The sequence below is a fragment of the Heptranchias perlo genome, chromosome 29 (assembly GCF_035084215.1).
Source record: "Heptranchias perlo isolate sHepPer1 chromosome 29, sHepPer1.hap1, whole genome shotgun sequence".
NCBI lineage: Eukaryota > Metazoa > Chordata > Chondrichthyes > Hexanchiformes > Hexanchidae > Heptranchias > Heptranchias perlo.
Genome location: NC_090353.1, coordinates 20,304,236 through 20,592,593, shown reverse-complemented (window position 1 = coordinate 20,592,593; position 288,358 = coordinate 20,304,236). Strand labels below are relative to the sequence as shown.

The 288,358-nt window shown below is 42.2% G+C and overlaps 2 protein-coding genes across 4 annotated transcripts; both read right to left on the bottom strand.

Annotated features, from left to right (window-relative positions):
- Positions 1–49,133: 49,133 nt before the first annotated feature.
- LOC137299481 (leucine-rich repeat and immunoglobulin-like domain-containing nogo receptor-interacting protein 2) lies at positions 49,134–177,793 on the bottom strand. 2 transcript variants are annotated; one of them, XM_067968251.1, is made up of 2 exons: positions 177,258–177,793; positions 49,134–53,601 (listed from the first exon to the last, which is right to left on the bottom strand). In XM_067968251.1, the coding sequence occupies exon 2, from the start codon at positions 53,587–53,589 to the stop codon at positions 51,745–51,747; it is 1,845 nt and encodes a 614-aa protein (XP_067824352.1). In that variant the 5' UTR covers positions 53,590–53,601; positions 177,258–177,793; the 3' UTR covers positions 49,134–51,744. The 2 variants fall into 2 exon arrangements, 1 of the variants encoding a protein (XP_067824352.1); XR_010957908.1 differs by lacking the exon at positions 49,134–53,601 and adding an exon at positions 153,032–153,167.
- Positions 177,794–246,077: 68,284 nt separating this feature from the next.
- org (oogenesis-related gene) lies at positions 246,078–268,276 on the bottom strand. 2 transcript variants are annotated; one of them, XM_067968700.1, is made up of 7 exons: positions 268,170–268,276; positions 268,006–268,086; positions 262,927–263,152; positions 260,288–260,433; positions 253,648–253,782; positions 252,326–252,380; positions 246,078–246,205 (listed from the first exon to the last, which is right to left on the bottom strand). In XM_067968700.1, exons 1-7 carry the CDS (start codon positions 268,221–268,223, stop codon positions 246,201–246,203), a joined length of 702 nt encoding a protein of 233 aa, XP_067824801.1. In that variant the 5' UTR covers positions 268,224–268,276; the 3' UTR covers positions 246,078–246,200. The 2 variants fall into 2 exon arrangements, with proteins under 2 accessions (XP_067824801.1, XP_067824802.1); XM_067968701.1 differs by lacking the exon at positions 252,326–252,380.
- Between the last annotated feature and the right edge of the window lie 20,082 nt (positions 268,277–288,358).

The following is a 288,358-nucleotide window of genomic DNA, read 5'->3' as shown; positions in this document are numbered from 1 at the left end:
GAAACCCAGGCTGAAATGCCAGGGAGTCTGGCTCTCTGGAGTATTATTATGATTATATGGTGTGATATTGTATAACTGAGAGCAGCACAAGTTGTGTTTTTAATGTTGGAGGTTTTCAAGTGGGACAAAATTGTGCATAAACCACATGTAGCTTCCCAAAAGAAAACCTTATTCATAAACATAATTAATACAACATGACTTATTTTCTAAATATGACTTTGGCACTAGTGGATGTGTAAAGAGTTTTACTGCAGTTTGATGTAAAGAGTCCTGTGGGTATTCCTGTTGCCATCAGTCTTTTTTTTAAAAAAAGGAGCCAGATATAACTTCAGTTATTAGTACTGCCACAAGAAGCAAAATCCTTTGGTTTTAACAGGCGTGCAGTTAACGTTCTACATGATATGCTGGAAGATGGACAAATCCTCTAAGGGTTGGCATTGAATGCCATGCAGATTGATTACAATTGAATGTATGGTAGATTTTTAGTCAGTTTGGTTGCTCTGGTCTGGTGAAATGCCTAATTTAACTAATTTGCTTCCATGTATTTAACCAAACATATAGATGTTTCCAAATATAAACAATGGATGTTGCAGCCATGGTGAACAGGAGAATACACCTCAGGTGATTTTCATATATAGCGCAGATCGGGCAGGGGGTGAGCGGGACTTCAGCACGAGACCGGATACACTTTTGTGGTCACGCCTCGTTATACTATGCAGTGCAAGCTGCCAGCACTAATTGCACTAATCCCTATAGCTCACCCATTGGGAGGGTGGGACTTCTTGTGGGGCTGCCACTATTTAAAGGCAGCCTGCACCTCTTAAAGGGGAAGTGGACTTTTTGTATGGTAGATAGTGCCATGGAGGTGCTCATGTAGCAGGTCAGCAGCAGAAAGGAGGTTCTCTTCTGTAGTGATGGGTACCAGGTACCCAGACAAATAGCTGAGCAGCAACAGAGAGATGGCGCAAGCATTGCTCCAAGGACCTGGCAGCAATGCAAGAAAAAATTTAATGACTGCACCAGACCTGCGAAGGCAAGACTCCCCTTCGCATCTCTCAAACTCTCTGTTCAATCCTGCACCATAATTCTTTAGCCACAGCACAATCAATCCTCCCCTGCTTCCAATGCCTCTCCTCAAAATTTGACACTTTAATGCACCTCCTTCTGCATGCACTTGCACACTTAGGACCTGCTACTGCTCTCACAACAACTTCTTTCTCTTCCCCACACCTGCTACTTCTTCCACTTAGAATGCTCACTGTTAAGTTTCTCAGACAGTGGATTCTTAGCTTGAGGAGTCCAATGGTCTGCTCGATGAGGGTGCTAGTTCAGGCATGGATCTGGTAGAGGACTCGTACAGCAGAGTTCTGAATTGGCTGAAATTTCTTAAGGGTGGAGGCGTGGAGTCCATTGGAAAAATTAATCCTCGGGATATTAAGGGCACAGATGAGAGTTTTGTATGAGATGATGTTGGGTTATAAGCAAGCAATGGTCCAATGATGCAAGAAGCCAGTTTTGGTAACTAACCACATGTAGAGTAAAAGGCTCAGCTTAGGGTCAGACAGAACACTGAGAATGTGCACTAATTGGACCCAGCCTGTGCAAACAGCCAGGTAGGTTAACGGATTCTGAGCCAGACAAACATAGATAATGACAAGAGTTGAACAGAATAGCTTCAGTATTGCCAAAGTTGAGCTGTAGGAAGTTACCACTCATCCAGGACTTGATTTCAGATAGGCAGTCAGATAGTAGAGTAATAGCACTACAATCAGTGGTGGTGACAGAGTGGTAAGCAAAACCAGGGCGATGCTCACCCGTGGCATGGGAACACCTACACCCACATTGAGGAATGCTGGACTCACTTAATTTTGTGAGGCAAGCCCCTCAACTTTATTTTTATATGCTTCCTGCGCAGAGGGTGGCTCAAGATGTGGGTAGGAGGGTTACTATGGATGTTGAGCTTTCATGGATTAACAGAAGGCAGTGAATTCAGTGGAAATGGGGCAGGTGAGTTCAGGTGCAGGTAAAGGTCGCTGGTGATGAGCTGGTCAGAGCAAAGGTAAAAAGGACTCAAAGTTAGAAATTATGGCCAGGAAGTCACCAGCGACTTGGGTGAAGGCTGTCAGGTGGTGACACCTTAAAGGAGAGATTGGGAGGGTTGTAAAAGTGAGGTTCAAAAATCAGGAAAAGATGAAAGTGGAATATGGGAACAGGACAAAATGGGACTTGGAAATGAGCCCCATACCACCTCCACAAAGATTCAGGCAGAAGATTTTGTGGAATGTGATGCCAGATGGGAGTGCCTTGTTGAGGCAGACATTATGACTGCTGATGAGCCAAATGTTGGTCATTCAGGATAAGGTCATGGATGTAAGCAGACATTTTACACGGCAATATAGAAAGCATGAGTCGCCGAGACTCATAATATGGTGGGAATTACTAGAAGGTCTGAGAAAGTTCACCGAGGAGATGGATGGAGACATGTGGAGTGGAGAGGATTGGGAAGGAGGTGGAAAAGTTGACTCATGTGGAGTGCAGTAGAAGGGTTTGGCTTCAGGAGAAGGGAGATAAGACACATCAGAGGTTGCTCGGGGACAACCAGCACAATAGGTCTGGCAGAGGATGTTTAGGCTGGAGCAAAGGAAATAATCATATCATTAATTGGTACAATTTTGTATTAGGATGTTGTCTTCTACATAGAATAAATGATTGCAACTTGGCCTGTGGTTTCTGAAGATCAATGGACAATATTTTCTTCAATAACCCATCCAACTTGGCCTGTTGTTGGCTTCAGCTTAGTCTGGCCTGATGTAGGCGTACATTTTAAGAATTTCACACTCTTGAGGATGGAATGTTTTTACTGCATATGGAGTATGGTGCCGTTATCTCAGAATTTATCTCAAAAATTTGTTTACTTGAAATTTTTCTTCAGAGAGCTCTGTGCCCAAGCAATATAAAACTTGTTCTTAAAACAGACGGTTCTGATAAAAAATCTAGTCACATCATCAAATAAATCATGATGTACTTTCTACATGCCAGAGCTCATTGCCATTAATAACAAGGGAAAACTCAACTTCATCTCAATTTTGAGAAAATTTAGAGCGGTTTTATGGTACAAGGTTATTATCCATACTACAGCAAAAATGTTAAACTAGATTTTTTACTATCTGAGTTAACACAGGCATGTCAAGATCCGGATACAAGTTTTTATTTTCCTGGTTTGTGTCCGAGTTATTTTTTTCCCCTATAAATTCAATTTCATACCCCTCGGTTGCTCCAAGATTGACGTATTAAGTTTCTTTCAAGGTGGGGCTTACTCAAAATCCACCTAAATTAAATATTGAATATATACAATCTTCCTATTGCCAATCTCTTTATGGGGCTGATAACAATTTTTGAAATGAGCTCATTGCAGCTCTCCTGATGCACTGTGCATAATGCACTGGGGGTACACAGGTGATCAAGAGGTGAGATATGGGGGTGCAACAGCTCTTATAGGGCTTCTGCTAGCCCTTAAAGCTATCCTGGGGGAGAAGTGCCTGGAGCAAGCCATAGCACTGGAACTGCTCTTTTCAATGAAGCTGCTTTGGAATTGTTGCTGTGGAAGGTCCTGAAAAAATAAAGGGTGGTCCTTTTTAGAGCAAGGGTCACCTTGCAGTCAAGAACAGGCCAGATGGATGTGGTAGAAAAAAAATCAATGCTTTCTCACTCATGTACTTAACTTGGGAGCAGGTAAGGAAAAAATTTGCTCGTCTCAGGAATGTTAACAAAGTAAATACTTAGGCTCCAATTAGAATAATGGGGATAATTTTCACCTTCATCACCTGGACGGAACAGATCGCTCACCCATTGTAGAACCCACCCAAATGAAATTAGTGGATGAAAATCAGTCTAGTTCTACAACGGATGGGTGATCCACTCCGCCAGATTATTGCCAGGCTGTGAATGTGAAAAGGACATCCATTATTTCCATTTTTGGGCACCGTGTTTTAGAAAGGGTGTCAAGGGCAAGGAGAGCATGCAGAAGAGATTTACTAAGATTCTACCAGGAATGGGGATCTTTTGTTATTAGGAGAGATCAGAGAAACTGGGGCTGCCTTCATTAGGCCAGAAAAGATTAAGAGGAGATCTGGTAGGGATGTTCAAAGTTATGAGGGGTATTGATATGGGAAATAGGAAAAAATTACTTCCACCGGTTGGTGAATCAGTAACTAGCAAGCATAAATTTAAGATCATCATCTAAAAGCATGGAGGGAGAGGTTAGTAGAATTCTTTTTATACAGATAGTTGTTAGGCAATGGAATGTCCTACCAGAAACAATGGTGGAAGCAGAAATCATCATAGCACTTTAAAAAGAAGTGGTTAAAGATCTGACCTAGAAAAATTTAAAATGATATGGAAAAAAGGAAAAGGAATGGGACTAAGTTGTTCGTTCTTTCGCCATCATTTGCATACTATTACATTATGCCTGCCCATAATAGGCGGACATATTATAAGTCTCCAGTCACTTTCAGCAGGAAATCTTGGAAGTGGCAGGGAGAGTACAGGGAGCTGCTCATGAAAAGTCCCATCCAAGTCCACCTGAGTTATAGTAGCCAGCGTAACATTCCCTTACTTCCCATGTGAGGTATGTTTGCCTGTCAGTGAAGCCTGCTGATGGATTATGGTATGCCTTTGTTTATGAACTGCAGTACTCAGTAAATGAACTGGGGGTGGATCTCTGGACAGCAGATGTGTGTAACGCTGCAATATCACTGAGTACTCCTCAGTATGAAATCATTGGCAGGGATTGTCCGGGGTCAGGAAACAATTGTGGGGATGTCCAGGGTGAAAGCCAGTCAAAGAGTAGCCCGAGATTGGGAGCCAGTAGTGGGAATGTCCAAGGTTATGAGTCAATTGAGCGATATCTAGGGTTTGGAGCCAATGTTGGGGACATCCAGGAGCCTGAGGAAGGGAAGTCTAAGGTCAGGAACCAGAGAAGAGAACATCCAAGGGCAGGACTCAATGGACTGAATATTTGGGGATTGGAGCCAATATTGGGGATGCCCAGTGTTGGGGGCCGGTGGTGAGGACATCTGGGGTCCATGGACGGAGCGCATTTCAATCAAACCCCGATTTCTCATCCAGCAGCATACCTGAGAGCTGATCTTGCTGACTTACTATGTACCTCATTTCATATATTTTAAAAATTTAATCACCTTTTAGTTTATTATAAACATAGCTGGGTGGCAGAGGAGGGATCTTTAAACAGGATGCATTGACTCTGTGCCTCATGTAATCACAGTGCTTCTAATCTACGCTCAGTGCATCTAATCTAGGCTGACACTCCAATACTGTGGGGACGTTGCATTGTCAGAGGTGTTGTCTTTTGGATAACATGATAAACCAAGTTGGCCTGTTCCAGTGCTGTTAAAGATCCCTTAACACTATTTGAAGAACGACAGAGAATTCTCCTGGTGTCCTGGCCAACATTTCTCCATCAAACAACACCACCCAAGATAAACTGACTGGTCATTCATCTAATTGCTGATCTTGTTGTGTGGCAAATGACTGCCAAGTTTCTCTATGTAGTCACTTGCATGTTTGTATTTTTTTGTTTCCCTCCTCACATTTGTCAATGAAATTTTATGCCAATTTCCAATTGTTTGGAGTTTATAAATACATACACATGACATACATAAAAATACATTTTACTATAGTTTCACATATTTCACCTTCATTAATTTTACCTGTCATTTCTTTTTTCCAAACCTCTAGTTATATAAAAACCTAATATACAACCTTATTCCAATTGCTTGCAGTCATTTTATTATAATACCATTTCTACAGTAATGTTTTCCACATAATCCTCCTCTCCTTATCAAACAACATATTCTCCAACTATCCACAACCAGTCCCATAGGAGATCTACCAGTATTCTATAAAATGTAGACCATATTTCACTCCTTATTCTTAAGTTGCTATTTTGAGCCCATAATGACCTGCCCAATTCCTCCCCTGTATTTAGAAAATATAAAACATGCATGAAGTTATGACTTGTTCACTAAATTTTCCAGTGATTCTATTCCCTAGACACATCAATGCACAAATAATGTGGATTTTTTTTTGCTCTAAGGAAAGCTAAGCAGTTGTTGTGCCAGTATCTACTTTCAGTGGTGCTTCTTTTACTTCTATTTTAAAAAAGAATCCTGCAAAGCTAAATTATGTTCTCTTATTTTTGTAATTATGGGGTCAATTTTGTGAGATGAAGCTCCCATTCTGGAGCTTCACTCAATTTAAGCACATAGCGAAGAATTGAACGAGGAGAATAAAGAGTGCTGTGAATTTTGCGTGCTGATCTCTGAGCCAGATTCTCTGGTCCATGCCAGGAGCCTCACCTTGCAAAATTTACCCCTATGTTCCAGTGGTATCTGCGGCAGTTATCTGGTTTACTGACTATCTGACAGAATATTCGTGGGGCAAAGCCTTTCATGAACAGTCACCTCATTGTACAGTATTAACAACCGTATCCTCCTGACTAATGTAAATCAACTTCACAGCTCAAGAAGGATTAAATTCAATTTGTATTGTACAGTGAAATAAGTAAATTATGGACACCTCACGGACTGGCATCAGGTGTCCTTTTTTTTGCAAGTGTCCTTATTTTCAAAATCGTCATTGCATGTACTGTAAAAAAACTTCCCAACAGTCTTGAAGAGCCAGCTGAGATTATGACCAGCACCAAATCAGCTGCAACAATGCTAAGAATTTAAGTTTGGAAGCAGATATAAGAACATAACTGATATGCTAAGTACAGTACCTGCACAGTGGTACCGGTTCCTAACGACACTCTCAGAAGACGGACAACTGCATCACGTGGGGTCAGGTGCGCGTGCATCTTCTGGGTCCGCGTAGGGTTGGGTGCGTGTGTATCTTTTAGCATACGTTGTCAACAAGGTTGCTTTTGGAAGCAGGGACAGCAGCTGCAGGGATGACTGAAACCCCGATACCGGCATGGACAAAAAGGAATCCAGTAACAATCCATCGGTCATCATTATCTCCAGACTCAGATACCAATAGGTACTTTGAACATTTTAAAGTCAGGCTGTGTCACGTGTATTAAGGTGTAAAAGGGCTTGGCGCATTGAAAGCTGGGTTTGTAGTTCATAATTTACAAGTATCTGTGGTTTCAGAGTGCCTCTTGTAGATTTTACAATGTAAGTTAATTGGGACTCTCAATAAATATCCGTTATTTTGCAGGTGTCCACTTTTTGGGAGTGTCCGTTTATACAGGTTTCATTGTACTTGTTTTCAATCTCATGTATAGGTAATTGCTGTTTTCATATGATCAAACTTGAGACTCGTGATTGTTCCTGATGCTACATCATTCATTAGAGAATGATTCCTCCCATTATGGCAGATAATGGGGGCTGCACTGCGCAACTGCCTGTTTACCAAGAATTCATTTTTAAAACATTTCCTTGAACACACAATGATCAATAACATGTTGCACAGGTGAGTAATATACATACATATATTTAAACATACCTGGGATTAATTGCAAGGAAGTAATTTAAACAAGGGTGGAGTGATTATGAAGTCGCAATCTTTTTCAGGGGTTCAGGTGGATTATGTGCAGAATAATGAAATAAGGGAATAATCTACCAAAGAGATTCAGATGACATCATGAATTGAATGTAGTGAAGTTTACATGGTTTATAATCATCTAAATGTGGTGACATGAGGAGGTATTATTTCCATGAGGGTTCCCAATCTCCCAGTGGAACTCCAGTGGAAATCCCACAGAAACAGCTTAAACTGCTGTTCGCACAATTTCTCCAAGGTTTCCACCAACCTTCCACCAAAGTTATGGCGGGAGATCAGGAGAACTCCTGTGGAAAGAGCTGGCGTATATTCATAACGTCTTTTTTTTCATATATGCACCTAAACACTGAAAATGCAAGACTTTGCTTCCATAGCAGTGTATCGCTTGATGAGAGCACAGATTGAACTGGGCACAGAAGGAAGCGTACCTTATTTGGGCATTCCTGATTTCTTGGACACTTAAATAAATGGCTGGAAAATTGGGAGAACTACTAATCAGGCGCCTTCCCTGGGTGCTACAATTTGACGTGGTGGAAAGGCTTGTGTGCTCCTACGACCCTTAGAGCTATGCTGCTGGGTGTAGAACTCCTGGTAGGATTACCCAAGCCAGACAGGTCAAAAGGTAGGAGCCAGTCTAAAGGCGGTGCACCGGTCCTCTTGGTAGGGGCACTGGTTTTCTTGGTAGGGGATTGTGAGTCAGTCTAATGATCTGTCCACCTGAAAATGCCTTTTGTTGCCTGAACAACCCAGATACAAGAAGAGTCTATTACAGACCGGCAAATATAAACATCAATTGTGGAGAACCACAATCTGGTGGTTGTAAGGCAAGATGATACTCCAATTGGAGTCAAATATCTTGCTCCAGACTGACAGCAGTGGAACAAATGGGTAGCATCATGTGCCACTAGGCACAGTAGGAAAAGAAAACTAATCAGGCACAATGGGCATGATTTTAGCCCAGAGCCAAGCCCACAAGCAGTGCTATAAAGGCACTTACCTGCAGTTTTGGGCCTTCTTGCCTCTTCTCACATGGCATGAAGTAGAAGGCACAGGAATCCCGGCCCCCAGGGGCTAAAATCAAAAAAGCTTTGAAAATGGTGGCCTACAGCCTCCTTAAAAGCTTTTAATGCCCGACTTGCCTCCTGAGATCGGGTTGGTTGACCGTCCCTCATCACGCCCCCGTGAAAACTGGAAATGGGAGGGTTGGAGGCGGGTTTTAGATTTTTGCAATTGTTACTGCCCCCTCCCACCCCCAACCCATGCGTTTTTCCAGGCTAAAATCATGTCCAATGACTCTGCGTTCAATTCTCCAATTTGTGCTCTCATCAAGTGAAAAGCTGTATGAGAACGGACTCTCACATTTTCAGGGCTATAAAGGAGTTTTGAGGGGTGATTTTATTTAGGGTTCGGTTCATTTTTTTCCCCAATACCTGTCACAGTTGATGCCAACAGACACCATTTGGTGTCACTGATGCAGTTGGTCTGATGCCCACACTGAAGGACAAGTGATGCTGGTGGCAAAGTATGTTGGTGGTTGAAGAAACTGCACCAAGAAGTGGTGGGATGTGAGTTTGTGCTCACACCCCCTCACATAGCAAGTCCTCAATCTCCACTGGGCTATCAGGGGGAGGGAGAGTCAAGTAGAAGATGGGCAAGTAAAATTGAAAGGTGAGGCACCACGGGTCACTCAGGATTGGCATTGCCAGAGGCCTGGCAGCAAGTTGCCCACCTTTCTTCTCAGTTAGGGAATGGTACTGGTTGTGTGCATGAACAAAAAAAACATTTTTAAAAGGCAAAAGAAAACTTAAAAGGGTTACTTATAAATAAATACTATTTGTAACATAAATGTAGCTAGTTCTTTAAGTAACTCTTTATTCAAAAATTAATTTTCCTATAAGTGATATTGGAGCTTGTTGCTGCTGGTGATTACGGCATTGATATTCTTTACAGAGAAATAGTGTGTACAACAACAACTTGCATTTATATAGTGCATTTAACGTAGCAAAGCATCCCGAGGCATTTCACAGGAGCGTTATTAGACAAAATTTGACACCGAGTCGCATAAGGAGATAATAGGACAGGTAAACTAAAAGCTTGTTCAAAGAGGTGGGTTTCAAGTCTTAAAAGAGGAGAGATAGAGAGGCAGAAAGGTTTAGGGATGGAATTCCAGATCTTAGGGCCTAGGCAGTTGAAGGCATGGCCACCAATGGTGGGGCGAAGGAAATCGGGGATGCACAAGAGGCTAGAATTGGAGGAATGCAAAGTTCTCGGAGGGTTGTAGGGCTGGACGAGGTTACAGAGATAGGGAGGGGCCATGGAGGAATTTGAACACAAGGATGAGAATTTTAAATTCGAGGTGCTGCTGGACCGGGAGCCAATGTAAGTCTGCAAGCACTAGGGTGATGGGTGAACAGGACTTGGTGCGAGTTAGGACACAGGTAACAAAGTTTTGGATCATCTGTAGTTTACGGAGGATGGAAGACTGACCAGGAGAGCATTGGAATAGTCGAGACTGGAGGTAACAAAAGCATGGACGAGGGCTTCAGCCGCAGATGGGCTGAGGCAGGGCGGAGACGGGAGATATTACAGAGGTGGAAGTAGGCGTTCTTGATGATGGAGAGGATATGGGCTCAGCTCAGGGTCAAATAGGATGCAGAGGTTGTGAACAGTCTAGTTCAGCCTCAGACAGTGGCCAGGAAGCAATCAGCTTCCCATTTGGGGCATTGATGTTGTTTGTAGGGTAGTTTGGGCTGCTTCCATAGTGATGTTTTCTTCCTTCTGGGCATTTTCCATATCAGAATTCCTCTAATTTACACATGCTTTCCAAACACAATGCAAGTGAATCTCACTTCACAATATTTTTGTTCTGATGATCTTTAATACATGTAGAAGTATTGTATTGCCAAGGTTCCTTTAATTCTGACACTTTGCACATGATCTAATAGCAACGCAATAATCTCTTCACAGATCTGTAGAGAGCAATCTAGTGATGCACTCCATGAGAAAACTTATAAATGTGACTGCATTTTCTCTCATCTCAGCTCATGTACTGCTGAAGAAGGGAATGCAGCTTATTATGTAGACGATGACCTTGTCGGGCAAGTCTTTGCTGATGTGCTTGGAGATGTTGAAATATTTTCCATAATCAAATACGTTCTCCATCAATGAAAGCTCCTGAAACATATCGCATATTATTCGACAAATCAAATTCAGCACTGATTTGCAGACCTTTACTACCTCATTGAGATGCAGCAGGGAGATCAACATTGAGATCAAGATTGAATAGATGTGCTCCCTAATTACATGGCTCAGTTGCATATTTGCTATTCTGATTAGTTTCCCAAGTACATGAAATGTCACAGCTCTCACTTTGTCATGTTAATTTTCATAGAGAGGACCAATTGCAAGTGTTACATTGATAAGAATAAAATTTGCATAATTCTCTTACAGCTGATCTAGGACCTTAGATATGATAGATACTGCAATGAAACTGTTGGGTTTGGACCTCTCGTCTATCACAGAAACCATTGCAGACAACAACTTAGTGGAGTGTCTATTTTGTGAGAAGCACCAATTGCAGCATTTCCCAAACCTTTTATAAACAGCCACTGAATAATACATTGATCAAGCATCAAAGCAAGCTTTCCATATGAATATCTGTGATTAACAACTCCGACACTACTGAATGTTTTCAAAGCTCGCCAAAGAAGACAGCTACAGTGATTCTAATTCTTGAGGATGTTAACAAGGACAGGAGTTGCTAAAACAATGCTAATGAGATATGGGACAGTACACATGGTCATTGTGCTTGCCACCCTTGTGGAGTTTCCTGAATTCTTGATCTCATCCCAAATTCCTTTTTCTTTTATGTTTGTATCATAACCTTTCCCCTGTGTCAGGACAGCTTGAAGTATGTCAGCTGAATATTCACAAGCATCAATGTTATTAGGTTTTTGAGGCTGGCTGAGGGTTTTCCAATCTTTTGGAATACTAAGGAAATCCTGAGAAACCGTGCACAGGAAGTTAAGCTGAACAACAGGGGGTATAGAATGTTTATCAGTGTTTCTGAGTCAGGTTAGCTATCATTTAATGAAGATCACAGATAACAGCTAAAGGCTGCTGAGTTGCTGAATTTGTTACATCTTTGTCAAGGCATTCTTTGTTGTCATCATACGGTAACTTTAAGTTATCCAGTAAGTATTTAATTGAGGTTGCGGCTAGTGTATTATCCTAGTAGCAATTTCCACATGTCACAAACGTACTTGTCAAATGGAACAGGGTATGTGAGAAAACAGGGCAAAACCACTAGCGCATTCTGTGAAGCATGAATGGAGATCGAATGTGTCACCTAGCACATGCCACTGAATAATTGACTCCAAATGATTGTACAGTACTTTAATTATTCCAGGGTCATCAACAAGGCTATCTCCACATTTTCTAATAAGGACTTCCATGATGATAGAAACCACATTGGAACTGTTGCATTGCTTGCCAATAAAGTCTTTAAAAATCATGAAGAGCAGAGTGTTCAACTGGTCATGAGCCATGCATTTTGACAGAACCTTGCCAATATCAGCGTACATTTGAAAGAGGGTTGTTTAAGCATTAAGACAATTTAACCCACCTTTGATGGCTTCCAGATGTTGCACAACTGTATCTTTATGATCCACAGGCAACCCTTCAAAGCGTAACTGGATATAAAGTAGTACGTACAAACTTCCAATGGCTATATCACTTACAACAAGTGATGGATCTGTGCAGCGAAACATCATGCATCCAATAATAGCCACCAAGTTATGGTATGGAACTTTATTGTTAATGGCAATTTTTTCCGGGTTAAACATCTGGAGCTACAAAGTAGTCTCCATTGCATTTTCTTGTCCACAGTCCATTGTGGATTGTATCAAATCTCTATGTTCTTAAATACAGACTGACGCCCACCAGATGACAAATCCAAAAGTAAGAATTGCTTCATAAGATCCTGCATGTTTATACTTTCATTGGCCTGCTGGTCTCCAGATGTGGACAACTGAAAACACTATTCAGGCACATTTTAATTAATTCACTGTTATCATTTAATAAAGGTTCCAGCTTCATGAGGGATGTACAGACATCCATGGTAAACTTTTGAACAGAAGGCCTCATCCTCTGTTGACTTAGTCTTGATGAGCTCCAGCAATTCAGACATTCTGGGGAATTTATAGGTGGATTGGTCTTCACTGGATTGAATGGTTCTGACTAACAGGATTATGATCTTTATCAAATTAACTTCATTGTCAAATGCTTAATGTCAACCTTCATTCAAAATTTTTTAATATTGAGATGGCTTGGCACATTGTGTAGAACGTCAGTCTCCATTCTGAGCAGAATGAGATCCTAAGGAGAATGTGACATGATGAAGGTAAAATTGGTCTTTGCCAGTAGCCTGATTCATAGTGAACGAGCAGCCCGTTTTACACCACATTCGATTTTCTTTTCCATTGACATAAAGACCAATTTGACCCCTGATACGTCCACAGTATAAAATGAGTGTGCTTACAATCTTTATTATTTCAATGTCTGCATTGTCCTTAATAATATGGAGAAATTTGCAATCTTCTTAAAAATATTTAACTTTGTAAGATCTTTCAGTTTAATCAGGTTGTATCCAAGTGGGATACTGCCCAATAACCAACGCCAGTAGTTACATTCTCTCCCTGTGTAGCTTAATTGTGTGGAACACTCTGTAGCATCTCCTGAAGATTTTTCTTTACCACTTTGCTTTGGGTCAGCTGTAGCACCATACCTAAACATTTATACAGAAAGTTTTTGTCTTGTACATAAAGGTGACAGGTATGCAATTGGTTGGTCATTTGTTTCACTAAGCTGAACAATTCACACCTCATCTTCAATTGCCTCCGGAGTTTTGAACAAATGCCGCAACAGATTATCTTCCCACTGGTTCAGGAGCGTAGATTTCTCTGAATTCTCCCACAGATAATCAACTAAAATTGGAGTTTATTTGCACTTTCACCGTGAATGCAGTAAGTCAGAGTAGAAGTACGTATGTCTTTTCTCTAATACAGAACAGTGTCAGCAGTGTGTGAGGTTTAGGAGGATTTGAATGCTCCTCATGATTAAGATAGTAGCCATGATGTGGAGATGCCGGTGATGGACTGGGGTGGACAAATGTAAGGAATCTTACAACACCAGGTTATAGTCCAACAGTTTTATTTGAAAATCACAAGCTTTCGGAGGCTTTCTCCTTCATCAGGTGACGAAGGAGAAAGCCTCCGAAAGCTTGTGATTTTCAAATAAAACTGTTGGACTATAACCTGGTGTTGTAAGATTCCTTACATGATTAAGAAGGTATTATGTCATTCCAGTTTTCCACTGTTTCGTTCCAAGGTACACTGAGGAATAACAGACTGGAGTTAATGTACCACATTGTCATCACAAGCTCTCGTAGGAATGGCCATTGTCAATGTCATGGTCATCATTTTCATCGATACTTCATAGTCTGCAAATCTTTGTCTATAACCACATCTGCAATTATGTTGCAAAGCTTCTCTGTGCTTTCTGTTTTTCTTATTCTTCTCGGTGGGTGGAGCTGACTGTTGAATAATAAATTCCAACACTTCCTTCCCTCGCTCCAGCTCTATGTAACTGTGACTGGCCATGGTATATATTACCTGAACGTATATTCTCTTCACATTGTGATTCTTAGCTAGAAGTTGTATTCAGAATCAGATACTTTTGACTTTCCATGCACGAATGGGCAGTATTGATAGGATGCTTCAGCATGGTCAGTGTTCCTAATCTAATTTGGTCATTGTTGATTGCCAGCTGCAGCAGTAGGAATTCTATCTGATTTGTAAAGGCTGGAATTAGAACTTCGACGCTGCAAAGGATTTCATTTTGAAGAGTCTCAGAAGCTTGGGGTTGGCCTATTACAATACAGATCTGATTATGTAAATTAATAAGCAGATTCTCCAGTTGCATCAGTAGTACTTCAATGTTCCTCTCCATTAGCACAGACCCCGAGTGACAGAACAATCACTGGAGGTTTTTGGTATATGGACTGAATTAACTTGGATAGCTCATTCCCTAGTTTGTCATAGGGTAGCAGGTCGGTTGTCTGGTCTATTGCTTCTAGTAGTGCTCATGTTAGGTTTTTTCATAGGCAGCCACGAATTGAAAAGTACATCATAAGAAGTAGAAAATTTATTGAAGAATAAATTCTTCTTCAGTGTAGGGTCTGGGGGCTCCTCTATGTCTGGTATAGGTATTCAAGAAAACCCAATGCAAAACAGAAAACCTACTTCATTTCTCATGTGTTCCACACAAAGCATAGAGATCATAGTTTGCAAGGCAGGCTTTAACAAACATACTATTCAATGCATGTTTTCTGTACACAGATTTTCCAGTATCAGTGCCACTTAGAATGAGATTGGATCCTTGGTTGGGACATTAAGAGCAACTCATTGAAAATGTCACTGGTAAACACATAACCCAGACTAACCAGGAGGTAACTTGAGATTCCCCGATGTTCAGCAGTTATACTCTTTGATTTGGTCATTTCCACTGAAGCCAAGAAGATAATTTTTTTTAACCGGTGGTCAACCTAATTGTTCAATGCTACCTGTAACCTTTCAATTTCATAGTCTTTACTGAAGTATAATGTTGTATCACTAGCAACTTCTTGTATTTGATAAGATAGCTGCAATAGGACATTAGTGCCATTTCCACATTGGTGCATTCCAGTTCTCGCAGAGACTCAGATGATTTCAATAAATTTGATAATATACGGTTTGACACTAGAAAAAAATTACCTTGAAAGCTATCAGATCATTGTGAGAACCCAACTCGTTCACTAATGTCCTTCAGAAAAGTAACTTACCACCCCTACCCGGTCTGGCCTACACGTGACTCTAGGCCCCACTCTGGTTGACTCTTAATGTCCTGTGAACTGGCCTAACAAGCCACGCAGTTGTAAAGCAATTACTGTTAAGAAGGCCCACCACCATCTTCTTAAGGCACGCAGAGAAAAGCAATAATTCCAACCTTGTCAATGCCACTCACATCCTGAGAACAAATAAAAAGACATTTTTTTCAGACAATGGCTCCGACTGATAAAAACGCCGTCTAGTACGACACAAAGCAGATCTTCACAATTATTGAAATAGTTTTGATACTGTTTCTGACCATGATTATCAGTCACTCTCAGTATTTTCCTCTCCTGTGAACAGAAGTTCACACAGGACAGAGTTGTCATCCTATGTAGACTTTGATCAAGTACAAATTTTAACTGCTGTATATCCAAGCAGCCTAGCAATTAACCTTGAAATTAAATCACGCCTGAATTCCTCTTTAAATGCAGGCGTGCTCTTCCCGACACCACATTCAAACTATGTGGGCCGCTGCAGGCCACCTCTCCCCCCTCCTCCCGATCGCTGCACACCACTATTCACCCTCCCCGTTCCTAGCCACCACTAACCACCCTCCCAGTCCCCTTTAAGGACTTACCTGGGGGCCACTGTTGGCATTGCAGCAACCCGATCTTCGAGTCCTCTTCTCTGGCAAGCTGCCTGGGGACACCTATGAGGTGTCCACAGCGCGCCAGTTCGATGATAGTTAGGCCCGAGGCCCAATATTAAGTGGGCCTTAGGCCTACCCATTCAGCCACAGGGATCAATCCCACTGCCCCTGTTTTTGGGCACGCTCAAATTTCTCGGTTGTTAACTAAATAGTAGAACTGTTTTGTAAGTTAATGGCAGGTAACACAAGTGCTACTTTGAGTGATTGTTTTGGGTTCGGACTTTAAATTTAAACACTATTTCCCCTTCAAGTGTTGTGCTAGACCTCCTGTGAACAAGGTATAATATCATGATCAAGGAGCCTTAGGTTGTACAGCTCAGAGCTATCACTTGCCCTATTGTGCAGTAACACTGCACACTGGAACTTAAGTGTTGTTCTCTCTACATCTCCTATCAATTCCAATAGTGGTATCACTTGCAGGACCCAATTACAGCACTGAATCATAAGGTTGTGGATTTAGACCCCATTACAAGATTAAGCACATAAATTAGATTGAGACGACAGTGCAGCACTGAAGGAGTGCTGTATTGTCAGAAGCCCTTTTTGAAATGTGATGCTAAACCAACAATCTTCTCTGGTGGATGTGAAAGAACCTATGGCACTATCTGAAGAGCATAGCATCTCCTGGTATCTTGGCCAACATTCTTCCCTCAACCAACATCACCAAAAGCAGATTAACTGGTCATTCATCTCATTGGTGTTTTGGTATACCAATAGTCTGCTGCTTGCTACATAACAATAGCCTCTACTCTTCAAAGTAATTCATTGTATGTGAAGCGCTTTGAGATTTTTCTGAGAGATGTAATGAAGTGCTACACAGATGCATGTCTTTCTTTCTTTAAAATAAATATAGTGTACAGAGTTAAGAAGTTGGGCAATATTGCACGGTATCATCATACATACAAACATAGCTCGATACTGTCTCATAAGGGATTGGCCTTTTTTGAAACTTTTCAGCAAAACTTTAATAAACTAGAAATGATCTATTGATAAAGGCATGAAATTAAAGGCTGGGCTTTTTGCTCCTACATTTGGCTGCCAGAGACCTTCCGCCCATTCATTTTAATAAGAAAAAAACTGCAGGCTGGAAAGCACAGAAGTAGAAAACCCAGCCATGGAGCGCTCACTGCTGCATGAAGTTCTCAGAACGTGGTGAGGTGAGTTTCCAATTTTTACTTCTTGCACAATATTTTGATAATGACCCTTTCTGCCGAGGAGATGCTCAACTGAGGTTCCAGGATTGTCTCAGAAATTCTGTCCGAACTGCAGAACCTTTGAATCATAGAAAGGTTACAACATAGAAGGAGGCTATTCAGCCCATCGAATCCATGCCGGCTCTATGCAAGAGCAATCCAGCTAGTCCCATTCCCCCGCCCTAGTATTGCTTTACCAGCCAGCTTTGATGAGATTACAGATCCTACACAATTGACATGGTAGTCATATGTTAAGTCAACAGGTGACCATGTCATCTCAAAAAAAATCATAAATAATGGGCTATGTTTTGGGAAGCCAGATTCATCCATCACTACAGCCATAAAGCTGCATATGTGTCCATGAAGCTTTGTATTGCTTTCCGGCCACAGTTACGACATTATTTCAACTATCAGTTGCTGGTTGCAGAATATATAAAATAGCATATCAAGCACAATGCCCCCAATGATCCCGGACCAAATAAAGCCTGTACTCTGATCAATAAGAGCCTGTCTATTCTCACAAATGGCAGTCAACCATTTTAGACTTAGGGAAGGCACAGACTCCATTTTGAAATGAGTTCCCCGGGCTTCTTACCGTATACATTTGCGACGAATAAGACAACGAATGGGAAATTCCTCGAAGCTGCTCCCACTCTGCGACGTAACTTCGCTGGAAGTCCAGCAGAAACTCTGAGCAGCTCCGAGGAAATTCCTGGACAAAATTTCTATTTTTGCTACAGAAACGTTCTATATTAATATCTCAAAAAAAGAAGAAAATGTTAAATTTCAGACCTTTTTAATTAATCTGCAACTTGAGTTATTTAAAGTCAGAAAATCCATCTACAATTTCATCCTTAAGGTTTTTTAAGTCATAATTTAATTCCATGTTCATTTAAAGTTTTCCTACCAAAAGCTCAAATCTTGATTTTCTCCAAAACTCGTAATAGATATTTCAAAGAGCTATAACTTCATGAAGAATCAGATCTGAGTGATCTAAAAAGAAACAGTATTTCAGTAATAAAGTTACTCAAATGACAGCTGTACAGAGGATGCTTTAAGTTTTGTCATATCACTAAACGAAGAAAATGTCACCACTGCCCAGAAGATTGTTTTCCTTCTGTAGATGTATGGTCGTGCCTGCAAAAATAGCTTCTAATAACCATACCATTATAAATTACTACTGAGTACAGGGTATCATGAATAAAGTAACCAACAGCAGCAAAATAGTTATGATCTATAATTATTTATGCTAATCAAATCTATTCATTAAGACAGGCCTTTGGAAATCATTTTGTGTTCCAAAATTACAGACCTTACATGTCATGCCACATTAAAAACAGTGAGATTTACAGAATTTAGTGTTTGAAAATCCATTGATTTTGGAGGCAGCGTTCAGGAAAAGACATACATGGAACTGTGCTGAATTATACCTTTTATTGTACACAATGGGGCCAATTTTCGGATGGCTGAGCGGGTGCATTGGGGGCTCCTAAAATGGCGGAATCCCAGAGTGGGTTCGGATGCTGCTTTAGATAGTTAGTTAGATACTTGAGGTACTTGACAGACCTCATTGAGTAGAGATTTTGGCAGCGGTGCAATTTTGAAGGATCCTCAGCATGTTTCCCGTGCTGTGGGAAACACTCCCTGTTGGAGCACATGTGTTTCAGCCAACAGCCAGTGGGAGATGCAAAGGTTTATTTGACAAGTGGGGGAAAACCTCATTTATTGCAGCAAGGCACTCTGTCACCTCAGACAAAGTTTTGGCTGCAAGACCTTTGTCTTTCCACTCAAAATGCTTAATTTATACCCTAAACTCTGCTGTGCAAAAACATTTACCTACTTTGCGGACCCCCTCAAACTCACACCATCAGGAAGGGGGGGGCGCCATAGCTAGATGTCCACTTCATCCGAGGGCAAGCAACATCACCAGCCTCACCAAGCACGCTGTCCACCTCCGCCACGTGGAGCTCCACAACACAGTGCTGCACCACAGGCACCAGCACTAAATAGTCGTGCAACTACACATTCACCCACTGTAGGGTGACCCAATGGATGGCATCAAGTGTGGGTGTTCACGGTTAACCTCATGAAAGGGACTTATTACACAAGCTAGTCAAGAATGGCCAAGACGTAGCAGTCGTGGTGACAATAATAATGTTTAATGTGCCATTAACAAAAATCAAATATAAATAAAAAAGCATGACAAACCATCAAACACTCTTGTGCATCCCCTTTGTGCTCACAAAACCTTCGCCTTACGTTTACCAGTACTTCTACGCGGTGATTCCCTTGTGGCTGCAGCACAGGTAGTGGCAGGTTGCTCTTGTTCATGCCCTGACTGATTAGATATTTTGGGCCTACACCCTCTGGGTTTCGGTGCCCGTGAGAGCCCCTCCAAAGACTGCTCCACCTGCACCTGTGCAGGGGCAGACTCAGCCACGTAGAGAGGAGGCAGCATTGCGAGTACTGGTTGAGAGGGGGGCAACGGGTGAGACGTGGGGACACTTTGAGTGGCGTCCCCACTTCCATGTCCCCTTTTGCCATCATCCCTCTCCTGGGCCACGCCCACATCACTTTTACCACCCTGCTGGACGACAGTTTAGAGGACATGTGTGAAGCCTTGTAAGGCCAGTGCCAGAGTATCTGCCTGCCTGTTTAAGGCGGCAGAAAGTTACTCACCCTGAGTCCGAAGGGCCGTTATCAGGCCCTCAATGGACTCATTGTTGAGCCGTGTTTGAAGCTCGATGGAGGCGAGCATCACAGACATTCCCGCACTTACCCGCGACACTATCTCAGAAATGCCCTCACTTCCCTGTGACAGTATCTCAGAGATTCCCTCCTGTAGCTGTGTCACCATTCCACTCATGCAGGAGTTGGACTCCTCCATCCACTGCGTGATTGTGGAGAGTGTGCGTGGCACTTGTTCCAGCACCACGCAAATGCGCTGCTGTCCCTCGATCATTCTCCTTTTCATGGATGGCCTCCAGGGTTCAGCATCTGTGTCCAGCTGAGCAGAGCCTGGATAAGATTGCTCCCACTGACGTTGACTCTCCACAACCGGGTTTCCCGTCGTCAACCTGCGCAGCGGGCGGTCTGCGCACCCGCATCACAGGCTGTTAGCTATTGTGCTTGTGATTCCGAGCTCCAGAACATTGATGAAGATATTAAACAAATGAGATCCCAAAATATACCCCTGTGGGACCCCACTGGTGACATTGTCCTAGGCTGAGGACAATCCCTGGACCACCATCCTCTGGTTTTAATGGTCATCCAATTTCGTATCCATCACAACATATTTCCACTGACTCCCACTTTCTTTATTTTCAGTACCAGCCTTCCCAGAGGAACTGTATCAAAGGCCTTACTGAAAACCAAGTGCACCACATCCACTGCCTTACCCCTATCAGGCTCCTTCGTCACAACCTCAAAGAAAACTAGTGTTAGATTGAAAACACTTCCACTTCATGAACCCACATTGGCTATCTTTTATGATTTTATTTCTATCCAGATGCTCCACATTCTTGACCCCGATATTTATGGGGAAGCAGAGAGGGAGCGGGGTGGTGGTGGGGGGGGAGGCAGTGGTTGTAGCAGCCGGGAAACCCCGAAATGCGGGAGGTGCTGTCGAATTTAACGGCAAGACCCCATTTAAAGGAGATTGCGGGCCGAGGGGGCGACTGTGGAGGGCCCACAAGCAGTGCTGGAAAGGCACTTACCCTGCTCGATCCGGCTGTTCTCACCTCCTTCCAGCTTCCGGGTTTCCCGAGCCCTGGGAAACCCAGCCCGCAGCCATTAAATTTAAAACTGTGGTAAAATTTGAGACACACAACCTCATTAAAATATTTAAATTACGGACTCGCCTCTGAAGAGCAGATTAGTCGCCCGCACCCCAATTTGCCTGTGTTAAAACTGGAAGAGGGTGCATTGGATGCGGGTTTCCGATTTTTGAAATTTTAACCCTTCCCCCCGCCATGGGGGGGGTTAAAACTCCCCTCTTATCTTTAATAAGGATATCCATAACTTTACCCACAATGGACGTCAAACTCACTGATCCAGTTTCCTGCGTCACTTTTGCTACCTTTTTAAAAAATAATAGTAACATCTGCCTTTCTCCAGTCTGTAGGCACCTCTTCAGTTTTAGAATGAAAAGCCGTGAGTTTCCAGCTCAAAAATGCGCTTTCAATTTAAACAAAATCCAACCTTATCTGAGCTTGAAACCAGCAAAGTTAAGTTTTATCTTAGTTAGATTTGCTTTCATCTCCTTATGTCTTTTAACTCACCTGGGCCATTGCTTGTATACACTAGGCGCCCTGGTCAGGAGGACAGGAATGGCCTAGTCTTTGGATATTTCCCTAGGCACTTCATTTTTTTTTGTTGCCCTCCGTTCCCCCCAAAGAAGATTGAGTGAAAATGTCAGTCAAAACTAGGATTTGAACTCCTGGCTAAGAATCCAACCTCTTGTAGCCACAGGCTGCCCTACATCTGCATTTACCTCTAATGAAGAACAGGCAAATATTTCACATAGTGGAGATTTTACAACAGAAGTTGTCACAAAGTGTAAATGTATTCCTTGGAAAAGATTATTTTAGTTATTCAAAGGTGGCTATACTTTTATAAAGATGAATGAAATGAAGACAATTGTTAGGGTTTGAGTTGATTCTGAAGATCTAGTAATGAAGACATATATGCAAAACTTTGCAGCAACATCAGGTGGACATGACAATTACTGCCTTTGGTTTTGCACAGCTCCTTGCCCTCACTGAATCTGGCTACAGAAGAGGCTAAACATTACATTATAAACATCAGTTACCTGAGATCACTGGAGGAGGAAGTCACACTTGTGTGACTGACATGGAGGAAATGGAAGAATTTCTTTGTGCTAATTATCCTGATAGGTCTCAAGTGGCAAGACTGGCACAGCGCTATACTATGGATGATCCTGTTGCCACACCAATTTTCCCAAACCAATTTGAGCAAATGTTAAAATGCTTCCACCTAGCAGATAGTTTGCAGGTGAAGCTAAGATAAGAACCAGAATACAGTCCTTAGAATGGATCCGAACTGACCATGACCACTGCTCCATGGGTTTTGATCGGTGTGCGTCCCTGATCAAAACCTGTCATTCGTTAAAGGGACAATGCCATGGAAGGCAATTGTCATACTAAATAAACAGCTCCAACAAACCAATACAGTTAAGCTTAGGATAGAAAAATTAACACTTTGTGACAGGCAACATGTTTGAATGGTAGATGCACACCAGTAAAACTTACAAAAGTTGGACAACACAGTGTAATGCAGGTCATTGTTCTTTCCATACTGGGAGACTACATCTAACAAAATGATATAGCCCATATAAGCCTAGAAATTAGTGTTAGCAATACAGTCAAGTTTTGAGTTTGTGTCTTGTTATACCCGTATAATGTTAGAATTTGTCTAATGTTATGCAAATTTACGGTCCCAATTAACAAAAGATTGAATAATGTTATACTATGATTCAACCAACAATTTACAACTTGCATAGTGGAGATTAAAAGAGACATGTCCTGGTCGTAAACCAAGGACCTTCCTCCTTACTCCAGGTGTCTTGTATCGGATGGATCAATAAATTAACACTCTGTACACTCGGTACCCAAATGTTACAATAAAATGTTACAATATCTAATTAACCAACAAGTCAGAACTTCACTGCATCATCAACTTTACCAAACATTAAAGCACTCCTCAAAGCAAGGCCCACAAACCCAACAAAAGTTGTCCTTTTTTTAAAAGTCAGTCTCCCTCTGCAGGTTCAGTGGATAAAAGGTTTACTGGGTAAAAACACCTCTCTCTCCCTCTCTCTCTGGCGGTGAAGGTAGTGAGAATTTTGAAGATGACGACATTGCTCGTGATCCTCCGGCTTCAGTGGCTTGTCTCAAGATGCTCTCTGACATTCAATATTCTATGCAATACTCATCTAGTAGCTTGTCTGACTCAAAAATGTTGGCTAGCCAGGCAAATTTTGAAGATAAAATGGTCCAAAATAGCTGATTTTGTTGTGAAATAACCCTTATTACAGAGAAATTAAAGTAAAATATTTGATTTTTTAATGTTATTTTCTTATTCTTGAAATTGTAAATGCCTTCAAAGCAGTCTAGAAGTGTTTATATGGAAAGTTCCCATTTTATATAGTATGTATAATGTTATAATTTTGTCCAGTCTGACAGTATAACATAGGCAGAAATAAAAAAAATTGAACGGACTACCATGTTAATAGGGTCAGAAAAGGGCGTCGGAATAAAAAACAGCCCCGAAACTTTTTATCAAAATAAAAGTCTTCTTGTCTTTAACATCAATCTATTACTCTAAGCTACAATTAGCACAACATTTGTACTTCAGACATGCAGCTTAAAGTATGACCTTTCCAAAAATATATAGGTGTGGGGTTCAGTTGCCGCTACAAGTGCCGATTTTATGAAATCATGTACTTGGCATGGTGCTCACCCACTCCAAGTGCAGATCAGAAAACTGCAAGCACACTCTCCATGATTTCCTGGTTAGCGCTCCAGGTGGCTGAAGCTTCCCGCCAGAAGTGTGGTTTCGTAAAACTGGCCTTCTGGTCTAATACAGTATGGATTAAACTTTAGGGTAGGAAAAACACTTTACAAAGCAACACAAGAAATGCTGCAAACCTGCTTACAGTCTCAGGGTTAAATATTGAATGTTCCTAGATGGATGGACCAATGATTATAACATTAATCACTTCAGCAGCAAGAAAGCAGGGAATTAAACATGAAATTAAGGCTGAGCAATCGGCCCTGAAATTTCACAGAGGTTCTACCAGTCTCCTACTGTAGCTTCGATGGGAGATTGGTGGAACCCCTCCCCTCCACAAGGAAATAAGGGAGATCTGATTATGTTTAGTCTCCACCGTTTCTCCCAGTTTCCGCTTTGTCTTGTAAGGGGTGGAACCAAGGTAAGTGATGGATAGGGGGCAACACCGAGGTGGAAGGGACTCTCTAACATACTACTAATACCCAGGGCTCAATTTTGAAATGGTGGCGGGTTGGCAGTGGTGGGGGGGGGTGAAGGTGCGCGTGGCAAACTGGCATAAACAAAAGTTACCGTTTCCGACGCGATCGCATGGTGATTGCTGATGATTAACGTGATCTCCGGGTTTCGCGCCCGGCAGCCAGCCTGATTGACAGGTGGCTGCCGTCAGGAGCTGCAATGCGAGGGGGGGGCAAAGCGAGACGTCATCCGGCGCTGGAATGGAAGATCGGGGAGGGGGGGGGAAGTGGAAGATCGGTGGGGGAGAGGGGAAGATCGGTGGGGGAGAGGGGAAGATCGGTGGGGGAGAGGGGAAGATCGGGGGGGTAGAGGGGAAGATCGGTGGGGGCAGAGGGGAAAGTTGGGCGGACATCGGGGGGGGGTGAAGAGGGGGTTATCGGGGGGATGAAGAAGGGGATATCGGAGAGGGAGACATTGGACATTGGAGTAGGGTGGAAAGGTAGGTTGATTTTGTGTTTTAACTTCCTTCAATGGTTTTTGATGTACTTTATTTAGTTTCTTTATCCCTGATTCGGCCCTTCATGCCTTGTTTCATGCCAGACGTGAATCAGAAGCAGTGGGCAAACCGCCCATGTAAATTAAAAATCATTATAACCAAGTAATCTGTCACAAGCAAATTGCCTTAAGTACCTCAATGAGGTATATTTGGCTCATTAACTGTCAGCCCGCCGGCTTTAATTGCCGGCGGGTCTTCCGTTTTCGGGACGGCGGCGCGCACACAGGTGCGTCCTTGGGAAACTCGGAAGTCGGCGGGTTCTGAACCCGAATGGGATTTCTGCGATTTCCGGAGCCTGCCCCCCGGCACCAACGCACCCGTAATTTCCCCGTAAAATTGAGCCCCCAGTATTTCAGTGGCGAGAGACATAAGGCATATCAGCCTCCAGAAGGACACATGTGGGGCCCACCAATGGGATCCAGGTATAGCCAGTCAGGTGAGCTGGGGAACCCCCCCCCCTCTCCCCACAAGGTGTTTTACATAAGTAACCCTCTTTAATAATGGGTATCATTAGTAGCTACAAAATTCATTAACTTGATCTGCTCTGCAACTTTTTCTGATGAATAAAAAAATACCATTCATAATGACTATATATGCATTAGCTGTTCTTTCCCTGTAATTATATCAGATTAAAATTACTTTTTGATTTTACTCAGTTGTTTGCAACAATAGTGAGGTCCAAAGCAACTTAATGTGATTTTCTCTCCTTTGTGCATATGTAATTTAGAGAGGTAACAACCTTGTAACTCACTTATACTGACAACATTCAGCACATTTTTAGACTATAACAAAAAATTGTATTTTTTATTGAATTTCAACTCACTGAAATTCAAGTACCCTTTTATTAGCAATGGAAGAGGAGTAATTAGACCACAATACAGATGATGCACGTCCTTAATCTCTATCCACAGCATGAGACCACAGCAGCATCATACAGTCTGCAAATCTATCTGCCACCAGTTCAGCTTATTTCACTTTTATTAAAAAAGGAAGAAAATATATTTTGAGTTCTCTGGTACTTGATTGTTTTCCCTGAAACTTTCAGTTTTGAGAGAAGGGCTTATAATCTGTAACCCCTAAATTCACTTTAAACAGCAGCTTTAGTTTTAAATTAAATAACAGTCAGATTGCTATATCATCTGGATACTGTATTAAAAAGCAGCAACATTTAATGTTGTTTAAAGGCATCTGAACAGCTTGACAGCTGTCCTTTTTGTAAAACTGACAAGATGTTTTCAGGACAAATTAAATCCAACAGTCTTTAATAATGGAATTTCCACCCCATATGCCTTTGATTCATCTTCTATGGTCCTTCTTCATGCCAGTAATGAAGATCATCAGGCCATTTCTCTGAATGGCAGCTTGTTCAACTGCTGCTTCCTGAACATCTGAAATGAGTTAAGTCCCCATGGGTCTTAACAAGAATGGTAAAACAAATAGGAAACTACTATACCATCTTCCTGTGACTCCGTTTACTTGACATTATATAAGTCAGTGGTCATGGAAATGTTTAACATTTTCTATTATAAATGACATTGAAATCAACAAATGCTTAAAAGACAGGTGTACAATAGTCCCTTGTGGCTTATGACAAGGCCTGTAGCAACAATTGGAGCAAATTAACCGCAGTATTTACGTTTTAAACCTATCATAAATAATTACACAATTGGTTTGATGCAGCAAAATTATAATACAGAAGTTCTCAATTATATTCAGACAAAATCTGCTTATCTCATTCATTAATCTTACCACAGTCTGGATGAGACTGGATCTCACTCTTGAATCGAAGTTTTCCCGTGTCTACCGCCTGATTTTACGGCACCATTGCTGAGTGGCAATAGTAAATCAGATGGAGATCTGTAACACCAGATTTTTACGAAGGCGTTTGCAAATGAGATGCTAATGACATGGTGACTTCCTACACCATTTCCCGTCATTTCCACCTCATTTGCATTAATTTATATTCACATTTGTTTTACACTGGTGTCCAGGGTTGCTAAGTGCGATGGGGCAGGTGGAAGAGAATTTAAAAGGCCCAGATTCAATGTTAACAGCTGCAGTTAAAAACTATTTCTCCGTCATTGTTTTGCTTTTTGCGAAGAACCACTTTGTTATCTGCCTTGTTGCATTTTCTGTGGAGCTCCTATTCCCCACCCCCTGTTCAAAACAGGGCACAATGGCTTTCCTAATAGAAGAAAAGTAGGAGCAATGGAGGAATGCCAAGCTGGCGAGGAGGCACCTGAGGCACAAAGCACCTATCCAATGGTAGCCCCACATCAGGGGTGCTTCTACCTACATTTGACTGAGGAGCAGCGCCTGACGATGCTTCACTTTCCAAATGAAACCCTCATGGAGTTATGTCACGTGTTAAAAGTGGATCTACAGTTCATCTCAACTACAGTCATTGCACTTTTTTATGCCATGGGGTCATTCCAGGCTACTACTGGGGACCTTGGTAAAATTGGCCAAACAGCTGCTCATGGGTGCATTAAGTAATTTACAAATACATTATTTGCTACAGCAAGCAATTTCATCTCCTTCATTCTGGACATTCAATGGTAGCATAACAAGGCACTGCAATTTTAGAGTGGCAAGATTCCTGAAGGTCCAAGGAGTCATACTCACTGCATCCATATGTGCTCCTTTGCTCAATTCCACTACCTACATCAACAGAAAAAAAATCCACTCTCTCAATGTGCAGCTCATTTCTCACCAGTAGAATAACATCATGAAAGTGAATGCTCACTTCGCTGGGAGTTGCACAATGCCTTTATTTTAAGGGAGCTCACCATGCCAGCACTCTTTGACCCAGCTATAGAAGTTCTTGGGTGAGAGATCAAGGTTCGTCTTTTGTACTCACATGCTGGGCTCCACCACCTTTGAGGATCTCAATCTTTCAAGCAGTAGCTTAGGGGGATCCACTGCCGAGAATTTAGCTAATGAGTTTGAGGTCACCATATGGGTGAAACACAGGGCAGAAGTGAGCTGGAGCAGGTGGAGATGTCACAGGGAGAGCAGAAAGCAGGAGGTCATCTCACATCCATCCAAAACTGATGAGGGCAGGGATCCATGATTTTTGGATGCTCTAAAACATCCAGGGACATCTGCAGTGCAGCCCCTCATGGCAGATGCCATAATGTCATTCTTTGCATCTCTCATGAAAGCTCAGACTTTGGCCATACAGGCCTTAGGAGGCAATATTACCCCCTCCTTGGCCGGTTTAGCTGATCAGATGAACCGTCATTGAAAAGGGCTTCAGCAATGGCATTGGTGCTTTGGGTTCTGCTCATCCACAGATCGGCAGGCATGAGGCCTGAATTAGCCTGATGAATGATGATGATCACTCTCCCAGTGGCAACAGATCCACACCATACTTCCAACCAGCCGCCTCTGATTTCTTCACATCTGCCAGAAGGTGAGCAAGACTAGGCTGTCCCTGCCGTTTTGGAAGTGCTGTAGCTGGCAGCAGGACCTTGTCCAGTCCATACTTGCAGAGATCAAGAACCACCTCAATTTCAGGAGGCTCTCACAGATACTCATCTGCCACCCAGCTACAGTTCCAACTACAGTTGTTGCACCAAAAAGAAGCACCAGATTAGGTACTGCAGCACAACCATGACAGCAAGCACTAGATTCAGACACACCTCATTTTAGGAAATAAATTATTTTGGCACTGCAGGTGCAACATGTGCAGGCAGTTTCATGAGTATGTGAAGAGGAGTGGGCTGCCTGGCAGATATGTAACATTGATCATTATGATTCATTCCAGAGCATGGGGGAAATACAGGGTCTTTCCTGATAGTTGTAACCTCTCAGTTCTGGTATCATCCTTGTAAATCTCTCAGGATGACAGTATTCCTGTCCTTCCCCTGCCACTCTGCCAGGGCTCTTGCTGTTACCTGTCAGCTAGCCAGCCCACTCCTTGTAGAGTATTGGAACGTAGGAAGATAGGAACAGGAGCAGGCCATTTAGCCCCTCGAGCCTGTTCCACCATTCAATGAGATCATGGTTGATCTGTGACCTAACTCCATTTACCCGCCTTAGCCCCATATCCCTTAATACCTTTGGTTAACTAAAATCTATCAATCTCAGATTTAAAATTAACAATTGAGCTAGCATCAACTGTCATTTGCAAAAGTGCGTTACAAACCTCGACCATTCTTCACGTGTAGAAGTGTTTCCTAACTTCACTTCTGAAAGTCCTAGCTCTAATTTTTAGGCTAATGTCCCCTAGTCCTAGTATTCAAGTGTAGATCTCCAAAAACAGGTACAAATGCATCAGCAGCCAGAAGCAATAATCCAGCAATTAACCTGTAACTCCTGCATGATCCCTTTAAATAGCGCTGGTGGAGGGTCCTCCATGCTGTGTAAGACCTGTTTAACCGTGCAAGGTTAAGACAGTGCATTGGCTGGAGCGTTGAGTTCAAAAGTCGCATCTGTCCCTTTAAATCTACCTTACACACTGATCTACCGCATATTCTCCCTATTTTACATGTTGCCGGTGTTCGTTATCTGCGCATGCGCAAACGCCTTTACCAAGATGGCGTTCAGTGCACGTCGTGCTAAAAGTGTGCGCGTGCATTCCGGATTCCATTTTGGGTCCTTAGGAGGCCGCGTAACACCTACAAAACAGCCACTATGCGGCCCAAATTATCGCCCTCTGACTGTTCTCTCACTGTCTGATTGTGCATTGCCAGTATCAATCTGTGAGATGAAGTCCCTGTCCACTAAGCTGTCAATCATAGAAGGCTCCAGCCATTCAAGACCCTCCCCTCTTCCCACCAGTTTCCAAAACCGCTGTTTATCAAAATTACTAAAATCAATATTGAATAGAGGCACTCTCTGATACTGTTCTAAGTTGCTTGTCATTGGATGTGGAGCTCGCCAACAAAAAATTGTTTTGTAAATGTATTTCTTTCTCTCAGTTGGAAAGTTGAAAATTCAGTTTTTCTGTTATGAGCCATTTTAGGGGCTTACGGGTTTTTAAAAAATATACAAAGACTGAGAAGGTGTGTGCATAATGAACCTTTGAGTATTTTATGAGGTAATTTTTGTTTAAGGAAAGTTAAGTTTATTAAAGATTGAATAAGCAATTTAGGGCAGGAAAATAAAGACAGAAACTGGGGAAAGCTCGGGGGAGGGGCGTGCCTAATGGCGCAAATAGGGCCATAGCTGGGCAGGAAGGAGTCTGGCACGCTGAAATGTGTGTTGGTGCCCGATGGTCCAAAAGATCTCAAGGTCAGTTGGGTCCCATTCCCCTGGGCCTCACTCCCCTACAAGGTGGCTAGACTATGGCCTCCAATACTGTCAGATCCTAGCAACCCCTCATACTGCCAGACTCTGGCGATCCCAATGCTCCCAAACCTCCCTCCCTGACCCCAGGATACCACAGTCCAGAACGTCCCCTCCCCCCATTCTCAGGTACCCCAGCCAGAGCTCATAAACCCCTCTCAGTGATCCCACAACTTGCTCCAGTTATCTCAGACCCTTCTCTGAAGTGCTTCTAGACGTCAGGAACTCTGTCCCACTGCACCCAGATCCTGAGACCCCTTCAAATCATTGCTAGACCCTGAGACCCCATCGCAATACTGCCAGAATTTGGGCCCCCTTCCAGATCCCAGAGCCATCCCATTGGTAATAAATCAGTGTCACTGGTGATACTATTTGGGCATAACAACCTTCTGGAGGTCCAAAAATGTTATTTTTAAACTTATTGTTCAACATGAAGATTCACTTTTTTATTGTGCTCCAAATTTTTCCGAACCCATTCCACCTACCTACTTATGTCCAGCTGGTGAATGATAAACATCTTGCATAGGGTGCATATTTGGTGTCCATAAACCTATGATTTTTGGTCATGCTTTTGTTTCATCGTTTAACATTGTAAGTTGCTATGTCAACATTTCGCATTCACTTTTGCTATCTCAACGATCACATTGCCCTTGCAGACTATGGCCACTAGATGGCTCTGAGGAACAAGTTTCTGAAGTCTCAACTGTCACCCTCTTCTATATTTAAAAAAAACTTATATTTGTCAACTGACCATGAGAAACTCCACAGGCAATTTACTCGTATCTACTACATTTACTAATTATTTATTACTGTTATTTTTACAGACTCGGCTACCATTATTTTAGAAACAATGAAAGAGTAACACCACACATGAAAATAACCCTTACATTCTTTGCCACACATTGCACTTTCCACACGCTAGGTTGTAACTATTAAAGATTTCAAAATATTCCAAATGTCTTTGCAATCTCTTCTAGGGTTTTTCCCTCACAAATTTCCCATAACATAAATTTACCCCGCAATTTGTTCCTTTAGCACTTTCTCCTGTTGTCTCTTTATTCGACAACTGCTACAAACTCACTTTAAAAAAACACATATAGCTGCTCCAAATGGCTTAGTGGATTAATGTACCATTTGGTGTGGTGCTGAGTCAGAGACCAGGAAGGATATAGGTATAATTTGTAAATTATGCTGAGGCCACCTGATCTCAGCCAGAGCATACAAACATACAAAATTGACGGGCAAGAAAAAACCAAATGGTCCATTAAGCCTGCCCCACACTCATGATGGTTGAGGCATCATGACTAAACACTCCCTCCCTCCCTGCAGCCATGTAATCTCATGGGAGAGGCAAAAAAAAACACTTGGAACAATACAATGCACTTCAGTGCCCAAGGTTCTTATTGCTGTTCAGTAACCCTTGCTGGAAAGTCTGTGTGGGGTGTTTGGGCTGATAACAGAGTGTCCTGAATGGTTGAATTGCCTGCCAACGCCACTCTCTGGGCTCACACATAAAGAATGGCCACTTAGACAGGGTAACTGATGGTTGTCTGTGTCTGTGGAACTGCAGCTCAGTGTATTCTGAAGAGGAGGGGAGAATAATGTCGAGAGTAGAACAGATCCAGAGCCTCATCGCTTAATATTAATTATTCCACACATTTCTGTCATGCAAAACTTCGAAAAAAAGGATTTTTATCCATCATTTTCTATCTGCAGACACAAAAAGATTGCACAGGTCCACATGTGAGAAATGTGTGATAATTTACTCAAGCTTGGAGCTGTTATGAATTCCAAGTTTTTTTGTAGTTTGAAGTAAATTCAATTCATCCGACACCAGCTTTACATATTATTAAGTACCAAATAAACCTCTAACAGTTATTTAATCATTCTTTAATTGCAGCTTTACTTATTAACCTAATTGAATGGTAAAGTCTTCAAAATAAACTACAACCTGATTTTTAAAGTGCAACCTTAGTAATCAAATGGAAGACAGTTTTCGTATGAAACAGTGGCAGATACAAGGCACAAATCAAAAAGGTGGCAAAAACCTGATCTTTGGTCCTTTTTCATACCTTTCTGGATCTTTGAGATATTCCCAGCAAGACTGTATAATTCCTGTTTAAAAACATCAAGAAGAGAAATTAGAGAATGACCGCTGTGTTCTCCCAACTTGCATTTCTCACAGACTGGTACTTCATCCAATATACAGTACTGTATCAAGTTGGACAGGGAATGTGACCAACACTTTGCGGCCCATTTTACTGATCTTTGCCCCCAGGGAATACCCACATGTTAAACTTTCATGCTGAGTTCTTCAAATACTTCACTGCCATCTCATATTGGGCCCTTGCTATACTGCAGCCAAAAACAAATAAATACTCAGAACATAGTTCAAGTCGATGATAAGTTTATTTTTTCTGTTTTTGTCTCACTATCGTGCTGTTCATGCTGAAAAACAGGGGAGGAGAAAATCGAAAATTGCCCCAAGGTATTAGCCTGTTAATTTCAACCAGAAGGGAGCTCAGAATAAAAGTGGTAATAAGCTTTCCGCTGCTATTCTTCCCAGTTGACTTCATTAGACAATTAGAATTCTTATCTAGAAAACAGCAAACCTCACAGGTCCTATAATTGTCTCGATTAAAGCCATAGAGCCTAGCACAGCATAGGCCCTATATCAATTAACATCAGTGAGAATAAACAAATGTGCCTGGAATTTCTGCAGGAATTCTCTGGTGGGAGATTGGCAGAACTCTTGGAAATATGGCATAAACAGTTAAAACCGGCCATCTCCACTCGCTGGGACTGTCTGGAGCTGGGGTTTGAACACTGCACTTTCTGACACAGGGACGTGTATGCTATCACTAAGCCAAAGAGTCTCTCCATCAGCTGAGTGAGAGGATGCAAACATTTTCCACCGTAAGATTTCGCTGGTGAGAGGAGCAGAATATGTGAAGTCAATTTTATTTTTCATGTTATTATCAGATGCACCAGTAGAAATAAATTCAAACAGTTCATCTCCCTTAAAACTGGAGCACGATTCTGAACTTGAACAGGGGACCTAGATTTAGTAGTGTGAAGGCCAGCAGCCAGCTCACAGATACCAGTCTCTCAGAATTCAACCTGAACAAGCGGTAGCATAAAAGCAGATTTGTGCTACGGATTTGCACCTACTGGCTGCTGGGGAGAAACTCTTCCAAGTGCAGTTTCTCATCCAGCAGAGGGCAGAGATTTTCATCTCACTGCTCTGGGCTGGATTCAAACTGGGTCTCAAGAAGTGAAAGTACATGATGTTAACTCATTGTAAGCTCTTGATAATTTAACTTCGGGGACAGATAACAGAAACCATCTCAACACTCTACACTTTGGTGTGTTATATTGTACAACTCACTCACCAATTTCTTCTCTGTCATGTGAATCACGGGTAACGCGACAGTATGCGCATTAATAGGCTGTTGGACTGATGCTGTTCTTTGATGTCTTGGCTTGGTGTTGTCAATCTTCTTTAACAATGTCCACTTGATCTCTTGCATCCAAAACAACTTGAATTTCCTTCTTGCCGGTTATTTTGATGCATCATCTTTTTACTTAACAATGAAAAAAAAATTAATTACCACAAATACCAGACACAACTTCAGTCCCACTCCCATCATACTTACTATCAATATTTGATGCATCCATGATATCATAAACCCAATGTAACATGCTATTAGGATGACATACTGTCACAGCAACATTAGCTTCGGAAAGGGAGATGGGTAAAGAAAGTAAAATTATATTCAGTTAATACAACTTTTAGAGCTCGAAGGTCTGATCTTCCACTCCCATTCCAACTAATGTTGGGTTGAATCTGAGGCAGATGCACTTGTGACTTCATCACTCAATTCACCCAGCCAGCTTCACCTATGGGAATATGTAATCATGTCTCCTTGTTTGAAGCCATAACCAACTCCTTATTTATATGATGCATAAGGCATAACAATGGAATTAAAAATCAGATTATCACATGTATGACATCACATGGGTAAACGACATCAGGAGTTAAGTTCTCTCCTGGTTGGCCTCCCATCTTGCACTCTCCATAAACTTGAGCTCATTCAAAACTCTGCTGCCCGTATCTTAACTCGCACCAAGTCCCGTTCATCCATCACCCCTGTGCTTGCTAACCTACATTGGTTCCCATTCTGGCATCACCTCGATTTTAAAATTCTCATCTTTGTTTTCAAATCCCTCCATGGCCTCACCCCTCCCTATCTTTGTAACTTCCACCAGCCCTACAACCCTCCGAGATCTCTGTGCTCCTCCAATTCTTACCTCTTGCGCATTCTCGATTTCAATCACTCCATCATTGGCGGTTGTGCCTTCAGCTCTGGAATTCCCTCCCTAAACCTCTCCTCCTCTCTACCCTCCTTTAAGACGCTCCTTAAAACCTACCTCTTTGACCAAGCTTTTCGTCACCTGTCCTAATATCTCCTTATGTGGCCCAGTGTCAAATTTTTGTTTGATAACACTCCTGTGAAGCACCTTGGGACGTTTTACTATGTTAAAGGCGCTATATCAATGCAAGTTGTTGTTGTTGTTGTTGTTAACTTCCCGCTGTATTTTCGGGCTGCTGCTCACTGCTGTAAGTGTTAAACCTGGCAAAGAACAGAGAGAATTCAGGTAGAAGCGACAACTGCTGCTTCAGACAGAAGTTGGAGTTCTCTGTCAGCTGCAAATTCGAGCTAGTCTTCAATATCGAACTGGTTTGCAGCCTTACTGCTTCCTCTAGCACTGCTCTCTGTTAATGTACTCCAGCCGTTGTCTGTCTGCCCTTAATTTCAAGTGGGTTAAAAGTAGCAGGAGTGTAGCAAATTCTGCCCAGTTTACAGAATGAGCAGCGTTGTTGACGTTTGTATTTAAGGGGTAACTCTCTGACTTGTTTCTTCCCTCCATGTGAGCGTATATCAGAAATGCTGTCATATACTGCCCACAATTTTCCAACCATTTAAAATAATTATCTGCCAAAACGACTGAGGAAACATCCAAAAGTATAGTTAGTCAGGTATTCACATATCTCAGTGGCCCTGACTATACTGAATGAATGTCTACATGGCAGCAATTCATTTCTACCTACAGGTCTGATAGTAACACTCAAGAAATAAAAATCTACATCACGTGGACATTTAATGATCAGTGGTTCTCTCTCCAGTTAAAGATGTCAGCCTTAGCTCAGTGGTAGAACTCTGGCCACCGAGTCAGAAGGTCATGGGGTCAAGCCCCACTCTTAAGACTTGAGCACAAAATCCAGGCCGACACTTCAGTGGAGTGCTGAGGGAGTACTGTACTGTCAGAGGTGCTGTCTTTTGGATGAGACGTTAAACCGAAGCCCCAAAGAGCAGGGGGGTTCTCCTGGTGTCCTGGCCAATATTTATCCCCCAACCAACACCAAAAAAACATATTAGCTGGTAATTTATCTCATTGCTGTTTGTGGGACCTTGCTGTGCTCAAAATGGCTGCCGTGTTTCCTAAATTACAACAGTGATTACACTTCAAAAGTACTTCAATGGCTGTAAAGCCTTTTGAGATGACCTGAGGATGTGAAAAGCACTGTATAAATGCAAGTCTTTTCCTGTTTAAACCATAGAGTGAAACATTTTGCAACCCTCTCAGTAAACCAATATTCTTTATAAATAATCATGAACTTTTAACAAAATAGGTTATCAGCTCTGATAGCAACTCACTCATACTGACACATCATACCAATCTTGTACTTACGTGAAAGATTACAAGTACATTTACTATGAGTGCAGGATAAAATAAATGACATGACATAGTGCAGGTTTCCTTTCCCCTACTGACAAGTTACACCCACTCCTATTACTTGGATTTATTGTTGTGTCTATGCCTACACATATGTGTAACAGAGGGGACAGAGTTGTTTCTCATTTCATGAAGTTATTACATTGAATTAGGAGTGGAAAAAGCCAGGCATGACCCTTGAGTGTTGATATAGTGCTTGGCCACTTGGAAGGACAAATAGTGGGAACAACCAGCACGCATAGAGATTACTGTAATAATTGGTGCATGGTTTAACGCCAAAGATCACAAGCTTTCTATGAAGTAAAATTAATATAATTTTTTAAACAAATAAATAGGTCTTCTACCATGCGGCTCCTCTGGGATTGTCATTTGCTCCTTGGCAATTTCCAATCCATGCATCAACAAAACACATGTGGGTAGTGGACTCCTCCACAGTAGCAGTCAGCAGCTGAAGGTTGCTCGACACTGTGCAATGACTGCAGCAATTTTTGAGGCTGATAGGAACCTTCCAAAAGCCATCTGAGGCCTGGATTAGTGTCCTCATCAGTTGAGGAGGGACCCAGGTTACTAGTTGTTCTGTGCATCACTCAGTGCCCTCCCCTCAACCTCACTCACTCTCTAAATCCCCCAGGGTTCTTGCTTTGACAATTTACTCCACTCCTGTCACTACGAATCTAAGACTTCAGGCAACCACTGGCTACCAACTTTGCTTCCAGGCCAATTGGCTTGGACTCCTGGCTGACAAATCTGTCACGGGGATATCTGCCCCAGTCCCCCATGCTTCTGAAATTTCTGCATGGGTTCTCCTGATCATCTGCCATATCTTCAGCAGAAACCCCGGAGAAACAACGTAAACCGGGGTTTTCAGCCATCTTCTGCCAGTTATGGCAGGAACCTCTGTAGAAATTCTAATCCGCTATCTCCAAACTTTTACACAATTACATAGGGGAAAACACAGATGCCATAAGAATCTTTTGGGTTACACTACTAGGATAACACAGGAAATGTTCTCCCCCAACTTTCTGAACTCTCCACTGGTTCAGGTCTCTGCTGCTCCACTGGACCACACAGCATTCACTTGCTGAAAGAACCCTGCTCTTGGTGAGGGGAGGAGGGTCACTTACTAGGAATAGTGTTAGGGTCAGCTTCGCCCAAGGTTCTGAGTTAAAATGGTGCAAAGCAATTAACACCAGTCAGATGTGGATTTTCTCATAACAACTGAACAAGGTTTATTTACAATAACCACACAAGTATTTCTCTTCACAACCTACGATCCAGGTGCATTAATTGCAGACTCACCACATGTTTGAGGGAATGGGAAATAATGACTTCTTCCAGCAGCACCAGTTCTCAGGGTGTCCAACTAATATTTCTGCCAGATTTTCCCACCTTAAAGCCCATGGCTGAGATCTTTAGACCCTTCTGCTCCACCCCTGCAAAAGGTCTCTCTAATTGCAGGAGAAGGATCATCAGGACATCCCTCCCCACTGCCAGTCTGAGCCAATGGAACAGTTCCATTGCTCTGCATCCTGCAGCTGATTAACCTGGATGCTAAGGTCCTCCTCCTTCCCTGAGAGGAGGGGGAGTAATTCCTCTTTGGTACATAATATGCTACATTGTTTCAAAGGAGAGAACACCCTGTTCAAGCCTGAATACCTCTGTACTGGAGGCTGACCTCCATTGCTTCTTGGTTTTCCTCTGCTACTGTATTAGCTGCACAGCTGAAGTCCACAGTCCTGTTGCCTCATGGACTGATCACTATCCATCGGGCTTCTACTTCCCTGCACTAGTTCCTAGTTAGTTTGCTGCTCTGGTGATCCCCCACCTACTCAATTTTCCTGGCTGTACCTCCTCAGCCCACTGGCTGTCTCCTGGGCTGTGTTTCGTTCTTCTGCTTGCTCCTTTATGGATGGTGGATTAGTTTGGGGTTACTATGGTCAGCTTGGGGTGCTGTAGTCAGTTTGTAGGTGCTAGTCCAGTTTGTGGTTACTAGATTATTTTTGAAGTGTCAGTTTGCAGCTGTTGGGTTATTTTGGGGGATGCTATGTAGCTTAAGGGGACTGTGGTCAGGTTGACCCAACACAGCAAGTTGTTAAAGTGCTCCAAACAGATAATGTACAACAGTTACCTCAAACTTGTGTCTCTCTCACTTTGGTGATCTTCCTCACTGCTGTTCATCCACTGGATCCATTTGCTGTTGACATGCTGGCCTTCCATGCTGCTGCCCGACTGCTCTCCCACTGTCCACTCCTCGCTGCTTTCTCACTGACAGCTCATGTTGTCCCGCTGCTCTCTCGCTTGCACTCCAGCTGGCCTCCCCTCAATGCTCCCCTGCTCCTCGCTGATGTCCCACTGGTTTCTCTCTGGCTGCTCCTTGCTGCACTCCACTGGCTGTTCCTCACTGTCTCACTGGCTGCTCCTCACTCATGTCCCATTTATGTCCTGCTGCTCACACTCTCCATGGATGATTGTGCGCTCCTCTCCCCTCACTGACGCCTGAAACAAAGCTGTTTCGAGTTATTATCTCAAATACCAGTTGCCTCTTCTTGATCCACTGATTATACCAGTTTGAATTCAGCAATCCTCGATGCTGGGGGTTGTTCTCTGTGCTGCTATTGGTGGTTTTCATCCCAACTTCCTCTTCCATATTTAATTTTCATTTTTACAGAACGGTTTTAATCCAGAGGATAACACGGCAGTGAACAACCCTCAAACTTCAAGAACTGCTAAATGCAATCAGGTAAGACCAGTGGAGTAAGAAGTGAGAGATGACTGGCATCTTGGAACAGGAGTGCAAATTTGCATTTTCAATTGGAAAATTAGTAACAAATGTGAATTTGTGACACCCCTGGTTGCCCTTGCAGAGACTGCACTCACAAAACAGAGTATTAGTGTGTCATACCACACGCTGGAACCCAAATTACAGCCCACCTACGTGGCGCTGCCAGTCATGTAAAGACCGGCCAGAATCTTTATGTCATGGGCTCACTCCATGTAATGTGTGTGGGTCTGAGAAGTGTTGGCTTTGTGCAGTGTACACAGCTTTTGGAAATGTTAGCATTATGTTGTGGTGTCTACGTATGCCTCTCAGCAGTGTAGTCAGTCATCCTGTGCACTGTGACCAGTGTGTGTTGTCAGTACCTCTCAGGACCATGGGCAGTGTGCATTGCCTGTAGTTCTACTGAGCTCTTAGCACCACCACCCATGTGCATTGTGAATAGCTCTATTTATATATTTATACAACATCAGTAATTCGCAGCACTATGGATACTAAGTTCTGCCTACAGTTCTCATGAGCTCTTACCACTATTTCAAATAGTTGTAGTTTCAAGCACTATTCCTATTGAATAGGGTCAAATTACAGCTTCCAGGTATCATGATGACTGTGCAATGCCATGTCAGTCCTCTGACCATTATGCGTTGTCAGTACCTCTCAGCATTGCAAACATACGTTGTCACTGAACACAGCAATAATTTCAGACCAATTCCCCTTACCTCTGTCTTTGCAGTATTGTTCTTTAATAGTAGAACATGTGTTCACAGTTTCCAACAAATTGGTTTTAATTCAATTTTGCCAGTAAGTGGGTTATGCTCCAAAATGTAGGCCATGTATTATACACTGTGACCGGTGGCCACTGCATGGTTCACCTTCTATATTTAATTTCTGTTTTTACAGATTTGTTTTATTTTACAATTCGGTTATTTAACAGTAACTTCCTCCACCACCACCCCCCACTCATCGCTTTTGTGATATTTCCTTTAGTAGAGGAACACTTGGGTTAGAGTTCAAGAAAATGTGCAGGTGATATTCTAAAATAGGAACAGCTTATTCAAGATAAGCATACAAATGATTGACAAGTATGAAGTAACTTGAAATTAGCCAAAATGAGGATAAAAGCATTTAATGAAGTATATTATGGGGGGGGGGGCGGACGTGCAAACATTATTTACCTGGACAGCAGCCGGCTTCTGTCTGTCCTGCTCCCTCATACTCGGGGTGCCGGCTGAAACACATTTGCTGCTCGCTGGGCTTTCAGTCACTTTCTCCATGTTTGCGAGTGGTTTCTTGAAGGTTTCCACGAAGCTGGGACTGACAGGGCCTCCAGGGGCTGGGCTCTGACTGGCGTCTGCCACCACTGCCATCGACATGGGCGGCAAAGCGTGACTGGTCCCGAGGCGACTTTATATTCCAGTATCTGATAAGAGCAAAGGGCCAACATCCACCCGCTATATCTCCTTCACCGTTCACCACATCACAAGGGATAAATCAGTGAAATATAATATACTCACAGCAAAAGGTAGTGCAAGAGAATTTGGAAAGGGGAAATACACTTAATGCAGGTGATAAAGTAAAAACAGACATTTGATTAATTTTAGATCAATATGGGCTCAATAATGCTTTCCAATGGCAAGCTCCTTTGTGGATAGAGAAAAAAGACTAAGCAAACACTTCTATCAGTGATTTTCATTTTAGGGACAACAAAATGCAACTAAAAGCCTGCTTTTATTTAGTGTGCAAGGTTCAGTTTCTCCCAAGATCTAATTTTTGTGCAATTCAATCTAAACTTGATGAGGAAAGATACCTAAAAGGCTTAGAAGCTGTTTGAAGGTAGGGACTGATTTGCATTTGCAATTCTCCAAAATCAAACTGAGATTCCACTAATTGTGTGCCAGCAGCAAACAAGCTCATCCTACTCACTGAGGTAAGGGTGAGTCATCAAGTGTTCTTTTATGTTCAAGTTTATTCAATAGTTCAGTACTGTACTGTGCTATTTATATTGCTTTCAGTCTTAAATAGTACGTCATGTTGGCCGAGAAAATAAAATCCTCTTATTCCATGCAAAATACTGTTTCTTACATTCCATGTAAGGCTTTTAGTGGGGTGAGTGAAGGAAAACGTCCAGGTGAGGTTGAAGACATAAAGGGCATGGTGCAGCCTCGTGGTAAGCATTCAAGGGTTTTAGCCTGGCATAACCAGGCCATGCGGCACAACAAGCCACAATCTGTGGCAAAAGGGTCGTTCCGTTACAAGGAAGGTTTGCTGATCAGACGGTGGAGTTCAAAGCAAAACCGGGATAAGGAACCAGAGACGTTCCAACAAAATAGTGGTACAGCAAGTATACCAAAAGCAGTTACTAAGCATAGCTGATGACATTTTGTTCACTGACAACAGGGGGTGAGCAATAATAAGGGAGGACTAATGCGACATTTCTATTGGCCAAATATTATTGAGGACGTAGCCTCCTGCTGTAAAATGGGTGAAGAGGTTGAAGTGTGCCAGAGAATGGTCGCAGTCCTTGTCCATAAAAGGGTTTAAAAGGGTGGAGGTAGATATTGTATGTGATATTTTATGAAGAGGAAATTGATATCAAGTTCATTGATAATCTTTTTTAAAAAATGGTTAAAGAATTGTGCTGACTTTATGCTTTCAGAATGATTTCCTAACACAAAACCTGGGATATCTTCCAACTTCTAAAACTGGAGTGTTACGTGAATAGCCTGGATGAAATATCATGTTTGACTCCAACTGACAACTGAACACATGGGGGCAGTGATGTCTGTCTAATGACACTCAGGCTTCCAGCAGCATCAATTTAGTGTTAAAGCTAAACGAATACCACTTCAATTTTCAGGCCGAGATCCAGTACGCTTTATCCCCGTTCAGTTTTCCACTGTCACCTCTGGTGGACGCCGGGAGTGCTTTCCCTGAGATGGGGCAGTAATGGTGTGGTGATGCCATGGGCTGAATTTTCCTCTGCTGTCCCACCCAAAATTGTCAAAACAGCAAAAGATTTCATGGCATGCACAATGCTGCTACAGCTTTCAACAACAGAAAGAAATATTTGCATTTATATAGCGCCTTTCATGATCTCAGGACGTCCCAAAGCTCTTTATAGCCAATGATGTACTTCTGAAGCATAGTCACTGTTGTAATGTAGGAAATGCGGTAGCTAATTTGTGCACAGCAAGGTCCCACAAACAGAAATGATGAGGTAATCTTTTTTTAAGTGATGTTAGTTGAGGGATAAATATTGGCCAGGACACCAGGGTTAACTCCCTTGCTCTTCTTCAAAATAGTGCCATGGGATTTACGTCCACCTGATAAGCCGAGACCCCGACTGCCCTAACATTTCATTCAAAAGGTGGCACCTCCGACAGTGCAGCACTGCCTCAGTACTACACTGGAGTATCAGTCTAGATTTTGTGCTCAAATCTCTGGAGTGGGACTTAAACCCACAATCTTCTGACTCAGAGGTGAGAGTGCTGAGCCAATCTATATCCCTGTTTTGCTTTTCTTTCCTCCTTTGGGTTTCTCTGAACTATACACCATTCCTAAGATGACCTTCTCCCAAACCCTCACCACAGTTATTTTGTACCATCCAGAAGTAAATGTGTAAAACTCAGCATAAATCAATTAATTTCCTCCTTACCTGTTATGAAGTGTCCAGCTGTCACTTTCACTGCTTCTCCCAAATGACTCATTCCAGATTAGCATCTACCTGCACAGAATTGTTAGTGAGAAAACACACACTACCACTCCTTGAAACTTCTTTTCAAATATTTAATATGTACGTCTCTATAATGTTAGCAAAACATAGAAATTATTCTTTAAAACCAATCTGTCAATGTTCCCAGCAAACTTACACGATTAACCCTATGAACACTAAAGGGGAAATTTAAACACCCTCCGCACTACAGAAACAGAGCAGGGTAGCAGAGTTAAAATGGAAGTGCTGAACTTACTGCTCCGTTCCCACTCTGCCGCCTTGTTTCCTGTGGCCTCTGAGGGGCCCACCTCAATCAGGCAGGAGCCTCATTAATTTATGCAAACCAGGGTCCTATGACAGACATAGAGCCTTGATGCAATTTTAACAGCCTAATGGATGGAGTGTAGCCCATGGACACTCTGCTCAGGAGAACTTGACATTTTAGCAGAACAGGCACAAAAAGGTAAGAGTTAAAATTATTTTTGTGGAGCCAGAAGGAGCAGGAGTGCTCTTCCAGGCTCCATCAAAATAATGTGGGCTGCCCTGGGCTATCCCCACTCAGTGGTTGTATCCGGAGCCATTCCGCTAACTTTATATGCTTTCTGATATTGATAGAATACAAAACAAATACAAAACAAAAGCTACAATAAGTTTGTACTCTCACATGCTGTTTTAAAATATCTAACATAGACTTTACCTGAATACAGATTATGAAATTTGTCCTCTATCTTTTCTTCAAGTAATTTTGAAAGACAACTGAACATTAACTGCTAGAAACTAAGGAAAAATATTCCATTAGTACACCGGAATGAATGGTTTTTCTGCATCCTGGGAAATTGGGTACATTGTGCAGTCTCAGTATGTGCAATCAGCACAGCCCAAACTTTTGAGAGGTTGAGGCCCTCAAGGAAAAGCTTTAATGGAGGCAATAAAAGAAAATGGATACATTGAATCATTATTGTGAAAAATTTAATTTTTTTGATTTTTTTTTTGTTTAAATCTTGTCTTGGAAATACAAATTTTAGTTGCTGAGGAAAAAATGTTGGTTGAAAATTTTTTAGAAAGCATTTGTGGGGAAAAGATAATAAAGGGACACCAAGTAGCCAGAGCTTGTAATTACAGTGACAGACAGAAACCCACTTACTATTTATTTATTTCTCAGGAACCCCTATGCACATTTAAGACACCAAACTGTAAAATATGAGCAGAAGAAACATACCAAAAAGGATCTAAAAGCTCCAAGTGCTGCAAGCAAGCAAAATGGCATCACCTTAAGTTCAAAGAAGCTAAAGGCAACAAGAGGCAATGAAAGAAAGGTAGCTGCGCCACCTACTGTTGGAGGACTGTCTTTAACTAGAGGAAAGGAGATATGACAGTGATATCCATTAATCAGACCTTATGGTCCATTAAATATCGTAGAAGAAAACTTTCTGACCCCAAAAATCAAAACAATCCTGCGCCAGTCCCCTTTAATCCAACCAGGCCATCAGGTCACAGGCTGGCTACTGGGCGATAAAGGCTATCCCCTTCACACTTGGCTCATGATTCCTGCCAGGAACCCGGGCACTGCTGCAGAGCTGGCCGACAATGACAGCCAGGCTGCCCCTAGAGCCCAGAGCCAAAACACCAGCAGTCTAAGCATCCAAGGCAGAGCAAGTTGGAGCTGGCCACCATGCTCTCAGCCACTGGCAGGCTGCCCATTGCACCTAGCACTTACTGGTGTATGCCCATCAGCATCCTTTAGTAGCCTGGACCCTTGAAGTCAGCATCTGAGTCCTCTGCAGCAGAGCCAATATGTGATCTCGCCCTCTGGCGAACTTGCACCTATGGAGTCCTATCCCCCTGCCCTAGCTCCTGCACCTTGTACCCAGTGATTCGCTATGTCAAGACACCTCCTCCAATTTACCCTCTAAAGTACGTGCGGTGCCAGTCTCTGAGCTGATGCTTGCTATGGTCAGATTGAGTAATGCTGCATCTTCAGGAAAACTGCCCTCCTCATCCTGAAGTGCCATAGGGGCCTCAACATTTGCAGCACCTGAAATGAAAGAGAGGGACAAGGGTTATCTTTTATTGTGAAGGGAGAGCAGAGAGAGGTGAGTGGCTGCTGAAAACAGCCGCAGTTTGCCATGCAGCGTGTAGGATGAGCTAGAAGTAAGAAGGGAAAAAGAGGATAAGGTGTGAAGAAACCCTGCGTCACATCTCCTCCAGCATTGCGACTTGCCATGGCCATGACTCACTCTTTGCCCATATTGCCCAGCACTCCTTCCTCCATTGGGGAAATGATGTGCAGGCGAGCTCGGCCTTCTCCGGCTTCCACCTCCTGCCTCAAGTTGTGCTAGACCTTCTCCTCCACAGTGCGTGAGTAGGAGGAGAAGGAAATGGAGTGAAGTCTGGTGCGGTGATTGTGGAGAGTGAAGAGAAGTGGGGAGGGAAGTCTTGTGAGTAGTCAGGCTGCAGGTGAGAGGAGAGAGTAATTGAGGTGAGAAGTAGAATTCTTACCTTGAAAACTCTGGTGAGGTCATTAAACTTCTTTCAGTATTGCGACCATGTCCTGCGAGGTAAACTCCTTGAATTGACCTCCTCACCGACCTCTTCCCACAGGCGACAAAAGTGTTGCCTCGAGGGCTTTCTGTCTCCTTGGGGGGAACAGGATCGCTCTCCTCCTGTCCACTACCTGGACCAGAGCCTCCAACGCTGCATCAGAGATCCTGGGTGGGTGCCCTCTCTGGAGCTCTTGCAACCATTCTGCACCTTTCTTGCTGTCTGCAGTCACAATGCACCTCCCCTTTAAGAGGAGCTTGCTGCCTTTAAGTGTCATCAGAGATGCCCGATTCCCTTCCCCTCCCCCCCAAAACAGGAGCGCAGCCAACAAGCAGCGCAGGTGGCGCTGGCTACATGCCTGACTCATGATAATTAGATGCGAGCACATATTACACGTGGTCCCTGGGTGCCCAGTTCTGGGCTTGATTGAATTTCTGGGCCAAAATGTGTTGTCAGCACCTCTCAGTACTTTTGTGCAAATGCACATTATCATGAAACATATCTAATAATTATTGGGCCAGATCACTGCTTCTTGCTGTCTTAAGGCTGGAATTGCAATTCCTCCTCCTGGAAGCTTGTGCTGAAGCAACACCACCACGAAACTCACTGGTTGACACCATCAAAATGCATGAAAGGCTCCCCTATTTTGCATGCCTAGGTTCAGAATAAGAGAGACCTACATTTCATTTTTTGCTGATTTATAATAATGCCACTGTTTTGTATCCAGGGCAAGTATTTCCACTAAATTTTGGAATCCATCTTGGAAAGGTGAAAGCTATAATGAGCTCTTTATTTTGTATCAAAGATATTGATGTCAGAATTATAAATTTCCATTATAAAAGGACAATATTTTATTAAGGGAGTCGGATATTTTTTGTAGACAGTAAGCCAATAGACCTGAAGAAATACATTTTGTAACATCATTAATCTTCTGTAAAGGTTAGAGGGCATTCCCATATCGCTGCAAGCAAACCAGAAATAAACAGATGAAAGTGCAGAACTTTGATGAATTCTGCAATAAAGCAAATAGATGTACATTCTGTGATAAATCAATAGCACTGCCAATGCAATCTGTAATAAAAGCAGGGAGTGCTTAAAACACACAGCAGATCAGTTCGCATCTGCGGAGAAAACTGACAAATTAATGTTCTGGGGGTAGATTCTGCTTTGGAAATGAAATGTAAGTGGCGTACTGGCATATTGATACAATCAGAAAAAGAGAATGGTGAAAAAACACATATATAAACAGGGAGAGGCATCCCGAGTGGAATGAAGTCAAGTAACACATTAAAGAAACAAAGGTCGAGAAATTTGTGCAGGCAGGTCAGCATGAATTTGGCACAGGGAGCGATTCCTGTGCTGGAATGGGTAGTCCCGAGGCCCTGCAATATTAGGCCTCTTTAATATCAGGCCAGCGAGATGCACATACCTGCTGGGCAACCTCAGGCAACTCACCGGTGAAGACTTCTGGAATTTCAAGGCAAGGTAGCGGCCCACAGGTAGATCCTAAAGTGTGGGGGCGGGTGGGGGTGCAATTGGAAGGATGGGGGGGGGGTGCAGAACGGGAGGGAAGTCAATCAGGAGAGGGGTCAATTGGGACATCTAGTTGATCGGACAGCCAGGACCGGGGGTGATCGGGATGGGGGTCAATCGGGTTGGGGGGTCGATCGGGATGGGGGTCGTTTGGGATATTGGGAGGGGGAATGAGGGGTGATCGGGACACCTAATTTCATCCCGTTGGTTTCACTGCCGTAACCTCTTCTCCCCCGGTGGCTGCCTCCATAAGCAAGCTGCCATGAGAGAAGGGTCACCTCAATCCCATGAACCTTTTGCAGCACAGGACCAGCCAATCACCTCTCATGATACTGGCTCTCAGGTTGTACCTAGGAGAAGCACTAGGATAGGTGAAAGGCATGTGTTGCCACCCGGGGAAGCACAGTGTTAGGAAAGAGTATCTTGGCTTGTGTTCACTTTGAACTTTATTGTAGCAAAATAGAATGGACATTGTGTTCTGTTCTTCATGAAGATTAGAGTCAAAGAGGAAAGGGTGTCCTTATTCGATGCTGACATTCAATCAGGTGATTATTATTGGTGTAGGAGTGAAGAGGTCTGATATGTTGTAACATTTTAGAATGGGCACTAGATTCGAGGATTTCTCCTTTATTTGAAGGGGGGGGAGAAAGAGTTAATGGAATATTGACTGTTAAACAGAAGAGAAGACTTTAGTGATCAGTTGTGCTGTGAAGCCCCTTATAGCAGCCATTGAAGAGTCCTGTGGGCGATAGTCATCCTGATGATCTCCTCCATGTACTTCAGCCTCCAAGTCATCCATTGACATGGTTTTCTTCCCTGACAAGGTCAGGGAGGGCTGAATTCCAAAGGATGAATGTATCTGAAAATTTCCAGCAAACATGGACATGCAGGATCCTTTGCACATTGTCATAAACAATCTGTACATTTGGGCAGTGGAAGCTTTTTCTGTTGAGGGTGTTGACTGTAAGAGCTTGTAACGCAACATGGGTGCCATCTATTGCGTCCTGGACCATGGGAAAGCCAGCAACCCTATGAAACTGAATGGTCCTAGCTCGCTGTGATGCCAAACTGAAAGAATTCTCCCAGCTCTCCTTAATATTGCGTCAGTCATCTTATGAATACATGCCGGTTCGGCATCCTGGCTGATATTCAGAGTTTCCTACAACTGCCTGAAATGACCTGGTGTCATAAAAGTTGAATGTAGTTGTCATCTTCATTGTCATAGATAGACCAATATGGGCAGATGACCATGTCTTCAGGTCCTCATGCAGTAACTGGCATAGTTCCCCTATTGCTTCTTTGGTGAAGTGTACTCTTTAACACACATCTCCTCATTAAGGTCTTCATAGGACATGTGTGGCCTGTATATTTTGGGGGAGGGTAAGATCTGGTGGGACATTCTCCTTGAGTGCTGCCTCACTTTCCTTTCCCCCATCCTCTCCAGCTCCACCACTTCCTCATAATGGCCTGCAAAGGTATTGCCATAGGGAATGCCATACCTGCTCCTGAAAAGCCTCGCTGTGGGTGGAAGGGGTCAAAATCTCCTGGTGTTCTCACATTCCTACAGGCTGTGTAAGCTGAATGCAAAAAAAAAGCTCCAAAATGTAGTTCCCAGCTGCAGTAATCGCTACTCAAACTTTCAGTAGCCTTCAGACCAATTTTCATAAATACTGCACACTGGATTATTAATTTTTCATCATTTACATCAGTTAACTGGCTTATTAGCTACTTGAGAAGTGGTAAAGAATTGTTATTGCAGGTGTGCCAGGATTGGTATTTTTTATTGTTTCCGGTACAAAAGTACATTACATGAAATCCTCTATTTAAAAGTTATGCAGACCTGCCATTTTGTTATTGGGTCATGCATAAACATACGACAATGACGGGCAGGAAAAGACCCATTGGTCCATCCAGTCTGTCCCACACAACTGCAATGCCTTGTGCATCCCAATATATACTCTCTCCATCCTGCCCGAAAGCCAAGTAATCCACTGGCAGAGGCGATAAAAGATAAAATCCAGGCCAATTAGGGAAAAAAAATCTGGAAAATTCCTCTCCAACCCCTTTAGGTGATTAAATCTAGTCCAGGAGATCTCTCTGACCCTGATTAATGTTATGCAGTACCTATCTTTTGTAAGAGGTGATATCCACCCCAGCCGGGAAGAGGTCTAGCTCTCGCTTGAAGGAATTCAGCGAATCAGCGTTCACTGCACGAGCCGGCAGCCTGTTCCACAGGTCCACTATTCTCTGGGGAAAGAACCACCTCCTAACATCTAACCTAGTTCAGGCCTTACATAACTTGAGATTGTGACCTCTAGTCCTCCCTAACTTTAGTTGAAACAAACTGTCTTCGCAAATACAATCTATTCCCTTCATCACCTTATATATCTCAATCAAATCACCCCTAAGTCTACGCTTCTCTAAAGTGTAGAGCCCCAGCTCTTTGAGCCTATCTTAGTAACTAAGATGCTTTAAACTGTGTATTAATCTTGTCACTCTCCTTTGCGATAAAAAGGGCTATTAACCCATATAGAGGAATACAGCACATGATGGAAACTCATGGTTTAGAAAAAAATAATCATGTTGTGTGACAAGTAGTTTATTTTTCAAAACAAATTGCTCTCCTGTTGCATTTTTTACACATATATATATATATATATATATACTTTGAACAAGTATTAAAATAAAACAAATTATTGCCATTAGTGGTGGAAGCACTGTCTGTGGTTGAGTAATGTTTGTTATGAGTGATGTCAAGGTCTCATTGCTACAACACTTGTTCATACTACAAACAATTGGCAGAGCCACATATATGTTGTATAAAACTGGTTAATTAGTTCTGGATATTTTTGTAATTCATTCGGTTGATATTCATATAGTGCACAACACCAGTGTGGAAAAATGCTTTAATGGATAGCAATTTAAATTTTTTTTCAGCGCTACCTGAAAGTTACTTTGAAACTAATATAACATTTTTAAAAATGTACTATTTCACATAGGTGCGAGCCCACTTTAACATTTCTGTATATTATCTCAATGGAAAAATATATTTACTCTTCTGTTTCCTCATTTTCAAATTTCATAGTTTCTTTTCGAACAAACAATCCAGACGTTGTTGAAGTAATCATCGGTTTAGTTGTTCCCTTCTTTTAATATTATGATAATTTATCTTAGTGATCATCAGGCTACTGTACACCGTGATAAATGGCTAGTTTGCAGATTTGATGAGGCATCATGTGTATTGTAGGTAGGTACATAAAATCCCATGTCTATTAGGATTTACACTTCCATAGACTCAGCTTCATCAAGACAGTGAGATTTTTTAAAAATGGGAATATGCTCTATCTTTGTATATTCCAAACATTAGTATTTGTCTTAAATGAATTAATATATTTTCTGTGTTTGAGTTATCTATTACTTCGTGGGGCAAAATATAACAGTGCCGTAAGACAAGGCTATTCAGCTTTGAATTTATTTGCTTATTAAAGCATAATGTCTATCATATTGTGAGTGTAAGTTGTTTATTATGAATATTATAAAAAGATGTAGATTGAAAGAAGTACACATAATTGCTTTAGTAATAGAGTTTTTTGATGAATTGGGAAATAGATTTTTTTTTAGCTTGAGTGAAATGATGAGGAAAACTACAGGAACATTGAGCAGGTCATTACTAATGACATAATATCTTTGCAAGGACATCCTTTACAAAACACAATAAAAACATTCAGCAAAACAAAATTACAACAATCTCCGCAGTAATCATTTTTTTTGTAAGCAAAAATGATTGTGATGTAGAAGAGAAAGTCCAAATAGCATGTTTTTCATATATATATAAAACAAAATGTTCATAAATCAGTTTCTTTTTTAAATTAAAATATAAAGCCTGCTTCAAAGAACTTGTGTAAAAGAAATAATGTACAGCCAACTCAGTTTCTGATAACAGGATAATAATACAATATGGACAAACCTAAGTAGTTGTCCACTTGATTGCCTAAGAAAGGAGCTGCAAATTCAGATGAAAATTTAAGCAGCATTTGATTATATACGACTGTATGTAAAGTGATTCATCAACTTAATCCATAGAAATTTCTGATTTATGTTTCCAAACAATGTTTCCAATATTAAAGAATGATTTAAATATTCAACTTCTCACAGAAAATAATTACAGATTTTCATAGTCATATATAACTGGTTGGTTGGGAGTGTCTAGAACAAAGGTCAAACACTTGCTTGACACAATTCCATTAGATTACTGTGTATTAGTAAGTTAAGCACTCAGCATCTTTGAATTTTAAAGACCAAGTTCGACCAACTGATGTTAGGGTCATAGGTAGATAAACCGGCAATAAATTGCTGGACATTTGTGTGCTAGGTGCTGGATATGTGTCATTAGGAAAAATTCTTCTAATTTATCACTGTCAATGGTGAAACAACTGAGTGTAATGTATAGAGAATGGATCGGGGCGAAATTAGACAATGCCTTGCCTGTACTTTGGGCCTGAAACAGGTCCACAACCTCTCAGTCTTTGTTGCCAATCGCACGCAACTGAAATGCATAGGAAGTGCGTTGGTTGCTATAATGGTTAGGGCTTGGTTGTTCTGGGTGCCTGCTGTAAATGGGCGTTAGGCCCTCCATTTGCATAGGTCTAATGCCCGTTTCAGGACCCTTTGCTAAATTGGGACGTGTCTGACGTAGCATGTGCTGTGTACGCTGCGGTCAGTTTTCTCGGGCCTTGATGCGGCCAAACCAGCGGTCAAAGGAGCCATTGGAGGCTGCTACCATAGAAGATAAGTTTTACTCACCTGAATGTGGAGCCAGGAGCAGCAGGAGTGATTTTGCATGGTCCTATTGCGCATCCGTTTCGGTGCAATGGTCCTTGCACGCCCGAGTTCGGGTACAAACCAAATTCTACCCCGATATGTCAAGTCAAGTAGGTAATAATGCATTGCGATGGGCCATACCAGTCAAAGGACTGAAAGACTGTTTACAGCATGCAACTCTTAACTCTTATCTGAGCCATCAGTGAAGACTCAATAATACAGATAATATTGATTATGCTTATTATTACAACATTATGAGCAGAAGTTTATATGATTTAAATGATCAATCAGTTTATTGACTATGAAAACTTGTAATCAATGAACCCTTGGTTAATATATAGGATCCATAACACTGAGTTTTTAAATTGTTCACTCAAATCATTTTCATGTTGAACTTCCTTGCACCTCCTTGTCCACCACTGACTGTTGGGCCATCAACCTTCCGAAATGAGTATTCAACTGAGAAATTGTTTTTGTGCTGCCCTTTTCCTCTGCTCCACACAAAAAGAAGCAGAAAACAGAACAGCACCACCCCTAGAAAGGTGATGCATCCCATTGCTGTGGATACCAGGATGGTTTTCAGGTCAAGTGTAAACTTCAGGAATACCTGAGTGTCGTTGAATGCAGTATCGTTGAACTCTGTTAGGTATGCAGTCCTGTTTGCATACAGGGCTCCATCTGAAGGGTATCCCTTTACGGTCAGCACTGCAAAAGAGGTGTCATTTCCTCCAGCGTTGCTAGCTATGCAAATGTGGGTGCCGCTGTCTTGGACTTGCACAAATCGGATCTCCAGAGTGCCTCCAGGCAGTATCGTTACTCTGCCGATACTTTTACTTGTAATCATCCTCCGTTGAGGAGAGACCCACATTATAACTGGAGCTGGCTCGCCATCAGCTCGGCAGGTAAAATAGACAGTCTGCCCTTCGCCAGCGGTTACATGTTGCGGTTTTCTGTCCCGTATTTTGGGCTTTTGGCATGTAAAGTAGTCATGGAGTGCAGAGTCTTCAAAGTCTTTTAACTCACTGCCCCGGATATCTGCTGGAGCAGCGCAAACTGGCTGGTTGTCATCAAAACTGAGTGTCTTTCTCTTCTGCAAAAGCCAAAGAAGGCGGCAATCACAGGAGAGAGGGTTATTATCCAAGCGCAGTACTGCCAAGTTGCTTACGGATTGTAAAGCATTTTCTTCCAACGTAACCAAGAAATTGTTGGAAATATTTAACACTTTTAGTTGCTTCAGTCCAAGAAAGGCATGAGGCTCTATCGTAGTGAGCATAGTACTAACCATGTACAACTGTTGAAGTCGGATTAAATCACGAAATGAGCCAGATTCAATGGTAGTTATAGGATTATAAGACAGATTCAGTAATTTGAGATACACCAAATTTCTGAAGGCTCCGAAAGGTACTGAAGAAAGGTTTGTACTAGTTATGGAAAGATATGTGAGGTTCAGACCGTACAGTGTTGTTGGAGTAATGGTCTCAAGAAGTGGCCAGTAATCAATCTCCAGTTCTTTCAAGTTATACAGTTTTCGAAAATTCTGTTCTTCCAGAAAACTGATACTAAGGTAACGCAGTCTAAGCGTGCTCAGATTTTGGAGATAGGAAAGTGATTCTGCAGAAATTGAGGTCAGGTTGCATTTCTCAATGGTAAGCTGTTCAAGGCCTAGTAACCCACTAAAGGCCCGCTGTGAGATATAAACAAGGTCATTGTCCCCAACTTCTAGATGTTTCAAATTCCTTAAGTCCTGAAACATATAGTCTAGTAGAATCACAATTTTGTTTTCACTAAGATCCAGACGTGTTAAGTTGGTAAGTCTTGTGAACACACCGGTGGGAATCAGTTTCAGCTGGTTGCTGCGCAGCTGCAAGGATCGCAAGTTGAACAAATTGTTAAAAGCTCCGGGTTCAACATTTGTGATTATATTTTCACTGAGATCAATTTCTTCCAAACTGGGAAATGTTGCTAAATCCCCAGAACTGATGCATCTCAGTCTATTTTTGCTCAGGTCAAGTATTTTTGTTTCTATGGGAATACCTTCTGGAATTGCAGTCAGACGTTTCCTGTGACAGACGACTGATTTAATTTGGGCAACACATTCACATCGAGGTGGGCAGCTGACTGTTGATCTTGTAATTAGAACCATCAGAGTCAGACCCAGAAACTGTTGCCAGCATGATGACATTGTGCAAAACATGATGTTACTGATACAGTCTATCATTCTCCCATGCACCTGCATTAGAAAACAAAAAGACATTAGAAAAATTCATGTTGGATCCTAAATTTACCTTGGTTATAATAGTTGAAGCTGTTAAAATTATTTTAACATTTACATTGAGTTACATCAAGTCTGCAGCACAGAAACAGGCCATTCGACCCAACTGGTCTATGCCGATGTTTATGCTCCTCACGAGCCTCCTCCCTCCCTACTTTATCTACCGTATCAGCATACCCTTCTATTCCTTTCTCCCTCATGTGTTTATATAACTTCCCCTTAAGTGTATCGATGCTATTTGCCTCAACTACTCCTTCTGGTAGTGCGTTCCACATTCTTACCACTCTTTGGGTAAAGAAGTTTCTCCTGAATTCCCAATTGGATTTATTAATAACTATCTTATATTGATGACCTCTAGTTTTAGATTCCCAAAGTGGAAACATTTTCTCCATGTCTACCCTATCAAACCCTTTCATTATCTTAAAGACCTCTATCAGGTCACCCCTCAGCCTTCCCTTTTCTAGAGAAAAAAGCCCCAGCCTGTTTAGCCTTTCCTGATAAGTATATCCTCTCAGTTCTGGTGTCATCCTTGTGAATCTTTTTTCCACCTTCTCCAATGCCTCTATATCCTTTTTATAATATGGAGACCAGAACTGTGCACAGTACTCCATTGTGTCGTAACTTCTCTATTTCAGTTATGTGTTTCTTTAAAATGGAAGTTTTATCATATATATATTTAATATATTATGGCTGGGATTATACTCCCTGTGGTAGGGCAGAACTTTGGCCCAGTTTCCAGGGGCGGGATTCCTCCGGTATGCCAGCCATTGCCCGGCTGTGAAATCCCAACAGTGCTACAGTGAGATGAGCACGACAGCACCACAAAAACGTGGCAGGGCAGTTAAAACAGCAGAAGAGCCCTGGAAAAGTGAAGATCGGCATCCTGGCAAGCTTAAGGTTCCACAAAAAAGTGGGGGCCAGAATGGAGGGAGAAAATCCCTGTGAGGTAGTTTTAAGCTGGAAGGTATATGCTTACCATTATACTTACCTTTCAGTCCTTCAAACACTAGGTGGCACTGCTGCTCCTGCAAGCTCCATTTTCCAGGTACATAAGAAATAGGAGCAGGAGTAGGCCAATCGGCCCCTCGAGCCTGCTCCGCCATTCAATAAGATCATGGCTGATCTGATCCTAACCTCAAATCTAAATTCATGTCCAATTTCCTGCCCGCTCCCCGTAACCCCTAATTCCCTTTACTTCTAGGAAACTGTCTATTTCTGTTTTAAATTTATTTAATGATGTAGCTTCCACAGCATCCTGGGGCAGCAAATTCCACAGACCTACCACCCTCTGAGTGAAGAAGTTTCTCCTCATCTCAGTTTTGAAAGAGCAGCCCCTTATTCTAAGATTATGCCCCCTAGTTCTAGTTTCACCCATCCTTGGGAACATCCTTACCGCATCCACCCGATCAAGCCCCTTCACAATCTTATATGTTTCAATAAGATCGCCTCTCATTCTTCTGAACTCCAATGAGTAGAGTCCCAATCTACTCAACCTCTCCTCATACATCGGCCCCCCTCATCCCCGGGATTAACCGAGTGAACCTTCTTTGTACTGCCTCGAGAGCAAGTGTGTCTTTTCTTAAGTATGGAGACCAAAACTGTATGCAGTATTCCAGGTGCGGTCTCACCAATACCTTATATAACTGCAGCAATACCTCCCTGTTTTTATATTCTATCCCCCTAGCAATAAAAGCCAACATTCCGTTGGCTTTCTTGATCACCTGCTGCACCTGCATACTAACTTTTTGATTTTCTTGCACTGGGACCCCCAGATCCCTTTGAACTGCAGTACTTTCCAGTTTCTCGCCATTAAGATAATAACTTGCTCTCTGATTTTTCCTGCCAAAGTGCATAACCTCACATTTTCCAATATTGTATTGCATCTGCCAAATCTCCGCCCACTCACCCAGCCTGTCTATATCCCCTTGTAGGTTTTTTATGTCCTTCTCACTCTCTACTTTCCCTCCCATCTTTGTATCATCTGCAAACTTTGATGTGTTACACTCGGTCTCCTCCTCCAAATCGTTAATATAGATTGTAAAGAGTTGGGGACCCAGCACCGACCCCTGCGGAACACCACTGGCTACTGGTTGCCAGTCCGAGAATGAACCATTTATTCCAACTCTCTGCTTCCTGTTAGATAACCAATCCTCCACCCATGCCAGAATATTACCCCCAATCCAGTGATTCTTTATCTTGAGCAATAATCTTTTATGTGGCACCTTGTCGAATGCCTTCTGGAAGTCTAAATACACTACGTCCACTGGTTCCCCTTTATCCACCCTGTACGTTATGTCCTCAAAGAACTCAAGCAAATTTGTCAGACATTACTTCCCCTTCGTAAAGCTATGCTGACTTTGTCCAATTAAATTATGCTTATCCAAATGTTCCGCTACTGTCTCCTTAATAATAGACTCCAAAATTTTACCCACCACAGATGTTAGGCTAACTGGTCTATAATTTCCAGCCTTCTGCTACTACCCTTTTTAAATAAGGGTGTTACATTAGCAGTTTTCCAATCTGCCGGGACCTTTGCCGAGTCCAGAGAATTTTGGAAAATTATTACCAAAGCATCCACAATCCCTACTGCCACTTCCCTCAAGACCCTAGGATGTAAGCCATCAGGTCCAGGGGATTTATCCGCCTTGAGTCCCATTAATTTACTGAGTACCAATTCCTTAGTGATTTTAATCGTATTAAGCTCCTCCCCCCCAGAGCCCCCTGTTTGTCCAGTGTTGGGATATTCTTAGTGTCCTCTACCGTAAAGACTGAAACAAAATATTTGTTCAGCATTTTTGCCATCTCCATGTTTCCCACCATTAATTTCCCGGTCTCATCCTCTAAGGGACCTACGTTTGCCTTAGCCACCATTTTTCTTTTTATATAACTATAGAAACTCTTGCTATCTGCTTTTATATTTTTTGCTAATTTATTTTCATAATCTATCTTCCCTTTCTTAATCAATCCTTTAGTTACTTTTTGCTGTCTTTTGAAGACTTCCCAATCTTCTATCCTCCCACTAAGTTTGGCTACCTTATATGTCCTTGTTTTTAGTCGGATACTATCCTTAATTTCTTTACTTAGCCACGGATGGCTGTCATTTCTTTTACACCTTTTTTTCCTCAGTGGAATATATATTTTTTGAAAGTTGTAAAATAACTCCTTAAATGAACACCTTTGCTCATGTACCGTCTTACCCTTTAATCTATTTTCCCAGTCCACTTTAATCAATTCCGCTCTCATACCATCATAGTCTCCTTTATTCAAGCTCAGTACGCTTGTTTGAGAACCTACCTTCTCACCCTCTAATAGGATATGGAATGTAACCATGTTATGGTCTGGTAACATGGTCTGGCACCAGCGGTGCTGGTAAGTTTTATTAATTTAATATTTATTTTTTCCCTTCCTGGGTCAGTGTTCCCTGTAGGTAATTACTTCTTTTAATTTTAATTTTATTTAACTTTAATTTGCTGTCACTGTCAGGTTAGTTTAATTTTAATTTTGTTTAAATTTATTGAAACTGATGCTACTGCCTTCATGAGCCGTGAACATCTTCGCTTCCCACCTGCAGAAACCTGTGGGTAGGCAGTAAAAATGCCCCGGTTTACTTTCCCGTCCTGTTCCTGTCTTTTCTGACTTTAACGAATGCATCCAGACATGCACCATGCCGGCAGGGTCCTAATTTACATATGCTAATCGGCGTCTGATAGCATCAATAAACCCTGACAGTGATTTTATCTTTGGCCAGAGCAGGGAAGCTCCCACCCTTTCCCCTCAGCTGAAGACCAGGGTGAAGAGGATCTAGAAGCTGAAAAGGCCCTCCAGATCAGTTTTTTGTTTAAACTTTCCTTTGTGAGGCCAAGAGGAGCAGGGGTAATTGAAAGTAGGACTAATAGGGTGGAGGTCAAGCATACAGTCAACAATGGATATATCTACACCAAATGCCCTTCAGGCTAATGAATTCTACTAAATCAATATTATGGCATTGAGGTTAGAATGGGCACTCCGCCAGTAAAAGTGAAAGTGTCCCATCATGATGAAAAATTGGGGTGTTTGTTACACACCAAATATGCATAATAGAATAGTGCAATAACAGCAACATATGTACTGTACTTTAAATACTATGGAAAATCTTCTCTGTACCCCTATGGCAAAATATATCCTCAGGGCATTGGTTTGAACTAAGAATAGCTCAGGGGACCATTTGCAGTGAGAATGGACATGTTACTGGATGTCAAAAAGTGGAATGGAGTTTGTAACCAGAAAAATAAAACAGCAGAAAACAGTGAAAAAATGTAAACGGTATTAAAAACTCTTCATCATCACAGAGACAGGTAAAGTCCTTTTAAAGTTGCTCCATTAAGGAGCTGTGGAGGAATTAAAGTTCCTTGGGGTCGATCTTGACTTTGTGCGATAGTGTAAAATGGGTGATAGTGAGTCGGGTGCCCGTTTAACATCTCTCCCGATTTTTATTTCCTTGACTTCTTTCAAAGACTTACATTTTGAATACTCTCTGTGGATATGCATGTGGGAGAAGCAGCCCACTGACTTATATTACTGGAAGATTTCCTTTGGTTTCTATGTGTTGGCGACACAAACACAGAGGTAAGAATTCCTATTTCTAGCAAAATTGTCAGAGCATTCTAAAAGAAACAGCAATTAGAGGAAATTTTTCCCCATTATACTTAAATCTGTGAAATATTGATGGGACCAATCTGTCTGTTACCACGGTAACCATTACTATATTGAATATCAGTGCAATGGTGAATGTTACCATACTTCAGCCATGCAACTGTAATATTGGTTTCTGTGACACTTCACTGCAGAAGGTTGTCACATGTTTCTTCTGTGACCACAGCAGTTCTATTAACCATTATCTGTGATGCAGGATATGTTTTTCAGAACTGTAAGGATTGTGCAGTATTGAACAATGCAGACTGGGAAAGTTCCAGGCATGACTCCTGGTCCAAGTTAGCCACCCTGAGCCAGGGCAGTACTTGGGGGCAAGAAACCCTATAATTGGTCTTTCTACCCTTGGATAGGAATGGGATAAAGTTGTCTAGTGGTTTTGCTTCTGATTGCTATCCCTGCTGGAAAGTGACAACAGGATTGGTCTGAGCAGTGATGCACCCCATGGTATTGAGAATATCTAACGAATGAGAATGTCTAAGTGGCAAAGAATGAGAATGTATAAGTGGCAAAGTAAAGAATGAGAATGTCTAAGTGGCAAAGTAGAAAAGTAGTAATAGTACAAGCAAGGGTTAATTAGAAGCTGCCTAGGTTAGAACAATGGGCCCCTTCAAGGCTAATAGTGAGATGAGTAACTCGTTAGATGTTGGGGTCTGCTTATGCTCATCATTGACATGTTGCCATTAGGGAGTAGGGAGTTTGGTGTAGGTGTCTCTGTGCAGCTGGGTGATCAATAGAAATAATGAGCTTAGTGAAGCCAGAGACCATTACAGGTTGGCTGATAAGGATGTGGGATGATTGGGGGAAAACATTCCAAGCTAGGAGATGAAGAGACATTCATCCATGTCTGTCACTGCGGCGTGATCAGCTAACTGTATTGTCCATGATTGGCCTGTAGTGAGGTAACCCCTCATGGCCAACCTATGCCAGGCTTATGATTGGTATTGACCCTCATGCTAACAATGTTCCAACCCCTATTGAATTGTATAAACGTGTGTATTTTCTGTATGTTCTTTGTCTTGTTCTGCCAGCATAGGTGGGACTCTATCGGGAGTCCAGATCAATGCTGCAGACCAAGTTCCAAGTTCGATTCTAATAAAGTTATTGTTGAACCGCAACGGTGTATTCGACTCAGAATTTGCTGAACCAGACTGAGGGGAAAGAATCGAGTTCATCAGTATTAGCTAGGGTTGTACATTTTGCATTGGTTGCAAGAATTGCATAGAATCCACAATGTTCTACAAAGTCAGGAGCATCCTGTGAAATTTGTCACAGTCTCTTAAAATGAGTGTAAAAAAATGATAAAATCCATTGTTGTATTTCCTGTCCCTTCAACTTCATAGACGATGCAAACTGAACTCTGTCTATGCTCAGATCTGAAGAATAGCCACTTAAAAGTCATCAGCAGACTTCTGTCAGCAATGAAGCTTTTGCCCAATGTAAGTCACTCAAGACAGACAGACAAGTTTGAAGATTGGAGGAAAAAAAGAGAACTATTACAATCATGGAATTATTGGCAGAGTTATGGTATACCCACACTGCAAGAGTAGATTGTGCCTGGTCTCTATCAAAGGACCAGCATTTTAAATGCCATATGTTTGCCATCAGGCTTGACTAAACAGTGCCTTTACAGGAAGCAAGTGCAGTACCTGGAAATAAAGATGCTGCTTTCTTAAAAATGTTCATGTCACAAGACTTGTCTATAAAGGTCAAAGAGTCATTTCTGGGTTGCTAAGCTCATTTGCTGAAATGTGTTCAATTTATATTAGAGTGGCTGGTGAAATCTACTGCTAAACCGATGGGACAAATCGAGCAGTATCACAAAATCACTAAATGCGATTACTGCGCGTGATGCTAGCAAACAAACTCATGAAATTTCTCTCTGCTATTTTAATGGAGGTATTATCCCATTTAAAATAACAAGTTAACCCTGTGTTTAAATAGTGGAAAGATCAGGTTAAGCATTTGTTTGTTCGTAATAATTTCCAGGTTTTTGTAACTCTATAGTCCATCAAGAGCAAATTCTAGGCACTTGAATTATCTATAAATGTTTCCTATATATTAACTCAATTTCATAATTATTTATTTTTCCACATATCTCAAAATCTTCACATACAGCTGAGTCTAAATAAAGTCATTCAGTGCCATAAGTGTTTGTTGTCATCTTCCATTCAGACATGACATATTTAGTTCAAGTTTATCAGGTATAAGCCAAGATCCAGGATACAAAGAAGTGTTGGTAGAAACTAATCGAGCAGATTTTGCTCTGCAGTTATGTCAGCTGCCTGACGTACCTGCAGAGAGTGGTGGAGGAAAATAAGGCGAGGAGCCATTCTCCCCACCACTCAACGGCATTTCTACGATTTCCCACCAGAAGTCGTGTCGGGAGATACAAATGACGGGAATATGTAATATGCACTTTGCAAATCCGAAAGTCATTTGAAAAAAAAAACAAAGGTAGGAAAGAGTTGATCACTTTGATTAATTTAAAATTCAGAACATTTTGCACATTATCGTAATTGGAGTAGGGCAGTAAATATTTTTAGTAATGCATTTAAAATATTTGTTCTCTCTCATCAAAAATAATGAGAGTTTTGCTGCCAATACATTTTTGTGCTGACTAGCCGTCATTCTCAGTGAAATATTGAAACCCCCTGTGAATTTCAATCACAAGAATCAAAATAAACCAAGCCCATTGACTCATTGTCAGAATCTGGTTTGATCAGTCTTTCCTATGTTGGCCCCTGCTACAACTTCAACAAAAATCCTGATGCCATTACTGTTTCCACCGGCACACTGTGGCAGCAGTATGTACTATCTAAAGGATGCACTGCAGCAACTCGCCAAGGCTTCTTCGGCAGCACCTCCCAAACCCGCGACCTTTACCACCTAGAAGGACAAGGGCAGCAGGTGCATGGGAACACCATCACTTCCAAGTTTCCCTCCAAGCCCCTCATCATTACTACTTGGACACATATCGCCGTTCCTTCATTGTCGCTGGGTCAAAATCCTGGAACTCCCTACCTAACAGCATTATAGGAGTATCTTCACCACATGGATTGCATTGGTTCAAGAACTTCTCGAGGGATCTAGGGATGGGCAATAAAGTGGCAGCCTTGCCAGGGACACCTACATCCCAAGAACTTTTAGGACTAACTACTTTTTCTTAACTATTCTTTTCCAGTTAGTTGCCATCAAATATGTGCTCATTGCTCTGTAGGACATAGGTTTTCAAACAGGAGATCTTAGGGGAAGAAAGGGGGGATTGCAAGGGGTCTATGAGGTCATCAGATTTCTTCTGGGGTCAGGCATACCACAGACTGTGTGCAAATTGTCTTCAAAATTTTGTATTCTATATTTTTTCTGTATTTGTTGACAGCAAGTTATTTCTGTTGCTAACATGTTCTAACTAAAAACAAAATTTGTAATTAAAACAGTTTTCTTTTGAATAGACATTTGGAAGTAAGAGTAGGAGGTCCCCAGGGTTGTACCAATATTCATAAGGGACCTCTCACTCAGAACATTTTGAAAACCACTGCTGAGAGCATTCAAAACCTTAATGGATGCTCTAGATCCTGACTCACTAGTTCCAGTCTTAGCATTGGAAATCTAGTGTTGCTTTACTGTTTCTTACAGACAAAATGGCAAAGATGTGATTTTTATTGTTCAAAGAAGTTAATGAACTGTTGAAGATAAGCTCAGTTCTGGCTTGGTGGGACAGAGCCGTACCTCTTCATGTTAGCAGAGTGTGCTATCCTGATTTTGTGAGCATCACTAATTCAAACATACTAAGGAGGTGTATAATTCAAATATACTAAGGAGGTATTATAGCCTTATTATAGCCTTAAATATACAAATAATAGAAACATTGTTGAGTTACTGGGGTCTCCACTTTTGAAAAATAGTTTGAACATGCCTATGAAATATATAAGTACGACTACTAAATTCATGTTCGTCAGCTCAGCAGCGATGATGGGGCTGAGAAGTATATGTGAGGCTTTGTAAAGCAATGATGGGCCACAATTTGCTGTGGTAGGGCATCTAACGGCATCTACTGTTCGTTAGACTTGCCCTTGCCCATTTAGCTTTTAAAATTTTTTCTCTGGTAAGTTGCTGGAAATGCGAGCTGATAACATTGCAGTGAGGGAAACAGGGCATCTGGGACTTGAGTGAACAGGGCAAGTAACTATCTCCTTAACTAATCAGATTGAAGGATTATGAAATTAACAGTGCAAGGACTGAGAAGGAAGTGTAAAGTAGAATGGGTGAATTCAATGTCAAATCAGGTATAGAAAGAGAAATAAAGAGAGGGAAAGAAAGACTGGATTAAGAGGGTCAGAAAAAAGAGAGAGAAAGGAAAAGTAAACAAAAAATTAAATTTAAAATTTTACATTTTTAAAATCTCCAACAACAATGAAAACCTGAAGGAATGAGACTCCACACTTGTAATAGTTAATTTTCAGAGCCAGAGAGGTTGACTGGCAGTAACTATCACTTATCACGTTGTTAAAAGGGTACTTGGACTGAAATGGACAAAACTGAACTTTATGTGACGAGTTTGATTCGTATCAACCGCGCAAATAACAGCAACTTCACACTGTTCAAAGTATTTCAATGGTGAGGCAGACAGCGAGATGCTGTTTTCGTGAAGCAACTCGGACAGCAACTTTTGGATATCTGCGTTTAACCGCTTAACATGTTTAACATCTGCCCCGCGCCTGAAGTTGTTGTAGCATTTGCGCATAAATTACGGCGAGTACTATTAGCCTCACTGTTATTTTGACTGCAAGTTATGGGCCAATGTGTTTTTTCCTCTCCCATTTGCAATCTGCTTGGAAAGAACTACAGTTGTGTCATGTCATCTCCATCATACCCTCCACTGGGCATGGTGCTAAAAGTGCTATTAATGCCACTTATTTGCCATCTTGCAGAAAAAGAAATGTCTCCTCAATAGAAAGTTGATTTAAAGTTTAACCTTTCCTTTCTGGTTTGGTGTCCGGTTGGAAGACTGTTATTTTTCCTGACTCCCAACCCACGTAGATTTTGGTTGACCATTACAGTTGAATGTTCTTTCCCTAAGGAATTTTGCAAGGCTGCGCAAATGATGAAGTGTGACAATTTACTCTGAACACTAAGCGGTCACAAGAAAAATGGATAATCTATTTTTAGTTCAACAGCTGTCAGCATGATGTAAATTCACTGCAGGGAGACACATGGGGAAACAAGAATTCAATTTTATTTTCTCTATCAGTATTAATTTTAAATTAAGTCAGCAGAACAGTGAGAAAATGTTATACTGTGGAATAAGCTGTATGCTGAGATCAATTGCTCTTCATAAAGCAAGAACTAAGAGATAATATATGTATGATGTTCTGAAATTCAATATGATAGCTGTGCCTAATCCTGAACCTATTTTATGAAATGAAAATGAAATAAGACTTACTGCTACAAAACGTTATCCTTTAACTCCTTCTGGACCCAAATCTATTTTTGTCAATAAAAGCAGCAGCTGGTACAAACCAATGGTTAGAAAAATTGTTTGAAAGAAAATAGCACATTAAACAAAATATAGCTCATACTCGCCCACTGGGAAATTAAGTTTCAAAATGCTTTTTATCCAAGTTTTTGGAATATTCATATTAATTGCACAATGATCCTGAGGGGCTGGGGTAACATATAACATGGTAAAGCATATTCCATTTTTCATATGGAATCTAAATATGCAATTCTATTGGAATTCTAAATGGAGGTTGCCATAATGATATTCTGCTTTATTCAATGTATACTATATTCTCAGGCTTGGATACAATTTCCTCAGGTATTGATTTATTATGAGTTGGGCACTTTCCAATTACATTTCCTAGTGTCCAGTGCAAAAGACTGTGCAAAGTAATCAGTGAGGTAATGTGCTAGGGTAAACTTACTGACTATAAAACAAGATATCTCATATCTCTGGATCTCTCTGACTGCTGGAAAAATAACACTTTGACAGACTGTATTTCTCAGGTTATGAATTATGAATTGAGTTTATTAAGAAATAAAATTAAACAGAAGCAGGAGCAAATACACCAGATGTTGCTAGCTTGTGAAACTTACAATTCCTATTCCAAAACAATGAAGACATTTCAAAGTCCCTGAACTTACCTGTGATAACACATAACATAGTCTTATATCACCATTCCTCCAATGTCGCTGGGTGAATATCCTCACCTCACACCATCACCACAAGGACTGCAGCAGTTCAAGGAAAAAGACCACCACCACCTTCTTAGGGTAACTAGGATGAGAAATAAATGCGGCCTTGCCAGCATTGCCCAATCCTGAGAACAAATTAAAAAGGACTAGCACCTGAAATGTGATGTTCAGATGTGAAATTTGGTATTCACAAAGTGTTCCTGATAGCTAAGTATAAATCCACTCTAGAGCCTATGTCATATCTGCTGTCTGCTTTGAAATCTGAACTAAGACAAAGGACTATCCAAAAGAAGTCTTCTACAATTAAATATACCTGTCGATTGCAAGCAGATTCCATAGCTCAGAGGCTATCTGACTGATCTTGCTTCCCTTGAGAGCAGATTTCAAAGGTCAGGATAGATGAAACCCATTTAATGTTCCAGTGATCCACATTAACAGTGCCAGGAAGTGCTAGAAGCAATGGGGATAATTTTAACTTATGGCGATAGTGTAAGGCGGGCGATATCGAATCTGCCATTGGTTATATGAGCTGTATAATGGGCGGCCGATCCAATATTGTCCATTTTACACTATTGCCAAAAGTTAAAATGACCCTCAATTAGTCTTTTCTCACATGCTGATTAATAATGCCATTACACATCTATTCCAGTTGCCTTACCCCATCTATATACATTTCCTTAATGTAACTGATGCCATCAGAGAAGAAAAGGAACTTGAAGACACCCTATTTACATAGCTATGAGTTACCGATCTGAATATTCCAATGGCCAGCCATGCTCAGTCAGAGCAGTAATCAAATTAATGATCTCAAACACTGCTGCTGTAAAGACATATTAAAAACAATGGGATAATGTTTACAATTTAGCACTTCCAGCTTTGAGCTTCATGCAATTGTACTATAGATCACAACTTCAAACATTAAGGTCACTGAGGCTGGTTTATGCACGATTTTCTATCATTATTTATCTCATCAAAAGTTCCACATAAAAATGAGGTATAAAACAACTCACAGCTGCCCAATAGCTGATTGAATGCATGGCGGGGGGGCGGGTGGGGGGGGAACCAGATTATGTGGTCATGTGTGTCATTGCTGTTTTTGGGATCTTGCTCTGCACAAATTGGCTGTCGTGTTTCATTACATTACAACAGTGACTGCACTTCAAACGTACTTTGTTGGCAGTAAAGCCCTTTGGGACATTGTGAGGTACTGAGAGGCGCTATATAAATGGAAGTCCTTTACCGATGAGGTATCAAAGCTGAGATCTTCCTTGTCTCTATGACTGAGCAGCACATGAGCTATTGGGCAGCTATTAAGTTGTTTTATACCTCATTTTTATGTGAAACTTTTGATACCATACCACACAAATGATTAAGCCACAATGTAGGAAGGCATGGACTAGCTGACAAGCTCCTCGTGTGGATTGAAAATTGGCTACACCAGAGAAAGCAAAGAGTGGTTGTGAATGGAACTGTGTTGACATGCAAGAGGTCAGCAGCTGGAGAATAGTGCTGGGACCATTGCTGCTTACAGTGTGTATAAATGATTTAGAAAGTCTAAATTTGCTAATGACAGCCAATTAGGGGACGAGCTTCAAACAAGAAGGAAAAGGGAAACCAAATATGAAGAGATCTGGTTGATGAATTGCAAATTGCATTTAATATGGACAAATGCAAAGTAATGGGACTAGGGAAAGGAAATAAACAGAGGGGATATAAACTAAAATGGCAGTAGTGATAGACACAGAACAGAAGTGGGGGGGAAGGAATTAGTGGATAGCTCATTGAAACCAGAGGCACAATGTGTGGCAGTACGAAGGAAAGTTAACCGGATCTTGGTATATATAGCCAGAGGGACAAACCACAAACTGCAGGAGGTGATAATGAGTCTACAAGGCATTTGTATGGCCACATTTGGAGTACTATGTACAATTCTGATTGCTGTACTACAACAAAGATATCCAAACATTGGAAGCATTATGGAAAAGGCCAACAAACTGATAACTAGCTTAAGGCATTTGGCTACTAGGAGAGGTTGAATAACCTGGGATTGCATACTCCGGAGAAGAAAAGGTTCAGCAAAATTATTCTTCAAATATTCAAGATCCTAATGGAACAGATAAACTAAACTCTGAGACCGCCACAAACTCTCGAGTCAGGGGGCATGAACTACAGTGTCATTTCTGATCTTGTACTTTCTTACATAAAGTCAACGGGGGTGAAATTCGGGCGATAATGCATCTGCCGCCCGTTATACGTCCCGTCTGATATTCAGTTCCATTGCCTTATACGACTGTCCAGGGCAGATAAACCTGCAGCAGATGCGATACCCCCTGTTTTGTATCCCATCCCAAGTTGTATTTAACTCCCATCATACAAAATTCATCACAGTGTTCCTTATAGGCTGGTTATACGACTCAGCTAAGTTCCTCATGGCCCCACAAAAGACGTTCATGCCGTTTTTCCAGGGTTTCCACGGTTCTTCCACCAAAGTTATGATGGACGAGCGGGAAGAATTCCATGGAAATTGACCCCCAGCATCACAAGGTTTCAACTTCACGTACTGCAGAAGATCTGAAGGGAAATTTAAAAAGTGCCCAGGAGGTTCATTTTAATCTTTTAAATGTTAGTAGAAAGCCAAAGAGAGTGTTGATTCTCTGCTAATATCGAAGTTCAACGAGTATTTGGATACTGATAAGCAGAACATGCATGTGTAGAGCTCCATTTTCCCTGGTTGGACAATGATGTAGAGCCAGCTGTGTAAGTCTGGTCTGCTAATTTTATAATATTCTCATTAGATACCAGTCTCAAACCAATACCTTTAGTAAAACAATGCTCTTAAACAGTTTACTGGAAAGATTTTATGAATTTAGGCACATCTTACTTTATTTCTGAAATGTCCATTGTTCACAAATCCTGAAATATATATGTTAATGGGGTTATTTTAGCACCTTGCAATTTAGCATCCTCATTCAAACTAATTTACCTTATTTTTATTGCACATCAAACTCTGTATTGAAGGTCCCCTAGTCTAAATGATCACTATATTTTCGTCCTAAGATAATACAGTGGGAACACAATCGATCCATAGGAACCAGCTTTATTAGCCCCTTGCATAGTCAATACAAATAGGATTTACTATAATTAAATTGCTCTTCCATTTCTAAGTAATCATCCTCTGTTAATAGGCTGTACCCAAGATTAGGATTTTGCTTATTGATTTTCCTCTGAATTTATTTTTGTGGACGGTGAGAGAAGTAGGTTATCACTTGTGTGGCTATCTAGTTAACACTATACATCCCAAACCTATATGAAATAGCGACAAAGAAGTTAGAGCAGAATAATAAAACCAATTATTATGTTGCTATTTAATTCCCTGTGGCATTGCTCATGAGAAAAATAAAAACAAAATTATTTTCTCTTCCTACTGATATTTTTGCTGCTCTCTGCTTTTCTGTTGGTTTTCCACTTTTCCTTCTGTCAAAGTTTCTGTATGGCTTTCACACACTTTTCTTATTGTGTTGTCCATTCCCTATTTGCTTCTGACTCTTTTCTTGCTCTGTGTCTACTATTACCATGCATCCTCTCTCTTCTGTCTGTTTCCCAGTCTCTCTGCATGACTCTCTCTCATGTTCCTTTTCTGATGTACTCAATTTCTAGCTCTTATTTTTATTAAGGTTCAGTGTACACAGCAAGATGGCAGGCAACATGCACCAGTTTGGAGGTCGGTACTGGGATCAGCCTGGGAAATCTTGTCCAGGAGCTGCTAGAACATGTGTGGGTGAGAAAGAAAGTGGAGGACTTGGCACTCAGGTACCACCACATTGGATGGTTTTCAAACATTGTAGTCCACCATAGTGTTTGTGACAACTTGTCTGTGCCAGAGGCCCTGAGGGTACCTGTGGTTTCTGCAATGGGCATTCAGACTGTCCTGAAGTGCCAGAGTGGAATTACTATTCTTTCCAGCTTTGGTAAGCTTGGAGATTGGGTAGAGAGAATCCTGAGACAGGGCTTCTCTCAAGGTAACCCTCAAGTCTGTTGAAAACACCAATCAGTGGCCATGGTGTAACAGGAACATGGATGGAATGTGCATAGATAATTGTGCAGTCTCAGGATGAAAATGCATCTGGACCCTCCAGCCTTCCCCCACATGCCTGCACAGCAAGCATATAGGCCAAGGCTGCCCACGCAGTTGCAGAATTGTTGCAGCCAGCAGCAAGAGCATCACACGACCCAGCAAAAAATAAAGTCAATGGAAGCAAAAATCGAGCAAGGTGTAAAACAGGCAGATAAATCAAATCATGTTATTATGAAATCTGTAATTTTTAATTTTAAAAAAAATGTTTAAATCCTTACTTTGGACATAGAAATTTCAGTTCAGAAAAAAAAGTGAATGAAAAAATATTCAGAAAGCATTTTAGTGATGAGGCAAAATCCAGAATAAAAATTAACTTAGGAATTTATAATAGAAGAAGTTTACACACAAGGTATGACAAAAACGTAACAACAGGAAGACAGGTTATGTACATAGTAGGTATGCACAGATTTACAATTTTTAGTTACAGATATATATTAGTTGATTTCTCATGGCATTGCATGATTTTCACTGCCTTCACCTTGCCTCAAAATGGGGATGGTAGACCTACCTCCCCATTAATAACAGCAATGTGGCTGGTTCCATTTTGAATGGGGCCTTCAGCAGGTGTCCAAAGTGCCTGCCTGTTTCAGGCAATAGGCCCCTTTTAATGGAGAAATTGGGGTCCTATGACATAATTGGGCCTGCCAAAGGTACATGCCGAATCCGAGGCCCACAAAAATAATCTAGGCCTCTGTCGTCCCTCGATTGCGACACCCCCTCCCCACCTCTCAACTTACCTTGATGGCAGCCGTCCTGGCCCAATCTTGAGGCCTATTTATGTGTCCCGTATCTTGCTTGCAAAAATTTAAATAAGGCTGGGGACTCAAAATTGCAGGGGCCTCGTCACGGCCAGAACGGGCGGCCAGCCAAGATTCAAAATCGGCCCCAGAGAGTGAAGAACAAGTGTACTCTTCAGGTGATGGGGGAGTGGGGGCAGAGTTAGAGACCAGGGAATAATTGGACCAGGGCACACAGACGGAATTCATTCATGGATTTTGTTGCATCTTCACTGGGGTGTAATTACAGTCTGACAAGTTTACATAGATAGTTTCTCTTATAAATGTGGACATAGGAATTTAAAATGGAAAATGTTGACAGGAATTGCTGCAAATGTAAGATTATATATTCTAAATTACATAAAATGGGTAGGTGGAGAAGCAATATTTACGTACAAAATGATTTGATTTGACTGGCTCCCTTTATGGTTGTTCACTGGTTAATTATTTTAGTCAATGGATGTATTTTAAGGAGACAGTAACTTTTTTTTTAAACAGATCATGGTTCTGAATGGTTGTTTTTTGGTGATTTGAGCTCATTAGCATAGACCCTGCCAGTGCCAACAAAGCCCCACACTGCTGGCAGAGTCTCACAAAATCAGCGCTTAAGGTTTCCTCTGCTAATATTACCAACAGTAATTTGTAGCCGTTAATATTTACAAGCAACAATAACTGAATGCATCGTCTGGTAAGGTGGCCATGGATTAAAAGAACAAGTTGTCAGTTTTCTTTAATCTGCCTGCAATGAGCCAATAATGATGCTATCTTTGCTCTAAACACTGGAATAGTAATGAAAAGAATAAAGATCCCTGAGGACTGTGTTAATTACTTTGAGCATAACTGAAATAAGCATAAGGTTTATCTGGATAGATCAAGTGTCACATTGATAATCTTGGATGGCTGCTTTTTTTTTTAAAAAGGCATGGTTTTATAAACTGACCTATGTTAACTTTGATGTGGAGATGCCGGTGACTTCGTTCAAGTGTTGCTTTGAGAAGGAATTTTCCTTGTTCTTTGAGCTACATATATATATATATATATATATATAAATAAATATAAACGTACAACTGTTGATATCTACACATGTCCTACAGTGATAATTTACACCAGTGAAAATTAAATATCAAGTATCCAGGGCAGTTTGGAGTTTCCAAGAAATAGAGGGCAAAACTGTCAACATTGGTGGGGGCATAAAATGGGCTGTATCGGATCAGCCGCCCATTATACACCTTGCTCAATTTTCCTTTTCATTGACTTACACAGAGACAATGGGCCATAATTTGCTGTAGCAGGGCATCTAATGGCGTTTGCCATTAGTTATACTTGCCCGTACCCATTTAGGTTTTAAAATTTTTTTGCATGGCAAGTTGCTGAAAGTGTGAGGTGATAACGTCACAGCGATGGAAACCGGGCATCTGGGACCTGAGCGAACAGGGCAAGCAACAGTGTATCTCCTTAACTAATCAGATTAGAGGATTGTGGAATTAACAACGCAAGGAGTGAGAAGGAAGTGTAAATTAGAGAGGGTGAATTAAATGTCAAATCAGGTACTGAAACAGAAATAAAGAGAGGAAAAGAAAGATTGGATTAAGAGAGAGAGAAAAATGAGACAGAAATGTTAAAAAAAATTAAAAATTTTACATTGTTAAAATCTTCAACAACAATTAAAACCTGAAGGAATGAGACTCCACACTTGTAATAGTTCATTTTCAGTGCCAGAGAGGTTGACTTGCAGTAATTAACATTTATCACATCGTTAAAAGGGCACTTAGACTGAAATGGACAAGACTTCACTTTCTGTGTCGAGTTTAGTTCATATCTACTGCACAAATATAGCAACTTCACACTGTTCAATGCATTTCAATGGTGAGACAGACAGCGAGATACCATTTTTGCGAAGCTAACAGCAGAGCAGTGCATCTTGGACAGCAACTTGTGGATCTCCGCATTTAACCACGCATCTGCCCTTCGCCTGAAGTTGCTGTAGCATTTGCGCATAAATAACGACAAGCGCCATTAGCATCACCATTATTTTGACAGTAAATTCTGGCCCCTGATGCAGAGAAAGAGACACTGATATCAGAGCTGAGAAAACATCACATACACACAACACATTTAAACATGCATCAACAGCACACATGTCACACAAAACACATGGACATTTATATGGAGGGCACAAAAATACAGAGAGATAATACACACAGAATAAAACAGGCACATAAATGATGCATACACAGGACTCAGTGAGCAATGCCACAGGAGATTATCAGTATACATATAAAATCCTTGAGTTAGTGACGTGCCAGTGTATTGAAATCAATAGGTAACGCTGTAAAAATAACTATAACCCCTGCTATTTTTAGTTCCTCGACAGTATTAGAAAACTTCCTGTTATTCCTGCTTGCTCTAGAAGTGGCATTGTAACCTCTCTCAACCTGTCAAAAAAACCAGCTAAAATTGGTAACATTTCTTCCAACTAACTGTGAGCAATGCAACAGGAGATTCACTGGTGTAAAATTAAAATTGACCTGCTTACAAATCACCGTAACTATAACTATTATATTCTAATATTTACCATTCCCTTTTTATGTCAGAACATCTTGCTTATGTATCATCATCTTCACACCACATACCACTCATTATGCACAAATAAAAGGAATCCCATCTTATGTTTCTATGCTCGTCTCATTATCACCTCCTTTTGCCTTGCACCATCATCACTTTTTGTCATTTAATCATGCCGTGCTGACCTCCCTATCTCAGACCTCTCCCTTTTGTTCTTTTCCTGGGCCCTCTTCCCTGGCTCGCTCAAAAGCTGTTCACCTCGAACATCTTTCAGTTCTGATGAAAGGTCAACGACCTGATCATTTTTAACTCTGTTTCTTTCTCCACAGATACGGCCTGACCTGCTGAGTGTTCCCAGCATTTTCTGTTTTTATTTCAGATTTCCAGCATCCACAGCATTTTGATTTTGTTTTAAAAGTAATCCTTATTGTTTCAGTTCTTCAGAATATGGTGTGATAAACTGGATAGCCCTGTGGTGGTGGAGGAGAGAACATTAGAACCTGGTCTTCAGTTGCTTCCAAACCTTTATTCAGAGAGCTCCATATTACCCACACCACACCCTGGATAAGCTCTCTTATATATGGATACAAGAGCCCCAATTGATACACACCATCTGAATACAATTAACACTAATTGATATAAATCACCTGGATACAATTAACATATAACAGTTTCAGCAACAGAAGAAGAAATCTATTTCAGTAAGAAAAGATAATACCAAGGATGGGAATCAAGCATTAATCCTAGGAGACAGCATAAGGCTATCATTAGCATTAAATTAACTTTGTGGCATAAGGCTCAGCTTAATGCCCAAAGTAGAGGAGCTCAAGTTCAGCTGTAAGTTTCAATGTTAAAGTTGTCTGATAGCTGAAGAATATGAGATAATTTTTTCCCATTTTGACTCAGTAAGTGGCCTAAATGTTGTCACAGGCTTACTATCAATATACCGATTCTGGCTGCCATGATAACAATGCGATGACTTTACAGCTTCAACATCTTCAGATGATCTTCATGTATTATCAATTATGAATTATCAGTCTCTTAAGGGGCTTATTAAAAGAAAAGGAGGGCATATTTAATGAAGAATGTAGGGATGGTAAGACAATGATTAAGGAATGCTGTAATCCAGTTATTTCAGGATTCCTAAAAGCTGGCAGCCTGGGCAAATATCATCAGGACCCTATTCTTTCAAACCTAAGGCTTGTGCTCACAATTAATTTTCAGCTCTGGTTATTTCCCATCTTTATCTCCTCTTCCAAAGATCCACCCGCTTAGAACACAGGAATTGCTAGACGAAAAAAGAACAAGGTCCATCTAGTTCGCCTTCTACCATCCTGTTAGTCGCATGATACCATAGTACAGACATGCAATTGGCAAAACAGGAGAGCAAACTGATTAAGCAAGTGTGGGTGATATTTTGTTATCTAAAGGTTTATTTTGTTTACCTTTCTTTGTGGTGACCTGTAACTGCTGACTAGCCTGTGCCCTTAGTACATGTCCTTGTCTCTGAGCTTAAACAGAAGCTTTGTATAATAAGTCGTGACGACATACATCTTTCAAGTATGAACATCAAATAACTATAGGTAGTGTGTTCTGTTGTGATAATGCCTGAAGTGAAAGCTTCAATCCGCATAAGCAAGGAAATTATTAATCATAAATACTCCAGTGTGCGGTTACTGGACTGAGCAATTATCCCCTTAATGAGAAAGTAATAAAGCATGTATTTTCTGAGGGATTTACAGATAATTAACTTTTGCCTATTCACTTGCTGGTACTTTCTAAATAATTTAATTTTACTATTACAAGCTAATGCAGGTCCAGCAGTTAATGCATGATCTGCCTATCTTTATAACAATATTGAAATAATGTGTAGGAATCCACAATATGTATGTTATTTAATTTAATTGATGTGGAGAATGAATTCTAATGAAATGAAGTCATTTTTGGATTAGTCTCCAATGGCAGGGCTTAAAAAGCCGACTTTTTTCTCCCCCAACCTCATGCTAGACGGGTGTAGCATGCCCCAAGTGCACTGCGCCTGTGATGGCCTCAGTCAGTATGATTTTGCTGTCCCAGGCCATTAGCATGGCCTGAACACAGTTTTGTCTCCTGGCAGGGCCCTGGCCCTGGGAACCAGAGATAAGCAGCCAGAAGGCCCTATGGCCTGAAGATCCAGCTGGGAGAAAGAAGGTAAGTAACTTAGCTGCTGTTTCTGTCCTCGGGCTCCTCAGAACCTCCAATCAGAGGAGGGTCCTGGTGCAAGACCCACCACCAGCTTTTCTGGGGCTGAGAATTCTCAAATCTGTGAAACTCACCACCTCCCACACTCTGTTCTTCTTCCCACAGCCTGTGTGCTTTAAAAACCCAACCATAGTATCATCTAAACACTAATTTCAACTTACCTCATCTTCTACTCCTGCACTATGGGCCTGGCCTTTTAGAAGGGTTTCACAATAAAGGAAAAATATACGTTAAGCTATATAGGCAGCAAACACCACATCCTGTTGGAATTCGGGGCAATTGGGTGCACTTCAGGTGCTAGGATAAAACAATTTAAGGGTTTGAATTTTTCAGTTCCTTATGTGCTTGGTGTTGTTCTCTTGTCAGTTTATATGTAGACTAACCCAAGATGGTTCTATCAACTTTTTTAAAAAAAAGAACTGTGACTCCACAAAAAAGGAGTTCAAACATTTAAATTGTAATAAAAGAGGAAAACAAATTAGAATACAAGTTGATACAATAATGTTATGGACCAATGCCCTGCTGAACCACTCCGGGTATCAGTCGAACAAGAATGCACATCTCTTGTATGTCTGTGCAATCAAGATGCCCTTCTTTGTTCACTCTAATCTCAGCCACCTTGCAGGTATGGAGAACAGCAGGTCACCACTTCCATGTCCGCAGTGTCCATGTCCATCTGCCGCATTAGTTATATGGCTTAACCCTGATATCCCACCTACAGCTCTAGGAGGGGGCTTCAAATCTTGACACGATAAGTGCATCAAAAGGCTCTGGCAACTTATTGAAAATGGAACCTTTTACAATTTGGACTTTTTCCCAACATATTTGCTCATATAAATGACTTGACAACAATTTTCATAATCCAACCAAGTCTGTTATAAACTGAAACCTGCATCTTTATTCTCTTCTTTTACTGGGTTAGCTAAGTTAAGGTTTACCAACTAATCCTGATCATAGCAAACTGTTTCCTGGAGAATATATGTGATGCCCGATTCATTTCCTATCAACTCAAATCTTAGCAGTTATGTCAGGATCATGCCCGACGTGGAATTCGATGTAAAATGGCTTGTAAGTGGGAGAGAAAAAGGGCAATTGCTTCACATGCCCCACCCCTCACATAAATGGGCCATGTCTGAGAGAGTTCCTGGGCTGCACTCAGGAATTGTGCCCATTCGGCCCTTAACAGAACTCTTGCCAGGTGAGAACTGGTGTGCTTCTGCTGAGGCTTTGAAAGTCTCAAGACCTTTAGTAGGCAAAGAATCCTGGTTCCTACTGGAGCTGAAGATTTTTTTTTAAATTCCACTGGCCTAGGAAGGGCCTTATGGGGACTCTGGTAGAGTTACTGTGGGCCACTATAAAGGCAGATTGGAGTGGGCACCTCTGAAACCATCACCCTTGCAGACACCAGCGGCTCACACTGGCCATGCAAATGATCCTGTCCCCGTAATTTGGGACAGGATCTATGTCATGACCATGGACAGACAGGGTTTACAAACTGTTGCACTGGCAGAAGCATGAGCCCTGGTCTTTCAGACCTTGTTGTTATACCATCAGTCTTAGCTTATGAATGCTTCAGATACAAAGTGGGAAAAATGAGCATTGTCCCACACTACTTTCATTTCCCCATGAATGTAAATTAAATAAACTGCCAATTCTGAGATGATTATGCAAAGTGAGAACTAGCTACTATAAAATTCAAAAAACGAGGAGAGGTTTATGAGTCTATGCAGCACTGCGTATATACCAGTTTGAAGCAACTGCCTCGAGGGTTTTGTTTTTTGGTACAATAACAAAAACCATTATATGAACTTTGATATCAGAATTTTAATAATTCAAAAAATATATTTTGTCTTTTTATTTCTATACAGCAAACGAATATGAACTGATGTATTATGCATCTTACTACAGAAAGAAATGAACTGCTTTCAGCAGTTGAACATTGATAATTATGCCTCAATTTCCCTGAATTGGTTTCCACACCTATGGCCATTTATACACTATAAAAGGTTCGATAGGCAATAAACAATTCTGCCTAAATAGTTAGCCCAAATAAATATATTACTAATACAACTATTACAAGAATTTTAATGAAATCATTTTAGTGATTTCATTCCTACTAACCCATAAGCACTGTAATGGCAGCCTTCAATACTAATAGGATTCAATTCCGGTTAAGAAGTGCCATTATGCTTGTTTAGTGTCAATGTCACAATGTAATTAATAATCATGCTATTACACAATACAATTCAACAATCTTTCAGGAAGCTCTCACGTTCTTAATATCCCTTTCTACAGATCTAATACAGTTTTCATGATTTACAATGATCAAATTAAGGAAAACTAGACAGTGCAATTATCTTGGATTCGATGAGTTAGAAGGTGTTGCTATATCATGACAATATGATATAACTATTCTATTGGTGTGAGAAATAATGGAGCAACTCCATTATAAAACAGATGATAAACTCCAAGATGGCCCTATCTTGGGATCCAATGCAAGACTAACATTTTTTGAAATTCTCTCTTTAGAACAAAACAAAAGCCACAAACATGGTTGTGTGTGACTCCTTAGTCTCAGGATGTCTAAGTACCTGTACAGTTCTTTAGGTCTTTGGGACCTTTTAGATTTGCAACTTTAACGACATTAAAATGATTGCATCAAATGCCATCTGCCAATAATAGTGTATACGAAGGAGAAGTTCTCCAACACCAACTTCACACAAATTGTTCCCACTATTTCAGATCCATCACATAGCTTGGACTCATATATTTTGGAAGTATAGCTGTTTACCTATAAATGTGGTTCAGTATTGAGAGGAATATTGAAAAGGCTTTTTGATCCTCAGGAAAAACTAATATGTCAGGGTATACTTGATGAAGGAGCATAACAAAAATGTCTAATTACAGGAATAAACATGTAACAAACCCAATTACAGTCAAATCTAGAATATTATGTATCTATACTGGTATATCAATATTCTTACTATACTAGGACCTCTCCACAATCAGCTGCATAATGTCAGTGTGAAATTCTGAATCTAATACTGTAGAATCTGAAACAGCTTCAACTGTGTTGTCTTCTCTGAGACAAAGACAACATGGTGGTCTAATTTTGTGATACTTTGGTGTAACACACCATCCCATAATCCCATGTCTGTCATGACCTGATGATTTGCATGAAGATAGCCATTTGTACCTTCCTACTAGCATGAGTACAATTCCTCAGATTAATAGGCAGTGCATTAATAGGTAACCCCGCATCGGGGGTAAGTCACCCGGCCGATTTTAACTGCCCACCCATCCAGTTTCTGCCGAACGGGTAGGATTTAAATTTCCCTTTCTAAGTCATATTACATCTGCCTTCTTTTAAAGCACAATACTTCAATAAATGCCATTGTTTATTATGATATGAAACCTTCATAGGGAGGATTTTGTGTGTGCGCTATTGAGAGCAAAATCAAAAATGAATTCTTTATAAACATTTTTACAATTTTGTTACAAATAGCCCACAGAGGAAATCTCCCCCTAAATATCTTTGGCTTCACCATTCACCCAAAACAATTGACACCTGGGAGGCATTATTAATGGGTCTCTGAAACGAGTGGTTTATATGGTTCTTGTACATGTTTAGTTTGGGGTGCTACTGCTCCTGGTGACTTTGGTCTTGGAACTTTGAAAGCAGTGTTAATCGCATGGCCTATCACGGTCCTGTGCAATGTGCTGTCTCAGATTATATTGATTGTATTGGTAGGCGATTATGTAGTACATCAGTGGCAGGCAGGTTGGAATTCAATCTTTGGTCCAGTGACAGTTACTCTGGAGATCCTGTTGTCTTGTTTCTGTAGTTTAGTAAACTAAGATGTGTGACTTGGTATTGATTTTGGTTTTCTGAAGAAGATTTTTGGAAGTTTTGACTGTCCATTCAGCTAACCCCTTAGATTAGGCCAAGTTCTGAACTGGTTTTATGTATGTAAAGCCTGTTTGCTGCCAAGCTTGCTTTATTGGTTGGAGATGCATTGGGAACCATGCTGATGTGACAGTCTCAGGAATTCTATGTCAGGCAAACATTGACTTGGTGTGAGTTATTACAGCATTCGTTTTGATGATGCTGAACAGAACCAACTCAAAATACCAGCATAAATAATCATCGACTAAGAGGTACTCCTTGTTGTTCAACACGAACGTCTTCTATGGCCTTATCAGCAGTTTGTTTGGTTGACATAGAGCTTTAAAAATAGAGCTGTTCCTGCATGGAATACTTTGCCACAGGGAATAGTTGAAGCAGAGACCATTTTAAATAAATGTCATTTTAATTTTATTATATTTTAATAAATTTTAAATAAAATCCTTTTAGAGGGTGACTGGTCTCAATAGGAACCTTCCTGGATTTCAATTGACCAAATCAGTTTAATTAGATAGCATCAATACAGACTTGTGTAAAGGATTTTAACTGTAATTTTATAAACTGAGTATAAAGGAGCCAGGAGGACTGTGCTGTGGGTCTGCTGCATGTCAAAAGAAAATAAAGCCTGGAAATGCGTTCAATCTGTTGGGCCTTGTGTAGCATAATGTATGATATGAACGGCCTTCTGCCTTATTTAAACCATATGTTTGTATGTGAATAAACAGCTGAGGTTCACATAGCTATGTCCTGAGATCCACTGAAACCTAAGAAAGTATTATCTATAAAATCAAAGATATTATGTAATCGTACCACTCCTGGTACATTTTCACAAATGAGTTAACATTCTGCCCACAAAGGGATAATCCACAGCATGCAGAGGAAAAGATGTTCCATGAATTGCACCAAAGTCTAGTGTGCAAAGGCACTAAAATTATTCACAAAGTTTATTGGTAACTTGTAGTAAAGAGTACTCAAATGACATTATAGCTTGTCAGATGTAGAAAGCCTTTTCCTTAGACTTATAAAAAGTGTCTTTCATTTTAAGTTATAGCACAGAATTCTCCTTAGTCTTTAAGTAACAACAACTCATATTCATATCGTGCTCCAACACAGAAAAATATAACAAGGCCTTTTACAGGAAAACAAACACAGGGGTAGAGTTTCCACTAGATTGCACTGGTTTTAACAGCTCAATTCACCTGAACCTGCACAAAAGATCGCAGTAAATCAAGCGTAAATTACGTCAAGCGTAAATCGAGTTTGCATGATCTTTAACGCTGGTTCAAAAATCATTGTGCCCGAAGCTGATCCCACCCACAAAACTGGCCACACCCCCAGATTGAAATAACGAGGGCGGCAAGTTTCCGCTGATTGTGCCATTTGCGACCGTTTGAGGAGGGTCTTCAAATTAAGCTCATTTTCTTAGACGCACAGGCATTAGTAGGCAAGTTTTACATGTTTTTACATACTAAAAAATATTTAATTTACTAGGAATCTGACTCGTGTACACTAATGAAACTAGTACATGGCTCAGTATAGTTTTGTAAGTCATTTTCAGTGATTTAAAATCAGGTTACACAGGTGGAGGACTGGACACTGAATAAAAATGGTTATTTTTTGTGATAAACCCACTTTCAGCTGTATTAATAAAACTGCACCAGGTTACCACTCTCAAATACATCAATGAATATTTTTTAATGTAAAGAAAAAAAATAAATGATTACATTCTATTACGCTGACCGATTGCGCTGGTTCATCGAAGATTTTACGTTTGTGATTATGCGTATGCATTTTAGCGGAAACTTGAACTGTAACCTAACCAGTGCAATTTCAAGCGCAATTTGCTCTCAATTTGCCGATTACGCCCAAAGCAGAAATTCTACCCCACTGTGTTTAAGCAAGAGGTAGGAGAGCTGACCAAAGGCGTTGTCAAATAGATAGGTTTCTAGGGAGGGAGTTCCAGAAAATCTGGCTTAGATGGTTGATAGCTCTGCCACTGGTGGCAGAGTGGAGGGAGAAGGTGATACACAAGAAGCTAGATTGGAGACTCACAGGGCTTGGGATGTTCCATAATGGAAGAGGTCACTGAAGTAGGGTAGCATCAGGCCATGGAGGATTTGTAGAATGAGGACTAGGGCCTTGAAATTGATGTATTGGTGTAGATCAGCAATGACTGTAAGAAGTAATGGCACTTAGTGTGGCACAGGGTGCGAGTGTCAGAATTTTGAACTGAACTGGAGGGTAGAGCTTGGGATGTTGTTGTGGAGGGTTTTTGAGAAATTGGTTCTGGAGGTGGCAAGAGCATGGATAATGGTTCCAGTGACAGCAAGAGTAAGGTTGGAGTAGAGGCAGACGATATTACAGAGGTCATTGGCCCGGAATGTCCTGGAACTTTTTGGTGTACCTACGGCATAAGAACGGAATTGCAGCAATTTTTGTGAGGAAATTCACGCGTAACTGATTTACACCGGTTTTACGTTTAAACATTGGTACACGCGAATTTCTTCGAGCATTTGCTCCGCTTCTAAGATATGTTTGCTGAAACCATCTGCGGCTCATTTACGTAGCTCCTCCCTTGTGCAAAAGACTAGCTCACACGAGTTTCTTGCATTTACGCCAGTATTGCGCTGGTGTAAATTTACGTCCCAAATTTTAGGCGCAATACAGCCCGAGGTCACCTGATATCAGCATAACTGAGATCTCGGGAGGTTGACCACAGTTTTCATCCTGATTTTTAAAAATTTTCTTTTACTATATTTAACCAGATTGTACTCACTCTCAGTGCACCTGAAAGTTTTCGGACCCCTGCCCCCACATATTCAGAAGGACTAAGCAGCTGGAATGGCCCTCCCAGTGGGGATACCCTGTTGTACATAATAATGGAAGACAAAGAGGTGCAGCAGAGGCAAGAGACCCTGAGAGTGAGGCGCCATGGCAGAGGACAGCAGCCCACTCACTGTTACCCTTGTTGGTGAGGCTGCATTTCTGCTTGTTTTATGCCAGTTTTTATGTTCCTCTGTAGTCAAAAGGGCTTTGCAGGAAATTAGGGCGTAATTTCCCATCAGCAAGTTTGCAGTAGAAACCAACGTAAATTTTGGTGTAATTTCTACATAAGTGCGTTCCAGGAAATTCAAGGGCATTGAAACATCTGAAAAACGTCACTTGTTGGTTGACTATCACCTGTACTCCTTGCATCTTAATAGATGTGTCCATAGATCTACAATTGCAATTCATGGCTTTAATCCCATTTACCTGCAGATGTTTGCCTGAGCTGTAACAGATGACAAATGACTTGAAGTGTACAAGTGATGTGCAGCATCACATTAATTTGGAATAAACACAGCTTTTCACGTTAATGCTGATTGCACCTTGGTTTGCAATCAGTCACACAGCCATATGAACAGACGAGGCCAGTCAGTGCATCAGATTGTTTCTCATACACCATAATCTGGTGACGTCACCGGGTGTTTGATCCGCAGGCTTGAATATTATAAAACTACATTGATTGGCAAGAATTAGTAGTTAATCGAAATCAAAATCTACGAGTTTCTATGCCAGCCTATTGCAAATCATCATGTGCAGATGAGATCTGTGGTGTTGGATCAAGGCAATTTAGATCCCATTAAATGAATTGATTTCTATTCCCCATATAAATGGGTTTTTTGACTGCTCCATTTGCTAGTTTTTTGAGTAATGTGTGCCATTACATTCTAAGCTTTTGGGCACCAAGGAAATTGAATGGAAAAACAGCAAGCTCTCTGATGATGTGCTGTCAGGATTTGATTAACAGGCATCATGATCGAGACAAATTACAACAACGAAACTGCCACCTGCAAGATGTTTGTATTTGCACCTGTCATATTCTTAAAGAAACTCTGCTCTGCCCGGCAGCATTACTGTTAACTTGGGAAATATTTCAGACACTAACCCTGGTTCCATATCATACTTTCGAAAACAAATATATTCTGCTTCTCTCCGGATAGAAGGCCGTCGCTAAAATAAAACGGCTACAGCCTCCTGTACAGTCAAATATTTTACACAAATTTAGAAGGCTGGCCACTGTAGAGGGTTTTACATATGATGAAAGGTTTTAATGTTCCAAAGGAACATATAAAAATATAACTACTATAAATGTGTAAATAAAGAGTACAACAATATAAAATACTATTGCATAAAATGTAGTTTACCATTTCATGGTTTATTTTAAATTTGAACAGTAATAAAGATTTCTGCCTGTGTGTAGATTTCTCTTTTTTTAGTTCAAGAGGTGTCTCTCAACACGAACACTGAGGCTAGTGTGGCAGATTAGTAATCTGTCGCCTTTATTGTCTGAGAACGTTATAATTTTTTTACTGTAAAAAGAACATACACTGAAGCCAAAATTCTGGGGGTGGGCAGGAAGGAGAGCACAGAGCCAGTGAGGTCAGAATTTGGGATGGATCGGCTGGGTTTCTGCCCCGTTTAAAGTGCGGTCGAGGAGGTGGGTGTGGATGAGTCTTCACTCACTCAAGGGTTGTGTCTGGAGGAGTTCATAGGCTACTCGGGAATTCCACTCTAGCTAGTTCTCTTGCCTCTCTAAAAATGGTAATTGGCTCCCTTAGGAACTTAAAAAAAAATTCACAGGTCTTCATCTTCAGCCTTCCCGAGCCTCTGGTCTGCCCTCGGAGTGACAAGCCACTGCTCTGATTTTTCAGAGTTCTGATTTGCCGCTATCAGAGCAGGCACCTCTAACGCACTTACGGACATGAGCCACCGGTCCCAAGCATTTAAATGACCTGTGATTTGGGCCTGGGGTCTGCGTCAGGATCCAAGGACAAACTGGAGTTCCGCTCCACTCCACTTCAGCTGGTGGAGCAGGACTGCTGGAATTTCAAACCCAGTGGTGTTTTCAACCATTGCGATGTGTTTACTACAGGCCAAACCTCCATTTAACCTGGGATTCAGCTAATTTCTGTGGAGACAGACTGCTTTCTATTCAGATATTAGCCAAGATAATTTTTCAGCAAACGGGAACAAGTCTCACAGTCCATCCAGGTGTTAAAAATATTTAAAACCGTCCACAGGAAGAGAAGCTAATCAATTTTGATTCTGCTGACACATCAGGGGTGCAATTCCAAAGCAGTAGGCCATCTTTCTGAATGTGTCATGATTTGGAATGTGATTGAATATAAAAGATGACTTTTGATGGCACAATAAAAGCACAAACTAAGCTCAGAAGAGACTCATGGATCTAACACGTCTGGGACCACCTGCTTCCCACTAACAAACTTGTGTCCCACAACAGACCGCAGGTTATCCATGTTGAGTTGGCACTCATAACTGGTATCCAAACAATGGGATACATTTTTTATATTCTAATACTGTGATATCACTGATTTTTTTTGCAATTGCTCTTGTATTCGCTGAGTCCTGGTGTATCTCCCTGTGCTTTCATCCCTGTTAACAAACTTAAACATCTGATGCTTGCTTTTATTCAAACAAAGACCTTCAACTGTGACATCATCCTAATTCCTCAGTTTCATTCCTTTGTGCCTCATTAGGCAAAACATTTTAATTTTGAATTTCATATTTTTTGAAACCATCCTTTAAAATCAGTGTGATAAGTAGAATATATGGTGGTGTAATATGATAAATAGTTGTGGTAGCACTGACAGATAATGGATTTAAACTCATATTTCATGCAATATCATTTTACTTGACCTAATCCTGTGATGTTATAAAGCATCATCTGTATATTTCTACTTTCAATTTAAAAATGAAGGCTCTGAATTTCTATCCTGAAATTGGTGTAAAAACACCCTACTCAGGGAAAGCGGGGTACAAATAGGCACATTATCCAGTCAGGCCTGGTCCCGACCTCTTTTACTGCCTGTCAAAATCGGTGTTGCATTTGGTGGGTGGCGGGTATATAATGACCCCAATGAAATGAGAGAAATGTGACATGTGACATAGCTTTTGCCATTTATGCCTATCTGTGCTGGGTACAAAAGACACCCGCTTGCCCTGACATCAGCACTGCTAAGGGCATTGGGGGCCATTTAACATTTTAAAGCTCAGTTTCCCTATTTGAAAATGGGTCACTTTTTTAAATCAATTAGGCTGCGGCTAGACTCCACAGCAAGTATCGACACCTCCCCCTCCCCCTCCCCCAGATGAGGCGGGTATCCCCAGTTGTGCTGCATATGGTGCGGATGTCTGTGCAAAATATGTAAATGCCCCTGACCATGGAAAGTGGGCTGGGATCAGGGTGCAAATAGCTGGCAGGCACCTGCTCTGCTGAGTATCTGGTGCCACTGTGGCAGAAAGAAAGTTCAAGGCAGAGACGTTTTTCACATTTACTGTACCTCCAAATGGACCTCAAGTTAACAGTAATTTTAATGTTATCAAAATGCTCATTATAATAGTAGTCATGCAGAAAATATAAAATGCCAAAGTAGGAGCAGTAATCTACAGTATATAAACTGCAGAATTTTGCTTAAAATTAGAATAAGGTGGTTTGCAATTAAATTGCATGTTGTACTTTTAGTCGTAATTTTTGTTAATGCTAGTCGATCTCCAAGGGGTTAGGGGGAATCAAATAAAGTCTGGTTAGAGGGAGGGGGGATAGTTGGGCTACAGTGCACAGAAATAATTCTGTACCCATTGCAAAGCCATGCATTCTGTTCTTATTTTTATATAATACTATTATTTATAGTTTAACAGCAAATCTTACAGCAAGTTGGTAAGCAGAACTGGTTGGAGCATAGGAATTTCGCTGTGGAGCTAGGAGATGCAAAACTAAGGTGCTAACAGTGTCACCATTGGCAGGAGACTGTAATTAGAGCATGATAAGTTTAGGTTTACATAGGCAGTTTCCATTATAAATGTGAACATAGGAATTAATAATGGGGGAAAAGTTGACACAAAAGTGTGACAGAAATATGACAACTTGAAGTAAGGTTTTGCACACAGGAACTGTGTGCAGGTGTAAGATTTTTTAATGTGATTTTGTTTTTTTATTGACCCTATTTATAATATTTCTTCATACTACAATCATGTTCTTTTATTAGACCAGCGATCACCTACATTACTGTTGGTTGTACTAAAGGTGATACTGGGTAGATTTTTTTCTTCTCAAAAATTCCCCCTTCCTCTCTAAATGCATTTTTCCAAGGGACAAGAGAAGGTTTATCTGCTCCATCTTAAGAACTGTTCCATTTGAAGAAAATGTAAGAAAAACTGTAAGATGCTTTCCCCATGACTGAAACGAGTAAATTAACTCTTTATGGAGTATTTCCAGATCTTGCATACACCTTTGTAGTCCTGTATGGTATACCTTTATTTTTGTAAATCATCTAAATGTAAACAAATTTGATCAGTCATTTTAGGCTGTACAGATTGAGTCTAGCATTTGATATTTCCTGCCTTCTGAATTGACAGGCACTGTATTGAGAATACTACCTGAATTCTAGTGTGCTGTGTTACCACTAAATAACATTGTTATTTCTGAGCTACCCATCTGTAGATGTACACTTGAGGAATAGCACAGCCTGCTCAAGGACAGTCTGGTACAACCATTGAAAACAAAACAGTGGCCTGAACCATGACATTCACCTCTTCTGCTGAAGGCAACGACTCATGTTAGATATGACACCAAAGGCAGTCAGAGCTATCAGATGCCTTGATTGAGTGAGTCTGCTTCTTTTGTGACTCTAGACAGCAAGTGATGACGGGCGATTTGTTTCTGGACAGCATCACAGCTCAGCCCCTTTCTTTTCTTGCCCAATATGCAACATTTTTTTCTTTCCTTCATTTAAGGGCAGTCAGCATTTTTTTTAGGAAGGGCAGATTATCTATAACCTGCTGCTGCTTTTCAAAGAAATTATTGCCATTGTGGACAAGGTAAATGAAATTGGCAGCACATCCTTCGATTTTCAAAATGCTTTTGTGAAGGTTCAACATTAACAATTAATGGCTATGATAAGAAGTCACTGATTAGGAGGTGATTAAGGACTGAGGCTGTCAGTATAATGGGGGGGGAGGGGGTGTTTTACCCTTGGTGGCAATATGCATAATTATTATTGCCCCTATTGATCTAACCTCAGTATGTCTTTGACATCTCCAAGAATCAAATCTTGGACTTAGCTTGAGTTTGATTAAATCCACATGCTCCTCCCTTATTATTTGGCCTATCTTCTAGATCACATATGAAATTATATACAAAAAAATATTTTTGATATTTGACATAATAATTGGCACAGCCTAAACAAAACTTTTTACGTCCAATAGTGTCCAACTTCTCTTTTCACCTATTTTTAGGATTCTTGTTTGAAACAAAAACTAATAGTACTCCAAATGGTTCCAAAAAAGGCCATGAAGTTTAGGTGCAATATATAAGAATGGCAGGGATGAAAAAAAAATAGTAAACGCTGCAGATTTGTATTAAAAACAGAACACAGCGGAAATACACAAGAGATTTATCAACTGAAAATAAAATGATAAGTTACAACTTTCATGAAAAATTGAAACTGACAGATCACTAAGCCCCTTTCTAGGACTTTAACAAAAGTGAGGTGAAACAGTCAGGTGTGCTAGCATCAATCACATAGGATCAGTTAATGGGTTTAGCAGCCCATGAACTGGTTTCTTTATAAAGCTGAAAAGAGATACAGACAGAATGGGGATGTTCGGCAAAGTGGTCAACCAATCTGTGTTTGGTTTCTCCCCTGTAGAGGAGGACCCATTGGAGAGGAGCAAATACAGCACATGTTGCCCTGGACAATGATGTGACAAGTGGCATTGGAACAGCTGCTATGGTTGCATGGAAAAGCGACTTGGGAAAGACAGCCAGAAGTGGGGCTGATGGAGGAGTGAATGAGGATATCCCAGAGAGAGAGATGCATGCGGTAGTTCATGATAGAGAGGATGGATTGCACAAAATGGCAAGAGCAGTGGTCAGAGGAATGTTGAACATTACGGAGATATGGTTGATTAAGCTGTTGTGAAAAAGGGAGGCTAAAAGCTCAGCTGTTTGTCAACAGAACAACAGTGACTGCACTTCAAAATGAATTCATTGAATGTGAAGCACTTTGGGACATCCTGAGGATGTGAAAGCCATTATATAAATGCAAGTTATTTCTTTCTTATTATGTATCATATCAGAGTTTCTTGATTCTCAACAGTGGGCAATTTTAACAGTGCTCTTGTTACCAGAAGCTAATAATGCATTTGAAAAAAACTTCTAAAATATTTACGTACCCTTAGTATTACCACAGAAAATCTCAAATAGTGTCACTGGTGACTAAGGTAACTTTGATGTATGACAGCATCCGCTTAGAAACAAATTAAAGCTACTTTGCATTTACAATGATCCGTAACCAATTGGCAAATAAATGCATGTAGGACAAAAGAACTAGTGACGACTTAATTTTCACCTAATAAATTATTCTGTAAGACTAGATTAGTGCTTTCACATTGTATGCAATGAATTGTTTGTACCAACAGATAATGAACAATATATAATTGTTCCAATAATGTTAGAACAAAGAATGTACTATTACTGGGGAAAACGGAATCAGCAATTCTTCTGTAAAATGTAGTATCCAACCATAATCCTTGATGCAGCTACAAAATTCTTTTTCAGATATGCGCTATAACTTGTCCTTTTCTCCCACCAATTTTATCTTGTTTTTCCCTTCCTCACTAGCACTGTCGCTCTTTTTGCAGAAGCTGGTAGTTGTATATCTACATTTCATTCCAGAGAGTTTTATAATATCCAGAGGGTTTAGTTGCTGGTGGCTTTTGCTGCTTGAATCAATTTAATGTGGGGAATTAAAAACATTTGGAAACGATGTAAAAGACTGCGTCATAGTTGAAAGATTATAAAGATGTCATAAACTTGAATGGTTTATGTAGTCATCAGAAAAAGGAAGATTATGTAATACACTTTCGGAATCTTTGATTTATTTTAATAACACAAATATTAGAGGGACTGGCATGGTGTGGTAAATTCAACCACCATCCTTTCTTATTTGGGGCCTGGTTTTTGAATCCACCCTGGACTAATGGGATGAAAAGATTCCTATCTCTTCCACTGCAAAAATGAAATCAATTTCGATGAATATTAACCCAATGCCTGCGGACCTGATTCCACTAAACAAACAAGCCACTTGGCATTACATTACAGCCTCACTCAGACTCCATAAGGTTGGTTGGTGAGGAAAAGGGAAATAGTACTCATATTCAGCAAAGAACACTCCTTTGATGTTGGGTTGAGGTATATTGATAGGGGAATGGTGCGAGAGGTTAAGTCTGCATCTAACCTAGGCTATAGCAAATCTGGAAGTGTTTGATTCTGGTACAATGTACAAAATGTGGAGATATGAGCATAAGTTCAGTGCTTCTGCATTTCCAGAGCTCAAAGGGAGAGCAGTCAAAGATAGGGCATCACACTGTGATGCTGATTCTCGGATCTGTCTCCCATAAAGTGCAGCTACTCGCTGGGAGTGCAGGATCACTGAATTTACAAAATAATAAATACGGTCTTTTGTTATGTTTCATTGAAGTTTGTAGCTCCACTGCTATTGCACTTTATGCAGTTAATCAATCAATATTTTGTCAGAGTGTTCCAAATGTAATCTAGATTAACACGAAGGTGTTTTAATTAGAAAATAAAACGTGCAAGTACTCTTCATTCCACTTTCCCAACCCACGGGGGGGATTCCCATCTCACTGCCAGCCTCGGCTCTAATGCTGTTGCTTTGCAGTAGAAGTGAACTCTGTGGCAATTTCTGACATGGGTAAAAAGGATCACAAGATGAAAATTCCCATGGCAATGCACAGCAGAAATTTTGCTCCCACAGTAAGGCAACAGTTTTACAGATGAACTGCAGACAATACTGGAAGTGAGAAGAACACCAGGGAGCAGAATCTCCCAGCATGAGCTCAATTTGCCACCTGAAAGGGCTAAAAAGTGCACATAGTTATATATATCTTCTCAAGGACAATTAGGGATGGGTAACAAATGCTGGCCTTGCCAGCGACGCCCACATCCCATGAATGAATAAAAAGAAATGCCTCGACCCATATCAGAGCACCTTCCAACCCCTTCCCCAGACTTAAACAAAATCACACTCCCCATCTCCCCCTTCCCAATCGTCCTCATGAATCATCTTTTACTGCCAGTCTCAGTGCAATGCCTACCTAATGCTATTGCTTCTCTCTGTGCTGTACTCTGGGTGGAAATTCCTAATCTAACATGTTCTTGGGAATATTGGCATTAAAAGTCAACCACATAGTGTGGGACTGAGGTCGTGTGTAGGCCAGACCAGGTAGGGGTGGTAGATTCCCTTCCCTGAAGGACATTAGTGAACCAGTTGGTTTTTACAACAATCTAGCAGCTTTCATGGTCATTTTCTGGTGCTAGCCCACAAATGACCAGATTTATTGAATTCAATTGTCACAACTTGCCATGGTAGGTTTTGAACTCACAACCTCTGGGTTTGTTAGTTCACTACCATAACCACTAGACTGATGCAGCACAGAGTCTTTTCCAAGAGAAATGCATCAGTGTTAAGTTGCAGCTGTAGCTGGGCTCCACATTGAGACAATCATCAAGGAGTTGAGTGGCCGTGATTTCCTGGCCAGATTCCTGACGTAGCAAATCAGCTACTGGATTATAAGATTTCCAATTTGACACCCTCAGGGATTAAAAGAATGTAGATTTGTTTTGAGTGCTTATTACATAAAAATCCTTATGGTTGTATTATGGCATGACATTTTAATATTTGCAACCAAAATACAACAACAGAGGGTGCTCTTCTGAAGTTGGAACCGAGGTACATAATTGGGATGGAGTAGGGAACGTTGTATTTGACCTGTGAGTCCTTGATTCCAACACTATTTCATGTCTGTGACATGTACTGTGTCCAAAGTAGAAACATGTTCAATGATAGTTATAATCTTATGTGGATAAAGATCAATGAAGTAAAAATCAAATTTCACTAGACTTCAGTTTCATACCACCTGACAGTAATGACCCTATTTGTATTAGTTTGTTGCTTGGAAAAGTTATTTATCTTGAAAGGATGATGAGTTGTTTTATTAGTTTTTCAACATGCTTCCTGAATTTTTCAATGTGATACCAGAAAGGGTTTACTGATTAACTGCCTGGGTGTGTAAGCTGGCAGACCAGCTTTTATGGAACCCGCCTGATTTTTGTGCCATTGCCACTCAACTCCTTGAATATCCCTAAGAAAATGTAGTGATCCCATGGGACTACAGTGCTCCCCGCACCAAAATCAGCCTGGATAGCTAAATCACCCTACAGTTTCAGTATTATAAAAGTTTTCTGCCATCAGATTTAGTAGGTTTGGTATACAATATCACTTAAACAATGAAAGATGCCCAACGTCCACTTGGGGAGAAAATCCGCCCCAATATCTCTTAGGATCATTTTGTCTTCTGCCATATTAGTCATGGCCTGGAGTTTCTGCATGATTTCCGCCCAGATATCAACTTAATATAGGCGGAATCAAATGAAATAGCACAAATAATCTTAGAATAAGGGGCTACTCTTTCAAAACTGAGATGAGGAGAAACTTCTTCACTCAGAGGGTAGTAGGTCTGTGGAATTTGCTGCCCCAGGAAGCTGTGGAAGCTACATCATTAAATAAATTTAAAACAGAAATCGACAGTTTCCTAGAAGTAAAGGGAATTAGGGGTTACGGGGAGCGGGCAGGAAATTGGACATGAATTCAGATTTGAGATTAGGATCAGATCAGCCATGATCTTATTGAATGGCGGAGCAGGCTTGAGGGGCCGATTGGCCTACTCCTGCTCCTATTTCTTATGTTCTTAAAAGATCGTGGAATTTGAAGTGTAACTGAATTGTGCCTATAACCACTTTAATACTGGGCTATCCACAGTCTTTTAAACTGGATCAAAAGTCTCTTCACCCAAAGCAGACCCCGCCCACAAAAACTGGCCACACCCCCAGGTCGGAATGGTGAGTTTCCTTTGACTGCGCTCGTTCGGGGGTGGGGATGGTTCATCACATTGCGCCCAGAATCTCGGGTGCATTGGGACCTGTGGTCACATGAATCCAGCGTTAATCACCTGACCAGCAGTCAACTGAAGCCAATTAAAAAGTAAGACCAAGAGCATTAAATCAGTCAATCGAGCTGTCCTGCTCTGCTGCAGATCAATTAGTTTAAAAAGTTGAAGAATGGCTCGTCTCCTGGCAATCCAACTCCTGTTTGTGATGCTGGAGGATGCCCTGTTCCAGTCAGGAATCAATTACGCTGCTTGATTCATGGGAGATTTTATGTTCGGGCTTATGCTAATGAGTTCACACAGAAACTTCAACGTAACTTCAGCAAAACAGGCGCAGAGTCCAGCACATTCTGGGCGCATTTTGCCAATAGCACCCCTAGTGGAAACTGCACACCTTACAATTCCCAGAATTTTTCAAAGGTGTCTGATGTTCTCTCAGACTGTAATTTTTACTGGTGAAAATGGTACCAGAACAACAGAAGGTAAATAAATGCCTTCTAAAATAAAGGTTCAATAATCTTATTATCTCCGTGTCACTGAACTATTTAGATGTTAGACAACCTACAAACCCAAAATATTACAAAACTGTTATGACTTGTTTTCTATCGATGGTACTGAACCATATTAATTCCACTGTTCTATTTTCAAGTATCTCTTATGCAGCCATTCCAATGTTAATATAAGGTACACTGTATTCTTGTGATGCTCATACAGATAGCAACAGGTAAAATCCCATGAAATAAAACAGGATGGTTGACTGGGTGTGAAACTTAATAGCCATAGATATGCTGGAATCAGTAGAATGGAGCTAAGACCTAGAATCACTAATGGTGTGATTCTAATAGCAGCAGATGAATGCTTAATGTGACATTCTTTTGTCAGCCATTTTAATGCAAGCATTAACCCATTGTAGAGGAATGTTGTATGAACACATTAAGTGTTTGTTTGCTAATGTTAACAGTAATTTCTAGGCTTAAATATTGATCATAAACACAATAGGACCACAGCATTATCACAAACATGTGCATGTTTTTAATTGGATTGTTAACTTAAAGCTATCATTTGCTCAGGTATTGATTTGTTTCCTGTACAAGTTAAAAGAATTGCTGGTTTATGAGGACTATTTAGACAAGGATTATTAGGGTAAATTTTCTGGTCCCAGTGCTGAAAGTGGTGAATGCAATGCCCACTGGCTTCCCTCTGGGCTGAGCTCCTGGGGTCAGCACTCATTACGATTGGACCTGGCTCAGGTCTGACAAAACTTTGCAACGCTTTCACTGCTTATTATGCGTGACTCATACTCCAGCATGGCACACATTCAGTTGTAATTTACAACTGACACACTCATCTTCAAAGGGCTGCACACATAAAATCATTGTAATATGAACTGGGATTTGATTGAAAGTGTTTAAAATAATGAAGGGAGTTGACTCTGTATAGATAAATTATTTCAATTATATAGGTTTGGGAGAACAATGGCCGTGCGTATAGGTTATGCATGGGTAGAATGAGGTTGGATGTCAGGAGGATTGCAGAGGATCGCGGATCTATGGAACAAGTTGCTGGCCAGTGCACTAACTGCAGATTCACTGCATACCTTCAAAAGAGAGCTGGACTGGAAATCACAGCCTATAAAAGGTAGGAGAGATCCTAAGTAATATAAATCATGGTCAATACGGTCTCCTGGACTAGTTTTTATTTCCTTAGGGGAATTTCCCAGATTTTTTTCACCCTAAATTGGCCTCCGGTTTTTAAAAATCTTTTTTTATTGCCTCTCCCAGGAGATGACATGGCTGCTGATGGTTGGAGTAGGCTGGAAATTATCATGCTAAAGGCACCATAACTGTGTGGAGCAGGCTTGGTGGACCAGCTGGTCCTGTCCTGTCCATTTTTTCTGTATGTTTCCCTGGTAACATTCTGGTGAATTTGCGCTGCATTCCTTCCAAGGCCAATATATCCTTTCTAAGATGCGGTGCCCAGAACTGTACACAGTACTCTAGATGGAGTCTAACCAGGGCTTTGTAGAGCTGCAGCAAATCTTCCTCCCCTTTATATTCTAGCCATCAATTCATAAAGGCTAAAATTCCATTAATGTATTTGATTATTTTTGTACCTGACCATGGAATAAGAAATAGGAGCAGGAGTGGGCCATACGGCCCCTCGAGCCTGCTCTGCCATTCAATAAGATCATGGCTGATCCTTAACCTCATCTCCACATTCCCGCCCGATCCTCATATCCCTTGATTTCCCTAGAGTCCAAAATCTATCTAACTCAGCCTTAAATATACTCAACGACTAAGCATCCACAGCCCTCTGGGGTAGAGAATTCTAAAGATTCACAACTCTCTGAGTGAAGAAATTTCTCCTCATCTCAGTCTTAAATGGCCGACCCCTTACCCTGAGACTATGCCCTCTAGTTCTAGACTCTTCAGCTGGGGAAACAACCTCTCAGCATCTACCCTGACAAGCCCCCTCAGAATCTTGTATGTTTCAATGAGATCACCTCTCATTCTTCTAAACTCCAGACAGTATAGGCCTATTCTACTCAATCTCTCCTCATACGACAACCGTCTCATCCCAGGAATTAATCTAGTGAACCTTCGTTTCACCGCCTCTAAAGCGTATCCTTCCTTAGATAAGGAGACCAAAACTGTACACAGTATTCCAGGTGAGGTTTCACCAAAGCCCTGTATAATTGTAGCAAGACTTCCTTACTCTTGTGCTCCAACCCCCTTGCAATAAAGGCCAACATGCCATTTGTGTTCCTAATTGCTTGCTGTACCTGCATGTTAACTTTCTGTGTTTCATGTACAAGGACACCCAAATCCCTCTGAACACCAACATTTAATAGTTTCTCACCATTTAAAAAATATTCTGTTTTTCTAATCTTCATACCAAAGTGAATAACCTCTCATTTTCCCACATTATACTCCATCAGCCATCTTCTTGCCCCACTTACCCACGCCCCCCCCACCCTGGAAACCGTCAATGCCCAAATCTCGAGAGCCCCCTCCTCATAAGGAGTCAAGGGTCGCTGCTTAGTTAGCCCTCTATCTGCCTGCATATGTTGATTATGTGTGACTTTTTCCTGCATGCAGATAGAAAAGAAATATATTTTGGAATAACAAATATGAAAGATAGGTGTAACCCAAGTGCCCAGACCAGCAGCCACCTTATATGAATGCGCAAATATGCAGCATGCAGGTACTTTGTGTGGGCAGCATACTTGGTGTTTGTTACTTGCCACATTTCATAGGCATGCCAATGCAATTAGAAAGTACTTTCTGCTAATCCATTTTCCCCACTCTCGAGAACTTCCTCCCTAAATCTCTTCTCCACCTCTCTTCGCTCTCTAATTTTAAACGCCTTCTTAAAATCCATTATTTTGATCAAGTTTTTGGTCACCTCTCCTAACTCTCCCACCACGGCTCAGCATCTGTTCCATTTTACTTTTCGCTCTGTAAAGCACCTTGAGATGTTTATCTATAAGAAAGACGATATACAACTGTAAATGTAGAGTTGCTAGAAATCTGTGCATTCTCCCTCTTTGATGCTGCATCATGCTTACAGTAAAACACTATTAAGATGCCTTGTATAACATTGCTAGTTTATACAAAATGCCAGCACACTTACCTTGGCAATCTTGCATAATGCAGCAAATTTCTTCCTCACTTGCTCCCAGATTTGGGCCATGGCTGAAACAACATTGAAAGTCTATGCTACTTCCCTCCAGGCTCATCTGGTAGTACTCTTGGCTATAGGGTGCCCTTCACTCCAAAAAAGATCCACCCTTCTCTACAACACCTCCTGCAGAAGCAACTCCAAAGCAGCATCTTGGAATGGTGCTGTTCTGCCTCTGTGTATTAAATCTGCTATTTTTCAAATTTGAAGCCAATTCCCCATGATGGATGATCCTGCCTCTTTGAAAGAGGTTGTTGACAGATATTCCACCCCGAGTCTTGCATGCTCTCAGTGTGTCATGCAGCATGCGGTGGGAGTGCGGATAATTTATTTAAATGAATCGACTATTTTAGAACGCAATGTCAGCAATCTGCAATACAGGCCCAAGCTGCAGTGGTACCAGTGCCTCTACTGGGATTACATATATAATGAGACTTTGTTGTTCATATTTGAAAGGGACTTTATAATATTGTACTCAACTCACCTTAACAACCTTGTCTTTCTGTATAGAAAATTGATAAAAACATATAAAATAACACTTCCATTCTATAATACCTAAATCATGCTCATTTTCAATCAGACCATCAGCATTTTTATACCAACTTCTCTCTTTATTTTTCTCTTCTGACTACATATTTTTATACTCTCATGGCAAATAGATACCTGCACACTTGTGCAAACAAGCATCTCGTTAAATATAAATATGGGTTCTTAAAATAAACCAAAACCAAAACATATATTAAGTATAGTAAGGGGGTACAGTGGAGTACTGGTTATCTTACTGGACTAGTAATCCAGAGGCCTGGAGGAACATATCCCTGCATAACCGGCACTGGGAATAGGTTATCTGGCCATTCATTCATTTGCAGTTTGTGGGACCTTGCTGAATGCAAATTGGCTGTTCTGCTTGTTTACATAACCAGTGACTACACTTCTAAAATAATTCACTTGATGCAAACACTTTGGGGCATCTGGAGAATCTGATAAAGCACTTATATAAATGCAAATTCTTTATTTAATATAAAGTTACATTGCGAACATTTAGTTTAGCAATACAGATGGTTTAATTAAATACCTTTGAGCCAAAAAAGCTCTGGAAACGTTTAATTAACCTATTAAACTCTACAAGAAAGTTGCCTGTCATTTCATGTTACTTTCAGAGAACGATGTCACATTGCAACTCCATGTGACTTTCAATTGCAAATTCAGTGGAGGTGTCTCAACAGAGGAATAACTTGCTCTGAAATAGGCAATTTAAATCCTATTTCAAAAGGGTCCAAGCGATGCTTGAAAATGATTGTGTTGAAAGAGCAGCACATGAGAGACAGACTGCCAAGCACATAGAGAAAGTGTAGAGAAAGCATTTTGATCAGGAGAGGTCTGCTTTCCAATATTGTTAACTGAGCTGCATGGCTGTTTTCTGATATGACTGAAGCAATAAACAAGCAAAACACTCTTCTGAAGTTTTCTCTGCCTCCTGCTACTGGATAGTGATCATCACCAATCTTCTTTCAACAGCAATAATTGATGGGACATTTGCCACTGCAGTTGTAAATAGTGAAATAGTATCACCAACCAGGTAAAAACAGTAAAGATAGAATGGGTTCGTTTTTAACATGATTGAAAGTTTGCTGCGGTCTTTAAAAACAGACTAACTCAGAAGCAGAACTTTCGGAATAAATCACAGCAGTAAAACTAGAAATATGTTCAAAGCACAAATTCTGGATGGAATAATTTCAGAAATTCAAGCTCAGCATCATGAGCTTTATAGTATTATAAAAATCCTATAAAACTCAGAAAAAATCATACAATAATATTTTTGGAATTCTTCATGAATGAGTCTATTTACCAAAGTAGTGTGTCCTACAGATGTGGAAGATCCCAAGTTTGAATATTGGTCCATGGTGAATTAACTAATCTCTGCCAGGGCATAACAGATTCTACAACAAGCCTCAGTGCCCCTAGGCTAAGGATGGGAAAATTGACCAGAGTTCCTGATCCTGATTACTATGGAGCCTCTTGGGTGAGATATTGGAGTGCGCTCGAAGCCCAAAAAGAGTCAATGGGGGGGAAGGAGAGGTGGGGGGAAGATAGCTGGTAAGAACAAAATTACAATGGATCAGTTTAATAAATTTCTATGAAAACATTTTTTTAAAACCTTCTGATTTGTTTACTTTTATTTTAATCAGATTTAAGATGAAAGACCTTCTTAAAGTGTATTGAGTAGTTTAAAGGATTAGCTGCCTAATTCTGTTCCTACTCTGTAATAAAAAGTCACATCATTTGTACAGTAGCAGCCTAAATTTCTTAAGGTTTGTCCAAGAGTTTACATTCATACATGAAATTATATATAAAATGCAGCTACTGTACATTTCTAATTCAATTTGGCATTTAAAAGGTGTGTAGAGTCAATGCTGCAGATATGCTCAAGTAGGCAATGCACCCATGACAAAAAGATAAGGTGGATTGTACCACAGAGGCAAGATATTTTAATTATGGCATTAAATTCTAAATTTAAGATCTTAAACTTCCTAGCACTAACTTGTTTTTCATTTTTGACTATCACTAAGCTCAATCTATTGTCGTGCATGAGGCATTTGAAACGATTAAATAACACCAGAATATGATAGTACATTGAATCTTAGGATCAGAATTTCTGTTTATGCCTAACGATGCATATTTAATTTGGGACAAGGGACAGGGCAGTCGTGCGAATATTTTGCCAAATATACTGTTGGGATTTCATGACCACAGCAATAGGGATAAGGATATCACCTGTAAAAAAAATGTTCATTATAAAAATTGAATAGAAATTAATTTAAATAACATCTGAAATGTGATTGAAACCACAACTTACAAGTTGATAAGAGTTAACTGTCTGTTGGCTTGAGCAATTTCAACCCAATTGCTTGTTGGGTGTAAAATTCATCATTCTTTAGTGTTGTATAGCATGAGTTAACTTTTTATAGTTACTTACTATGAAATGTTATGCATTCAAAATACAGTACACAGCAGTTAATGAGCACTCTGCTTTTCTTGTTAGAGGAACCCTTTGTTTAAAAGTCTTATCATCAGTACCCTATAAAAAAATCATAACAGCAATAATTTCACATGCAAAAGAACATCTCAGAGGGCCTCATTGTCGAGCATGAGGGATTTGAAACTATTAAATAACACCAGAATATGATCGTACATTGAATCTTAGGATCAGAATTTCTGTTTATGCCTAATGATGCATATTTTATTAGGGACAAGGGACAGGGCAATCATGCGAATATTTTGCCAAATGTTCTGTTGGGACAGAGAGAGGAACAGCAAGAAGGACTTTAGGGGAGGAGACCAAAAGCCGGTCAACAAAATGGGAAGCTAGAACTTCCGTGGACTTCTGAGGAGGTGGGAGCGTGGCGAGGCAGAACTTCCACCCATCTCTTTGACCAGCTGATGATCCTGTCCCAAATCTCAGAGTTGGGGTCATTTAGATATTTGGAGCACATGTCCAGTGACTGTAACAGACAATCTTAATAGAGGTGCTCGTCCAGCATCCTGCCACTCTGACAGGGAGCACTCAAGGTCTTTGTTAAGCCAAGATTAAAAGAAGAGAAAAAAAATCTTCATTCCCCAGAGGGATTGGAGGGGCAACATTCTGAAAGTAATTGATCGCTGTACTACAGCATAGCCGCTGACAGCAAAGGCAATGCAGAAAAGCATCACGCTCCCCAATCAGGTCCTCTCCCTAATTGAGGAGGAAGTAAAGCAGATTGTGGGGATGGGTCGTGTCCGGGGCGTGGCGAGTGGTGAGGCTGGAGGACACATCCTGCAGGGTCCTTGGCTATCTTACACTCTGACCATTCTCACTGAAATTTCAAATTTAATCAAAATATATTATGGGGAAAATAAATTACATTTGAGTTTATCCATATGCAACATCCTAAACTAACCAGAATTTCATCAAAAGCTACCAGAACAATAACTTCTCTTCCCAAGCTCTTCAGTCTCTTCTTACAGCTCAGAAGCCTTAAAATAGGCATCAGTCCCGTTTCCCTTTTCTGCACTGCCTCCGCTGCCTGGATATCCTTGCTGTAATACTGCGACCAGAGCTGTACACAGTACTCCAGGCATAGCATTATGAGTGCCTCACATCTCCTGGGATTTGTGTTTCTTTGTGCTCTCTCCTTCTGGCTGTATATCCCAAGATCCAATTAACTTTCCTTATCCCAGTGCCCACTGCGCTGTTGGCTTCAGTCAGCTATCGAGCAATACCCCATGATCCATCTCCTGTGTTGTGCCTTGTAGCCAAGAGCCATTCAGTCTATATTCAAATATATTATTTCTCTTCCCTAGTCTCATTATCTTACATTTGTCCATAATAATAGCCGTTTGCCACTCCTTAATTTTTTTTTGATGACATACGGAATTATGACACGCTTCCTCACAAAATCCATTTTTTCCTCCTCTATGGATGAAACTTAATATTTATTAAAAAAAACCTTCAAAAAGTAACTATAGATATCAGGCTCTGCAGTTTTTAACACCATCAAGCACACTGGAGGTCATAGATAAAAGTTGTAAAATTCATCGCTCAATCAAACAGCAACAGAAAGGTAAAAATCCTTCTTGTTCCTATTAGTAATTAAACAAGATGACTCAGAACTTTAAAGGTACAAACAGCAATTTTACTTGCAGCTCAAATTCCACTAGGCTGCACTCCAGTGCATGAAAAAAATGTAGTCTACAATAACATCTACTTTGTATTTTTGATCATTTATTTGTTCTGTGGTTTTGATAAAAGACCAAGACCCCAGCTAGATCACTAGCTTTCAAATCAGATGTAATTATGCTGTCATATTGCTACAAATCACATTTATTATTTTGTTCCAAGATATTTATCCTTGGCTGATCTGCACTTTCACTCCAGGGATTGGAACTAAGAATACAATGCAGGTCTTGATGCTATCTCTGATTGGCTGCTTGCAGTATTAGTCAAGATGTTTATTATTGATTTGAGACTCCAGGAAAGTCAGGAAGATCTGCTTATTAAAGATAACGAGCTCTTGAAATGGAATTTTACTACCTTGGAGAGCTGTTTCAATATTCCTCTGTTTAATTCCTGCAGCCAATTAAAATTTCATTTGGAGCCAAAAATTAACTCAATAGTTTTGGTTTCCTCATCTTAGATATGGTTCCTCATGTTGCCAATCATCGATAAACTTCTATTCATGTGACCAAATGCGGACATCAGTGTCAATCTGTCAGTCAATACTGTGCTATTGCAGTTTCTTTGAGGCTTTGTCAACTCTAAGTTGCTTTATGGTTTTGCTAATTATCAGGACAGGGTAATCATTAAGGAGAAGATTTGCTGTTCTTTGTGGAATGATGTGATTTGTACTCTTTACTAATTATCAGAAATTAGTGCTCAGATTTCAGAGATTATTTCCTACTTGTAGTTTCTTTTACATTTGGAATCTAAACACTAGAGTCCAATGGAATACAACATTTATGCCACAAGTAACTGCATTAGTGACTTGCAGGGTCACAAGTGGGCTAAAAATTGGATTGACTCGATCCGAATGTAATAATTCTGATTTAGCACCAAGACATAGAGGGGGAAATCAAATTGCAGATCAATGTGACTGGCAATATAATCCCCTATGAGCACTTCCCACTGGTTCTGGCCTTTTCTATTATTTATAATAATTTGCTATAACATTTTTTTGGCAAGAATTTAATCTAGCACTTGGTGTGGTAGCTAGCAATTTGAATGGGCCTGGGCCTAAATCCCAAATCCCAGCACAGCAGAGCACAGGCATGTTATATAGTATGTTTTGTTCATTAATGCTATTACATTCTTTGTACCACAACATCTATAGTGGAGAGCCTAAGCTAACAAGGACAAATTGCTTACCCTGATGGATACTGAAATTTCTTTTCAGTTTTCAGATTACAATCATCTGCCTTTGGTTTATAGTTAAACTTAACAAAAACATATAACCAAAAAAACCGTGAGTGGGTTCTTGACTGAAGCACTGTTCCGGTCACAATGCCAGTGATGTTTCCTCACCATGGGGGTGAATTTCCATATGGTGAGCCACTGCCGCTGTTATGCTAATGGAAAATATTGCACCTGTTGGTGGTCTGGAGAGGTGTTTGCATGAGAGTTTCCTGGGTCTGCTCATTTGCATATCCATTGGAATAATAATTGGGATACATCCCGGGAACAGCTCCGCCTTATAATTCTCAGTCTAAGTTACTCTGGGTACATTGCGAGTGTAAAAGCAAGAAATTGGGAACTGCAGCTCCAATGGCCCTTGTTGTCATATATTTAAATGAAGGCACTCAGGACTCAGCGGGCAGATTGTGAAAAGAGACAAAAATGCAAGGGTGCTCAGGGCAAGTGATTTAACGGTGGGAAACTGGCGGAAAAGGCTTCTGCCCGATATTCTTGCCACAAAAATATACTTGCCCCGATTATGCACCCGAAATATGCAGCATGGATTATAAAATGCATTGTGTTAAACAGATATGTGTTTAATGTTATAAAAAGAGTTCTAATAAGTCAAAAATGCAGAGAACAAGTGATAAAATAATATAAAATAAGGGGAACGATGTACGTATTCAGAGAATAGGAATTAAATAATAATGTCTAGAGATTTGTATCCCATAGTAGCCTAAGGAGTATGAATGAACACACCATTAAGTTAATTTTTGAGGAACTATGCAGAGCCAAGAATTGTTGAGAGTGATCAGGGGAAAAGCTTTTTTTTACAAGGGACAGGAAAAGAGATCATCTTTTAAATTCACTTTTGCTGCGGGCAAAGTTGACACATAGAGCCTTTGTGAAAGGTCAGCTTGAATTAAATTGATTAGCTTTAAGAAGAAAGCTAAAGCTACTGCACACAAAACACTTTTCATCTAATATCTAATATGCGTTTGTTCATCACAGGCTGCTTCAGGCAGGTGAAATGCAAACCACTGAGAAAGGACTATAGGCTATTCTTATACAGCTATTATGTGATCGCCAAGCATGAGAGGTTTTATTGGCACAGTAAATGGGGTTTAGATTTCAGTACACTGGATCCTAACTGGGCTAAATGCCAAAAACTGGTTACATTATTTTACGCATGATATACGGAAAGCATAGATGTGTTTGAAAACATGCTCTGTTTTGGACTAGTAAAATTCATTTGTGTCTAAGTATTTTTTGGTGGTATTGGGATAAAGCAGCCATCTCACACCTGTATTTCATATTGTATTCTCCTTTCCCTCATTAATTCCTTAAGTCTCCCTATTTCATACATCTTTCCTGACCGGGAGGAAGGGACAGAGACTGGCCTTTGCCAACTCTGTTCTATAACCAGGAATTGCCAGGAAGAGCAAGATACAGCTCAAGGTGGCTGCACTCTATTTTCCATTGAGTTCCATGTAGGGAAGCAGTTGGTCTGCACTTAGCCCCTCCCTGCAACATAAGGCTGAGACTAGACTCATCAAATGGCAGACACGACCCAGTGGTACCACTAAAGTGTGAAGTCTGTTAAAACACCAAAGTGCAGATTGCATCTCAGTGTATTTTTTTTTCTGTATAATAGTTGAGAATGGAAAACTTTTCCTCATTCGCACTCAACGACAACCTCCAAAACTCTTATTAAGCATACAGGGGCGATTTTCATGTTATGTGGATATCGGGGGTGTCCACATGTCCGTCTGATGATGTCAGCGGGAAGCTCTAACCATTTTCATCGTTGGGCCTCATTTTAATATCCGGGGCGAGCTGCTAGCACTATTCGTGCTCCCAATATTTAGCTCGCACAGTGGGAGGGGGAGGCAGGAATTCCAGTGGGGCTACCACTATTTAAAGGCAGCCTACACCTCTTAAAGGAGAGCTTTCACATGGAGAACAATGAAGCTGATTTTTCAAACTTAGTGGAGAAGATGACTGTAGCCAGGACCCCAAGGTTTTCAGTTGGGGCTGTGGAGGTGCTTGTTTAGCAGGTAAACAGCAGGAAGGTCCTCTTTCCCAGTGATGAGCACCGGGTGCCCAAACAAGTAATGCAGCAGCGGAAAGAGGTGGCTGCCAATATCAATGCAAGCAGCATTGAACACCTACATCCACGGAACAGCGGTGTTATGTTGCTAGGATTCCATTTGAGAAGCAGCTCAAATGTTAATATTTAGTTACTTTTGAATATTACCACTTTCAATATGGTGGTAAAAATCCTCCTGGTCACTACTTGTAGCAACGTCATAAATCATTTGAGATGATCTCCTGTATGCTATTTGTACCAAAATTGTAAGCATGTTCGGAAATCTGTTGTTGTAGTTAATTTGATTTAAGTTGAGTCTAGACTTGCTCCAAACTAAAAACTGCAATATAAACTAGTACTGTTGGCATGACTGATGAGAAATGAAGCCACAGTATACTGTGATTCAGGCTTGCTGTGACCTGTCACCTATTTATACTGAAGCAGATTTGAAGAGAGCTCGATTTGTGATACAACATCTGTAGCCATTCAACGTTTATGGAACAATCAGTTTTTAGTTACAAATAATGAGGTAATAGGGTGACTTCTCCAAGATGTTCACAGAGTAGGCAACAGTTTTAAAAGGAGGATGGAATTTCTCTGCAATTAATAGAATTTAGGGAAAAATGGAGCAGAGGCATAGCACAGGATACTATGGAAGCAAGATTCACTGATGGTTCTGTAGAGGTGCTGCAGAGGAATGTGGCACTGTTTTTCATCTAAGGGCACCTTCCACAAAGGTGAACTATATAAGAGTGCATGAGAGGAGTTGGGGTTATACTTTAATGCTGCATCAACTACCCAGAGGCTGTGGCTACTGGTGAGAAAAAAGTTCAGAAACCACACCAGATCAGATGGTGTTTGTATTCACTCTGATAAAACGACAAACCAGAAAATATTTTCATTTTCAATAACGTGCATACTGAAACAAGGCATTGTTACCTCATACTAAGCCAGCAGGGTGGAATATGCAAGAGCAGGAACTTGTTGACTGGAGGACTTGCTCCATCCATTTTCTCTTGCTACAAATGAAGGTGTGAACAAATGGCATCTTTCATCTTGCACCAATGATTGAGGTGCATTGAAAGGTACCAATAACTTACTAGAGGGCATTGGACTTTGTAGTTTCCGGTTAGATGCTTTGACACACTCTGAAGTGGAATGAATGTTGGTGTTGTGCGCACCACTTGACTGATTGACAGTTAGGCTGAACTCTTGGAAAGAGTTCCTTTGTAAAATCGAATGATGATTCACCTGCTTATCTCTGATTAGAAGCAAATCCTCTGTGATCCAGGAAAATTAGGACACAGCCATTTAAAGAATGTTTCCAATAACACCTGTGTGACTCTAATTTTCAATCACCCATACAACTTACTGTTAATATGTGGTCTGAATGGGCAGAAGTAACACTGGGTAAACTCATTGAATGAATCTACTGCTAATAAGAAGTGACACTGATTAACGCGGGCATGGAACGTGATCACAAGATTGCAAGTGGTGACTTTTAAGTGGTATCCATACTCAATTCCCTGCAACCAGGCACTCAAATCTTGCCAATTGGAAAATTCCCCCTAATATATTCTAGCTGTATTTTTCAACCCAGTTTATGAGAATACTTGTTCAATCATTCTGAACGTTTTTTAAAATTAAAAGTTCTGGGTGAAGATAATCATATTGCAATTTTTTTGTTGAAAATAGCACCAATACCCTAACTTTATGTAAGAATGATAAGTGTTCAACATTAAATCATTTAAAATTTAATGTCACAGTCAGTAGTTTGAGATATATTGGCTAAGCTTCATCATCGTGACTTAAAGGGCTGGAATTTGCTGAACCTGCACCTGCAGGATCAGGGTGAGACTTCCACCATGATCCCGGCCTACTTTCCAGGGCACTAGGGAGGATCTACTGGTCTCCTCTACCATATAGATCCATGTCCTTAAAACATTTTCACATGAGGGGATATTTTATTCTGTTTGCTAATGTTAACAAAAAGGTCAGCATGAGTTTAAGGTGGTGACATTTTTGTTAATATTAGTAAACAGAGCAATATATCCCCACAAGTGTTATTAAAACTGTTTTATATTGCATTAAGGTCATTCTGAAAATTTAAAAGTCAAAAAGGAATGATGATCATTCCATATCATAAATTATAAAAATATCAATTCCCCACCATTTAAAAAAAATTCATTGTGAAATGATAAATGAATCAAACTTATCTTAAATGTCATTGAGTTATCTTGCATATTTTTCTGATTCATACTACTAATAAGTGGTATTAATAATTTAGATTTAAATATTGCTAGTTTTAAAAGGTTATCAAGTGAATAAACATGTATTTTATTTTGTAGCTCAATCATTAGCATGCTTAAAAGGAATTCTAAAATTAGGAATGTCCAAGTTAGTTCAATACAATGGTGCTCTTTTAGTAGTGGTGTGTTTTTAAGAAAAAACAATTATTGGATTTCTTTTTCTATTCTTCCCCACTTTTCTCCTGTTCTCTATTTATGTTGTGACCTTGTATTAGGTAACAGTTTCATGGGTCTTGGAAGTCATGGCATGGCATCCATTATTTAAGTGTGAACCTAAGAAGCAACTGTCCTTAGGCTATCTTACTTTGGGGAGTCATTATGGCCAAGTCCTCACTCAATGTCCACACATGCATACTTTCCTCCAGGAATTTAGAAATGGGAATTCTGACAGATTTCTTCGCACCTCCTTATCCCGGGGATTGCTAAACCAAATTTTACTGCCAACTTGACTGAGATCAGTTAATGCAGCAATTACAATTGAGCCACGAGGGAGCTGCCTGTATTAACATTTTCAGGCCGAGTCTCTTTGGTGCATCTTCTGGCATTGCATGGTGGTGCAGCTGGACTCTAAAGATGGTCCAATTGTGGAATGACAGTGGTTAGAATTCAGATCAAGTAAGAATTGCTTGGCTGAACAATGGAAAATATTACATGTTGACATGTGACATGGTCAGGGAGATGAGCAGGAATCATTTTTAGAAGAGATCTGAAAGCGAGAAGAGGCACTATCACAAATGACTTACCAATGGAGACGAATGATTGCTTTGTGGGACCAAGATGTGAGGTTATTACTATATGTTCAAGTAATGGTATTTAACTGTTTATTATAGCAATGTAGTCAATTCTCCTTGAGTCTGGTTTCAAGAGTGGGCATTACATGCCATGTGTACAGCGTTTAGCAAATAAGGAAAAACTATTTGTGGATTGTTAGTACATAAACTCAATTGAGATGCGGTTCATTGAATGTTATTTGATGGTTTTGCAGATGATACAAATTACATAATGACCCTTATTAGCCCTTTTTATAATGGCATGTAAATTGCTTCGAGGGGAATGGCCGCCATAGATTAGATTTAAATTCACCCACTAAGTTACTGCGTTCTTTTTGGTGGCAACTTCCTTGAACTGCGAGTTGAAATAACATCAGCGTTCTTTCCCGGGCTGTGTGAGTGGTGAAATGATCTTTAAGGCCCCTCAACCAATCATCTTGAAGCAAGCCATACTATGAGAACCAGGAAGTACAGTTCATTGACAAAAATGGCAGACTAAAAACCTGGATGTGCCCGATAAGGTATTATAAAATGACATAGAGAAGGAGAAGTAAAGAGAGGATAATATTAAAAGGCTGAGATAAAAGAGACAGAAGGAAAACGTTTTTAAAAATTTATTTTACATTTTTTAATTAAATTATTTTTTAAATGTCCAAAAACTATTAAAATCAGGAGTAATGAGACTCCACGTTTTTAAAAGTTAATTTTTAGTGCCAGAGAGATTGTTTGGCAGTCATTAAGACTTACAATGCTGTTAAAACTTAGTTTAGACTTAAAAAACTGAGCGTATCTGTTTTGTGGTGCTATTAGTTAGTTTCCAGCTGGGCAGGAGAGCAAGTTGGCGCAGGTCCATTGATTCTATTGATTGCATAAGAACATAAGAAATAGGAGCAAGAATAGACCATACGGCCCTTCGAGCCTGCTCCGCCATTCATTAAGATCATGGCTGATCTTCGACCTCAACTCCCTTTCCTGCCCGATCCCCATATCCCTTGATACTCTTAAAGTCCAAAAATCTATTGATCTCAGTCTTGAATATACTCAATGACTGAGCATCTACAGCCCTCTGGGGTAGAGAATTCTAAAGATGCACAACCCTCTGAGTGAAGAACTTTCTCCTCATCTCAGTCCTAAACGGCTGTTTCTTTTATCTTGAGGCTAGTTCCAGACTCTCCAGCCAGGAGAAACAGCCTCTCAGCATCGAACCTGTCAAGCCCCCTCAGAATTTTATATGTTTCAATGAGACCACCTCTCATTCTTCTAAACTTTAGAGAGTATAGGCCCATTCTACTCAACCTCTCCTCATAGGACAACCCTCTCTTCCCAGGAATCAATCTAGTGAACCTTTGTCGCACTGCCCCCAAGTATATCCTTCCTTGCGTAAGGAGACCAAAACTGTACACAGTACTCCAGGTGTGGTCTCACCAAAGCCCTGTACAATGGCAGCAAGACTTCCTTACTCTTGTACTCCAACCCCCTTGCAATAAAGACAACATATCATTTGCCTTCCTAATTGTTTGCTGTACCTGCATGTTAACTTTCTATGTTTCATGTACAAGGACACCCAAATCCCTCTGAACGCCAACACTTAATAGTTTCTCACCATTTAAAAAATATTCTGTTTTTCTATTCTTCTTATCAAAGTGAATAATCGCACATTTCCCCACTCCATCAGCCACCTTCTTGCCCACTTACTTAACCTGTCTATATCATTTTGCAGACTCTTTGTATCCTCCTCTTACTTTCGAAAACTAGCTTACTTTCCCACCTAGCTTTGTATTGCCAGCAAACTTGGATACATTACACTCGGTCCCCTCATCTAAGTCATTAATATGGATTGTGAATAGCTGAGGCCCAAGCACTGATCCTTGCGGCACCCCACTAGTAATAGCCTGCAACCTGAAAATGACCCATTTATTCCTACTCCCTGTTTTCTGTCCGTTAACCAATCCTTTATCCATGCTAATATATTACCCTCAACCCTATGAGCTCTTGTGTAACAACCTTTCGTTGGCACCTTATTGAATGCCTTTTGAAAATCCAAATATACTACATCCACTGGTTCCCCTTTATCTACCCTGCTAATTACATCCTCAAAAAACTCTAATAGGTTTGTCATACACAATTTCCCTTTCATGAAACCATGTTGATTCTGCCTAATCATATTATGATTTTTTTTGTGCCCTGTTACCACATCCTTACTAATGGTATCCAGCATTTTCCCGACAACTGATGTCAGGCTAACTGGCCTGTAGTTCACCATTTTCTCTCTCCCTCCTTTCTTGAATAGCGGTGTTACATTTGCTGCAATCCACTGGGACCATTCTAGAATCTAGGGAATTTCGGAAGATCACAACCAGTGCATCCGCTATCTCTGCAGCCATCTCTTTTAGAACTCTGGAATGTAGGTCATCAGGTCTAGGGGATTTGTTGGCTTTTAGCCCCTTTAATTTCTCCAGTACTTTTTCTTAACTAATATTATTTACTTTAACAGTATTTCTGGTATTTTTTTGTGTCTTCTACTATGAAGACAGATATAAAATATTTGTTTAACGTCCCTGCCATTTATTATTCCCCATTATTAATTTCTCCTGTTTCTGCCTCCAAGGGACCCACGTTTATTTTCGCTATTCTCTTCCTTTCCTTGTCCTTTCCCCTCTGGGACTGGGTGTCACAGTGCATTTGATACACTGTCCTTTCTCCCTCAGGGACCAGGTGTCACAGTGCGTTAGATATGTTGTCCTTTCTCCCTCTGGGTCCGGGTGTCACAGTGCGTTAGATACACTGTCCTTTTCCCCTCTGGGTCTGGGTGTCACAGCGCTTTAGGTACAGGAGGTGGAAGGAGAGTATCTTCACTTGCATCTGGCGCTATCCTTTTAAGGCGAAGCTGTCAAATCACTGGCGAACCAGGAAGGGCAAGTCCCGGATTTCTGCGTTTGACGGCGCATGTGCAGTCATCGGAACTTGCTCTTCAATTTCGCCACCAATAACAGTGAGCGTGTTGGGCTCACCGTTATTTTGAAAGCAATTTCCAGCCCATTGTTTTTACTCAGAGTAAAGAAAGTATGAACTCGCATTTATATACCATCTTTTACATCCTCAAGACATCCCAAAGCACTTCACAGCCAATGAAAAACTTTCTTGATGTGTACTCAGTTTGTTTTGTGACAAAGGCAGCAGTCAATCTGCACACAGCAAGATCCCATGCTTTTGTTTGTACCTGACTATGCGACATTCCATTCAATCTTGGTACCAAGAAAGGGAGTCCAGCCCTTCCCTGAGTCAGAGATGCAGCAGACATTAAGAGTACCTCTGTTACTTAGAGTGCATTTAGGCTTCAAATTTTCCTGGGCCAACAGTGTACCTGGAGCAGATGTCTGGTAGGCAGAACATGACATGGGTGGAAAATGGGGCAGGACCTGGAAACATCGAATCTCCACGGCTCCCATCTCCTGAGGCCACAGTGAACTGGATGCCGGTGGGATAATGGCATCCAGTTCAATGAAGAGGTACAGGGGTGTTTTAGGCTGGGGTCATGGCCTGCTAGTCTCCAGATTACAAGCTGGCAAATTTAAATCGAACTTCTGATAAAGGAGGCTGATTTCACAGTTACCTGAATGTTTAAATTGGTCCTGCTGGTTTTGTCCCTATGCAGCTTTCAAGCATCATATTTTACAACCTCTTGAACCTGAATGGGAGCCCAAGATCTGATGATAACATATAGAATGGGTCAGTGCACTCAGAAAATAAAGTAATAATTATAACAGTCGCTCCGATCTCTTTCAAATCTAATTCGTGTTTTCCTTTGTAACATAAAGTTCAGTGGAAATTTACAAATATAATGGTTCGCCTGTATAATATGAGTGGAAACAAAATAGAAACCAGATTTTAAGAATGAATGAATTTTATTTCGGTGCCTTTTCTCTCACATTATTAGGATAGGGACTGTCTCATGGCTTGATCTGCAATGCTGCAGGTGATCCAGCAGCAGGAACACGTACCCAAAATACAGGCATCATTCTGCATATTGTGATAATTCACTAAAGATCTAACAAACTGTAGAAAAATTGCAAATATTGGAAAGTGAGTTAGAGACTGCAATTCAATCTTTATTAGAGTTTCATAGACTAATCTAAGAAAAAAAAACAAGGTGGATCACAACAATATTAATCAACTTATATTACCTGTACCTCAGAACCATAGCTAAAACTATCAATTACTGTCTGAGTCCCGAGCCTGTGGTCACAGGATGTGAAATGAATACAGATGATATGCTCATCCAATTTGACACATTTAACACTTTGGCAATTAAAAAAACTTTGGTTTGTAAAAATGGAAACATGCTTCAAATCAAATTCTGATCCAAAATCGTTCAAAAAAACAATGCTGAATGTTAACATTTACAGTGAAAACATAGAGCACATGAAATATTGATATTTATATTCGAGGTAACACACACAGATACATGACCATGGGGCAATGATGTAATTTCAGCTCATCTTCATTTATATCAGTACCAGTGTAAACAGATGGTGAGCTTCCACAGAGACTGACACTTTAACTGGTTAGCATTTCAAAATGGAATGGATTTCAATTGTCATTTCTTCCCCCATAATTTTCAAGTCTCATTCATTTTTAAACATAATTGTGGAGAATGGAGCTTTAGATAAAAGAAAATCTAGAAATGAATGGTCTTGGATCTGAATAATATGCATTTCCACATTTCAGCATGGTAGTTAATAAGCAGCATTTCTTTATATTTGCTACACTTTTGTGTTCTACAAAATAAAGTACTGAAATTGCAGATTAGGTATTTTAATGGTCGTGCAATCTTTGACCTTCATTCATGGAAAGACTGAATGTATACCATCTACAGTTGCAAATTATTTAACCTCTGGATGATTAGGAATTCTCAGAGTGAACAAGCCTATGCTCACAGACACACACTCACTCTGTGGCATAACTATTTTGTGGCCAGTATTCTACTTTGCTACTCTTGTATTACTAAAGTTTTTTTCTGCTATTTATTTAATTTTTGGATTTAGAAAGAGACTAAATATTATCCTATTATCCGCAACAGTGGATATATCGGGCCATAATTTGCTGTCAAAATAACGGTGAGGCTAATGGTGCTTGCCATAATTTATGCACAAATGCTACAGCAACTTCAGTGGAGGGCAGGTGCACAGTTAAATGTGGAAATTAAAAGTTGCTGACAAGATTCGCCGCTCCACCGTTGGCTTCGCGAAAACAGCATCTCACTGTCTGCCTCACCATTGAAATGCATTGAATGGCGTGAATTTCCTCTATTTTTGCGGTAGTTACGAATTAAACTTGCCACAGAACGTTAAATCTTGTCCATTTCAGTCTAAGTATCCTTTTAACAAAGTGATAAGTATTACTGCCAGTCAACCTCTCTAGCACTGAAAATTAACTATTACAAGTGTGGAGTCTCATTCCTTCAGGTTTTAATTGTTGTTGGAGATTTAAAAAATTTAAAATGTTTTTCTTTACTTTGCCTTTCTTTCTCTTTTTTTTTCTCTCTCTCTTAATCCAATCTTTCTTTCCCTCTCTTTATTTCTCTTGCTGTACCTGATTTGACATTGAATTCACCCACTCTAATTTACACTTCCTTCTCAGTCCGTGCACTGTTAATTTCACAATCCTTCAATCTGGTTGGTTAAGGAGATACACAGTTGCTTGCTCTGTTCACTCAGGTCCCAGATGCCCTGTTTCCCTCACTGCAACGTTATCAACTCGCACTTTCAGTAACTTGCCGAGCGAAAAATTAAAAAATCTGAACGGCCAAGGCAAGTCTGACTAACAGTAGACGCCATTAGATACTCTGCCACAAAGAATCCTGACCCATTATCATCACTCTGCAGCCTTCATGACAATGCTCCCCTAATGATCAACCACTGCATTATATCCGACTTTGTCCTTGCTAATACTACCAGCTGGGCTGACTGTTTTCCTACCACTGCTGCATATTTAATCTCTGAAATGAAAGATATGACGGATTATGCTGGGTTATAAAAGGTCAATATAAAGCAACATATGAGTTCATGTTTCGCTTCAATTTAATGCTACCACAAAAATTATTTTAATTTTCTGTATGGTATTATGTAAAGAAAGGCTGAAAAGCATATTAATGTTGTATTGGATGGTTTAGAATAGTTCTAGAAACCCACATTAAAAGGATACTGTCTCTGCGAGGTACAGATTACACAAAATATTTTTAATTAAACCTCAGTTTAAGAGATCAGGCATTTGGATTTTATTATTAAAGGAGGAAAGTGTACTATGTAAGTATTGCTACAAATTCATTACATAGTCCAACTTTTATTTTGAATTGAGTTTGGATTTCCTTTTTTACAGGAAATATAAAAGACAATGTTAATAGTTTGAATGCATAATAGAACATGAACACATTGCTAAATAAAAAGGAATCCAATCAAAAAGGAGAAGACTAGCTTCTTTGCTGCTCTCTATCTGAATTTCCTGAAAAGAACAGAGTTACAAAGAAAGCTTCAATTGAATTTCACTTCATGCTTGATAGAATTTCACTGCAAGGTGTAATTCACTGAAGGTATGTAGTTATATAACACAAAAAAAGAAACCCAGGTAACTGCAGACCCATTAGTTCTACACCAATAATTAGCAAAATAATGGAATGGATCATCTGAAAGAAGTGAAAATTACCCAGTAAACAGTAGCCAACATGCTTCAGATCCTGTCTGACCAAACTCCTTGGGGTCGATTTTGAAATGGTGGCAGGTTGGCAGCGGGGGGGGGGGGCGGGGGTAAAGGAGCGCGTGGCAAACCCGCATAAACAAAACTTAACGTTTGCGACGCAATTGCATGGTGATTGTTGATGATTAACGTCGGGGGGAGGAGTGAGAGGGGAAGATCGGAAGGGGGAGAGGAAGATCGGAGGGGGGAGAGGAAGATCGGAGGGGGGAGAGGAAGATCGGAGGGGGGAGAGGAAGATCGGAGGGGGGAGAGGAAGATCGGGGGGGGGAGGAGAAGATCGGGGGGGAGAGGGGAAGATCGGGGGGGGAGAGGGGAAGATCGGGGGGGAGAGGGGAAGATCGGGGGGGGAGAGGGGAAGATCGGGGGGAGAGGGGAAGATCGGGGGGAGAGGGGAAGATCGGGGGGGAGAGGGGAAGATCGGGGGGGGAGAGGGGAAGATCGGGGGGGAGAGGGGAAGATCGGGGGGGAGAGGGGAAGATCGGGGGGGGAGGAGAAGATCGGGGGGAGAGGGGAAGATCGGGGGGAAGAGGGGAAGATCGGGGGGAGAGGGGAAGATCGGGGGGAGAGGGGAAGATCGGGGGCGAGGGGAAAGATCGGGGGCGAGGGGGAAGATCGGGGGCGAGGGGGAAGATCGGGGGGGGAGAGGGGAAGATCGGGGGGGGAGAGGGGAAGATCGGGGGGGAAGAGGGGAAGATCGGGGGGGAGAGGGGAAGATCAGGGGGGGGAGAGAGGGGAAGATCGGGGGGGGAGAGGGGAAGATCGGGGGGGGAGAGGGGAAGATTGGGGGGGAGACGAAGATCGGGATGACACGGGGGGGTGAAGAGGGGTACATTGGGAGGGTGGACATCGGGAGGGTGAAGAGGGGGTTGAAGAGTGGGACACCGGGGGGGGGTGAAAAGGGGGAATTCGGGGGGGGGTGATGGGGGACATCGGGAGGGGGACTTCGGTGGGTTGAAGAGTGGGACATCGGGGGGGTTGAAGAGTGGGACATCGGGGGGGGTTGAAGAGTGGGACATCGGGGGGGTTGAAGTGTGGGACATCGGGGGGGGGTTGAAGAGTGGGACATCGAGGGGGTTGAAGAGTGGGACATCGGGGGGGTTGAAGAGTGGGACATCGGGGGGGTTGAAGAGTGGGACATCGGGGGGGTTGAAGAGTGGGACATCAGGGGGGTTGAAGAGTGGGACATCGGCGGGGTTGAAGAGTGGGACATCGGGGGGGTTGAAGAGTGGGACATCGGGGGGGTTGAAGAGTGGGACATCGGGGGGGTTGAAGTGTGGGACATCGGGGGGGGTAGAAGAGTGGGACATCGGGGGGGTTGAAGAGTGGGACATCGGGGGGGGGTTGAAGAGTGGGACATCGGGGGGGTTGAAGAGTGGGACATCGGGGGGGTTGAAGAGTGGGACATCGGGGGGGGGTTGAAGAGTGGGACATCGGGGGGGTTGAAGAGTGGGACATCGGGGGGGTTGAAGAGTGGGACATCGGGGGGGGGTTGAAGAGTGGGACATCGGGGGGGGAGTTGAAGAGTGGGACATCGGGGGGGTTGAAGATTGGGACACGGGGGTTGAAGAGGGGGACATCGGGGGGTTGAAGAGGGGGACATCGGGGGGGTTGAAGAGAGGGACATCGGGGGGTTGAAGAGGGGGACATCGGGGGGGTTGAAGAGGGGGACATCGGGGGGGGGGTTGAAGAGGGGGACATCGGGGGGGGTTGAAGAGGGGGACATCGGGGGGGGTTGAAGAGGGGGACATCGGGGGGGTTGAAGAGGGGGACATCGGGGGGGTTGAAGAGTGGGACATCGGGGGGGGTGAAGAGTGGGACATCGGGGGGGGTTGAAGAGGGGGACATCGGGGGGGGTTGAAGAGTGGGACATCGGGGGGGTTGAAGAGTGGGACATCGGGGGGTTGAAGAGTGGGACATCGGGGGGGGGTTGAAGAGTGGGACATCGGGGGGGTTGAAGAGTGGGACATCGGGGGGGTTGAAGAGTGGGACATCGGGGGGGGTTGAAGAGTGGGACATCGAGGGGGGAGTTGAAGAGTGGGACATCGGGGGGGTTGAAGAGTGGGACACGGGGGTTGAAAAGGGGGACATCGGGGGGTTGAAGAGGGGGACATCGGGGGGGTTGAAGAGTGGGACATCGGGGGGGGTTGAAGAGTGGGACATCGAGGGGGGAGTTGAAGAGGGGGACATCGGGGGGTTGAAGAGGGGGACATCGGGGGGGTTGAAGAGTGGGACATCGGGGGGGGTTGAAGAGTGGGACATCGAGGGGGGAGTTGAAGAGGGGGACATCGGGGGGTTGAAGAGGGGGACATCGGGGGGGTTGAAGAGTGGGACACGGAGAGGGAGACATCTGATTGGAGCAGGGTGGAAAGGTAGGTTGGTTTATGATGTACTTTATTTTGTTTCTTTTTCCCTGATCTGGCCCTTCCACGCCTGGTTTCACCCAGGTGGCCAAGCCATCCAGCTAAGTTAAAAATCGTTATGATCACTTTATCTGTCACAAGTAAAGTGCCTTAAGTACCTCAATGAGGTACATTTGGCTCTTTAACTGTCAAGCCGACGGGACTTCTGGTTTCGGGTCGGCCGCACGCACACAGGTGCATCCTTGGGAAACTCGGAAGTCGGCGGGATGGAGCTGGCTTCTGAACCCGAACGGGATTTCTGCGATTTTTGGAGCCCCCCCACCCCCAATGCACCCGCAATTTCCCCCTAAAATTGAGCGCCTTGACTTTTTTGAGGAAGTGACAACCCAATTTGACAGTGGAAAGTTGTGGTGTGACTTTTGTCAGCTATTACATCTTGAACACCAGAAGTATGTTTTGCCTTAAATAGGATATTATTTATGCTAAACGCAACAAGCCTATTGGTTTGATTGTTACTGATTTGTGCGCACATCCATTGCTTTATGTTTGAGCAAGCACTTTCCATGTAGAAATTTATCAAATGGCTCACGAAAGTCCAGCTACACGAAATCACCAATCAGTATCACAATACCAAAATTAGCCAATATAGAATTTCAGTCTGATGTGACAATGCTATCCTTGTGTTTCTCAAAAACCTAGCAGAGGAGTAAAGCAACACCTATTTGGAAAATAGAAGCACATGGCATTAAAGGGATGGTGGTAACTTAGGTACGTAATTGGCTAAGGGATAGGAGGCAGAGAGTAGTGGTGAATGGATGTTTTTCTGACTGGAGAGAAGTATGCAGTGGGATCCCCCAGGGGTCGGCATTAGGACCATTGCTTTTCTTGTCATATATAAATGACTTGGACTTGGGTATAGGGAGTACAATTTCAAAGTGTGTGGATGATACAAAACTTGGCAATGTAATAAATAGTAACCAAATAATTGCAGACTTCAGGAGGACATAGACAGACTAGTAAAATGGGCAGACAAATGGCAGAGGCAATTTAAGGCAGATAAGTGTGAAGTGATGCACTTTGGGAGGAACAACATGGAGAGGCTGTATAATCTAAATGAGGGGATTGAGGGAATTTTGAGGGGATTGAGGGAATTTTGAGGGGATGCAAAAGCAGAGGGACCTGAGGATGCAGATTCACAAATCTTTGACGCTGACAGGGCAAGTTGATAAGGCGCTTAAGAAAGCGGACGGGATACTTGGCTTTGTAAATAGGGGCATTGAATACAAAAACAAGGAAGTCATGCTAAACCTTTACAAATCACTGGCAAGGCCTCAGCTGGAGCATTGTGCACAATTTTGGGCACCGCACTATAGGAAGGATGTCAAGGCCTTGGAGAGGGTACAGAGGAGGTTTACCAGGATGATACCAGGGATGAGGGACTTCAGTTATGTGAAGAGAGTGGAGAAGCTGGGATTGTTCTCCTTAGAGCAGAGAAGATTTTCACACAGAGGGTTGTGAAGATCTGGAACGCACTACCTGAAAGGGCGGTGGAATCAGATTCCATAGGAACTTTCAAAGGGCAATTGGACATGTACTTGAAGAGGACGAATTTGCAGGGTTATGGGGAAAGAGCTGGGGTGTGGGATTAAATTGGACAGCTCTTTCAAAGAGCCAGCTCAGGCATGATGGGCCGAATGGCCTTCTTCAGTGCTGTAAGATTCTATGATAATGCCTCGTTACAGTTCTAGGCACCTTCATATTTCTCCTTTGGTACAGGAAAGTCACCTCTCCTACTAAATACCAGCTCACTGCTTGTTTGAAGAAAATGCGACATATCATTAGAGTTCCTTCAACTAAAAATACACATTCATTTTGAATCACAACAGCTACTACACTTGGTAATAATTTTATGAGGTCAATCTATTCAAGAATTAGGTGAGTGACATTCTACTTCAAAACCTCTGTGGGAATTGGGTTACTATTGGAGCCTTTGTTTACTGTAAACTTACGGTTTAACAAAATTTTCAGTTCATATAAAGACAATTCAGCTAAATATAAAGCAGCACATCAGCTGAAACCAATGTGACCTTCTCTGGGTGATCAGGGCCTTTATTAACTTTATCTGATTTGCCTCAGTAAATTAACAATTTTAATATAAATGTTCTCCAATCCCCTCTTCTTCCAAAGGCATTGCCTTCTTTCTGGGGAATGATTCCACTGGCAGTGGTCACCCATTTGTATGTTGCCCAAGTGACCATTACTGATGTACGAATCTTGACAGAGAATGTTGGTAGGCAATTGGACTGTGAGAACACCACAGCCAAGCTTTTTCCTGTCCTCAATTGATATCCACATACACGTACTTCCAGAAAGGATCACTAGATAGCGATCAGGGTTTTTGTCTTCCTAACCCATGGCTGCCGAGGCTAACTGCAGTGCCCTTAGCACTGCCCTGTCTCAGATCAGCTAACACAGCACAGACCAGTGATCAAACTTGGGGCCTTCCCAAGGTCTGTGTGGTTCAGCCATTCACAAAATAAATTCTCCAAGTCATTGGGGGAGAATGCCTAAATTCTAATGTACCTGTATATTTTGGCATGTGCTAACCTGCGGGAATCACAACTGATATTCCCGCATGTACTATTGTGTACCCTAGCTCCCAAGATAGGCATTTGATACTGTCAGCATATCCTGATACACAGCTACTCAGTTCTTTTTTATATCTTTGCTACAGATAACATGAAGTTCTTTTCACAAACCACCCAATAAAAACAATGGAATGATAAAAATTAAACGGGCTCTCCTGATCAAGAACAATCAATCCAATTGGTTGATCACTCTATGCTGGCTTTCAATACAAATTAAAAACACAGCGACTTTTTAATCAGAAAGGCTCCCAGAAAAATCTCATGTTGTCAATATTTGGTCACCAAATATTGTTCATAGAAACTTTTGTATCATTTGACTAATGCAATAATAATATACAAAGAGGAAGAAATAAAAAACTTGCACTTATCACTTGCTCAGGACGTCCCAAACTGCTTCACAGCCAATGAAGTACTGTTGTAATGTGGGGAAATATCTACAAGGTTTACTGCACAAGGACATTACTGATGGCACAGAAGCTATTCACTCGGGAGAGTGATAAATAATCCCTCATTACTGGGTTTCACAAATTTCCATTCTGAAACTTATGCAAATGGGAGATGGAGGGGCTGCTTTTGCACCTTTGTAAATGCGCCAAGCTTCTGCACTGGATTTGCAATATGGACTGTATAAATATTAAATGGAGACAAATTCCACCCCATTGTGTACATTAATCAGAAACAGACAAAGCACTCCATGGTATGAAGATACAAGCAAAATAATTTTGAAGAATTCAGACTTGTTAGTGATTAAATGGTTGCTTTGCACCAAATCCTAATGCAAGGAAATAGAAGTTGCTAAGACACACAAGTTATTTTTCAAACATTTATGTTATACTTATATTATGATTAAATGATTATTGGCTTCATTTTAATAAATGATATAATTCACTGACCTGTCAGGTATTAAATCTTTTCAGCGTTTAAATATTCCTACTGTTTTCCTTAAAATATTGGCTGAAGTCATTCTATGCACATTTTAAATGCTGAATATAATTTAAGCATAGTCGAAGAAATTAGCAGTTACTGAACAATTCTTTATTCAGTGCTCTTGAATGAAACAGAAGTGTAATCCTGTTATATTTTTGATTTTTAGTGCGATTACATGTCTTACAAAAGCAGTTCTGTCCAAACCTCAAGGTGGTAGCACATTTAATTAGTTAAAACGATGGATGGGAATTTGCTGATGTTTTAAACACCAGCAGCAGACCTACCTGACACGACAGCAACTCAGATTTTAAAACCGCTCATCAAGACCCTGGAGATGCATAAAATATCAGCAGAGAAATGCCTACTGTATCCGAAAGCCTGGATCGGGCTTACCGCCTAATTTTAAAGTAGGCTACAGGACAGTAAGTGGATTATGTGAAAGAAAGCATGAGTCCATTTGATCGAGGGTATGTATTCTGAATGCTGTCTTATCTGCTTGGCGCATCTATCAAAATAGGTTCACTCTGGAATATCGTCCAGGAGAGTTCATTTTTGAAAAGTGACTTGAACAAAAAGTTGGTAAAAGAAAAACATTCCTCTAAAACTTGGCCAATTTGTGAAGAAAAAATAAAAAGTTAAACTTTAGTTTTAACCTGTGTCAGGTCAAATCGATCATGTGCCTGTTTTGCTGGAGTACTTTGGATTAGAGGTCACAGTCAGATATGCATCAGAATCATAGGCCACCATTTCCGTCTGCCTACCACCCTGTTCTCACTGAAAACAAGATGGTGGGCAGAGGGAAATTATTAAAATTTAAAAAAAAAATCTCCTGCTCACCAGCCGCCCAAGGCCCAGCCAGCTTGATTTTTAAGCAGGCCTCGAAATGGGCAGCCAGAGGCCATATTTCAATAAGTAAATCGGGGTTTCGATGTTGATTATCAGATCCTGATAGAGTTTTCATGTACCAATGGGTGGAGCGCATGCTCCACGATCTGCTGATTAGTACAGGCCGCTCTGGAAAGAGCACGGCTAAGTTTTCTAAATAATTTTTGAGGAGCCAGAAGGAGCATTCATGCCTCACATTCCGGCCCGCTGCCAGTCCTTCCGTGTCCCTCCTCCCGGGATTACTCCTCCCCCACCTTTAAGTGCACACTTCTAGCTTGGCTCCATTTCTCCCCCTGCCCCCCCACTCCCCGATCAGGGAGCTGCCTGTCAGTGCTCATTGAATACTGGAAGCTCGATGATATCATGTAGACAAGGCCTGACTGTGAAAATGGTTTGGGCCGCCCACTGGTGCTATCAGATAGAATCACCCCAGGCATGCCCACCGCCCACACAATTAGGACCAGAGTTGTAAATCGCCCCTATAGAGTTTACAGCACAGCAGGAGCCCATTTAGTCCATCTTGCCTGTGTTGGCTCTCTGAGCGAGCTAGCAACATTATCTCATTCCCCTGCCTTTTCTGCATACTATTTTAAATTTTCCTTTTTCAAAAATGTATCCACTTCTCTTTTAAAAGCTGTTATGGATTCCGTTTCCACTACTGTTTCTGGGAAAGCATTTAAAAATAAATTCTCCGAACCTGCATCGTCAGATGTCAGACTTGGCTCAGTGGTAGCAACAGCAACAACAACAACTTGCATTTATATAGTGCCTTTAACGTAGTAAAGCATCCCAAGGTGCAACACAGGAGCATTTTCAAACAAAATTTGACACCGAACCATTTAAGGAGATATTAGGACAGGTGACCAAAAGCTTGGTCAAAGAGGTTGGTTTTAAGGACCGTCTTGCCTCTGAGTCAGTGGCGTGGGTCCAAGCAGCATGCCTGAGACTTCAGTGCATAATCCAGGCTGACACTCCTGTGCCATACTGAGGGAGCGCTGCACTGTCGGAGGCTCCGTCTTTCGGATTTGACATTAAAGCGAGGCCCCATCTGCCCTCTCAGGTGGATGTAAAAGATTCAACGCACTTTTCGAAGAAGAGCAGGGGAGTACTCCCAGTGTCCTGGCCAATGTTTATCGCTCAACCAACGTTACCACAAAAAAAGATTGTCCAGTGCACAAATTTGCTGCATTTCCCTACATTACAACAGTGACTACACTTCAAAAATACTTCACTGGTTGTGAAGCGATTTGGGATGCCCTGAGGTCATTAAAGGCGCTATATAAATGCAAGTTCTTTCTTTCCAATGATGCTATGCTCCGAGGAAATTCTATGCCTATGTCTTCTCTCAGCTTAGATTTTGTGCATTTACTCACATATCCCAATGTTTTCCTTACCTTGGAAATCAGTACCATATGAAATGCTGCTGGTGCTTTCAACATTCAAGTCCCTATTCTGATCCACCTGAATGACGTATCCTTTACTATACAATTATATTTGCAGTTATGAGTAACAAATGATATGCATTACCTGACATCTCTCAATATTGAACGGCATCCGTCTTTTAGACACTCAGTTCGTCATTCTCTGTAGATTGCTTCAAAATATATTCCTCTCCTCACAGCATTCTGCTTTCCTATAGAACCTGGTGTTATCCACAATAATAATGATTACTATGAACTGCAAGCACCCAGAACAGATCCCTTGGGTACTGTACTAGCTTGTTAAATTTACTGGTTGGAATTTGTCAAATTGCATCAACTGAAAGGCGTAGCCATTCCGAAGGACATTTGTAGATTGAAATACTGAAATGCATGGTTTAAGGCTTGAGATGTTTTTGTAGCTACAGATCTGTAGTACATATTGATGTAAACAATTAGAAGATGGGGTAAATATCAATGATATTGTTTGCTGTTATCTAAATTTGGAAATATTTGAATTTAATGAAATGTAGCATCAATGTGATATATTCAACTTGTAGTAAGATTTGACTTAGTTTTGAAAATCAAATCAATGGTCTAGTAATAAGTTAATGGATTCCCATTCAGAAGACTCAAGTTAGAATTCTAACCTTGACTGTCATTCACACTCGGATAGCCTTTATCAGTTAATTTTTTGAATTCTAAGTTGGGCCTTTAGATTGTGGTGCGCCCGTATTGATTAATATGGAAGAATGCTAATAATGGCCATTGAGAACTCTGAGATTGAGTGCAACTTGTCCTCTTTTGGTAGTCGGATGACATTATGAAAGTGATTTTTTTTGAAGGAAATCAAACTTGATAAAAATCCAAAAAACAAATCTGATACCATTTTAATTAGCTGGTCAAAAACACAGGCTCCAACTTGGTTTTGAATTCGACCCATATAATGAGATAAATGACGCTTTCCATGACCCTGCTTGGTTAATATCGGGCGTTCTGCACATTCTGCACAATGAAGTACATCTTAATGTGAAATTGATGGAGGCCTCAACAAAGTGCACTTGACTAGCTTGCAAATGAAGGTTGAATTAAGAATGCAAACTTCAGAAGCAGCAGCCTGGAAATTGCTGCGTGTGATTTAAACATGAACGCTTAGCATTTTCTTTGTTTGCCATTTTAACAGAGATTTTAACAAGTATAAAATAAACACCTCAGTGTAATAGCAACAATAAAACAGTGGTTTTATGAATTTATTAACATTTATATACTAATACCACATACATGACTAAAGATTTGGCAATACCCATTTTTGGGCGCTCAGGGGTGCGAGAGGGTGGGGCGAAGGGTAAGCACCCTGCACCAGAGGGGTGAGGTCCGAGGCTCTTGCGATATTGGGTCTCGGACGTCACTGTCATAGAGCCGGCCTGACGCAACAGCCCACAGGCGAAGACCAGAGGAAGTGCGAAGAAAAATCAGGCTGCTGCTGGTGCTGCGGCAACCCTCAGGTAAGTGGGTCCGGGGTCAGTTTGGGGTCAACGGTTGAGTCGGGGGTTGAGATCGGGGGTCAGGGCATCTGGAGTTACAGGGGGAAATTTGGGTTGGAGGGCCGGGACTCCACGATCGAGTGTCGGGCCGGAGGAAAGGGTGGGGAAGCGATCGGGGGTTGGGGCCTGGGCAGGGAGGGTAATCGGGGTCGGGGCCGGATCAGGGAGGGCGATCAGGACTGGGGTGGGGAGGGAAGGATCAGGGGTCGTGAGTGGCAATGATTTGGGGGGGGGGGGGGGTTCGGGAGCAGGGATCGGGTCCCATAATGTGGGGTTGGGAGGAGCATTCCTACTCTTCCCGGCTCCACATTCAGGTAAGTAACTTATATTCTTGGTTGGCTGACGTTCCGCAGGGCTGGTTTCCCCGAGTGCAGCCCACAACAGCGCTGGCTGCCTCAGGGCAAACCAATGTTGGAGCAGGAACCTCAACCAGGCATTACGCCTCTTATTTGCATATGTAAAGGACCTAACGCCTGCTTCAGGCATGGGTAAAGGATGCCTCTTGTTCTCCCTTACCCAATATGGCAGTCAGCACATTTCCGGCCAGATTAGTAGACCATGTAGTGCCTGAAAAACAGCCCAGTTTCTTGGCCACAGTAATTTCTAGCCTTGTATCTCATCTTTATCCCAGGTACTTTTCAGCCATTTGGTGAACCCGCCTGCTACTGTAACCCTCATTCATGCCTTTGTCTCCTCCATAACCCAAATACTCCAATGCTCTCCTGGCCGGCCTCCTATCTTCTACGCTTTGTAAACTTCAACTAATTCCAAATCTCTGCTATCTTATCCCGTACCAAGTCCCGCTCACCTGTCGTCCTTATCTTCACTGACCTATGTTGGCTCCCAGTCCCCCAAATGTAATTTTTTAAGATTTAATTCCCTTGTTTGCCTCACCCGTCCTTATGTGTGTAATCTTCTCCAGCCCTAAACACCCCCACTCTGAACTCTCTGTTCCTTTGACTCTGGCCTCATGTGCATCCCTCTCTCATTTGGCCCCACCATTGACAGCTGTGCCTTAAGCTGCCTAGGCCTCACACTCTGGAATTTCCTCTCTAAACCCCTCTACCTCTCCACCCCCCTCTCCTCCAAGATTGTCCTTAAAGCCCATTTATTTGACCAAGCTTTTGGTCACTCCTTCCAATCTCTCCTTCTTTAGCTCAGCCTTAGTTTTCTGCATGCCTTCGTGAAGCACCTTGGGATGCTTTTCTACATTAAAGGTGGTATTGTATTTAAATGAAAGTAGTTGTTGTTTTATTGTTGAGAGGCTTTATACCTTAGCTGTCTTCCTGGACTGTCCTAAGTGCCATTCACATTCTGCTGCTTTCCTTTCCATTTTGGAGCAATGCCCTGACTCATTACTTTGTCTTACCAATTACTTTTCAAATGCCAGGGAAATGACCTTTGTATGGTATATAACACTTTACACCTCTTTCCAGCAATTTAAAATCCATTTACAGGCTTACCAGTGCTCTGTGCAGTGCAGTGTTAGCTGGTTGAACTGCTCAAGCTTGGCAGTTTCTAACCTTGGCTGCTGTGTAGCTGTGCCTAAGCCGTTTGGATTTAGGTTACTGGGGATGTCCCTATGTGGAGAGAGATTGTGCACTCCATATTGGGCAAACAGAAATTCTACCTGTGTGGAACTTTCAGTCGTTTGGTTTGGAGTCTTTTAATAATGGTGATAGGTTTCTGTGCATGTCAGATATTGGTTTACCTCCCTGAGAGACAAAAATATATTAATGGTTCTTCTTTATGAAAGTCACTAACATATTTGAAATCTGCACTACATTTGAACTCGTTTTATTTTTGTCAGTCTTTTCAAAAACCTTCTCCAGCCTAACTAAGGCTGTTCCAATGTAAGGTGACACCTTAAATATTAACCTGTCTTTTCTTTTCCCATACTAATTGACTTATTGTGCATTTCCAACATTTCTGATTTCTAGCATTGCCTTTTCTTCTTTGAATTAAGACAGATCATACGGATAAAAATGAGTTCCTCCAACCTAGATAAATAGAGCATCCACAGTACTCATTTGCTTCTGCACATTCACTCTACAAAGGGATAATCCATTTCAGTAATTGCAACCAGATCCTTTTCCTCCTTTAATGAAGACATCACATTCATCCAGTTCACGTTCCATTATGCAATATTTTGTACTTAACCACATTAAATCAATCCGTTGTTCCTTAGTTAATTGACCCAGGTTTCCTCACATGCTCTCATTCTTACTTATACTTCTTGCCTGGACACAGATATTAGCAATTTTTATAATAATGGAAGGATAACCCTTCCCTATGTTATTTGCGAGTGGTGTGAAGAGCAGGGGATCCTGAACAAACTCCTGCAGAACCCCATTAGTCATTGTGCCCAGGCAGTCATTTTTTCCATTTATCATCAGTTTTTGATTTCTGTTGCTGAGTTAGTTTTCAATCTAGTTAGCTAACTTGTCAATAATTCGATGAGCCAGTCAGATAGTTTGAGTAGATGGTAGCCCACGTCCTGTGTGTACAGAATATATTCTTGGAACTTCCGATAGTCGGCCTAAATACGTCAAAGGTGGTAAACTACCCTTCGCCTTTCCTCATCCCACATATATAGACAAGATCGTATTTCTACCATATACATCTATGGTTAATAAGTGGCAACCTGAGCTCACTCTGAACCACATCATAGACTAATCCAGAGCACTTTAATAGTTACATCCTAAACCAATTTATATGGAGCCCCAGTACAATCCAACAAAAGTGAGTTAATTCCCTCATGCTGGAGTAATCCAAGATAAAGTCACACACAGATGTTGTAACTATTCTAAATTTAATACACATCTACATTAACACACTAATATTCTCTTACGATAAACTATCAATCTATGACAGTGTCTGATTAGGTCATTTAGTACAGTCAATATTTCTTTAAACATTAATTTAAAATGGGTATTCAATTTACAGGTGGGAAATTATCAGTATCACATTGCAAAGATTCTTACAGCAGTTACAAGCATTAGGAATTTAACTTACATTAAGATTGTAAAACTGACAGAGTATTTAAATTATTTATCACCGGCAGACTTTAATATCTCAAGTGCGTCAGCCGTAGCCGAGAATAATATAATCTAGATAGCAGTGTCGTTCAACTTATTTATCACCTGGTTCTTTGGTAGATCGACTTCATTGCACAGGCTGTTTGACTTCCTCCTCAACGTTCCACTTCCTCTCGGGAACGCATGTGGTGAGTCATCATCTGTGTCAGTGTCTTACGCCTATATCTTCTTTGCTCCTGGCTCAGCTACCCAACAAGCCTGTCAGATTCATGCTGTTGTGCTTTAGCCTCACGCTGTGCTTGGAGACATCAGATTAAATAATGTGGCAAAGCATGAAAGCAAATTTTATTTCTCTTGATTTAATATAGAACCTCTATCAACCTTACAACTTCAGCTCTTAAGCTCTTTATGTTTGAATCACTCGGAAGCCTGATCAAGTGCTGTTTCTGCTTGCTCTGGCTTAACTCTTTGCTTAACTGACCAGGTTACTGTTAGGACAGTAGGCCTCAGGTTTCTGCTGACTCTAGCTGTGGTTGGTCTTTGTCTGGTCTGGTCTTATCACCTAACTTCTCGAGCTCCTTTTGACTTCTTGCTATAGCTTCCTCCTGCTCTTAACTTCTCCTTTGAACATAGGGATTGCTCCTATTATACCTTAATTTTCATCAACAACCCCCTTTTCTAGATTCAAACCTTAATGTCCAGTTGAAAAGGGTTAACTAGGTCATGTGAATCCCTTCCCCTGTGCAAATTTAGTATGATAAAATCTGTCAGAAATTATCTAAAACATTCAAGCCTGAGGTTAGAATCATAAACTAGCTCTCATGTACCGTTAACAAAACATTTCTGAAGTTGCTTGACGAGTTTCACAAAGTGACCCATTTGTTAACTTCCAGGCTGACCAGGGGAATAGTTTACCATATCGTGGTGTTGCTACTCTCAGTCATTGTGTGTGAAAAACCTCTGTAGCTTTACTTTCTCAAAGAGCACTTTTTCCAGAATTTCATTTTCCCAGAATCCCAAAAGAAGCCCATTATGCTATACTTTCCCAGGATCCATTGCTCTGGCTTAGGCACCCACTGCGCTACAAGCTTTAATCATCTTTAAAAGCCTTTACCAAGATGATACCATAGATGACAGCTTAGTTATGAGAAGAGACTCGGTAAACGGGATTTTTTTTTTCATTAGAACAGAGTAAGTTAAGCACAGATCGGATAGAGGTGTTCAAAATTATGAGGGGTTTTGGTAAAGTAAATAGCCAGTTGGCAACTAGCGGGATTACATTTTATCACCAAAAGAACAAAGGGAGAGGTCAGAATTGTTTTTTTGCAGAGAGTTGATATGACACGGAGGACTTAGCAGAAGCAATGGGGGAAGTAGAATCCTTACAACCTCAAAAAAGGAAGTCGATAAATTTTGAAAAGGAAGGATTTAAAAAGGTGTGGGAAAAAGACAGGGGAATGAGGATAGCTGTTTCAGAGTGGCGGCATAGGTACAATGGGATAAATAGCCACCTTCTGCTCTGTAAAATTTAATGAGTTAATGTCAAAGGGTTTCTGAAAATTCAAGTTTAGCAGATTGTCTTCATGTACCAATTCAAATTGCTCCTTAAAGAATTGTGTGGCACTTTCTCTGCCTCTAATCCACACTGATTATTCCTCGTGCCATTTGCATTCTTTAAATAAACACTGATATCATATTATAAAATACTCTTGAGCATTTTTCCAAATATAGATGTTAGGAATAATAAACCGTTAAGCCTAAGTTCCTTTCTTGTTCTTTGAGATAACATGTTACAATTCAGGCTTTCTCCCAACTCATATTCACAGCAAAAAGGTGATTTTCATAAGCAGATCCACCTCCGCTATAGACTAAAACTTACAACCTTATGCATGAAGTGAAGGGTGAAGCATGTCTCAGGACTAATAGTTACACTTTTACATGGTATTTGACATGATAAACTATGTGGGCAGACGATCGCATTTTCCTTTCCATTCCAAAGTCAGTAAAGATCAGTCTGCAATCAACAAATAACTTCCAGTGCGACACTACACTTACATAATACTTAAACATTCAAAACAGGAAACTAAAGTCCTCAAGGAAAAAACCTCCAGCTTTTAATATAATTTTCTGGGATTTAAAAGGAGGTTTGCTCTGAAGGTTGAGTGGATTCTTCACAATAATCAGTTACAATTGTTACATGTGTTAAGCTCCAAATAACAATTGTCCTCCTTTGAAATGATCTCCAGTGCAAACTCACATGCATTAAAATTTTAAAATCATAAGGTAATTTCTGATGCAATTAACTTATGAAAATAGGCAACATTTTTAACCAGGGGAACTAGCTAGGCCAGATGCCCCCTTTGGGAATATGGATATTATTTTTCTCTCCAGACGTAGAAGACAAAAGAAGTCTATCAGACCACTGCAAGCTAAAGTCAATTCTAAATTCATATTATTCCATCGAAAGTCCCATCAAAAGTGATATGCTGCAGAAACGTTCATGATTAAGCTATGGTTAGAGCTTTGCTTCATAACATTCTAGTTCTCAGGTAAAGCCCTTGTATTGTGGAGCTTCTAAAAATATTGACAAGTGGTTTGCTTATTTCCTCTCTCTGCAGACATCTGATTCCTTCAGATTTTTTCATGAACCCATTAGTTCCTATCACTTTGAAAAGCTTTTTCATTGAGCATTAAAGAGGCCTTCCATGAGTTAAGTATTTGACACAACAATTGAACTTGGGTCATCAACTTAGTTGGGCCAAAAATATGCTTGTAAGAAGAAACGCTCAAGAACATAAGGAGCAGGAGTAGGCCATACGGTCCCCTTGAGCTGCCTCCACCATTCAATAAGATCATGGCTGATCTTCTACTTTAAATCTACTTTCCTGCCCAATCCCCATATCCCGTGATTCCCTTAGTGTCCAAAAATCTATCCATCTCAATCTTTAATATACTCAACGACTGAGCATCCACAGCCCTCTGGGGTAGAGAATTCCAAAGATTCACAACCCTCTGAGTGAAGACATTTTTCCTCATCTCGGTCTTAAATGGCCGACCTCTTATCTTGAGACTAAGACCCCTAGTTCTAGACACTCCAGCCAGGGGAAATGCTTCTCAGTATCTACCATGTCAAGCCCTCTAAGAATTTTATACGTTTCAATGAGATCACCTCCCATTCTTCTAAACTCCAGAGAATATAGGCTCATTATACTCAATCTCTCCTCATAGGACAACTCTCTCATCCTGGGAATCAATTTAATGAACCTTTGTTGCACCCTCACTAGGCAAGTATATCCTTCCTTGGGTAAGGAGACCAGAACTGTACACAGTACTCCAGGTGTGGTCTCACCAGAGCCCCATATAATTGCAGCAAGACCTCCTTACTCTTATACTCCAACTCCCTTGCAATAAAGGTTGACATACCATTTGCCTTCCTAATTGTTTGCTGTACCTACATGTTAATTTTCTGCGATTCATGTGTAAGGACACCCAAATCCCTCTGACAACCAACATTTCTTAGTCGCTCACCTTTTAAAAAATATTCAACTTTTCTATTCTTCCTACCAAAGTGGATAATTTCACATTTCCCCACATTATACTGCATCTGCCACCTTCTCGTCCACCCACTTAACCTGTCTAAATCCCATTGCAGCCTTTTTGCGTCCTCCTCACAGCTTATTTTCCCACCTGGCTTTATATCTTCAGCAAACTTGGATACATTACACTTGGTCCCTTCATCTAAGTCATTGATATATATTGTAAACAGCTGACGCCCAAGCACTGATGCTTGCACACCCCACTAGTTACAACCTGCCAATCTGAAAATGACCCATTCATTCCTACTCTCTGTTTTCTGTCCGTTAACTAATCCTTAATCCATGCTAATATACTACTCCCAAACCCATGAGCCCTAATCTTGTGTAACAACCTCTTGTGTGGCACCTTATCGAATGCCTTTTGAAAATCCAAATATACTACATCCACTGGTTCCCCCTTATTTATCCTGCTAGTTACACCCTCAAAAACGTTAATAGATTTGTCAAACACGATTTCCCTTTCATAAAACCATGTTGACTCTGCCTAATCATATTATGATTTTCTAAGTGCCCTGTTACTACGTCCTTAATAATAGATTCTAGCACTTTCCTTACTACTGATGTCAGGCTAACTGACCTATAGTTCTGTTTTCTATCTCCCTCCTTTTATGAATAGAAGGGTTACATTTGCTACCTTCCAATCCACGGGGACCATTTTAGAATCTAGGGAATTCTGGAAGATCAAAACCAATGCAGCCACCTCTTTTAAAACCCTGGGTTGTACGACATCAGGTCCAGGAGATTTGTCAGCTTTTAGTCCCATTAATTTCTCCAGTACTTTTTCTTTACTAATCTTAATTACTTTAAGTTCCTCACTCTCATTAGATTGGTTTCCCACTAATTCCGTTATGTTTTTTGTGTATTCTACTGTGAAGGCAAATATAAAATATTTGTTTAATGTCTCTGTCATTTCCTTATTCCCCATTATAATTTCTCCTGTCTCTGCCTCTAAGGGACCCATGTTTACTTTTGCTAATCTCTTCCTTTTTATAAACTTATAAAAGTTCTTACAATCTGGTTTTATATTTCCTGCTGGTTTACTCTCATATTCAATTTTCTCCCTCTTTATCAATTTCTTAGTTATCCTTTGCTGATTTCTAAAACCCTCCCAATCCTCAGGCTTACTACTCTTTCTGGAAACATTATAAGCCTCTTCTTTTAATCTAATACTATCCCTAACTTCTCCAGTTAGCCACGGTTGGATCACTTTTCCCGTGGTGTTTTTATTCCTCAAGGGAATGTACATTCGTTGGGAACTATGAATTATTTCTTTAAATGTTCGCCATTGCTTATCTACCATCATATTTTTAAATCTAATTTCCGAATCTACCTTAGCCAACTCGCCCCTCATACCTGCAAAATTGGATTTGTTTAAATATAAGACCCTAGTTTTGCACTTAACTACTTCACTCTCAAACTCAATATGAAATTCTATCATATTAAGATCCCTCTATCCCAGAGGATCCATAACTATAAGATTACTAATTAACCATGTCTCATTACATAATACTGGATCTAAAATAGCCTGTTCGCTAGTTGGTTCCTCAACATATTGTTCTAGAAAACTGTCTCGAATGCATTCCATGAACTCGTCCTCCAAACTATTTTTGCCAATTTGGTTTGTCCAGTCTTTATGGAGATTAAAATCCCCCACAATTATTGCATTACCCTTGTTACAAGCGCCTCTAATTTCCTGATTTATACTTTGTCCAACATTTTAACTACTGTTAGGGGGCCTTTAAACTACTCCCACCAATGTTTTCTGCCCCTTGTTATTTCTTAGCTCCACCCATACTGATTCTACATCCTGATTTTCTGAGCTAAGACCCTTTCTCACTCCTGCCTTTACCTCATCCTTTACTATCAGGGCTACCCTCCTGCCTCTTCCTTTTCCATTTTGTCCATCTTTTCTAAAAGAGGGCCTAGTTAGCAAAAGTCTGGTTTGTCATCTTCTCACTGACTGCAATCCTTCTCAATTTGAGCTGGAAATTCAATGTTTAATAAGTTTATTTTAAGCATTAAATCTGTGCAAACCTCTGATGTGACATTTGCTGGCCCTTAGATAGAATATGCTTGAAGTGCTAACTTGTGATTTGATGGGTGGTATTGCATCTGTTAAAAACTAAGTTAACTTCCGAACTATTTTTTCTCTTTTCTGTCTAACTTTATCTGCCAATGTTCTCACCTCCCCTCCTCTCCTAAAAGCATTGCCTCTGTTGGGTACAGTACCATGGACGTTAGGCACCTTCTGCTACCAAGTGGTTATTATTTATGTATGAGCTTTGACAGTGAATGTTGCAGGTTATTTAACTGTGGAGCATCACAAACGAACTTGACCCTGTTCTGTTTCTTATCAGTGTCTATGTGTGTGCATGTCTAACAGGGGTCACTGATAGAGATCAGAAATGAGAACACAGGCTCATTTTCTACTCCCCTAATCCAGAGGTGCTGTTGCCAATGATACACCTACTACTGCCACACTAGCTGAGATCAGGTAACTCCACACTGAATGGTTATCAAACCTGGGGCATTTTTGGTCTTTGTGTAGCAGTCGGCTTAGATGGCATCACTTTTGCCTCTAAGTCAGACGGTTGTGGGTTCAAGCCCCATGCCAAGATTTAAACTTATAATCTAGTCTGATAATCCAGTGTAGTGCTGAAGGAGTGCTGAATTTCCATGTGCTGTCCTACATTTGAGGTGTTAAATTACGCTGTACCTGTTGAGGTGAACATCAAAGATTTCCACGGCCATATTCAAAAAGCAGGAGAGTTCTTCCGCTAATCTGGTTAACATTCCTCTCTCAATCAATACCACCAAAGAAAACAATAACTGGTCATTCATTTTAGTGTTGTTTGTGAGATATAGTGATGCAATTTGTTTGCCTATGTATTAATAGTGGCTGCACTTCAGAAAGTAATTCATTGCATATGATGCACTCAAAGATTTTGACACGATAAGGCACTCTAGCAGTAAATTTATGAGTCTGAGATGCTGGCGAGGAGCTTTGCCTGCCGGCCGTGCCTTTCAAAAATCAGGTGAATGCTACTCATGACTTTCTAATCATTAATGGTCAGCTGGCTGGAGTTGTAAAGTTATTTCTTAAGTAAATTCAATATAAATTTTTAGAATGGATCAGCTATTGACTGGATAATCCTGATCAGCCATTTGGGTCAAGGTTTCCTTATAAGTGATTGAATAGATCAATCCTCACTTCCTTAAAAAAAATCTTTGATATTAATAGTTGCTTTTTTGTGAAAAAAGAGCTTCCAATAAGTTATCCTAGGTATCTCTTACTTTGCTAATATTGTGATGCCTTCAGGAGAAAAGTCAACTTGAAGAGATAAACACTTTTTTTAATCTTAGTTACGTTTTGTTTTAGTTCTTGTAATAAAAATTGCATCAACATTTTTTAACCAATTAAAAGAATAATATATTAAAAAAAGAATTATGATTATACCATCAAAATTGAAAATTTGTTTTGTTAACTGTTTATGAAGCAAAGATCAACTTGATTTGTTTTTTTATGCCGAGGCCAACTATTGAAGATTTATCTTCTTCAAAATGAACTTAAGGTCATTCAGAAGTCCTGGCCAGGGGCTCCTCTACCTGTCTGAGAGAGCAGTTGGGTGGCTATGCTTGCAGCAATGGTAGGAAATAGGATTGTGCTCCTGATTCCCTTTTTGTCAGCCTGTCCTTTCCTCTAAAGGAGTGTGCTGTGATGTTTGTGAAGGGTCATTTTTATAGGCCACCAGGAAAACGGTTCATGACCAATAAAACACCCTGATCCTGAAATGTGTGATACTAATGTACTAATGGGGGTGATTTTAAATGCCAAGAATGGGTGGGTTGGGGGCGGGTGGGAGTTGAAAACATTTGTTTTTTGGGTCGCGACCGCAACCCGGCTTTATTTCCGAGTTTAACGTCGGCACGGAAAAGTACAGGCTTCCCACTGGGAATGCAAAGTCTGAAAATTTTGCGGTTATGACCCAAAAAAACAACTACTTTCAACTCCCACCCGCTCCCAACCCACCCATTCTTGGGATTTAAAATCACTCCCAATATTTCAAAAGCAGTGTCTATCTGATAACAATCACTGTTCTTCAAAGTATTATTGTATTGTTTGAGGAGCTTTGGAACATTTTGTAGGCTAAAGAGCAATATAAATATGTTATTAAACAAAAATGCTGATTTTTATCAATATATGCTCCTGCAGATCCCATGTTTTAAAAAAAGGATGATTGTACCAGTGTGTACAAGATTGTGAAATTCTGTTTATTTTCCTTTGAACAGTGTGGAAAAAGATCCTTTGATTGCGTTGCTGCCGAAGTGTTTTGGTCTCTGCTGTTGATGCAAATGGAGGCTTGCATCAGCCACTGCAACCAGGATCCAGGCAAGTATGCTATACTTGGGCTCGTGATTTTCTCTGTAAAAGAAAAGATGCAAACTGGCTTGGACCCAATTACAAATACACACAGTGGGGAGCATGGCTCTCCCACAGTGTATATACTTTAAAAATAGGCAGAATTATGTTGCTGGCATGACAGGAATCAAGGAATTGTATTGAGAAAGAAAAAGAAATAATTCCAGAGGGTGTTTTTGGACTGCCAATAGAGTTCTATTTCCCACTGAAACTTACAGAAGAACAGCCACCAGCGCACAGCAAATGTTTTGCACGGTTATCTTCTCTTACCAGTGAAAGAGGAAAATACAACCTTTTGTTTGCTCTGAAACAAATATAGCAGCCCAGAAATTCCACAATGTTTTGAGCAAAGAAGGCAGAATTCTGGCAGGGGGGTGGTTAGCAAACAGTGCTTCCTGATTTCAGTCCTAAAGGTGACATTTTTGATTTCTGCCCTTCTGTTCCATATTATGGTCACTATTTGCACAATGCTCCCTCGCATCTTGCAAATATTGACCAGAGGAAATAGTTTCTCTGTATCTCCCCTAAAAATCCTTTTATCATTTTAAACACCTTGAATAGATCGCTCCTCAACCTTCTAAACTCAAAGGAATAGTAGCCACTTTTATGCAACCCTCATAATTTAACCCTTTAAGCCATGCTATCATTCTGGTGAATCTGCACTGTAGCCCTTCCAAGATCAAAACAATTTTCCTGAGGTTCACTGTCCAAAGCTGAACGCAGTATTCCAGATGGGGTCTGGCCAAGGCTCTGTACAACTGAAGCATCACTTCCTCACTTTTGAATTCCAACCTCCTTGAGATAATGGCCAATATTCCATTAGCATTTTTGATTACTTTTTGTATCTATGCACTAGCTTTTAAGAAAATATTAAGTATTTTAATAGAAAATATTCTGATTTGTCTTTCTCAGATCCAAAGTGGATAACATGATACTTCCCCCACATTGAACGCCTTCTGTCATAGTTTTGCCCACTCACCTAATCTGTCTATGTCACTTTGCAACTTCCTGCTCAAATCTACACAATCAAATGTACCTCCTAATTTATTGTTTCAAATTCCCTTTATGCACCTCTTATTACTTTCTTGTATCTTTTTGTTGCTTGTTATAGCTCTCCCGGTCTGCTGGATTTCCACTTTTCCTTGCATTTGTGTGAGGCTTTTCTTTGAGTTTGATACTATCTCTTACCTCATTTCTTGACTATGGTTGCTTAACTACACAGGAGGAGTCTTTGCCTTTTAGGGGTATGGATTGGTTTTGTATTATGCCAAATACTTCTTCGAATAATTCCCACTGTTTGTCTGTAGGTTTACCCATTAACAGTTCGGCCCAGTTTACTGTGATCAATTTATTTCTCATCGCCTCAAAGCTTACCTTACTTAAATTTAAAACCTTGGTTTATGATTCTCCCTTCTCCCTCTTAAACCCAATATCAAATTGAATCATATTATGGTCACTATTTGCACAATGCTCCCTCGCATCTTGCAAATATTGACCATAATTTGATTGAATTGTTAACTAATTCTGGTTCATTACTCATCACAAAATTGAGAGGAGGCACACCAGACTCCAGGTGGGCCAAATGGCCTGGACCTCCAGAGACAGGTAAGATTTTTTTTAAAATTACCTTGATTGGTCCCTTACACTGGGTGGGGTCTGGAGGGGGAGGCTGGGTTAGCAACCGCCAATGGCAGGCAGTCGCTGGAGTTGGGGGCTGCCCGAAGTGCCTCTTGCATCCACCTGCCCCAGGCGAATGATGTGCCTGCCTATTGACCCTGAGGGGGTCAGCGCTGAAGGGCACTAATGGGCATCATCCTGGCACAACCGTTGGGTCAAGTGCTAAGGATTTTCAGGCCTTTAGTCTCTCGTCCTGTCACATTTTAAGTTTGTACCTTTGCCTGGTAAAAGGACTGAAAGAATGTAAAAAAAAAAGCCCTGAAATGATGTGAACTCGAGATGAAGTCTGGAGCCAGAGACTTCAGCTTTCTGCCAATGAGATTCATGTACTTCTTCACAGATGTGAACTTAGCCAATGGTTGAAAAAACTGTGCCTTTCTTTATTGAAAATTTATAAAGGTTTATCAGTGAGGATTATTGGTTATTGTTCAAAAACAGGTTTCCACTGCTGGTAATTGAATCATTTGAGATAATGAAGGGTTCTCAAAATTCCCACATTTTTCATATCATCAACAAGGATATGACTTTTGGACTTTTATGGCAGAGGACCCAACTGCTGGGTTAAGTGTAGAACCCTGCAGACAGCAGGCTAGTCCCATGAGGGCCTGGGACTGGACATGCCCGGGCTTGTTGGATGCAGTGCGGATTGTTGCCTGAAACCAGACAACGAGAGGAGACAGAATACGCATTCTTCCCTTTAAAACAATCAACCCAGAGAAAGACTTCATCTTATACGAAACTAAAGCCCATCAAAACCTTGCATAAATAATCGCTACTAACTACTAAGGCAGGAAGGTAGCAATCAATGCAATTATGCAAACCCATCAATATTTCACATATACAATGGCTTTCAGTTCAAGACTAGTTACGGGGACAGGAAGACAACGATAAACATTATGCGGGCCCATTAAAAACAACGAGACAACAATCACCTGAAGAAGCCCACCAAAATCAGACGAAGAACTAACCTTGATTTGGATTCAGATAAGAAATTCAAAAAAACAGTATAACTGGGTCACCAGTTACGAAGGGGCAGGGTGAGCAGTTTTGGAGCAGGTTTTAAGCAGAGGTTGTAAGCAGGTGTTAAGCAGTTGAAGCAGAGTTTAAGCAGGGAGAGGTAGCTGAGCCAAGCGGAGGAAGGAGATCCAGAGGTTCGCAGGCCCGCAGGCAACATCACGGCGAGGGGCACGGCGTGGCAGGCTCAACCGAAGACAACAAGGCCGCAACCGCAGCCCTCCACGAAGATCGCCCAGCCACAACCGCGCCTTACCGCATCAGTGGACTCTACCCAACTGAAGAACCTTCGCAGATTCCACAGACCAGGACCACGTGGGGACGGCAGGTCCCAGAGGGCACAAAGAGCGCACCCAAAACTGCAACCAGCTTACCTGGCTGGATTTCGAACTGTCAAGGAACCCTGGTTGGTGAGCATGATCCCTGACCTCTCCTAGTTCAATTTAGTTAGGTTTTGGGGGTGGGACAAGGGTAAGGGGATTAGTAGCGTGATTTTCCCTCATTATGCCGTGTGTTCCCCATTCTTAACTAAGTGTATTTTGTAGGTCTGTATAATCTCAGTGTAATCCTAATGTTATAAGTTCATTTGTGACTTCAATAAACACAGTTTCTTTTTCTTGCACCAAAACCAGTTGTCTGCTGCACTTTGTCACAACCCCCAAATAAGTCCAAGGTCTAGAACCCAGGGAGTGGGAGCGATTCGGACCGCTCAGAAGTCACAGGTGAAGCTGACACACACCACCACCCCCTACAATAAGGGATTAAAAAAATTGCAAAAAAAGATAAAAAGGATAATAAGGATAATAGGTAGTGGTCTATAACCAGTTTGGATGTCTCCCTTGAATTTGTAAATCACTATATTGTACCAACAGATAAAGCTTGTATCAAAATTAGACTACTTTTTAAAAAGTGAATAATATTTCCTATTTATAAACACAGCTCTGAAACAGATTTTAAGAATACACTTACATTGTTTAAAACTTTTACTCCTTTAAGAGACATGTGATCATTCAGATAAGATCCAAGCATGGATTCATTTGCATTCAGATTTGGTATCAATGAGATTGGTTTCTCCCAGGAGTTGACAGTCTTCCAACACTCCAGTCCTGGATTTGTCAAGAAATGGCAAAAGTGACAGCTGACCATATTGTGTTTTTGACAAGATCACAAAATTAGTTTTGTTTTTTGACAAGGCTGTATCTTCTCAGTTCCACAGCATTATAATCTTTGGACTATTGCTCTGGTATGAATTGTCCCGATGACATTTAATTTGGGACAGATCATTCCCTCATTGATTTCAGAACTGTTTCAATTTCCCATCTACTTTATATGTCGATATCTTGAACTGGTTTTAATTCTGATCAGCGAGTATCAATAATATATCAACACACGGTCTAGCTTCTGATTTTTAGGGGGCTGATTTTCTTGACCACCACCGCTTCCCCCCACCCCTCCCCAGTGCTGGACAGATGAAATGAATCTGAAATGCTCCACTGCCTGTTCAGACCTCAGAGCACCCAAAGACCTATTGGGAAGGTATAAGAGAAAGGGAGCACCTACTTTTGTGGCCTCCCTTGCCTTGCTGACTGGCCTCATCTGACCTTCCACTCTAATGGGTCCCAGGTACGCAGCCCACTGCCAGTTTCATTGGGTGCCTGTGGCCTTTGGACAAAAGCACAGGAAAGTGAGATGTCCTCCTGCCTCATTTCCATTGGAACGCTTGGCGCAAGCTCAGATCTGCTCTTTCAAGGAAGCTCTGGACTTAGCATTATGGATGCCCATCATATTTCCTGTCATTATTGCCCAGGAATATACATTTCCCAGACACTATGACAGGAAAATCAGCCCCTATGGTCCGACAGAGCAATACTATAAATTAATTATTTAGTTTAAATAGACATTAAATACTTCCAGCAATACTGAAATATCACTTGATGATCCATGCTAGATTTTGAAACACATCAACAAACATTTCTTTTCAACGTATTTTCTCATCTGCCATTAAAAATGTTCACTTTGGCTGACACCTTATTTAAAAATCTGCTCTTTATCTTTTTGGTCAGAACCTGATAATTTTCCTCTTGCGGTGAGGTAGTTTAATGAAACCTAGGAACAGATTGGCAGGTCATTAAATGCCGTCTGTAGACAAGTACATTTGACACTCGGAGGTCCCTAACCAGCATGTATGAAAGATAAATTTCAACCCCTGCTAATGAAAACAGCTTCTAACAAAAGTGCCCCAGTAATTACTGGAAAATCTTTTCTGATTTGGGTAGTTTAAAACATTATCAAATTAATTGGAAAATAACTGCAGAAAATTTAGTAACCATTTGCTGTACAATTATGCTGGGAGTTTCAGTCCTTATTTGGCAAGCAGTTGTGAAAAGCAGTGCGATCATACAGTGCACCCTTTAGTCATTATAATTACTTGTTTAGTTTCCATCATCTTTTCTTTTTACTTTCTGTTCTTATAATTAGGTCAATTGCTAATTGTTAATAAAAAAAGATTCTTTTGTTGTACTTTAATATTTTTAAAATTGTTTCAGAATTTGATTCTGTTAAATGACTGGTGAGATCTATTGTAAAGATTTCTAGCTTCTAAATCTACACACCTTCCTCACTCTGTAACATTAGTAGAGTTAGTTGTGAATGTTACAACTAATTTCTTATAGAAAATTTCTAGGAGGCTTATCCAGAATTTGATCTTTGGGTTCTCACAAAGAATGATACCCAAGTTCTCGGTACACTGATAATTGCTAAGGACAAGTTCCTAAAGACACAAAGATCAAAGCTATCCGATTCCTAATTTAAATGGAACATTTTCAGATAGGTTCAGGATATATATTCCAGTTATACTGCATTAAGTGGGGCAGAATTAGGTGCATTTTAACAGAAACATGAATGGCTGAAAAGGACAAACAATGCAGTCAGCTCTTTTCAATCAGTAGAAACTGAAAGACGGTAGAGCAGGTCGCCTGAGTTATTTTTAACTTAAGAAACCTCTGTTATACAACTGCAGCTTGTATATGTCACTAGCACAGCAGGTCAGCCTTATCCCAGCAACTTTCTAAGTGCTACTAAGTCAGATTGACAAAGTGATATCATTCTGGTGGTGCGAAAGACCTTCGGCTGGATTTTACAATGGTGGCGGGTTGGCACATCCCACATGAACAAAACTTACCGTTTCCGACACAATCGCATGTCGATTGCTGATGATTAACGTCCTCTCTGGGTTTCTCGCCCGGCAGCCAGCCTCATTGACAGGCTGGATGCCATCAGGAGCTGCAACACGGCTGGAGGGGGGGGGGGCGGTGGGAGAAAGAGAAAGCACGAGACATCATCCGGCGCTGGAACGGAAGACTGGGGGGGGGGGGGGGCGGTGAAGAGGGGGAAGACATCGTGGGGGGTGAAGAGGGGAAGATATTGGGGGGGTTAAGAGGGGGATGTCGGGGGGGATGAGAGGGGGACGTCGGGGGGGGGGTGAGAGGGGGGCGTCGGGGGGGGGGGTGAGAGGGGGACGTCGGGGGTGTGAAGAGGGGGACGTCGGGGGGGGTGAAGAGGGGGACGTCGGGGGGGGTGAAGAGGGGGACGTCAGGGGGGGTGAAGAGGGGGACGTCAGGGGGGGTGAAGAGGGGGACGTAGGGGGGGGGTGAAGAGGGGGACGTCGGGGGGGGGTAAGAGGGGGACGTCGGGGGGGGGTGAAGAGGGGGACGTCGGGGGGGGGGTGAAGAGGGGGACGTCGGGGGGGGGGTGAAGAGGGGGACGTCGGGGGGGGTGAAGAGGGGGACGTCGGGGTGGGTGAAGAGGGGGACGTCGGGGGGGGGTGAAGAGGGGGACGTCGGGGGGGGGGGTGAAGAGGGGGACGCCGGGGGGTGAAGAGGGGGACGTCGGGGGGGGGTGAAGAGGGGGACGTCGGGGGGGGGGTGAAGAGGGGGACGTCGGGGGGGGTGAAGAGGGGGACGTCGGGGGGGGTGAAGAGGGGGACGTCGGGGAGGGGGGTGAAGAGGGGGATGTCGGGGGGTGAAGAGGGGGACTGGGGGGGGGTGGTGAAGAGGGGGACATCGGAGCGGGAGACCTCAGACATCGGAGCAGGGTGCAAAGGGTGGTTCATTTTGTGTTTTCACCAGGCGTGAATCAGAAGCGGTGGGCAAGCCACCCAGGTAAGTTAAAAATCACTCTAAGTATTTAATCTGTCACAAGTAAAGTGCCTTAAGTACCTCAATGAAGTACATTTGACTCTTTAACTGTCATCCCGCAGCTTTAATTGCCGCCGGGACTTCCGTTTTCGGGTCACCCGCGCACACACAGGTGAGTCCCTCGGAAACTCGGAAGTTGGCGGGTTGGAGCTGGCTTCCGAACCCGAACAGGATTTCCGCGATTTTCGGAGCCCCCCCCGCCCCCAAAATTGCCTCCTAAAATCACCCCCCTTATCACCGCAACGTAAGTCCTTCAATATAACCAAGACAGTGTGGGGAAGGGAAACTCTGGGGCCAATTTTCATGGCCTCTGCTGGGAAGGAACGAGGCGGTGGTGCTCTGGAAATTGTGGTGCTGAGCTAACTGCTTCGTTCCCGTTATGTCCACTGACATGTTGGTTGGGGCCTTCACATGGGTGGCCCCTTGTTTCAGGTGGAAATCTATTGCTAATCCGCAATTTTGAGGTACCAATAGGCTGAGTGTGCGCACACTCCCCTCTTTGGTATTAGGCATTGATTTGGCTTAATCACTGGTCCTTAAAAGGGACCAGGTAAGTGTCTTTTTTTTCCCACTGATTTTTGTGTGGCCAAGAGTAGCATGAAAGATGCCAATGGCATGCTCATAAATGATCCTTGTGGCCATATAGGCCTCAGTATATCTGCATTCACTTGGTGTCCATGGTTGTCAGAGAGGAGTTAAGAGCCAGAGCAGAAAATGGGAGTCTAAGTCGCCCAGAAACCAACCTTCCAGATTACCTTTTCCTTCAAATAAACCAAATACAGAGGATTGTCTTTATAGGATTCATGGCTGTTGTCTTATTGGTCACTGACCACCTGCGTATTGATGGGAGTTGAACCCCTTGCAGTTTATGAAGGCTACGGCATTCTGCACAGGGGACCAGATGGCCACACGAGTATCAGCAGTAAATACCCTGGACTTTGGAGACACCTGTGAAATAGAAACATTAAAGACTCATCTCATTCTGCTGCTGGTTTTCCATGGGGAAATTGATGAAGGTGTTTGCCCTGGTTAATTAATCATCAATGACTTGCTTAATGCATCTGTGGCACTATGGATTGACAAATGCTGGAAATAGCTGGAGACATGAAAATTTAGGGCCGTAGTGACCTTCGTTGCCACGGACAATGCTGTCTTTGTGATCAATTACGTTTGCAGGTCAGATTCCAGCAGACGGCACAACTCAGACCCTGGTGAAGCATAGACTATGAAGACAGTTGTCCTCAGGAAGGCGGATGTGCCTGGGTCATCGTCTTCCTCCAAAAAGCTTAAACACAGAGGAACACCCAAAGCAATTCCTAAATATTCAGTAATTTTAACCTAATCTGCTCAGTGGGAAATGGACACGATCAGATTGGCCACCTGTTTTACACCCTGCCCGATTTAGCCTTCCACTGAACTTAACAAAAAGTAAAATTGGGCAGCCAATCTGATCACGTCATTTTACCTCCAGGCAGGTTAGCTTAAAATTACCCCCTTAGATTGTAGCAATTAAAGATACAGCTTTATGAACTCACTTCCTGAAAGGCCAGAATATTACATGCCTTTATTAACTATTTTATGTGGGCAAGCTGAATGAATAGCGACAAGTTCAATAAGTCCTACAAGCACTCGTTTCCATCTAATTAATGTTAAGTTTACTATTTAAACATGGCTCTTGTGCATTCTCACAACACCTTAATTACACTGCTATTGAAAAAGTTACTCTCTACAGCATTGTAAAGAAATAATTGGGAATGATTTCTTTAATAGGTTTTTATGGATAAGGTGTTCTGATGTTCACTTATTGCTGTTAACTAAATGGCATTGGTTTTAAAAGAAGTTTTAAAATACCGCAGGGTACTAACATAGAGCACTGGAAGATGACACACTGGGTGAACGTTAACCCACTAATTCAGCTGAAGCTGGGTGGGAAGGATGAAGAGGCCGGCAAGGTAAGTCGAAACATTTCCTTTGTGAGATCAGGAGGAGTGGCTGTTGGCAGGGAAAGATTGGCTACCTGATCAGCCGCAGCCAGCAGTCGCTCTGTGCCCATGAGGTCTCTGTTCCTGGCGGACGGTGGATTGGTGGCATTTAAATGAAGCCCGGCGGTTAAAACTGGTGGCCTCCTGCTGCCTCTGGTGGGCGAGAAATTAACTCGCCAGAGTAGCTTCCCATTGGAAACCTGCTCCGAGTTGAAGTCCAACCCAGAGGCTTTAAACTGCTTCCTGTTACTAGATCAACCAACAGCTAGGATTCTGGGATAAACATACAGGACTGAAATCACCAGAGAGATTTCCTCTCCTGTGGAATCATAGAACTTTTATCGCACATTAGGAGACAATTTGGCTCATTGCACCTGTGCTAGGTCTCTTTATGTGCTATCTATGTAGGCCTATTTCATCAATCCTTTCTAATGAAAAACATAAATATTTATCCATTTCCCTTTTAACAGCTATTAGGATTCTGCTTGCATCACCGTTTCGAGTCAGGCATTCCATGTCCGAGCGACCCTCTGCGTGAAAGAATAAGTCTCCTAACCTCTCTCTTAGTTCTTTTGGTGATTATCTTAAATTTATGTCCTCTAGTTACCGAGTCACTGACCAGCGAAAAAAGTTTCTTCCCCATTTACCTTATGAAAATCCTGCATAATTTTGAACACCTCTTTATCAGATCGCTTCCTAACCATTTTTGCTCTATTGAAAAAAGCCCCAGTTGCTCAAATGTCCCCTCATAACTAAAGCCCGGTTAAAAAAATGGTAACACTGCATGCCATGCTTGTTTGAAAGATAAGAATGAGCATGCTACTTTTTCAGATGAAAACATGTCTTTATGAATGTATTAATTAAATTAAACTAAATGAGAAGTGGGAGGAAAGAGACTGTGTTTAATGATTGTTTCACCTGAGGCAGCAAAGTAGGCCACATAATCCAATAGGAAGTATTCTACTGCATTTAGTCATCTTATTCCTTAAAGTTCTGTAACAAAACAGTCCCTGTAGAGCTGGCATGGAATAGACATGCTGCTGATCATTTAAACATTTCTTTCAGGAATGATGCACTGTTACTATTATGCAGTTCGCAATAGCAAAGCAACACATTTCCAGCCAAGTGATAAGTAACTGTTACTCATTACAAACCTGCTTTAATGACTGCATTTTAAGACTAATGATATTCTAAATTCTCTTAATTTAAGTCAGGAAATGGAATTGAATTACTTTGTAAATTTAAAGTAATATCATGACTCACACAAATTACTTGTTTAGTTGCTTCTCACACAAAGGGCACGATTTTAAAAGGGAAAAATGGGTGGGTTGGTGGTGGGAGGGGCAATCAAAATCGCTGTTTTTGGGAGCGGGCAGATATCCTGGCTTGAACCCACACATTTTCGAATGAGACTCAGGCAAATCTATGTGCGTGCGTACAGCAGTCGCCAGGAAGTCCCACCCCTACTTAAATCCAGCGGGCTGATAATTAAAGGAGCAAATATACCTCATTGAGATACTTAAGGTAGTTTATTTTTTGTGTATTGGATAGTTAAAAAGATTTTAACGTTAGCTGGGCGGCTTTCCCACGGCTTCCAATTCATGCCTGGTGAAAAATAAACTAAATAAAATTACATTTCCCATTGCAAACAAATTAAATAAACATACCTTAAAAAACAATGCTGCCTGGACACCCCCTCACTCTAATCCTGATGTCCAATGTCAGCCCTCTGATCCCGATATCCAATGTCTCCACTCGAATCTTTGTTTCCCCTCCCCCCCATTTCTACCCTAACTACCAATGCGGTGTCTCTCTCTCGCCCCCCGCCCCCATTTCTATTCTAACTGCCGATGACCTCTCTCTCTCTCTCTCTCTCTTCCCCCCTCCCCTCGGACATGCAGCTCCTATCAAATCAGGCTGGCTGCCCGGCGGGAAACCTGGAAGAGGCTTTGATTGGCCTGCAACCCTCCTACTTCCCTTTCGGGTTTGGTGCCCGCAAATCACCAACCCCAGACTTTTCTCGCCGCATATTAAAATTGTGCCCAAAGTGTCTGCAATAATACTTTAATGTTGCAAAAAATTTGAATTAAATTGCATTAAAGACAAAAGCAGATGAAAATAATGTATTTCCAAAAGCTGCACCAACATTGTTTTTTAGATACATTTACTGCATTTTCAAGTGATCACTGAGAATAGTATTTTATTAGAAAGCTTTTTTTTTGCTGGCTAAATTTTAAAACATCTTAGGTAAGAGTGTGCAAATACACTCGGCTTATAAATCTGGACTTCTGCCTTAATCTCTAAGAGATTAAGGCAGAAGTACCTAGAGAACCTAGAGGCAAAGCAATTGCTGTATATCTAATCACTCTCCTTACAAACCAGCACCAGTAAGAAATAAATTTGCGATTAGCAAACCAGTTTCAGGAAGCATAACTGTGTATGGATAATTTTATATACAGGACTATAGACACAAATAACAAAAGGAGCTGGATTTCTGAGATTGACGCCCTGAAAGCTATAAAATGAGGTTTAACCTTGAAGGACAACATGAAGTAAAGGTTGAGCATTTCAGATATGGTTGTTGATAGCTAATGTTTTAATATCCCCTATACTCCCACATGGCAAACTTTAAGCTTCCACCAATGAAGAAAGACATTGATTTTTTAAATTTATGGCTTGTATACAACCTTAATAATAAATAATCAAACTGCTTAAGGTACTGAAGTGTTCACTCTTACCCTGCTTTAAATTCCTGCTGTGAAGCTTGCAGTGTGGACACACCAACTTATCAAATAAAAACTCGAGGGAGTTGTTTACTCCAATCAGGTTTCAGAATAACATTTCTATCTCTTCCCTCAGAGCTGCCTGAGCCTTTCAAGTAGGGGGTGGGGGCGGAGGTAACACAGGAGGCTGGCAGGAGTGTCTGATGTGACTTACCTACTGATTTCAGCTGGGAATCAACACCAGTGCACAAATCAGGCATGTAAATCTACACACCAAATAAAGATAACAGTTTCACCAGTGGGAGGAAGGGCATCACCAGAGGATAAAAGCAGTAGTAGTAAAAAAGAATCAAACAAAAAGAGTTAACTTAAAAGGGAAGGTCTAAATTGGGATAATTAATTTAGAAAATAAGATTGGGAATGTGGGATGTTTACATTCTAACCTATACAGATATTGCCCCGACAGGGGGGGGGGGGTGTAAATACACTGGGGGGGAGGGGGAGAGGGAGATTTTAACTGGCTCTGCCGAGCAGAAACAGGGCAGTACTGCCCTGATAATCATGGGGAAAAATTTACCGCCTTGTTCCTGCTCTTGTCGATCAATCCTGAAAGGGACCTACCATTGAGTGCTCGCCTGGTTCAGGAGGTAGGCCTCTTTAATATACAAATGGGGGTCCTATGATGTACACAGGATCCTGATTGCCATTTTGGGCAGAGCGTGCACCAAAAATGGTAAGTTTAAAATTATTGTTGGCAGGCTAGGAGGGGCAAGAGTGCTCCTCTGGGCTCCACAAGAATAATGAGGGCCGCTGCCATCCCGGGCTCCCGTCCCCTGCTGTGATCGCTCCTCCTCCCCCTCCTCTGGACCTACCTTGCTGCCAGCTGGGTTGGGGTGCCTGTTTGGTGCCCGCAGCCTATCGACGGCATGGTAACGAGGCATGACCCTCAAATTGGGCGGCTGGCCAGCGCCGTCGGCCACCCGATCTAGCCCACCATGTGGTATAGTCCTGTGGATTGCAGGTTGGAAGAGTAGATCTGGATGTAGATGATCAACTATTCCGGAACAATACAGAAGAAAAAGTTCTTCTATTGGGACTGTGTTAATGAAAGATAGCAGGAAATTCTTAGGCTTGCTACTAGTAAAATTGATTTAGTGAAAATGGTGATCAGAGGAAATCTTTCATATGAACATATGAATTAAGAGCAGGAGTAGGCCATTCGGCCCCTCGAGCCTGCTCTGCCATTTGATAAGATCATGGCTGATCTGATTGTGACCTCAACCCTACTTTCCCGTCTACCTACTATAACCTTGGACTCCCTTGTTAATCAGGAATCTATCTAACTCAGCCTTAAAAATATTCAGTGACCCTGCCTCCACCGCTCTCTGGGGAAGGGAGTTTCACAAACTCACGACCCTCTGAGAGAAAAAATTTCTCCTCATCTCCGTCTTAAATGGGAGACCCCTTATTTTTAAACTGTGGCCTCTAGTTCTAGTCTCTCCCACAAGGGGAAACATCCTCTCAGCATCTACCCCTTCTAGTCCCCTCAGGATCTTATATGTTTCAATAAGATCACCTCTCATTCTCCTAAACTCCAGTTTATACAGGCCCAACTTGTCCAACCTTTCCTCATAAGATAACCCCCTCATCCCAGGAATCAGTCGAGTGAACCTTCTCTTGGTTCCTGAACTGTTGGAATTATAATATTGGTGTTTGTGAAATGCGACTGGTCAGAGCTGAATAATGTAGATTAGAACGTTACACTGACATTCTGGCATTTTGCTCAATTCTCTTTGGAGATCAGGGAGAAATTTCAGTTTTAATTCTTGGAAGTTTCCGTCGCTATTTACCTTCCTCAGGAGATTGAATTTCAGAATGACAGAACAAATTGAATGCAGTCTGTTGGGAGAAATTAGCTCAATGGGCTATACAGGCCTTCTTGTTCCATACAGTATGTTGGTATTATTAGCAAACTATTACTTTGGTTGTATCTTTCTGATAATTGTTATCGTAAAACGATTAAGTTTTGCTGAATCTCTTCAACTAAACCAAATGGGGTGTTAACTATAAGATGACATATCAAAGTGCTGGTAAATTTTGGTGAAATGGTGATACACCACTGGCTCACATCACTACACCTCCAGATTTGAATTCTCAGGAGATGCCAGATTCAGCCTGCAGGTATCTGTGTGATGACTTTGCAAAAAATTTGAAGCCAGCTGCTTCGTAGAAGGGGATATCACTGTAAAACTTACAGCCCCATTCCAATAAACCAAGGACACAGATCTCTCATATCATCGGAAGATTGACAAGTTGTAAGCCACCAATTCCAAACAGGATTGAAGACTCCTGCCCAATATTAGAGGAATTCTGTATGAAAGTAGGCGGTTAAGTTCCCCCAGTGGTCTGGTGAGTAAAGTCCCAATACAGCACTAAGCCACATTGAATTTGTAGTTCGACTCATGGGCCTTGATTTTAATCCCTCCCCAATGGGCGGGAGAGGGTCTGGGGTGGGGGTTTAAAATATCAGGATTGGGCAACCTGACCCCGCCCCTTTAAAAATCAGGCCATGGTCGAGGCTCCCGCAAAAGGCAGGCCGGGAGCCTAATTAACATCAGGCCGTGACTTTGGTATGTTAATTGTCACGACCTGATGACATCAAAGGCACAGCGACTTAAATTTAACAATGTGAGGGGAAGGCCCGACCTGTGGGATTCCCAGTAGCTGATCAGAGGCGGGAGCTGCCGGTTATCCGAGGTAAGTGCCTCTTTTAGCTCTCTTTGTAGACCAGGAGGAGCAGGGGTGCTCCCCCCAAGCCCCTTCAGGAAGCCTTCAGCATCTCCCAGCCCCAATCTCCAGCTCCCCACAGACCTCTCAATCTCAAACCTCCCCCCAGGCCTCCCGATCGCCGACCTCCCCCCACCGCTCCCGATCGCCGACCTCACCCCAGGCCTCCCGATCGCTGACCTCTCCCCAACGCTCCTGATCGCCGACCTCCCCCCAGACCTCTCAATCTCAAACCTCCCCCCAGCCCTCCCGATCGCCGACCTCCCCCCAACCCTCCCGATCGCCGACCACCCCCCAACGCTCCCGATCGCCGACCTCCCCCCAACCCTCCCGATCGCCGACCACCCCCCAACGCTCCCGATCGCCGACCTCCCCCCAACCCTCCCGATCGCCGACCTCCCCCCAACCCTCCCGATCGCCGACCTCCCCCCAACGCTCCCGATCGCCGACCTCCCCCCAACCCACCCGATCGCCGACCTCTCCCCCCAGCCCTCCCGATCGCCGACCTCTCCCCCCAGCCCTCCCGATCGCCGACCTCTCCCCCCAGCCCTCCCGATCGCCGACCTCTCCCCCCAACGCTCCCGATCGCCGACCTCCCCCCAACGCTCCCGATCGCCGACCTCCCCCCAACCCTCCCGATCGCCGACCTCCCCCGAGCCCTCCCGATCGCCGACCTCCCCCCAACCCTCCCGATCGCCGACCTCCCCCCAACCCTCCCGATCGCCGACCTCCCCCCAACCCTCCCGATCGCCGACCTCCCCCCAACCCTCCCGATCGCCGACCACCCCCCAACCCTCCCGATTGCCGACCTCCCCCGAGCCCTCCCGATCGCCGACCTCCCCCCAACCCTCCCGATCGCCGACCTCCCCCCAACCCTCCCGATCGCCGACCTCCCCCGAGCCCTCCCGATCGCCGACCTCCCCCCAACCCTCCCGATCGCCGACCTCCCCCCAGCCCTCCCGATCGCCGACCTCCCCCCAACCCTCCCGATCGCCGACCTCCCCCCAACCCTTCCGATCGCCGACCTCCCCCCAACCCTCCCGATCGCCGACCTCCCCCCAACCCTCCCGATCGCCGACCTCCCGATCACAGACCTCCCCCGAGCCCTCCCGATCGCCGACCTCCCCCCAACTCTCCCGATCGCCGACCTCCCCCCAACCCTCCCGATCACAGACTTCCCTCCAGCCCGATCGCCGACCACCCCCCAACCCTCCCGATCGCAGACCTCCCCCACCGCCCTCCCAATCGCAGACCTCCCCCCAGTGCTCCCGATCATGGCCCAGAGCTGATGCTCCCTTTCTCAGTGCTGGGAACCATCCCCAAGGGTCCTGGCCTGAAGCCTCCTGTCGCGTGAGACCACGTCCGCCAGCTGGCCAGGCTGTCAACTTGGCCAGTTGCTGGGCGGGAGGCGACCCTACAATATGCTGAGGCCCTGCCATTAAGATTGGTAGGGCCTCCATTTCCTGCGCTAACACGCTCTCCTGCACCCTCCCCACCACCCCGTGAATATTGGGGCTATGGTCTTCATTGAGTAAGTTGATGTCAAACTAGCCAGCAGTAGTACACTTAACTTTAACACTCCAGGTTAGTGAGAAGTCAGAGATCCTATTCCTGATTACTAACCAGTGCCTGCTGCAGGAAATAAATTGTACATATGTGGACAGGTGGGGACAGTGATGTGATAGTGATTGAGGGACAGGGATTAGGCTTGGCTGTGAAACCCTCCATAGTTATATTTTGTGCCAGCAGTTATTGTTCACAAAGAGAACGCTCACTTTAACAAGTTACTGGAGGTCTGGTGGTACCCATTGAGCCTTACTCCAGCAAGAGTCAGTACATCAGGATAGGAAGAAGGAAAACAATGTAAAACTTTGCATATAGTCACAGCTCCTTAGTGACTAGAAATTGCTGTCAACTTTTGAACACTTAATATGCTCACAGCAAATTCCTCTCTCCACTATTCTAATGGAGCTGATAATTCTTTCATTTTTATTTCTTTTTCCAATTTAATGGAAGTGTTAAACTCTTTATTTTAATTCCTCGTTCTGCTATTTTAATGGCGGTATTAACCTATTTATTTTAAGTGGGTAAATGCCTCAATTAAAATAGCAGAGAACAATTTTGATGCGTGTATTAAGTATTCACATGATAAAATTGGTGAGAGTAAGTTCTACCCTTTGTTGTCTTGGTACTGGAATGTTTTCCTGCCATACAATGAACATTATGTAAAACAGATATTGACTTTATTGACTTGGTTAGTCTGGAGGGGGAAGAACGCATGTTGTGAGGATGTGTGATCATCAGTTTGAACAATCAGTTGTTCCCAACCAGCCTAATGCTACCAATAGTGGCCTTTCTCTCCCAGCTGTTGAAAGCTGCAAAGTGAAACCAACATCAGCAGCCTCAGGGCAATTTCTAGTGGACACAATTTCATACATTGAAATGATTCTCATTCATCATTAATGGTTGCTCACTGGCCAATATTGCTCAGAGATACCATATCAATATAGCATAACATAATGGAAAATGTATAAAAAGCATGGTATGTCAGGTAGGGGGTAGGGCACACATTGGGCTGGTCTTGGTGCTTAGTGAGAAGTTAGGTTGCGTTTCCTAATATTGAAATCTATTATCTTAAAGAGTAAACATATTGGGGGGGAAATTGGTCGTGGGCAGTTGCGTATAACAGGGGAGAGTAAGTCAGCAGGCAGTCTTACACCCTGCCCGATTTTTCTTTCCCACTGAAGGAAGGTAAAACGGGCTGTTGATTCGCGATCGCCTGTTTTGTGCTATTGCACACGACCAATCTCATCCCCTGTGTATTTTAAAGAGGAACACTATCCTTTCATTATTTAAAATAAAAATCAAGGTTTTAAAGGAGCAAAATCATGCAACCAGTGGTGTGAACCATGTGTTGCTGTGCTGTATAATCTGCTTTTCAAGGCTGCATTTTTTTCACCACCAGCTACCATCGTTGCTTCATCCTACAGTGAATTCTGGATTGGACAAACTAATTGATTTTATCTACATGAAAATGTTACACAGTGACAAGCTTAATGCAGGCTAATGAGATGGCACCAGGTCAGTTCCATCAGCACAGTTAGAAAACTAGTTTAGAAACTGGACCTAAGATTTGTTTTTTGGGAGGAAAGCATGTTATTTTGGAAAACAATCACAGATAAAATGATTGCAAACTATTTAGTATCAAGTTACAATACCTGAGATAAACAAGTTTAAACAAATAAAAATGAGTAAAGATCTAACTACTATATATATGCATGTTTCTGCTATTATTTACTTGTGAATTTACTGTTTGGCACTTCAAGCCTAAAATAAGTTTTAGTGTTAATGTGACTCTGCTATCAGGCCACTGGCCAACAACTGGATTCTGAGCAAATGGAATCCTTTAAGATTCATATATGCTAAGGCTGCATATATGAATATGCAGCCGTGATGTACCTATATATGGACATCTGACTAATCTGGCAAATGTCTCCAGTAGTGGCTTGAAATATGTCCAAGTAAACATGATGACTGGTTCAGATAATGAAAGTTCTATTCTGCCTGCTGATGGGTGCCAAACGCCAAAAGGTGCAAGTGTACCTTCCTTTCTTCCATCTGGAGGAGCTCCTCTTCCTCTGCCAAATTCAGATCAGCCACTGATGGGCCCATTGGAATGCCCCTGTTGAGCAGCTGTGGTTGGCAACTGGTGACAGCAAGAATGCTGCTATTAGAGCTGTGCACCAAGGAGTGCCGAACGGCAAATAAAACAGCAGCAAGCAACAGGAAAAAGTAAATGCATTAATTATGATGCACAAAGTTCAATTTGTCTGCTCAAAAACAGCAGGAAAAATCTATTGCTCAAAAGTCAATCAGCCTAAGTTGAAGTATTAAAGTTCAGCAGCATATAGCTGGGAGGGCTCCCAGTGCAGTTTTATATAAGTGTTCAGTGAATAAACAACTGCACTGCCAACGGCCACAGGGAATTTGTTGCGAGGACTGATAAGTATCTATTTGCATAATTTTGGTGGCTCTTATGGCTAGCGCACGCATGTAGCGCCACCTGTAAAACTGAGAAACAACTTCTCCCATTAAATCAGGAGGTCAGGAAGAGTGTACTACGGCCTATCTGCCTGATCGACAGGCCTCGTGTGCTCCAGGCAGGGGTCACTCCCTGAACACGGCCTTGGGGACTTGGCCCTGGTATGTTCACTACATCGATACCCACAGCTGTCTCACCTGGGTATGTCAGACCTATCTTCTCCACTTCTGTTTCACTGCAGAAATTGAACTAAGCCATGTGCTGTGCAACATCAAGGATTGGGATGATTCTTTCCTCAGCTGTTAAGGTCACAATGGCATTAAGCTTCCATACAACAGGATCCTTCTAGGGCATTGCAGGGAGCATCTACCAGATAGGCTTGGTAGGCTTCCCATCAGTCCAGGGCATTATATGTGAGAACTATGTGACCATAAGGGCTCCGCATGTCAACCCCAATGGATGATGAAAGGAAGAGATATCATTCCATAAATGTTCAGGTGATTTCAAACTACAATAATGTGATCCTGTATTTCATGTTCATTCTCCAGGAAGCAGTGGTGGTTCTTTTATTACGCAGTAGTCTATGGTACCTGCAATAGTTAAAGATCCTCATAGAGGAACCAGGGCTAACTTTTGCACCCATGGTAGATGATCCCAATCAGCAACTACCACATAGCAGCAGAGCACAAATACCTATGACAGTAGTTTCACATACGGAAGCCAAAAATATCAAAAGTAAGAAGGAGTAAAGAAACCCCAAAGACATGACACGCACTCCGTAAATTCTCTAAAGTGCTAGTGGTTGTGCTGGTGCCAGGGGCAGGGGAAGTACTGCCCGCTGCTCTGATGTGCCTGTGGTGCCACTTGGTTTCGCTTCATCTTCAGGACAAGCTATGTGAAAAGAAGAGCTTTACAATGCATTGCCAAGATAAAGCCATCAGAGAGGTAAAACTATATGACATTTGTGTGCAATGCAGTTGCTTAGCCAATATAACCTTAGAGGGGGCGATTAAGAAAGCGAGTGTGGTGAGGATAATAAAAAATAAGGGATACTTACTGGGTGGTGGCACCAAACTTAAAACTCCCTCAATTTCTTTCCTAGCTTTTGGGCTGGAAAAGGCGAGGGCCATCTCTTCTTATCGAATGGTCAGTCCCCCTCCTGTCCTAGTCCTCTCCCTGAGATCATGCACAGCTTTGGCCTGTAAGCAGCACATAATTAGGAAGATGATAGCAACTACTTCAGCAGCACTGTGCCCAAGTGTCATCTCCCTCCCAAAATCAGGACATTGTAAATGAGCTAGCATAGTGTTCCTGCTGGCACTACTCCATGTGAACTGAACTTTAGGCTGTTAAGTGCAAGGTATTACTATGTCCTCCCTGTAATTATCCCCTCCTTTTTCTGTTGTGTGAAAGAGTGTTACAAAAAGGGACAAATGTTCTTTGCATGCTCTTTCCGTGAAGGTGCCGGGGGAAACATGTTAAATATGAACCAAAAAAAGATAAAGTGCAACAATAAACTGGGGGAATTGGAAGCAATTATGTCACGGGAAGATAAATTGGGGTTGTTTTCAACTTCCCTGCCTGGGCAGTGACCTGGTGGAGTGGATCACCTGCCCATTGTAGAATGTGCCCGATTTTCAACCCATTCAAATGTGGGGGGTGATTTCAACCTAACCCACCCGGTGGGAAATTGACATGATCAGGTTGGTGCCCCTTCTACACCCCGCACGATTTTACTCTCCATCAACTTCAATGTTAACTAAAATCGGGCAGGGTGTAAAACAGGCGGCCGATCCAACCCCGACAATTTCCCACCAGGCAGGTCAGGTTGAAATGATTCCTTTGAAATCAATGGGATGAAAATTAGGCGGATTCTACACTGGACAGATGATCCACTCCACCAGGTTATCACCCAGGTAGTGAAGTGAACTGAGGAGTTTCGGAATGATTTGATTGAGGTGTGTAAAATTATGAAGGGATGGGATGGAGTAAATAGAAATGGACTGTTTCCAATGATTGAGGGGTCGAGAACTGGGGACATAGATATAAGATTAAATGTAAGACATTTAGGAGAGAGCACTGGAGAAACTTTTTTACACAGAGGGTTGTAAGGCTATGGAATGTTAGTGATTGAAGTAGAGACCACAACAACATTTAAGAATAGGTTAGATCGGTGATCGAAGGAAGGGATATGGGAACAGGGAGGACACATGGGATTAGGACTATTGCTTCTGTGGAGGATAATCACCAACATGGACTAAATGGGCTGAATGGCCTATTTCCACGTTGTAATGTCTATGTGACATAAGAACATAGAAATAAGAGCAGGAGCAGGCCACACGGCCCCTCGAGCCTGCTCCGCCATTCAATCAGATCATGGCTGATCTTTGACCTCAACTCCACTTTCTTGCCCGACCCCCATATCCCTTGATTTCCTGAGAGTCCAAAAATCTATCTATCTCAGCCTTGAATATATTCAACGACTCAGCATCCACAGCCCTCTGGGGTAGAGAATTCCAAAGATTGAAACCCTGAGTAAAGAAATTCCTCCTCATCTCAGTCTTTAATGGCCGACCCCTTATCCTGCAACTATGCCCCCTTGTTCTAGACTCTCCAGCCAGGGGAAACAGCCTCTCAGCATCTACCCTGTCAAGCCCCCTCATAATCTTACATGTTTCAATGAGATCACCTCTCATTCTTCTAAACTCCAAAGAGTATAGACCCATTCTATTCAACCTCTCCTTGTAGGACAACCCTCTCAACCCAGGAATTAATCTGGTGAGCCTCCGTTGCACCGCCTCTAAGGCAAGTATATCCTTCCTTAGATAAGGAGAACAAAACTGAACGCAGTACTCCAGGTGAGGAGTCACCAAAGTCCTGTACAATTGCAGCAAGACTTCCTTACTCTTGTACTCCAAGCTCCTTGCAATGAAGGCCAACATGTCATTTGCTTTCCTAATTGTTTGATGTACCTGCATGCTAACTTTCTGTGTTTCTTGTACAAGGACACCCAAGCCTCTCTGAACACCAACATTTAATAGTTTCTTACTATTTAAAAAATATTCTGTTTTTCTATTCTTCCTACCAAAGTGGATAACCTCACATTTCCCAATATTATACTCCATCTGCTACTTCTTGCCCACTAACTTAACCTGTCCATATCCCTTTGCAGACTCTTTGTGTCCTCCCACAGCTTACTTTCCCACCTAGCTTTGTATCGTCAGCAAACTTGGATACATCACACTTGCTCCCTTCATCTAAGTCATTAATATAGATTGTAAATAGTTGAGGCCCAAGCACCGATCCTTGCGGCACCCCATTAGTTACAGCCTGCCAACCTGAAAAAGACCTGTTTATCCCTGCTCTCTGTTTTCTGTCCAATAAGGGAGGGAGAGGTAAGGGCCAAAGCGGGTGATGTTGCAGAGTTGAAAGAAGAGATCTTGGTAAAAGATCAGAGGAGGGGGTTGAACAGTACAGGGTTCCACATATCCAGACTTATCCTGAAGTGACTGGCAGGCAGATTGATGAAGTTAATGCTGAGATGACAGCTGTGGAGATTGATTGAATTAAACACAGAGGCATGAAGGTGCTGGCAGGAGCTGAAGGAGATGGCTTTGGTTTTTATAAACATTTAAACTGAAGGAAATTTTGACTCATCTAGTTCATAAAGTCAAACAGTTGGAGTTAAAAGTTAAAGGCAAGAGCTTGGAACTGATACAGCAGTAGTCGTAGAGCTGAGTGTCATCAGTGTGCGTGCCATCTGTGCTTACAGTGGATGTCATGATGGGTAGCATATAAATGAAGAGGAGGGCAGGAGAAACTGTTCGCAGAAATGTAAGAACTTATTTCCCATTTGAAAATGCCAGTGGTGCAGATGCAGCCTAAGCACTGGCTCAGATTCAAGTAGACATATCTGCTTCAAGTTAGTACAGAGCACAATATTCCAGTAGGCCTTTTACATCCTCCTAAAGTTGTCACACCAAAAAGGAGCTGTGGCTTTATTTCAAAATTATAATACATTTAAATGAAGCCAGCATGATTTTCGTTCTGCTTAGGATGGGACTGTGCCGGTCACTAATTTTTCCCATCTGCGGTGGACCTAAGTGATGCTCCATGCAGATGTATTTTCTGGTCCTGGCTTTAAAGCAATGGGAGCACAGTATGATGAGGTGTAACACTTGCAGACTTCATGTTGTGCTGGATTTTCCGGCCTCAGCCTGATGAATTATTCATGGCAAGCTCCCAGCAAAATTGGGCCTGGGAGTGCACCAAAGGGTGTAGATACAATATTGTGTGCAACGTCAGTTTTTAAAGGACTAAAAGATTAGTGCAGGAGGAAGAAAGTAGCTGCAATCTTTGAAACAGCTGTACAGGGCAAAAAACAAATGGTTGGCACAAACCAGTGGCTGGCAGTTGAAGTGGAAGTGCTGCTTCCTGAAACGGGTGCAAGGAGGACAACTCTGTTTAGCATTCAAAGGCATGCTTCTCAAAACACAGCAGTGCAGCATGCTTGGTTGGAGGTAGCAGCCAAGGTCATGTGCTGAAAGCCTCAAGATACACTTCCAGCATAGGAAGCTCTGTGCCAGAAACATTAAAGGAAATTTACCCCCTCTCCCCCAAAATAACTGGACATAGGCAGGATTTGTGCATGTGCAACTTAAAAGTTATGTTCGCGACTTTATGCTTCTGACCATGGACATTCTAGGACATTTCAGATTGAAACTATTTTCAAACTCCTCTAGATGGTCAGCGTGTTTACACAGTGAATGGCTGAGCCATATAGGCCAGAAACGTCCCAGGTTCAATCGTCAATTTGTGCTGGGTAAGCTAAATTCAGCCAGGCTGGCAGTAGGAGTGCTACAACTAGCCTAACTAAGCACCCCTGGTTAGACGTAAAGGTTAGAGATATGTGGTAAATCAGCCATAACTCCCACTCCTGATGGTTAGTCAATGGCCCTGCTAGAAGTGCTCGTGTGGTTGTTGAGTTTAGAAAAATTGTGCTTGATTGTGATAATTCCTGTGGCTGAATAGCTTGTCAACACACTTTGTTAAAGCTTACACATGAATAATGGCCACTTATGTGATGTACAAGAGGGAGTCTGGCATCTAATGGAACCATACCATAGCGAGGGAAAGCACTTGTGGGAGCGGAAGGGAGGAGAAAATTAATAGGTTCAATGTTTTTTCTTATTAGCTTCATGCATGTTTTCAAACAATGCAAATTTTAGCAGCATACCATTATAAAAAAAACTGTGTTCTGAAAAGATTTAAAATCGAATTATTAAATTTATAAAATTATGCAGTAAAAAGAAATTTTGAGGACTGCTTTAGCAGATTTTAATTGGCCTGGTTAGGATTACATTAACTGAATGATTGTAACTACACGTATTAAATATATTGCGTGATGGGTAACACAGCCAGTGTGTAAATAATACATCACAATGCAGACGGCACAACGCAGTCAGTGCACAAATCTTGCTTTAATTAGCATCTGTTTAGTCAGGATGCATTTGCTCCTGTTTTGAGATCTTCATCTTGTAGGTCAGAGTTTGCAGGATTTCAGGGTTTCAAAGACTGACACATGTGCAACATTAAGTAGGTGTCAGTTTAGTTCACTTAGCATTCTTGCCTCTGAGTTAGAAGGTTGTAGTTTTAATCTAGGATTTGAGCTCAGAATATGGGTGGAATGCTGCATTGTCAGAGACGTTATTCTTCAGATGAGTTATTAAACTGAGGCCCTGCCTTCCTGTTTCGGTGAATGTTAAAGATCCTATGGTACTTTTCGAAGAAGAGCAGGGAGTTCTCCTGTTGTCATTGGCGGCCGTGCCTTCAGCTGCCTAGGCCTTAAGCTCTGAAATTTCCTCCCTAAGCCTCTCTGCCTCTGTCTCCTCCTTTAAGAGGCTCTTTAAAACCTCTTTGACCAAGCTTTTGGTCACCTGTCCTAATATCTCCTTATGTGGCTTGGTGTCAAATTTTGTTTTATAACACTCCTGTGAAGTGCCTTGGGCGTTTTACTTCATTAATGGCAATATATAAATGCAAGTTGTTGTTGTCATAGCAAGTATTCTTACCTTGAACCAAAACCACTAAAAAAAGAGATTAACTGCACAGGTATGATTGGCCGAATGGCCTCCTCCTGTGCTGTATCTACTACGATATTATGAACTGGTTGTTCACTTCACTGCTGTTTGTGGGATCTTACTGTGTACAAATTGGCTGTCACGCTTGCCTTTGTAACGGTGTCTTCGGTTTTTAACGTAATTCCTGTGAAGCACTTTAGCTGTTTCTCAGTGATGTGATTATACGCTATATAAATACAAGTCTTTCTATAAGTGGATTTCCAACATCAATGGCACTATCATTCTTTAATACAGGTATGAAACCATAACTTTAACACGTCAACTACTTCTCGAGTCCTTAATTTCTACTAAACTAAATACTTAAAAAACAGGCAATAGGATCAGTAAGAATCCATAGATATTTTCACAAAAGTCCTTATGCATAAATGATCTAAGGCTGTAACAGTTTGAGCAAAAACGAACAAAAGATACTTCTTTCTTCCATCACATAATTTCCACAAAAGTGGTTTTCTGTTATTTACTTTGCCTGATGATCGCAATATCAAACCACAGACCATTTTCATTTTTTAATAAATGTAAGATAACAGATACCTGGGCTGCAGCACATCGAGTTCAGATTACTTTGCAAACCATAAGAATGAAACTGCAGGTGGTCTAAACTAAAGTTTAGAAATGTGGAGGCAATTTTGAGTAGAGCTGCCAGTGTAAAATGGGCGCTATCGATTCAGCCGCTGTTATACATCTCTCTCCGATTTGAGAGAGATGTATAATAGGTGGCTGCATCGTATTGGCCATTTTACAGAATCAACCAAAGTCAAAATTACCCCTGTGGAGTGTCTGATGGTAGTGAGATCATAGTAGTGAGCAGCATAGTAGATCTGAACAGTGAGAAGCAACTGGCATAATTTAGCTGTCAAAACTAGGGGAGATCATGTAACTTATACTAGGACGTTATTAAGTACTTTTATGCTGCAGATACCGAGTTATTTAGAGGTTTGTGCGTATATATATTTTGTTGTACTTTTGATTTTGTCTCAAAAATTGTACAGCATCCCTCAAAGGACTTCATCATTGGAGGAAATAACATTTCTAAGCCACGTAAAGAATTGGAAAAAGCAGGCTATACTTGTATATCACATTGAGTGTGAAATATAAATCATGAAGGTAATATATTAGGTTATGGAAGGCTGCAGGGTAGGATGAATAGCAACAGGAAAAAAAAGATGTCAGTAGCTTAGTTTCGACATTGTTAATAAGAACTCTGCTACCACCAAAAGCTGATCAAGCAACTAAGCGAAGTTCACTAGAACTCTTGAGCATAGTATTTAATTCAGTAGACATCAGCGACAGCGGAGTAGATTTTTGGGGTGCGTAAAAAGTGGGCAGGGTGCGGGGCATGAGGAGTTGAGGAAACTGTCGTGGAGGCTGCATCCCAGAGCATTGTTTAGGTGGATAGTGACTTTAAAATGTTGATTAGCCCATTTTTGTGAAATGTAATTTTTCTAGAAGTTGACTGGTCAACTTAAATGATCAGAAAGAAGAATCATTTCCGTTGGTCGGTGAGTCTGTAACGAGACGGCATGAATTTAACATCATCACCAGAAGAACAAAGAGAGGGGTTAAGAGAATTTTTATTTACACAGTGGGTTGTTAGGACATGGAGTCCTTCCAGAAACAATGGTGGAAACAGAATCCATAATAGCTCTTAAAAGGAGTGTGGATTAATATTTGAAAAAGAAAATAAATAAAGGATATGGGGGAAGGTCAACGGGATTAGGGCTAGATGGATTGCTCTTTCAGAGAGACAGCACAGGCAGAATGGGCCAAATGGCCAAACTGTCTGCTGTAAAATTCCATGATTCTTTTCAGTGAATCATAAGCCTACTGAACTAATCAGAAACATCAGCAATTAGTCTACATTGAACCAAATGGAAAGCTTGGATATGAGCCTAGACTAATTTAGACAAAAAATATTATGGATGTTGATTTATGATTCCAATAATGTCCTGAACCCTCGAGCCTCTATTTATTTTTTTGTAAGTTTGAAGCTGGGCCTGGCTTGCTTCCATTTCGCCCAAACCCACTCCTCTACGACCTTAATGTCAGCATCCCTGAAAACAAAATCATATCTCCCCAGCTCTGGACTTGATTTCAATGTGGAATGACAGCTGTAACTGAAGCATTGATGTGCTGTGTAGATGAACTTCCGAAGCTGAAATATTCAATACACCTACAGTCAGAGCTGACCTTTCACTTGAACATCTCTGCAACAAAACATAGTCATGGGAAATAAAAATCTATCAGTGTTACCTTTCAATTTGTTTATGCTGTTCAATATATTTAGATTCGTAATGAATTTGTAACAGTGCCGAGAGGATATCTGAAGCTTAATCTATCATTGGTGAAGATGATCCTTTTCTAATTTGATCTTGCTGGAGGCCTCTGGTGTGAGGAAAGTAATTCATAGACAATGGTCTTGAGCCTAGCAGCAATCAGTAATGGTTAAAAATGTGAGTGGCAACTCTAATTTAAACATATTACAAATTAAATCTTATCTATGAGATAAAATATATTTTTTAAGTTTAAAAAAGGTCAGTATTACGTCTGTAAACCCTTTACAAAAAAGATGCAATGTGTAAACTTACAGGGAATCTGATTGTTTCAACAAAGGGACTGTGCAATGCATTTTTATCACTTAAATGTGATTTTCTTCTCTGTAGAAAGTGCTGAGATGCAACAAAAGCAGCCAGATAATAAAATGCCTCTTAAGGGCTTGTTGACTGATGTTAGTGTCAAGAAAGTGATTGTTGAGAATTTTCCACAGGAACAGAATTTTCAACATGGAAATAATTCGAGGAGGCTGATCCTCTCATCGACTGAGACGTGCCATTAATTTGTGAACAAAGGTTAAGCTGCAAGTCTCAGTGGCTTTTGTCAGTTTCAGTGCAAGACTATTGTGTTGACTGCCACCACTGACAGTCTTCAGCTATCATCTCACCCGTTAGCAGCCCTCAACACCCTATTATCATGACATTGTTCATCCTGGCTCAGCAAAAGCCCAAAGTCAACATACATCCCTAATGTCAGACCACGCATGCTCAGTGTGAGATCGTCCACCCCCCAGTGTGAGATCGTCCACCCCCACAATGTGAGATCGTCCACCCCCCCAATGTGAGATCGTCCACACCCCCCAGTGTGAGATCGTCCAGCTCCCAGTGTGAGATCGTCCAGCCCCCAATGTGAGATCGTCCACCCCCCCAATGTGAGATCGTCCACCCCCCAATGTGAGATCGTCCAGCCCCCAGTGTGAGATCGTCCAGCCCCCAGTGTGAGATCGTCCACCCCTAACGTCTGACCATTCACCCCAATGTCGGACCATTCTGCATGTAGGCTGTGGCCTACTTTTACTTGTAAATTTTAAAATAATCAGTTTCTAGGTCAGGCATTTTTTTTTATACTGCTGATCCTGATATTTTTAACCAAGCAGTGGACCAGCTGTGAGAAAGCATTTAACAATTAAAGACAAACTGAGCTAGAATGTAGGATTTTGAAGGGATATGAAAAACAATTTAAAGCAGTGTAATGTTGTAACTACTAGCATCAAAATAACATTGCAAAAAAAGCCATGGTGATGCAGCATATCAGAACACACAGAGATGGAATTAGATTTGGATTCTGTTATTGATACTCCAACCCAGTTACCAGTCTGAGTAATGAGTTCTGTCAGTTCAGTGTTGAAGGATAAATAGCATTCTTCTCCATCACCTCAATCTTATATGATCCCTACCAGCAATGTTACAGAGGAATTTGTTGCTCATTGAATGAGTTTATAGTTGATTACCAGATCCCCCAGTGAGAGGTGATGTCGATAAATAATAAATTAAGTAAAAAGGGCAAGGGGTAAAATAAAGGCTCAAATTTTCAGCCCCGGATTCCCCCCTCCTCACTCTACCTCAAGGCTGGATGGGAATGTCCCCTCGTGCCTCATTCGCATAGCTCAGCTCTGCACCCCACCCCACCCCCCCACTCCGGCCCCAAGGAAGGCCCAGAAATCATGGGGCAACATAAGAGCGGTGGAGACCTGGCAAAACAGATGTCCAGACCTTTACTCCAGGGAAACGTGTGCTCCCCAGGGATAGGGTTCAGGAAACTGTCCTTTATCCTCTTTTTTTGTTGATGGACCAAGAAACGGCACAAGCTCTGTGGTCCCATTCACCCAACATTTAAAGGACAAAAAAAAAATCATGCAACACATATTATAAATTCAAACCCTTAAAAGGCTGTTTTTTAAAAAACTTCTCCAGTTATTGTGTAACGGTCAGTGTTCTGTTGTAAAATACACAGTGGCTTCATGATCCACAATAGAACTACACACACCATAACGACAGTCATGAAGAAGAAGGGAAAGAACAAGCTTTAAACATATTCATAACATAGTGGGCTGGAACATGCTGAGAAAATAATGACGTGCGAACAACTTGTGGCGAAGAAGAGCTATCCCGTGAATTGCGAATCGCCACAAGTTGCTGGACGACTTGCGCTGCTACGCCATTAGTTTCACGAAAATGGCATCTCGCATTAGCTCCCCGTGATTTTCATGAAGTTGCTGCATTTGCTTGTTAATTGCCCAGTAATAAATAGCATACATACCATTATAACGACACGATAATTGTTAATGACTGCCAATCAACCTCTCTGCGGATCAGAAAGGGAACAATTAAAAGTGTGGAGTTTCATTCCTTCAGGTTGTGAATTCTTGTTGGAGATTTTTAAAATGCCAAATTTAAAAAGTTTTTTTCTTACTTTTCCTTTCTGACTCTTTTTTCTTTCTCTTAATCCAATCTTTCTTTCCCTCTTTATTTCTCTTTCTGTACCTGATTTAACATTGAATTCACCCTCCTTCTCAGTCCTTCCTCTGTTTTTTCTCAATCCTTTAACAGGAGATACATTGTTGGTCCCGTCATTCACCAAGGTCCCAGATGACCCATTGCCCTCGCTGCGCTGTAATCAGCTTGCACTTCCAGCAATTTGCAGGGAAAACATTTTTGAGCTGAAGGATGCAGGATAAAGTCTAACTAACCGGGCACATTGTGAAATGCCCTGCTCCAGCAAAATCCGGCCCAGTATAATTTCCAGTTAAAAAGTTCCAAAATATTTAAGAAAACTAATTCCCGGAATTGTAATTTTTCTGAATAATTAATAAAAAATGACATTTTATCAGTACTATACTGACCACACGTAGAAACAACACAAATTGCTGATTATAAACATTAGCAAGATAAATTTACTCTAACTCTAACAGTATTGGACACCCACACCCTACCCTAACTCTAGCAATGCTGGACACCCACACCCTACCCTAACTCCAACAGTGTTGGACACCCACACCCTACCCTAACTCTAGCAATGCTGGACACCCACATCCTACCCTATCTTTAGCAATGCTGGACACCCACACCTTACCCTAACTCTAGCAATGCTGGACACCCACATCCTACCCTAACTCTAGCAGTGTTGAACACCCACATCCTACCCTAACTCTAGCAATGCTGGACACCCACATCCTACCCTATCTTTAGCAATGCTGGACACCCACACCTTACTCTAACTCTAACAGTATTGGACACCCACACCCTACCCTAACTCTAGCAATGCTGGACACCCACACCCTACCCTAACTCCAACAGTGTTGGACACCCACACCCTACCCTAACTCTAGCAATGCTGGACACCCACACCCTACCCTAACTCCAACAGTGTTGGACACCCACACCCTACCCTAACTCTAGCAATGCTGGACACCCACATCCTACCCTATCTTTAGCAATGCTGGACACCCACATCCTACCCTAACTCTAGCAGTGTTGAACACCCACATCCTACCCTAACTCTAGCAGTGTTGAACACCCACATCCTACCCTAACTCTAGCAGTGTTGAACACCCACACCCTACCCTATCTCTAGCAATGCTGGTCACACCCTATCTGCGCAACACTGTCTGCAATTTAGTTGAGGTCAAGGGATGAATGGAGTATTTTGGTGCGGAAAAGTGGAGGGCGGCAATAGTGGAACTTCTGCAACAAATAGGATTTAAATTGGCGGTAACAAGATTGTTGTAATAAAAATATTTTTAAATATTCTGCTAAATCTCACTCTAATTTAGAGCTGGTGAAGCAGCAATTGCAGCTGATTGAAATTTCATTGTTCTCTGTTAGGTTTCGCGCAAATGCAGTGGTTGCTAGTCTAAAACCAGAGCAGGGAACAAGGCCTGAGGTCTTCATAATTAGGAGCGGTGTCTTCTTCGGTTGAACTATGCAAACTTTTGCCCTTTCCAAATATTTCAGAACTATTATAATATAATTATCGCTCTTTAATAAATAAATTCTTATTTCCCTGAATTCAAGATTACTTTGGCTTCTGCAGGATTTGGATTTTCAAATCTGGTTAAATCTTAGTCATAAATTCTAGTCAATAGCCAATATTACTCTTGGCCACCCTCATCTAATCTTAAACAGGAAGGGGTATTTGTAAAAGGCCCCACATTATTTTCAGTTTTATTTAGGCCAGTTTATGTTTAATAAATAATCTGAGTGCTCACAAAGTCTGGTTAGAATGAGAATATCCAGACTAAGACCTTCGTTCAACTATCTTTCTATTGCTATATTCATGAATATGTTTTCTGAATACATTTTCAAAGTATGAGCTCTGTAGATTTATTTCTATGAGATGTACCTTTGTTCGCCTGAATATAATAAAAATCATGAGTATTAAATGAATCGCTTAGTCATCTGAACACATTGATGAATGTATTTTTATAAGCTACAGAACTGACGAGAGCTCACTCTGGGGTAACTTTCCAGCCTCAGTGAGGAGGCTCACCTGTGGGCAGCGAGCGCAGGGCGAGTGCTCCACACCAATCTCCGGACATGAGCTGCCGGCAGCTGAGACTCCACGCACGAGCGCAAAGTCAGAAAATGATCCCTTCTGTGAACACAGGAGGAGAATTTGATAGAATGTAATCTGACCACCTTGGGGATTACACCACAACACACTGCTGTCATTAGAGTTGTGCTTGGACACCACAGTTGGAGAGGTCACAGAATACTGGTCCGGAAATTGCGTTGAGCGGGGAACAAACATCGCCCGCCGCTCGTTAGTTACAAACCCACTCATAAACTAATCGCGGGCTTTTGGGCGGCAACTCGCTTCAATGGGGAGCTGAGAAAAGTGCAGCGTCCTTCCCCGGACTTCTGTGAGCTGTGACAGCAGTGAAAGAATATCTCTCTCCTCTCAACCAATCAGCTTGAAGCATCCTTGACAAGCCGTGCAGAGTCAGAACCAGGAAGTGAGAGTTGCAACAATAAATTCAATGTAAAATCAGTTAGAGAAAGCGAAATAAAGAGAGGGTAAGAAATATCGAATTAAAAGAGATAATAATAGAGACAAAGAAAAAGTAAAAAAAAGTAAACATTTTATTTTATAAAGGTCCAACAACAATTAAAATCACAAGTAATGAGACTCCACATTTTTAAAAGTTAATTTTTCATGCCAGAGAGGTTGTTTGGCAGTCATTAAGACTTACCACGCCGTTAAAAGTTAGTTTAGACCTAAAAAACCCAGCGTTCCTTTTTTATGGAGTGATTAGCTCGTTTCTAGCTAGGCAGGAGAGCAAGTTCGGGCTGTTCCGTTCGATGCTCGCTGGAACTTGCTCTTCCATTTGCCCTGAAATACTGGTGAGCCCTGTTAGCATCGCTGTTATTTTATGAGCAATTTCCGGGCTATTAGCTTTCTACCATGAGAGCCATTCGAAATGAGCGTATACATCATCAAGAGGGTTTGACAATATTTTTCAAACGAATTGTAGCTTAGCTCTATCACAGCAAAACCTGTAGCATCCTAGTCATCTGAAATGTAAAATGTGTTTAATTAATCTGCATGCACGCACGCACGCATATACACACACTCTTCCACCCTACCATTTTGTGTCCTGCTGTTTCATTCCTTCTTTATCCTACAGGTGACTACAATCTGGAACGTGGACTCCTCACTTCTGCTGTCAGTGCCACAATCAACTGACCAACAAATGCTCTGCAGGGAGAGGCTGGTCGTTGCTCTTAGTATTTCCTCTCTGCTGAGATAGAATGCTGTGCTCCCATGATGTGCTCCATCTAACAATGAGTCTTTTCTTTGATGTGTAGTGCCATATGTGCATTGGAGCCTGGTGCTCTAATCTGGGATCAGTACTCAAACCATGTCAGTGGATTATCAGATGCAAATTGATTTTTATCTCTGATGCTTTGTGCGTTCATAAGTCAGTCTGTGATTTTGCATATTTTTGGCATCACAGCCCAGAACCCTTTTCTTTGCCGAGGTAGTGCAGAGTTGTTAATACTGTTTGGCATGGAAAATAAACAATGGGCCAAAGAAGTGGCTGTAGTGGATGAAAACCTATGGACTTGACTCTGTAGGCTTTGTTGCCTCTGAGTTGAAACATGCAGATGTTTTTAGTTGATTGCTCTATGTGTTTTGTGGGATTTACACTGACAATCGTACAACAAGGGTAATGTTCAACTTTGGCAGGGGCAAAAAATTGGCAGTTTTGGCTCGGGCGCCCTTTTACCATTGACTACATTGGACTGGCATATCAGGAAGGGTGTATAATGGGTGGCTGATCAGATACCGCCCATTTTACGCACCTGCTGAAAGTTACCCCCAGTGACTCTGAGCAGATTTCAGTTCTGTTTACCGGTATAAATGGGTATAAGCTTTCTCTGATCCGGTACCGAGCAAGCAGGCAGTGGCCAGTTAATGCCACTTTCCAACCACCTGGTACACAATTTGCAGAATTGATCAGAGTCAGTTCTCAGCTTTTCTGTTCAATTTTGCTGATTTCCTTGCCGGGGTGGTGGGGGGGTGGGTTTACCTTCACTTCACTGAGACATAGCTGGACAAAAAGACCAAATTATATTAGAAGTTAGTTTCAGAGGACCTCATCACTACAGACTAACCACAATAGCCACCAAATGTCCGCTTGCATGCTAAAGGCAAGGAATCAACTATTCAATATAGGAGGAACATAGGAGCATAGGAACAGGAGTAGGCCATTCAGCCCCTTGAGCCCGCTCCGCCATTTGATAAGATTATGGCTGATCCATGATCTAACTCCAAATACCTGCCTTTGGCCCATTTCCCTTAATACCTTTGGTTGGAAAAAAGCTATCTATCTCAGATTTAAATTTAGCAATTGAGTAGCATCAATATCCGTTAGTGGAAGAGAGTTCCAAACTTCTACCACCCTTTGTGTGTAGAAGTGTTTTCTAATCTCACTCCTGAAAGGTCTGGCTCTAATTTTTAGACTGTGCCCTCTAGTCCTAGAATCCCCAACCAGCGGAAATAGTTTCTCTCTATCCACCCTATCTGTTCCCCTTAATATCTTATAAACTTCGATCAGATCACTCCTTAACCTTCTAAACTCTAGAGAATACAATTATATATCTATATAACTAAATGCCTGATGTAAGGCATGGACAAAATATCCTAATTTTAATTTTCTACATGTTTTGTCACCTTCAGATCTCTAACTACTTGCACCTCCCCACCTCCTTCATTTCCTCCAGCTCTATATCTGTGCACACACTCTCTGATTCTCCAAAAGGGCCTACTTGTTGTTTTCCAATGCACCATCTGTGGCCGTCCATTCAGCCACTTTGCCCCTACCGTCTGGAACTCAGCCTCTCCACCTTGTCACTTCCTTTCCTGTCTTTAAAAAGCTCCTTAAAACGCTTCTGTTTGAGTGTGCTATTTTCTCAAGCTACACAAAAATAAAATATCCAACACAATAAACACATGCAATTCATTAATTCAGGAAAAAAGAACACAGTCTTACACACTAATATGGCACCAGCAACTTTCTCCCCCTTCCATAAACATTAAACCAGCCAGTTAATTCCTCATAATGTAAAGGCCCAAAGTAATGGCCCCAACATATCTGGGAGGTAACAGGCTATATATGCCAATTGCATAGTTGGGGCTTCTGCCCAGAAGCCAACTCACGACCGAGGCTCCTGCAGATAGCCAAAGACACACATTACTTGCCCGCTTGCTCGAAAATTCAAGACATGCAGGTAGCTGTTGACTACAGCCAACCTTAATTTTGTAAACATAGTTCTTAATTTCATTCTCCCTTATTAAGGACTTTCTCTTTGGCTGGAATACTCATTCTCCACCCAAGATGTATACGAGCTTTTTTTCCCTGACAGACAGATCTTTATCGGGTTCAATGGGTTTGGCATACATTTGTGTTTTTGTTTGGTAATATGTCTCCAACTGAATGTCTGTGGCAATTTCTGTTAGAAGTTCTAACCCTGCAACCTAAAAATTACATTGATGCAGAAAATATAAGGCAGTCGAGTGAGGCAATAAGATGGTGGAGTGGGGAGGAAAGCCTGGGTCCTTTATATTTCCAAGTGGAAACAGATATTGGCCTGGAAATTGCTTATAAAATAATGGCGATGCTAACAGGGGTCACCATTATTTCAGGGCAAATGGAAGAGCAAGTGCCAGTGAGCAGACATGCGAGGTCAAACATGGAAATCCGGGAATTGCTCTACCATTTGCCCAGCTCCTCTGAAAGCTGCACGGGAAGGACAGCTCGCCGGCTGCATGAATGGAACAATGCAAACTTGCTGCACTGCCCAGCTGGAAACCTACTGATCTCTCCATAAAAAAGGTATGCCAGGTTTTGTCGGTCTAAACTAACTTAACTGCGTGGTAAGTCTTAATAGCTGTCAAACAACCTCTCTGGCACTGAAAATTAACTTTTAAAAATGTGGAGTCTCATTACTTTTGATTTTAATTTTTGTTGGACATTTATAAAAAAATTTAAAACTTTTTTAAAGAACTTTTTCTGTCTGTCTTTTAATTCGATATTTCTTACCCTCTCTTTATTTCAGTTTTTCTAACTGATTTTACATTGAATTTACTGTTGTAGTTTTCACTTCCTGGTTCTGACTCTGTCAAGGATGCTTCAAGCTGATTGGCTGAGGGGACAGAGTGATCCTTTCCCCACTCTCACAGCTCACGGAAGCCTGGGGAAGGGGCTGCTTTTTCTCAGCTCCCCATTGAAGCAAGTTGATGCCCAGAATAGTTTGTGGGAGAATTTATATCTGACGAGTGGTGGGCGACGTTTGCTTGTCGCTCAGTGCAATTTCCGGGCCGTTGTTGCAATGTTTATCATTTTTGACAAATTAATCTTTTACAATTACTTTTGCAATCAATTCTTAAAACTGATTTTCATTCGGCCAGCAGAATCTTTTCAGACGTCGGAGGGTTTAATAGGGGAGAAATGAGGTCCGCATCCTGAGGGAGTTCTACATTCACTTTACTGGTGTTGTTGTGAGAAACACACGTTGAGTTCATGGGGAAGGATGTTAGTTTCTTTTACTCTATGATGATATATTCTGTACTGCAGTCTGATTGTTACAACACAACATGGGGTCGATTTTAATCTGCCAAAATAGGCGTTAACGGGGCAGTAACAGCCTAAAAAAAGGGGGCGGTTGACTTCCGACCTGTTAACGCCAACGAATGGCCCACTACCACTTTCAGAGGGGCCTATCAATGGGCGGAAAAAGCACCTGCCTGTTCAGGCAGAAGGCCCCTTTCAATATGCAAATCGGGATGTACATAGGATCCTGATTCCTATTTTAGCATAGAACTGGTCGGAGCCTCTCACTGCTCTTAGAGCCAAAGAGGCCCTGGAAAGGTAAGTTTTAAGTTATTTTTGTGGGGCCAGGAGGAGCAGGAATGCTCCATTAGGGCCCCACAAATATAATTTAGGCTTCTGCCGGCCTTGGCTCCCCTCCCCAGTAATCGCAACACATCACCCCCCTCTTGGACTTATCATATTGCCCGCTCAGTGGCCTCTGGGCCACTCAATATTGGGCCGGCCTGAATCTGGCGAACTGCAGCCGCCAAATGGGCACCCTGCTGCAGCTCACCGGTTCCATTTAAATGAGGCAGGGGCTCAAAATGTCTCCGTCCTCTTAGTCTCCGGCATGGATGGGCTGCCAGTGCGCTCTGCCAGTCATCCTGCCCAAAAGTTTAAAACCACCCCCAGATCTTCTAACTCATCGTGAGCAATGCCACAGGAGATCCACCAGACACAGTTACTTTTTTCCCCCCTTCGTGTTTTTGCAGCTGATCTCCCAGAGCTCTTTAAAAAAAAGGTTCCCTTAGTTTGCATTAGGTGTAGTGAGCGCATGATGTGTCATGTTCAAAGTAGGTCCCCATGGTGTTAATCGGAATTTTTGTGGACTACATTAAGATATGCCACTGAGCAGCTGTGAGCAGATGGTTAAATATCTGCAAACAATCCCTTCTGACAGATGTTTAAAAAGGCAGTGACCCTGATCCAAGGTGAAGGACAGGCCTGTAGTTCAAGCAGCCTTTGCCGAACCTATATTCAAAAAGGGCTAACCTGGTATTACAGGGGCAAATAAAATTTGGCTCCCCTTACCCCATCCCAATTTCTGTATTCCCTGAGGAAATACAAAATGGCAAAACTGCAATGCAAATGATGCCCAAACTTCGGAATGGTTCTGGCCTCACGCTATTGGTGCCAGGTGGGCGGTGCAATCGCCTGCCTGATATGGGCGAATGTTGAAAATCGCCCTCCAACGTGCCTTGGGCTGTGTCGGGTCATGTGACCTGAATCTGCATGGTTGAAGAATTATTCTGAACATATTGCTGAAAGATAGTTTTCAAAAGTAGATGGTGTTAATTTAATGTGGAAGTGATGTGATGCACTTTGGGAGGAACAACATGGAGAGGTAGTATAATCTAAATGGTACTATTTTGTGGGGGGTGCAAGAGCAGAGGGACCTGGGGGTGCATATTCACAAATCTTTGAAGGTGGCAGGGCAAATTGATAAGACGGTTAAGAAAGCGGACGGGATACTTGGCTTTGTAAATAGGGGCATTGAATAGAAAAATAAGGAAGTCATGCTAAATCTTTACAAATCACTGGTTAGGCCTCAACTGGAGCATTGTGTACAATTCTGGCCACCACACTTTAGGAAGGATGTCAAGGCCTTGGAGAGGGTACAGAGGAGGTTTACCAGGATGATATCAGGCAGAGGGGTTTCAGTTATGTGGAGAGATTGGAGAAGCTGGGATTGTTCTCCTTAGAGCAGAAGATTAAGAGGAGACCTAATAGAGGTATTCAAAATTATGAGGGGTTTTGATAGAGCAAGTAGGGAAAAATTGTTTCCTCTGACAAGTAGATTGGTAATCAGAGGTCATAGGTTTAAAATAATTGGCAAAAGAACTAGAGGGGAAATGAGGAGAAATTTTTTCACATCGTGGGTTAAGACCTGGAACGCACGGGTGGTGGAATCAGATTCCATAGGAACTTTCAAAAGGCAACTGGACATGTACTTGAAGAGGAGTAATTTGCAGGGTTGTGGGGAAAAAGCTGGGGTGTGGGATTAAATTGGACTGCTCTTTCAATGAGCTGGCACAGGCACAATGGGCCAAATGGCCTCCTTCTGTGCCGAAAGATTCTATGATTCTACTGAAATTCCAATAAATGAATTAGTGATCTGACAAATAGGTGAGAAATCAATTTTAAATTTCCAAGTCCTAAAGTGTACAGCTCCTTTCTTTAGGAACAATGGAAAAATGGTGTTATAGCAAAACTACAGCTGGGATCACAAGGATATCATAAACATCCATTCACATATGGAAAGCCTGAGATATGAGACATGAGTGATAATATCTTTAAAGATGACAGTAGGACAACTCTTTTCAGGCATCCTGATCCATGGCCAACCATGCAAAAATTATGGAAGTGGGAAACCAATCCACATAAGAGAGAATCTGCAGCTTTGCTGTCCGATGGTGTACAATCAGCACACACAATGGTTTAACAAATTAAAACCCACCCTCTGCTGAAACTTGCTCCAGACGGCAACGTTGTTGATCTCGGCAAAGGTGGGAGATGAGTAACAAATTAGAGAGAAAGGAAAAAAACTGCTGTCTGTGGGCATCTAATCTAATTAGGACTAAAGCAGGAACTGGATTGATAGAGCCAATAAATGAAGGCAGATTAGATAACTTTCTTAGTCAGAGCGAGGCCTTTGGTAGGAAACATACAAATGAAGAGTAAAAATAATATAAAAGTACATAAAGAATACAATTGCTACAACCAAGGGTAGCTTTCATTCAGTGATCATGATCCATAATTTTTCCAAGGAGTTATTGGTAATTGCACATGCATGCTACTAAAACAGGATTATAATACGATACTTACAAGTACCTTTAAGAAACGGAGCAACTGATACACTCAGACATTGACCAAGCATGATTGAAAATATCTATTTATTACATATTAAATTCTGTAATAGAAAATAAGAAAATCTTGCTGTGAAGACTGTAGTCTGTTCATTCAAAAAATTCATGTAGAAATAAACCAGATTATTGGTTGACAATCGGCCTCGTCTCACTAGGTGCTTCAGTCCACCTTCCAAAAAAATAGGGGAATGCATATGTTGGTGTGCATAAGACCATAGTATCCAACACACAGAATGAGGCATCATATGATTCGATGATTTAAGCTCCCAACTCCATCCATCACCCTGACAGCTTGCTCATGCTGTACTCAGCAATGCATAACCTCTATCCCATTTGACCCTGAGCTGAGCTTCAAACCCTACCTAACTATCACCAAGATTGCCTATTTCTACCTCTACAACATTACTTGCCCCTGGCCATAGTTTATCTCCACTGTATCCACACTGTTGTCACTTCTGGACTCAATTGCTTCAACATTTTCCTTGTCGTTCTCCTGAGTTCTGCCTTTACGAAATGCAATTTGTTTGAAAATCAGCCATTTGCATCCTATCTGGCACTAAGTCCAACTTTTTCACTTATTCATTGGCTCCCCAGCCCGAATGCAATGATTTCAAAAGCCTTCTCCTTTTTCTATAATCCCTGTTTGGCTACGCCTCACCCTATTTGTGAAACTGTGCTCCTGCACTCGGTATCCGTTTTTCCGACTCTGGCCTCCTTTTTTATCTCCCCCCTGTTGATTCCATCTTCAGTCACAGAACTTTTAGCTGTCATTCTGGATAGCTCTCCCTTAACCGATCTGCCTTGCCACTTCTCTATCTTTTTAAAAATCCTTCTGTAAACTTACCTCTTTTATTTTGCCTTCAGTCACTACCCATAATCTTTCTCCCACCATTTCTTAGTATTTATTGATTATTTTTGCCATTATAAAGAATTAAGGGATGTTTTATTACATTAAAGGTGCTATTTAAGTGCAAGTATGCCAGATCCATCCTGTCACAAAGGAAAATGACTACTTCCTCAATAGTTGTGTTATGTTCTATTGCAGTATTCTGCCTGCTCACTCTGCTGCATCCCTAGGTTTAAATGTACATTGTAGCTGCACTAAATGTGGGAACTCGAAGGCATAGAAATCTTGCACAAGGTATGTTAATTGGCAAAGAGCAACAGGAGTGTAAGGAACACCAGTAAGAATGATCCCAAGTGTAATGGAGATGAGCTATTCGGAAAGATTAAGGCAGGTTAAGCTCTACAATCTAGAGAGAAGATTAAGAGGGATCTCATCGAGGAATATAAAGTATTAAATTGTACGGCAAAAAATTAATCCAAAAGGTAAGTGGGATCAGTAGGACAAAGGATTATTGAAAAGTAAATTTTAAATCAAAAGAAAATAAAAAAATATTTTCTTAAAGGGCGATTAATGTTTGAAATAATCGACCAGGTAAGATTGTAGAGTCAAAGACATTGAACCCAGTCAAAATGTCATTTGTTGCTGGGCTGTGAGCTTGAACATTGGAGGGATAACGTTTCAATGGGCTTAATGACCTTTTCTTATGTTCTTATGGAACAATGTCAGGGGAATCCAACTCTGCCACAGTTTGCACACTGGAAGTGGGGCTCAATTTTGCATGAATACGTTTTTTTGGAACAAACGGATTTCTGTTTACATTGAGACAACAACTCAGTTTGTCTGAAAAATACGATTCAAACATAAAATAAAGGATGGACTCTTTCCTGCTGATAGCATTTGTTTGAGCACTTCAGGGCAGTGATTATGAATCTACTAAACTTGGCACAGAATTTAATATTTATATGGGTTCATTAGTGCAGTAGCATATAAGATGAAATTACGATTCATGGACACAAGTGCACATTTGGGGCCAATGCATTGGTTTATGCCTCTGAAGAGGAAAATTATGCTTAATGCTATCTAAAAGTAGATGAATTTAAAACTGCATTTGGGTTCATTCTGACGGATGCAATCATTATTTAATTAAAAAATGTAATGTATCTATAGCTCAACTATGTATTTAATTTTCATTGTAGTATCCTCTGATTAATATTTTCAAATTAAACAGACCACATTTTTGATATTATTTTCAAATCTCCCTTTCAAACATAAAAAATGTATTATGACAGAAGATGACTTCAGAACACTATATGCTTACAGAATGTCTGCAAGTGTGATAAGTGAAATTTTGCCATCGCTTGCTCTTTTTTGTAATATGTTCTGAGTGGTTGTGGGCAATTAAAATCACTTTTACGTTTGTGTACCTTTTTGTAGCTAAAGAAGAACTCAAAAATAAGTACAGCAGAAAAATTAACATAGAGGAGGCATCTCCTGGAAAGATCAATCCATTATTTAATGAAGGAGAGGGCGTTCTGGATAAAACCCCCTGAATTTAGACCTCATCAGTAACATTAAGCATTGTTGCAGAGATATTTAGCAAAGAAGGAAATATATAAATTAGTATAATCTTTTTCTTTTAAGTCTAGGATTTTTGGTCCTCACTAGAATACTCTACCCTCTAATCTGATAGGTCAGTCTATTTATTGGATAGCTGTAGATAAGCTGTATTCAATCCTGCTCCCTGTTAAGCTTTGAAAGATATTAAATATTTGTATTGATTTTGCTCAAAATCTTGTATTTTATACTTCCAGGCATGAAGGAAGCACATAAGGAACTATAAGATAGATATTATTTACACTTGTATCTAGAGTTGAAATAAATACTTGGATAAAGCAGAAAGTTTAATATGGCTCATGCGTTTAGTTTGTGTAATAGAGGTCAAGTAAATGTAAATTTTCACATATATATATCATTTGGTTTCCTAAAAAAAATGCCTATTGTTCTATTCAGGGTGCTTATTCAATATCTGTCGTGTTTTCCTGGTCTCAATGAAATGACTTCTGTGGCATTTGAAAGCTGTTTGAGAGAGAGAGATAAGCGCCAATATATTAAGAAAGTAATAAAATAACTGCAAAAAGACAAGGTAGAATATCCTACTGGAAAAGGAGAGCTTCATAATTGAAAGCAGAAATGTCTTCTCCACATGATACAAGCTACCTGCTTCAAAACAGAAGCTTAAATAGAATGCTCTTCTTTTCAACATAAATCAATGGAATTTTCTTACAACTGTTTAATCCAGTCTATTTACATGACAGTCTTCCAAATCAATATTTCCACTGTTACGGTATATATATCAATATTTCCGGTGTTACGCCATTGTATTAGCGCTCAAAAAAAATGTAAAGATTGACAAAAAGAAAATACTAAGTGCTTTCACGTGACATCAAAATATATTAAAAAGGATGCTATTTGGTTCTGGTGATATCAGCAGTGAATTCTTCATACTTTACTGGTCTTTGCCAACACCTTAGCAACATTCTTAAAACCTCTACATATGGCAACTTTCATCTAAACATTTTATTTTGTAGAATTTTGTAGAGAATTCGCAAAAAATGACATATTTCACAGAAAAATGTTTTAAATATCCAATACAAATTCATCAATATTTATATGAATATCTAGTTACACCGTGCAATGGTATGAATCTAATTGGTGTTAGTAAGTTGAACTCCTATAACTAGTATCATTAAAACTAAAATAATTCCAATTCATCATCTTCCTGATGTGAGGTACATCTTGCTGTTTTACATTTTGAGATTGTTTGGATTCCTCTGTTGAGCTACATTGACTAAAAGTACTAGGTGAGCAATCTATGACAGTCCTCAAAGCAGTGTGTCAGCAGATGTATTCAACGTCCAAACATGCAGTGCAGCTATGCAAGACAAACAATATCACACACAGTCATCAATCCTGGTATATGTCACTTAAAAAATACTGGCAAAAACTATTTGGCTTCATTAATAGCTTGCAGTTGAACTCAAATATTTTATATGTAATTAATTTAATTCACGAAAACTGTGACAGAAATTAAATTTGAACCTTTAAGTCAAAATTAACAATCCAAACACGTAAAATATGTTGGACTATCAATTTTATTTAACTTACAGAAAATAGTTAAAAACATAACTTTATAAAGGGACAGGAGAACCATAAGGAAATGTTAGCAATTTTTAGATCCAAAACATGTAATACAACAATTAATACAATTTTATATCTTTCTGATTAATGAACACAATATTATGATTTGATAGATCAATAAAGTACAGCTGAAGGTATTCAATAATTTTTACTTCAAATCAAAATGTTTGGAGAGACCAATCAAAAGCAATAATTATAATTTAATAAAGGGCTTCAGTATTACAGCACAAAATCTACACGTAAAACAAGTATTAATCTTTTGTGAAACTGCAGTATGGTTTTAAAAAATCACTCTTTCTGAAAGATACTAGGACAACCTTTTCTTAAAATAAGGAAGTTCTTTGTCTTCCTGTTGGAAGGTAATTGGTTGCACTGGGTATCTGGGTTTGATTTCTAATTCAGGATGACTGAAGATTGCAACACTTAACCACAATCTGAACAATTCTAGTTTCAGATAGATTGCTGAATAGCAGCCTTGTCGAATAATAACAGCAATGTGTAGAACACCAATGGGCTGCAGATTTTGCTCTTGTAATATTCTGGAAGTGACAGGATTGTGGAATTCTACAACTTTCTACACACTGTCCAGTTTTTCTCTGTTGACATTTGGCAGTGATATCACTCTAGTACAGCACATTGAATGTGCAGCATTAAAATTACACAGCTGAAAGACATGTTTTCACCTACTTGTCTGCATGCCTGTTTATCTAGAAGGATACACTGGGAAACAGAAACAGCTAGAATCGTTAACACTATATTGGAAGTGAATAGAAATGGTGAAGCAATATTAATCAAAGCAACATATTACTTACCCAGGTTTATATTTATCCCCACATTCCATACCATAACCGTAGAGTAGCTTAGTAGCAGCTGCAGCTTTGGTCTAAGCTGTTGACCGGAAGCACAGATTGTGAAAGACTTGTGGTAAGACACTGAACAAAATGAAATCTGAATAGAATGCCTGTAAGATACTTTTCATGCTTTTCTACAGTCCAGCCAGCTCACAGTGCCTTGTGCTATTTTGGGAATGCAGATATATTTCGCTCATTCCTCTTTCCTTTGGGGACAGCTTAGAGAAGAGCTTGTGGCCCAGAATCAACCTTCACTTCATCTGCTGTTAGCGATCTGCTTCAAGCCAGAACTTCAATGTTAAAAGCTCTGTGGCAAGCATAGGTCTGTCAGAGGTGCTTATAGAACTATTTGTCACTCATTGCAGGCAAATGTCCCTGCCCTTGCAATTAATACCACAACAGAAAAAGTCATTCTGTATATTAAGATCCACAAGCCTTTAGGGATTTGCTTTAATGGTCTGCTGTTATAATTTGCGAGAGATCTTCGCAGGGCAGCCGCAGTAAATGACAAAGACAGCTCTAGTTTCCTCTGTGTCACATACGCTGTCTGTGCTGGCTTGTTTGGTATCCTTCCTCTGCTGTAAAAATTCCTGGTCCTCTGCCAAAGTTATTCCACGGACAGCGAATGAGCAGTGAGCAGAACAGACAGACACATAGCTGCTGGTAATTTGAACAAAGACACTGCATTTAGCTGGAAGATGCTGTTTTGTTTTTAATCATTTTTGCTTTTCTAAAGAGTTGAGTTGGTTTAATTGATTACCAGATGTAGGACTAGGACAAAATATATTTATATCTTTTATATTTTGTCCTTTGTGTGAGAAATATTTTGAAGTCTGTTATGCCCATAATTAGCCTCCAAGAACCGAACAGAAAGGTCTCCTGTTACAAGTCTGCACAATTGTTCTAATGTTCTCTCATAGTACCAACAACTGCAATCAAAACATAATACACAATCATTTATCTAAATACATGATTTGAATACATACTCCTTTTTTTGCATTGAATGTTACCACAGATATATACTACAAACTTTGTTTGAAATTTGTACAGTAAAATAATTCCATTAGTTAACCATATAATAATTACTAGTTGACCTCCTGTGGTGTTGCTCACAGACTAAAATAAATTCTCAATTCTCTCCTTCCCTTTTTCTCTTCAGGATATCTCCCATTCTCTCTGTGACTCTCTTAGACACTTTCTCTTTCCATATGATTTTCTCCCTCTCGATGCATTTCATAAACTTTTTCTTCCTTTCTCTTCATTTCCTTCAGCATCTCTATCTCCTTTCCTTTTTTGTCTCTCCTTTTCTTCCAGTACTTCTATCATTCTGTTCTTTTCTGCTCATCTCCTACACAGGTCTGAAGTCACACATGAGGTTCCAACCTTCAAATTGCCATAATATTATTATTTGTAACTGGGTATGACAAAGGGAACAAGGGGCAAGCCCTGGGGCTGGAAGGAGTTTGAGCAGGGGGCACAGATCAGGAGCAAGAGGCTGGGCAATGGAAGGGAGGAGGTGATGACAGCCTGGGTCGGGATGTGCTTCTGCTATGGTCTGGATAGTCTTCTTGTTGTTGCACTGTGGCCTGGTGGGAAGAGGTCAGTAGTCAAAGGCTAATTGGGGAAAGGCATGGTAAGGCTGGGAACTAGATGGGGAAAAGACAGAGCTAATGGTGAGAAACTAGAGACTTGGGCCGGCAGGGATAGATCAAGACAGGAAGCAGGTAAAGAATGGCTCCAAACCGAGACTGGCTAGGCAGGAGAAAGGAATTTGACCACGTTAACAATGTAATTAATAAATTGATAATACATTAATGTCATGGAGTTACCATAGATCCACTGTTACATAGTTTCTAGGAGCGCCATGTTGTCATGGCATTAGAATACGAAGGGATAGAATCAGGCGCAGGGAACGATCCCTGTGCCAGAACACAATTGAAATTGGACCTCGAGCCTCATTTAAATTAGTCTGGCGAGCTGTGGACTGCCGCAGCGCGTCTCCAGGTAGCTCGCTCGTGAAGCGGACATCAATATCGGGCGGCTGCAACACTGGCAGCGGCTCTCGAGTAGGTCCCGGGTGGTGGAGTTGGAGTGGTCTAAGTGGGGGTGGACGGCGATTGCAAACATTTTTTTTATAACTTACCTTTTGCTGGTGGCTGCGGAGGCCGCTGAAGAAATCTGAATGTGGCAGGCCCGATTTCTGCCCCGCTCATTGCTGACTAATTTTGAAAATTGGTAGTTTAATGGGCGTAAGGCCCCTAATTTACATATTCAAGGGGCCGAATGCTTGTTTTAGGTGTCTGCCTTGTGTCCATTTTACGTCTGAAAAGCAGCCACAATGCATACCAATTTCTACCCCCAAGTTTCTTAAAGGCATGAAGAATCTTCAGAATGCAAAGAAACTTCATTATATTATCTATAAATCTTTTATCAAACTTATATCTATCACACTTCAAAGTATCACATTTGAAAATGTTACACATGAAAGTATTACACATGCAAAGGCTATATCATACATGTACCTGAACATGAATATCATGTTCACAGAAAAGCAACAAATCACAGTTGAACAGGGAGGGAAACTACCAATGAACAATTAACATGCAGATACAAAAACTACTAATCATCAAACATCTACCAGTAAAACAACTAGGAAGCAAAACAACGGGAACCAATTAAACCATTTGAAATATTTTTTGAAAATGCTTTCCGCTGTCATCTTGTTTAGTCAGTAACCTGAGAATTTAGTGCTAAAGATAATGGGGGGAAATTTCCCTGCCATAAATTCAGCATGGATTGGTGAGAAATAGTGGAAACGGCCATTTAAACTGTTTCTCCAGAGTTTCTGCTAATCTTCCATGGAGGTTATAGTGGGTGATCGGGAGAATCCCTATGGAGATCGGGACAATCCCTGTGGAAATTCCAGGCGAAGATGTCTACCATAGGGAACACATTAAAGATTACATAATTCACAACAACAATCATTATACTCGGCTGCGTTTTCTACGTTTGAAATCTCGGTAAGAATATTTTCAGCCAGAGACCTGCCACTTTTTCCACAACAGTCACAGGACTTCCCTTAATGAACTGTCAACTGGGTAGCACACTACACTCCTTTGAGAACTATAGCTCCCATATCACAATGAACAACATCACGTTTTGGATTGTGGGACGGAGTGCATAACACACCAGGGTTTTTCTTGTGATTGACAGCAAGACTGGCCATTTACAGAGCTCTTGCTGCTTGTAAGCTTTGCTTCTTCCCTGCCTTGCCTGGTGATGGAAAAGTACTGACAACACTAACACCCAGGGAAGTCATTATTAGAATCAGAGTAAAGCATGAACTTTTGCACCATATCTGTGATAAGTTTTCCAGGACAAAATGTAACTTACTACATACAAGTGCTTGTAATATAACAGCACAAACATGTTATATGGTACACAAAACCAATCTTGCCTTTCTCGCCGACTCTAACCCAGACTCATCCTAGCTCCTGATGTTAGCCTGATGAATGCTTTTGCTCTTGGTTTCAGCTCCATCCTCAAACACAGGAATACTTCCACATACCTCAGGCCCTGGACACTGCTGCTTTTGCTTCCAGTTTCCAAAGAGCAGGAAAAAAAGCTTGCTCCATCACTGGTTCAACGCAAGCTTTGTGTCCTGTTTCATCCCTACTCCTGGTCCCAATTCTGACTACTCTGTTCCCTTGGCCAATGTTGAACTTCCCTACTGACTGCTCTGCTCCCTTTCCCAGAGTCCATTCTCTATCCAAGTGATTCCATGCCCAGTCCCATGCTATCCATAAGCATGGGACTGTAATTAAAATTGTACTCATCTTCATCATTTACAAAGCATGCAGTCCACTGACTTGGACCTTACCGCATAGAATTACATAGAATGTACAGCATAGAAACAGGCCATTCGGCCCAACTGGTCCATGCCATGATCTTATCAAATGGCGGAGCAGGCACGAGGGGCTGAATGGCCTACTCCTGTTCCTATGTTCCTATGCCCACACGAGCCTCCTCCCACCCCTTTTCATCTAGCCCTATCAGCGTAATCTTTTATTCTTTTCTCCCTCATGTGTTTATCCAGTTTCCCCTTATTTAGCTGCAGTACAATAAAAAAAGACATATTTCTCTGAGTTACATATTAATGCTATGATTGGCAAATGGGCATTTGATATATCTTTTCAGAGTCAGAATTTCCTTTGTTGCTGCTTTGTATTGAGCAGTTGCTTCAGTCATTGTTTCCAGTTAGGATTCCTTTTGTTGTGAAAAGTTATTTTGAGTCAGAAGGTTGTGAGTTCAAGCATCTCACCAATGACTTGAAAACATGATCTAGGCTAACACTTCAGTGCAGAACTGAGGAGCGCTGCACTGTCTGAGATGCCGTCTTTTGGATGAGACGTTAAACCAAGGCCTTATCTGCCCTTTCACGTGGACATCAAAGATGCCATGGCATTATTCGAAAAGCAGGGGAGTTCTCCCCGGTGTCCTGGCCAACATTTATTCCTCAACCAACACCTAAAACAGATGATCTGGTAATTTATTTCATTGTTGTTTGTGGGACCTTGCTGTGCGCAAATTGGCAGCGGTGTTTCCTACGTTACAACGGTGACTTCTCTTCAAAAGAACTTCGTTGGCTGTAAAGTGCTTTGGGACATCCCATAATTTCCTGGAACTTTTCGGGCATAATTATACTGCAGGAGTTGAGTAGCACTTTTTTTTTGAGAAAATTCGTGTGCAACTGATTTACTTTGAATTTAAGCTGAAACATTGCTACACCTGAATTTCCTCGATCATAAGCACCGCTTCAGAGATGTGTCTGCTGAAACCCTCTACGGCTCATTTACACAGTTCCTCCCCCATACAAGAGAGTTTCATGTATTTATGCCTGTACTGCGCTGGTGTAGATTTACAGCCAAAAATTTAGGCGCAGCATAACCAGAGGTCAACTGATATCAGCATAACTGAGATATCTGGAGGCTGATCGTGTTTTTTCTCATGAGTTTTTTTGTTGAAGTTTTCAGACTGGGGCCTGCACTATAGTGAACCAAAGCGCTGTCAGTCTCGACGCACCTGAGATTTTTTGGACACCCACCCCCACCCTACATGTTGAGAAAGACTAAGCAACTGGAATGACCTTTCCAAAGGGGATACTCCTGCTCTGTATAATCATGGAAGAGGAAGAGGAGCAGCAGAGGTAAAAGGATCTGAGAGGTACTATGGCAGATGCCCCTAATACCCCGATTGGTGGCACTGCATTTATACTTGTTTTACAGCGGTTTTAATGTTCCGGAGTCGACAAATGAGCTTTGCAGGAAATTTGGGCGTAAGTTCATGTCGGCAAGGTCGGTGCAGAAACCAGCATAAATTTCGGTCTAATTTTGGTATAAGTGGGATCGAGAAAATTCCTGCCTAATTGTGGAAGTTGAAGCCATGGCAGCGATATTAAAAGAAAACTTGGGCCTGAATTTCCTTCAGCACTTACGCTGTTATTGTGCTGAAAAGATTGAAGACATTTGTGTTTTAGCGCATGTTAGGCACATTTATGCCATTATTGCAGTAAACAAAAATGTCTGTCATCTTTTTAACAGTGTAAATGTTATGTCCGTCAAAGCCCATCATGGCTCATTTGCTTAGCTGCACTGTTCAAGTACATGGAAATTTCTTGGGTTTACGCCACTCCTGGAATAGGTGTAACTTTGCACCCCCCAAAAAAAAACGCTCTAACAGCTCCCACTAGCATTTCAAACAAGTGTAAGTGAGGAAATAATGAGCTGAAGAGGGCACTAACTTCACTCATTGATTACAGGATTCCGAGGAACTTTTTTGAACCCCCCCATGGGCATACTCTATGCCATCATAATGGAGGAGGAGTTGTGGCAGCAGCGTGTCAAGGCCAGGAGAATCAGGCTGCATGGCAGAGGTCACCAGTCCACCAAGTACGACCCTCCCCATTTTGTGTACAGGTCTTAAACAGACCTCTCTGAAGAACTGTACATCGGATTGCTGTGTCTCTCTAAGAATGCCATTGGCTTCTCTACCAACTTCATCACAAAGATTTGCAGACTCTCCCGACTGCCACATCTGCTCTGTCTGTGGTAATTAAACTGACAGCAGTCCTCAACTTTAACAGCTGCACATCCTTCCAGACTGCCACAGGGCATCTGTGCAACATTAGCCAGGGAGCTGTCATGGCATGTATCGTGCAGGTGACAGATGCCCTCTTTCATAGAATAGCCATATGCAGGGTGCCATGTTGGCAGCACATGGCACTGAAGGCACCGACTGAACAGCTGGTGAAGTATGTGAATGTGAAGGGGTTCCATTCCCAAGGACTTCCAGCTCATCTGTGATGGAACCAGGCATGTCCTTACTCAACACCACAAGGGGCACCAGAGGGCAGATTCTGCAGGACATCTTCATTGACTGATCGACTGCAGTGGCAGCACTTCAGCCATGCCCTACCAGGTGACATTAAAGCAGATCTCTTTGGCCCGGCAGGATCTTGCCAGGAATCCTCACTTGTGCAAAGAACTCTGATCCTACTGAATGGTTTATTTTCTGACTCACCATCATGGTAATAAATAAAAAAAATCACACAAGTGCTATTTCAAAGAAAATGTTTCTTTTAGTGGAAGCTAAGGGGGTGGAAGGTTGTGTGTATGAGCTGTCAGTGATGTAGTGTGTGGCAATTGTGATGTGAGAGGTGAAACGAATGTGGGAGTGTGAGGAGGTTACATTGGAACATAGGAAAAGGAGTCGGCCATTCAGCCCCTTAAGCCTGTTCTACTATTCAGTTGGATCATGGCTGATCTGTACCTCAACTCGATTTACCTGCCTTTGCTCCACATCTCTTGATAGCCTTACCGAGCAAAAATCTATCGATCTGCCTTGAAAATTTCAATTGACCCAGCATCCACTGCCCTTTGTGTGAAAAAGTGCTTCCTGATTTCACTCTTAAGAAGCCTGGCTCTAATTTTAAGATTATGCTCATTTGTTCTGGATTCCCCCACCAGAGGAAATAGTTTCTCTGTGTCTAGCCAATCGAATCCCTTAATAATTTTAAATACCTCACTTAGATCAGCCCTCAACCTTCTAAACTCAGGGAATACAAGCCAAGTTTATGCAACTTGTCCTCATAATTTCACCCTTTAAGCCCTGGTATTCTGGTGGATCTGCTCTGTACCCTTTCCAAGGCCAATATATCTTTCCTGAGGTTCGATGTCCAAAGCTGATGTGGTCTCACTAAGGCTCTGTACAACTGAAATGTCACGTTCTCACTTTTGAACACCAATTTCCCTTGAGATAAAGGCCGCTTTTCGGATGGCGGAGCGGGTGCATTGGGGGCTCCCAAAATCGTGCAAATCCGCAAGGGCTGGCGCCTCGGGGACATGGGCTATCCCCTGCACACGTGGCTCATGAGACCTCTGAGGAACCCCACCACCGAGCAACAGCGTCAATATAATGACAGCCAGGTCTACAACTGAACATGCTATAGGGCTGCTCAAGATGCGCTTCAGGTGCCTTGATCGTTCTGGGGGAGCGCTTCAATACACACCAGACAGAGTGGGACGCATTATAGAGGTGTATCATGGCACAACAGAGAGAAGTGCTGCTTGAGGAGGCCCCATCCACATCTGCCACCCACATTAAGGAGGAGGAGGAGGCAGAGGAGGAGGAGGAGGAGTAACCCATGGGCAGAACAGCGGCTCACCTGGCTGCTCTTGAGGCCAGGGAGTCACTGATATGTGAACGGTTCTCCTAACATCAGACAGTGTGAAGAGTCCAGTCCTCACCACTTGGATCGAGCAGCGGCCACACCAACCCCCCCCCACCCCTCCCCCGCACAAAACAGTCCTGCAACTACACATTCACCCACTGTAGAGTGAGCCAATGGGTGGCATCATGTGTGAGCGTTCATGGTGAACCTCATGAAAGGGCCTTATCACAGAAGCCAGTCAAGCATGGCCAAGATGTGGCAGTAGTTGTGACAATAATAATATTTAATGTGCATTTAACAAAAAGCAAATATAAATAAAAAACATGACCAACCGTCAAACACCCTTGTGCATACCCTTCGTGCTTAGAAAACCTTTGCCTTTCGCTTCCAACTACTTTTATGTGGTGCATCCCCTGTGGCTGCAGCAGAAGTAGTGGCAGGTTGCTCTTGTTCATGCCCTGATCGATTAGATGCTTTGGGCCTATGCCCTCTGGGTTTCGGTGCCCGTGAGGGCCCCTCCAAAGGCTGCTCCAACTGCACCTGTGCAGGGGCAGACTCGGCCACCTGGAGAGGAGGCAGCATTGTGGGTACTTGTTGAGAGGGGGGCATGTCCCTTTTTGCCATCATCCCTCCGCTGGGCCAGGCCCACACCGCTCCTACCACTCTGCTGGACGACAGTTTGGAGGACATGTGTGAAGCCTCGACGGACAGGCACTCGAGGGTGCGGCTCAGCTCCAGTGCCTCCTGCTCCGTGTCTGTGAGCACGACATCTGTTGTAGCCCCCCTCCAGTCCTCGCCCTCTCCCGTGCATTTTGGGCTCTTTTCTCCTATAAGGGGAGGAAGTACATACGTGTGAGTGAGTGATGGTGACGTGGCCAATCGATGAATGCATTGGTTTGGGTGCGGCTGACTGTGAAAGAGACGCATTAGAGGCTGAGCATGAGACAGAGCCATGACATTGTATGAGGATTGGGTTGAGTGGTAGTGGTGGGGTGAGTACTGGGGAGGTGAGTAAGTGCAGGTAAGTTGAGGATGAACTTTGAGTGGGTGTGAGGAGTGATGTGATAGAGAAGTGTTGGCAGTGCAGAATGAGTTGGGGGGTGGGGGCGGTGATGTGGAAGACGGAATATAGGAGAATGAGTAAGTGCACTCATTTTGGCTGACCTAGTTAGGTCATTGAAGCGCTTCCTGCACTGTATCCAGGTGCGGGAGATGTTGCTGCTGCTGGTGACCTCCTCTGCCACCTCAAACCAGGCCTTCTTGGTGGTAGAGGCAGGCCACTTCCTCTTGTCCGCCGGGTAGAACACATCCCTCCTCATCCCACCCAGTAGCACCTGGAGTGAGGCATCACTGAATCTAGGAGCAGCCTTTCCCTTGGGCTGCTGCATTATTCTATTTGGGTGTTTGCTCCAGGAGCAGCCATTGGAGGACTGCCCCTTTAAATAGAGTTCCTCCAGCTGACAGCCTGTGATGCGGGTGCGCAGTCCGCCCGCTGCGTAGGTTTTGGCCAAACCCGGAAGCCACGTTTAAAGTGGCTTCAATTTATCCGCGATCGGGTGGGGAACGGATGGATTTTATTGGGCGGGTTACACAAGCACCCAATCACAACCCCCTGCTGCCATCCCACCTCCCCGCTAATACTGGGGCCAGACCGTCTATATCCCGTTGTAACTTCTTCCTCCCATCTAAACAAGTTACTGTGTCTCCCAACTTAGTGCCATCTGCAAATTTGGATTTACAGCTCTCTATTCTTTGATATGGACGGTGTAAAGCTGAGGCCCCAGTACAGATCCTTGGGGAACGCCACTTGTCACATCCTGCCAATCAGAGAACAATCCCTTTACCCCTACTCTCTGTCTCCTACCTTCCTACCAATTACCAACTTCTGCTTGCTACAGTGTGCACAGCTGGCACCTGTGGGTATGATGGTGCCAATCTAGACTGATGCTGTGGGTGAGAGATGCTGTCAATTGATTTAATGGAAATTGACAGCAATGCCACTTGTCAGATGCTAACCTTGCTGTGGGGCAGAGTTTTGCTGCTGCCGGCATCTGTAGAGTGCGTTTAAAGGGTTAAGTCATTGTTGCGTGGAAGTTTCCGGGGGTGGGAGGGTCAACAACTTACTATACACACGTTGCACAAAAACTGCACCAAAATATTTAAATGAACTTATCCCAGGAAACTGCAGAAAATAATTTGGTTCTGAAAATGCGAGCAGAACTCCAAATGGATGAGTCACCCAGTCATGTTAACATGCACTCTAACCTATTGAGGGACATTAAAGAGGAGATCGCAGAAGCTTTGACCACAAATTTTCAATTCTACTTGTGTCAAGGGACTGCAAGCTAGCCAATATAATATTTCTGTTCAAAAAGGGAGAGAAAGATAAACCATTGAAGGCAAACTCTTAGAATGCATAATTTGAGATCAAATTAATGAGTCCTTCGAGATGCATGTGAAAATCAAAGACAGTCAGCATGGATTTATTAAAGGGAAGCTGTACTTGAGAAATTTTAGTTTTTTGAAGAAGTGACTGATTGTATGGATAAAGCTTTACTGTATATGGATCTCAGGCATTTGATAAGCTGTCTCTCAAGTAGGTTCCTTACAAAAAAAAATCAGGCATGTGGCTTAAGAAGAAACAACACAAGAGTAGGGGGTTTAGCAAAGAGTGAGGTGGATTTTAAAAGGATAAAGACAGGTTAGTGGAATGGGCAGACAGGTGGCAGATGCAATTTAATGCAGAGAAGTGTGAGGTAATCCATTTTGGGAGGAAAAGTAAGGAATAGGATGTTGTTGATAGTCGTAAGGGAACAGCGAGACCAAGGGGCGCAAAGGCATAATTTGTTAAAAGTGCAAGTGCAGTTGGATAAGGACAATAACTTTTTGGATTTATTACATTCGAGCATTGAGTACAAGAACAAAGAGATTGTGATAAATTTGTACAAGCCAATGGTTAAGTCATAAAGTACTGTGTACAGTTTTAAGCACCACATTACAGAAAAAGCATTAAAGCCATAGAGAGCATAATATATAGATTCACTTGAATGATACCAAGGATGAGAAATTATAGTAATGAGAGACTGGTGGTAATGGCATTATTTCCCCTGGTGTACAGAAAGCTAAGAGCAGATTTAACAGAGGTTTCTCAAATTATGAATGGTTTTGATAGGGTAAATATGAAAAGACTATTTCCTTTGACTGGGGAGTCAATGACAAGGAGTCATCAATTTAAAACTGTCATTAAGAGAGTGAGGAGAAAGGTGAGGAGATTTTTTTTGCAGTTGTTGGAGCGTGGAATATTTTAGCATAGGGACTGGTTGAGGCCAAGTCAACTGCAACTTTTAAGGGAAGAGTAAATAAACATTTGAAGCAGATGAAGATACAGGGCTATCGGGAGCGAGTAGGGCAGTGGTATTAGTTATAGATTGTTCCAGCAAAGAGCACATTGCAAAATTATACACTCCCAGTTCATCATTTTCTGTCCGTTAGCCGAGAAGCAGAATTTTTAACCCCATAAATGGGCTGAATCACCTCTTTCTATACCATATGTCACCCATGGCTCAGTGGGAGCACTCTTGCCACTTAAGTCAGAAGGTTGTGGGTTCAAGTCCTACTCCACAGACTTGAACACAAAATTTAGGCTGACACTCCAGTGCAGGACTGAGGGAGTGCTGCTCTGTTGGAGGTGCCACCTTTCGGATGAGACGTTAAACTGTGGTCCCAACTGCCCTGTCAGGTGGACATAAACTATCCCATGGCACTATTTTGAAGAAGAGCAAGGGAGTTCTCCCCGGTGTCCTGGCCAATAATTATCCCTCAACCAACATCACTGAAACAGATTATCTGGTCATTATCTCATTGCTGTTTGTGGGACCTTGCTGTGCGCAAATTGGCTGCTGCGATTCCTACGTTACAACAGTGACTACGTTTCAAAAAGTACCTAATTGGCTGTAAAAGCACTTTATGATGTCATGATAGGCACTATATAAATGCAAGTCTTTCTTTATCTTTTAAACTTGTATGATTCTATGAAAGACTCTCCAGTAGCAGAGGCTGGAAAAGAAAATGATTTGGGTCTCATCATTGATCATACCCTGTAAGCATCTGTCCAGTGTGAAGCAATTACCAATAAGGCAAATAAGGTACTCCATTGCATCTGGAAGGGAATCAATGCCAGAATAAGTTATATTGGCATCAGTAGTGAGGCCAGTTCTGGCGTATGGTGTACAGCAATGGTCATCCTATCTGGAAATGAATGGGATTTAAAAATTCTGCTTCTACCCTAATAGATAGAAAATCATAGCCTGGGAAAATGTAATTTCACAATATACAATCCAGTCATGTGCCAAGAGCGCAGAAGTGGAATTTTTATCCTGCTGAAGATACATTAAAAACAGTTCTGAGAAGAATGAGCAGGATGATTTCCGGCCATAAGGGACTAAATTATGAAGAATGGCTCAAGTGAGTAAACTGATTTTTACTGGAGAAAAATTGGGATAATTTTCATTGACTGTGCAGAGGCAGAAAATCTAGGCCAAGAACACTGAGGGGAGATATAATAGAAGTCTTCAAAATAATAAAAGGTATAGATTAAAGTTGAGCAAGCAAGCTATTTAACATGAACAATGAGCATGTGACTAGAGAACACAACTACGAAATTTACAAGCCTTAATCAAAGTAAAAAAAATTAGAAAAACAATTTTTCCCACAGGATAATGGACATATGGGACAGGCTCCCAGAGAAGGTAGTTGATATCAGGTCAGTGATACCTTTAAAATGGAAATTACTACCTGTGTCACTACTAATGCCTATGATATTGGTGTTTTGCAATAATTTTAGAAATGCAGTACAGCATACATTTATTGCACACTACAAAATTATGGCTGTAATGAAGTGGCTTCTCAGCATTATGGTTCTGAATCTACTTTTGCCATGTTGAGCCTGTTATTGGGAAATAATTGAATTTAAGTTCAACTTGTACCATTTTGCATGGTTCCCTACCTCTCTCATGTGGTATGCTCCCAACGCTCATTAAAACAAGCTTTACATTAATGATTGGAGACTGCTTTGCTTTACTCGGAGGTTATTTGCTACAAATTAGATCTACAACTTCAACTATTTGGAATATAATTGGCTCAGCAAGAATAGGAAAGGACAACCTGTGATGTCAAGTGCACAGAAGGAGGATTGTAAAGTCTTGCCACATCCAACATATTTGGTCTACTATTCCAAGCACAACTAACTGGTAATGATTGAACAGTAGTGCCTTAGGAGATGAAACTAAGGCAGAGGCTGCGAAAAAACTGTATCACCTCCTCAATGAAGACTTGCAGACATGAACAAATATCCAGATAGTGATCTTAGTGGTCCTGAAAGTCAGCACAGCCCTGAATTTCTATGTGCCAAGGTGTTTCCAGTCAAGCACTGGTGATGTCAGCCAGCTGGCTGTGCACAGATGTATCAAGGAGATGACAGATGCCTTATTTTGCAGGACCAACGAATTCATTACTTTCCCAACTGACAAACAGCACCAGCATAATAGAGCAGCACATGTCTCTAGGTCTGCAGTCCAAGGGTGTACTGATTGTATGCACGTCATTTGAGCCCCCGTACACAATGCAAAGCCCTATATGATCTGTAAAGGCTTTTATTCGATCAATGTGTAGCTGGTACGTGACCACTGGCACAGAAAAATGCAGGTAAATGTTTGCAGGAGTGCTCCTCCCGATCCTGCATTTAAAGAACAAGGGCCTCTGCCAGCCACCCATCCCGATCACTGCCGGCCCGTGACTGGCCTTGTGTAGTCAGCATCACTTGCTCTTCTTGATCTGTGAACTGTGCTCCCTCCTCAACCTCACTATTAACATTTTCAGGGGTGTGTGTAGCTGTGACTGATAAGGAAAATGCAAAAAGGAGGTGATTGTGATAGCGTTTTGCTTCTCTCTATTCTTCCAATTTGTGAAAGGAGGACAAATTGCTTCTGGCTTTGCTGTCCACTACTCCCTGCCAATTATTTGAATAGGGTGAGGGATTTGTATTGACTAGGTCCACCACCAGCATGCACTGTTCATGCCAGTTGAAAACCATCTTGTCCTGCAAGTAGAGGAATAGCATTGATATATATATTGAATGTACACAAAGCACTGACAATGTCTGGCAGCTGCCTAATTCCACTGATGTGGAGATGCCGGTGATGGACTGGGGTTGACAATTGTAAACAATTTTACAACACCAAGTTATAGTCCAGCAATTTTATTTTAAATTCACAAGCTTTCGGAGGCTTCCTCCTTCCTCAGGTGAATGTTGTGGAAATGGAATGTTCCACAACATTCACCTGAGGAAGGAGGAAGCCTCCGAAAGCTTGTGAATTTAAAATAAAATTGCTGGACTATAACTTGGTGTTGTAAAATAGTTCCACTGACACACTGGATGTTTTTTGTGACTAGGCATCACCTTGCTCAATTCATTTCCAAGCAATAATCGTTTAACCCGTCCTTTTGAAATTCTGCTGTGCAGACAGGTTTCTATAAGCACTTCAGAATTAAATTTTTTCCTAAACATAAGTTTTGCCATTCATACTAGTCATTGAATCTTAGAAATTACAGGAGGGGGATATTTGGATCATTGCACCCTTCAACTCTAGTCCCATTTCACTGACCTTTCCTCATATCCTGTAATGTCTGACCTTTTCAATTTGTCCAATTCTCTTTTAAATGATCTAGTCTCTGCTTCAATTGTCACTTGTGGTAAAGCATTCCGTGCTCTAATAATCCTCTTGGTGAAAAAATGTTCCAACTTTTCCTTTCATTCTTCTAGTGATAAATCCTGACTCTATGCCCTTTGCTACTGATTAACTAACCAGTGGAAACAATCTTTCACAACTCACTCTTACAAAATATTATTTTGAAAAGCTTGATTAGCCTTTGCTTTTTCACTAAAAAAACCCCCAATTTTTCAAGCTTTTCTTCATAACTATAACTGCTCAGTCTTGCCGTCATTCTCGTGAATCTATCCATTAGGCTCCATTCCCATTAATACCAAAGGTCATATTTTATGGATATGTGCTGCCAATGGGGAACTTTACCCACCAGCTTTACACATTGCAAAATCGTCTACCTGTTGCCTAACATTTTCTACCTCGACAGACTCCGTCTGAGTGCCATCATTAACCAGAGCTCTTCTTTTTTACAACTGTAATCATTTCCTCAATTAATAAGGACTTTTTCCCTTCTCTATCTCTCTTGAAAATTATATAGCTAGGAATATTTTGCTCCCAATCTCGACCTAGCTGAAGTCAGGGCTACAGTATTATGTGTCTCCTTCTAATTAGTGCCTCTGGTTCCTCAACTTGATTTTTAATGTTTTTTACCCCTCGTCAGAAATCTTCCCACTAGTTCTATTCTATCCTTTGTATTGACACCTGGGAGGCAACATTCAAGAGTTCTGGTCACTGGTGCAAATCAGGCTGTCTTCCCCTTTTATGGAACCCCCCTCCCCCACAACTATCATTCACCTCTTCTCATGTATCCCCTCAACTTCTCTCAGCATTCTTTTCAGTCAGCTTCTCACAGCTCAAATCATTAATTTCCCTGATTGTCTCAAGGCAGTACTACATTGATTAGCACCTTCATGCCGGTTTTTATAGAGAAGCAGGAAAGGATGAGAGGTTTGCTGAGCTGACTTTCTTGCATCCACACTTGTGGCAGATGTGGATCATGCATATATTCATATATTATTGACTTACCTTAGTGAATTTTTTGAAATCTGTCATCTCCTTCCTGATATCCTGCCAGATCTGGCAGGCCTGGAGACAGCATTCACCAGTTCGAAGATTTTTATTATGCCTACTGAACAAAGCACTGCGGGGAGGGAGCACTGTGGGCTTGGGTGCTCCTCCACATTGTAGCTAGTCGCCTTTGTTTCTTTTACTCTTCTTAACAGAACCTCATGCACCTGGTCGTCAAAACAGGAGTCCTTGTACCTGCTACACTCTATTTGTGAATTAAATTGTTCTGAAAATATCTGGATTTGGCTGACAGGTGCTATTTCCGTGTTTGACATGGCTGCCAGCGCTGTTAAAAGATGCTGACATGATAAATGCTGCTCTTCTTATGCTGAATGCTCCATTGTTCCACCATTTTATAGTGCATGCTGTCTCATACTGAAGATAATCAGTTAACTTGTGGGAACACGAGTGTGCTTTATTACTTCAACAGCTCAACAAATGCTCAGTTAACTCTTCAATCACTTACAATCATTTTCAGTCTTTACAATATTTATAATACTACCGCTTTGCAAAATGCTTAAAATAAAGTAACTTTGTTTGATCTTGTCTCCCTAAAAGCATTTATTCTCAGCTATTTATAAAGTATTTTATTTTTTACTCCTCTCGCAGTGAACTTAGAATATTTGTTTAAGATGCAAGTACTTTATTTATTTGTTTATTTTTATTGCCTCCTTCCTAAAATGTCCTTTTTCTCATTTATTTCCATAATTCTGAAAGATAATTTTCTGCCCCTTACTTTCCACGCTGGATTTTTCACCCTTATTGAAATGGTCATCGGCACAGCACTACGGCAGGGAGCATTTTCCCACCATCAACCTCCAACAAGCAGTACCTTGAACAGATGATCACATTTATAATGGGTTTTGCCTATGTAAACTTGTCACACTTGAGTATGCTGAGGACACCCAGCTGTACTTCCCTGCCACCAGCTTTGACTCTTCAATCATAAGTCTGCTGACTGCCTGCTCAGCAAACATGGCTGAACAAAAATATCCTTGAACTCATCAGAAAGACCATTGTGGTCAACTCCAGCCAAAAAATTTGCAACTTTGCCCCTGATTCCATCCATCTCCCTGGCACATCATTTGAATTGAGTTTTACAGTATGCAACATTAGTGTCCTGTTTACCCTGAGCTGAGCTTCAAACCCCCCACTTATTTCTACCTTTTCAACATTGCCTACCTGCGTTCCTACTTCACCTCCACTGCCACTGAGACAACTCCAAAGCTCTCCTTGCTGAATGCCCAAATTTGGCCCTTCATAAATTGCAACTTATCCAAAACTCATCACCTACATCCTATCCTGCAATATGTCCGGCTCCTCTTTCATTTTTGTCCTTGCCAACCTTCATTGACTACTTACACCCCAAAACATCAATTTGAAAATCCTTATACTCAACTATAAGTCCCTTCATGTTCTCGGCCCTCGTTACCTTTGCAGCCTTGTTCAGCCCTATGATCCTGCATGTGTCCTTCCTTCTGACGACGGCCTCCTTTTCGTCTCCACTTCAGCCAGGATTAATTAATAATAGCCTAGTTAAGGATCCCCTTGGAATGAGTGACCATAACATGGTTACATTCCATATCCAATTAGAGGGTGAGAAGGTAGGTTCTCAAACAAGCGTACTGAGCTTGAATAAAGGAGACTATGATGGTATGAGAGCGGAATTGATTAAAGTGGACTGGGAAAATAGATTAAAGGGTAAGACGGTACATGAGCAGTAGTGTTCATTCAAGGAGTTATTTTACAACTTTCAAAAAATATATATTCCACTGAGGAAAAAAGGGTGTAAAAGAAATGACAGCCATCCGTGGCTAAGTAAAGAAATTAAGGATAGTATCCGACTAAAAACAAGGACATATAAGGTAGCCAAACTTAGTGGGAGGACAGAAGATTGGGAAGTCTTCAAAAGACAGCAAAAAGTAACTAAAGGATTGATTAAGAAAGCGAAGATAGATTATGAAAATAAATTAGCAAAAAATATAAAAACAGATAGCAACAGTTTCTATAGTTATATAAAAAGAAAAAGGGTGGCTAAGGCAAACGTAGGTCCCTTAGAGGATGAGACCGGGAAATTAATGGTGGGAAACATGGAGATGGCAAAAATGCTGAACAAATATTTTTTTTCAGTCTTTACGGTCGAGGACACTAAGAATATCCCAACACTGGACAAACAGTGGGCTCTGGGGGGGAGCAGCTAAATACGATTAAAATCACTAAAGAATTGGTACTTAGTAAATTAATGGGACTCAAGGCGGATAAATCCCCTGGACCTGATGGCTTACATCCCAGGGTCTTGAGGGAAGTGGCAGTAGGGATTGTGGATGCTTTGGTAATAATTTTCCAAAATTCTCTGGACTCGGCAAAGGTCCCGGCAGATTGGAAAACTGCTAATGTAACACCCTTATTTAAAAAGGGTAGTAGGCAGAAGGCTGGAAATTATAGACCAGTTAGCTTAACATCTGTGGTGGGTAAAATTTTGGAGTCTATTATTAAGGAGGCAGTAGCAGAACATTTGGATAAACATAATTTAATAGGACAAAGTCAGCATGGCTTTACGAAGGGGAAGTCATGTCTGACAAATTTGCTTGAGTTCTTTGAGGACATAACGTACAGGGTGGATAAAGGGGAACCAGTGGACGTAGTGTATTTAGACTTCCAGAAAGCATTCGACAAGGTGCCACATAAAAGATTATTGCTCAAGATAAAGAATCACTGGATTGGGGGTAATATTCTGGCATGGGTGGAGGATTGGTTATCTAACAGGAAGCAGAGAGTTGGGATAAATGGTTCATTCTCGGCCTGGCAACCAGTAGCCAGTGGTGTTCTGCAGGGGTCGGTGCTGGGTCCCCAACTTTTTACAATCTATATTAATGATTTGGAGGAGGGGACTGAGTGTAACATATCAAAGTTTGCAGATGATACAAAGAAGGGAGGGAAAGTAGAGAGTGAGGACATAAAAAACCTACAGGGGGATAAAGACAGGCTGGGTGAGTGGGCGGAGATTTGGCAGATGCAATACAATATTGGAAAATGTGAGGTTATGCACTTTGGCAGGAAAAATCAGAGAGCAAGTTATTATCTTAATGGCGAGAAACTGGAAAGTACTGCAGTACAAAGGGATCTGGGGGTCCTAGTGCAAGAAAATCAAAAGGTTAGTATGCAGGTGCAGCAGGTGATCAAGAAGGCCAACGGGATGTTGGCTTTTATTGCTAGGGGGATAGAATATAAAAACAGGGAGGTATTGCTGCAGTTATATAAGGTATTGGTGAGACCGCACCTGGAATACTGCATACAGATTTGGTCTCCATACTTAAGAAAAGACATACTTGCTCTCGAGGCAGGACAAAGAAGGTTCACTCGGTTAATCCCGGGGATGAGGGGGTGGACATATGAGGAGAGGTTGAGTAGATTGGGACTCTACTCATTGGAGTTCAGAAGAATGAGAGGCGATCTTATTGAAACATATAAGATTGTGAAGGGGCTTGATCGGGTGGATGCGGTAAGGATGTTCCCAAGGATGGGTGAAACTAGAACTAGGGGGCATAATCTTAGAATAAGGGGCTGCTCTTTCAAAACTGAGATGAGGAGAAACTTCTTCACTCAGAGGGTAGTAGGTCTGTGGAATTTGCTGCCCCAGGAAGCTGTGGAAGCTACATCATTAAATAAACTTTAAACAGAAATAGACGGTTTCCTAGAAATAAAGGGAATTAGGGGTTATGGGGAGCGGGCAGGAAATTTGAGGTTAGGATCAGATCAGCCATGATCTTATTGAATGGCGGAGCAGGCTCGAGGGGCCGATTGGCCTACTCCTGCTCCTATTTCTTATGTTCTTATACAGCTTCCAGTCACCTCAGCTTCACACACTGAAATGCTTCCTCTCTTCCTTGCCTCCCCTCTCCCCTCCCACAGATACCTGCTCAAAACCTACCTCTTTTATCGTGCCTTCAAACACTGGTTATTTTACTCTGTGAAGTGCTGTTGGATGTTTATTGCGTTTAAGTTGTTAGTTAAGTGCAAGTTGTTGTCTGGCCTTCTCAATGGCATTCGTGACATTGCAAAGTCTTTGTATTTTACAAATTTTCGTCTTGATTGGGAGACAATGACCCCTTTAAGTCTCAGCTGTGTGCACAGCTGTTAATGCTGCCTCCACAGTGAAATATGCTGGAAGGATATGTAAATGGAGATTAAATATTCACCCTGCAGCATAGAATTCCGCATCTCACACAGAGCAGAACACATTTTCTGCTCCATAGGACGGCAATTCATTATCAGTGTCAGCACATATATGAACACTCACAAGACTAGAAATTACTGTGAGCAGTTATACGAATATTTAACACATTTGTATCAAATTCCTCTCTTTGCTGTTTGAATGGAAACATTAACCCAGTTAAAATAAATGCTAAATGTTACCATTAAAACAGCAAGCGCTCCATTTGTCCAGCGGTGGGCTGGGGGAAGACTGCGATGGGCCGGGGGCTGATTGCGCGGGCCGAGGGAAGACTGCCGAGGGCCGGGGGAAGACTGCTGAGGGCCGGGGGAAGACTGCTGAGGGCCGAGGGGGTGGTTGCGGTGGACGGGGGGGTGATTGCGGTGGGTTGGGGGGTGGTTGCGGTGGGTCGGGGGGTGGTTGCGGTGGGTCGGGGGGGGTGGTTGCGGTGGGTCAGGGGGGGTGGTTGCGGTTGGTCGGGGGGTGATTGCGGTGGGTCGGGGGGCGATTGCGGTGGGTCGGGGGTTGATTGCGGTGGGTCGGGGGGTGGTGATTGCGGTGGGTCGGGGGGTGATTGCAGTGGGTCGGGGGGGTGATTGCTGTTGGTCGGGGGTTGATTGCGGTGGGTCGGGGGGTGGTGATTGTGGTGGGTCGGGGGGTGATTGCGGTGGGTCGGGGGAGGTGATTGCGGTGGGTCGGGGGGTGATTGCGGTGGGTCGGGGGGTGGTGATTGCGGTGGGTCGGGGGGTGGTGATTGCGGTGGGTCGGGGGGTGATTGCGGTGGGTCGGGGGGGTGGTGATTGCGGTGGGTCGGGGGTGGTGATTGCGGTGGGTCGGGGGGTGGTGATTGCGGTGGGTCGGGGGTGGTGATTGCGGTGGGTCGGGGGGTGGTGATTGCGGTGGGTCGGGGGTGGTGATTGCGGTGGGTCGGGGGGTGATTGCGGTGGGTCGGGGGGTGGTGATTGCGGTGGGTCGGGGGGTGGTGATTGCGGTGGGTCGGGGAGTGGTTGAGGTGGGCTGGTGGATGATTGTGGCGGGTCGGGGAGTGGTTACAGTGGGCTGGGGGATGATTGCGGTGGGCAGGGGGGGTAACTGCGGATGACCGGGGGAAAGATTGCGGTGGGCCCAGGGATGACTGCGGAGGGCCGGGGGAAAGATTGCGGTGGGCCGGGGGAAAGATTGCAGTGGACCGGGGGAAAGATTGCGGTGGGCCGGGGGAAAGATTGCGGTAGACCCGGGGATGACTGCGGAGGGCCGGGGGAAAGATTGCGGTGGGCCAGGGGAAAGATTGCAGTGGACCGGGGGAAAGATTGCGGTGGGCCGGGGGAAAGATTGCGGTGGGCCGGGGGGTGTTTGCGGTGGGCCGGGGGAAAGATTGCGGTGGGCCGGGGGAAAGATTGCGGTGGGCCGGGGGAAAGATTGCGGTGGACCGGGGAAAAGATTGCGGTGGACCGGGGGAAAGATTGCGGTGGACCGGGGGAAAGATTGCGGTGGGCCGGGGGAAAGATTGCGGTGGGCCGGGGGAAAGATTGCGGTGGGCCGGGGGAAAGATTGCGGTGGGCCGGGGGAAAGATTGCGGTGAGCCGGGGGAAAGATTGCGGAGGGCTGGGGGAAAGATTGCGGCAGCCGCAGCGACGGTGGGAACGGGGCGGTAAGTCGTGTGACATTCGTATTTTATTTGACTAAATTCTGGGAAATCCCTAATGGAAAGTTCCTACCGAACTATTTGTGACTGGATGGTCACAATCCTAGTCTATGTAAAACAACTGCCAGCATAGCAGTGATAATTGATAGTTGATCAACCCCCCCCCCCCGCCCCCCCATGGATTATATGAACTGGAATAATATATGGTTATTCTGTGTGGATTAATTGTTCGCCTGATTGTTCAATTTTGCACCTCCTGAAAAAAGTCCACAAAACTGAAAATTGAGTCTCAGAGGTGGAGAGGTGGGATGTACTGGCAGCACATCAATGATTCTGATACTGAGATATCTTTCATGGGAAGGGATGAGAGTAAACAGCCAGTGCAAATGAGAAATGGGCAACTGCCTGTAGTGGAAGAAATGAGCTCAAATACCCATCATAATGAGACCCAACCATATACTTCATTTTGGAAATCAAGAAGATGATTCAAAATACATCAGTCAGGACCAAGCAACAAATCCAGTAAACCCTCTGCCTAAGATCCAAAAGCAAATACACAAAGCACTGCTGAAAATTCACCAGCAGATGTAATAAATCCAAAGCAAAATTGCAGAGATAATGTAACTGATAGAAACTGAGATGAGTTCCAAATCAGATTAATGTAATGGAAATATTAATGAAGTATAGATGAAGCTGAAAATGGATGATCTTCAGATAAAAGCAGAGGACTAAAAAAGGAAGTGGAATTAAAGCAAGAAATATAGTCAATTAGAGGTGAAGTGACCCAACAACTGTGCAGAGAATCAGAGGCACACTGGAAAGTGTCACCTTCTTACTCACACAGAGGAAAGGATACTGGGAGATTTGTAGGTAATAAGAACAGACATATTGTAGGTTTTAGAGATAGTAACATAAAATGGCTAACATAAATTGACATAAAATCACTGATATAGTATGCATTATGGGAAAGTAGAGTTAGTTTAAGTTAGAAACTCAAACAAGCGCTTCACTACAGACAGGTCACCAAGGCAACACTGATAAGCCATTTCCGTGGTTGGCTAATTGAAACCTTTAATGAGATAAGGAGGAAGAACAGGGCTTTGTCGGTTATTAACCACAATATAAGTTTAAGCCAGAGTGAGTAATAGCATAGATTATGATGTGTGACGTTTATACCTATGATTGTAATATTATAAGAAATTACATAATTAACAGTAAGCAAGTTAGTTTAGGGATAAATGAGAAAATTACTGAAAGCATCTGAATGCTGCTAGGGACCAAGGAATGTGTCCTTGTAAATCCAGATTAGAAAGGTTCCCACTGTCTTGTGCTAGCTTCCTGCCAGAAGTCAAAGAAGAGTCAGGTGACATAGATGGATGTCACGAGTGAGAGCATCCTGGTGCAAATGTGCAGTTTGGATTTCAAACACTAGAGATCGACCTCAGTCCATCTAAAGTTCCATCCAGCGAGCTAACCTGGTGTAAGTTACTGTTACTGCTTGCATGTTTACTATGACTGACAAAGCAATTTAAGATAAGGCAGAAGCTAAATCTTGTATTTCTTAATAAAGTATTAAAGTTGCTGCAACTAGACTCTTGGACCTATTAATGAGATTAGTATCTCTAAAACCTTCACATATCAAAGAGCATTTTGTCACATTATGTGGACTCCACAGCTGTAGCCAGAAGCAGTACTAAAATGTAGTCATACAGGTCCAAGAGAAGTGGTCCAGTCATTTAAGCCAGAGGTAAAAAGTCAAGCCAAGAGATTCTGATGCGCAGAACGGGTTCCATGGCATTAAAAAATATGTATAGAGTGCAAAGTTGTTCCCAATGTAAAGTCACTGGCCAAATATGTCTAGTGATATTTCTCAGTCCACATTCATTATGCATAGTTAATGCATGTAAATTAGGGCACTGGTACTAATTGGTATTCCAAATTTTGCATTAAATCAACATGTTTAGAGTGGGCATTAATGGCGAGCTGCATTCCCACATGTTGGGGAGGGAGCTCTTGAACGGATGAAGCCATTTTTATAACAGCAATTTTATATTAGAAACGAGGTTTACTTTCAAAATACTTGAAAACAAAGTGTATATAAAGAGGCATGCCAGAACGGTAAAATGGCACCAGACCTGGAATGCACATAACTGCTATTATGCTACCAAATATGTTGGCAGTGACCAAGAAGATCTGCTTACACAGGATCTGGGTCAGCATGGAGGCGGTTGTAGAGCTGTGCCATCTGCTTCGAGGAGATAGGCAGACAACTGCATCATTAGGACTATACTGCCAGTAACAATCAAGATAAGTTTCTTCCCCAATTTTTATACCTCTGTTCCATCCAGGCTAGCACAGGAGATACTTACAGTGTCAGCCACTTTGTTGTCCATTGATGTGCTGATGGATGTGTTGTTCAGCAAGGCCAACACTTTCATCGTATTTCCCACTGAGTAGCAGCAACACCATGACCCAGCTGTTCGATTTCATTGCATTACTGAGGCTGAGCAGACCTGAGGCTTTCTCTATCTAATCCTCCAATGTGTTGAAGCCGGAAAACAGAGCCTGTTGTAAACTCCAGTCCAAGGCCTCTTTGGCAGCAGTCTAAGCATTCCAGAGAGATAATCTGGTTGTTTTTGTGATCAGTGCTATTAGGGGTTCTGCAGCAAATGCATCTGAAGTTGTTACAGACTCCATGGTAGACTGAATTGCTGAGAAGCATGATTGCATAAATATAGTTGAAAATTCAAATCACTCTGGGTGTGGCTAATTCAGTAGAAAAATTTAGTAGGAAAAAGTACATTTCAAGACAGTAGGCATAATAATTAATAACACTTCCCCTCAAGCATATAGTATTAAATATTGCAACAACTGAAAGATATATCATTATTAGTGCAGTGAAACTATTGTAAAGCAGGGCCAACCTGCAATGCATTCCCATTAATGGCTCCCTAAGGGTCATGCCTTACTTCTACTGTTCATGCTGACAGTATTTGCAATGTAGTTAGCAAAACTTCTGCTACTCATCTTTGTCTCAGCAATTCACTGTTTGTCTGTTTAAAATATTACTGAGTGCATTGTTGAATGGACAGTAACCAGTTGATGAACAGCTTACTTAACAGCACTTTAAATAGCTGAGCAGGAGAAGACTCACAGATGACAGCCCATAAGTACAGCAAGAACAAGCCATGACCATCGGAAGCCATGAATGTGCAAGTTTATAAATGGGATGGCATTATTAGGAGGGCTGTTATATTGAGGTTCCACTGCATGAATAATTAATAACCTATTACGCAGACCATGCAATATTTAATACTGTGAATCTGAGAGCAACTGTTATTAGTTTCTCTGTCCTACTCTCTTGCCACTAGATTTTCTAGCACCACAGAATGCAAATTATGGCCGTGAAGTTCCACTAGGTGTCCAGCAGTCTCTCGCTGTAACTTGGGTGATAGACCAGGCGAACACCCAGAAAAATGGCCGACATACAGTTGCACCGCAATCTAGCATTTATGGAAGTATCTTCACTGCTTTGTAAGAGGGACAACCTTTGTCTGCCCCTTACAAGGCAAATGACAGGCAGGAGTTGGAGTCAGGAGCAGGCACTCCATAAGCCAGGAATTCGTCTTTCTGAGACTCATTTGAGATCCAGTGTTTGCATGGCAACCAGCAAACTGGAGGTATATCGGCCTCCACAAGGGGGTAATGCACAAGGTCTGGGACCTTTCCCAGGGCCTTCATGGAACTCACACTAACTCTCAACTGGTGAGAGCTCTGCTTGAGACCTACCAAGAGCATAATGGACAGAATTCTTGCCGACACATTCCCTTGACATATGTGGCGGGGATGAAGATTCTTCCTCTGGCTTCCTGTCAAAATTTTTGTTGGCTTAAATAAATGAGGCTGAATATCAATGAAACCGGGTTCTCCTGCAATTTCCAGGCCTTGTCGGACAATTCTGCCTTAGTTACATCTCAGTCCCAATGTCTTCATAAAAGTGTAGCAATAGGCAAGTTGAAAAATGCATTGCGTTATTCTTTACTTCAAACATTTATATAATAAACAGCACACAATGACATAATACGTTCGAACTCCATTCCAAAATACTCTTGTTTCATTTCTGGGACCCTAAATTCAAATTTAGCTCGGACAGTGGGGAGAAGACTTCTTTCTCTGAGAACTATCAAGGGTCATGAGTGAAGGCTGATATTTGTACTTCAATTCCCAGTGCACAAGTCAGCATCCTTACATAGAACTGAATTGGCCATTTAATACAGAAGTCCCTGATTAAGAGTGTGGAGAACAGAGCTGTCAGATGAAAGCTAAAGTGAGTGTGCTTAGTGTTATCATCTGCTGCACAGGAGCAATTGCAGGCATTGGCATTGAAGTAAATAATCAATTACAGGAAGGTTTACATGAAGCAAATTTATACTCATTGAATAACTTTCATGAATGGGGTAAAATTGCATTAAAAACAGGTTAGTGCCTTTGTTAAAATAATAGTTAGAAAAATTTCTTACAGGGGTGTCATATATTCCTATACGAATATCACACATAGTGTTAGTTTCCCCACAAAATGTTTATTTTTTGACAGCTTATTTGATTTTCTCCCCATCTCCCTTTGTGGAATCTTCTTTGTCATGCGCTTTTCTTGGTTGAGAGGATGAGTTAGAGACTTGCCAGTGTCAGTGAACAGCTGGCTCAGGAAGTTCATGAGAACAATCTGAGGTGACTGACCTTTTATTTTTCCACGGTGCAGCACAACTGAGGTCAGTAACTTAAGAGAGAATTGTGAGCATAAACTCTCATTCTGCTACTCTGCAGCACAGTCTTGTGGAGCTTCGGCACACTTTGCCACCATGGGGGTGACATCGCAAGAAAACTGCTTTCAGTGCCCCTCCATACACCATATGTGAAATCCTGTAACTGGGAGTCAGCTAAAGAAAAACAGCCCCAAACTGTGTAGCTGCAAATTAGTACACGTCATAACTTAATGCAATGCAGTACTACTTCAAACAAAATATTATGGATACTAGGAACTTACCACCACTGATGTTAGGCTGACTGTTCCTTGCTTTATTCATGTCGCCCTTCTTGAAGAGAGAGGTTATATTAGACCCCTCCAGTCCTCCAACACAATTTGCATACCCAAGGATGCTTGAAAAGATTGTGTTCAAATCCTCTGCTATTTCTTCTCTGATTTCCCTCAGGATTCTAGGATGCATGCCATCAGGGTGTCTTTTTCACTTTTGCGTTTGCCAATTTTTTTCAGTACGACTTCTTTCTCTATAGTTGTGCTGTCTACTTTCTCTACCTCTTCCTCTTTTATTCCCAGAACCAAACTCTTCCGTGAAAACCAAAACAAAGTACTCATTTCATCCCCCGAAGAAAATTTCCTTTTCCTTTTTTTTTATTCGTTCATGGGAGGTGGGTGTCGCTGGCGAGGCCAGCATTTATTGACCATCCCTAATTGCCCTTGAGAAGGTGGTGGTGAGCCGCCTTCTTGAACCGCTGCAGTTGGTGTGGTGAAGGTTCTCCAACAGTGCTTTAGGGAGGGAGTTTCAGGATTTTGACCCAGCGACAATGAAGGAACGGCGATATATTTCCAAGTCGGGATGGTGTTTGACTTTGAGGGAAACATGCAGGTGGTGTTGTTCCCATGTGTCTGCTGCTCTTGTCCTTCTAGGTGGTAGAAGTCGCGAGTTTGGGAGGTACTGTCAAATAAGCCTTGGCGAGTTGCTGCAGTACATCCTGTGGATGGTACACACTGCAGCCACGGTGTGCCGGTGGTGAAGGGAGTGAATGTTTAGGGTGGTGGATGGGGTGCCAATCAAGCGAGCTGCTTTGTCCTGGATGGTGTTGAGCTTCTTGAGAGTTGTTGGAGCTGCACTCATCCAGGCAAGTGGAGAGTATTCCATCACACTCCTGACTTGTGCCTTGTAGATGGTGGAAAGGCTTTGGGGAGTCAGGAGGTGAGTCACTCGCCGCAGAATACCCACCCTCTGACCTGCTCTTGTATCCACAGTATTTATATGGCTGGTCCAGTTAAGTTTCTGGTCAATGGTGACCCCCAGGGTGTTGATGGTGGGGGATTTGGCGATGGTAATGCCGTTGAATATCAAGGGGAGGTGGTTAGACTCTCTCTTGCTGGAGATGGTCATTGTCTGGCACTTGTCAGGCGCGAATGTTACTTGCCACTTATCAGCCCAAGCCTGGATGTTGTCTATGTCTTGCTGCATGTGGGCACGGACTGCTTCATTATCTGAGGGGTTGCGAATGGAACTGAACACTGTGCAATCATCAGCGAACATCCCCATTTCTGACCTTATGATGGAGGGAAGGTCATTGATGAAGCAGCTGAAGATGGTTGGGCCTAGGACACTGCCCTGAGGAACTCCTGCAGCAATGTCCTAGGGCTGTGATGATTGGCCTCCAACAACCACTACCATCTTCCTTTGTGCTAGGTATGACTCCAGCCACTGGAGAGTTTTGCCTCTGATTCCCATTAACTTCAATTTTACTTGGGCTCCTTGGTGCCATACTCAGTCAAATGCTGCCTTGATGTCAAGGGCAGTCACTCTCACCTCATCTCTTGAATTCAGTTCTTTTGTCCATGTTTGGACCAAGGCTGCAATGAGGTCTGGAGCCAAGAGGTCCTGGCAGAACCCAAACTGAGCATCGGTGAGCAGGTTATTGGTGAGTAAGTGCCGCTTGATAGCATTGTCGACGACACCTTCCATTACTTTGCTGATGATTGAGAGTAGGCTGATGGGGTGGTAATTGGCCAGATTGGATTTGTCCTGCTTTTTGTGGACAGGACATAACTGGGCAATTTTCCACATTGTCGGGTAGATGCCAATGTTGTAGCTGTACTGGAACAGTTTGGCTAGAGGCGCAGCTAGTTCTGGAGCACAAGTCTTCAGCACTACAGCCGGGATGCTGTCAGGGCCAATAGCCTTTGTTGTATCCAGTGCACTCAGCCATTTCTTGATATCACGTGGAGTGAATCGAATTGGTTGAAGACTGGCTTCTGTGATGGTGGGGATATCGGGAGGAAGCCAAGATGGATCCACTCGGCACTTCTGGCTGAAGATGGTTGCAAACGCTTCGGCCTTGTCTTTTGCACTCATGTGCTGGGCTCTGCCGTCATTGAGGATGAGGATGTTTACAGAGCCTCCTCCTCCAGTCAGTTGTTTAATTGTCCACCATCATTCATGACTGGATGTGGCAGGACTGCAGAGCTTTGATCTGATCCGTTGGTTGTGGAATCGCTTAGCTCTGTCTATAGCATGTTGCTTCCGCTGTTTAGCATGCATGTAGTCCTGTGTTGTAGCTTCACCAGGTTGGCACCTCATTTTTAGGTATGCCTGGTGCTGATCCTGGCATGCTCTTCTACACTCCTCATTGAACCAGAGTTGATCCCCTGGCTTGTTGGTAATGGTAGAGTGAGGAATATGCCGGGCCATGAGGTTACAGATTGTGCTGGAATACAATTCTGCTGCTGCTGGTGGCTCACAGTGTCTCATGGATGCCCAGCTTTGAGTTGCAAGATCTGTTCTGAATCTATCCCATTTAGCACGGTGGTAGTGCCTCACAATACGTTGGATGGTGTCCTCAGTGCAAAGACAGAACCTCGTCTCCACAAGGACTGTGCGGTGGTCACTCCTACCAATACTGTCATGGACAGATGCATCTGCAACAGATAGATTGGTGAGGACAAGGTCCAGTCGTTTTTTCCCTCGTGTTGGATCGCTTACCACCTGCCGCAGGCCCAGTCTGGCAGCTATGTCCTTGAGGACTCGGTCAGCTCGGTCCCCCACCCAGAGTACGTTCTGTGCCCTTTCTACCCTCAGAACTTCCTCCAAGTGGTTCTCAACATGGAGGAGGACTGATTCATTAGCTGAGGGAGGGCGGTAGGTGGTAATATGCAGGAGGTTTCCTTGCCCATGTTTGACCTGATCCCATGTGATTTCATGGGGTCCGAGTCAATGTTGAGGACTCCCAGGGCCACTCCCTTCTGACTGTATATCACTGTACCGCAATCTCCTTTCCAGGTTTCCTTCCCTAAAGGAAATTAGTGAACCAGATGGGATTTTACGACAATCCGGTAGTTTCATGGCCACAATTACTAATACTAGTTTTTTTTTATTCCAGATTTTATTTAATTAATTGAATTTAAATTCCCCAGCTGCTGTGGTGGGATTTGAACTCATGACTCTGGATTATTAATCCAGGCCTCGGGATTACTAGTCCAGTAACATAACCACTATGCTACTGTACCCTCATCTCTAATCAGCCCTACCCTTTCTTTAACTCTTCTTTTACTTCTTATCTGGTGATAAAATGATTTACTTAAGAACATAAGAAATAGGAGCAGGAGTAGGCCATATGGCCCCTCGAGCCTGCTCCGCCATTCAACAAGATCATGGATAATCTTTTACCTCAACTCCACTTTCCCGCCCAATCCCCATATCCCTTGATTCCCTTAGTGTCTAAAAATCTGTCGATCTCAGTCTTGAATATACTCAATGACTGAACTTCCACAGCCCTCTGGGGTCGAGAATTCCAAAGATTCACAACTCTCTGAGTGAAGAAATTTTTTCTCACCTCGGTCCTAAATGGCCAGCCCCTTATCTTGAGACCATGACACCTAGTTCTAGACACTCCAGTCAGGGGAAACAGTCTCTCATCATCTACCCTGTCAAGCCCTCTCAGAATTTTATACGTTTCAACGAGATCGCCTCTCATTCTTCTGAACTCCAAAGAGTATAGGACTATTCTACTCAATCTCTCCTCATAGGGCAACCATCTCATTCCCAGGAATCAATTTAGTGAACCTCTGTTGAACCCCCTCTCAGACAAGTATATCCTTCCTTTGGTAAGGAGATCAAATCTGTACACAGTACTCTAGGTGTGGTCTCACCAAAGCCCTATATAATTGCAGCAAGACTTCCTTACTCTTATACTCCAACTCTCTTGCAATAAAGGTTAGCATACCACTGGCCTTCCTAATTGCTTGCTAAGTACCTGCATGTTAACTTTCTGTGATTCGTGTACAAGGACATCCAAATCCCTCTGACTACCAACATTTCTTAGTCTCTCATCTTTTAAAAAATATTCTGCTTTTCTATTCTTCCTACCAAAGTGGATAATTTCACATTTCCCCACATTATACTCTATCTGCCACCTTCTCATCCACTCACTTAACCTGTCTATATCCCTTTGCAGCCTCGTTGTGTTTTCCTCACAGCTCACTTTCCCACCTAGCTTTCAGCAAACTTGGATACATTACACTCGGTCCCCTCATCTAAGTCACTAATATATATCGTAAACAACTGAGGCCCAAGCACTGATCCTTGCGGCACCCTACTAGTTACAAACAGCCAACCCGAAAATGACTCGTTTATTCCTACCCTGTATTTTCTGTCCATTAACCAATCCTCAATCCATGCTAATATATTACTCCTAATCCCACGAGCACTAATCTTGTGTAACAATTTACTATTTCCCTTCATGTTACATGCCAGTTTTTCTTCATGCCCTTTCTTAGCCTTTCTAATCATTTTGCTTCCCCTCCTCAACTTGATTTTCCTTTGTATTATTAGTCCTAGATATGTCCTATGCTCTTTTTTAATATCTCATTTTAATTTTAATTCCTCTATTCATCCAAGGATGTGAGGAGTTCCTGACACAGAAGACTCTGCAGGTAGGAAACAATTCTTTACGTTTTTTTTTTGCCATTCCGCCTGCATGCACCTGTATTTGTTTCTGATTGTCACAGGATCATACCACCGGCAGATTTTTGGATACCCCACCCACTACTCCACTTCCGAAAAGCAGTTATGACATTCCCTATGGTCATATTCTCCCATGGCATTATCAGGAAGTGGGAGCAGCACCACAGCAACTCAAGCAACATTCGCTGCAAGAGGCACATCATTAGCAAATTCTTCTATTCTGTGGAACAAGGTCTACCTTTGATTCTACAGTCTTACCCCCTTCACTCCCACTTTCAAATAAAGGGACACTCTCTCAAACTATTACTCATCCTACCACATGAAAACACATCAGCCTTCTTTGCTCCTACATGACCATGCCCATCATCATTACCTGAGTGAAGATGCTAGCATTGCATCCTTTCCTATATGACCCTAACCTCCATCAATAACAAAGTGCCATGTCAGAGCATAGTCTGTTTTATTATCGTGAATTCCAAAGTGCATGCAATCAGCCTACACTTTCTTAACACCATGTTCTACCACATGCCTTTTTTTAAACCTTTCTCAAAAACTCTTTTATTTCAGTTTATAAATCTGGTAAGTCCATGAAAGTTTCTTAGCTTGCATGACAAAGTAAATACAACCATAGAGGGAGTAGAAACAACCATGGAGAGAGACATGATACAATTGCTTAAAAATGAGCGAGCTATATCCCCAGCTCAAAACCTTCACATTGGCCGTTCTTGCTATTACAATATAAATAATAGGCTTTTGGTTTTCTGTTGACCACTTCATGAAAAATTAGATTTACAAGTAATCCCCATTCTCCTAAATTATGCTTTTTCTTTGTACATGCTCTTGGAACTAAGCTTTTCTCAAGTAACTCAAATTGGAAAAACTGCATGGTCTTTGGTGGACAGTCTCTAAATTGTGCTATTTGTCTTGACACATTGGGGCAACATAATGACTCCATAAGTAATGATCCCCTGTTCAATTTTTGAACTTTTATCAAACTGTCAACCCCAGTCCATCACCGGCATCTCCACATCAAATGAGAACAAGCAGAGGAAACATATTTACAAAGCAAAATGAGGTTTAATGGTAAACAATTTATCTTTCTTACCTGACTTTTGTGTGCTTTCACAGCACAGAAAGTGCAGGTATCCCTTTAAGGCACGGCAGCTCGTCAATGAATTCACGCTCGCAATCAACACTGGCAACACTGCCTAATTATTTGAATGAGGGGACCTTGGAAAATACTAGGAGGTCGCTCCACACACCCCGATGTGAAAGGTGTGACGTGCTGTACTAATAGTGGAAAATCGACCTTTATATTGGGACATTTGTGGTACCCTGTTTAATGCTATAATACACGTTGGGCTGGAAATCAGTGTATATGTGTTCACTGATTGCTATTTCTTTTGGTAGTTCAATCTGAAATAAAATTTTATTCATTCATTCAAGTGCTTTATACAACAAGTTTTCCTCTTTTATAAATTCTTGTACAGATAAACACATCGCTGATAATCACTGCTAGCTGTACCAGGCTTAATTCTGAGACAGTTTACATTCTATCAGTTTTACTGCATTATGTGAAAAGAAGCTTTTTGTTCAATATGCTTGTGAAGATTTAGTAACGGACTAATACTTCAGGTGTATTTGTGAAATTCTGCAATTCACATCACATGCTAAGAGGGTCAGATGTGAGAGGCGATTCTAGAAGCTCCTCAGTGGGCACACCTCAGCTTGCTTTGCTAATTTGGAGTTCAATTGGAATTATAGTGGATATGCGTCTGAAAACCCACAAGGGATTAAAAAAAGGGAACACGGCTTCATTACCAAGAAATAGAACAATTTAATAGAAAGTAAAAGAAATGTGCGATTTTATACGGATTAAAAGAACCTGAGGTGAGATGAGGAGAATTATTTTTATGCAGCGAGTTGTTATGATCTGGAATGCACTATCTGAAAGGGTGGTGGAAGCAGACTCAATGATAACTTTCAAAAGGGAATTGGATAGATACTTCAAGGGGAAAATTTTGCAGAGCTATGAGGAAAGGGACTAATTGGATAGCTCTTTCAAAGAGCTGGCACAGGTACGATGGGACAAATGGCCACCTTCTGTGCTGCATCATTCTATGATTCCTAAAAGTTTCAAGATGTTCTATTCACACCACTGTTACTAGTGCAAACAATAACACTTGTTCGCAATAAACATGTAAATTTCTACAATTATGGAGTTCAAGAAGCTATTTTTCACCTGAGAGCCAGGACAATTACAAATAACCTTTTTACAGACAATCTGACTATAGGAGTATCGCAGTCAATCGCAATCCCATCCTCACCCACAAGGGCTCTTACAGCAATAATCAGATGATAGCAATTAGAAGTAGAAGTTTTGGTTCATTCTTCCTCTCCTTACTTCTGAGATACAGACCAACTGTACTGCCCTCTTCTTTGATCAGCTTTTTCAACAGAGTGCAGATTTTATTTTCTGTTTTTGCGTAATGCCTTGCAAAACGACACCCATCTTGTGGCACATAGCTTATTATTCCAAGCCTGCCCTGATATTTTGACAAGTATTCACCTTCAGAAACTGGCCATTGTAGAATGTTCCCAAAGAAGCTGAGAAAATAGAGCTGTGTTTAGGTGTGGACCAAGGCCCTGAACTTCTGCAGGGTTCTGCTGATCTCCCACCATAACTTCACAGTCAGTTAATGGCCTAGGAAAAAAGTCTTCTCCATGGTGTTCACATGAGAGGAAACTACATTTTGCGACAGCTAACAGCAAGAGGAATTCATATAAAGGACTGGGAGGACTCCAAGGATATGGAGCAACAGGGATACATTTAGGACAGGTCCATTTGAGCAAGGTGACGAGGGCTATTTTCATACAGCCAATATTGGCCACCTACAGACTAACTTTGTCAAAGAGCAAACGCACATAGCTAACTAACTAAAAATTATATAAAATGAGAGAATTTCCTGTGTTGGTCACAGTATTTCATTCATTTCATGAAAGTGTTTTGTAACCTAAATCATGGACCACCCTCCGTATAAAGAAATCCTTCCTAACATCTGTCCTAAATTTGCCATTGACAACCCTGAACTTATGACCTTGTAAATCAGAAAGTATTATTTTAGGTTTACCTTCTCTATCTTGTTGAGTATCGTATGTACCTCTGAAAACACTCACTCACCTCTCAATACTGTTAAAAACCCACAGTACTGAATCGCTATGGATTTAGACAGGACAACAGAAATGAGGCAATATAACAAATGAAAAAATATTTATGAATTGCAGCCTCGAAATGACTATTTACACAATAGTAGAGGAACACTTAATGTGTTCATATGACATTCATCTGCCCAAGAATCTCCAGAAGCAATAACCAATTTAAAATGAATGGGTGAGTGCCTGCAACAAAATAGCCGAGAGAGAAACGTAGAAACATAGAAAATAGAAGCAGGAGTAGACCATTCGGCCCTTTGAGCCTGCTCTGCCATTCAATCTGATCATGGCTGATCCTCTATCTTAATACCATATTCCCGCTCCCTCCCCATACCCCTTGAATGTCTTCTGTGTCTAGAAATCTATCTAGCTCCTTCTTAAATATATTCAGTCACTTGGCCTCCACAGCCTTCTGTGGTAGAGAATTCCACATGTTCACCACCCTCTGAGTAAAGAAATTTCTCCTCATCTCAGTCCTAAATGTCCTACCCCGTATCCTGAGACTGTGACCCCTTGTTCTGGACTCCCCAGCCAGGGGAAACATCCTCCCTGCATTCAGTCTGTCTAGCCCTCTCAGAATTTTATACGTTTCAATGAGATCCCCTCTCATTCTTCTAAACTCGAGTGAATATAGGCTGAGCTGGCCCAAACTCTCCTCATACGTCAGTCCTGCCATTCCAGGAATCAGTCTGGTGAACCTTCGCTGCGCTCCCTCTATGACAAGTATATCCTTTCATAGGTAAGGAGACCAAAACTGCACACAATGCTCCAGGTGTGGTCTCACCAAGGCCCTGTATGACTGCAGTAAGACATCCTTGCTTCTGCATTCAAATCCTCTTGCAATGAAGGCCAACATACCATTTGCTTTCCGAACTGCTTGCTGCACCTGCATGTTTGCTTTCAGTGTGCAAGGACACTCAGGTCCCTTTGTACATCAACATTTCCCAATCTATCACCATTTAAATAATACTCTGCCTTTCTGTTTTTTCTTCCAAAGTGGATAACTTCATATTTATCCATGTTATACTGCATCTGCCATGTATTTGCCCACTCACTCAACTTGTCTAAATCGCCTTGAAGCCTCTTTGCATCCTCCTCACAACTTACAATCCCACCTAGTTATGTGTCGTCAGCAAACTTGGAAATATTACATTTGGTTCCGTCATCCAAATCATTGATATATATTGTGACTAGTTGGGGCCCAAGCACTGATACCTGCGGTACCCCACTAGTCACTGCCTGCCACCCCAAAAAGACCCATTTATTCCTACTCTCTGTTTCCTGTCTGTTAACCAATTTTCAATCCATGCCAGTATATTACTGCCAATCCCATGTGCTTTAATTTTGCACACTAATCTCTTATGTGAGACTTTATCAAAGGCCTTCTGAAAATCCAAATACATCACATCCACTGGTTCTCCCTTATCTATTCTACCAGTTACATCCTCAAAAAACTCCAGTAGGTTTGTCAAACACGATTTCCCTTTCATAAATCCATGTTGACTTTGTCTAATCCCTTTGATATTTTCTAAGTGTCCTGTTATCACATCCTTTATAATAGACTCTAGCATTTTCCCTACTACTGATGTTAGGCTTACTGGTCTGTAGTTCCCTGCTTTCCCTCTCCCTCCCTTTTAAATAATGGGGTTACATTTTCCACCCTCCAATCTGCAGGAACTGTTCCATAATCCAAAGAATTTTGGAAGATGACAACCAATGCATCCACTATTTCCATGGCTACCTCTTTTAGTACTCTGTGATGCAGATTATCAGGCCCTGGGGATTTATCGGCTTTCAGTCCCATTAATTTCTCCAGTACTATTTTTTTACTAATACTAATTTCCTTTAATTCCTCCTTCTCACTAGACCTTGGTGCCCTTGCATCTCTGGGAAGTTATTTGTGTCCTCTTCCGTGAAGACAGAACCAAAGTATTTGTTTAATTGCACTGCCATTTCCTTGTTATGAAATGTCATATGAACATGTTGTGTTCACCTGCTAATATCATTAGCAGTAATTTCTAGGCTAATGTCCAATACATTATCAATGTTATCAGAACCAGTGAGTGACTATATGAACTGGATATAATGTTTTATCAAGGAAGTATTTGTATTGTGAAGTACGTATAATGATCCAGTGGACTTGTAAGTACCTTCCAATTACTCAGTTATCTGTATCCTTAAATCCTGAAAGATAGAAAGGTGTGTGGAAAATCAATTATTCTTGCAGCTCTAAAAAAGAACTCCTTCAGGATAATAGATTAGATTATTAGAAATGAGCTTTGAACCCATTTTGAAATCTAGATTTGGAAACAGGCCGTTTGAATTGGGTCAAAATTTGCAACTCACTTTTTAAAAAAAAAATGGCATCGGATATTTGCAGCATGGTGTTTTTTTGTTCATTTTATCCACGTATGATGTCACATTTCCAGCAATTCATTAAATGTATCTACACCACTATGCTTTGGGCTTCTGGTATCAACAGCTAGATTGCAGTGAGGTTTATTCAGCGTTTTTAAAAAATATTTTTCTGTTTTACTTTGTGATAGTGTAAATGAAGTTTCATTCATAGCTTTGACATTTTCTGAGCGAATATGTCATATGCTGTTTTCTCCCACCCCCATTTGAGAGTACATTCAAGGATATTTTGATCCAACAGATGGGGAATGTTGCAATTTATCCAGTAGGGCAACAAATCATATCAAAGGGTCATAATTAGATAAAGATCTTAGTTTGTTCCCATCTGGATATCCGGATTCTATTTTTACTCATTACAGATTATTTTTTTTTATCTCTAACAAATGGATGAAGTGATTTTTATGATCAAGAATCTGCTGCTGAAATTTAGGGGTCAGGGCAGCATATCATTTAGGATTTCTCTCTGTATTCATAGTCACTGACCTACTTCCATATTGTCCTTCACTGAGAAAACCAAACTATCGATTTCTTCATAACTTTCAAAGCTCTGTGAATTATTTGGTTTGTTATTTATTGCCCACCATAACTAACCAGATACTGGATACACATGCACAAATTTAATAAAAATGACATTTATTTTCACACCAAGAGTCATTGTTCTTATTCTCATGGGCCAGCAAAGGAGTTTAGGCTGCTCATTCTGAGTAATAGCAGCTAACTGGGTTTTTTTTTGGAAGATATCCCAAACTAAACCATTGGAAGGCAAAGCAAGCTCTCTAACCATTGTGACAGTGCCTACATTTATTACCTTATAAGGAGTTCTTCAATAGAAAATAAGACTCATTGGGATATAGGGCATAATCCTTAAGCTCTTTGAACCATATGAGCAATTTCTCTTTAATATTATATAATTTACACAAAATATCTTGAAGAAACAACTTTATACTTGTATATATATATGGATGCTAACACAAAGGCATGTAATTTAAAGATATTTTGTGTAAATGATATGCAATTGTTCCTTCATGTCCAAAAGTGTTAAAGAAATTGTAATACAATGAGTCTTCTAATAGCATCAGCCAAGCATGGACTGACACGCCTCCTGTAATGTATCATTCGAACATTATATCTACAGGTGAACTGCGTCTCCCTCATCTGGAGCAACATTCACTTGTTTTACTTTCAAAATATAACTTGTGCCATCCTGATGGCCATACATTAGCTGAATTATAAGTAGCTGAATTATACAGACTAGGAAACCCCATGTTCGATCCTCAGTTAATACTGGCTTAGTTGATGTCAATCAGGGCAGCAGTTGAGATGTTATAATTTGCCTCAGTACAGGGGCTGGACAGGGGGATAAAATCAGCCAGGGTCCTGATCCACATTGCAATGGTGAGCCCTTCGAGAGAAATCACATGCAGAGAACATATGAGGACAGGATTAGCTCGGCTCTGATGCCCCCCATGGAAAATAGCCTGCTAACACATAGATTGGGCTCGTGTCTGTAGAAAGGCCACTAGGGTTATGTACCAGTGGGCTGCCAGCAACTGTTGAATTGCACACCAGCAAGACTCAGTGCCAACAGGAAAAAAAAGAGAGGAAATGAGGAGACTCAGGGAAACTGAACATCAACTGAAAGTACTCTGAGGTGTTCAATGCAGTCAAGGTGAAGCACCAATTTTCCATGCGATAAGGTACCTGAAAGCTATTGAGATCTGCAACATCGAAATATATAATATTTATGGAGGAGAACTTTTAGGCAGAACATAGTCCATTAGTGCAGAGAGCATTCTGTTCTAGAAGAAGCCTGATCTGCTGAATGTTTGCAGCATTTTATGCTTTTGTCCTACAAGAAGTTTGTTCTGATTTGACATAGCCTACTGCTTGTCTGGAACGTGAACTGCATTTCACCCAAATATTTGGTAGCAAATATTTTCAATTCAGAGTGAATACCTGGGGAAATGGTCTGAATGCCACAGTAGGGAATGATACTGGAACAATCTTAGCAACGTACATGCCCAAACAAAAGGAACATGGAATTTGCTCAGATAAGCTTTTTACGCTCAGTCCTCAGAACTGAAGAATGAGAGGATAGGAGGATTAAGGAGAAGTGCAAATCTTCTTGGCATCACTTGGTGTCTCCGATTTGAATGAAAGGTACCAAAAACTAGAAAGGAACATACGACACACAGTTAGAACTGATAAACTGAATTGGAATAGTTACAAACTGTACAGATATAAACCAAACTGCAAGTCATGAAAACAATCGAATAGCCTAGAGATACATCAAAAACTAACCGGCATTCAGAGGATGTCAGGTGAATGTGGAGGATAAAAACCGCACATATTCACAGACAGAAGAAAAGTTTTAAACGGATGAAATACACAGAAGATTTGTTCTGAAAATCAGCAACAGGGGACAGTTAGTGGTATTGCTGATCAAACTGGAAGATACTGAATTACTTCCAATCCTGGAAGAAGTAAGGATAACTATTCAGCAGCTGAAACTGAGGACAAATTTAAAGAAATAATGGAGTATATAGATAAAGAAATGCTGTGGGTTTTATTTATTTCAAATATACTTTATTTCATAAAATTTCAGAATACACACAATTCAATGTAAATATCTCAATTGCAATTCAAAACACAGTACACATCTTAGAATACATGGTGAACAATACAAAGGTGGTACGGCCTTACACGGTGACCTTTTCCCATAGAGCGTTTGCTTAGGCCGCACCTTGCTTCAGTGCGTCCCGTAGTATGTACTCCTGGACCTTGGAGTGTGCCAGTCGGCAACACTTGGTCATGGACAGCTCCTTCAGCTGGAAGACCAGCCGGTTTCGGGGGGACCAAAGGGTCCCCTTCACTGAGTTGATGGTCTTCCAGCAGCAGTTGATATCTGTCTCAGTGTGCATCCCAGTGCAGCGCACTGTGTTACCATGCTGTTGTGGTGAAGTGAGATAGATACCAATGCAGCTCTCTCCACTCAAAATGCAGTGGTTATTATGCATATGGATTATAAAAAAGATATTTGATAAGGTGCAGCACAGGAGGCTTATTGATTAAATTATGGCACACAGCATTAAAGGGAATGTGACAGCATAGACAGGAAGTTGGTTAAAGAACAGAAAACAGACAGCAGTGGTTAATGAATGTTTTTCAGACTGGAGGGATCTGAACAGTAAATGCCAGTGCATTACTGGCACAAATTGAGGAAACTTGCATGAGCAGGTATTTTGCATGGGGTAGGATTATGTAAATGAGCGGCAGAGGTGTACGGCGGACATATCAAGTCCTTGAACCTCTACTAGACGATGGACACATAACCATTTGCATATGTTTCCAACCCTTTTACCTTAAATTGATAGTTTTCGGGACAAAGATGAGTAGTCTGTATTAAGTGCTTTCTGATTGTTTGCTACCAAAACATATTTGCGTATGAATTATGCCTTGCCTTCCAAGTGAGTATGAAAGGCCATGTCTGGTGACCAAATGTATCTTTCAGCTCAACTGTCTATTGCAGTAAAAAGTTACCGACACATCTCATAAATAGTATTAAAGATATAGAGACTGTCTTATGAATTGGAATGTGACTAATTTCCAGGAACAATAGTTCACTGAGACAAATAAAGTTATCAATGGTGTGCAACGTGTTAAAAATGTTGATGGAAAATCATTGTAGTTTCTGCTGCACATACTGCAGCATGAACTGTCCCAGGGCCAATGCAGCAGCTGCAAAATTACATTTTCAAAGTGCATTTTTCCGGGCTGTTCCAGGAACCGAGTCTGCCTAAGAAGGATCATGATGATTCCATAAATAATTGTTTCAAATAATTGTGCCAAATCCCACAAGCATTTGACTTAGATATTTTTAGTAGAGGAACAAGCAGTATTTCTCCATAGCAGGGGGTACAACAGGGAACTGCAAAAAGTTATGTGTCGACCAGCTTCTTGCCGTCACCTCCACCCTCAACTCTAACAACAACAACTTCATGTCACCGGCACTAGGGTTGCTAACCCTCCAGGATTGTCCTGGATTCTCCAGGAATTAAAGATTAAACTCCTGGACAATGTTGCTAGCAATCCGGGAGAAAAATCATAGGAATGTTAAAAAAAATATAGTTTTTACATTTTCTTTGAACTGTTTCATTTATTAGTTAAAAACCTGAAGACTACAGTTGGTATTTTCTCCACGTGCAATGCCACAGGAGACTAACTAGTGTATATAACAATTCTGTCTTACAACTGTTGCAATGATTTTTTTTAAAAGTTCTCTCTCCAGGCACGTTGTTTTGTCCTAAATGCTTTTTTTCCCATCCATATGGTCCTGCATTATTCAGAGTCCCAAATGCATCTTGCAGATGGATTTGTACTATCACCTACTGGGGATCTGGAAAGAAGGTGTGGCTCAGTGGTAGCACTCTCGCCTCTAAGTCAGAAGGTTGTAGGTTCAAGTCCCACTCCAGGGACTGGGACTGACACTATAGCGCAGTACTGAGGGAGTGCCGCACATAGAAAACAGGAGCAGGAGTAGGCCATTCAGCCCTTCGAGCCTGCTCCACCATTCAATATGATCATGGCTGATCCTCTATCTCAATACCATATTCCTGCTGTCTCCCCATAGCCCTTAATGCCTTTTGTGTCTAGAAATCTATCTAGCTCCTTCTTAAATATATTCAGTCACTTGGCCTCAGCAGCCTTCTGTGATAAAGAATTCCACAGGTTCATCACCCTCTGAGTGAAGAAATTTCTCCTCATCTCAGTCCTAAATGTCCTACCCTGTATCCTGAGACTGTGACCCCTTGTTCTGGACCCCCTAGCCAGGGGAAACATCCAGTCTGTCTAGCCCTGTCAGAATTGTATACGTTTCAATGAGATCTCCTCTCATTCTTCTAAACTCGAGTGACTGTTGGAGGTGCTGTCTTTCAGATGAGACATTAAATCGAGCCCCTATGTGCCTTCTCAGGTGGATGTAAAAGGTCCCATGAGTTCTCCCTGGTGTCCTGGCCAACATCACTTAAAAAAACACATTATCTGGTTATGATGTGGTACCTTGCTGTGTGCTAATTCACTGCGCACTTTCTACATTACTTCATTGGCAATAAAGCGTTTTGGGTCATCCTGAGGTCGTGGAAGGGGCTATATAAATGCAAGTCTTTCATGTGAGAAACCATCAAGGTCATAATATTAATATATGAGTGCCATATGCTATAGGATAATCTAGGTGTTACTGCATGTATGTGAAATAAATATTGTAGTATATGGTCTAACATTCTAGACAAAAATCTTAAACTTTGCAGGAACAAAGAACCTCAGACCTGGGGGCTCCTGTAAAGACTGCCATGTCAGGTCTGGGGGCACATTGGAGAATTGGTTCAAATCCCTCTGTTAGTCATGAATGTGTTAACAGCTTTGTTTAAAATTCTTCCCTCCACTATTTTAACAAAGATGCAAACACATGAGAAAATAATTTGATATGAATATGCTGATACATTTATTACTAATATATTTGCAGCTCAATTTCACCAATGGAATGACCATCTTCCATGCAGTGTACAGTTTTGTATGACAGGCCAGCACAGAGCTTTCCATGGCAGGTCTGCAAAGCACAGTGCAGACTACAAAGCAGCCTTCAACGATCTTTTGTCGACTGGCACCTCACAACATTAAAACCCTTTCCAAATAGACATGGGTTGAATTCAGGGTACTGTCAATATTATCATGTCTGAAATGCAGGATACGAGCCTCAGCTGGATAGAAACAATCAAGTTGCACACAATTGTACAGAATGATTCGGAACAAATCACAGATAAAGCTCTTCCTGTAGTATTGTTCTTTAAAATTGTAATGAAGACATTAAAAGCTCATATAGCACATTTATTTTTAAAATTTAGGCTACGCGCTAGATGAAATGTTGCTCATATGACACTTCTCTGGAAAGTCTGAGCAATTTATCTTTTGGGAATCATATATATATCATAATACATAATTGCTTTGCTCTTAATTTTTTGCCAGTCTTCATTGGCTTTTCATCTTGCTCTTTTTTCTCATTTAACTCCACATATAATTGAACTAGTGCTGTCTTACTCCCTGTCCAATTTGTGGATTCTGTGAAACGATAAAATAGAGCAGCCTCTGAGTAAACAATGATTCTCAAATGTTCCAGCTTGCCCCTTTCTGGTATTCAGAGTGTAGAGAATGTGTTCAGTCAAACCGTACTATTAAAGTGTCAGTATAGGTTGACAAAAGGGATGCTCCCTACAGTTCTGGCAAATTTTATAAGCTTATTTTCTGAGCCAACTAGTAAATCGAGCAAATAAAAGAAACTCGCGTTTAATTAGATCAACCAGGCAATAAAATTATAAAATTATTCAGGCCTTATAATTGTAGAAAAAAAATCCCTTTTTATAATTACTAACATTATTGGATATTTGGTATTATGAGTAAAGGATATGTATGATGTTAAAGAATAGATTCTATCTAATAATTGAGAAAGAGAAAACTGAAATTTAGATCTCTTAAGATTACAAACCAGTGCTGTCAAACCTCGGACCCTCCTCCCTAGTGTTGCCAGGCACGTTACCTCTCCCTCCTCTCACTTCTGACAGACACCAGGAATCTGCTAAAGAGCTGAACTCCGTGCCCACCTCCCCCCGCACCACCCCATGTCAAATCCCAGGTTAACTCTTCATGATTCTGTCAAGCCCCAGATTTCCCCCTCCGCAGCGAAGTCTGACCAAAGGATCCCACCAATGCTACAAAAACCCAACAGCCCTATCCTAAGTACTGCCATAGTCCAGGATCTCCATCCCAGTTCTTCCAAAGCCAAGGACCATCCTTAACTGCTACCAATGCCCAGGACCATTTCGAAGTGCTACCAAAGTGCAGGACCACTCCCGGGCATAGCTAAACACCAAATATTTAACTCTTCCATCTGAGCTTTAAAACTGGTAAGGGATAGAAGGTCACTTGTATATTTTTCACAGAATAATAGTCATGAAATTCAATCCCCAAAGCACCAGTAAAACTTCCAGAATAATATGGAATGAAAATAAAAGTTGGGTTATTTAGTTACTACAGTAGTTCTGATGTGGTATAAAGTTACGGGCCCAGTCTATTTGGTACAAACAACCCTATTGTTGGTGTCACTATAATAAGTTATGAAAGTGAAATTTTTAAATATTTACTAGCGAATCTCACATGCTGTTGCTCACACAGAGTCAGAAAACACTGGGGGTAATTTTAACTTTTGTCACACATTTCTCGCCCGGGGCTAAAAGTCAAAATTACCCCTAGTATTTTCTAACTCAGTGTGAGCAACAGCATGGGAGATCCGCTAGTAAATGTAAAAATATGCCACTTTTATAACTGTTATTATAGTGACAAGATTATAGTGTCAGTCGGCTGATCCGAGCGCAGCGACAGCAGGAGCCTGATCCCAGCCCATTTCTTTAAGAGCATCTGGCACCAGATAATCTGTCCTCTGACCCTCTGGAGCTACCAATGCCTCAGGTGGCGTGTGCCAGAAGTGCCAACTGTTTATTATAATGAGGTGATTTCACATTGTTCAGCAGGGATACATGCAGCACCCAAAGAGAACAGTGCTAGCACCACTGCCTCAGGACTGCTTTTTATGAGTTTCTTCATAATACATTTTTTCTCATGTCTATTTTTATTTTAAATTCCTGCAATAAAATGACTGGATTTGGAATTTGACCAGTGCTCATTTGTGGGGACTGATGTGAAAAAATGTTTCTGCCAATTTTCTTCCCTCTCCTCTTGAAGACATTGACCTCTTGATGGGGATGGTCTCAATGGTGCTAGTTATACTCTGATTCCTCATTTGAGTCCACAGTGAGTGCTGACAGACTATTTGACTATGGAATACATCTCAGCCAAGCTCAATTCTGTCCTCACATGCATATTTCCATCAGTGATAACTAGACAATACACAGCAGAAACCCAGAGTGATTTTCCTCTACCTAACCCAGGGGTATTGTGGGTAATCATAGCGTCTTACCACTACACTGATTCAAATCAGCTTGTCCAAGACAGACCAGGGAGCAAATTTGAGACAGTCCTGGTCTGTATAGCTCAGTACTCACTGCTTAACTAGATGAACCATTGGCAGTGTTGATGTAAAGAATCTATTTAATACATTGGCCATTTCCTGATCCCATAACATTTTCAGGAGTAAAAAAGTCCATTTCTGAAATAGATCTTAACTGTAGACTCTCTTCAGTTCATGGCTTAATTTACATTCCATTCTTTCTTGGAGATTATTGGTGACCCAAATTTTATATTGCTCACACTGTGTACTGGCATCATAAAGTGCACAGAAGAGGACATTGATCACATACATGGTTACAATACGAAGGTTTGATGCATTGTTCTTGTTATCTCTAAGGAAAAGAAACCACAGGTATTATGTCATTTTACTTGATTAAGCATTGAACAGATCAAAACATATGATTGAATAATTTTGAGGATTGAATATGAGGTGGTAATCACAAGTCATGCCTATTGTAGAGGGACATGTTCTCTTCTATGCAATGTTTTTTATCCCCAAATGACCTTGTAACAAGGCTCCAAGGCGGCAATATATGCTGCAATAAATATATGTGAGCCAATAAAAGACACATTGCAATAGGAAATAATTTGGAAACTTCACATTGAGATTCCTAGGGAGTGTGTTGTTCCACCACCTGCTCATAGGGAAGGAACTGCAGGGCATCCTGATGGCACACTGCTATTTATGGAAACAGTTTAAAATTTCACATGACACAGTTTTTCCAAGTGCACTACACAATTAAAAAGAATTATGGTTATTGCCACATGTATTAAAGCAAAATTAAGTGTTATTAACCCATTGGCTTCTGGTGATATGCTTTGTAAATTAATATTCCATGATTTAGGAATAGTGAAAGTAAGCATGCAAGAGAATAGTTTCTGGTCATTTATCATTCAGGTTGTGAGACCAAATCACTTCTGAAATTGATTCTGCATCACATAGGCGAGTACCTCAATCAACATCACTAAAACAGATTATCTGGTCATTATCTCTGCTGTTTGTGGGGCCTTGCTGTGCGCAAATTGGCGGCCACGTTTCAGACATTACAACAGTGACTACACTTCTAAAGTACTTTATTGGTTGTAAAGTGCTTTGGAGCAACTATATAAATGCAAGTTCTTTCTTTCAGACTTTCTAAGTCAAAATTACTTCCATGGAATATTACACAGCCATGTCAGCTGATGTAATCTTACCACTCAATGTTTTTAGATTCAAACACCTTCTGTCAGATATAATCCACTGGTATGATATGTGACGGGTTTTAAGTGGTCACTTTTGCGGATAAGTTCCATGCATATTAGTCAATGATACTCACTCCAATTTAATGGTATAAATTTAATGTGTCTTTAATTAAAAATCCGATCCTTCATTAAAAAAAGAAAAATCTTAGTTTTGGTAACCGGAGCTTTTCAACTTTTTCCAAAGTAAAGTTGAATTTCCCTCTGCTAAAAACACCATTCTTGACAATGTTTACCATCGGTAATGACTCTGCCCTTCTACAGGTGAGGTTGGCATTAATGCCATTTCCTTTGCTATTCTGAATGACCTTGAACAACTCTTCAATCAGCCTACCAGTATCCATGTTCATCCTGGTAACCCACCAATGCTGACCATTGCACTGTGTCTATCTCCTCACAGTGGGCTCTTCTGGCCACTGTTTCACATCTGCCTCTTGCCGAATATCCCGCAACAGATCAAACTTTAGTAAGACAGACCTGCCGTATTTAATGCTGTAAGTCAGCCAACTGGGAGAGTCTTCAAGAATTATCTGCTGTCTTTCCTGGGCTCAGATGATACTTTCACTCTTATGATCCTTCTATCGGTTCCAATGAAGTAACTGCTGGCATGACAGCTTTCATACCTCACTCTTCACATTCTGACAAATTCTTGTATTTTGGTCTGCCAGGTATCTGACACATGTATAAACCCATCATTATGCTTAAAAGTCTCCAAACCAAGCTACTGAGAAATGCACACACAGATAATTTATTTTTGCCCAATATAGATTTATTTTTGCCTGATATGCACACTCTTTCCACAGGAACACATATATGTCAACAGGTAGTCTCCATGTATCAGCATTTTCTAACAAAATCAGCATGGGATTTATGCGTCCTGGGCTAATCTGAGATCACCCAGAATACTGCTGGGGGGGAGGGGGGAGGCGGGGAAACAACCACTAAATCAAAAACAGACAAAAATATCTCACTTTTTTCAGAGGTCTCCAAGGTAGCGCTTGAAGATTTGCTCTATTTCTTACTCTCCTTCAGGATTCGCTCCCAGTATAGTGGGATGATATGACAGGGCTAATATATGTGACCCTTAGCCCTCCAACTCCTTTAACCCTCCGAGGTTCCGGTTATGGAGGGAACGGGAATGTAATATACTTAATATGCATTAACTTAATTTGCTTTTCCTTCAATCTGGTACAGCAGGAGTGTGTTACTGTTTCTTGCCATTGATCTTTGGTTAATTCTTGTCCTAAATCCAACACATATCTAAATTCTGCTGCAAACTCCATACTTGTGAACATGATTTTTTAAAATCCAACTGTTTCTATTAAGGAAATAGCATTAAAAAAGTGTCCACGTGTGTGCCAAATTGACATTGTCAGACTCTACATGGGTCCAAGAAATAAAGTAATTAACCGGTGTCCTGACATAAGGTTTGCATTAAGGGATGACAGTTGGAGAAATGGCTCCACTGATCTCTTTAGAGGTTCACTGCATGACAATAACAAGGTATGTTGCCAAATCTGACAAACCGATCATCCCAATTATATTTCATCAGCTAAGAATTCACTGAATGAATATTTGTCAAGGTGGATTGCAGTATAGGCACTTGGAAATAAGTGGCTATTATTGATCAGTCATAATGCTCACCAAGAATCATAGCCTCCAAACAGTAAAGTTCCACTGGAGCATTTGCAAAGTAAATTAGTGGCTGAGCGAACACTCCCTTTAATCTAATGCTTACATTTACAGGTTTCTCAATAATACTTAAATCCCACAACTATTTACTCATTATAAGATAGAACTAAATGTTGTTATTTTGAATGCAATATTTATTTTCACTAAACCATCTTAAAAAAAAGTTAAGGGACAATTTTCCTGGAATGTCTCTCTCTCTCTAGGTGTTAAACAGGACCAGGGCCCCCGAAGCACGCTGCACTTGTTCAGCCACGGGAGCATCTGGAGTTCAAGCGGCCTGATAGGGATCCTAGTGCAAATCCATTCCTTACCAGGGCCTAATGTTGGTGGTAGGTGCAGAAAAATCAGGCCACAGAGATTGGGCTGTCAATGGAGATCAACAGCCAGAAGATCCATTAAAATTCTTGGGTTGGGTGGGGGTTGAAAAAAATATAACGCAGCACTCATCTGCAGATCTTCAGCCTGTTCCTTGGCCTCAGTGACTCTTGGGCACCCAGCAAGTGTTGCATCTACATATAGAGGGGGGTGATCAGGACAAATTCCTCCCTCCTCATTAGCATGGTTCTGCCTGGCTTGCACCTTCTGCAAGTACAGGCAAGGCTCTGCCCCCAGAGGAGGGCCCCACGAATCCCACAGCAGTTTTAAAGCAGCACAGACCCGGAAATCTGCGTCTCCGCCCCTTTTTCCGGGCCCTTGCAGATGGCTCAGGTCCTGGGTCAAAGGGGCAGGAAAATCCACCCTTTAATCTGATTGAGAAACCGTCAACCTAGTCTTGATATTTTATTAAGTTTAATCGGAGTTCCATTAAGCACCTTCCATGATAGGAGGGGCAGTGATCCAAGACTATCATTGAGAAGTATTTAGTGTCACGAGCATTAGAGAAAACAGTAACTGGAGATACTTCTGAGTATTTTTACTTGACACCTGGATCAAGTTTACTCAAAAGGGCATTATTCTGCTTGACAGATGTTAAAGGTCATCAATGGAATAAAACGTTAATTAAAAAGTATATCGAAATGAATGCACACACATACACACACAGAACTATCTTGAATTCAGCAAAATCTGACAGCAAAGTTCAAGTACAAAGAATTGGAATCCTGTTCAGGACTGCCAGGGGCACTCCAGAAGCTTTGGATATTGGAGGACCTTGTCTTTTGTGGTAGAAAACATTTAATTTTGAATCACTCCCTTATGAGACTTATCTAGCTTTCCCTTAAAGGCCTCATCTACTCCATAAGCTACTAAACTACATCAAAGCTAAAAGCAGTAACAGTATGCAACTTGAACTTTAGATAATTATCCAATACATAAAGTACAAAAGAATATGGGCAATAGAAAATGCTTACAATACAGTATTTCTCTGGGATTCTCTGTAAGTTAATGCTTTACGGTGCATAGGTTAACAACAGAAAATGACAGCAAATATTTTGCAAGATTTTTAAGACTTAATCCACCTTTCAACAAACTTTAAGGAAAAGTGCTACTTTTTGATGAGACTATCTGCATGAGGTCATTCTGGTAAAGGTCACTGCCTGAATCAAGGACTGCCATATATACATATACATGTAAATTGTTTGCCACTTCATATGAATATTCTGGCTTCAAGTGTTTACATCTTTTCCAATTATTTAAAGCATGTTTTGCAGCAGGATTAGACTCTGCGGTAGATTATAACTAGTGTTGACGTGCTTTTAGTACAACCAGAGCAGTATTACATTGCCTTCAGTTTACATCAAGTAATTGCATACTTCAATTAATTAAATGTGAAAGGGGCTCATATTGCATCGTGACTTTAGGCTGTGTGCTTTCAATTTTATGATTCTAATTCCAGTTTTACCTCAGTTGGCAAAGTACAAAAGAGTCTGACGTCCTTTACCTCAAGTGCTGATGATCCAAGGGGCTGGAGTGGAATTCAACCGTTAGAAAAATTACCACTAAAAATACATTTAATGCACAAAGACATATTGGGGTAGATTTTCTTGGGCTTGATTGGACATATTGGATTGCCAGGATGCATTGAATACAGAAAATCAAGTGGGCCAAGATACACACTCGTAAGGAGATTGCCCAATTTTCTGTCCACTTGAATTAATGTACACAAATCATCAAATGCTAGTGCAGAGGTACAAAATGTAATCCAAAAGGCTAATGGGGTGTTTACTTCCATCTCAAGAGGGTTGGAATACAATGGGGAGAAAGTTATGCTTCACTTGTACAGAGCCTTGGTCAGACTCCATCTGCAGTATCGCGTTCAGTTCTGGGCACTGCACCTCAGGAAGGATATATTAGCCTTGGAGGGGGTACAGCACGGATTTATCAGAACGATAATGGGGTTAAATTATGAAGACAGGTTGCATAACCTTGGGTTGTATTCCCTTGAGTTTAAAAGATTGAGGGGTGATGCAACCGAGGTGTTTCACTGGATGATGAAGCAGTTCATCACGGACATCTCTCATACTGCACATTTGGGCCAGGATTTTGACCCGGAGCCGGGAAGGAGGCGGGAGTCAAATTGTGGACTGGAAACCCAGAAGTACAGGACATCCTTACGATTTTGACGTAAGGACGTCTTTTGTTTTTTTTGTCGGTTTGCCGTCCGACTGATCGGCCTGATTGACAGGCTGGTCTCAGTTGGACGGGAGAAGAGCAAGGAAGAGGATGTGAAAAGATAATTGTTCAGGTAAGTCTTAGATTGTATGGATTGGGGGGGGGGCATGGGGGCATCAGCGGGCATGGAGGCCACAGGAGCATGGGGGCATCAGTGGGCATGTGGGTCATGGGGGGGCAGTCACCGGGTAGGTGGGAGATCAGTCATCAGGGGTCGGTCATCGGGGGGGGGGGTCAGTCACCGGGGAGGGTCAGTCACCGAGGGGGGGTGAGGTAGGAGATGGGGTCATTGCGGGGGTCGCGATCATTGTTGGTGGGGGGGATGGCTGCAGGTAGGCTTGTTGGGCCTGGGGGAAGCACTCCTGCTCCTCCGGTCCCACAAGCTGTGCCAAAAAGGTACTTACCTGCAGTTTCAAGCTTTTTCGCCTCCTCTCACGTGGCCTGAAGGAGAAGGCCCGGGAATCCCGGCCCTTAGGGGTTGCAATCACAAAACCTTTCAGAATGGAGGCCCACAGCTTCCTTGAAAGGTTTTAGCGCCTCCTGAGAGTGGGTTGGTTGCCCGGAAATGGGCGGGTTGAAGGTGGGTCTGAAATTGTTGCAATCTTCAATGCTCCCCCGTCCCCAACCCACCCATTTTTCACAGTTAAAATCCTGCCCTTGGTCCAGGTATTTGAAGGGAGATGCGGTGATGTGTGCTGGGTTGCAGGCAGTGTGCGGCAATCAGGTCTTCAGCATTTTAACCATAAACTGAGTTGTACACGGGGCAGGTTTATGGAAAAATCATGCAGCCACACATGCATTCTTCTTCATTTTAACAATTTTTTCTTTAATAAAGTCATTTTTGATGTAACACCATCTCATTTTGATGTAACACCATCAGAGCACAAGTCGGAACAGTATCAGAAGGATGGATGTAACAATGCTTTTAAACGAGGTCTCTAAGGCTCCTTTACAAATTGGTACTAAATCAATTGATCAAAGGTGAATTCGAAAAGATCACCATGTAAATCACTTGCTGCTCCACATATTTCCGATGTTTAGCGTCAGGGACATAGCTTGACCTTGCAGCTCCTAATTAAAATGGTGCATTTGCAGAAGAAGTCTATTTGTATTCAATTCAAATAAAACCCCTGCTCACCGATTCACTGGAGGAGCGATGAAATCCAATGTACGAAACTGAACCCGCGTTCGCGGACTCCGGGATTGACTCCCTCCCCTCCGGGATTGACTCCCTCCCCTCCGGGATTGACTCCCTCCCCTTCGGGATTGACTCCCTCCGCCCGTTTGGTACCAACTACATTCAAATTAGGCCTGAACCTGAAAACGGTTCAGGCCTCCCAACACTGGCCTCGGGCAGATGGCGCTCACAATTTCACGACCATATCGAGCAGAAGTTGAAACCCTCCCCCACGCCCCCATTTCTCCTCAGATCTTACTTTATTTAAAACCACGGGCAGACATGATTAATGCTGCAAGAACCTTGTACCACAAATGATTTGATCACTTACTTAATGACAGATACTATACAAGGTCTGGACACCAACAATGCGACTTCAAGCTCAAATTATTGATCATTTGATATTTGGTAACAAAAAAGTTTAACGGCTTGTAATTTCACTGCTAAAGTTTGCAGGGGAAAAAAATCCTATAAATTGTAATTTTAACATCTGTCATTGATAGTTTTGTAGGGATAAAATGATCAGAACTTTGGCAACTCTGGAAAGCCAGATATTATTAGTTAATAATTTGGGTCAGACTTCACCATACCTTCTGGTGACAACTAGTGAGCAGGTAAGGGGTCCAGCTTTTTTCTTTATTCGTTCATGGGATGTGGGCATCGCTGCCGAGGCCGGCATTTATTGCCCATCCCTAATTGCCCTTGAGAAGGTGGCGGTGAGCCGCCTTCTTGAACCGCTGCAGTTCGTGTGGTGAAGGTTCTCCCACAGTGCTGTTCGGAAGGGAGTTCCAGGATTTTGACCCAGCGACGATGAAGGAACGGCGATATATTTCCAAGTCGGGATGGTGTGTGACTTGGAGGGGAACGTGCGGGTGGTGTTGTTCCCATGTACCTGCTGCTCTTGTCCTTCTAGGTTGTAGAGGTCGCGAGTTTGGGAGGTGCTGTCGAAGAAGCCTTGGCGAGTTGCTGCAGTGCATCCTGTGGATGGTACACACTGCAGCCACGGTGCGCCGGTGGTGAAGGGAGTGAATGTTTATGGTGGTGGATGGGCTGCTTTGTCCTGGATGGTGTCGAGCTACACGGCTCATAGTCAAATCTCTTGTGTAGTATGGTCATCTCAAAGAGTGAGTGTAGATTGGTTTTGAGGTGACTAATTCCAAGTGAGAAATTGACTAGGAGATGGGAGTGGGTGGGGGGGGGGGGGAACAGTGGGGGTCACCCTTTCCTGGAGAATCAGTCGTAAAAAATGAACAGCTAGCCATTCAATGGTGAAAGAGAAGAAGCTTATGAGCAGCATGGCTCGTGACCAGCCGCTGGGAGAAACTGTGAGAGGAAGCAGCATGGAACAATCAAGAAATCACACACGAAGCAGCAGTAAACACGAGACTACTGGTTAAATGGTGAGCCAGAAAAGCCTTTGGAAATCTGCCACTGAGCCTATTTCAAGCCCTTCCCAGCAGCAACCCAATCAGGTTCATAGTGACCACTCAACCCTCTGCATGCAAAGTGACCAGGTCCCTGTTTTATTTATTTAAATATCCCCTGGGAAGACCAGCATGAGACCAGGGCACAGCCAGAGGTCAAAGGGCATGTGGGCAGGAGTCCATTTAATATCCGAACTTAAGGCCCAGCTCGTATAATCCAAGCCTGGGGGAAAAGAGCAAAAAGCCTCTCAGAGAGGTGAGGTCGATAAAGGTGGAACTTGTTTTAGTTATTGGAAGATGGGAAGGTGACTGAGTTTTATTGGGAAACTTTGAGGTTTCTTATGACAATTGTTGAATTTTTCATGTTTAGCAAGAGATGCATTTTATTTTTAGGGATATATAACGGGGTGGTGAAAAACCAATGCTTGAAAGTGTTTGACAGCTTTCTCAGCAATTTAGTTGGTTGGTTTTGTGGTGGGTGCCAGTGAGGCGTTGATGTTTTTTTAAATAAATAGAGATAGATCAGCTCACTTTGCTTAACAGACAATGGGTTGAGATTTGTTGGTTTTGTAATCAATGGGACCTTTGAGCCAACCGAGAGTTTTTGCCAAATGGATCTTTTCCCTAGCTCGATGGACATTTTTCACCGTACAGACTTATGCTAGGCACAAGACTTAATTATATAGATATATGATGTAATTAGAGAGTATTTTCGGTATAAGAGTTACCCTTTCCTTTGTCTTCAATAGCACAGTTGCATGTTTACACGGCACTCCTTAACATTTGAAGTTGCTTCATTTGAATTATCCATTAATTCAATTTTTTTAAGCACAAAATGGTTCCTGTATTGGTTCAAGTTGCCTAATTAGATTTTTTACATGAAAAAATATTTTGAATTACCAAACTGGTAATTCATGCTTATTTAAAGAAAGGCACAAAGTACACAAAAAAGCTTTTTAAACAAAAAAAACAGTAAACAATTTTTTAAACAAAAAAAATAAAAATTATGTTACTTAATATTTTAGGTATTAAAAGGTTGTAAATGTATGCTTCGCTACTGCCCTCTTGTGACCCCTGCATATATTGCATGTCATTTCTTAAAATGCAGTAAAACAAACCAGCAACAAAAAAAGTATAAGCAAGCTAGCCCCACAATTACATCATTTATACACAGGATAAAATACACAATGATAAACCAAGTGGCTTAATAAGTGAGCACAGATTAAGGACTAATAACCATTTGATGGGGTGGCACAGGTGCGGCAGAGCTGAACTGGTGTTCACCGAAATTAGAGGAGGCCGACTCCATCCTGGGGTCTGCTAGTTTCAATAATGCTGCCAGGGCAAGGGAGTCCCATCAGGAGGCCGGGTGGGGGAGTGGAATATTCAGGAAGGGGGTGAAGCTAGGACATATTTAAAGGGCTGCAATCATTTAACGGGCTGTGCAGGTTCTTGGAAGAGGTATTGAAAAGGGAAAGACAAGCGGCTAGCTTCCATGTGGCAATGCTGCCATCAAAAGTGAGAGAAAGGAGGGATGCAATAATTGGAATACCAGGAAGAAGCCATCATATGCAGCAGCACAGGCCACATGGAGTGAGAGTGGGCCTCCAGAACCTCAAGGACCTTCCTGCAGTGTAGATAGAAGATGAATGACCTCATTAGGCCAGCAAAAGAGTGTTCTTCAGTGAATAACAGGCCAGCTAACTAAATCACAGAGAAGCAAATGTGCATTCCCTAGCACAGTAATCAATCATTGCCCTTTGGGGTATCACATGACACCTTGTTCCTTGTCCTAGAAGCAGTCACTTGGCAGAGGTCATATCAATTGCACGTCCTGTATTGCATGCTAGCACATTGAAGTCTCTTATCCTAGATCCTTGTTCCCTTACATCTACCAGCACTTCTGTCCATTCCATGAATCCTAAATGATTGTGACTGCAATATCTGGAGACTGCAGCAGCCAATTAACGCTGTGCATTCCTCCTGCAGGGGAAGACAGCACACGATGCCAGGGAATGCTTTGCCCCACAGGGAGGATGTGTCAACATCTGACATTCAACAGCACATGAAGAGGAAGTAATGACAATAATTGGTTTCACCCCCGGCTAAGCAGTTGCAGATGGAGATGTGGGAATCACTGTTCCTTCAGCAGGTTCATAGATCTTCTTGCTTAATGTTTCTATGTATTCTTCAATCGCTTCACCAGCTACCACTTTTCTCATCAGAGTTCCTGATTAAGTAGCTGATTAAGATAGAACTCTGCTCAAGCAGACCTAAGTTCATTCGTACTGTATTTTCCTTCAGAGGCTGCAAGCCATACAGCTGAGAAGATTTCTGAAGACCAAGACAGTGTTATCACTTCTACCTCTGGCAATACTGGCGACCGCTCACTCACCCCCTCACTTGCACTCAACAGCCCAGAAACACCCACTTGAGACAGTACAGATAGATTAGATGAGGAACTGACACATGGTGACCTAGAGCACAAGGAAGCCACACTTCTCGATGTGGGAGTGCAGCCTGATGTAGTTGAGCAAAGGTATAAGATATGTCAGCCCCTAGCAGAGCAAGAACATGATGATGTGTCTAGCCTAGAGCCCATCCTCCATCGCTGCTGTTACCTGCTAAGCTTAGGACTGTCCTACTGGTTTTTCAGCTTTATTTTGCTACAGTGTGGTTCCTGGCCAGAAATTCACTCTGCTGGGCCGCAGTCCATTTCTCTACCACTTCTGGATCTTATAGTGACCTCCAACTTCGCCACCATTTTTCTGCCCTGCGATCGATTCTGCACACCTTCTGGCTCTTCATTCCCACCGAAATACCCCCAGCAGTGCGTCCTCCGATACTCTACCCTTCAAATAGTTCCTGGACTCACTCGCCCTCCACACCTGTCTCCGAACCTGGACATCCGTTCATCAATGATCCAAGCTGACTCCGCCCTATCTACAAAAACTTTATCCCACCATGGGACCTCTGACTTTAACTTTGGGCTCCATCCTATTGTCTCCTCTCTATTCCCTCTTTATTACCAGGACATTATCAATCCCAATCTTGCAACGTAACCACGCCAATGTAACTTGAGTTTCCGTGTCCATTCGTGTGCGCATTTTGGCTGTCACTCTGGACCTGAGCCCATTGCTTCTATTTTCCATTTTTTCACCATTTTTCTTTTCTCTTTACCCCTCCTAGGCCCCTCTCTCATATTGTCATGCCTCCTTTCATTTCTCCCTCTCGGGTACTCTGTTCCCCCCTCCCCCCAAATCCTACCCCAAATCAGCACTCCTCGACATTGTACTCTCCTGCCGCCGTCCCAGGCTTGACTCCCTCTTAGATAAGCCTATAGCTTCCTTCTGTGCCTCTCTTGGCAACCTCCGGAGGGCCCATTGAGGCACTCTTCACTGCCTCCTTACGAGCAGCAACCCCAAATACCCCATCCTACTCTCACACCCAGCGTGCCCGCTGGGAGCTAATCTTGCCAATCTCCTTCCCGTCCCACTCAACCCTCACTATTCCAGGATCATCCTGGAATGCAAAGATAACCCCCGGATTCTCTTCGCCACCACTAACCATCTTCTTAAACCCATCTCCCCTGCCCCCTCCACCCTTACCTCCAACGAAAAGTGTGAGGAGCTCATGGACTTCTTTGTTCAGCTGCCTCTGCGCTTCCCTCTCTTCCCCTAGCCCACCAAGCCAAACTTCCTCTTCGGTTCCCCCCTGCCCTAGCCCTGAACTCGCACCTTTCTTTAGTTTCTCTGCTATTTCCCCTCATGCCCTCACCAAGCTCATCTTGACCATGAGATCCACCTCCTGCTCCCTCAACCCTATTCCCACCAAACTGCTGACCACCCAACTTCCCTTCCTGGCCCCCATGTTAGCTGATATTATGAATGGTTCCCTTTCCTCAGGTACTGTCTCCCTCCCTTTCAAATCTGCCGTTATCACCCTCCTCAAAAAACCCCTACCCTTGACCCATCTGTCCTTACAAACAACCGTCCCATCTCCAACCTCCCTTTCCTCTCCAAAGTCCTTGAACATCTTGCTTTCTCCCAAATCCATGTCCATCTTTCCCAAAACTCCATGTTTGAATCCCTCCAATCAGGTTTCCGCCCCGCCACAGTACTGAAACAGACCTTATCAAAGTCACAAATGACATCCTATGTGACTGTGATCGTGGTAAACTATCCCTCCTCATCCTTCACAACCTATCTGCAACCTTTGACACGGTTGACCACACCATCCTCCTCCAACACCTCTCCTCCGTCGTCCAGTTGGGTGGGACTGCGGTTGCCTGGTTCTATTTTTATCTATCCAGTAGTAGCCAGAGAATCACCTGCAATGGCTTCACTTCCCACTCACGTACCATTACCTCTGGAGTCCCCCAAGGGTCTATCTTTGGCCCCCTCCTATTTCTTATCTACATGCTGCCCTCGGTGACATCATCCGAAAACACAACGTCAGATTCCACATGTACGCTGACGACACCCAGCTCTACCTCACCACCACCTCTCTCGACCCCTCCATTGTCTCTCATTTGTCACACTGCTTGTCCGATGTCCAGCACTGGATGAGCAAAAATTTCCTCCAACTAAATATTGGGAAGACCAAAGTCATTGTCTTTGGTCCCTACCTCAAACTCCGTTCCTTGGCCACTGACTCCTCTCCCTGGCCACTGTCTGAGGCTGAACCAGACTGTTCACAACCTTGGCGTCCTATTTGACCCTGATATGAGCTTCCAATCACATATCCACTCCATCACCAAGACCACCTACTTCCACCTCCATAACATCACCCATCTCCACCTCCACCTCCACCTCAGCTCATCTGCTGCTGAAACCCTCACCCTTGCCTTTGTTGCCTCTAGACTCCACTATTCCAGTGCTCTTCTGGCCGGCCTCCCATCTTCCACCCTCCATAAACTTGAGCTCATCCAAAACTCTGCTGCCCGTGTCCTAACTCGCATCAAGTCCCGTTCTCCCATCATCCCTGTGCTCGCTGACCTACATTAGCTCCCGGTCCGGGAACGCCACGATTTTAAAGTTCTCATCCTTGTTTTCAAATCCCTCCATGGCCTTGCCCCTTCCTATCTCTGTAACCTTCTCCAGCTCTACAAGCCTTCTAGATATCTGCACTCTCTAATTCTTACCTCTTGCGCATCCCCGCCACTCCATTGGCGGTCATGCCTTCAGCTGCCTAGACCCTAAGCTCTGGAATTCCCTCCCTAAACCTTTCCGCCTCTCTACCTCTCTCTCCTCCCTTAAGATGCTCCTTAAAACCTACCTCTTTGACCAAGCTTTTGATGACCTGTCCTAGTACCCAGTTATGTGGCTCGGTGTCAAATTTTGTTTGATAACACTCCTGTGAAGTGCCTTGGGATGTTTTACTGTTAAAGGTGCTACATAAATGCAAGTTCTTGTTGTTGATGGCAGGGGTCAGCCCTAAAGAAAAGGATGCCAGTAGAGCATCAGACACGTGTGCAGATTCTTCCATGATGTGTAGCAGATGGCTGGGAGTCCACGAGCCAGGTGTGCATCAATAGCCGAGAGGGTTTCACTTCATTGCAGGGCAGCCTGGAGAAAGTGGCAGCAGCAGGACCATCTGAAAATCTTCTCCCACTTCACGAGAAATCCGTGCAAGTCAGTCTACTCAATGTGGAAACACTGAATAAAGGGCTGCAGGACTTGGGGGATCATCTGGAGAGGTAAATGTCAACCAGGCTGCAAAGTATATAGGGCAGCACCCGAGGGACGAGAGGATATTCCATTACTCTCTTAGGGCTTTAATAAGGATTTTTCTGATTCTGTGAGGTCTGTTCTCTGGCTGATCGTTCGTAACCAGAATCCCTTTCCCAGCACCAGTGAAGTAGCTAATGTTTGTGCCTCAGTGGCTGCTTCCCCTTTGCTCCATGGGCTAGTTTGTCTTTTATACACCCTCCCCAATGTATTTTATGGCAGAAATGACTGTAAATGGAAGTGTTCACCCAAATATGGATGGGTGTAAAAATGTGGTCACATTTTCCAAAACCACTTCATTTATGTTCATCATAAATGACAACTGCATAAAACAGATGTCTACCATTGTTAAGCACAGGAAAATGCAATATTTAAAGGGCTGCAGCAGACAATTTTGGCTGATGACACCTGTGCACTTATCCAGGACACCAGCTGAGCACCACTCTAAAAGGCCCATTCTGTTACCAGAGATATCATTCAATTCGCAGTTAGGATTTTGACAGCATGCATCAGGTTCCTCAGCCAGACTCTCCAAGATTGTGACGTGCCCTGAAGGCTGCACAACTATGCTTTATAAAAATGGCCATATCACAAAGGCCACAAAGGAGGAAGGTACCCTATGCCAGCAAAGGGATCAGGCAGACGAGCAGCGTTAAGATGTCCCATTACTGGCTGAGAGACATTCATGCCCATCTGATTCAGACAATTTTCCCTTGACTACACACATCTACCCATTGCCTGAACAGTCATGTTTACATATTTCCCCCTTCCCATCAAAAATATGCCACCATCTACTGACTCTTCTGCATGTGTAACTAGTCATATATTTCCCATTCACCCCACCTTATTCAAACCACTTGCAAGCCTTGCCAAAAGAAACTGTTCAAATGCACACAGTGCTACCAGATTTTATTTACAACCCAGTGTATGAATGTGCCTCGTACATTTTTTAACCACGTGCTTCCTCTTGGTGCCACTGTGTGAAGTTATAATTCAAATCTAATACTCCTCCTAGGTGCTACATCAGTATTTAGAGACCGTGAGATGGATGGCTGCTCTTCTCAAAATGAGGTACTTGGGACTTATGGCAGTTATATCTGGAGATGGACTAACTGCAGGCAACATCTCTTGTACATTAGTAGCCTTGCCCTGCCTCCTTCCTGCTACATTTACAAGCAACAGAGGGGACGGACAAGAGAGCAGACACGTGTTGTTATCCTGGAAGACAGCTGCATTGGTACCCTTTCTGCCAAGGAACTAGGTCAACATGGTCACTGATTGACAAGAAAGCAGAGCAAATGGGAACTAGACGGTTGAAATCCTCAAGGATACTCTTCTCCATTTGATCCTCATTCCTTGGAGGCTAGAATAGAGAACTCTCTTCAATATGACATCTAGACCTCAGACAGCAGTCAGCGTATTCATGGTGTAAGCAGACTGCCCTTAGATGATCTGTGGTGAGGATGTCTGATTTAGATGAGCCTGCTGGTGCCACATGCACCAGGCTGGAACTCAGTGCTACAAACTCACTCATCATTGGAAAGCACAACCCACACAATCCGAGCACCAAATCCAGCACGTTCTTAGATATGTTTGATGCACTGCAAGTGTTTTTTTAAAAAAAAACAGGACCCCGCCACCCCCAATGGTATTTCTAGAATGGTGCATGGCAGGGAGCAGGTAATTGTGAGAGAGAAGGTAAGGACGACAACAGTAAGGACAGAATGGATTAAAGAGCAGATTCTCTTCTGATTTGCAATGGGATTAATATGTATTTTAAAGATTTTGTTTACAGAAAGGTTACATGTGCTCCTGTACCATGAGCTGGAACAGTGTCAAAAAGATACTGTTGACCTGTCCTCTCATTTGTCTCCAACTCTTTCTGCTGTTGGCTGCCCTAGAAGCTCCAGGGCTTCCTCCTTCAACAGGAGGAATTGGCCGTTAGTGCCACCTCCACCAAATTCTCTAACTACCAAGACTACCTCACTTCACTGTGCCTGGGCAGTACTTCAGGCTGGCTCCTGCCCCACACCCTAAACAGGGCATAGCTCCTTATCTTCATCTCCTGCAATGGGAACTTTTTGGCTGCCTCTAACTTTTGAGTTTTCTGTGCAGAAACTGCCCTCTGTACCATTGTCAGCAAGATTTCCCTTTCCTGTCATGCAAAATGATCCTGCAGTAGATTGGCCTTTTAAGCTGTTGTAGGCATTTAATCCTACAGCAACATGCCATTTTCTGATTCCCCGGTGGCAAGCTCTCAATCACACACAGAAACCACCAGATGCTGACCCCAGAAATATTTTAACTTGCCCCAGGAAAATTCAGTCAGCAGCAACAAGAAAAATCCCAGCTCAGTGTGCAGAAGTACTCCATAATCTCAACATCAATCTAGAAAGATCACACCAGATCCATCAGCCCTCTGATATGACATGCTTGCCACAAGTTCTTTGAGCCTGCTGGAGCAGAGTTTCTTCACAAGGGAAAGTTGCTGTCTTTACAGGTAAATTCAACTTCACCCAGCCAGATCTGTTCTGTTCTGTTCAGGTACCTCCAAATTGCATACTTCCAAGAGACAATACTTTGCAAACTCCAGCACAAAGAGAACCACTGACATAATTCCTCCCATCAACAAGGACACAACGAACATTTCTTCCCTATACACTGCACTCACCTCCACAGCAGGATCTGGAGGAAGGAGAACTCCGTCTGATATGACTCATACAATATTCTAATTTAACAGTTTTCCCCAAGAATGAAGCACTTTTTACATGGTCGGCTCCCAGCCTCCCTCTAAGACAGTTCAATACGTTAGCCACTAGTCACATGTGGCCAATTGCAAATCCACATGTAGCTAAATGCATTTCTGATTAATAAATTAAAAAATGAGTAGTAGTCACTGCCGTTGGACAAGTCATCTCACTCATTCACAAGCATGTAACGTTTTTGTGCATTTGTTGGTAAAATAGTAAAATGAAAAGTAGTATGTGAGTGTTTTTTGATCATTATTAGTGCTTTACTGCCTTGGTTACTGAAAGGTGGTAGATGTTTGTTAAGTAAATATACTGAGTCAGAAGGTTGTGGGTTCAACTCCAAATACTTGAGCATATAATCCAGGCTGACACTTCAGTACAGTACTGAGGGGGTGCTGCGCTGTCAGAGGAGCCGTCTTTCGGGTAAGATGTTAAACCGAGGCCCCGTCTGTCCTCAGGTGGCCATCACAAATCCCAAGGCACCATTTTGAAGAAGAGCAGGGGAGTTCCCCTGGTGTCCCAGCCAACATTTATCCTTCAACCAACATCACCAAAAAACAGATTTGCTGGACATTTAGCTCGTTGCTGTCTGTGGGACCATGGTCAGTGGGACCTTGCTGTGTGTAAATTGACTGCCACTTTTCTCTACGACAGTGACCACACTTCAAACAGTACTGCATTGGCTGTAAAGCGTCCTTAGGTTGTGGAAGGCATCTTATAAATGCACATTCTTTCTTTTGGAATTAGTGCATACGGCTAAAACAACAATTTCTATTGGGCAACACTGCTCTAACCAGTCCAAGCAGCAATTCATCTATTAAGAGGATTTAGTGAGTAATTTTGTATATGGTTGGGGCCAAGAGTTGTGCATTATTTGTCAAAATATCATGTACAAGAGCTGCAATGGTATGCTTTTGTAATGTGAATTTTGTAAAGGCAGTGACCATTTCAAAGCACACAAAAACAAAGATGTACCAGTGAGCTAAAAATCGCCTTTTATAATTAAAAACAACTTTCAGATTTTATATTGTTGTAATAACGTCTGCCAGATATTTGTTTTGAATCACTGCAGTAATCCATTATTTGTCAAAGAATTGGCAGGTGAGAGACTTTCAGGGGAGGGGCAGATGTCATAACTTCACACAGGGTGTAGCAAAACCGCAGCTGGTACAAACCCAACTTTTAAAAAGTGGAATGCCTTTAAACTGGTGGTGTTTACATTAAAAGTGATTGCATGTCAATGTATGCAAGTGCTGCTGGCTAGTCCGACAGACAGTTGTATACATGAGCAGACTTCTGCTTTCCAACTCTAGGAGTACAACTGTCCAAACCGGTTCTAAAAGTAGGTACTGGATCTGACAGTACAGTTAAGACCAGATTCACTGCAATTCAGGTCTACCGCTGACGGTGGATTTTTGATGTGGGATATACGAGTGAAAATTACTTCAGAAACAACAATAACTTGCATTTATATAGCACCTTTAACGTAATAAAAACGCCCCAAGATGCTTCACAGATGCGTTATCAAACAAATTTTGACATCGAGCCACACAAAGAGATATTAGGACAGCTGACCAAAAGCTTGGCCAATGAGGTGGGTTTTAAGGAGCATCTTAAAGGAGGAGAGAGAGGTAGAGAGGCAGAGAGGTTTAGGGAGGAAATTCCAGAGTTTAGGGCCTAGACAGCTGAAGGCACAACCACCACTGGTGGAACGATGAAAATTGAGGATGTGCAAGAGGCCAGAATTGGAGGAGTGCAGAGATTTCAGAGGGTTGTAGGATGTTAATGAGATCGTTGTGACTGGTGTCAAGGATTGAGTACTTCCTCTTTCGATGACGCGTACGCACGGGATGCTGATCTTGCCGCACACGTACACCGTAGGTCACCAACTGTCCTCGCTCCCATTCACTAAAAGCGCGGATTGGAGGCCGATGGCCAAGCACCAAAAATGCAGCCGATACAAATAGCCATGGGGGGGGGGGGGGGGCGGAGGGGCGGAGAGCAGAGCAGAGCCTGGGGGTGGGAGAAGCAGGAACAGCCATGGGAAGAGGGAAGCTAAGCAGAAGCAGCAGAGAGAAGCAGGAGCAGCAGGAGGAATGAAGATGCGAAGCAGGAGCAGTGGGGGAAGGCAGAAGCAGCAGCACCAGGGGAAAGCACGAGCCCGAGGGAGCAGAGCACCGGGGTGGGGGAAGTGAGAAAGCAGAGCACCGGGGTGGGGGAAGGGGGGGAAAGAGAGAGAGAACAGATGGAACAGATGTGGTCCAGATGGAACCCCCCCCCTATTAGACTTGGATCACGCTCATGAGCGGCAACGAGTTGATTTCCCGGAAAGCCCTGCGCACACCCGGCAAGTGACGTCATGAGACACGGTGTCACTACTCACTTTGTAATGTAAAAGGTGACCCCCTCCCCCACTTTCTACCCAGTAAACCTGAAAACAATCCATGACCCACACACAATGCCCCATCAGACACTGCAGCTCTCGCACAGAGAGTGTTTCGTTTGACGGAGTGATTAGCGACAGTGTGCGTACTTCCGGTTTTCGATCGACCCGTGACGTCCTCCTTCGCATGCACCGGCCCACTCGATGACATCACTCCCAACGCACGCTAAGAAGCTACGGTTCCGTTAGTGCCGTCACTTCCAAGGACGTCACCCTCATCCGTTCTCGTTGAATGAAATGCAACCTCCCTAAACCAACCTTGCAGCTCAAATTATGTCAAATAGTCAATGCAGTAGATTTGTCAAATTCAGCCTCAGAGAAACGGCTACAGCATGCCGCATGATCTTGCAGTGAATGTTCAAGGGACCACATATTTAAAGGAGCCCACAAGTTAATTGCTGGGTTGGCCTGGCATGGAGTGCTTTCAGAGTTAAAGTGAGGTGGGAGGCTGCTCAATGTGGAGGCCTCACTCCTCGAGCAGCCGGGAGTTTTGTGGGAGTTTTTACGGATCATGCTGATTGCGAACCTGGCATCACGCATGGCACACTATGACTGGCACAAATTGGTACCATGCAGCCCTCCATAGGGTGGCACCTAGCTTGCCAGTGGAAATAGTTTTTCACTACTCACCCACAGTAAACGCCCCAGGTCTCAACCCTTTACTCACTGCTCCTCTCTCGTCATCGCTCCCACTCACTATGTTCTTGCTGCTGTTCCTGACTTATCCCACCCCGTTTCTCTCTCCCCACCCCCATTCTCCAGTCTCCCTCTTTATCAGGTCACATCTAAGTCTACGCTGCTCTAAAGTAAATAGACCCAGCTCATTATGCCTATCTGAGTAAGTAAGGTTCTGTAAGCTGGGAATTATTCCCTTAACTCTCCTTTGAACCTTTCCCAATGCTACTATATCAGCCACCATGTGAGGGGTGTGGTACTCCAGATGTGGTCCAAGCAGCGAACTGTACAATGACAAAAGTGGGTCCTTTGTTTTACTGAATGGTTCTATTAATACAACCCAATACCGTTAGCTTTAGCTACAGCTTATCGACACTGGTCATAAACCTTCAATGATCTGAGCACAATAACACCCAGACCTTTTTCTCTCTTAACCTCTTTCAGTATTATTCCCTGTAAATGATAGTGAATCTTGCGTTGGTCCTACCAACATGCATGACACTACACTTAAGTGTTATTTGCCATTTTGATGTTTCGCGGCAGGCAGACCTTAATAGGAGCTTCACTAGGGTCGTAGGCCATTCAATGGTGCACCTGCTGCTGTTCCCGAGATGCTCTTCCACACCACGCATTGCAGCAGGTCTAGTCCCTAGGCACAATGGTGATTAATGACTATGGGCCATGAGGTTCAGGACGAGCAGCGATAGTGGACCATGGCGACATCGAGTTCCTCGCAACTTGTTATTGGAGGTGAGGGGTAGGTGGGGCAGGTGGGGCGAGTTTATAGAAACGATTGATGGTGCAGTAAAGAAGTGGAGGGTTATTGTTGCTCTCCAGGAGGACGCTGGAGTAGTAGGTGGTCTTGGCAGAGGAGGGCGAGGCCTGAAAGCGCTTGATGTTGTCCATCCTGATATGGTGATGGATGGTTAAGCGTGGTGTGCACCAGATGCACCCAAACCTGCACATCTGGGGCTTGCAGGAGTGAAGATAGGGGCCGTACCAGGAAAAGGACAGAAAAAGGAACCAAAACACAGCAGCCAATTTGCACAAAGCAAGATACCACAAACAGCAATGAGATGGTGTTGAAGTGGTAGGTGGAACTTACACCTGCCTATTCAATCCCCCCTCAGCAGACGGGAGTTTCATTGGTGTTTTTACAGATCATGCTGATAGCTTTCAAAAAGGTCCCACATAAGAGACTGAACAAAGATGAGCACACAATAATTGGAGGCAACCTATTGGCTTGGATAGGGAATTGGTTAGGAATTTAGAGATAGAGAGTAGGGATAATGGGTATGTACTCAAATTGGCAGGATGTGACTAGCGGTGTCCCCCAGGGATCTGCACTGGGGCCACAGCTTTTCACTATATTTATAAATGACTTGGATGAAGGAATAGAGTGCCATATATCGAAGTATACTGACAACACCAAGTTATATGGCACAGTAAATAGTGCAGATGGGAACAGAAAGTTGCACAGGGACATTGATTGATGCGAGTGGGCAAAACTACGGCAGATAAGAGTTTAATGTAGGGAAAGTATGAGGTCATCCACTTTGGACTTAAGAAAGATAGATCAGAGTATTTTCTAATTGGCTAGAAGCTGTGAACTGTGGATGAGCAGAGATTTATAGGGGTCCAAGTACAGAAATCACAAAGCTAGTGGACAGGTACAAAATTTAATTAAAAGGCAAATGGAATGTTGGCCTTTATCTCAAGGGAGCTGTAAGTTATGTTACAGCTGTACAGAGCTCTGGTTAGATGCCACCTGGAGATACTGCTTTCAGTTCTGGGCTCCGCACCTCAGGAAGGATATATTGGCCTTGGAGGGGGTGCAGTGCATACTCACTCGAATGATACAGGGACTAAAAGGGTTGTTAGGACAGTTTGCATAGACTTGGCTTGTATTCCCTTGAGTATAGAAGGTGAACAGGAGATCTAATTAAGGTACTGATGATTAAAGGATTTGATAGGGCACAGAGAAAAACTATTTCCTCCGGTGGGAGAGTCCAGAACAAAGGGGTATAACCTTAAAATTAGAGCTAGGCCGTTCAGGGGTGATGTCAGAAAGCACTTCACACAAAGGGTGGTGGAAATCTGGAACACACTCCCCCCAAAAAACTTGAGACTAGATCAATTGAAAATTGCAAGATTTAGCTTGATAGAGGGGCTCAATAGCCTACTCCTATGGTAGCCCAGGAGATCAGTGTAGCCACCAGCCAAACATTAGGAGGGTATATGAGCTGTTGTCACTTCCGTAGTGGCAAAAGTTACTGCCCTTGTGTTTGAATTTAGCAATTCCAACCCCCCCCCACCCAATTCAGTTGATTCTGGTGGGTGCACTGCCAGCAAAATGATCAGGGCCACAGAGGGGTCATTGGAGGGAAATCATGTCAGGAATTGAGATGGCCAGTCCTGCCCCACTCCACTTGCCAGATCACCACCCAGAAGTGGCTTTCATAAGGAAAGTCCAGGCCTTTATGTCAGGAGGAAGTTGTGAACAATCTGCTGCTCAGGCCACACCATGACTCCCTTGTGCACTGCTGGTCACTGAGGCACAAGGGAGCTACTGATGTGGCTTTTCTTTGCCCTGGCCACAGCACAAGGAGGATTGCTAGTGTAGGAGAAAATATCATTCCTACATTTGAATGTTAAAGAAATCATTCTTCACACAAAGAGGGATCTAAACTTGATTCAATGCAAGGCAAATGGCCTCACTCATCTTTTGTTATCGTGAGGTTTTTTTTTTGGAATGGAGAATGAGCAGCATTCATAGATACACATAACCCAACTGGCAGAGCAGCTGTAGGAGTGAAGAGGAGGCACTGTGCAGTTTGTGTTGCCTGCAATTCCCAACAGCTATCACCTGTGTGCCAAAAGAAACTGCATTCTCTGCAGCTGTGGAGTAGAAGGCAATGCTGCTGTCCGTGGCCCCATACTTGTCTGCTATCTTTCCCACAACTCCATGTTTGAACCTCACCAATCAAGTTTCGGACACAAAGTCAATAGTGACATCCTGTGACCATGGTACACTATTCCTCATCTTTATTTCAGAAGTTTGTAAATATGGTGAATCACACCATCCTTCTCCATTGTTCAGTTGAGTGAGAATGCCCTTGCTTTGTTCCACTATTACCTATCCAGTCATAGCCAGAGAATCTCCTGCAATAGTTTCTCTTCCTGCCCTGGCACCATTATCTCTGGAGTCCCCCATTGATCTATCCTTGGCCCCATCCTATTTCTCATCTGCATGCTAGCCCTTGGTGACATCATCTGAAGACATCAGGTTCCACATGTATACTAATGACACCCAGCTCTACCTCACCACCACCTCTTGTCAGACTGCTTGTCCAACATACAGCCTTGGATGAACTGCAAATTCCTCCAATATTGGAAGACCAAAGACACAAACTCCGTTCTCTCGCTACTGATTCCACCTCCCCTTCCTAGCCACAGTCTCAGGTTGAATCAGACTGCTCGCAGCCTCGCTATCCTAATGGAAGCTGAGCTCATCTTCCGACCCCATATCCACTCCATCACAAAGATCACCTACTGCCACCTCCACAGCAATGCCCGTCTCAGCCCATCTGCTACTGAAAACCTCATCCATGCCATTGTTACCTCCAGACTCTACTATTCCAATGCTCTCCCAGTCGGCCTTCCATTTTCCACCCTCAATAAACTTGAGCTCATCAAAAACTCAGCTGCTCGTATCCTAACTCGCAGCAAGTCTTGTTCACCCATCACCCCTGTGCTCTAAACCTACATTGGCTCCCGGTCCACGAACATCTTGATTTTAAAATCCCTCCATAGCAGCACCGTGCGTTCACTGAACTCAGCAGCGTCAATGACTGGATCAAATTACACATTGCAGACAAAAGGTTGGGTGAGTATTGTCTTCCTACTTCCTGTCAGTGACGATTGCAAATTAACTTAGCTCCACCACAGTGGTGGTAATGGACACGACTTGGAGATAGGGAGGAGGGAGGGATTTGAAAACAAAGATGAGAATTTAAAAAAATCAAGGCATTGCCAGACCAGGAGCCAGTGTAGGTCAGTGAGCTCAGAGGGTGATGGGTGAACGCGACTTGATGCGAGTCAGGATACATGCAGCATAGTTTTTAATAAACTCAACAGAGGGTGCAAGGCAGACCAGGAGGAGAGCATTGGATAGGTTTTTTTTGTAGCTAAAAACAAAGTTTTCCATTTGACCCTTTAAACAGCTTAATCATGAATTCAATTTTATTAAAGTTCAATATACAAAACTGAATATACAAAAGTCCAGTTGCTTCAAATTACAAAGTTCACAAATATTTAAAGGAGAAAGTCAGAGTTAATCTCAGCTTCTCAATCTGCAAACAAAAAGAAGATGAATTTACTATAGGGAAAAGGAAACACATTCAAATGTTTTATCAGGAGCAGGTCAAAAAGTACACTACATAAAATTACAAAAATATTTGTCCCAAGTGCCATAGGATAGGATAAAGTGTTGTACAAGTGGCTGATTACCAGTTCAAGAGCTACTTCAGATACATTTTGGCTTTTCCTTTACAGTGGTAGGTAGAAATCACAGTCAGTTAACATGCACCTTCTACATCTATGGGAATAGGTGTGGAAATACAAACTGCACAGTGCCAGGCCTGTAGGAACTTGTAAACTAATGCCACAAACACGTATATTTCAACTCCCTTTATTCCAATGAAAACAGAAGTGAAATCAAGCAGGTGACTAAGACCATATGTTGTGAATACAGGCCAATTATAGATTGTGAAAAGGGCTAAACTGGCAATTTATGCCATTATCATCATTATTGCAAAGTTTCACAAAGAACAATTATACCCACATCAGTCCATTGTTGCTATTCAGTTTGATTGAACTGGATTAACAATTAATGTCATACTTCTCTCTGCTCAGCCATGCAGTTAAGTGGCACATAAACACTGAATTATAGATGGGGTGGGGAATTTCAAAAATGATTAGACAGAAAGTCAACTAAAACTATACTCCTCTACTCAATGCCTCCTGCAAAACATTTTACATCCAGCAAATGTATTCAGACACTCGAATATTGAAAAACAACTTGTTCAATTAACCTTGCTTTTCTTTCAGATATAATTGGATCAGATGTTTATTTCCCATTTTTAGATTTCCAATTTTCTTAATTACATTTGAAGTTTTATACAAATCTCACTAAGTTGAGCCAGCTGAAGAGACAGTCTTAGCTTTCAGTTGCCCATCCCATTAGGCAGTAGTACTTTGACGTCTGAGTCAAACCACAGATTTCTCAGCAAGTACACCATATGGTTACATGCTTACAGGATTGTAATAGGTTTAGTGAAACTCCCTTCTGTGTGCTACTTTCAGCTCATTCCAACATTGGTTAACAAAAAGAAATGTTAAGCAATCATCGAGAATAGTTAGTATTAACCCCTAAATTTGCAGTATTGGTACACATCCCATCATATATCGTGCATTAAAGATGAGATGTTAAAAAAGGATTAAATCTGATTGAAATACAAGATCAGAAAGCTACCAGGTGAATCCACAATAGCTCTGCTAGTGAAGCCAAGAAAAATTCTAGGTCCAGTCATTTTGTTGCAGGAATCCAAGAATAAAGCATGTTTTACAATTTAAGGGTTACCTGACCCAGGTACAATAAATTAACTTACTGAAATCAAAAAGGTGGGATACAATTTAGAAAATCAAACAAACAGAATGTGCTCCAGAACTACACCCATTAAATGGAGAACAGCAAGCAGTGCTTTGAAGCAAAAGAATTAGCCAACACCCACAATGGGAAGTAGAATCAAGGACACATTAAGTGGATGGTTCACTTGGATTTTCAAAGTGCATTTGATACTTCATTGCAGCTCAAAAGGCAAGCTTTATATAAATTAACTACATAGAAGGAAACAAGAATAACCTGGCTCACCAATGTTGACCAGGGCTCATTTCCTATTCACAAATACACAAAAAGTACTTTACCAACATTAAGTTTATAATTATACAGGGTCATACAAGGGGAATAATGGCAGAGAGAGATTTGGACCCATTAGGTTTAAGATTCTCCCCCACCTGTGGATAATTGCAAGACAATGAACATTGGAGAAACAAAATGCTCACTGGCTTTTCACTGAAAGCATCAGTCAACATGAAGTGCTTTGCCGACTATACCAAAACATCTCAAACACTGGAATAAAAGGGGCTTCACTAATTTATGAAATCAGAATCACAGGAACATTAGTGGTTTACAGCAAGAGAGACCATCTGATCTATTGTACCTGTGCCAGTTCTTCGGGAAAACCAAACCGAATCCAATTATTCTTCAGTCTTCCCACAGCCCTGTATCTACATCCAGAGGAAATAGTCTTTCCCTATTCACCCAATCAGTCTTTTGAAAAACTCAAAATATCCTCAACCTCTCAGTTTCATTATCCCCTCAACTAGTTTTACAACTCTTGTATCAAATTTAGATAAACTTGAAATTATAAAATTACAGACTGAGATTAGAAGAAATTTGTCTCCTCCTTTACCAAGAGGGGAAGTGAACAGACTCCCAGCTAAACCAGTTCACTAAATTCCTTCAAAAATCAGATGAAAAAAACATTTCTTCAAGCAACTTTCAAATTCACAATACTGGAAATTACATTTGGTCCACAGAAGGAGTACAGCAAACAGCAAGCAGACTGCAAAGACGTGTGTGGAGGGTGGAAGAAAAGTAGAAAAAAGTTTCGCTGAATGGGCAAACTTAATCTGGAGAAGTGGGAAACAATAAATTTTAGTACAAACAAGGAGTGGGAGCATACCCTCAACAGAAAGACATGGAAGGATGTGTGGATACCTTGGGGTTCAATACTCCAAAAGTGCAAGTATAGATAGATAGAGCCATAAAAAAAGGCAAATAGAAGTTTGGGTTTACTAAATAGGAGCATAGATTACAAAAGGAAAGTAATGATATATTTGTGCAAGGCAATGGTTAGGCCAGAGTGTTGCATGCATGTTGGGTACCCCACTACAGTAAAGGTAGTTAAAGCCAGAGTGGGCGCAGCATAAAGTCACCAGAATGATGCCAGGCTTTGGAAGCTATAGTTATAAGGAGAAACGTGAGCAGAGACAGTTAAGAGGATATTAGTAGTAGGGTGAATAGAGAAAAGACAGTTTCCTTTGGTTGGAGAGTCAGTGACAAGGAGGTGTGGGAAAAGAGGGGAAGGGGTCATCAATTTAAAATGGTCACCAAGAGTGAGGAGAGGCACTGGGAGAAAGGTCTTTATGCAGATGGTGTTGGAGCATGGAATGTTTTAACCACAGTGAGCAGTTTACACAGGAACCATTGCATTGTTTAAGGGAACAGTGGATAAATATTTGAAGCAGAGTAAGATTCAGGGCTATGGGGCAACAGCAAGATTAGATTTGGGTTGCTCTAGCAAAGAGCCAGCAGATATGATCCAAATGGTGTCCCGTGCTATAGGAGCAAGGGCTTAAATGTCCAATGAAAAATTAAACTGCTCATCCCGATACCATAAATCCCTAGCATTACAAGTAGTGCAAGATTCTCTGAATACCAGTAATACATGCAACAAGGTGCAAGACTTTCATCTAGTCTGAAGTGAAACTGGTTTTACAAAAAGGCGATATTCTATTTACCCAGGCATTAGAGTTCTGAAAATACAAAAGGAATATTCAACGATATTACCATTAAATATTCATGAAAAGCTCATGTGCCACAAATTTGTTGACAGGAAGGGGAAGCATAAAGAATCAAATTTAAAAATTACCCTAGAGACACTTCCAAAAAAGGCTTCAAATTTCCCTTATTATTCTTTCTGTTCCCAATCATTGATATGATGGTACAACAGGGAGTTGGGTGAACCATGGATGAGAGCGAGCATGCATGAGCACAAGACAATTCCTGCAGTAGCCTCCTGATTTTAACATTGAAAAAACATCCCAAGGCACCTTGCAGAAGTGTAATCAGGAAAAAAAAGCTGCCAAGCCAAAGGAGATATTAGGAGGGTTGACTAAGCGGTGGATTTAAAGGAGGGTCTTAGGGGGAAGAGGGAGGGAATTTCAGAGCTGAGGGCCTAGACAACTGAAGGCAAAGCCGCTAATGATAGGGCGAAGGAAGCGGGGGAAACAAGAGGCCATAGTTGAAGGAATGCAGAGTTGAGGGCTGGAGCATAGACATAGGGGCAAAGCCATGAAAAGTTTTAAAAATAAAAAAAGTATGAGAATTTTAAATTTGAGGTTTAGGAGACCTGGAGCCAATGTAGGGCAGCATGAGCAGGACTTAGTGCAGGGTAGGATACTGGCAGCAGAGTTTTGGATGAGCTGAAGTTTAGAGGGCAGAGGATGAGAGGCCAGCCAGGAGAGTATTTGAATAGTTGAGTCTGGAGGCAACAATGGCATGGATGAGGGTTTCAGCAGCAGGTGGGCTGAGGTGGATGATGTTAGAGGCAGAGGTAGGCAATCTGTGATGGAAAGGGTGTGGGGTCAGAAGCTCAGCTCAGGGTCATGTAAGATGCCACAATTGCAAAGAGTCTGGTTCAAAACGCCAATAAACCCAAGATTCAGCTAGATAAGAAAGCCTGGAGGAACAGTAGACATCAAAAAAACATTTTGAAAACAAACTTTGATCTACCCAGGATAATCCCTAGGAAGTGGTGCATCACTCAACTCCCCATTGTAAATCCAAAGACTGAAAGTGGTTATCTGGCTCAGCAAGATCAAACTAATTTGAAGGCAGATACTTCAGTGCCACATGGCATCAGCCCTTCACCAACTAGCACTGTTTTAAAGCAAGAATTGGACACTACCAAGAGCCCCTTGCTGCCTCTTCAAAATCATAAAAAATGTGGACCACTTGAGACTGACAGATTCCACAAAGTCTGAACTTGATACCAAGTGGCAGGAACATTTTATACTGAAATCTTTCTGCCCATACTCTGCCCAAGAAATGTTCTCTAGTCCCATACCAATCTTGTACGACCTATTCAATCAGCTGTCACAAATTGGAATGAGCTCCAATAAAAACATTAGCAATTAAAATGAGGTTTCTTGTAATACCCTATATGCAAGAGACTAGTTAAAAAGGTCACCAAAAGAGACAGCTGCTTATGTCATGAAGAGTCAGGCAAGGACATTTGCTGCTTCTATGAGTTTTTCTTGAAGTCTTCAAAAGTAACTATCTACAAGAGTGGTGGAACGTTACTTTGTCTTTATTCCCAATTTTAATAATTCTGTAACTAATATATAAACCAGTTTTTGGTGTCTTGAAAAATGCAGTTGTAAAACCTGTTATGAATTGTAGTGTATTCAGTCAATGGTAGATTGTGACAGGCTAGTATTTTCTATTATCTAGACAAAGTCAAAAGCAATGTGCTTTTGGCAAAATAGAAACATAGAAAATAGCAGGAGTAGGCTATTCGGCCCTTCGAGCCTGCTCCGCCATTCAATATGATCATGGCTGATCCTCTATCTCAATACCATATTCCCGCTCCCTCCCCATTACCCTTCATGCCTTTTGTGTCCAGAAATCTATCTAGCTCCTTAAATATATTCAGTCACTTGGCCTCCACAGCCTTCTGTGATAGAGAATTCCAAAAGGTTCACCTCTCCAAGTGAAGAAATTTCTCCTCATCTCAGTCCTAAATGTCCTACCCTGTATCCTGATACTGTGACCCCTCGTTCTGGACCCCCCAGCCAGGGGAAACATCCTCCCTGCATCCAGTCTGTCTAGCCCTCTCAGAATTTTATATGTTTCAATGAGATCCCCCCTCATTCTTCTAAACTCTAGTGAATACAGGCAGAGACGACCCAATCTCTCCTCATACGTCAGTCCTGCCATCCCAGGAATCAGTCTGGTGAACCTTTGCTGCACTCCCTCTGTGGCAAGTATATCCTTTCTTAGGTAAGGAGACCAAAACTGCACACAATACTCCAGGTGTGGTCTCACCAAGGCCCTGTATAACTGCAGTGAAACATCCTTGCTCCTGTACTCAAATCCTCTTGCAATGAAGTCCAACGTACCATTTGCCTTCCTAACTGCTTGCTGCACTTGCATATTTGCTTTCAGTGACTGGTGTACAAGGACATCCAGGTCCCTTTCTACATCAACATTTCCCAATCTACCATTTAAATAATACTCTGCCTTTCTGTTTTTTCTTCCAAAGTGGATAACTTCACATTTATCCACATTATACTGCATCTGCCACTCACGCAACTTGTCTAAATTGCCTTGAAGCCTCTTTGCATCCTCCTCAACTCACGATCCCACCTAGTTTTGTGTCGTCAGCAAACTTGGAAATATTACATTTGGTTCCCTCATCCAAATCATTGATATATATAGTGAATAGCTGGGGCCCAAGCTCTAATCCCTGCGGTACCCCACTAGTCACTGCCTGCCACCTGAAAAAGACCCATTTATTCCTACTCTTTCAAATAAGTATTGATGCCAAGAGACTTTAAAATCTTACCTCCTGAATTGATATGTTCCTCAGAATCAATGCAAGGTGCACCATTTTCATTCTCCTAGAGAGTGTAGAAATTACATTATTCAATATTTAGCTTAAAATATGCATCTTAAATTTCTTAAGAACCTTACATTCAGGAGGTAAGATGGCAGCCTTTTGCAAAATAGTCCGGTCACCACAAAGCCCAAATGCAGCCCAGATTAATGGGATAATGTTATCTCTTCCTTCTGCTAGCTACAACTTCTCAATCCTCAAATATGCAAATTTGGCTACTCTTGAGTCTCAGCCCATGCAACCCCTTGTTCAAGAAGGGAGAAAAGGATAATCAGGTAACTATAGACTAGTTAGTCTGATATCAGTTGTGGGCAATCTTTTAGAATCCATAACTTGAGATAAAATTAGAAATGCAGGTTAATCAAAGACAGCCAGCACAAATCAGTTAGTTAAAGGCAAGTAGTGACTGACATTTACTTTTTGAAGATGTGACCAATTTGGATAAGGGAATGCAGTAGAGGTGGCGTATATTGATTTTCAAAAAGGCGTTTGATGTGGTGCCTCAAGAGGCTTGTTAGAAAAATTCAGGCAAATGGTACAAGAAATGTAGCATTATCCTCCTTACACCAATTTTTTTTTGGTGGGGGGGCAGAGAAGAAAAGTACAGGCTAATACATATATACCAGTTCTAAAGAGAGAAAGGCAAAATAAAATCCAGGACAAGATGTGGCTCACAGTGATGCTGCAACATTGTTGGAACACAAGTTGACAGCTAAAGTAGCATGCATCAAATCTGAGTCAAGTACTGAAAATATCAAACAGTAACTGGCTTAAAAAGACAAAGTAAACTTCTGAATTGCCATAATATTCAATGCGACAAAGTGAGATATCACTGATATCATAATCACTCCTTGTAAAATTTTATACTTAAGTGTTGTTCAATGCAGATTGAGAGAATGTTGAGAACAGACACTTTGTACAGCATTAACAGTATGAAGGGCTGCCTTCAGTTCACAGGAATGAAGTGTTACACCACACTAGGCAGTTCTGGTCCCCAGACCACCTCACAGCAGTTCTGAACATCCAGCCGATGAAGACAGATCATTTTATAGAATTTAGGATTATGGGGCAGATCAGCAGAATACAGTTTTCCTTTAAACATGATTGCCATTTTAATGTTTTGTTTGTAGCCAGACAAGAAGCAATAACTAGGAAAGCTGTCCTTTACAATGAACAGGAATCTCGAGGGCAATAGCAATGTGAAACATCTTCCTCACTGCAATTACTCCAAATGGCAATATTTTCCATTGTGCAAAATATCAAGTTCTTACCTCATGGCAAGGAGTTTCTTTCAGCCTCATTAAGCCAGGGCTTCCAGTCTCTTCTACTTCCAGGTCTGTCTCTGTATCATTACATTCCCTGTGTTCCTCACTGATATCCTCAGAATCAGTGTAGTATTTGCTAGGCTAAATATAATTGCAAACATAAAACATCAGTTTGAAAATGGAATCCATTACCAAAACCAAGTTCAAATATAGTACTACCTTAACAAGCAGAGAACAGAATAGCACAATTAACTAGAATGCTAAAACAGTCTTCTCCACAAATAAAGGTCTTTGGTTTTCTAAAGATTAAAATAAAGAACCTGCTATTGTTTTGATCAAATCAAACTGGACATTCCCAACACAAACCAACTTTGCTGGTTCCCAACTGGTAGCCCAAACTGAACAATTTGATTGAGCTCCTCACTTGCAATTGACAACTTTAAAAAAAAAAATTCATTCATGGGATGTGGGAGTTGCTGGCAAGGCCAGCATTTATTGCCCATCTCTAATTGCCCTTGGTGTTGGTGAGTTGCCTTCTTGAACCGCTGTAGTCCGTGTGGTGAAGGTTCTCCCAGAGTGCTGTTGGGTAGGGAGTTCCAGGATTTTGACCCAGTGACAACGAAGGAATGGCAATATATTTCCAAGTCAGGATGGTGTGAGATTTGGAAGGGAACGTGCAGGTGGTGTTCTCGTGCACCTGTTGTCCTTGTACTTGTAGGTGGTAGATGTTGCAGGTTTGGGAAGTGCTGTCGAAGAAGCCTTGGCGAGTTGCTGCAATGCATCTTGTAGAGGGTACACAATGTGTCGGTGGTGAAGGGAGTGCATGTTTAGGGTGGTGGATTGGGTGCCAATCAAGTGGGCTGCTTTGTCGTGGATGGTGTCAAGCTTCGAGTGTTGTTGGAGCTGCACTCATCCAGGCAAGTGTTGAGTATTTAATCACACTCCTGATGTGTGCCTTGTAGATGGTGGAAAGGCTTTGGGGAGTCAGGTGGTGAGTCACTCGTTGCAGAATTCCCAGCCTCTGACCTGCTCTTGTAGCCACAGTATTAAGTTTCTGGTCAATGGTGACCCCTAGGATGTTGATGGTGGGGGATTTGGCAATGGTAATGCCATTGAATGTCAAGGGGAGGTGGTTAGACTCTTGTTGGAGATGGTAGCAGAGTTAACTAAACAGACAGTTGCTATTTAAGCCAATCATAAGCGTAATGGATGATTTTACACACAAGATGCAATTATATAGATGCGAAGAATGCAATACAGTATCTCAATCACATATGAAATTGTTGATAAAGTGGGTCTTTTGCCTCAAAGAAATGCAACAAGTTTGAATGAATACCCACTTGGTAATAGTGTCACTGACGAGAGAAGTGTTAGATGAGACCATACAATTATAGTCCCACTTAGCATAAAGTTTATTTTGATGGGCCTTTAAGAGAAGAGAATAAAATGGCAAAATTGGATTATAACAATCCCTAGCAAAGAAATGGGGATAGCAGAGTGACCATGTAGTAATCTTCTTTACTTTTCATCTTATTTTCACCATACTCTGCAGGAAGGTAACAAAGCAATACAAAAAAAAAGGAAAGCCCACTGCAAAGGAGCAGGAACAAAATCACTCACCTGTTAAAAAAAACCAACTAATCCAAGCAACATTGCTTTAATGAATGTGTGCGGATGCGTACAGCAACTTTGCAGATACTCTTAAGGATTTGCTTCAGGTTAAGCCCACCAGGTAGGAGTGATACTTAACAGCATCGCTCAACTAAGCCCAGATTTTCTACCTGCCAGAAAGTAGAAGTGCATATGGAAATGGACTATGGACCACAAGCAGAGGAAAAGCAAAAAGCTTTAGATCAAGGCACTGCAATCAACCCAATGAGAAACACTCCAATTCAGACTGAAAGAAAGACAGACCAACTGCCCAAGCTAAAAGAAATACCCCTTCAAATGAGACTCAGAACTGCATCATTTTCTTATTCCTGATCAACCTCTACTTTGATAATTCTTGCCCTATTGGGCACAGCCTTTTACCTCAGTTACTGAAAAACCTGTTCCACAACCAGTGTCTCAGGTTCATCCATCGAGTTTAAAACCAGTAACTAGATAATCAGCTTCCCTTTCAAATTAAAAACAAACAATAAGCTCACAGGAAGCCAAGAAGTTTGGAGAGTGGAATGGGGAGAAAAGAATGTTCTAATGGACAGAGGATTCTAGGCTTCTTTCATAAAATAGGATAGTCACCAAGCCAAGTGAGGTGCAAAGTCATCCTGTTCTTGGCAGATTCGGACTCAGTTGTCCCTGGGAGGGAGGGACGGACAGACATATCTAAAGTCCAATAATTGACAAATGGGCGAGTTTAATCTTCTAGTATCTCTTAGTGGGTAGTGGAGTGGGGAAGCACATTGTCTGCCCCACACTCCTCAGGAGAGAACAACAGGTTCCTGCACATCACTACATTCCACATAACTTAAGATTCCCACACAGCCAGAGAGTGCCAAAAGCAGAGGTGAACAATTTCCTACACACTCAGCTGCAAGGAAGCATACCATCAAGAAAAGTTTCACAAAAGACCTGACACCAAAGCTGGGGAGGGGAGAATGGAGGATAGAAAGCAACTATGGATCACCTCAAGCACCAGAAAAGTCCTAACAGTCTAGAGAAGCAATCAGCTTCCATCAGGCTCCGAATTTGCATTAATGTAAACCTAGAGCTGATTAGCATCAGGCTCGCCCAGCAGGCCAATGTCTTATCCGCTCTCCTTATCCAAAAAGAACTCCAGCCAGTTCCAAGAAACTGAGTGGGTAGCAAACACACATTTTTACTTTATGCCAAGGGACTGTTGGCAATCCTACTTAGTGTGGCACAAGAACCTCAACCACAGGGGGCTGGGAGAACAGTGTGCTAAGCTGTTGTGTCATTTATCCACAATTAAAATCAAGTGAAGAACAATGGGATGGGTATTCTGTTTCTTGGTTGGCTTTAAAATTGCACCATTTAGTTTATATTGCCTCTCCATTTTTCCTCCCAAAATGTATCAATTCACACGTGTTAAATTTCATCTGCCATGTGTCTGCCCATTTCACTAGTCTGTCTCGGTCCTCTCGAAGGCTATTATGCTCCTCATTGTTTGCTACATTTCCAAGTCTTGTTTCATCTGCAAACTTTGAAATTATACCCTCTATATCCAAGTCCAGGTCATTAATATATATCAAAGAGAACAGTGTTCCTAATACCAACCCCTGGGGAACACCAGTGTTTACTTCCCTCCAGTCTGAAAAACTGTTCGCCACTACTCTGCTTTCTGTCCTTTAGCTAATTTTGTACTCACACTGCTGCTGTCCCATTAATCCCATGGGCTTTAATTTTGCTAACAAGCCTATTATGTGGTACTTTATCAAACATCTTTTGAAACCCAACCACACTACCTTCATCAACCCTGTTACTTCAAAGAACTCAAGTTAATCAAACACGATTTGCCATTCACAAATCCGTGCTGACTTTCATTCATTAGCCCATGCTTTTCCAAATGCCAATTAATTTTGTCCTGGATTATTGCCTCTGTCAGCCACTTTAGGCAGAGTGGCCTGTAGTTGCCAGGTGTATCCCCCTCCTTTTTTTGAACAGGGGTGTAACATTTACAATCCTCCACCACTCCCATATCTAAAAGGAGGATTGTGGCCAGATTGCTTCCGCAATTTCCACCCTTACTTCCCTCAGTAACCTAGGATGCATCCTGTCTGGACTGGGTGACACTTTTTACTTTGAGTACTGCCATCCCTTTAAGTGCCTCATCTATTTATTTTTATCCTATCCAATTTCTCTACTACCTCCTCCTTTACTGTGACATAAAGAGGATGCTGCCAGCGAAGACAGATGAAAAATATTCATTTAGTACCTCAGTCCATGTCTGCATGCACAAGACCTGGACAACATCCAGGCTTGGGCTGATAAGTGGCAAGTAACATACACACCAGACAAAGACCATCTCCAACAAGAGAGTCCAACCACCTCCCCTTGACATTCAACAGCATTACCATCATCGAATCCCCCACCATCAACATCCTGGGGGTCACCATTGACCAGAAACTTAATTGGACCAGCCACATAAATACTGTGGCTACAAGAGCAGGTCAGAGGCTGGGTATTCTGCAGCAAGTGAGTCACCTCCTGACTCCCCAAAGCCTTTCCACCATCTACAAGGCACAAGTCAGGAGTGTGATGGAATACTCTCCACTTGCTTGGATGAGTGCAGCACCAACAATACTCAAGAAGCTCGACACCATCCAGGACGAAGCAGCCTGCTTGATTGGCACCCCATCCACCACCCTAAACATTCACTCCCTTCACCACCAGCACACTGTGGCTGCAGTGTACCGTCTACAAGATGCAGTGCAGCAAACAAAGGCTTCTTCAACAGCACCTCCCAAACCCGCGACCTCTACCACCTAGAAGGACAAGGGCAGCAGGCACATGGGAACAACACCACCTGCACATTCCCCTCCAAGTCACACATCATCCAGACTTGGAAATATATCGCTGTTCCTTCATCGGCGCTGGGTCAAAATCCTGGAACTCCCTAACAGCACTGTGGGAGAACCTTCACCACACGGACTGCAGCGGTTCAAGGCGGCGGCTCACCACCACCTTCTCAAGGGCAATTAGGGATGGGCAATAAATGCTGGCCTTGCCAGCGCCGCCCACATCCCATGAACAAATAAAAAAAGCCAAGCCCTCTGCCTCCAATGATTATTTGTTTTGGTCCCCAAGCAGCCCCACCCTTCTACTCTATATGTTTATAAAAGACTTTTGCATTGCCTTTTATGTTAGCTGCTAATCTATTCTCATATCTCTCTGCCCCTCATTTCCTTTTTTAGATGATCTCTGTACTCAGCTTGGTTCTCTACTGTATTATGAACCTTACATTTTTCATACGCCTCTTTTTTCAGTTTCATTTTAATCTCTATCTTTACTCCTCCAGGGAGCTCCAGCATTGGATGGCCTTCTTTTCCCCCTCATGCGAATGTGTCTACTCTGAACCCAATCCATCTCCTTGAAGGAGGAATCACACTAACTTATTAGGAAGAAATGCTGAGGCCAAGACACACTGCTGAATTCTGCATCTAAAACACAACTTGACATAGGAATAAATGCTTTCAACATGGCTACAAGTGTAAAATTCCCCAACACCCATACCTTGATAGAAATTAAAATCCACTAAAAAGGGAGGTAAGAACACAAACATCAGGCACCTCATGTAATTATAAACTTGAGACAATAATCATGGCTATCAGAATTACTGTGTGAAGGCTACTGCCTCCTCCCTTCATTTCAATCTCCATCTCCACTCACCTTACCTTACTCTCACTGCCTTTCTGTGCTCCTTAAACTTCTCCCTTCATGTAAACTCTCCTAACCACATTCATGAACCCCCCTCAACCTTGCCACCTCAGGTGGCCTCTTCACTCAAATCATCTCGATCACAGACAAGACCATCGCCAATCACTTTGTTGTATTCCTCACCCCACCCACATCCCCCTGTCCCCCTTCCTCCTGCATCTGCCCTGAAAAACTCTTCCCCAAGTCACTAATAACTGAACTTAGCAGCTAACATAAAAGGCAACCCAAAAGTCTTTTATAACCATATAAAAAGAGTAGAAGGGTGGGGCTGCTTAGGGATCATGTAATTATAAACTTCGGAGACAATAACTCAGGCAATAATCATGGCGATCAGAAGTACTGTGTGAAGGCTATTGCCTCCTTCCTCTAATGTTTAATCTTTGAGCTTTTGGTTTAAAAGGAAATGAAAAGAATTGAAAAAGCCTGTTCCATGTTTGCTTTCCAGTTTGGCTACATCTCATCAGCACAAGGTAAAGATAGTAGTGCTGGTTCAGGAATGGACCATGTTTCTATGCCCTAGCCTTTGACATGTTCAAATGGCAATTCATTCAGAAGGCCAATTACCTAATGACAAGATATTTTAGTCTAAAAGCAGGTTATTAAACAATGTTGTGGAACTAACCCATTGTGGAACATTTAAAATAGGTTTTAGGGTAGCCATCCAGAGCAATAGACATGCATTTGTGCCTATAGTTCCAGATACTTCAAACAGGAGGTGGTGAAGTCAAACCATGTTAATGTTGTGCACTTCTAGGTGTCAGATCTGGTAGCAAAGTTGTTTGCACTAATCTTGGACTTTTTAGTTATTTATTTTTTGTGTGTGTGTGTGTGTGTGTGTGTGTGTGTGTGTGTGTGTGTGTGTGTGTGTGTGTGTGGGCGGTGGGCGGTGGAGAAAGAGGAGAGAGAAGAAAAAGAGATTATCTGCTGCTTTTATTTGTTACCTCCTTCCACTCCCTGCAAGTAAACCTATTAAAAATGCCAATTTAATAAGCAATTAAATTAACAGTGCAGCATGGAGAAATCTATTGTGTAAAATGCAATGGTGTAACTGGCAGCAGAAGCATCACAAATGGCCTGTGTTTGTTATTTAAGGAGGGAAAACTAAGTCATACGCTAACACAACATACCATCCTCAGGAGAAATCAAACGTATGCAGTTTGGCGATCGTGGTGCATAACTTTAGGGCCTATTACAATTTAGGAGATTACAAATAATCCTACAGCATTAAGTGGGACATATATATCAATACCTCATAAGTGGGATCCTCCACTAAATCATCATCTTCTGGTAGGTCACAGGATAAAGATTCGATCCAGCAGAGTTCTTCATCGTCTACATCATCTTGTTTCCTTTTGCTGCCTTTGCCACATGGTTTATTTGGTGATGATCTTAGTTCTAAAATGAATTTATGAAGTTATAGCACAGAAATGCAGGTAAAAAACTGCATTTACAGCAGTTCCATATGCAGATCAAAGGAAGCAAAACTCAATTATGTAGCGACTACACTTGGGATGAATATTGACTAATTAGATTTACGATTCAAGTTTGTTTTGTACAAGGTATCTGAATTTGTAAGCTATGGAAAGTGAATTATCTTTCCAATTTCAAGACTTTAGATAGGGATCTGCACTAGCCCATTGAATTAATACAAGATATCATGCAAATTACACATTAAACCACCTAAATAGCACTGTTGGAAGAACACTTGCCTGTGCCATGAAAAGATAGCAACAGATTTAAGATGACAGAAATCAAGCTTGGGCCTACAGAATTGCTAGATGCAGCAATTGCTACAGCAATTGCTACAGCAAAGCATACAATCTCACAATGAGGGGGGAGGAGAGAGACTGGGAAGAGAAGAAGGGAACCCACTACAGCTTAAAGCACCCTCATGTGAAAAGAATGTCCAGTCAAGTATTCATCGTTAGCAGCACCAACCCTCTATTCCAGGCCTACATGTGTAAAACTTTCAAATGTACACCTTCTATTTCAAATATAATAAGATGGAATATGCCTCATTTAGCCAAGGTTTCTTCTAAGGATTCTAGAGGAAAGGAGCTCTACTCCACTGTAAAATGGGAGCAGTCTAAAAATGCATAACATTGCTAGTGCTATTTTTAAATGAAGAGTATTCTCACCTTCAAAAAGGTGAGAAAGCTGTAAAATTAACTACAGTTTTGCAAAAATAGCCAAATTCGCCAACCAAGAGAAAGTACGAAATAAATGTCCCTGTCATTTACAAGTTATTGCAGGACACTACGCCAGGAACACAAGTCCCTCTAAGCTACTACGAAGGCAACAACACCTAGTACGTGGACTTGGTTCCCTCAAAGTGGTCCTAAACATGCTTTGCTGGTTAGGAATGAGCAGGTTTTTTTTGGATGGAATATGGCTTCGCTAGAAAGCTTAGCAGAAACCAGAGTGTCTGTTTTACAGAACAGGAGGGATGTTTGACAGACCAATGGTTAAATTTAAATTATAAAATAAACTACAATCGTAATCATCTCCTTCCCCATCGCAAATTTGTAAACAATTTTACAACACCAAGTTATAGTCCAGCAATTTTATTTTAAATTCACAAGCTTTCGGAGATTTTCTCCTTCCTCAGGCAAATGCCTGATTTGCCTGAGGAAGGAGAAAATCTCCGAAAGCTTGTGAATTTAAAATAAAATTGCTGGACTATAACTTGGTGTTGTAAAATTGTTTACAAATGTCAACCCCAGTCCATCACCGGCATCTCCACATCATCGCAAATTTGAACAGAACTTTGTAGAAGTGAATAACTGCTAACCACAAACAGGCTGTTGTAAATTTCTCTCAGGAGCAATTAACACAAAAGGCATTTCCTTATATTAGTGATTTTAAAAGCAGAATTTTTTTTGAAGGAGTTCCTTTTACACATGAACAGAACTCCTGTTAGATTCTGGAACAATCTGAACAGCAAAATTTCAACCGAGATTAAAAAGTCTCAATACTCCTTTCTGTGGCACAAGATTTCTAAAACCAGATACTGGTTCTAGAATCACAAGAACAAGGTCACAACAGTATCTTAGCACTACGTTTCCAACATGCTGTAACACACAGTGGCAAGATATTCCCTTTAGAACAGGCTTCTATTTTGGTCGCGCCCCTGGGATAGGACAAAAAATTCCATCCCTGGCAGCTCTTATGACCTGTGATAAACAGCTAATTATACTGCATTGGTAGGTGCTTGGGAGCAGGCTGCCCACCAATCTTTCTTCCCAACTTGGGATGGTGTAAAAAGATGCAAACCGGCTTGTGCGCAATTTTAGCACACGAGTTCTGCTGCAATTTTAAAGAGGACCAAGTGCCTGCCACTCTTATAAGCACTGCCTTCTCAAAATCCTGCTAAAATACACACTTCAGACTGGTTCCAACTAGAGTCTACTTAGTGAGATCACAGGACACATCAACATTAGTAATACATTATTTGACTCATTTGGCTATCAAATGGGGTTTCAGAAGCGGTTTGATGAGCTTGTAGTCACAAAAGAACTGCATCACATCACCTACCATTTACTCCAGGCTACTGGCCAAAATTGGAACCATATGTGCCCAAGATCACTTGAGTCAGTCAAAGTCATTGGAAGCTCTCAAAATAAGAGTTTGAACACTTTTATTGGGGGATCAGCAAGGAGTGATCCAAGAGCTTGCTTCCCAATTGTGTGGAGACTTAAGATTACAGCAAAGCTCCCCATTTATTCCTCTACGCCAAAAGGTACTTCCAAATATTAAAACTAATCCAAGATCACAGAAGCCTAATGGCACACTTTTTAAATGATAGATCATTGGTTAGAATACAGTCTAGAAATTATACTTGTACATAACAGTAGCCAAATCACTAAGAGTCAATTTTAAAAAACTTACCATCTGAAATTTCACCTTGTCCCAAACTGCTGGCCACAGGGAAGCCAAGCACTTGCTGCAGTCTGCAAGGTGCCATAGTAAACACAAACCGCGCTAGTCTGCTTAGGCGTTTCTTCCCCGTGACCCAACGTCTTCCTGTGAGCAGAGTGTTCGAGTTGATTGCTTTCACCTCTTCCACTTGTGCAGAGAAAGTAGCCCAAGTTGTCAACCTCCGAAATATGCTGAACTAGAAAAACAGAGACTTTACACACTCAGGAATTTTAGATGTCTCCAGAACTTACTTGAAAAATGCTATAACATAAAAGTGAGATGATAGTAGAAGATTCCTGCACCCAGTCCTCAATGCCATTAAAGGTCCAGGAATATCCTACTTTTAAAAGGCACCTTATGACTCCATGCATTGTGCCACTTCAAGATTGCCTATAGTAGCTTGAAATTTTCACTGGGCTATCTCCTCTCTTTCTTTCCCTCCACCCCCCACCAAAAAAAACTAGACTTTCTCCAGAGAAAAAAAAACTTACCTCCCAAGAGATAGTCTAACACAAGATTTCTTTGTCCATTAAACAAACCGGAGGACTGGAAGACTGCAAACGTAATACCATTGTTTAAAAAGGGTACAAGGGAAAGGCCGAACAATTATAGGCCGGTCAGTATTACCTCGGTGGTGGGCAAACTAATAGGATAAACTATCACTTGGAAAGGCATGGTTTAATCAGGGAGTCAGCATGGATTTGTTCAGGGAAGGTCATGCTTTACAAATCCGATTGAATTCTTTGAGGAAGTGACAAGGAGGATTGATGAGGGCAGTGCAGTGGATGTTGTCTACATGGATTTTAGTAAGGCATTTGACAAGGTCCCACATGCAGACTGGTCAGAAAAGTAAAAGCCCATGGGATACAGGGAAATGTGGCGAATTGGATCCAAAATTGGCTCAGTAACAGGAAACAAAATGGTAAAGGATGATGGATGTCTTTGTGAATGGAAATCTGTTTCCAGTGGTGTACCACAGGGCTCAGTGTTGTACCACAGGGCTCAGTGTTGGATCCCTTGCTGTTTGTGGTATATATTAATGATTTGGACTTGAATGTAGGGGGCATGTTTGGCAAATTTGCAGATGACACAAAAATTGGCCGTGTAGGTGATAGTGAAGAGGATGTGCACAGGTCCCTGAAGGTGGCAGTACAGGTAAATAAGGTTGTGAAGAAAACATATGGAATGCTTTCCGTTATTAGCCAAGGTATAGAATACAAAAGTAGGGATGTAATGATGGAACTGTATAAAACGCTGGTAAGGCTACAGCTTGAGTATTGTGCGCAGTTCTGGTCACCACATTACAGGAAGGACGTAATTGCTCTGGAGAGAGTGCAGAGAAGATTTACAAGAATGTTGCCAGGGCTTGAAAATTGCAGCTACGAGGAGAGATCGGATAGGCTGGGGTTGTTTTCCTTGGAGCAGAGGAGGCTGAGGGTAGACTTGATTGAGGTGTACAAAATTATGAGGGACCTAGATAGAATAGACAGGAAGTATCTGGTTCCCCTGGCAGAGAGTTGAAGAACTAGAGGACATAGATTTAAGCTGATTGGCGGAAGGATTAGAGGGGACATCCAGATGGTGGTGGGTGCATGGAATTCGCCATACCTGGACCTGCACCTAAAGTGCTGTAAGCTGCAGGGCTACAGATTGGGTGCAGGAAGGTGGGATTAGAATGGGCAGCTGGTTGTTCTTCAAGACGGCATGGACATGATTGGCCGAATGGCCCCCTTCTGTGCTGTATCTTTTCTCTGGTTCTAAACTATAAAATACAGACACACTCAGATCTAAAGTACAGGATTTGAGCTGAGCTTATATTCATTGCACTATTTATGAAAGGCAAAAACCAGAGCAGAATTAAAGATATGCACAAGCTGCATATTATTGAGAACTAAGATGGACAACACTGACTAGCACAACACAACAGACTTCATACTGTTTGCTCCCGGCCACAACTCAACTTATCACCCGCTTACAAAAGGACCTCACTGAATATACAGCATCCTGCACTCCCAAGTAGTATTTTACAGCAAACATATTCCATATATTTCACACCCACATTAGGTACCAAACATCATTCCTTCCCTGCCAGCTTTCATCAATAGCCTCTGGCATATAGTTCATTAGATACTTGCTGTCCTCCAATAACTCATCCAAGTTACCATTCTTCATGTGTGAGTCGGAGGCTATTTTACAGTTAATTCACTATAGACTAAGAATCAAACTTGCGACCTTTTTGTGTGCATGGATTAGTGATTTGATTAAGGCAGTGAGCAGCTAATAAAATCCATTACCAAATCAACTGTCTTAAAGTGGACGAGTACCTTATCATCACTTTACTTGCCTCCAATTGATGAAGCAATTACAAGAGCTGCAGGTTCTTCAGCCCAATCCACTAAAAATGGCTTTCATGCAGAGATAATCTAGGTGTTTCCCCCCGACCCATGAACAAATTGTGCAAGATTGCTGATAGTAATTAGTGTGCAGTGCCCATTTATTCTTTAAAAATGGGCAAATATAATGGAGCTGCTATTACCTGCAGTAATGATCATGCAAAAAATTCACAGGACTGTCTTCCACAAAGTGTCATCTAATTAATCTTAAAAGCAGTCTTGTCGTCAATACAAATTGCTGACTAGCCACAGTGGCTCGTGAGATACGTTTATACTAAAAAATTAGTGCATGTGGCTAAAATGCATTACACACAATACAGGTAAATGGACATCACTGTATATTTACTTAACATCTACTACCAGTTGGTAAGCAGGGGAGCAAAGCACTTGATCAAAAGACTCAGCACACTCTGCTTTTCATCTTACCATTTTACCAACAAATGCACAAAAAAAATTAAAATACAGTCATATGAATAGAGATCACATGCCCAATGACTAATAAATATTCAGAAATGCAATTAGCCACATCTGGATTCCCAAGTAGCTAATGGCTAACATATTGGACGACACTACCCTAAAGCATAAAGAGGACATTCAACTGATTTGCTAACTTACAACATCTTCATTCATAGGAACAAATTGTTGGAAATTCACAGATTATTCAGCATTTGTTAAAAGCAGCAACACACACAGATATATTAAAGAAAGAATCATATAGCTTTACAGGGCAAAGGAAAACAACTGATGCCAAGCAGGAGGGAAAAGAGGGAGGGGAGAGAGTTAAAAGAGGTGAGTTTTAAAAAAATATATAAACAAAGTTTTTGAAAGTAGATAGAGAGATGGTAAAGTAAGGGGATTGGGGCATTCCATAGCACTGGGCTGATTGAGCAACCATAAATGTTAGACAGAACAATGAAGAAACCAGTGTCACCAACAGAGAATGTTTGCAGGACTTACAGCTGAGCAATGATTACTGGAGGTTATGGAGCAACAATTCATAAAAAACTAACCAGGGAAGAAAATAGATCATTTTCAGAAAGAGACAGCTACATAGATTTTACTGCACAGGAACAGGCCATATGGCCCAACTTGTCTATGCCAACATTTATATTCCACACAAACCTCCTTCCACCCCTCTTCATCTAACCCTATCAGCATATCCTTCTATTCCTTTCTCCTTCATGTATTTATCATCTAGCTTCTCCTTAAAGGCATCTATGCTATTTGCCTCAACTACTCCTTGTGGTAGCACATTCCACATTCTTACCACTTTAGATAAAGAAGTTTCTCCTGAATTCCCTATTGGATTTATTAGTGACTATTTTATATTTATGACCTCTAGTTTTGGACAGGCCCATAAGTGGAAACATTTTCTCTACATCTACCCTATAAAACCCTATTATCTTAAAAGATCTCCATCAGGTCACCCTTCTCTTTTCTAGAGAAAAGAGCCCCAGCCTTTCTAGATAAGGATAGCATCAGTTCTGGTATCATCCTCATGAATCTTTTTTGCACCCTCTCCAATGTCTCTATAGCCTTTCTATAATATGGAGACCAGAACTGTGCACAATACTTCAAGTGTGGTCTAACCATGGTTCTATACAAGGGTAACATAACTTCTCTGCTTTTCAATTCTATCCATCTAGAAATGAACTCAGTGCTTGGTTTGCTTTTTTTAAAAAAAATGGCTTAATTAACCTGCAAGACTACTTTTAGTGATGTGTAGCTGTACTTCTAGGTCCCTTTGCACCTCTACCCCATTTAGACTCTTATTATCCAAGCAGTATGTGGCCTCATTCTTCCCACCAAAATGCACCACTTCACACAGCTATCTGATTTAATGTAATTACTTCAAAATGCTGAAAGAGGTTTGAATTTCTGTATGCAATACAAAGGACACCTCAGACAGGCATTGGAAAGACAACATTATAACAATTAATCTTACTCAGCTGCTGACCTGCTGTGCATTTCTTGTTTATTTTAGTTTGCCAGCATTTCCCTTTTCCTTCCCTTGAGCTTGGTAGTATTTTCTTCTACCATTTCACCTTTCTTCTACTCCCACCCCCAAAAAAGGTACCGACTGTTGCTGATAAAAGGTTTCACACACCAACAAAGGCCAAGTCGACATTTTGCATGGGTGACCCTGCAACATCAACAGGCTACTTGGACCATGGAGAGCATTGCTACTAACTCCAATCCTCTTCTTACCAAACACTGTCCAGCAGGATTTAATGGATACCAATCAGGATTAGGAACCCTCCTTTGCTAGTTACTACCATTAACCTGGGGTATTACATACATTCAGCTGCTTTTACACCTTCAACTTCTAAATTTATCAGCCCTAGAAGTATTCCAAAACCCTAACAGTAGCACGTAAATAAAATAATGATTCCAAACAAACACAAGTAAGACTCCTTACAAGACTTGAAGCAGGAGCTTTGAGACACATAAAAACACGTTACATTGTAATCCAGTTGTAGTCCAAACCGGTGCAATTTGATTCCAGTGAAAACGACACATAGCACGTGGTAACTGATGGCAACTCAAACACATGGAGACAATTTGTGAGGGAGAAACCCCTTAACTTCCAGTTACCGTTAACAGTCAGAACATATCAGGGATCACAGTAGCCCGTACGCACTAAGCAGCCACGTACCAGGTATTTCAACGGTCCGAATTGAGACAGCTTGCCAAAGAAGGTGAGCAAAGGGGCTTCTCTGGTCGCTGAACATTTCTCCTAAATACAAAGAACCCAAGTCAGCAACCAAGGAGACAAATGCTTTTGGTCAACTCCCTTAAAAAAAACATACACAACCATACCTTAAAATCTTTACATTCACCTTTACTAGCACCAATATCTTCTTGCAGGGACATCTTAAGAGAACAGGACTACGACCCTCCCCACCCTCTCTGAGCGTAGTAGTAATGTGAATATGCCGGCAGCAGCGGGTTTAACCCAACCGGGTACACGTGAGCCGTGGGGACCGCTAACGAGTCTTAAAGGGGTAGCGCAGGGCAGGGAGCCCCTTTCAGCATTTCCAAATGTAGTCGTGGTGAGGTGACTCAGAGCTGTCGGAGAGACCCCCTCCCTCTCTATCCCCCTCACCTCCCACTCTTCCTTCTCCCTCTTCGCCCCTTTCTCTCTCTCTCTCCTTCTCTCTTCCCCCTCCCCCCAATCTCCAGGCTCACGGTACGAATAATTCGGAAATGGAAAGACCATCCACTCGGTAGATGGAGCAAGTCATCTCCACGTCAGGAGTAACGGTTCAATCGGCGCCTTGCTGTGTGTATACATTTACACTAAGTACAAGATTTTAATCAGGTTAGACCGGTGTGGGGTGTACACTGAAGGGTCTGCGGCATTTGTATTTTAAACAATTCAACGGGAGAAAACAATTGTCTAAACGATCAGATAAAATGCTGCTGATCAAAATTTTTCATAGATCATCTCCTGCGAAATACCCCTAAAGGAGCAAAGAACACTTTGAATATATTGGTAACTTTGGATCCACTCCATTTCTGGATATCCAGAAAGGTCAAACAGTTATAAACAGGGTTGGACATTGGAGATCATCAAGTTTGAGAAGGCAATTACTGTTGCAGGACTGGAGGTGACTCGGAGTCAGTTGTCAAGAGGACATGGATTCGGAAAGCATCGTTTCCTTCTTGTCATGATTATCAAGGTGCAGATACTTTTTGCTCCACCTTCCAAAGTTCCACACTAGAAATGGATTCCTGACTCGTGGCGAAAGCCCACAAGTCACAAATGAAGGGTCTCTGGTTTTTTGAACACGATTGGAGTTACAGAAATGGTCATCGGGAAATCCAACTATCACCATAATAAATAAAACTCGTTCATCTAAGGACGATAAGTCTGCAGAAGAACGTGACATCAATCACCGTGTAACTATGAATCCGAGAGGTCCTGAGCTATTGAAATTGAAGGGTAGAAGCTTTTCGGCCCTCTTAGTGACTTTAGACAGATGTTGGACACTGAAACGCGGAAAGAACTGACAATTGAATCAGTGTCAGAAATGGTTTCTCCAGAGCTATCGAAATCAAAGATTGTCACATCTCAAAAACGGAAGTTTTAGAGCCTCTTTAAGAAATACTTTACCAGTTTCTCGAGGCTGCGTTTGACCAGAAACAAGAGCCCAGTGTGTCATGAGTCGCCTAACTACAGAAATAATGAAAAATAATAGAAGCTTCTTTCATAGACTCTGCACAGATTAAATGCCTTGAGAATGATATAAAAAACAATATATAGAAATTAAAATAAGATAATAGAATAAACTTATTTATAATTCATTGCATTACAACTATAAATATAACTTCATAGTTTTTGGAATGCCTTTTAATTTTAAGCCTCAAAGGCACAACAGCATTTCATTTTCTCTATTCGTGTAAAACTTCCATTTCTAACACATAATGCCTTTCGAGACATGTAATGTGACTTGTTCCTCCCAGTTAAATAATCAATTTCAGCAGTTTGTGGATATGTACAATGGAGCTGGAAGTAAGTCTTATCAAATGGATGGGAGAGATTGTTTCATAATCATTTTAACTCAGGCTGCATTTTTTTTTATTTGAAAAGCAGAATGGTTGCCTTTAAGGAACCGACCGAATGCAGGATCCTCAGGGTAGATTAGGTTTCCCACACTTTCAGCTAGGCCTATCAGAATGAAAATCACCAGGAGCACACGTTTTTTTTCTTACTGTCTTGTCTTCCCCTGGAGTTAACATTACTAGTCATTTGGCGCGGAGTGGGTGGAAGGAGGGAGCTCTGCTCAAATTTGCACCATCTAGTGGATCAAATGGTGCGTTTCTCTCCCATTCTTTTCACATCTTCATATATCCAAGTTGCTTCACACTGACGGATGGAGAGAAACCGATTACACATATAAGGTCAGGCTCTCCTACCTAACATGCAAAGAATGTATTTTTTTTGTTGTTGGTGTTCAGAGCATAAAGCTTTTAGCACAATGTTTGCTCAAAAACTTACCCTATTATCTGTAATACTTTCTTTAAACTGAGTACTGTTTTTCACAATGTACACTTAATAATTCCAGATATCCCAATTAGTTAGCAGAGAGCCCCATTGTGCTCATAGTAAATTCTACATTAGACACATAAATATTGCCAATTGGATAATTTTGCAGGCTGTCATCTGCACTAAATCTCTTTTAAAACAGCCAGTAATAACAATCTATAGACCACCAAATCATGTCACTGAGGCCCTGTTAACCTGCTGCATGATTGCCTTCCATATCTGTTGGACCTTTAGTGGCTATTTACCCTTAAGACCTCGAGAGGGCATTTCTGAGGTCTCTCGTGCCATCCACAATGATTTGCAGAACTTCATCTGTGAAGCAGACTGAATTCCCTCCATCTGCACTCCGATTTTCACACTCTCCAGTTAGTATTGGTTTACTCTAATTGACTGCTCAGATTTATGTTGGCTGTAACACATTCAACCTCCAAGAACTTGCAGTAAATTAACCCATGTGTTACTGCAATAATAATATGCAGGAATATTACAAGATTTGTTGATGTTACCAAGCTATAAGGTCAAGTGATAAATGAGAGCGTTAACCAACACTTTAAAAGTTCTAGAACAATTAAGATGTCGAAAGGAATGGCAGATGCATTATAAGGGTTCAATTTCGAACTTTGAAAACCTCACTATTTGGAACTTTAAAAATATTTAGAACTTTGAAAACCTCACTAACATCTCTCCTGAAATTTCTTTTCTTCAGTAAACATCCCCATGTCTGTCCTCATAGCTTTTTTGTGTTACTTTTGATAAAATCTATAGATACTTTGGGTTATTAACTGTGTTCCTGGAGATCAACTTGGAAGGACAAAGAGTGAGGCTGTGAAACATTTGTCATGGTGCAGAAGATGACCCTTTCTACTTGACAGGCGCGCACACAGAGTCAGGTAGCCATCTCCAGTCTCGGTAAGACTGCAGTGTTCAAAACAAAATTCTCACTGGGCGGGGTGGGGGGAAGCTTGAGAGAGAAGCATAATTCAGGTAATAACCATAATCAAAACAAGTTATGATTTTAAATCTTGAGTGACTGAGACTGTGAGATTTGAATGCCTTTTTGCAATATGAAATTGGACATTAACTTAGAAACAATGGACAACAATGAAAGATACAGGATCAGTCAAAAAGACAGAATGGACTGCTGTTACCATGGTAAAAGCTGGTCTTTTGATTGATTTAAAACTGGAGTTCTATGGGAAAGCTTCTAGAGGTTTTAAATAAGTCAACATGCCACAGAACTGATACCATTGAGAAACTGTTGAGATAGTTAGGATCATGGACACATAAAACCAGATGAACACAGATAAGGGAAGCCTTTACATTCTAAAATGCTGAGCTAATTGTACCTGGTTTTGAACGAAGTAACTGCCCATCATAGAGGCTTAATCACAGGAGGTGATTGGACAGGATGATATTTCCCTTACTTCACTTACACCCCAAAGTGCAAAAATAACATAAAAAAGAAGACATTGCAACGGAACTGGCACTGCAGTCAGAGAATAGAACAACAGGAGCTCACCTCAAGAAGAAGGACAACTTTGAAGAAGACACAACAGCCTTGAGCGCAAAGGACTGATCACCCGAAAAACTCAACAACTGCTCTCCACTTAGGAAAGGTTGTATGAACTTGTGCCAATTACTTTAAAGTAATTTGTTCCTGTAGTACTTTTCCAAAAGTTACCGTCCAGAGTTCACCAACTCTTGGACACTGGTAAGGACCAGTGTTTGGATTGTGTAGACAAACCCTGCAAGACCCACTCACCGTGTACCGAGTAACTGGTTAAATTAAGAGCTTTTCCAGTAGGTCTGCCATCTGTATTTATGAGGTTTCCACAGGGAGCCTCGGCTTGCATGTGAAATAAGAGAGCGTCTCAGAATCTCTGCATGTATGAGTGATCAAATCTGAAATGGGCTGAGTGGTTGGTTACAGAGGAACTGCATATGTAGCTCATGGTTCACACAGATAGGTGAACTGAGTTGGACGTAATGGTGGGTGCAGTAGATGTAGCTCTAGTATGACCTCACCTGCTGGGCAGAACTCCTTTGCTCTTTTTCTTTCTCCACAAAATAATATAAATACATAGGGGTTCTCAGGGTTCGAAAAGCTACACAGGTGTCATCAATTAACTCCTGGACTCTGTAGATATTCCTGTCATCTGAGAAAAATACACAGCGTTCTCAAGCTGCTGCTGCTAGCTGTCCATGGAGGATGTGCTCGTGCAAGCAATGTATCAATCACCTGATTTCTATAGCTGTATACTGCTGACTATCTTGTGTGACTGATATCTCCTAAAGCACCCTAGAAGGAACCTTACATGCCATATAAATTGACAGCTGCGCCGACCTTGACAACTAATGGCAGAACGATGCCTCTGGTGGAGAATGACTGGAGTTCAGTTTGCAGCATGCGGCACAATTTGGTCACAGCCTCTCATCAAATGGAGCCAATAGGGACACGGTCTCTCTGAAAAATCCAATAGGTGCAGCTCGTCCATGGATACAAATTGGACGGTGATGGTGGGTGCAGTAAGTGCAACTCTGGTACCTGCTGGGCAGAACTCCTTTGCACCTCTTCTTCCGCCAAATAATATGAATATACAGGGGTTCTCAATGAGATACCCATACAGTCAGTTGAAGTGGGACCAATAAAACTGCCAATATCCTTGCTATAAAGTGAATTCTAATTAAGTTGTGTCAAAAAAAAGCAAAAATAAACCTTGAACAATACAATTGTACTGCAGCTGGAAAACCAGACAAAATTGCTTTAAACCTTCAGTGCAATCAAGTCAGAACCTAATAACCTTGGACACCTGTTTTTTATCGACATAGTTAAGGCACAGCACAGCCTCAGCAGCAAAACCAAAAAATTAATCTGCTTTCATTTATCGGTATTTGAATTTAGTGATTATTATAATGAAGTTCCTGTCTATTTTCAAGCAGAAGTTGCTGGGCAGCTTATTATGGATAGAGATCTAGCCAGCACAATCTCCACTCTGACTTGCAACCCTTTGATAAACTTATGATTGATTACATAAAGTATCAGAAAAATGCCCCTAAACAGTCTGTGCTTCCCCTTTGTAACTTACAATGCCAACTCTGCCCCTTGTAATTCATTGAGAAGTACGGATTATCCTGCACTGAATATATAGAATTGAAAACATTCATCTGATGGCTGCTTCTTCACTTCAATTTGAATCCAAGAAAAAAACAAAATGAAGACGTCAAGCCCCTGTTTGTAAAGAGCCAGGAATATGAAGCCCAGAGGGGTGATAATCAAACCCTCCCTCCCAAAAAAAGAGAAAAGTTCGACATTAGATTTTAAATGATAGTTTTGTAGCATTCTTGACCATCAATGTCTTTTGTAAGTGCAAGGCCAGGACTTTTACTAAATTCTAATTATAAAATTTTAGCCAAGTAGTAGGTCGTCAACTCCTCTCTACTTTCCTTCCCCTTGTAAATTAATTCCACTATTTGCTTTGTTAAATGAAGTGGAGATGTGGAGATGCCGGTGATGGACTGGGGTTGACAATTGTAAACAATTTTACAACACCAAGTTATAGTCCAGCAATTTTATTTTAAATTCACAAGCTTTCGGAGACTTCCTCCTTCCTCAGGTAAATGTTTCAGGAGCTCCTTGAAGCCTACGCATTTATACATATCGAACAATACATGGTGTTTACAGACTGCCCCTGCAACTGCCCGTTGCCAAGGCAATCACCGTGTTCAGACAGAGAGGTGTCACCTGCAGAACCCCGATGGACGTCTCGGCACTATACACCAGTATCCCCCACGATGACGGCATCGCTGCGACAGCATCAATACTCAACACCAACAACAGCCAATCTCCGGAAGCCATCCTACAACTCATCCGCTTCATCCTGGATCACAATGTCTTCACCTTCGATAACCAGTTCTTTACCCAAACACACGGAACAGCCATGGGGACCAAATTCGCACCCCAATACGCCAACATTTTCATGCACAAGTTCGAGCAGGACTTCTTCACTGCACAGGACCTCCAACCAACACTATACACCAGATACATCGATGACATTTTCTTTCTATGGACCCACGGCGAGGAATCACTAAAGAGACTACACGATAACATCAACAAGTTCCATCCCACCATCAAGCTCACCATGGACTACTCCTCAGAATCAGTTTCTTTCTTGGACACACGAATCTCCATCAAAGACGGGCACCTCAGCACCTCACTCTACCGCAAGCCCACGGACAACCTCACGATGCTCCACTTTTCCAGCTTCCACCCTAACCACGTCAAAGAGGCCATCCCCTATGGACAGGCCCTGCGAATACACAGGGTCTGCTCAGACGAGGAGGAACGCGATGGACACCTACAGACGCTGAAAGACGCCCTAGTAAGAACGGGATATGACGCTCGACTCATCGATCGACAGTTCCGACGGGCCACAGCAAAAAATCGCATAGACCTCCTCAGGAGACTAACACGGGACGCAACCAACAGAGTACCCTTTGTCGTCCAGTACTTCCCCGGAGCGGAGAAACTACGCCATGTTCTCCGCAGCCTTCAACATGTCATCAATGAGGACAAACACCTTGCTATGGCCATCCCCACACCTCCACTACTCGCCTTTAAACAGCCACCCAACCTCAAACAGACCATCGTTCGCAGCAAATTACCTAGCTTTCAAGAGAACAGCGTCCACGACGCCACACAACCCTGCCACGGTAACCTCTGCAAGACATGCCAGATCATCGACACAGATACCACCATCACACGAGAGGACACCACCCACCAGGTGCATGGTTCATACTCCTGTGACTCGGCCAACGTTGTCTACCTCATACGTTGCAGGAAAGGATGCCCCAGAGCATGGTACATTGGCGAGACCATGCAGACGCTGCGACAACGGATGAACGGACACCGCGCAACAATCGCCAAACAGGAGGGTTCCCTCCCAGTCGGGGAACACTTCAGCAGTCATGGACATTCATCCACCGACCTTCGGGTAAGCGTACTCCAAGGCGGCCTTCGAGACACACGACAACGCAAAATCGTCGAGCAGAAATTGATAGCCAAGTTCCGCACCCATGAGGACGGCCTCAACCGGGATCTTGGGTTCATGTCACGCTACACGTTACCCCACCAGCGAACAAATGTTATCTGTTTTTAATATAATGGGTCATTTGCTGGCTCTCTCTGCCTTCCGGATGTTTCTGCCTCTCTCTGTGTTTTTTTTTCTCTGTTTTTTTTCCCTGTTTGTTTTTTTGTTGAATGTGTATTCGGGGGTTCTGCAGGTGACACCTCTCTGTCTGAACACGGTGATTGCCTTGGCAACGGGCAGTTGCAGGGGCAGTCTGTAAACACCATGTATTGTTCGATATGTATAAATGCGTAGGCTTCAAGGAGCTCCTGAAACATTTACCTGAGGAAGGAGGAAGTCTCCGAAAGCTTGTGAATTTAAAATAAAATTGCTGGACTATAACTTGGTGTTGTAAAATTGTTTACAATTGTTAAATGAAGACAGTCATGATTCCCCTATCCATAGTAAACACCTTTACAATTCCCTGCTCAAAATTATCCCAATTACAATGATGTAAATTTAACCCAAAGTCCATCTGCTCAAACCATTTTTTTTAAACAAACACACTACTTGGAGTACTTCAACCTCAGCTCAAGGGGCATAAAATCATTCTCTTTCTTTGACATCACAAATACTCAGATTGTCCTTGCCTTTCAATTTTTACTTTCTACTTGTCACAATGTTCCATTTGTTCATACCTTGCTTAAATAATGTTCTCATGAATCATTCTAGATGACCTTTATAAAATCCTTATGTTGTTTTTGGATTAATAGTTGAGTTGCACCTTGGAGCAAAATAAATACCTTTAGCATTTGTTATGAAGAAATTCAAACAATTAAATGTCCACAAGATATCTTAGACAGATGAGATACACCAAAATCATCACAGATATGTAGGTCAAAAAAATGATGCTCTGGTAAATATTTTTAGCAGCTTTAGAAACTGAAGTTGTACTAGAGGAGAAGAAAACAAAGTAACATTTTGACGTGTTTTCTTGGAGCCTTGAATAAAATGAAACTTGTCTTTAAATCTGGTTACTGGCTGGCTAGTTTGCACGCAGCACTTGTTTGTAATGCATTTTTTACAAAATAGAATGTCACATATCTACATGCCTATTTATCATCTGCATGCTGCCCCTCGGTGACATCTTCCAAAAACACATCAGGTTCCACAAGTATGCTGATGACACCCAGCTCTCTCTCACCACCACTTATCTCGACCCCTCCACTGTCTCTGATTTGTTACGTTGCTTGTCCGATATCCAATATTGGATGAGCAAAAATTTCCTCCAACTAAATATTGGGAAGACTGAAGCCATTGTCTTCGGTCCCCGCCACACACTCCGTTCCCTAGCCACCGAATCCATCCCTCTCCCTGGCCACTGTCTGAGGCTGAACCAGACTGTTCACAACCTTGACATCCTATTTGACTCTGAGATGAGCTTCTGACCACAAATGCGCTCCATCACCAAGACTGCCTACTTCCCTTTCCACCTGCGTAACATCGCCCGTCTTTGCCCCTGCCTCAGCTTATCTGCTGCTGAAATCCTCATCCATGCCTTTGTTGCCTCTAGACTTGACTATTCCAATACTCTCCTGGCCGGCCTCCCATCTTCCACCCTCCATAAACTTGAGCTCATCCAAAACTCTGCTGCCCGAATCCTAACTTGCACCAAGTCTCGTTCACTGATCAACCCTGTGCTTGCTGACCAACATTGGCTCCCGGTCCAGGAACCTCTCGATTTTAAAATTCTCTTCCTTGTTTTCAAATCCCTCCATGGCTTCACCCCCTCACCCCACCCTCCTCCAGCCCTACAACCCTTCGAGATCTCCGCGCTCCTCCAATTCTGGTCTCTTGCACATCCCAATTTTAATTGCTTCCCCATTGGTGGCCGTGACTCTAGCTGCCTAGGCCCTAAGCTCTGGCATTCCCTCCCTAAATCTCTCCGCCTCTCTACCTCTCTCTCCTCCTTTAAGATTCTCCTTAAAACCTACCTCTTTGACCAAGCTTTTGGTCACCTGTCCTAATATCTCCTTATGTAATTCGGTGTCAAATTTTGTTTGATAACACTCCTGTGAAGCGTCTTGGGACGTTTTACTACGTTAAAGGTGCTATATAAATGCTAGTTGTTGTTTTTAAGAGCTCAGTCACATGATTCATTCTGAATCCAGAACTGATTTAAAGCGCCATCCTAAATCTGGGTTTATAGTACTTACACTCTGTGTTTCATTCAGTTTATTTGAACACAATTATTAATTTCTCACTTAGGCCTCTTTCTTCTCATGGTCACAAAGCAGAATTGTGAAATCACACATTTATGCCTACATCATTTCAGCTGTGGGCACATGGTTGACACAGTTTGAATGAAGAATGTGTAAGTGCAGTCCATTCTCAAGAAATTCATTGCATCCTTGGTGTTTCCTGCAGCCTTTATTCTTCAAATTTTCTCTTTTAATACTATTTCCTTTTTTCCCTTTGCTAGAAAACAAAAGTGCAGGCCACCTGGAACACAGAAAATATTCCATCAAGATCTGGCTGCATAACTCATTAGTGGAGGGTTCATTTGGGTGTTCATGGGTCATTTTCTGTTTTGCCTGGCCAACCATCGCTTATTCTTTTCATCTTGTAGAAGTATTGTAAAATAAGAACTTTCTTGGCATTTTCCTAATGTTTCATTTTTCCACTAAGTCCTTTCTTTGGTGCATTTAGATGGCAACTGTAGTGTTAGAGCCTAACCTAATACTGGAACAAAGCAAGTGTGAGAGTCCTTAAAAGAAGGACATTTCACTCTGTTTAGGGCTGCAATCAGATTGGGCCTTAAGTCTGGATTTTTACTACACAAGTTTAAATCGGTGCAAAGCAAAAACCACCTTGAACCAGCACTAAACTTGTAGCTTAAGTGCAGCCTTGGAGAGGAACATGTGTTATTTCAATGGACATTACAACACCATAATCCCTCCCCCATATAACCACAAGTAGGGTGCAGTGCTACACCTCAACAGGTATTATGTCCAAACATGTTAAATGGATATTATTTGATGGTAGGAGGACCAAATTCATGATCTAATATTTGAGGCTCAGCTATCTGATGTGAATATTGTACTGCTTAGATTTGAAGCTGACATTGGATAAGGTCTCATAAGAAGCTTACTGTACAAGGAACAAAAGTTGAGGAATAGGATCCTATATTATTTAGCTCTCCCTAACAAAAGCATTTTTATCGGGGGGATTTTAACTTAGAGTTGCTTTCTGACGAGAAACCACTCCAATCAGTTAACTTCTCACCTGCCAGCCACAGCAGGAAGCCTTTGGTGATTCTAACAACTGGGCCTCATTTAAATGCCGGCACTTACTGCCAAGAACGGGGTGGGAAGAGGGCGCAGAGTGACTGCCGACTGACGAAGATCGGGTCGTAAGTGGTGGGGAGGGGACCAGCTCCTCCTGGCTCCACGAGAGAAAGTTCATGACCTACCTTTCGGGGCTCTTCGTCCCTCATGACAGCTGCTGATCTGCTTTCACTGGCAGGAAATCCCTGGCAGCTTCCCCGTCACGCCCAGGTTAAAATGCAATCAGGGTTCTATTGACGTAACAGGACCCTGATTTGCAAAAAATTGTGAGGCCCCACCTGCTTTTGGCAGGGCGCCTCAGCCACCTGCAGAACCCTGCAGGTCAAGATCGCAGTCAGCAGGAAAGGGGAAAGTTCTGAGTGGGTAATTCACCTGCTCAGCTTTGACTGCCTACCTACCTGTTTTCCTAGGTAGGGGTTGAAATCAACCCCAAGAACTGGATCATTAGATAACTTTAAGGTTTATTTTCCTGTTTACAAGAATGCCGCCACATGCTCACTACCAGAAGACGTATGGTAATTTTGGTAGTAACTACACATTTAGCAAATGACTACCAGAAAGTACTGTAATGTTTGAGATTTACTCAGATATTCCTCTTGTGCCCTGTATCAAAGATCACACCCATGAGGAACCCCTGCTCCCTATAAACCAGGGTGCGACTTTACACACAGTATCTGGGTAGAACAGAAACCTTGGTTATTTTATTTAGCTGACAAGCCCTCTTGTATTTTTTATGCTTCAAAAAGTGGAAATGCTATAAACTACAGCACAAATTTATTAAGAAAGTAGCAAATAAGTAGTAGTAGCAGACAATACAACATCTTGCCCTATTTTGACAGTGTATTGAACATATGGCCCCTCTTAGGTAAAAAAATAACAAAACACAACACTTTGCTTACCCTACTGATAATGTTAAACCTGTACCAGAGTCCATACTGCAACTCTTATTCATAAGTCAACAGTCCATGGAGCTCTGTAAGAATCACCTTCACATGAAATGTAGTACAGGGATACAAAATAAAACTAGCAATTTGAGAGAGATAACTCAAGGCGTGCCTGTGTGTGGGCATGAAACTGTCAATCAACCTTCTGCCACGAAAACTGAGTTACTTGAGTTCAAATCTCATCCATTCCCAGGATAAACGGAATCAAAGCAATGTTTGCACAACCAAGTATAGCTGACCATTGCATTGGAGTTCAAAAAGCATAAGGATTAGCCTTCCAGCCTGTTTGACTCCAGTCAAACAAGATGACAGACTAACAAATAACCAGATTGAATGAACTAATAATTATGCAGATAGGCATCAGAAAGTGCTTCTGGTGAGATTCCCACTAATGCCTTTGCAATTAAAAGTTATTAACACATTGAGGCCAACTACAGTAATCAGGTAGCACCGGGGAGAGCCAGACAATCCCAGTGGTACTGTACACATCAACAGGGTGTATTGACCCAAGTGCACTTTCCAACATCTCTCACATGAGCTGTGTCTTAGGAGCTTATGCTTCAGTCATGAAGCTTTGGAGACTGGACAGCATCCAGGCCATGGACCGCTCTCACTGTGGCAGAGAAAGTGATCACAGCTCTCAACATTTGTACAACAGGTACATTCTAGGGATCCCATTGGCTGTACATTCCAGCAAAAGGCAAGTCATGAATGCTCTCTTTGCCAGGGCAGCTTAGTTTTTACACCTTGACAGTCATCCCAGCCAAATGACTGAGAGGGCAATACATTTTTATAGGGGGCTTTTCGTTGCACCCATGTGTCTTTTCAGACCCTAAATGTTAACCCCCATATTTATACCAACTGCAAAAGCTCCTATTGCCTAAATGTGCAGGTCATTTGCAATGATATGCATGGTTTCCTTCACTTGAATTCACAATGTGCAGAGAGCATTTATGATGCTTTTAGACTTCACCAGTCCAATGTCCCAGCTCTATTTTAACAGCAGGGTCAAAGGGCAGGAATGGCTGCTGAGTGACAGGGAATACCCATTATTCCCATGGCTCATGATGCCACTTCGTTGGGCCAACAGCATTGCAGAGGAAAATTACAATGAAGCATACAGTAAGACAAGGATGAAAATTAAGCAAGGCTTTGGAATTCTTTAAGGAAATTTAAGATGCCAGGATAGGTCCAGAGGTACCCTCCGCCCAGCACCATCTCACAAATTGTGGTAGCATGTTGTGTGCTTTACAACTTTGTTATCAGGGAAGGACTGATGGTAGATGTCCCAGAGGATGCCAGAGAGCCTGAAGATAACACTGCTGACGCTGAAGACAAAGCCCATGAAGAACATAAAGCAGGTGTAGGTGAACTTCACCTGACGAAGGAGCAAAGCTCCGAAAGCTTGTGATTTCAAATAAAGCTGTTGGACTATAACCTGGTGTTGTGCGACTCCTTACATTTGTCCACCCCAGTCCATCACCGGCATCTCCACTTCAATTTTAAAGAGGGTGCAGGAACAGAGAGACCTGTGGTGCACAAACACAAATCTTTGAAGGTGGCAGGACAAGTTGAGAAGGCTGTTAAAAAAGCATATGAGATCGTGGGCTTTATTAATAGAGGCATAGAGTACAAAAGCAAGGAAGTTATACTAAACCTTTATGAAACACTGGTTAGGCCTCAGCTGGAGTACTGTGTTCAATTCTGGGCACCACACTTTAGGAAGGGTGTCAAGATCTTAGAGAGGGAGCAGAAGATATTTACTGGAATGGTACCAGGGAAGAGGGAGCTGGGATTGTTGTTCTTAGAACAGAAAAGGTGAAGGGGAGATTTGATAGAGGTGTACAAGATCATGAACAACTTTGATAGAGCAAATACGGAGAAATTGTTTCCAGCGGCCGAAGGGTTGGTAACTCGAGGACACAGGTTTAAGGTGATTGGTAAAAGAATCAGAGGCGACATAAGGAATCATCTTTTTACACAGCATGTTGTAATGATCTGGAATCCACTGCCTGAAAGGATGCTGGAAGCAGATTCAACAGTAACTTTCAAAAGGGAATTAGATAAATATTTCAAGGGAATATGGGGCGAGGTGGGGGGGGGGGGCTATGGGGAAAGAGCAGGGGAATGGGACTAATTGGATAGCTCTTTCAAAGAGCCGGCACAGGCCTCATGAGCCGAATGGCCTCCTCCTGTGCTGTACCTACTACGATACTATGGTTTCTTCGTTATGCACAACCCTTGTGACTGTATGAACTTTACTTCACCCGATTGTAACACTTCTTCGATGTGCCTGGGGTCTGAGATGTAGACAGTTGCTGCAATCTATTTTGAACTTTTTAGGATGAAGGTGGCTGTGGTTTCAAGCCTGCCCCAGTCCTGGGAAAGACACAGGCCAGGCTGACATCTTGATATGGGCTCCTCTGCCGGGGCGGGGTGGGGCGCAGGGGTAAGATTTGGGAATGTCCCTGCTCATGTCACGTTCAGAGGGATACAATGCATGATTTTGACGCACAGCAAGCCATCTGTTACACATCTGAGTTGGAGGCTGTGCAGAACCCCCAAATGGGTTTGATGCTCTTCTGGCATCTTTTATTTCTTGGCATGACCCTTGAGATCTGCATCTGCATGATTTGTAGCAAGGGGTTGACATTTCTTAAGCCTCTGCTCAGCTACATCAGACTCCACTTCCTCACCACATCCCCTGGATTCCTTTTCCTTTGTGTCTCACTATATGTCAATTCTTTATCTACACTGTCTGTAACCTCTAACTGACTGTCTCTGGGCTGCTGAGTGCTAAGGCAGGGGGAATGATGGGGATGGAAGTGTGGGTATTAGTGTTGCCAGAGGTATAGGTAACTGCAGTCTCTTAGTTTTCATTGCCCTTCTCTTCTGTTTCCTGACTTACGGGGCAGGATTTTAAAAGGGAAAAACGGGTGGGGTTGGGGTCAGGGAGGCATTGAAATTTGCAACAATTTCAGACCCACCCCCAACCCGCCTCCAACCCACCCATTTCCGGTTTTCACCGGGGTTTTGCGATTTCACCCTCTGGGAGCCAGGATTCCCGGGCCTTCTCCTTCAAGCCACGTGAAAGGAGGCAAAAAGGCCCAAAGCTGCCTTTACAGCACAGCTTGTGGGCCCGGAGGAGCAGGAGTGCAACAAGCCTACCAATAGCAGGCACCCCCCCCTCCACCCCAACGAACACTGACGTCCCCCACCCAACGATCGTGACCCCCACCCCACAACGATCGCGACTCCCCCCCACAATGATCGCGGACTCCCGCGATGACCCCCGATCCCGACCCCCCCCAACTCAATGACTGACCTCCGATGACTGATCCCCGATCCCCTCCCAATACTGACCTCCGATGACTGACCTCCGATGACTGACCCCCGATAACTGACTACCCCCCCCCCCCCCCCAAGACCCCATGCCCCTGATGCCCCCACGCCCTCCCCCCCCATCCATACAATTTAAGACTTACCTGAACACTTACCTGACGACGTCTTCTTCCTTGCTCTGCTCCCATCTGACTGAGACCAGCCTGTCAATCAGGCTGGCCTGTTGGACAGAAAACCAACAAAAAAAAAGATGTCCTTCAGTCAAAATTGTAAGGACATGCGGGAAACTCATACTTCCGGGTTTTGCCCCCTTCCCAGCTCCGGGCTAAAATCCTGGCCACTATCTCTGGCAGAAAACAGACAGTTCTGTTAACTTGGGTTTGCATGAGTGATATTCTATCTAAACAGATACTTTGTGGATCTCTTATGAAGCATCTGGTAATTGGTGGCAGGAAAATCAGTGCCATTATATTTCACAATCAAGGTTGAAGGGTCTCCAGGACATCAGTTACATAGTGCTGTGTAAAGTGAATGGCCAGCCCCGTTGAGAAGGTATGGAGCTAAAGCAGCAAAGGTGATTTTGGTATTAGGAATTTAAGTTAAAAAGAAAGGTGAAAGAAGTTGGGCAAGTCAATACAGGCTACTTGTTTACTTCTATAAGCTGCATAGGATTTAAATAGTAAATCCTCTGCTCTTCCAGCACATTCCTGCCATAGCTCTGGCAGGCTGGTTGCAGAAGGGCTGAAAACTAGAACCGGTGCCAGATGTGCAGGATCTTTACATCCGGAATTTCTGTGGCCTTTGGGGTAGAGCCTTCGCCCGGTACGCAAAGAGGAAAGACGTGTATTGGCCTCTTCCATGGTGGCTGTAGGGCCCACAATAGGGGTCAAGGCCTGGATCGTGGCCTGGACCTCTGAAGATCTTTAAAAAATTGGGAGCATTTTTCGGCCTCCTTTAGTAGTAACTAACTTTGCATATGCTACTGTAAAAGAGTTGTTCATGCACTTAAAGGTTAAATTTGTACTGGCAGTGTTCTGCGGTCCATTTAAAGAACCTTTCCAGGAAGACACCAGCATAGCACTCCCACAAGCGATTATGCTTTTGCCAGGTTTGTAGGCCTGGCCCGACCTCCCCTTGACCTCGCAGGATCAGCGCTTTGAGACCCGATGCAATAAAAAGGCCACTTCTCTTTTTAGGCCTCCCATACTGCTTGTCCTTCTCAGACCTTCTGATCTGATGGGAGGGGGAAGGCACCAGGGCTTGCTACAGCTTCTTCAGACATCCCACCAATTGGGTGCCTAACTGGAGTTCCCAAAGGTAAATCAGGCAGGAGGGTGCTGTTAGGTCCCTCTCCCTTAATTCCCATGTCAGTTTAATGTGTTTCTATTGTAGGCACAGGTGCTTCAATCCCTCGCCCCTTGCAGGAAGCCCCTCAAATCCTGGGGTGATGCAAAGTAGGCGGAGACCCAAGTAGATACAGAAGTCGGCTGCTGTTATTGTAACTAGCATTGCACATGGCCACTGTAACGCACAGATCTTTGCACCACTGATTTCTTCCAGGTTGCAACTGGACACATGTGCAATGTTAGCCCAGGGGCACAGTCGATATCTACACCTGCCAAGTCAATGGATGCGCTGTTTTGCAAAGAAGGGAAATCATTTCAACATGACTGCACACCAGCAGCATGGCGGCTCCATGCAATTTTGCTGGCTTCTCCAAAGTACAGGGTGCAGTAGATGAGTCCCATGTTGGCAAACAAACTGCAACTATAAATCCCTTGAATTTCCTTAACAGGGATTCTATTCCATCAATGTACAGCTGGTATGTGACTCGCAGCAATGAATTTCCCACATCAATAGAAAGAAAAGAAAGAACTTGCATTTATATAGCGCCTTTCATGACCTCAGGATGTCCGCAAAGTGCTAATTAAATACTTTCAAAGTGCAGTCACTGTTGTAATGTAGGAAACATGGCAACTAATTTGCGCACAGCAAGGCATCACAAACAGTAATTAAATAAATGACCAGATCATCTGATTTAGGTGTTGGTTGCAGGATAAATATTGGCATCAGGGAGAACTCCCCTGTTCTTCTTTGAATAGTGTCATGGGATCGTTAACATCCATCTAAGAGGGCAGACTCTGTTTAACGTCTCATCTGAAAGACGGCATCTTCGACTCCCTCTGTACTGCACTGGGAGTGTCAGCCTGGATTATGGGCTCAAGTCTCTGGAATGAGACAGGAAATAACAGTCTTCTGACTCAGAGGCGAGAGTGATCAACTGAGCCAAGGCTCAGGCTGACACCGGACAATGGAATGTAAAATCATTGTGTAAAACGAGTGATCCCATCAGTTTCCTCCCAGTGCCTGCTTTACTGGTAGCTGCCATATGCCCTTGTGTTACGGCAGTGAAGGATGCACTGACTTGCGTTCGGCCACTCATGCAGGGGTAGGGATAATTGTACATGTACTCGAAGCTGCAACATGCTCCAGGTGACACTGCAATAGGAAAAGGCTTCGCTGATGGCGCATAGGATGGCAGTGGACTCTAATGTGAAACCTGCCATCCTTGGAGATTGCCCTCAGTGGCTGCACATTGGTGTGGTGTTCTCTGAGCATCCTTCTTTTCAGAGAGTAGGGGCATGATTTTGACTTGGAGCCGGAAATAGAGCAGGAGTCGGGGGATGGGAGGGGTGCAGAGGGGAGGGGAGATTTTTGGGCACCAAACCCGGAAGTTGGCGGGTCAGAATGTGCAATCACGACCTAATTGAATGATTAAAATTTTACTTCCGGGTTTCTCGCCCAGCTGGCAGCCTGATTGACAGGCAGCACGGGAAGACATCAGTGTCCTCAGGGTTGGATGGGGGAGATCGGGGAGAGATCAGTGTCCTCAGGGTTGGATGGGGGAGATCGGGAAGAGATCAGTATCCTCAGAGGTTGGATGGGGGAGATCGGGAAGAGATCAGTATCCTCAGAGGTTGGATGGGGGTGGTCGGGGAGAGATCAGTGTCCTCGGAGGATTGGATGGGGGAGGTTGGGGAGAGATCAGTGTCCTTGGGGGTTGGATGGAGGGTGGGGGGGTGATAGTTGGGGGTCAGATGAGAAGTCGGCGATTGGGGGGTGTCTTGGACATTGGGGGAGGTCTCGGTGATTGGGGGTGTCTCGGACATCGGGAGAGGTCTCGGCGATCGGTGGGGTCAGCCGATCGCGCAGGTCTAATCACAGCAGATAAGCTTATTGGACCTGTAGGGAACACTCCTGCTCCTCCTGGCCCACAAGCAGTATATTAAAGGCACTTACCTGATGGACCAGCCTTTCTCGCCTCCTTTTACCTAGCGATATTCATCTGCATCCCACTCATTCGGAGATGGAGAAACTGAGAACTCGCAGATGTGTGGTGACATTTTTCACACACATGATAACTTTCTTTCATCAATGACTGACTGCACTATGAGAAGACTGAGGGCTCAATTTTGAAATGGTGGCGGGTTGGCAGCGGGGGTGGCTTGCTCAACGATAAAGCTGGTGGTCATATGGCTCTGCTTGTAGAACTCTTGTGCCTCATTGGTGGGGTTCCTCACGGGTGTCATGAGCCAAGTTTACTGGGGGGTTCTCTTGTCTGAAATGAGCCAGCCCTTCAGTCTGCCTCTGCTTGGAAGAGGTCTGGATGTTGGACTGGCGCAGTATAAATGCATCATGACAGCTGCCAGGGAATCTGGCGCACATCTGCATAAATCTCTTCTTGTGGTTGCACTCCAGCTGTGCATTGATGGAGTGATAGCACTTTCGGTTTATGAAGACTCCTGGGTCATATAGTGGCCCTCGAATTGTCACATGTGTGCAATCGATTGCATCCTGCACCATGGGAAGCCAGCCAGAGAGGCAAAACCCACTGCCCGCTCATTCTGGCTGTTGTCATCATGGTGGAAGTTCACGTAAGTATACGCCCTGGCAAACAACCCATCCGTCACCTGCCTTATACATTTATGTGCAGATGACTGACACATCCTGGTGATGTCACTGGTGGCACGCTGGAAGAAGCCAGAGGCAAAGAAGTTGAGGGCAGTGGTGACTTTTTCTGCGACAGGCAATGCGTGGCCACCAGGTCCAGCAGGGAGCAGCTCTTCTTCAAGGAGGCTGCAGGTGTCTGCGACCACCTGCTGACTCAATCTGAACCTGTGTAGGCACTGCTCTTCAGGGTGGTCCAGAAAGCTCGGCCTCTGCCTGTATGCCCTCTCACATGGCTCCTGTGACTTCGTTCCACTCCCGTTGCTCCCCTCTCTGCTGTTCTCCACTCAGCTCCCCTCTCTGCTGTTCTCCACTCAGCTCTTCTCTCTGCTGTTCTCCAGCTCTTTGTTGTCCACCTCTCTCTTGTGCACCTGTAGATCCCAACACAGCACCACTTGGCTGCCGTGGATAGTTATTTTCCTTCTCCCCAGCTGTCCTCTCAAATCCATCCTAATCTTGTCAGTTTGAAAAGCTCCAAAGTTTTGCAAAAGCTGTCTCAACACCTGAACTCTCTGCCAAATGTTTGCGAGAACTGAAAGACACCTGCAATAACTGACCTTTTATTCAGATTGGGCAGTCACAGGCTTAAATACCCACATTAACTGCAGCTCAATCTCGCCTCCATTTCACTGGTGTGATTCAGAAGCACCGGGAAACCCATGCTGGAGACATTAAATTCAAAGTTGGGTCAGATTCAGTTAAGAAAAACCTACCTCACCTCTCTTAACAATGTTAATTGCCCCGATAACGACCTGTCCACTTGCACTAATTGGGGACGTGACGTTGGCGAATCGGTTCTGCACGCACATCCAAATGCGCCCACATTAAACCCAGAAGTGGGTGGGTTGGAGTTGGGCTGCGGTCACGATCCAATAAACTACAATTTTCACCTCCCACCAGACTCCAATCCACCTGATCTTGGGAGTTAAAATTCCCCAGGCATTGATGTCAGGGTCTTAACCTTCACACTCTCCCTCACGTTTATAGACTTATTCATGCATACATGAATATGCTAGAGAACTGACCCCACCTCTGTTTCACATGCCTGTAGCACACTTGGTTGGTGAGCATGAAATCTGGCAAGGCAGCAGCTCTTCAACAGCTGCAGCTTACGACTAGAGTGGAAATTGTGGTGGTGATAGTAGAAAAGTGGACTAACTGTACATAACTGTGCAGTGGAGAGACGTGGGCAAGGATTGGGGTGGGGGGGGAGGGGATTGACATGGCTTCCTGAGTAGAAGCAAAAATATGC

Bases quoted from the DNA above. Each gene is read 5' to 3' on its own strand.
- org (XM_067968700.1), bottom strand. From the start codon at position 268,223: ATGTCCCTGCAAGAAGATATTGGTGCTAGTAAAGGTGAATGTAAAGAT. The intron at 268,087-268,169 runs GTATGGTTGTGT...CTTTGTATTTAG, and splicing joins GTGAATGTAAAGATTTTAAG to GAGAAATGTTCAGCGACCAG. The intron at 253,783-260,287 runs GTATTGATATAT...AATTATATTTAG, and splicing joins TGGAGGATCCCACTTATGAG to CCTAGCAAATACTACACTGA.
- LOC137299481 (XM_067968251.1), bottom strand. From the start codon at position 53,589: ATGATAGACTGTATCAGTAACATCATGTTTTGCACAATGTCATCATGC.